This window comes from Oryzias latipes, chromosome 15 (assembly GCF_002234675.1).
Source record: "Oryzias latipes chromosome 15, ASM223467v1".
NCBI classification, from domain to species: domain Eukaryota; kingdom Metazoa; phylum Chordata; class Actinopteri; order Beloniformes; family Adrianichthyidae; genus Oryzias; species Oryzias latipes.
In genome coordinates, this window is record NC_019873.2 from 8,850,903 (window position 1) to 9,139,260 (window position 288,358).

Sequence of the window (288,358 nt, forward strand, 5' to 3'; positions counted from 1 at the left end):
GTGGATGCAAGTGAGGAACTCATTATATTTGAGATCGAGAGAAATGTATATGTATTTAGAATGTTCTAGAAAAATGTGACTAGAAACTGTTAAGATTGAAAGGTTTTCCAGTGTCTGGCAGCAGTAGTGTGCACGTTGGCATGGAAACCTGGTCAAGGTGACCGGTTGAAGTTTAAAGAAGACATAAAAAAAAAAGCTTTAAGTGATTGCATGGTTGTTGAGATAGGGTGGGATCATGCCTTTTAGCGATTTACCTTCCTGCTACTCACTGGATACTTTATTTTTGTCAATAAAACCCAAAGCTGATAAACCCTTAAAGCAAATATATAATCACAAAAAATATACAGTATACAGAATAAAAAAAGAAAACATCCGTCCACCTTGAACCTGCTTAATCCCTTTTGGGGTCATGGGTTACGCGGTTAGCCCATCCCAGCTAATGTTGGGTAAAGGGGGGATACACCCTGGTTGGTTTGCCAGTTAAACAAACAAACAAACAAACAACATACTTTTGACATTAAAACCCTGTTAATGCAAAAAAGCCACATGCATAGAAAAAAACTTAATTTATTCTGGGTCATTACGTGGATTTAAACTGGTTTGAAAAATTGGATTAAGCAGAAAACCTGCTTTTTGCCTGATCTTCATCTTTGCTCATCATGTAGTCATTTGTTGTTGGATTTTTTTAATGCTCCTGCCTAAAACCCTAAACCCTAAAAAAGTAAATCTACAGCAAATGTTATTGATTGACAGACAGCAGAGTTTCAATTAAAGTATTCTTAGTTTCAAATCTATTTTATTAAGTTTTAAGTTTTGCTGCATTTTAGATTTAAATTGTTAAGACTAAGAAGGAAACATTTTAGCAAAAGAAAGGTCACAGCTTTGATGACCCTATAAAAACAGTATTTTTTTAAATTATTTAAAAATTGTTTTTAACATTTAGACATTTTGCTTATCATCTAATCAGTTTTTTGACAAAAATATAAAATATTTCCTAGATTTCTGTCAACGACGGAAAGTCCGACCTTTAAATGTCACACTGACACTGCTCCATTGACGTTGCCTTCAGGGGCCCAAAAGAATCTCAAGGGTCTTCCATGCTGAGCCTTGAATTCTATTGGAATCTGTAAATTGGTAAAGTGTCATACATACATCATATTTATTCAGGAAAGAAGCATTAGATGTGTTTTTAGTGAACAATCTTTCTATTGAATTTGAAGCAAAAATGTCGTTTTTTGGCTGCTTTGACGTTTAACCTAACTTGAATTACTTCTGGCCTCCAAGGACAAACAAGAGTGATGCACAATAAGGACTGCCTGCAGGACTAACCCCCTCCCTTGCTGAAAATGTTGCTTTGTCGTGATTGACAAGCTGGAGGGTGCTTGAGTGAGCACTGATGGGACCTTTTTCGTTTTCTGGGTGAAGAATAGAAGCTGCAGATGTCTTTTCCACCCCCCTTATCTCGCTCCCTCTCCATCTCATTTCTTGCTGCACTGCTTCCGGCTGTGTGCAGACTCACTCACTGTTCAAATGAAGGCTGTGCGGCTCTCTGCTGCATGCTTTCATGCAGTCATATTCAGTTAGCAGCAGCCTCTTCATGCTGCTCTAAGATACACTGAGGAAATCAAAGACTCATCGCGATTTATGAAAAATGACACACAGGCAGTTCAGTTTGGAGTCTAAAGCTCACATTCTGACCCCTAGATACGACCCGAGGCTCACCATCATCCCTGATCTGCTTTTCCAGGACTTGTGTTGTGACGACTGAATACATGAATTAAGACGGGCTATTTGTGGGCCTTTCTCTTTCTTCTTCTCTGATAAAACTGTTTTTGAAACTTGACAGCAGCATTTCAGGCAGGAAATAATTCACTTTTCACTTTCCTCTTTTTAGATGCGAAGCACCCAAGGTGTTTCTGTGTGGCCTGTGGGATTTGTGGGTGGCCGAGCATACGAGCGCCCCCTGGTGTCAGGGGGTAAAGTTGTGGGCTGGTACACCGGTTGGAGACCGGACAGACCCTTCGCCACAGATATGGCAGGTAAGAAACAATTTACAGGTGTATTCTGGAAGGTTAATGGTGGGGCTTAGAGATGAATAAACGTAACAATAAACCACAGGTAAACCTTTATTTTGTTTCATGTTTTTGAAAATATTGTTACTGATGAGTTTATTACGTTTATAGATAATTAGTAATTCAGTGAGCAAAAAATAATCTACAAAAAAGTTCTTCTGCGCTGCTTGTTCACCTTTCTCAGTTTCGCTGTTTTGCAGATTTTTGTGATTGCAAATTAGCATCTTTGTTTTTTTAACAGCATACCGTGTACTGCGTCCTGATTGGCTTCAGACTTTGCCACTCCTCTGTGCTGTGTCTCCTGTACAGAATAGCTTCACTTTGCAAAATCTACACAAACTTTCATTTGCAATCAGATCTATTTCCTTTTAATAATACTGGACTTATTTTCTATGAAGGTTTGAACTTTGAGAGTTTAAAGAAGAGAGAAATTTGTTAAAATGTTCATATTTGTCTGAGAAAAGTGTATAAAGAGTTTTACGTCCTTAAGACATCTGTCATCTTATTTCACAGAGTTGACCTACAGCTAAATAATACTTCCAAAAAGCTTTCTGTGTTGGATATCCTTTGTAAAATGAGTAAACTGTCAGCACTCTGAATGCTGCTTCAGCTCCAGCTACATCAAAAAGTGGCCTTCCATCTTCAATTTTCACATCAAAGGATTTTAAGTAGTTGATAAAACCAACAGTGCACTAGAATCAACAGCCGAACCCAAAGAAATCCAGAAATAGCAGCAATTCCGTCATGGAATTTGTTCTTTGGCATTAAGCTAACTGTTTGGATTGTGCAGCTGAATTTTAAGACAACTGGCACATATTTTGTTGATGGTTTACAACATGAATGGATTACCCCAAAAATGGTTAATCTGGCATTTTATTTGTCAGATGATGCCAGAAGTGAAGAACAGGGTCATAAAATCTCTAAATACTACAATTACAACATGAGCAACAGCTGAATTCAAAAACTCTGTACTGCCCTCTATTGTTTGGGTCCGTCACTACACACAAAAACTAAAATCTTAAGAAATACATTTGTTTACTTTCAAGTAACAATAACTTATTACACTTAAGACACATACGTGTTGCAGGCTATGCTACACTAAGATATATTTACCCATTTTACACAATACAACTTTAATAGATTGATTGAAACAGTAATTCAATTTATTTTTCACAAATATTTTCTGTAGCACACAGCTTAAAACACGGATGAATGTTAAAACTGGCAGATCTCCACCTCATTTAATGTTCTTGCACACAAACACACTCACACAGGCACCTCAATTACTGAGCATTGTTTTAAACCATTGATGTAATTACACCATTAATTTGCAGCTCAAGTCATCCACTGCTGTGGCTGTATTAAGAAGCATATTCGGCTTTAAATTATGCAGTGGGAACAATGGCTGCACAAAGCCATCAGCTCAAACTTTATTGACTCTTAAATTATTATTCATAGCATTTATAATGAGCTGTCTGCTGACTGTCAGCGTGTGTCTCACCACTGTGGGGTGTTGTTAGCAGACCTCTAAAGCCTCACGTCTACTGCTCTGTCTCATTTAGCCACAGACAATGGAGCCCGGGCTGTGATGTTGTGCAGCAGTGCTCTCGAGGGCGCGTGCACGTCTGTGACTGTTCACATGCGCAGAGGCAGTGGCGCACACCTGGCAGCACTTGAACTGAAACAAACAGCAAAAAGCTTGAGCAAGGCCACAGACAGGAGCATTTATGTAAAGCTGACACCGACTGCATATACGGTGCACGGAGGAACATAAACACAGAGAGGTTTGTCTTTGCTGTTGTGGTTTGTGTGCCTGTTGTCATCTCTAAGATAGACATGAAAATGTTTAACCTGGAGTAACCCCAGTTTTTTTTATTCTGCTGCCGAGATGATGGAGCAGCAGGAGCTGAGAGGTTTGAGACCTTTGTTCTCTGCTAAAGGACCAAAAATGCAATTACCTGGACAGAATAACAAACAAGTTAACAAATGTGTAAATCTAAAAAATATAGGTCTTTGAGTAGAAATGTAGATTTGCAAGTATATTAACCCAATGATCCCAGGCCTTTTTTAGGCCACAGACCGGTTCGATGTCAGACCATATTTTCACGGACCGGCCTGTACAAGGCTGAAGTGGGCTTCAGTTTCCCATAAATTTTGAGGGTAAAGTTTATCTTCACCCTCTATAATATCTCTGCTGCTGCTTTAAACCTTATTTGTAAACTGGATTTTGTACAGGAACCACTAAAATGTGATCTAGATTTTCTCTTAACCCACAACTGTCAAAGTTGAAGCTAAAAAAAAATCAAAAGCCAACTTCAGCCCCGTCCAACTTCTAAGTGGTGATGGATAAATGCTAAATCAAAAAAAGAAGTCACCAAAACTACCTTAATTTCCGGGTTATAAGCCGCTACTTTTGTCACACGCTTTCAACCCTGCGGCTTATTCAATGATGCGGCTCATTTATGCATTTTTTCTAATGGCCGCTAGGGGCGCTGGAGCAGAAAGGGTAAGAGTGAGACAGGGGGAATACGGTAAATGTGTCGAGGAAGACACAGGTTTAATGTAAATCCCTGATTTGTGAATGAATAGCACGAACAGACACTCATCATGGAAAATGCAAGAAGAGATGCAGATGACGCAGCTTTCAAGTTGAAAGCAGTGTGAAAAAAATCACCAACGGGTTTGGAAGAGCCGCTCTGCTGCGTGACGGAGAGGACAGCGCAAGCTCAAGAGTGATCTTGCCTCAAGATGAGAGTGAAACTGATAGCAACAACGAAGGAGACACTGAGAAGGAAGACTTCCATGGTTTCAGGGGTGCGCGAGCCTATGTTACTGCTGCTTTCAGTGACTTTTACCAGTATGTTTTTTTTAACCAGCCCTGTTAGTGCTGTTACTACCATATTGCTGCCGTGTTACTGCCGCCTCACAGTCACTGTTTGGAATAGAGCTGTGACGGTGCGGGATTTTTGATCACCGCAGTGATTGAAGCAGCAACAGTCTTTATTCTTTATTAAAAAATAACCGTAACAACTAACTACTAACTAACTAATTAATGAACTAACTATATAGGTGTTTTAGAATGAGTATGTGTGTGTGTGTCATCGTGCTGCGTGTGTGAGAGGAAGGAGCCTAGCAGCAAGAGTGAGCGAGAGCCTCCCTCCTGCGCTGCACGAGCTCTCCCCTCTTTCTTACACACACGTGTGGTGTCAGCACATACACATCCTCATTCTACAACACATGTTTCAATGTGGGCACATGCGCTTTATAGACAGGTGCGGCTTATGTATGTACAAAATGTTTTATCCTTTAGAAAATGTAATGGCTGCGGCTTATAATCAGGCGCGCTAATATTTTCTAAATACATATAATAAATGTGAATCTATCTTTTAAACAACTTTATTAGCAGTATCCCTGTGACATTTGACAGTTGGTTGCTGAATTTTATATATTAATATTGTTATAGTGATGTGTGGGAACAACTGTCACAATAAATCCATATTTGGATTAAAGACTCCTGGTTTTTGTCTTTTAATGTAAATGCAATTTATTTCTTCTGTTTCCTCACTGATTCTTTTCTGATAAAAGAAATTTTCCAAATACGTTAGTTTTTTGTTAACTTCGCTTGGGGAAATGAGTGGAATGTGGTGGAAAGAGTATATTAGTATTTCAAAATAAAACTTCCATCACAATGAGATTATTTAAAAAAAGGAAAAATGTAGATTGGGTTCATTTTCCTCTGCGGCTCGGTGCCAATTGTCTCATGGACTGGGACAAGTCCGCAGCCTGGAGGTTGGAGACCACTGCTTAAAGGCCCGTACACACCGGGACGAATTTCGCGCGCGATTTTCGCCGACATTTAACGCCTCGTGACCAAACAAAGGGCACCCATGAGAGTGTGCACACCGACGCGAAAAAACGCCACGCGTCAAAAAAAAACCCTGCCTCGGGTTCGTTTTATTTTTGACGCGTCGCGTCGAAATCTATTCGACCAATGAGAACGGCGCGTTTGCACACGTGTCTGGAGCCTCTGAAGTTACAGTAAAACACAACTTGGGGGCGCTCAAACACAAGACTGCCTTGCTGAGCACACATACCAGCGAAGAAGATAGACGCCGAGTTGCATCTACACAGCCGCGAAGAAATAATGACGGACATTCTAAAATATCCCCGAACCAAGCACCAGTTGGAGCTACTGGTGCTTGAAATATTCATGTTTTCTTTGTATTATTCTGACAAGCGCTGAAATACTTGCTCTCTTCTTCTGAGTGAAAAGCGACTTTAAGAAGCATAAAATTGCGCAGCGCCACCTTGTGTACAGGAGTATTTCTGTTTACATTAAGCGCCATCTAATGTCAGGGAATGAAATTGCATGTTCGCTCGGCTCATCGTCAGCGAAAATCGCCTGGGTGTGAACACAAAAAACGTAGCGAAAAACGCTGGCGAATATTCGTCCCGGTGTGTACGGGCCTTTAATCTAAAACAGGGAGCTATTATTTTGACTTTCTGGAGGTGTGAATATCTGTGAAGTTCAGAGCTCCATAGGTCTCACCTCCAGGTCTGCAAAGTGAACAACATGGAGACTCTACAGGGTTTGTGCATACATACATGAGTGTCATCAAGCCCTTTCACTTGCAACACTTTCACCGAAAGGATAACAGCCCCTTTCACAGCTCTCTATTTGTGTGCCTGCTTGCAATTAAGATTCACAGATCTTTTCAGAAAGCTGCTGTTGTTGCTACTTCTCAGAAAGCTGCTCATATGGGTGGAAATCATCACCGTGGCAACTGTGAAATTAGTGGAGAAACGTCCAGCTTACTGGACAGGACACAGGGTACCGCTCCGCTGAGAGGCTCACATATGCGCCAAAAGCAGTTATTTAAGAGTTAGGAAGCTGATATTCACAGTCAAATGTCACATAGACAAAAAACCTGCAGGGAGATTTCACTGCAAACTCGCATGCTTTCAATTGACCTCTTTTCTCATGGCTTGAAAGCCCGATGACAAATCACAGGGAGCAATGGAAAGTGAGAAACCTTTCCAATAAGTCACTGCCGCTTCTTCGTTTTCTGTCAGCACAGTCATCATGTGTGTGTGAACCTTTGGAAAGAAAGTACTACATGTCAGTCAGCTGCTGCACAGCAACATCTCCTCTACTGTGCAGAGAACAGGTACAAATTCAAGATCTTTAAAATTATTTGTTCTAATTTCTTATTGAACAATAACTATATAATTATGACTAAGATGACATTTTATGAAGATGTAATGACTTGCTTGCGCAGAATATCTTTGATATTTCTCTTCTGGCAAATACGAAGCCCTGAGCATGACATAAAACAACACAATTTTTCTATAAATCAATCATTTCTGGCCACAAATTAGTGTTTTTTTTTGGCTACAAATGAGCATTTTATTGACATTTTGTGAGTTAAATTTGTGCATGTTAATAAAACGTGTGCTGTTTTGTATGAAAACCTGTATAAAAAATGGTATCAGAGCGAGAATCGTTCTTCTGACAAATAGAATGACTGTTTGTTCTTCCATAGAAGTCTTTGGGATTTTGACTTAACCAGTGGCTACTTTGTGTTTGGAACACGAAGGGGGAGGGGCCACTCAGTCCAGCTCTCTAATACAGTCAATGGTTTGAACCAATGCCTTCAATTTACTTTTCTTGCCCCCCCCCCCCCCCCCCCCCCCCAAAAAAAAAGTGACCCTTAGATTTAAATGATCAGATTATGCGTTGGTCACACTTTAGTTCCTTAGTGTCTAGGTTATGATTTTAGTATTCAAGTCATATTTAACTTTTTTAAGATTAGATTTCTGTCCAATAGTCGTCCTGCATTCATGTTGCACCATTTTATTTCAAACCAAATAGAGCTCAGTTGAAATCATGTCACAATCTACTAATAATTCAAAGTAAGCATCCATTTATAATATCATTTTAAAGATATTACTAAAGACTAAATCCAGGGTGGAGCTAGAACTGTAAGACTTTGGAGGGGTGGCAGATGAGAACAGTAGAGTGGATAAAAAATATGTACTTCTTACAGGTTGCTTTTATTTCATTTATAAATATTGCTTTTTTTCATTTTTGCAATGCTTAAAGAAGCTTGTATTGACGATTTCTTAATCTTTGTCCATAATGATACCGACTCAAAGGTTTGGGAAGCAACTGGGGTGGGCAAAGCCTTTTGTTGGGAGGGGGGCTGCCCCTCTTGGCCCCCTGGATCTCCGCTGCTGAGTAAATCAGTTTGAAATAAGACACTTTCAGTGCTAATCATGAGGCTGACGGTAGACAGAAGAAAGCAAACTCAGTGACGGTGAATGGGTTTAGGTTGTTGATCTTTCCTTTTGACACTGAATGAATAAATCAAATAACAAAAATTCTCACATTAATGTAACCCTTGTGCTATGCTAGGCACTTTAACATTGGGAGTTGGGTCATCTAGACCCACTAGACAGTGCTCTGCACCTTTTCTCTTCAATGATTTGTGATCTTCACTGGTGTCCATGGATTACATGAAATCTTTCCACCTTTATCCACCTTTGTCATGGTAGGGAGAACACGTCAGTGTACGGGTGGGGTCAGCTAAGATAGCACAAGGGTTTTAATCATACTTCACTTTTTACTTTGCAAAAATACCTTTAAAAGATTTACATTAATATTAGACTTTGTTCAAATAATTCTTGCTTTAAAAACACATGTAAAGATTTATTTTAGGATGTATTTTGGAGCAAAATAAGTATTAAAATGAAGAGACTAACGTGGAGTCAACCTCAATATTTATTTAGGGTTAGAGTTTAGCAATTTGAAGGATAGGGAAGATTGTACCAGTGGCATCACTTTGCATTAGATCAGACAGTTGACCCAGAAGTTAAGGCTCTATGGATTCCTTCTCTTTATTCGCTGATAGCAGTCATGTTCAGAAGGAGAACAGATGAATGTTTTCTTAAAAAGGAATCACATGGACAAGAGATAGGTCAGAGAAAACAGAAGAAACATGTGGACATAAAGTCAGAGAGGCTTTTTGAGGCTTTCAGACTTACACAACAAGCCAGGTTTTTTATTTCTTTAATTTTAAAATGCATGATTGATATATGGATTTGGTGAATTAATTCTTTTTTACAGTAACTTTTGGGATTTTTATTCAAACTGCTTTCTGTCAGTCTTAAATGCAGGACTTACTAATTTTTTAATTCAAAGTTCCAGCTTGGTTTGGAGGTGATACAGGCACAGTCCCATTCAGCCACGCACACGCACTCCACTGGAGCCAACCTGTAACCCTCCAGAGCAATGTGGGGTTCAGTGTTTTGCCTATAAGGACATCTTGACACATGGGTGGGCAGGGCAGGAACTTGGACTTGCAATCATCTGATCAGAAGCCCTACCTCTGCACCACAATTATCAATCTGTAAGAAATCTTTTTTGTGGAAAGACCTGGCTACAGGAAGTGAATATTCAGATTAGATAGCAAATATATATAATATAGACAATTGTATCAGTGACTAATTCATCATCTAGGTCATGATTCTTTTTTGGGTTTTTTTTTGCAACTATTTTACTTGATGGTTTCCCTTTTTAGCAGCTTGCAAATCGGCAGAATATTCCTTTTTCCTTCAGAAAAAAGGTCTTCATTCATGTTTTCTGCGATTACTAAAGCAGGTGCTGAGGTCTTGTTGAGGGGGCAAAAGAAAAACCTGCTGCTGTGCCGCCTGAATGAATTCAGTCTTTAAACTGACACGAACATCTCTGTGAGAGAAGAAAATAAGACATGCTTTAAGGTAACCTCCCCCCTAAAAAAAGAGGAAAAAAACAGTTTTCTAGTTGTGAGTTTTTTCTAATATGCCAATGTTAAACTTTTTTTTGTAAATCCCAAAATTGATCCAACCTCACAACAGATCTCTTCACTGCAATAGTTAAAAACAATATTTTTAACTATTGTTCCATCAACAGAAAGGATCATTTATAGACAAACCACAAAAAATTAGAGTGGAGGATGACTAAAAGGATGAGTCTAAATCTTCCTTTACTTTTACTTTCTACTTTCCAATCAACATTTTCCTTCGCTAGCATTTGCAGTTGATCTGCATCGCAAACTGAATTTGTGCACAGTTTTAAGGACAGATCTATGGTGTGAACAGCCCTCCTAAAACCAACAGGCTAGAGTCACAAATTGTCTTCTTGCAATAAAAGGTCAGCTGGTTGGAAGTAAAGGCGACTCGGCACGTGCCGCCAGCAGCCATCTGGCCTCAAGGTCATCCAACACATTGGATGTGAGAATGAGGCGTTCTGCACACACATGCTGACAGCTCAAGATGCAGTGAAGTACCAGGAGGAGTTATTGTTGGTTTTTTACCTTCTGTTTTTTTTATATTTCTCTCTAGGAAACGTGGGGGAAAAATAAACTGGATTTTGTTCAGCTTTTAAACTGATTTCTGCATGTTCCAAATCCTGCAGCTTCAGAATGACTTTGTAGTTCTCTATTATATTTAGCAGCTTTTATGATGCCTTTGAGTCAGTCATGCTCTTCAAAAACAGCCTCTGCCAAAACGCAGCAGCATTACCAACTACAAAACTGATTCCTACAGAATAAAGGTTGACACTATTATCAGTTACCATTACCCTGCACTCATAATCTGTCATTTTGATCTACAAAGCATTGCCTTTCTGGTGCTCCTCCCCAGGTTTTGCCGTGAATCTTCAGGTCATCCTTGCTAACCCGCGTGCGCAGTTCAAGCGGGGAGGCTCCCAGCCCGGGATGCAAGAATCCGACTTTCTTAAGCAGATCACCAAGGTGTCCGAGCTGGAACCCAAGGCAAACAACTGCACACGGGTCAGTGAAATGAAACACCGCAGCAACGTGCATACATTCAGTATGCCCATTCAGTTCTTTATTTAATCGTCTGTCTCTTTTTGCAGAAAAAATGTGTCCATTTCATAATAAGTTCAGTGTGTGAGCTAGTTATTTTATGTTTTCTTTCCAGTTTTAAAATGAGGTCATCTTCGCAATTTGATTCAATTTGTAATTCGACACAATTTAAGTTTGTTCTAAAAACATATCCTTAACCAAAATGTTACAGAAAACTGACCTAAAACAAGTGTTTTAAAGTGTGAAAATATTCAACTTTAATCATTTAAAGTTAGCAATAATTCAATTATATTCATGTATGAAAAGTATTCTTTTTTTTGCTTAAAAATAACCAGGAAAATCTTCTTTTTCACCCAAAAATCATGGATTTGATTAATTTGACATTTTTTTAAGTAAATTTGGGTTTGACTCACTTAATTCACTTCACTTCAATTCACTTATTTTTAATCTAGCCTTTAACCCCTTGACGCCTGAATTTCTTTGCAAGCTATGAAAAAAAAATCACTTTAGCTTTCAAGAAGATGCTATTATTAAGGTTATTTTGGATTATTTCTTCACATAGAGACTTGGCTGTATTATTTACTTATAAAAACATTCAAATGTTAAATACAATCAAGCGCAGCTGTCTTCATTGGTTTTCTCCAAGATGGTAGGACAGTGTGGCACAACATGACCGCATGCTGAAGCCTTGAGCTTCAGATTCACTCCAGTCACTTATGTTCCATCCTGTGTCTCTCCAGCACTCAGCAGCTTTTTGTTCTGAACATGTTCCATAACTTAAAAAATGTCTTATGTTATTTTTTTTAAAAGTCGGCTTTGGCATGTCCCAATCAATAACTTGTCAAATCTTCTCTGCCAACACCAAACAGTTTCTTCTGATGTTTGTCCTTGTTTGGTGTTAAGTGGATTGGATGACTGAAGGTTAAAAAACAGGACATTTTGGAAATATCCCAGGTTTGTAATTTAACAGCTTTACAGGTTTGTGGAGGGAACATATACAGTCATAACAGGCTGACTCCTCCCCTTGATCCAGTCACCAGTCTGGTCCCATAATGCTTTGGGATGTCATCCCCTTCTGATTGGGTTGGTAAACTGGAATTGACAGGATGCCCAAACAATAATAATAATAATAATAATGGATTGGATTTATCTGCGCTTTTCAAGACACCCAAAGCGCTTACATTATGTCCATTATTCATTCACTCCTCATTCATACTTGGTGACGGTAAGCTACGGTTGTAGCCACAGCTGCCCTGGGGCAGACTGACAGAGGCGTGGCTGCCATTTCGCGCCTACGGCCCCTCTGACCATCACCGGGATCATTCATGCACATTCACACACCAGTGGAGCTACACTGGAGGCAAGGAGGGTGAAGTGTCTTGCCCAAGGACACAACGACATTTTGGCTGGTGGGAGCGGGGATCGAACCGCCAACCCTTCGATCATTGGACGACCCGCTCAACCACCTGAGCCACTGTCGCCCGACAATCCCATAATCTATCTTTTGGTTGGGACTGCCCATTCCATCCTCTCTACCACAAGGTTCTGAAAACCTCTCTGATGAAGCTATGAATCAAGAGTTGTGGTCTAAAAGAAATAACTGTAGATAGGAAGACAGGGTTGCAAAATCTCAAAAATCTTTCTGCACACATTTTGCATCCAAAGGTGTTCTCCAGTAAGAGAGAGGTGCCGTCCCACACCATCACACTACCTCTGCCAAAAAATACTCCATCTCCAGAGGCAGACTCTGGACTGGTTGCTGAACACACCGTTCCTCCTCTTTCTCTACTACTATCACCAGATGATAATGGCCACGATTGGAAACCTCCACACAGCCCTTCCAAAGTAAAGATAGGCTGTGTGGACTCTGGAGTTTGCAAGATCATGGTGTAAGACCTTATTTTAGTTCCTATGGTACCTAAATGCTGTAGAAGACATCTCTCGATACCAGAGTTCACTGCAAACCCTGCTGCACGTTGGTTTATTGGAACCAACTTGAAGTTTTCCATTTTCAGAGACCCTTTTCAGATCATTCAAACATTACAGTACCTGCTGGTCCAGTCAGCAGACAGACACCTCCTGACCACTGTAGTTGGGACAGTCCTCTCAGGCCCCTGATTGGGGCAACCAGAAGCTGAAAGCAACAGCCACAAGCAACAACATTGTCAACAGCTTGCAACTGTTTGAGGAGATTTGGCAACTCACATCCTCATCTCTGCTGCTCATCCCTCTATGGGACTATGTCCTATTATGTTAAATCTTGCTATCTCACGTTACATTGTGTATTGTTGCTATTTACTGGCTAATTGGTGACAACATGATATCCTTCTAGTTAGACTGAATTTGTGTCAAATCTCTTGATGAAGCTTGATTCTGTCTTATCAAGAAAACTAAGGCGCTCTGCAAGCAGGCATGTTTTTCTCGTGTGTACTATCAAATGTAACTCTGCACCACTGAAGCCTGTTGTGCAATGAGAGAGGACGACGTGCACCCTGGGACTATCTTTATCCTGCGATGCAGTTAGACTCCTGAGGGCACAACTGATCAGTAAATCCCTGATAAAGTTGTTTATGCACTTTTTGCCCTTCTGCGTTCGTGTCTTTGACTGCTGTGAAACATAAGTCACAATAATGGCCTCCATCACAGCAGCAACAACCCATCTCTCTCCACAACTGACAGTATGAGTCACTCTTTGAGTCAGTGGCATGGTCTAAACATAGAACCACACAGCTCGAATGAGACAAAAGGCACCGTAGCTCCATCAATTCTGGTCTTGCAGGGAGACGGCTGAGATGAATGCAGCTCATCTGAAATCAACAGAGGCCCTGTTGGCGCTTGGTTTTATGAAGCCACTCGTCCTCTTGACAACCATCAAAAAGCTGCTTTAAGAAGGACTTTTGGTGAGAAATGAGTGCGATGCCGTTTTTCACTCTTTTAAGGGAACAAATGCACCAGAACTGTGACGTTACTGTTCTTCCAAACACATTCAATGAAGCTGTTAAAGTGTGTGTGTGTGTGGGGGGGGAGTGGCGGTAAAGGGGCAAGTGTAGAGCTGGGGGTTCAAAAAGGGCAATCCTGTTAATGTTGATTATATCTTTGTTTAGGCCATATTCACACAGCAACTATGTAAATTTAGCGCATTTTCCACATATGAAATGTTGGTCTTTTGTAATAAATGCGTGATATACGTAATTCATAAGTTTCATGTGCTCGTCATTCGTCGATGTGCGCAGATGTCTGTTGAGCTTTTCGGCTGACGGGTTTTTATGTGAAATCCATTTTGAGCCGTTCAAAATTTTTGGTCAGTTCAGAATTACGCACTTTACGCGTATTTTACGTAGTTTATACATAATTATTACTAAAAATTATACACAATTGTGCGTGAAATTTGCGAGAACAATGTGTAACTATCATATTGCATATACGGTGCACATATCACTTTAAAATGACTGATACACGAATCACTATTGAATTGCACATACACAGTGCACTAATCACACACGGTTCATGTGCTTCGTTGCTTTATGTGTTCTTGCGTGTTTTTTCATACTTCTTCTGTGGTTATAACATGGTTCATTCGTGATACATCTGTAAAAATTTCACATAAAAACCAAAACTTTTCTAATTTTTTCCATGTATGTTCACGTATGACCAATTTTCATCTGTGCAATATGTGCAAAATGTAGGTATTTACGTGCAGTAAATGAGAGCTTCTTTTGATTTCAACAATCCATTTACAATCCCGAATGGTCACCACCTGTGTATGCTCCACACTGTCGGAGTAGCAGTCTCCCTCCCCCCAGTTCTCAGTAAATGTTTCATGCAGGGACCAGGATAGAGACTCCACAGTTGCTGGGTCATCATATACAGCTGACTGCTGCTGTGCAGACAGCTCTGTGTTGAGACTATCATCATCATTATCAGCCCCATTACACTAATGGAGGAGTCCTGCCACTGACATTAATGCAGGCCATTTGCAGGCTGTGATAAAATCAGTCTTTAGAAGGAGGGAAGTGGGGTGTCACATACAGCATCAGCACAGCGCTGTGATATCACTGCTTGTAAGGCCACTTCTTCTGTGGTTAGCGTTTGACATTTGAACAATGAACAGGCCATCAAATGGGAGGCGGAGCGTGACATCAGTCTGACTACGGTACATCCTCTGTTAGTGGAATCATTTTACATGAAATGGTACATGTTACAGAAGTAGTCAAAATGTGTAATCCTGATCAGACTTTCTTTATGCAATTTTCACAGACATAAACTGTATGTTACACAGAAAATAACATTTAACAGACATAAACAAAAATAAATGTAAATCCCTAATATAAAAATAAATTCACCTAATGTATGTAGTGTTTAAAAAAAGTCATAGTGACTGTTATTTTCAGAAAGCAAAAAGTTTTTTTTTTTTAATAATTCCACTATTGTTCACTTATTAACTATATTATTATTTCTAAGTCTGAGATCAGTGATCTGTCTGTGATCCTTTATGGGTTCCAACAAGCTGTGGTGCAAAAAGTACTTGCTGGTCATTGATTCTGTAAGTTATTTCAAATTAAAACGATGAGGAAACTAAAGTGCAACAGATGTTAATATAAAAAGCTGTAACCCAATGAGAAACAAACATGAAAGTACTTAATCAAAGTGACGCACAACCAAGATAACAGGAAGTGTGACAACAGTGGAGCTAAACATGTTTATGGATGAATAGCATTTCAAAAGGAGCACTAATGAGAACAAACTTAACCTGGAGAATATAAGTAAAAAAGGTTACAATAGATGATTTCTGACTTCAGCTGACTAAAGATGTCTGCCTGTTGAAATCAGTCAGATCAGAACCCCCGATTGAGATGTAACGCATATACTGCAAAAGAACACTGAAGATGGGGAGCTGGCGGCCTGAAAACACGAGCTAGGAAACAGATGATGAAATGAAAGGAAGCTCTGCTGATAGAAATCTAAACCAGGTGATGGGAAAAAAAGCCTATAACTCACTACAAACCGAAAAAGTTCCAAGAACTAGACCAAGCAAGAAACGTTGAGGAGGAACATCTCAAATCCTGAAAGAATCACAGACCCTTGACTAATGCAAATCCGCTAATGATCAATCTGGAGTGGGACTACCCTAACCTTTTCCAGGTTTAGTTAAGTTAATGTAAAAAGTACAGAACTATATAGGCCATGTTCATTTAGCGTTTAGGTTTAACTGACCATAAGAGACAATGACATTGGTTAATGGAAACCTTATCTTAAAAATCAAACCTAAAGACCTTTAGAAGATAACCCCAAAGTTAGTTAGACTCTTGTCCATTTTCTCACTGATGCGTTTACATTGTATCCTGGGTTTCTCTTTGATCAAGTCAAGGGAGCCTGAAGCTTGACCTTGATGAAGTGGGCAAAACTGCTCATCAGATGTTCTCGACAGTATCTGGAGACGACTGACAGGAACTGTAATGTAGTCAGAGCACAAGAGGAATGGCAATAGACAGCAGAGACAGGACAAGAAAAGAAGGGAAACAGGAACAGATGGAGACAGATGATAGCACAGGAGGGAAATGAGATCTAGAAGAAGGAGGGACATAAAGACTGATGGATTGACTTAAGGAAGAGATAAGAAAACGTAGATACAATGACAAAGGAGAAGCGACTCAGGGTGGTCTGCTGTCGTAGACTGTAAGGACTCAGTACACTCTGACACTTTTGGATTCAGGGTCGTCTGCTAGTTTTGGAACCAGGTGGATTCTTAACAGTGACCAATAATAAGATGGACAAACTCTTGGAATGATAGTAAGATTTGTGAACATTCCAGAGTTTCATGGACAAGTATAAAACTATTTACAACATTTCTGTACCTTTGTCTTTATTCACAATAACATCCAAACTTGATTGCAATTGGTTAAAAAAAAACTCCTGATATTTTTACAGAATATCAAAATCTCAAAATCGTAAAATCATTATAACGTCACTAAGAGCAACCAGAATTGAAACATACATAAGGCGCTCTGGATTACTTTTTGAAAAAATTAAGTCTTTTCAGTGTGCCTTATTGTGCGGAAACTGCAGTAACTGAACCTCTTTCTCCTGCTGTGAATTAAATCTTGCTGCAGAGGGGAAAAGTCTTCAAACTATTTTTTTTTTTTCGTAAACTTGGAACATTTTACATTGAAGTGGACAAAGATTTACTTAGATGTATAAAAAAGCACCCAAGTGGTTACCTAATGAACAGATCTGGCTAGACTTCCTTTAATTTCCAAACGCATAAAGGGTTACCTTTTGGGTAGCATACGCTGACCAGTGCACCAGTATTTTCTATACAAAAGATTGAAAGATTGTAACTGAACCTACAAATACAACTGCACTAAATTAAAACACTTGGTCAGCCAGCAACGATATAGATATCAAGCCTTGGTCACATGCACCTGTATGAGGGGTTTTTCGGTTGTCTTGACTTGTGGAGGGTCGTAGAGAGGAGCGTCTGCATCTTAACCCTTGTGCTATCCTAGGGACTTTAACATTGGGAGTTGGGTCATCTAGACCCACTAGACAGTACTCTGAACCTTTTTTCTTCAATGATTTGTGAACCTCACTGGTGTCCATGGATTACATGAAATTTTTCCACCTTTATCCACCTTTGTCATGGTAGGGAGAACACGTCAATACAAGGGTGGGGTCATCTAAGATAGCACAAGGGTTAAGGGGAACACAGAACAACAACGTACCATTGTCGTGTGTGTGGTATTGTGATCATTAAGCAATTGTAAGGCTTATGTAAGTTGCACGCACTTAGAATGTTTGTGTGATACTGTCAGTTTTTGCCCTTATGCCACACTCTAGTCATAAGTAAGGTGCGAGTACTGGCCCCATTACTAAACGAATGCAGGGTGTGCATGTGATCTGTCAATAACTGTAGGATGGCCTCAGAATTTACGCTGATTGTCTAGTTTTCTTATTTCTTACAGCCAGGCTGTAAGCAAGGAGCCAATTATGACACCAACAGCACTCAGAGTTAGTGAAATGCTTCTCAAAATGTATCAGTAATCCCTTACACTATTTTGTTACTGGTAAAAATAATACAACCTGTCAGACATTACTTTTGTGAGGAGCTACTCCAAAAACTGTTTCTGAGCTTTGTAGCAAACTCTGTGTTTTAAATTGAAACAGTCTGTGGCGTGAAAAGGTGGCAGAGCATTACTCCATCAGGAAGAACCTCATTATTTCACAGAACATGATCTAATTGTGACATCCAGAACTTTTCCATCACCTTTCCCTTCAGAAGTCCTTTCTCACTAAAAGCCACTCGTGAATGTGAAAGCACAGCAAAGACTGCAAATGAATGTATTTTTTAAAGTTCAGGACATAATAAAAGAAACTGCTGGAGTGGAATTTGAATTCAATAGCAACACTATGCACAGTGTCTTGAAGTAAAACTGCTTCTTCTTGAATTTGCTCTTCTGATTGGGAGTAATGGGGGCATCCTGTCCTTTAGACCAAAAAAAGCTTTTTGTCTCCAGGTTACCTGAAAGAGAAAGAAAAGCGCAGAGGGCAGAGAGGACTCAGAGGTAAAAAGTGTGTAGGGCCAAAGGAGGAAAAGTGCTTCTGATGAATGAGGAAAATAAAAAGAAAAGTGTCTGTCGGTGTGTGTTTGTGTGCACAGACCCAAACTGTGTTTCCCCATAGCTCTGGATCAGCGCTTTCCAAAGAGCACTTCCATTTAGCCTCATTAGAAATGCAAATCAGGCCAATTAACAGCGCGGTGTGCAGGAAGTGACTTGTTCCACCTGAAGAATCCCAGAGACATCAATGTTTCCTGTTACCCATAAATCATGCCCGTGGGCGTGTGTGTGTGTGTGGATTTGAATACAACCCTATAGGCTCGTTCAGTGCTACAAATTTAAATTAATTAGATGAAATCTGCTGACTCCAGGAACATTTCAGTTTTAACATCCTGTGCAACATGTTCGAATATCTTTATTGGCAGCAGTATTTTTGACGCGTAGAGTTAAACGTCCACACCAGGCATTCGATGCACATTCAAGAACATGCTTTTGGCATATGGTCTTCACACTGGATGAGCAGGGAGGGGCTTCTTCTTCAGCATGTCCACCACATACAGTTGGAAGAGGCTTGGCGAAAAATGCCAAAGTGGTGCAAATCTCTATTTCGACATATGAAAGACTTGGTGTCATATAAATCCGTCCAGGCACAAAACGCATCATTCATTTCTCCTCCATGATTAATTTTCAAATGGTTGGCACTACCATGAATTGAGGGGGACGCCATCCATAGGTTATTACCAAACTCAATTCCCTGATTGGTCAAAGTTCAACCTGGTTTAACTTTTAATGGATGCCCAATAGCTGCACATTTTGTATGTATAGCCTAAAATCAATCTTAAAAATGTGCATAGCTATGTGTGAAAATGACATTTTTGAACGTGGAAGCCTGAAACGAGCATTTATATGCATTTACTTTGCCTTTTCCTTAAAACTGGTCACTTGAATATGCGTTGCCGAGGGCGATGTGAAGGTAGCACAAGATTGGACCAGCTCACCTGAAATATAATTTCTGATAAATGGTCTAAACATCATCTGCTTCTTTGCCATCAAGCTTGTAAAAGTTATTCGACCTGTTATTGATTCCTTTTTGTCCACATTTTGGTAAAAGGGTGGAGATGGGACCTGAATTTCTGGAATTATTTCTTAAGTCCAGCCTGAGAGTACGTCATAGTAGTCCAGCACAGACAGGCTCACAGTTGTATTTCAGCGTTTTCACTTTTTCACCACCGAGAGGCCAGCTCTGAACCGAAGTTTAATGCTTTATGAGGGTAAAACGAGCTATGAGAGAAGAATAATTTAACAGACAGTTGCTCCTTTTGGTGCAGTCTATCCGCTGGAGAACTACAAAAACAAGCTCCATACAAATAAGTCCAAATTGTTACCCCATAGGGCAGATTTTCTGTAAACCTTGTGCCATCCAAGGCACTTTAACGTTGGGAGTTGGGTCATCTAGACCCACTAGACAGTGTGCTGAACCTTTTTTCTTCAATGATTTGTGATCTTCACTGGTGTCCATGGATTACATGAAATCTTTCCACCTTTATCCACCTTTGTCATGGTAGGGAGAACACGTCAATGGAAGGGTGGGGTCATCTAAGATAGCACAAGGGTTAAATAAGCAAAAAAGAAATCTGCCAATGGGGTAAGAAAAAAATGTCTTCTTAAGGGCTGTTATTGCAAAAAAAAAATTCTAGTCAGACATATTTTCTCAAACAAGATTATTCTGTTGTTTTAAAAACTTTCCTAATAAGATTATTTTTCTTCCAAGACCAAAAATAGGAATTTTTTTCTTGAAACAAAGGTTTTTGTTTTTTTTCTAAGATTCCATTTTTGCAGTTAAAATAAAATTTCACACTACCGACGGTAACCTGGGGAGCAAAGATTTCCGGCTGTGTTGGCATTTCTGCACATCACTGCGTTTCCTTTCAGGAGAAAGCAGCCGCCCTTTTAGCACAACAGAGAAATGTTAATCAGCATTCAGCTGCCACCGTGGGCACAGAGCTGCATTCAGGTCTTCAATAAAGCAGTTCTGAGGTGAAGTGGATTGCTGCTCAACCCCACCGTCCATGCCCCCCCCCCCAGAGAAGCTGCTAAGAGAAGACAGCAGTTAATCCATTCGCCTGTGTGCCGTTTTGACTAAAACTGTACCGAGAAGTGACAAGGGGAGCTGAAGAAATCGAGTCAGTTGACTTGAAGGCTTGAGTGTGAGCTTTATTCAGGAGAAACACGAATCTAATTAAGGAGAAGCCAAAGGGAAGCAGGAGAGACAACAAAACAGTTATTGAGGTGGGAACTATCGGGGGCAGAAAACGGACGGAAAAACAGACGCAGTCTCACGTAAAGAGGGAAAATAATGCACGCTAACTGGAGCCAATCAGGGCAGATGGAGCCAGAAGGAAAGAAAGGTCAGAAAAGACAGGCGGAAAATTTACTACAACTGTATATCACATTTGCAAAAAACCACAGAAAAGAAATTGATTTTAAAATGACTCAAGAATGACATAAAAGCTGTAGATAGAGTTTTTGTTAGTATATTAAAAAAAGAAACGTAAACAAATCTATAACCAAAACAAAATGTGGGATGACCTTCAGAATAAAAGCTGGAAGAAAAGAACTCCATTCAGTTGGAGCAGCATAATCATACCAGGATCTGTGATGTGTTTGCTGTCCTTCTGCAGGTGCTGGTTTGGCACACTCGCACAGAGAAACCTCACCTCGCCAATGAGGCCAAACACCGGAAGGACTCGGTGCTCATCGAGGTGTGATCCTTCCACGAACAGCAAAGACCGTTCTCCTATCCATGCAGGATGGACTCAGAGGAACCGATTGGGTTCACAGACTGGAAGAACTCGGAACATCAGTTTTCAACGCACTGATATTTGAACTGAACCAGAAATGACAAAAAAAAAAAAAGTCCTGTTTTAAAAGTGCCACATGGGTTATTCTGATTTTTTTTCTTAAATGTGTCTCCGCCTATGAAGTCCCATGATGAATTGGTACTGCTTGTATTCAAAGACAATGAAGAGCTGGTGTTTCATCATGTACTCATCCTGACTCATAGAAAACCCTTTGTTCCTTGTGTGTTACTGTTGTGTGAATACAGCAGGTATGAAGCTTTGTTGGAGGACTGGAGAGAATTCTGGTGTTTCACTTTTAGCAAACAAATTTGTCTCGATACAGAAAATATATTTATCTCAAAATTGTTACTAAAACTTTTCGATCTTTTTGGAATTAGATCTAGTTTACCCAGCATGCTAAGCACTAAAACTGTCTCTCACTGGGAAGCAACAGCTAGTGACGGTCTATAAAATATGTGAACTAGAATCCTTTGAAACCTTATTTCCTTCATATTAATGGATGTCCAATTACATTTTGGGCTGAATGTCGTCAGGCACATTTCATGCAACACTGCCAGTTGTGCGATAGTTATGCAGTCATCATCATACAGTGTCATTTTTGTGTACAGTCAGTAAAAGTGCGGTTTCACGGAGCACTTTCTCATTCCATATCATTTAAAGTTATAGAAAAGAAACTGTAATGTCTTCAAACTCTAGTTTTCAGATGTTTAATTTATGAAGGGTTGACTCTGCAACACAAAACTAACAAAATTTTCACAAAACAGGTTTAAGGTGAAATCTTATTGAATATATGATATTTATATTCATGCACTCTAAACCATAGGTTCTTATTTTAGGATGAATATGAATTCCTCGCCTACCCCTGAGGCTTCTCCCTACCCCAACATTTATCCCTCTAAGCGGAGAGATACGCGGAAAAAAAAGCGTCTTCAAACTTGGACGTTACTACCGCTCAATGACATCATGAATATTCACCGGTCAACTACGTTAGCGTGTAGCTGCAAGCGCCTGGAAAATATACATCCTCAGTTTAATAACTTCAAAAAATCATGCAAAAGCAAAATGTCAATCCTTACATTTGAATGTAAACTTCTGCGCTTCAGAGCACACCCACGTGAAGAAATGCGTTTTTCCTCCACGCCAAAAATGCAACACGGATCATCCTGCTGGCAGGGGGATAGTCAGCCCTAAGTCACTACGGCTCCTTCTTAAAAAAAACCCTTTTGGACAGCACTACAGCTCCAAATGCCCCATACAGTTGGAGCAATAGAGAGACGCCAGAGAAGCAGTTCATATTCAGACTCAGTCTCCAATCACAATGTCGCTTCCCAACACGTCACAAATTTTAGTCACTTTTTGATTCAATGAAACGGAATCAAGGACAAAAACTGATTTCAAGATGTTTGTCCATGGTTGTGTAAGGACCCGATTGAGCTTATAAGTAGCAAGACACCCCAAACAAACAACAATTTCCACCTAGAATCAGGATGACATAAAAACTTTCTCACCAATTACTGTTGAAATCAGGTCTCATTCAGATAGAGATTCAAAGTCTCCTGCTGTGGGTTTGCCTCTATTAAAAACTTGAGCCTTCACTTTGTATAGTGAAAAACTACAGTTTTTGTCAAGCTTTCACATAAACCTCAGTTGAAATCCTGAGGGGTGGGGTTTTTCCATGCTCTGCTGTAAAAGGGCAGCACAATTTTCTGGATTTCATCGTAGCTTAAAGCGATAAAGGTCAGCCAAAAGGTGAGAGATGCAGTCCACTCAGGCGTCTCACGTGTGAAACTCTGACTGACTTCATGTCTAAGTGTTCGCCTGAAATTCTAATATCTGCTTTTTTGTTACATTTTAGAAATTTCCCTGTATTTATTTTTCTCGTCCATTGTGGTATTGTCATTTATACTCGTGTTTTACCAAAAAATGAATACTAATGCTTGAATGATGGCAGATGTATCAAGAAAGAAACAGCAAAGATGCTCAACATGGCAGACTGTCAAACCAAAAATAATGTCAGACTATTGAAGAGATAGTTTCATAGATAGCTTCAGTTCTTGAATGACATAAAACTGGGCTTGATCTGTGATGTTTTGGCACAAAAGAGTCTTTTGAAACTACAAAAGTGGGGGGAAAAAACAGCTTTATTATGAATCATTTAAAATTATTGGCAGATGATGAAAATTATTTGACCTGGTCAGGTTTTAGAATTAGGTAAAAAGATTTTTAAAAGACAAAAGAATATTCATTAAATTGGTCTAACAAAAAAAGTGAACCAAAGTTGGTTCATTAAAACCTGAACAACCTACAGCACTAAGTTACTGGTTTAGCAGCAGTGACTTCACTGAATATTTTCTGTACGACTTTTTCTCAAAATGCTTTTTCTTAGCCATTCATGCTGATTTGCCCCAAATGTTATTTCCTTTAGCCTCACTATTCAGATTCTCTGACTGCATGATAAGCCCACATCATTATCCCTCCACCTCTGTGCTTTGCTTTTGTTTTGATCTGGACATCTTTGTTGGTTATTTTGTGTTTAGATGAAGTGTTTCTCCTGGTTAAGTTTTCCAAACAGGGATGTGCAATTAAAAACTGTTTTCATAGAGATCTCCAGTGGTGTTACCAAGCATGTTATTTTTGCTAGGACAGAAAAAAATCACTGTGGAATATTATATGATGCTAATCAAAAAAATTTGGTAAAAACAATAAATCTCACACAGATCAAATGATTTTTCCAATCAGGTCCTCTCACAATTAAAAAAAAAAGAGACTCTAACCCCACAAACATCACTAGATGATTGACAAACCATCAACCGGACTGGATCAGGTCATCACAGGCTGATGATCACATGAAAGATGTAAAGATGGCGCATGTTCTGTTGATTTGTCTTTTTTATGAGTTACCCCAAAGTGTTGCATCAATTTCTGAGCCTAAAATTGAGAACAATCACCCTACGTTTGTCCTCTTTGCCATCAGATGTACAAATAAAAAAAGGTATATGTATATCCAAATAGAGTTTAAAGTTTATGCTTCATTTAAAATAACAAATAAATAAATAATCCACCTTACCAGGAACCACCAGATCTTAGCAGATCTACCACCCTGCCTGTTTTCCAGCTCTCCCTGCACTGCTTGCTGCTGATCACCTGGAGCAGGTGTGTTTATTCAGTCAGAAGGTGGAGGTCAGGTTGGACATCCTTCATCCATCTGACCTGTGATGTTTACTGCTCTAAATCCAAAAACCGTGTCAAAAGGTGAAGCTTTAATGGCTTGCTGGTTCGGAATCTTTTGTAAATCTCCTTTAAGACGCTCCCAGCTATAACAAAGAGGAGCCTCCTATGGCATCTTCTCATTTTGACTGTATTTGAAGTACATTATCAGGTTTGAAAATGGTCCGGACGAGTAATATAACAGCGCTGACAAGATTCCATTAATAATGCAGCTCAAAGGGGAGGGCAGATCCATAGCCGAGGAATGAGGACTTAAGTGCTCTTAAGGAGAACATCAGGCATGCTGACTGATCTTCAAACAACAGACACAACAGCAGGATTTATCATCATTTGTTTCAGGAAGAATTTTGTTATAGAGATTACCCCAGAATCCTTTGCAAACATTTAGGGCTGTAATGCACAAAAATCAGGTTTTCTCTGCACTAGGCACAGAATGATAACTAACAAGAAAACATTTTTTAAAGAGACTTTATTATTTGGGCATCAATCAAATGTGGTCTTTACGTGGGACTTTTTTTTAAAAACAAGAATTCCTTTATTAGAACATTAGTAGGGAAATTGCACTGTTGCACTGCAGGGGAAAAGGGGTTGAAGGAGATTATATGTATATGCATATATTTATACCTATATACATGAAATAAAGAATATAGAAATGTATTGACGGGACAAGCAAACGTGTGTGGGGTTAAATATCAAAATATATAGATGGATAGATGCATTCAGTCAAGCAGAATGGGATATTGCTGCAAATGTATGGATTGCTTGGGGTAAAAGTCTGACGTTTCTTTTCTAGTCTGATGAACTTTTTGTTGCACGTGGTTCTAACTTCTGCTCAACTGGATGTGCAGATGAGTTTTCAACATTTGTTTGGTATTTTTTTTCTTGGCAGACAATAACAGAGACTCTGCTCTGGAAACACAGCCGGACCAATGCAATTAGACTAATAGAGACGACAACAGACAGATTGATTTGACGTGTGTTTATTGATCTCCTCTGAAAAACATTGTTGTGCTTTTGTCTCTCAGAAACAGCAGAGTGGGTTTCAGTTATTGCCTGTTCGATGAACGAGTCTCTGCATCTGAGATCTTTTTCGGGACTTAACAGGAGACACTCTCATGACCTTCATACTAGGTTGTTTTTTTCCTGAAGTCCTGGCAGCTTCTGCTGGGAAACCCAGGAAGCTAACTGTGCTTCTCTTGTAGTACACACACAACAAACAGCACAACACATGGCGGAAAGCCGAACGTTACAGATTCCTTTACAGCACGGGGAGGAAATAGTTGAGGAGGAAACTTGTTAAGACAAAGGTGCAAACAGCTGGAGTCAGACCAAAGGTTTTGTCATCTGAGCTGCTTCCTGACAAAACCTGAAAGGCAAAACCACAAAGTGAGAGACAACCAGCTGCTGTGATTCCTGGTACGCTGGCGGTGAAGAACTTTATGGTTTAAATCCGATTTTGGGGAAATGGCTGTCAGAGTCGAATGAGTCACTAGAAAACAGCCGCAGGCAGCTGACCAACGGAAAACTAGACGTTGGGAGTTGTGGGCGACTCTGGACTGTACGGCGAGGAAAAAATTGTTTCCATTTGTTGATAACTGAACATGATAAAATATGCACAGCTCAAGCTTAAAGTTATGATAATAAGGTGCTCTGATTATATTTCTTTGCTTACAGCATGGCTCTTTGGGATGACATTAAAGACCCACTCCAATGAAAATTGTGATTTAGTTTTTTTTAACATGTTCTTGTGGCGTTTTTCTGGATTAAAATTATACAGAAACTTATTAGGAAAGGATGGATAAAGATGAACATAAAGATAACACAAAGGCTCAAATTTGTATTTCTAAATATTTCTCTATGCAAATCATGAATCAGGAGCAGATGAAAATGGCAGTTTGAAAGACGTTGTTTGTGACAGAAAATACAATCCCTGCTCCAAGCTCTCAGCAGTGGGGAGGGAAAAGGGGGCGGGCTTGCTCAACAATCCCACCCACAACGCACAGGTGAGTTTCTAGGGAACTCTTGCCGCTCTGAAGAAACGATGTCCTAGAAAACGACACAGGTTCTTTGATTTTGGCTGAAAACAGCATAACCATAAAAAAAGACCACTGGGAACGCTTTAACAATAGATCAAAAGATGATTGGAGTGGACTTTAATCAAACCAATTTAGAAATCTTGATACGTTTCAAAGTCGACTTTGCTGAGATGCCATTACCCTGTTTTGACCTTCTTTTTGACTTTTTTTTCTTTCAGTTTATCTTTAATAAAGAAAGGCTTAAAGACATAATTAGTAAATACATTTGTAAATAGAACATTTCCAAACAAATTTTCCAATGTATCTCACTGAGCTTAAAAATATCCTTTAGTTACAGACACAGCATTACAAAAAAGTGGGCAAACAAAAGACAAAGATACCTGGAAAAACCACAGCTTCTATTTACCTGAAGACATTTGGGTCTTTCTGTCCATGTCAGGAGGAATTTCTTTTCACAGGTTGCATAAATATCAAATATTTCTCTCAGTGTTTTGGCTCTCAGAGACAAAATTAAACGGTCTATGACGCCTGCACCGGAATTTATTCCCATGCGAACAGTTTCTGTGACACAAAAGCGAGGAGCTAAAAAAAAACAACCATTTTAAGGGCTCTCTCTTTTTCACAAGCAGACGCTTCACACACAGAACCCCTGTGATCTTTCTATTCCCTTTTCCTATATTGACTTAGACTTTCCAGCTCTTGACAGTTGTGTTTTCCTGTTCTCTGTTATCTATGCATAAATCATTTTGTTTAAGTTTTCCAGGAATTGAATTCAAAGTCCTCTTATTGGAATTTTGTCTCAACAAAACTAGGTTCAGTTGGAAACCAGGCTAGGCCCAGCAGGACACTGACAGATGTCAGTGATGCTTCACATTTACAACCACTTTATGTTTTTTTTTTGATCAGTGGTGTTCAACAGGGATCGTCCTACAACAATTTATCAGTTATAGCAGAATTGCCATATGGTGATGTATTTAGTATTGCAGGCATTGCATCATCCTGAGATCCAATGATCACCACCATAAAAAAAACAAGTAAACTGGTGTCATTTTCTATTCCTTAACACAGACAGAACCACCTCACATATTCAGCTCCTCTCTCTGCTTGCAGAACACTTCAGGTTTTGGGTGAAATTTGTCTTAATATTGATCTTAGACTTCATGACAGAGTGATGCTTTGACTGACATAGACAGAGGACAGAGTCCAGCACCTTAGAGAGTAGAAATACACAGACGGTCCTGCTGTTTAAAACAAAAAACAAAGAAAAAAAACAGATGCATATATTTAGTAACCTATCAAAGATAACACAAATTATTTTAAAGTTTTCCTGAGAAATGAACTTTTTTTTCTTAAGGTTAACAGGATTTTTATTGTACAAAAGCATGTCTTGCTGACAGCGAGGTGGAGTTATTCTCAGAATGCGGCTGAATGCTTTGATGTTGTCAGAATTCTAGCAAAGATGGAGTAACTGCAGAAAATGGGTGAAGAGGAAAAATACTATAGAAACGCTTTGTTTTCACAAAAGATGTTGTCAGGTAGGTTCATAAGTGAAATGGTCATTTTGCTTGGTTAGTGAGCTTTCTTAAGATCTTATCTCTGAGGAGAGGATCTCAATTGTTATTTTTTGGCAGAAGTAAAAGTTGATCATTTCTTAACACTTAATAGCAATTTTAACAGAGAAGGATTTTCTTTGCTAAGTTTAGATAAAAATCTGATCCTTTTGATTTAATCGTTTAATTTTTACCTCGTCTTCAAGTCAACTGCCTTTAGTTGTCTACGTAGTTTGTACAATACTAATCATTTACTATAAAGTACGTGAATAAAGCATACATTATGTACACCTTGACATTTTTACAATGCAAAGACAGATGAGTGTCATACCTTAAGATGTTTTTCTAAAGGATGATTTGAGTTATACCTAGGAAAGGTCACTATTGCCTTAAAGTGTACAGGATTAGTACATTAGTACTACATTCTTACAGTTTTCTAAATAGGAGTAAAACACTGTAAATGTTTTTCTTGACTTTGTATAATGTGAAGTTCCGCTGAGTGTTTCAGGAGCCTCCCTGATGACCAACGAGCTTCACATGAATGTCTGGCTTTGAATGCAATTAACAAAGATCATGACAGGCAAAGATCTGCATCGACATTAACAGCTGGAGAGGTGTAACCAGTTAAACTTTTGATTTTTGTTTTCTACCTATTTTTAAGAGAGTTTGTTCCACCTGTGTAGAACTTTTACTCATCTAAATGGTGTAAAGCATCTTTTTTTGTAGTTACTACCCCAGAGTATTATGAGTCTTGTAATTGGAAACCGCTTCTTTACCTCACCACAATGTTTCAGCAGCTGAAATAGAAGTACAGAAGTGTCATTCGGCTTGAATCTGTCCTTTTCCAGGAAAAACATGCAATAACATTACAGTTTGAGCAGATTTAAATTCATATTAGATCTGTTTTGACAGAAATCCTTATCTATCTTTTCCTCTTTTTTTTTAAACAGAAAGTCGCATGAGTTTACCTTTTTTTTCTTTAAGTCTAAAACTTGGGAGGCCCCTCCATTTTCACAGGAACCCCACAATGATCAGACAATCTGCAGAGGTGGGGGGGGCTACAATACACGCTGTAGAGAAAGCTGAGGGTGGGGTAGCACAGACCAACCACAAAATATCCATAACTACTCTTGATAATGAAGCACTACTCACTAATTGTCCATTTTAGTTACCACAAAAGCTAATGTTAACACACCACAACAACTTGGAGCTGTTGACCCAACACCCTTCATCACTTTTGCATTTTTTCTGACAACTACAAAGAAGGAGGACAAACGTAAAACAAAGACAGGAGACAGCAGGAATGTGTTTCCTCACTCTGTTCATTATAATGTCCTCCTGGTCCGCTTAAGGAACCACAGTAAAGGCGAGTTGGTTCTGGGACAGAGGGGCTGTCACTGTATCGCGTTCTCTGCTCTCGGTTGCGGGCATCACCTCGTCTTCGCGACGTCCTCATTTCCACAGCTGATTGCTGAGGGTCTGGCCCGCTGCTGGTGCCAAACTTGCCGTGGTCCCGGCTGTTGAGGTGCCTGACTGGTTTGAAGTGGCTGCTGGGGGTCCTGCACTGCTCACTGCCACACCTGACGCCTGCTGGGTCAACCAGGAAAGAATGAAAAGGGAGAAGAGCACAGAGAGAATCAAAGTCATGACAAAGGTATGTCTATTTATCATTTTGCTTGCATGTGTGTACGTACTTATCCAGTACAGACCAAAAGTTTGGACACACCTTCCCATTCATTTGAATGAGAAGGTGTGTCCATACATTTGGTCTGTACTGTATGTGTGTCATTCTTTATCTTCTTTTAATTTTTTTTGTTTTCCAATCATTAATGAACATCCATCCATCCATCCATCTTCTTTACCCACTATATCCCTTGTGGGGTCACAGGTTGCACTGGCTACTGTTGGCTGAAGGCGTTGTACATTCTGAATAGGTCACCAGTCTGTCACAATCAGTCCTACACACACTCACAAATGTACACCCAGGGACAATTTAGAGTAACCATTTAATCTATACATAAACATTATTGTCATAGGTTATTATTGACACTGACATTTTTGTCATTGTCATACACCTTAATGCTCCACATTTTCTTTGTCTCTGGTCATAACAGTTTCTAAATTGCCTCACTTTCTTCTCTGTTTGACCCCACCTCTCATTTTCTCCATGCACACCCCCAGCTTCCTTCACCTTCCATTTTCTTTCCATTCTTCATGTTCATCTCAACCAGAGACATAATCGCATCAGTTACTGGCTCTTATGCACACAGCAATGTCTCGTTTTTGTTTCCAACCTTCTCATCCTTTTCAGACTTGCCAATTTATATAAATGTAACACATTTTTTAAAATCAATGTATGTATGACTATGTTCAACTATTGACTGTAAGAGAACTGGACTGAGTGACCCCTCCCATTCCAAACAGGAAGTAACTGCTGGTTCCAAGAAGCCAAAATCCCATAGACTTCTATTGAAAATTAAAAAGTTATTACTCAGTCATCTATTTGTTTAATCATTCTGGCTCTTATACATTTTTTAACATCTTTTTGCTAAACCTCTTTTTTTTAATGAAATTTTTTTTTTGTTATTGAAAGTATTCTAGTTATAAACTAACAAATCAGATGCCTCAATAAAAGTATGTGGTCTCACATCCAACAATCAAAATGTTTTACAGATTCTCCCGAGACTTTCTAGTGCTATAAGTGTGGACTTCCAACACGCTCACTCCTGAATGGGCAGAGTGGTTGTCATGGCAACGTTGAGTCAGATCAACTCAGACCAACCACTGCTTACTGACGACATCTGGCTCCAACATGGCGACGTCCGCATCGTTAAAAAAATGGTGACCCAATTGACTTCATTTTGTTGGAAGAAGAAGCAAGTCATTTTCTGTGGAGGATGTCAGTCCAGTTCTCTTGTATAGTCAAAATATTCGACATTCAGCAACATTAGTGCAACACATCAAGTGAAAGTAATGGGCTGCTTTGTAGATGCCTGTCTTTGTCACCAAAAATATCGACACAGAATTGTATAAATTTAACATATCATATACATCAGCTTGAATTTTAAACTGGTATTTGAGATCCCAAAGTAAATACCACTACCTACATTTCTTCCATTTCTGATATTCCTGTTTAAATTTAGCTTCAAAAAGGTGTATTTGACTAAAGCAGATGTTAAAAGAAATGCAACAGAAATGATGACATAAAGTGTAAGTATCACATGTGTGTTATCAGGAGCATAACACACGTTTTTTTGTCAGTTATCCTGACAAAAAAAATTAAGAAACTGTTTTTTTTACCCAATAAAATGCATACAGCAGCAACATAAAATATAAATTTAACAATTAAATCTTTACTGCAACTAAATTGCTTTTTTTGGAGGGGGGGGGGGGGGGGGGGGCAAAATTATTTGTATTTATTTTTTCTGTTTTGAATGCAGAGTGGTCATTGGTTTACCACAAACACTGGAAGACTACCAGCTTTGAGCAGACACAAGGCTTTGTTTGTGGGAATTTTCTGCAGCTTGCTGCATTCTCTTCCCTGTAGCTTTTTAGAATAGTGTGTATTCTTTATGTATGTTTTCATGACTCTTTACATATTTAGATTTTTTTTTACCTATACTGCTCATTAAAATTTCTGAACTAATCTTTTCTTTTATTTACTTTATTGCTACACTGTTTTTTACCATGAACTGTTAACTTTAAAAGGCTTAGTAATCACTACACAGCAGTGTGTGTAAAAGAGCTACCGTTACTCCCACCAAAGGGGAGCTGGCACCTCACCCTTTGCATCATCCCTTAACATCCAACAACCCCTTAGTGCCTGGATGACAAAAAAATGACAAAGCAATTTTAGGCTCTATTAGGCTTTATTAAGCTCACAAGACCTGATCTCCACATGACTGGCACCGTGGTGTCACCAACGTGGTTATTTTAGAATCATGCTACTTTTGAAAGTTGTGAGCATCTTTGGACAGACTTGCATGAATTTAGCGGCTACTTTTCTGCCACTTATTCAGGATCACCTCCCGTTGCCATGGTGATAAGGATTTATTTCTAACTGTACGCTTTCTACTTTAAAAAAATACCTCATAAACTACACAGATCTAATATTTTCTGATGTGGTCAGAAAAATTCACACTTCAAAACAAAACCTGTTTGATGAATGAGCTCTACAATAAATTACACACAAAAACTAAAATATTGTTGCAGTAATCTGATTTCAATGATACATTAAGGGTGAAACTCCACCATAAATATTTGGACAGAGACACATTCTTTCTAATTTAGTTTCTGTACATTACCACAGTGAATTTTAAATAAAACAACTCAGATGCCATTAAAGTAATATACAGAATATACAGAAAGAATGTGTCTATGTCCAAATATTTATGGTCCTGACTGTATGTAGGAGAAAAATCAAGTCAGAAGTGTGTTACCATGCTCATGCTCCACTGCTGACCCTGCTGCAGGTTGTACATGTTTGGTCCTTGGTTAGCTGGGGGCCCACCCTGCTGCTGCTGCAGACCCATGTAGCCCCCATTGATCAGCGTCATAGCAGACATCATGGCAGTAGGAGGAGCTCCTGCAGTCGTAGAGGGGCCAAAGCACTGCGGGGCAAACTGCATCTGAGGCTGGCCCACATATGCACCTGCTAAATAAAAGTAAAAAAAAAAAGCATTATTAAGGGTTTCTTTAAACACCACAAAGACAGATGAAGTTATGACAACGCATTTGATTCCAACACTAAAAATCCAATAGAATTCCACAAGCTGAGGCTTGGTGTCCTGTTTACTATGTCTTATAAATGTTCCCTTCCAATAAATCTTAATGGCAATGACATTTGCTCTGTTTCTGATGGGCGTTTTTTCTCTAACTGAGCTTTTGTAACACAGACACTTAAGGTTCCCACACAACTTTATTTATAAAGCACTTGAACACAGAACACATAAAGTTCTGAACAAGATGTACATTATCAACACACCAGATCGCTTGTATATTAAAGTACATAAGGAAAAAATAAAACGATACAAGTAATGCAGAGTAGAGTCTTGTGTTTGGTTGAAGGTCAGAATAAAAGTGGGCTTTTTAGGCAATGAAGTTGCTAGTCAAACACGTGACAAAGTGTTTGAGAGTTTTAGTGCAACAGCTGAGAAAGTATGATCCCTGCTGAGCTTCCATTTGGACCTTAGTACTTGCAGCAGTTGACCAGCCTCAGACCCGTGCATGAGTGTACAGACAGAGGACACCAGAGAGGTACGGCGAGCCAACATCATTTCAACATTTTCAAATAAATACAAGACTTCTGAAATCAAATTTCAAATACACAGGGATATCTGTGGTATCACAAGTTTACTGAAGGTCCACACCAAACGCACTGAATGGATCATCTGTGGAGTGGGAAGGGCACACACTGGGCACAAGGACAAGTGGGCAGGACAACATCTCCCTATGATTAATAGTTTAAAAAATTACATGAAAAAGTTTCAGAAACCAGAAAGGTATAAAATTGGGCTTTTTAACATGGAATCTCTAATTCTGTTTACAGCAGCAGACACAGCACCACAGCCCCCAGTGTCCAGTGTGTCTGGTCATTCAGCAATCAGCAGGTCGCTCATCACTGAAGCAAGTCCAGCAGTTATTCATTCAAACATAACTTCAGTCTTTAAGTTGATGACAACTTTACAAAGAGGGAGTTAAAATCAAGCTGATCATTGTATTTTATTTTGGAGGTCAAAACACTATTGGGATGGAGGGGTGGTGATTTAATTTGATTGGTGATTCAAATCTTGAGCACTACAACTACCTTACTGGGAGAGTTCCAAAATGTTACATGTTGCATAAGGCCGCAAAGCTGCTTTTCTCCATGACAGAATAAGCAGATTCGTGTCGATTGCATCAAAACTTCACTGCTGTAAAGTGTTGCATATCAGCAGAAGGCTGCTTTCCGCCGCTTCAGATTCCTCTGGAATTACCGGTACGTTTATTGCGCAAATGGTTGAGGAGTTACTGTAGCTGAAAGATGTAAACACTGGAGCTGAAGCTCTAAGGTTAAAGGATTTCAAAAATAGCATAAGGAGGCAAAAAAATAAAATCAACTTGATTTGTCGCATAACCAATCTCCATCTGCATGTTAAGCCATTACTTCCAGATCAGCAGTTTGAGCAGAAACAAAGAATTCTGATGGGAAACTCCGACTAATTATACAGTTTCCAGCAGGTTTGTCCTACTTTGTCTCATACTGTGTAAAAGATACATAGCATCGTATGTCTGTGGACATGGAGACATACTCTATGAGAGTCTGCTATGTCTGACCAACAGGTGCTGTAGCATCAGGTGAAGACTCATTTGACCTAACATGAGTCAAGAATTGCTAAAATTATTCAGGAAACATTTTGTTGTAAGGGGAAAAGCCTCAGAGTCACATAAAACTGGTATTCGACAGAAGCTAGTGGTGATACCTGGTCCTTCTGCAGGCTGCTGCTGGCTCTGTTGTGGCTGAATGCCCACGGAGCTGCTGGCGTAAAGAGACAGGATGGAGTCTTTTGATAAAAGCTTCTTCTCCATCACCTTTGTGCTGGTGGAGGCAGAGGAGGAGCTGGAGGAGTCCACCTGCTGAGGAGCAGGACTGGAACTAGACTGTCAGACACAGAAAGAGGAGGGAGGAGAAAGTTAGCCAACAAATATCTAAACAAATGCTCCAACTCAAACAATAACTTGACAGAAGTCAAGACGGGTAGAGATTTTCCAACCTGTGAAAAGACTTAAAAATACTGGACAAAAAATGTTCCTTAACATCTGTGTGAATGAAATAATGAACAGCTGATTTAGTTATATTTAGCTAAGGTTTGCAACTTATGGTATTTGTGGTCTTTGTTACTTTACAAATCATTTTGGTTATCATAACCCTTTCCTCCTTGTATCAGCAGCAAGTCCTTGTTTAACTGAATAGGCCGAGTTCACCAGCAGAAGTCTAATGGACAATGGCGGTTTGTTGACAGAGCTACATGAAGCAAAGTGTCATCAGGATAAGATGTGACCCAAATGTGTTTTATGTTTGTCAGTGTGGCTGCAAACAAGTAAAGCATCACTAAAACTCCTATTTTTTCCTGAGTCTGTATTGACATTGATGTTGCTTAGCACTTAAAAAGTGCTGTCTTAGTGCATTAGTGTTGACTTAAGTTTGACTAAAGTTTGTTTTAGAAAAGCAGTTCATGCAGTTTCCACCAAAAAAAGAAAGTTTAAATAAGAGTCTGCAATTGTTTTCTAAGGATCCAGGCTTCTTCTTTTTTCAGAAGGGGTTCAACGGGAAAAAAAGAACCCTAACAGGAAAGTATTTTTGAAAGCAGCTGAAAATACTCTTTCAATAAACTGGTTGATTCTTAAGCTACGTACACACCGCCCTTGGCAACGTGTGTTCAAGCAGCATCTTCCAATGAAAAGTCTATGTAAAGGCACGTAAACACGCGTTTCAGGCTTCTGCAATCAAAACTCTCATATTCACGCGTAGCTCCACAATTTTTATGACCGTTTTGGGAATTGTCGAACAAAACGTCTGGCCATTAAATGCATGTTAATTGCATGTTGCCAAGTTAAACCAGGTCAAACTTTGACAAATAAGGGACTCTGATTTTGGTAGTGACGTATGTATGGCGTCCCTTTTAATTCACAAAAGTGCCAACTGTTTGTAAATTGATCATTAAGAAGAAATAAATATTTGTGGTTTGTGTCCAGCTTGAATTCTAGCTTTCCTGGAGTAATATTACCCATATTACCCAGTGTTTGTGCTTGTCTAGCGTGATGTTTTATGGTTTTATTGTACTGTTGTTGTTTTTTTGGACTATATAATGTATAGATTGATTGTATTGTAATGTACTGTAAAATTATATTTTTAATTAACACTTTAGTCTTTGAAGGTTTTAATAGTTTTATCTGTTTGTTTCTTTTTATAATGATTATGTATGTTCTTAGTCTTTGCATTTTGTTATGTATTGTGATTTTGATGTATTTTCCTGTTTTGTGAAGCACTTTGAATTACTTTGTGTATGAATTGTGCTATACAAATAAACTTGTCTTGCCTTGCCTTTTATTGTATTTTTTGAAAGTGCTTGTGTGGTTTTGAAGTCAAGGAGCTGGTTGGTTGTGAATTTTCTTCGGGATTAGTAATGCTTCTATTCTATTCTATTCTATTCTATTCTATTCTATTCTATTCTATTCTATTCTATTCTATTCTATTCTATTCTATTCTATTCTATTCTATTCTATTCTAATCTAATCTAATCTAATCTAATCTAATCTAATCTATTCTATTCTATTCTATTCTATTCTATTCTATTCTATTCTATTCAACACCATGGGCTTAACGTGCATTTAGCACATTCTTGAACTCGCGTCAAATGCCTGGTGTGTACGTAGCTTCACACAGATGACAGTAGAAGCTGACATTTTTACTTTCAGATAGACTTGGCTAATTATGCTCATGGAATATTCTGTTGTCATTCTTATGTTTTCTGCTGAAAAAGTAAGAAAACTCTGCACTAAACTTGAGGTGGGACATCAGGAGCCATGGTTATCTTTTCAGAAGTAGTAGAATTATTGAAGTTCCTGAAAATATTGGTAACGGGCGTGTCAAGCTTTATTTAACTTAAAACTATAGCTGTGAGACCTTTGTACATCCAATTATTTCTGCCATTTTTTTGCTTATGGACTTTTTTTGTTCCCTCTCAACCAGTGTACCTCCATGAAATGTTCCTTTTTCAGAGGAAGGAATTTTCAAGTGGGATGTTTATCAGGAGTAAGTCTTCTCATCCCAACAATCTGATGCTGTGTGTAGAAGGTAAACCTGCAGTCTAAGAAAAGGAGCTAAACAAATTCATTAACATTACTCTGAAGCCCTGATGATAGCCTTAAGCACCAACAACACAAGATGTTATGTACCCTTTAAACCAAACAAATACATGAAAAAAAAGAAGAAGAAAAAGAGGAAACAGTCCTGGTAGCCGTTTGAAAAAGGAATACATCTTTAATTTTAACAGCACAACCACCTCTTATGTCAGATTAGAAAACATCAAAAACCAAGTCTGGGGGCGCTGATTGCTTAAGAACTGCTGCCACATCTAAACCGCATTTGAGATAAAAAGCATGAAAATAAGAATATTAGCAGAGATAAGTCCACAAACAGAAATCTAACAAAGCCATTTTCAAAAATTCCCAAGAGAAGAACAAGCAGTTTGAGTATTTGTTAAAACTTTTCAGATTTTTTAGGGTTCAGGCTGTTTTCATGATGTTAACTAATGGACATTAACTACCAACTACACTGGGTCCCAGTTTTTAACCAGCAGGAAACCTTTAAAAAAAAACCTGAACCCAGCACACATCAACAATAAAATAATGTGCTTTTTCTCTGTGCTAATATGTAAAACAGTCCCACAAACATTAACATAAAGCTGTTTATGAACTGACTCTGTATCTTGTTTTACAATTAACAGCCATAATTAACGTATACCACCCACTGTTAAACATATATACTCATTAATTTATTGACTTTGAAGTTCTTTGATTTATTTCAGCTTTCATTAAAAAAGCACTTCTTTGCATATTTGTTAAAAAGAGCCTAAAGCTAGAAGGAGTGTATTTATTTCTATATTTCTGATTGGTTGATTTTGTGAGAAATTGTACACATAGATCTGAAGATACGTCATTTGCATTGCAGCTTTACTTGATAACCTATTTTTCTTGTTTAGCACAGTCGTTACGGACTAACTTTTTCCCTAATGAAGCCACTAACCTCAGTCTGCAGAGACTAAAACCACACTACCAAAGAATGACATTCGGTTCATCCAGATGTCAGCGTAGGAGAGATTTTAGTACTATTTTTTCTGGGTTTATTCACAAGTTTATTATTATGAGTTAGATTTGACATCTGTGACTTCCCATTTAAAGTCAGGTCTGCATAAGAGACACATAACGCACAGGTTGGAGATGAAAGCAGACAGGAAACAAGAAGAAGGAGCAGAGACAACACAGATGAACAAAGGGGATGAAAGTAAGACAAAAAAAAGAGGAAGCAAGCTGCATCAAGGTAAGTGAGACAGATGACATCAATTAGGCTGCTGCTGTGGCAGACACAGCATCTGACTCACACATTTTCCTTTTTACGCGCTTCTATTATGTGTAATTGCTTATGTTTTAAAAGGGGGCGACACCCACCTGGAACTCTGCACAGGTGGGTTTTGAAAGGCATGGAACCTCCTAAAAAAATCTGATAAACTGCAGTGAACACACACACCAGTTTTTAATGCCACAAATATAGTGCTGAACAAGCGCACACACACACATCACTCAGTGAGTCCTGAGCTGCTTAGCAGGCAGCTCTGCTCCTGTCTGTATCTCTGCTCACTTCCTTTGACTGCAGGAAGAAGGACACGTGGGGGGGGGGGGGGGGGGGGGGGGGGTGAAAATGTGTGGAAATCCACCACGTTTCATTTCATAGGCAATTCATATTTTCTTGTGATCGTTTAAATAGATTTCAAATAACAGTTCAGGTCTATAGGAAACTAAACTTAGTTTAAATGTAGTTATAAGGATTTAGACTGAGATTAAATGGATTGAACTGAATCTCTGGTTCCGTCTGACTCTTTCTGTATGACACCTTGAGATAACCTTGTGTCTAAATTGGCTCTATATGAATAAACCGCAATGTTTGTCTAGAATGATAGTTTATTTCATTTAATTGGCTAGACAACCCTCCCCCCACCAATACAATTGTCCAAGATGATGAAAAACAGTGAACATAAGAGGTAGAAAACATGGAGGGGAACTTGTTGTTGGAGGAAGGGGATTAAAGGTGGGTGTGGAAGGACGTACGTGTCCATACGACAGACTGACAGAAAAGCCAATGAGGAGAGAGGCCAGAAATAAGGGGATGACAAGGACGAGTTGAAGGGAAAAGAGCCAAGGTAGGATGGAGGGATGAGAAAGGGAGGCAAAGGAGAGAGGAGGGACGGACAGCTTTTCAAGCATTAGGGCAGCTACATACGACACATGAAGACAAGATCCACTCCCTCGGTAACGTTGAGTCAGGTGTTGACGGAGGCAGGATGAAGCTTTCTATTAATAGCGGCAGCACATTAACATGACACTTGGTCTTGCGGAAAGCAACAAAGGGAATAGAAGTAGACGGCAAGTGCCCGCACATGACCAACGCTACTCGCTCTCGTAAATAGAGACGACGTTTAACACAGAGTAACCCGTAACCGACGGGGTTTAGCAAACAAAATGGCTGATGCTAAATTCTGAGGAAGAGGACTCCGAAAGATAGACTCTGTTCTGATGCACATATTGTGGTCAGGATCCAGAAGGTCCTGGAGAAATCCTGCCAACGTGAAATATGATCCTTTGAAAGGTTTTCCACAAGAAATGTTTCATACCTCGGCCGATAACACTGCACAAGCTCATATTAAAAAAACAACAACATAGAAATGTGATGTGTTGTTGTGCCAAAGAAAGAATGTGTCTACATGATGGCGGTATGACTGGCAACATTTAGAGCTTTGATCAATTTTACTGTAATTCATCCAGGTTTTTCTTTTTTATTACGTGGTTTTAAGGAAACAATAACTATATGGGAATCAATAATAAATATGTCATTAAATGTGGAAGACATACAGTATGTTTATTCCTTTAGCAAAATAAAATGCATACATTTTTAATCAGAACAAGAGAAAATAATGACTTCGATGGATTGCATACAAAACGGATTTACGTGTTAACTCATATATAACATTTCTTCTGTTAAATATAATCCAATTGTCATTATTAAAGGAAGTATGGGATGTAAAGAGCTATGGGATTCCACTGAGAACACAGTATCACTAAAATAATTTTTTTTTGTATTTGTTCTAATAATATATATATATACATATCAATTTAAACATTATCTAAAATAACTTGAATTCTTTAACTTGACTGTCTTAAGAAGATATTTACTAATAGGGAAGACACTGAAGAATATACAGTAAAAAATGTTTACACCAGAATTACATTATTTATACTCAAGTAAGGTAGACAGGCTGTACTGTTTATGCAGATACACCTCCTGTATTGATGCTAAAATTCTAAAAAGGCAATTTTTTCTCATAGAATATTCATTCATTCATTTTCTATTCGGTTTTTCCTTTTCGGGGTCACGGGGCTGCCGGAGCCTATCCCGGCCACTTGTGGGCGAAGGTAGGGGACACTCTGGACAGTTCGCCAGTCTGTCACAGGGTAGAATGTCCACAATAACACACCCATTCACTCTCACACTCACACCTATGAACAATTTAGATTAACCAATTCACCTATGAAGAATGTTTTGGATGGTGGGAGGAAGCCGGAGACCCCGGAGAGAACCCACTCATGCATGAGGAGAACATGCAAACTCCACACAGAAAGGTCCCCCATTGATGTTCTGTTTCAGGTCCCCCAGCCGGGACTTGAAGCAGGGGCCTTCTTGCTGTGAGGCAAGAGCGCTAACCACTGCGCCACCGTGCAATACATAGAATATTGAAAATGAAAAAGACCTGAACATATGTAAATAAATAAAAGAGCTGATTTGATTCTGCACAAATTCCATTGAGACGACTGTTGTTGTGATTTTGGGCTATACAAATAAAATTCCATTGAATTGAATTGATTCAGTTCCATTCCTACATTGCAGACCTATGAAAAAAGGCTGTCCGTGCTGTTCATGAAATCCTTTCCGATGACGCTCTCTAACACACTATTGGACTCGGCCTTACTAAACCGAAGCAGAGGCTTTGACTGGGAAAGTTACTCATGCACATTTACGAGCATGAAAAACACAAAGTCCAACACAGGAAGTGATTTTGCCGAAAACAACAATAATATTGTCCTACTGGCTAGTCAAATTCTGTGCAGCGCAGAAACATCACCTGCATATTTAACCGTCAGTCTGTGCCATTTCAGGAACTGTCAAACAATTCTTACAATGCTCAAATCCGTACTTCCTGGTCACAATGACATTAATACACACATTTATTCTGCCTGCACAAACACACACCGTCCAAAGGGAGTGTGCTGGTTGTCCTGCTTCTAGCAGCATAATATGTCAGAGAAACCCTCTTCAGAAAAGGCTCCATTCTTCCAGCCTGGCACTGCTGTTGATGGGTGCAGCCAGAGCTGTGAATTACTACTGCTGCCGCAGCCTCTTCCTTCCCGTCGCTTTTCATTAAGTTTGACAGACACACAAACACAAATGTTTGTGCAGCTACTCCTATTAGAACACTGCACAAACCCACATTCACCTGGCCCTAAAGGTTCTACCTCACAGGGCTGTAACAATTTGGAAGGAATTAGAAACAAACTTTCGTGAAATTAAAGGTCAAATAAATGTCTGCTAGCATTTACACGCCCAAAGTCAGGGTTTTCATTACTGCCTCTAACCCAGTGGTGTCCAAACTTTTTCCAAAGTGGGACAGATTTAGTGTGGTGAAACGTATAAGGGCTAACCATTCAGTCTGACATTCTTTGAACCCTTTTCAAAACATTAAATGCAAATTAACTATTTAGGGCAAATTTTATTGTAATAGGACACTAATACATCTAAACACAGAACTACTGTAAATTTCAGATTTGAAGACCAGATATAAAATGTCTGGGGAAATAAAAAAATCAACATTATATGTGGGTTTATGTAAAATCAGTTACTTTTATTGCTGGGTAATGAAAAATATGAAAACCCCACTTCTTTTCCATTCAGCTGTCCTAATATTAGAGGAAATGTCTTTAATTCTCTGGATCACAATCGTACAAGACAGACAAACATTGGAAAAACTCTCACTTGTTCTCAGGACAAATGTTCCATTTTTATCACGCAGTTTTTATAGCCTTAGTTAGTTTATAGTTTCATAGCCTGCTTTAGGGGCATTTACATTTGATTAGCTAGGGTTCAGTTAGGACCCCTAAAACCAGCTTTATCGAGCTCTATTCAACACCAGGATCCCTGAATTCTGCAACAACAGAAAAAGTAAGAATGAAAAGCTCCACAGTGATAAACAGCAGCGTAAAGCTGGATGTTGTCTGAACCGTCACAGCATGAACTTTTAAGCAAAAGAAAAAGGGATTGGCATTGTGTTAAAAACAACTTAAATATTTTTTTCTTTAATAAAAAATGACAAAATCCTGCTTAACTTTTGACCACATTTGTCCTGAGATGGCCTTAAAATAACACGTGTTTGCATGTTTTGGTTTTGTCTAAGGGTGTTTTAGAGTATGGAAGGATATATTGCCTTTTTATAATTTAGAGCAATACTAAACATTTTCCCTTCAACAACCATACACTTCATTCGAGTGTTTTTGCTTTCTACGTTGGGACAGATCTAAAAGGAGATTTAAAAAATGTCTGGCCTCCAGTCAAACAGCTTGAGCTAAAGCAAACACGTGGATATTTTCATCATATTTCTTTTTTTATTCATTTTTAACAGCCTCAGTTTCTTTTTGTAAGAATCAGAACGGCATGTATCACACAAAGGACAAAGTTTTTTTGCTCAAGTGTGAACAGCAAGAAGGTCACAAGAAAGTAGAAAAGAAAATCTTTCTCCTACCCGCCTTCACTCGCATCATTGTAATTGAGGTACATGCAGGAGAGCATTTCAGAACATTTGTTAATAGGCGTTTGGATCAAAGCGCTTGCCAGCTTCTTCTTTCTTTGTGGATCCAGCTGACCACAACAATGCAGCTGTGATGAAGGAGTTCTAAAGCCACATGTATGAATCTGCTTTAAGGATTGTCCCTAAAAGAGGAAGCTTGGCTAGCTATAATGTACATCTGGCAACACAATAGAAGATTTGGGGTTATTTTCTTTCACTATCCACACTACCCACAAACCCTTAGCCCTCCAGGTTTGCTTACAGGCAACTAAAGGGAGACGTTTAGCAGCAAACCTTCACATAGATAGATAGATAGATAGATAGATAGATAGATAGATAGATAGATAGATAGATAGATAGATAGATAGATAGATAGATAGATAGATAGATAGATAGATAGATAGATAGATAGATAGATAGATAGATAGATAGATAGATAGATAGATAGATAGATAGTTACTACTTGAAGGCTTTTGTCACCAGTTACTTTTTTATGCTAAAGTTATTTTTTATGACTACCTTTATATTCCTATATGGAATAAAACGTTTTGAAGTTTAACTACCTTTACTTGAGTATCAGTTTTGGTTACCCAGCTTTGTTCATAACACCAAAGAATCTCAGGACTTAAGGTGAGTTAGTTTAAAAAAAAGAAAGGGAATGTCAATGGGCTGTGAATCAGTGAAGATCTTCTCATACAATATAGGGGTTTATATATAGTTCATAATATGGGTGAATGGATGGTTTTATTATTGCAAAGGAAAATTTAGTTTCACTCATCGTTATAAAACATAACTTAAAATAAACTAATAAAATAAGTAAAACAAAAGGCTAAGCATTGAAAACCATGATGTTTAGAAAATCCTAAATTCAGAAAAAGAACCTCAACTAAAAGAAGGGTATGAAAGGAATCATTTCATTCTTAGCTGCTATGCTTTCAGTGCTTAAACCTACATTCATTTGACAACAAAAAAGTAAAACTTTGCTTTAAAATGAAGAAGAGAACCTCTACAACCACAACTTAGAGGGGAAAGAAAATGGTAAAAATCAACAAATAGTTCCACAGCACAAGTGTCTTCAGAAAGGCATTCATGAACATTTGGTACATCATTTCAAGAAGCCTTTTGGGGGGATTAAGCATTCGTTTTTGGCATAAATAGTGGGTTTTTTAAAGGCAACAGAAAAATAAAAATGAATGCGACCTGAAGTTGTAGAAAGATGAAGAGCTGCAGAGGCTGCAGTCACAGAAAAGAGAGTGTGCTGAGGAGATTAGAGGGCAAGTGGGGAGCTGGTTGGAGCAGAGGAGGATCTCACAGTCACCGAAGCTCATAATTGTGCTTCATGCTTGGGCCTCCCATGAGTCAGTACCTGTTCCTTATCCTGGAACACTGAAAGGATGTATTCGGCAGAATTTATATGCAGGTTGGACAAGCTATAGTTTGTCTAAAAACGTATCATTATACGAATGATCATTCAGAATCATACAGAAATAGAAGGCTATAGAATATAGAGTGATTCCTAACAAAGTGTATTTCTATCCATTTATGCTTTGAAACGGCCTTAATAAATTCACCATAGTAACAGTCTGTGTGCAGAGGGGGTGCAGGAATTACGAGGAAAGAATACTATAAATAATTGAATTAAATTAAAGATCAGGGACCCCCTTATACTAGACTAGGTGGTCCAAAGCTTGTTTCCTTGATTGTCAGGAAAAAGTTGGAAAATTCCCCTCAACCTTTTAATGTTGCCAACGACTGAGAAAAACAAACAAACAAACCCATAACTTTTTGACCGTTAACGCAATTAATGTGATTCCAAGCAATTCTGAAAGCTAAGAAAAGCAGCGTTATGCTAGGGTTACAGATCAGAGCAAAGCCGCTTTTCTCAGATTCAGAATCTGTTGGAATTACATTTATTGCATACATGTTGAATAGTTATGGTAATTTAAAGAACGTAGACAAAGCTCCAGTGTTAAAGGGTTAACCAGGCAAACCCTGTAAACAGTGACTTCTGTTTGCTAGTACTAAAGCAGCACTAATGTAATTCACTATAGTTTGAATGCAAAACACCATCTTAGCATCAGCGAGAGGAAGTAAACCAAAGACGGGATGTGACAAAAGCATTGGAGTTTAGAAGGAGAAAAACAAAAAAAAGAAGAAGCAGCTGTTAAATTAGTAGATGTGATGCAGAAAGGGGGGTGGGGGCAATTATCAGTTTATGGCAGTTGACCTCTGAACAGAAGATCACTGGTTTGGTTCCTGCCCTGCTCACCCATGTGACCAAGTGTCCTTGGGCAAGACACTGACCACGGCATTGCTCCTGCTGGTTATAGCTTGGGGCCAGTGTTCGGCAGCAGAGCTGCCATCAGTGGATGGATGGGACAGTGACTGTAAAGCCCTTTGTGCCTTCAAAGACGGTAGTAAAGCGCTATATAAGTATACGACTGTTTGCATGATTTTATTTTCCTCAATGCTACTTTTTGGGTGAAATGATTTCAGGCAGTTTGGTTCATTCAGTGCAAAAAGTTACCAATGAATGTGTTGCTGGTGATCACAGTAAAATAAAGTTAACCAAACCTTTCATTTGTAAAGGAATAGTGATGTAAATTTCAGACTGAGATTGAAACCTTGTAAATGTAGGTTAATTTTCATTTCAACGTGGAAAAAAGGATAGAAATGCTAATCTCATGGATGATACAATATCTGCTCTCATGAGATCGTCGTTTTTCAGATTCTTCATTTCAGAAAGCAGATGCTGTAATGACCCTGCTTGAAAATTGATCCTTACTGGGGACCAAAAAACTCAATCTAATATGGCACATCCTAGTTTCTGGGGTGCGGAGCAGAGCTTACACGTTCAAAGGCCAGTTATGTTAGACTAAGCAGGAACAATTCCAGGTTTGATTGAGGTATGAACTGTGTGAGGACGGAGAGTGGGAAATCTCTACCTGCCCCTGTTGTGCCTTGCTGGGAGAGAGAGGATTGGAAACCATTGGTCCAAAGACATCCAGTTCATCAGCAGTGGATGCAGTTTGCTCTGAGCCATTACCTTCCCCCCCTGGAGCATCTAAACAAATGAAAGGGAAAACATCATAAAAAGGGCCAAATATTCAAATACTGTATGTTCAAAAAACAAAGTACATAAAAAGGTATTTTACTTTTTCACACATCAGAAGGTTCAGAACATAAAGTGAATGGTAAGTTATGCAAACATAAACCTATTAAAATAATGCATTAGCTCTAAATGAAAAGTAGCTGCTAAATTACTTGTTTTTTGACAGCAGCAACTACATTAAAGCAGTCAGTGAGTCATTTACCCGCATGGCAGGTCTTTAAACATGACATGCATATTTTAGGTCACTGTTTATGACCTAAACCTTATTTTATGAACAAAAGTGGACCAAAATTTCCCCATATTTATTTGATTCAAATCACATGTGTGACACATATGCAACATTTTTTTTTAAATGTGTTACTAATGCATGGCATTTCTATTGGTTTATTTAAGATTTACTTCTTTTTATTTTATCTTATATTTTGCCAAACCTTTCCATATATGCCCCATTTTAAAGCTTTTTAAAGTAAACCTCTCAGGTGATGCTTTTCTTTAGGATTGAAAGTTTTGCAGGAAAATGATGAAAGTCATATAGGTACTATGTTGACACCAGTGCCTGCAGCGTTTTCTTTAGGTTTGATTTTTCATGCGTCATCTTTTATTAACCATTCAACATTGAGTCATGTACTGTTTTTTGAAGATCTGGGTAGAGTTTTAGTTGTTTAAGATGTTTTATGCAACAGGAAACCTTTTTGCCTATGGTTTTATGTTACAGACTTCTTTTACATAATGTGTCATTCATCTAAAAACAATTGTGAATGAATGACAGGAACAAAAGAGAAGAGTGGGCGTTCCAAAAGGACATGGACTGCCTCTGTTTGAGAACTTAACGAGCAGTGGAGGTCATTTATGTAACCAAAATAATGAAACATTCATAATTCAGACCTTTTAAAGCGTGAAAAAGACCGAGCTCTTCCAGGCAGAAGGCAGGGGTACACGGAAAACCATTTACTGCCAGAAGGCTGCAGAGATTGCCTGACATCCTTTTAAGCCACTTATGAAAACTCATTTGTAAAGAATTACTTTAAATGTCACATCATCCATTTTTATATAGGGGCTTTGGTTCAAGCCAACTTACAGCAGACAAAAAATGGTTCAATCACTCTATAAAAATACATCTGTAAAAATAGAGGATATCCTGCCTACTTTATAACAGGAGTGTCATGTTTGGGTGACATTGTTGCATGCTGAAATAAGAAGGAAAAGATTGGATTTTTATGAACGTCATCTAAAGCTATATCTCTCACCAAGTACTCTCTCTTATATTGACTTGGAAATGGATTACAGGGAGAATCAGACCAGCCTGCCTCATCATCGATTCCATGTCAGACGATGAGACATAACTTATTATAGGGATGTAATGGTTTCTTCTAAACTTCTCCATGGAAACAGCAATGATTTTGAAAGGGGATCCATAATATTTGAACCCTGCTTTTATTTGGCAGGAGTTATGGATAAAAATCATCCATGGTTTACTCAACCGTTTTGATGCAAAGGAAATTGGAAGGATTGACACATTTTTGATGTAAGAGTGAAATACAACTCCAATACCACAATGTTTGTAGACAGAGAGTTACAATATGATACCGTCACAACCCCAGAAATATGCTAATTCAGCCCACTTTCTCCTTCCAACCAAATCCCCAACTGGGGCATGAAATTTAGTTAGCCCACAGGCCCAGTTCAAGACGAGAACCATTTCTGATGGAAGAAAGAAGAAAAAAGAGGGAACCACTACTGAGGCCACAAATGTGAGTCAATGCTTGACTGAGAAACATACAATTACGAGCTTATCAGAAACTTTAACTTAGGAAGTCAACTCATACTGTTGGAATCTCTGTAGGTTTAAATATTTAGAAATTAAAACTCATGATTCAGGTTTATGGGGATTTTCTTCCATTACAGTTTCTTATTTTTTAAAAGAAAAGAAAATCTGACTGTCTACTGTCTGAGAGATTTTTAATTTAAAAAGAAGCAAAGCCAGAATTTTAAAACCAAGTTTTAGTGATTTTCAACAGCTTGAAAAAATCCTCCTGGCTTGATTTAGACTGCACAAACATCTGATTGGTTGATTGTCATGGGAAAATCCAAACAAATTAATCAAGTGATCTGCCTGGTTGGTTGAAGTTTTCAGAAACCTAAAGGTCACATGTGTATCTGTTAAAACAATAAAGCCCACATTTAGCCACCTTTCGTAAATAAAATAACCAACAACCCTGCATCATCATTCCACTCAAGAATAAAAAAAAAAGGTTTAAATAGGCTTAAAAACAAGGGGAAAGCTGCTAAAGATACTGTAGGCACCAGTCAGAGACAATCATTTCCCACTGAGGAAGCATCCGAGTATGAAGTATCATCTTCTCCCAGAGGGGAAAAAAAAAAGACTAAACCAAAGTAGTAAAGACAAAATGACCAAAAATGACAATTAGAAAGGTCTTAAACTGCAGCGGTTAGGACTGCAGGCTCTCGCTCGTCCCAGCAGACTTGCATAATAAAAGACAGCTTAAGAAAAGCCAGGCTCACAGGTGCAGCAAACCCTTCCAGCCAACAACAGATGATGGTAATTCAGATCACAGTTCTTGGCTCAAACTGCAAAATGAAATGTGTATTAAGTTTTCTCTGGCTAATCTTTGCCCAGGCGGGACAGTAATGTACATACACTAGATATCCATTTATTTTTTGTGGCCTGATAAGTCATATTTCCTTAACTTCAGATAGTGGTGTTCCATTTGGGTTTGTAACTAAAAATTAAACACTTTCTTTTAGTATACATGCATGGCTAGACAACATTTTTTAAATTCAGTTTGAATTTATTTTGTGTCATTTTGAGTTTTTAGCACATGTAAAAATGTAACAATAGTAATACCTGCGATGAGTTCAGATTAATTTGTCCTACGTTTTAAAGCTCACTACAATGAAAATTGTGTTTTTGGTAACTTTACATTTTTCTTGTGGGATTTCAATGATAATGGAGGACATTTATAAAAGAAAGTTAAGCCCAAAATTGCATTTCTGAGTATTTGTTTTCTTCAAATTGCTGTGAATCTGGAGCAGACGAATTTGTACTATACTGTACTATATGCGGGGAGGACCACAATCTTTCTGCTCTACCACTCATCGGGAGGGAAATCAGGGCAGGGTTTCTCCACGGCAACTGTCCCACCCACAACTCAGAAGCCAATTTCTTATGAACTGCTGCCGCCCTACAGAAACTATGATGAGACAGATTTTTTTTATTTTGGCTAAAAACGTAATCGTACCTAAAAGACCACTGTGAAGACTTTTACAATAGATCAATAGATTATCAGAGTGGGACTGTAATAGATGAATTTACCCACTATAGGAGGAAATTATGTAGGACTTTAAATACACAAGATAAAAAAAGGACGTATTATTAGATGACTTTATTTATCCCACGTTGGGGAAATTCATTAATACAAAGATTATAAAAAGATCACAAGGACACAACGGGATGCTGAACAACACAAAAACGTTTGAGCTGTTGAGAGGAAACTGCAAAAGTATTTGAAATATTTGGAGAGTCCACTGTGTTTTTGGAGTATTTCTCTACAAGCATACTTACAAATGGACATTCAGATAGGATTTTACATTTATCTGGGATTGGTATTGCTATCTTGGTATTTTAAAGATACATTTTAAGTGGAATGCTATGTTTTTTACTAGAATAATTATAGAAATATTCTATTTATTTCCCCCAGTTTGGGCACATATTATGATACAATGCACCCATGAAGTGTGTTAAAAACAATGTAGAAGAGCAGTCAAGTCATTTACCTCTCTTTACCTTTTAAAGGAAAACTGGTCCAAAAAAAGTTTTTATCACACCAAGATATTTTTAAAAATCGCTTTCTGCCAGATCAAGCACCAGCAGCCTAAAGAGGCTAGGATTTCCTGTCAGCTGCAGAGAAATGTTACCTGACAAATGCAAGGATAATGAGATGGATGGAGGGCTGGCTGAAGGAGCACTACCATGTCTTTGGCCTATTGATTATGTGTGAAATACTATCCATCCAATAGGACTTTGAGGTGTGTATCAGCGGAGGGGCACTCAGTCTGCCTACCACGCTCCGGCTGGGAATTATGGATCAATATCGTGCCTGCCGGCTCTTTTCCTCTCCCAGCAGAGTTCCCGCTCAGCTAAGGCCAAAATGGTTGTTATGAGGGAAACACACCATGATCTCAAAATATTAATTTCTCATGAAAATCCAGGAGAATGCTATCCGGTGCTGGTTTATGGCATTCAGATCAACAAGCCTGGGGCGCAATCTCCCAGCAGTTACAGAGCCCAGACAATACACGCTCACAAAATGTCACAGGTTTGAATCCGGTCCCTGACATTTTTTGAATGTCATATATATTGTGTTGTCAAACCCTTTGCATGTGACAGCGTTCTGTCCGTAAGCTGACATTTAATAAAAAATAATGATGATAAACCTTCTATTGTTGTGACACTTCAGCACTTTATTTGAATAATTGAATATAAAGGAACTAGTTTTGCATCATTCTTAAAGCTCAGACCTTGTGCTAATGGAAGCTAAAGGGAATGTATTAACACGATTGTAAAAAGAGAATTTTAAAATGTTTTTGTAGCGTTTTCTCCTAACGGAGGACATATACAAAAGAATTTAAGTCTAAAAGATGCATTTCTGAGTATTTTCTTATTCAAATCGTGATGGCTCAGGAGCAGGTTAACAGGTCGACTGTACGGCTGCATATCTCTGATATTGCTTGCCATTTTTGTTGCACTGGAAATGTTAGGTTGGGGTGGTGAGGGGCTGTAAGATAGCGGGAGAGTGCATAAACAAAGAGATGATGTGATATCAGCAGAGGGTTACTTCCGTGGCAGCCACATCTCAGAGGCGTATTTCTGATTAACCCCTGCCGCTCTGCACAAACTATGTTCTAGAAAACGACACAGATTTTCTTGTTATATCTTGGCTAAAAACAACATGATCATAATTAAAAGACCACTGGGAACGTTTTGAAAATAAATCATTATCAGAGAAGGACTTTTAACATCTTTGTTCAACTTTTATCTAAAATTACAGTCTCCTTTTTCCACAATAAAAAACCTAAGAGATGGTTCTATCTTGACTGAATGAACACCAAAATGTGCTTTGACATTAATGCAACGATCTCCATTAGAAATGCTGCTTTAGTATCTTCTGAAGTAATTCAAAAAACCAGCAGGGACAAATAAAGTAACGTGGTAAATGTGAGTAACATGAATCCAAGCCCTCGAGCCTAAATAAGGAATTATTTGCTATCAGACCAATTCAACCGGATAAAAAACAAGATCCAGGCTGAGGTTTTCACCAGGAGAGTTATCTAAAACAAGTGCAACCACACATCACAGCTTTGATGGCTAAAGGGACCAGATACAAAAAACTGATTCTGATTTTTTTCCCAACATGAAAACTTCAGTTTCCAGAGGACATCTTTGATGCTCCGCTCTTTCTTTAAGAGTTTTTGATGCTTCTGGGAGCTGCTATGTTTTTATGCTTTGTTCTGCCTGGAGAAAGCAATGCTTTTCTTCACAGACTAAGAAGCCTCGCGCAAAACCACAGAAATGAATTTAGCCTAATGCCTTGCTTCAATAACCATCCATCAGATCTGTGGCTTTAGTACAGCCCCACTTTTAGACATTTTGAATGTGAATATGCAAATGCTGTTGCTTTTAAAAGAAACGTTTGCTTAATTTATATGAAACACAAAAGAAACATGTCCTATATGTTTTTTTTATTTACGATATTTTATGGCACAGCCCAAAAGGTTAGGTTTTATTATTGGTTTAAGTCAAAAGTAATTCTATATGTTCTTATTTTGTTACAGAAAATTAAATCTGAAATGTAATTTGCCATTTCTACATTAGTGTGCTGTTCATAGAGGTTACCTGTAGTCTGCTCACATGGCTTTTAAAAGCCACTAATAGTGCATTAAGACCGAGATGGGGTAGTAAGTCATCAAAATGTAGCATGACTCAAATATAGTCTGGCAGAACCCAATAACTGAGGCGAGTTTAAAATTACTTTACCTACAATTATCACAATATCAATCTGGAAAGGTTATTACATTCTCCAACATTACAGACTAATTTACATATCTGACACATTAGGGAGACATTTAAATAAAGTCTGACAAGTTAATATATTACCCGGGGTTTTTCGACTGGAAGGAAAAGTTCTTCATGTCTTACCGAGATCCAGCAGGTCCACAGTCGGCTCTGTGATCTTCCCGGCATTGGATCTGCACTCCGAATGCTGAGAAAGAAGAAATCACATTAAAGTTGTAGGGAGAAGGAAAGTGCCACCACTGTCATCTGCACAATGTAAAATGCCAATAATAGCTTAAGGGAAGTCTTGAGTCTGCTCAAGTGAGTTGTAAGATCTCATTCTCGCAATGAAAGAGTCTAGAAAATGTTAAAAAATGTTTACAGTCTTACAGTTTTTAGTCAAACTGGTCACTAAGTCACTGGTGTCCTAAATCTGTCAAATGTTTTTCTTCAAGTAATTTGAGACAAAATGACGGGTTGTTGAGCAATTAAAGTAATTAGTAACTCACAAGAGGTAAAAAGGAAAATCTGACATTCAAGCAATTCTGGGTTTTTTTCTAATATGCTGCAATTATCCATAAACAATGGAAAAGACAATTTGCAATAGACCCAAAGGAACAATAGCAACGTATAAAAGCAGTCGAGTATCTCATTTAAAAATGAAACCAACCGCAACTGTGTGAACTTTAATTGTATTTTTGGTATTTTTTAAATTTTCTTGTTGGTTTTTTTCATGATGAATTTCATACATAAATAAAACTTTTCTAAAACTTGTGTTTCTGAGTATTTCTTTATTCGAATCGTAAATCAGGGACAGATGAAAGAGATACCTTTTTAAAAAGCTTGTAGTTGTAAAATCTACAATCAGCAGGGCATACACTTCCTGCTGCGCTCCATTCCAAAGCATGTACGAGCAGACAAATACATCCATGTACGTCTTCATTCTCTCGTCTGAGCTGGCATCTGGCTGGAAACTGTACGGCTGGATAGCTCTAATGTTCCTTACCATTTTTATTGCACCGGTAATGTGAAGTTAAGGTTGTGAGGGCCTGTAAGCTACTGAAGAGCATGTGAAGTAAGAAGAATGTTGGGAATCAGGGACGGTCTTAGTCCACACAAACAGTGCCGTCCACAACTCAGGGGTAAATTTTGAATGAACTACTGCCGCTCTGACATCTCCGACAACTAATGAACATCTCATGGAAAGATAATGTATCAAACCTCGAGGTACTGAATAGGGCAGAAATGCTGAGTGTTGAAGAAATGCTCACCACATGTCAACTAAGGTGGGCATGGCATGTTACACGCATGGAAGACACCAGACTACCAAAAGCTGTTTTCTTTGGAGAATTGAAAGAAGGATCAAGGAAAGTTGGAGCACCGCAACTACGCTTTAAAGACGTATTCAAGAGACAACTGAAGAACATAAATCAATTGACAACTGGAAGGGAAAAGCTGAAGACTGTGTGACATGGAGGAAGGTGGTGACCGGCGCTGCTGCTGCTATCAGGGAACGAAATGTTCAGCTCTCGTCAAAAAGAAGGCAGCGTAGACTAGAACCAGCACCTCCACCCGCTGAAGCAACATACAGGTGTGACACCTGAGACAGGACATTCAATACAGCAATTGGGATGTCCTCCCACATACGCCATAGGCACAAGCTCCTCCCTGCGTCATCGTCAACATTGATGGACTGCTAAAGAAGAATAAGACTGCCGCTCTGCAGAAACTATGTCCAAAAAGATGACACGTTTTTGTTTTTTGTTTTTTAAATTATGGCTTAAAATGGCATCATAATTAAAACATCCTTACAAATGATTTTACAATAGATCAAAAGAAGATTGGAGTGAACTTTTTAATGAAATGGGAAAAAATGCATCTGTTTGTTCTTATCCGACTGCTCATTTTCAATAAGGGTTTTGCATCAGTAAAAGAGTGAAAATGAAAGCTTGTTTATTTAAATTGGTTTGATTGCTTAAATAAAGGATTCAAAACATCTGATTTGGCTTTGTGTTGCTACTTGATGTCTGTCAGCCGTTTACTGCTTGAAATTGGGTGACAAGAAGGTTTTCTGGGGAAACAATGAAAATGTCACCAGAATATAAATGGGTTGTTTATTGGGGGGGGGGGGGGACAGCAATAAAGGTAAAGGGTTTTCAGAGTAGATGGGTTTGAGGTCAGCAAAAGAGTCTGTGAGTCTGGAAGAAAGATGAGGCAGTGCTTGTGAGTGGGTGGGTAAAAAAAAGGGCGAACATGTGAGATCTGCACAGTTGGCGGTAAACCCAATTTCCCACCCAACAGAAGTTTAATGGACCACATTACTTTCAATGTTGTTTCAATTCAAGGCAATGAAAACAATTACCGTGTTCCAACCTAATCAAGAACGCTCTGGCAGAGAAGTGATGAATGCCGCCGATGCAGCAAAGCTTAATTGAAGGCGAAGTGAACAGCTTCAGGGAGGACAGCTTGTTCTACAGAAGATATTTGGTTTGTGCCGCAGCTTCAGTCAAAAAAGCTTAACACTAAAGTAGAATTGTGACATACCAAAGATGATCTGGGAGTCAACGCAACTAAAAAAATAGGGTTATCATCAAAATAAATCTAAGGACCTTGCATACCCATCTTTACAAAATAACCAGGATGGTTTTTTTAATAGAAGGAGGATGTCGACTCCCTCTAGAAACATTTTTTGCAAAGAAGTGTGTCATCTTTTCAAGAGGGTTTTCCATTATAGTTAACATCCAACATGCTGGATGAGATTTTATTTCATTCTGCTTCCTCAGGCAGCTGTTGGATGGCGTTACTCTGAATCTGCTTGTGGGTCAGATGGCAGCTTTTTACTTTTATTTTGGAAAACTTGTGATTTTTTAGAAAGGTCTTTTCTTTCTTAATTCGGATTGGTAGACAGCAATAATCCTTTTTTTAAAATGATTGCTGATGGGTTCTCCTGGCGTTTTTTTTTTTTAAATCTTCTAGAGCAGACAGACAACATGTTTATAGGGCTCTGTAGGATAATGATAATTAAGGAAATGCTACAGTAATTAGCAGCACCTGGCTTTTAATTACAACTTTCCTGTATAAACAAAAAGAAATGACTTCTTTCTTGTTCCAAATTCTGGATGTTGTATGACCCAGCTTCAGTTCAGTGTGAATATTTTTTAATTACCATGTATTTAGGAAACAATCAGGGTTTATGCAACCAACATTCAGAGTCCAACAGCTAAAAGAAAAATGTTGTTTTCAATCTTTTACTAGAAGGCCGGTTCAATGACTGAGACCAGCTTAGCTCTCCACTCTTCCTTTTAACATGCAACGCAGATGAAACAACAAATCCTTAGAGTAGTGGCAGAGCAAGAAGATGCAAAAAAACAGAATCAAGCAGCCCTAAAAGAGGGGAAGAGAGCAAATAGTGTGGAAAGGCACAAATGTGGGATGAAGGGTGAAAATTGGTTAGCGGAAAAAGAGATTGGGTGAGAAAGAAGAAACAGCAGCAAACTGCAGAGCTAGAAGGATCAGAATAAAGGACAGACAGGAGAACGAAACATAATAAACATGTTGGTGGCAGAGAGGAATAAGACAGAAAGCAACAAAACAAAACAAATAGTAAAGTTACATATAAGTAATAAAAAGTAGCAATAAAAACTGCATTTCAAAAAATGCAGAAGAGCTATAAACTACGGTAATTTAAATATCATTTATAAAAATAAACATTGAGAGGGTCAAGCTGCATTTACAACGAACATGATTAGCGCGTCAAGAGTGTCCAGGTTCAGTGTTAAGTCAATGAACACACGTGATCAGAGGTCCTGAGACGTGATTTGAGTGAGGTGTGTTGGCCTGTGAGAAACGGTTTTTGGGTGTCGCAGTACAATTTGGGTGTGGCCACACGTCCAGAGTTAAAAAATTGGAACTTTGGCAAAAAAGATTTGGGCACGTGATGTGTTGATGATCAGTGGGTGAAGTCCAAAAACCAACAATCATTTTGTTCTTATCTTTTTCCCTCCTTGGTCTAATGCAGGTCAGCAAGTCTTCAAACTGGGTCAGAGAGAGAAAGAAGTACCACTGAAAGCAGCCATCATTGAGATGCAGCTCCTGCAGTAGAAGGTGAATCTCACCGTACTGAGAGAGTCTCATGAACCCAGACACGGGGATGTGATTATCGATGCTTTTGTAGAGCTATTCAAACTAAATAAACCTAATCTGTCGACATCATCCACGTCTTCCGTGCATTGTATACAGTCAATACTTCCATATGATGAGGCTAAAAACTTTAGGCGGTAGCTCCTCCCACACCCGTTTAAGACAGTGTCCAGCAGCAAATTTAATCAAAATTGATTTGATTCAATTCTGCCTCAGACAGATCAATCTGGTTGATTCGCAGAAATAGCCACTGATGCATCGATTAATCGTTACACCCCTAATATTTCAATCTTATTCTTTAATCAGGCTGTTACATTGCACTGAATGTGGAGTGATGTGCTTGTGAAAGCTAGCAGTTGTTTAGTAAATTCATTTGGCTCCAGTTACCTTTGTTTTAAAAGCACCAGGGCCAGGAGTTCCCCCTGAGCCTACAGGTAGCTAATGCACTTTAGCATAACCAAACATCAATAATTCTGGCGTACATTTCCCTCTGCTGTGCTAAAAGCTAATGTTTCTAACAGCATGACATGTCCCAAGAGAAAACTGTCTGAGCAGACACTCTTTGGAGTTTTAAATGGTTTTTCATTGTAAAAAAATAACAGTATTGAAGTGATCTGCTTATGTTCTTCTAAATGTAACAGTATATCTATCAGAAAGCAGAGAAGTCATCAATCACTGATATTAAACAACTCAATTCTTTGACGTGAGCATTTCTTACAAGTAAATTGTAAAGCTGATTCACAAATCTCATCTTTTTGGTCTCATTCCACCTATTGAAGTTTTGGCACTTCCATAAACAAGTCAGACTATAATAGTTTGATTCAATCATGTTTTCTGTAGCCACAGACAGTTTATTCAAGTTGACTGAAACAAGACCAGACAGAAGGTCATCACGACAGCAACCACACAACAACTGTAGACTGCTTAAACAAAGACTATGGTTGTTACATTATATCAATACTCTGACTCTCACGCAGTCATTAGCCTCCACCAGAGTGGAGGCACCTTGTTCATCATCTACAGTTTTTCCACAGAATTCTGACGTGGAAGAAACAAAAATAAATAGCAATACAGAGATAGACAGAACTATAGCACACGCACACAAAAAAACAAACAGATGATACATAGAGCAAGAAATACATTATACAGACTTCTAAATTGTACTGTTAGATCCACCTGTTAGTTTTTTTTTTTTTTTTTTCCTTTTGCTTTTTATGATTTAAAATAGCTAAAATAGCTTGGCTTGGTAAAAATTATACAAATCCCCTTTTTTTAATCTTCTTGGTAGAATTTGAAAAATAATTCATTACTGAAACGTTGCAAAGAGTTTCAGCAAAATAAACTGTGAGAAGCTCTTTGTTACAGAGCAGATTTCTTCATATGGCTGACAGATGCCTTATTAACACAATAAAACTGCCTCAGGCTGGATGCACAAGTGATGCCAAAGATAGACAGCTGCAGAAGAGTGTGGTGAAACAAAGAGTCAGAGATCTCTGCGGAGAAGACGGGAGGAGAAGGAGGTCAATCAACAGGGAAGGAGAGGCAGAAGAAGGATAAGGAGTCACAAGAGGCAGTTCGATGATTTTAGCATGCAGGGGCAGGGAGCGCTGAGAGGAACCAGGACAGAAAAAGTTAACAGAAAGGCTGAGGACATTGAGAGGAAAGGATGATGAAAAATAAATGACTGAAGGAATGGAAGACGGTCTGATGCAGTTCTCTTTCTCTGCCTACAAACACGCAGCACTGTGCACGCATCAGTGCATGGTACAGAGTTTGCAAGCCGCGGCTATAAACTCTGCTGCAGTTTAAGCCGTTCAGAGCGAGCCGTCGCTCAACTGGTGACGCGAAGGCACACTCCCGCTCACACAGAGCTATCTAAAGCTGCCACATGCGAGCATCTCTGCTAACACCACGCATTTTTCTGACAGCTAAGGAGACAAACTGCACACACTAACACACTCATGAAAAACCAAGACAGCCAAGGAAACAGCACACAAACACACACTGAAATAATGCATGCAAGGGAGCATGAATACACACAAGAACAAACAAGTTTGGACAGACTGGCGATCAAGTGTGCAAACGCAAAAACACAAATTGGAAAGAGATTAATGTTGAAACACAAATTCTTGGGGCTTTGAGGGATGTCACAATATAGTCTGAGGCAGTACTTTGCTGCCCAGAGAAACACACAGGTTACTGCAGCTACTGTTACTTCTAAACCTTTAACCCTTGTGCTATCCTAGGCACTTTAACATTGGGAGTTGGGTCATCTAGACCCACTAGACAGTGCGCTGAACCTTTTTTCTTCAATGATTTGTGATCTTCACTGGTGTCCATGGATTACACGAAATCTTTTCACCTTTATCCACCTTTGTCATGGTAGGGAGAACATGTCAATGCAAGGGTGGGGTCATCTGAGATAGCACAAGGGTTACACAGACAGACCTCCACCCAAACGACTAACCCGATTCTCGATTGGTGCTTCAGTTTTCTGTGCTTAGATGTACTTCTCCAAAAAAATGTCCTCAAGGTTGATTTTAAAAAGCCACAATTTTATTGTATATTTGGCAAAAGTGTTTATTGGAAATGAGCCTGTTTCATTTTCATTGACAAGTTATCAAACCCTCTGCTTTTAAAAAAAAGCTAATGACAAGGAAGCTAGCAAAGCCCACTAAGTGATTGAAAAAAAAGATTTTTAAAGACGTATCTTCAGTTTTTTAACCCTGTCTTAGTGCAGTTAAGGGCCATTTAGCATTTTAATGATAACGCTTTTTTCTCTAACTTTCTATGCTTGCATAAATGCCTCATTTCTACTTCTTTCAAACAAACTAAACTGACCTGCTGCCTCTCTGAGCTGCTTGCTGTGACTTCACTGTGCTTTGATTGGAGTATTGATGAAATTATTATAATCCAGAGGCCATTAAAATGAACAGCTTTTAGAGCTGCATTGCAACTTCCCATTTCATGTGAAAGCTCCGTATACCTAACTTATGGGGCTATATAACACTCAAGGTAAGATCATTGTAATAAAAGGAAAATAAAATTTGAACTGTTCATTACTAATCAGAAATCTAAGATAAAACTCTAGATGGAAAAGTATTAAAAAAAAGTATTTGAAAATACTCTGTGAACGTTTTTAGCCAAATAAACTTCTTTGTATGTTTAGGTGTGTAATTATTTACAGTCAGTGATTGATTACGCTTGTTAGGGAAAACCTAATCTTAAAAACTTTTGCATGACAAAAAAAAATGAATAAAATAAATCAATACAAAGTCTTTATTTAAAAAGAAATAAAATAAAGCAAATGAACAAAAGCATTTCAAAAATTGAGAGTCACATCAAATCTAGAGGATAAGCAGTAGAAAAGGAAGAGAGCATTACATTTCCTAATTATTTACAAGCCACCAGGTCCCTGCATCCAAAATGTATATTTATTTTGAACTTAATAACACCAATTATTAGTTAGACTTTCAGAAATTAGGGTGAGGTTCTTGTGCGTATATATACGCCCCTCTCACCCTCTGCGGGTGGTTTCTCCTCCAAGCTCGGGTCCTCTACCAGAGGCCTGGGAGCTTGAGGGTCCTGCGCAGTATCTTAGCTGTTCCTAGCACTGCGCTATATATATATATATATATATATGTAGATGTAGATGTAATTACATTTGACATGCAAATAAACCTTTTTTGACTTCCTACATTTAAATATAGGCAACAGATGTTGACATATCTTCTCGAACATGCATTTCAATGTGTCGTTTTCTATGCCTGGTGCTGTATAGTATACATATTTTATTAACCCTGAAGCCTGCAAATGTCATCTATGTCAGCTGTCTTGGATGTGTGGAGGGAGCAGGAATATAACTGGAATGGAGTTTTAAATAGGCCAAGGTGCATCAGAGCAGGAAAATTGTGCAGTGTATGGCAGCAGTAGGGAGGAATGAGAGTTTTTTTGCATGTGTCATCCAGGGTAAGGTAGATATATTTTTGTCTCTTATGCGTGCGTCTTTTCTCGGAAGCAGCCCTCACCCTCATTTCCTTGCCTGTGAAAATCAAGCCTATTGATCAGTCTTCCTAGTGAATGCAGTATTGATGCTTTCCCTGCTGGATCCCAGAAAGCACAGTTTCACTGCTGTTGGGTTGTTGGGTGTGTGAGGGGATGGGACTGTCACTATGTTAGTCACAGAGCGGTGCTCCTCACAACGCCCCTCACATTGTACGCTCCAACTAACTCCAATTGACCACAGATACGCTTTACCTGCAACAGCTGTTCAGTGTGTTTGCATATTTTTGGGTTGCATTCAATCTCACAAAGCTGTGATAGAATTAAGTATCTAAGCATGCAGAGCACCCAGAGATAACACAAACCCCAAGACCCTAAATATATTCAAAAAAGTCAACAAGATTGAACACATTGTCCCTAATCGCAAACAACAGCAAGCATTTGTGTTTTTCCAGAGAGTAATTTGCCTCTTGTTCTAAATCTAATTTATTAATGAGCTGACAAAAAAAATAACACAACAGGGGCCTGGCGGAAAAACAACAGCGATCCAGTGTTTGCAGATAGTTTTAAACAAGGAGAATCTGAGAGTAGACAAGACACAAAGACAAAAGAGGTTACAAATGAAAGAGAAATGGGGATGAATGGAGGTGAAGAAAGTGGAAGGATAATAGAGTCACTCCCTTCTAAAGAATCACTGTGTTGTTAGCTAAGCACATGTGAAGAATACAGAGCACCCTTATCGTCCTGTCACCATTGCAGCTTTTTTCTAGTAGATAACAGACTTTAAAAGGAATACAAATGCCTTATAACGTAGTATAAAACCAATTCTCTCCGCTATCATACTTGTACTTTTATTGGATTTTAAATAACATAAAATTCTAGGTGGGAAAACTCGACTGAGAATCAATAGCCGCGGTTTCATGTGCAAAATAACTTGATCGGATCAATGGTCGGATTAAAATTCAACAGTGTACATGGGCCCAGAAAAACTTTTTCCGATTACAACAAACGTTTAAATACGCAGCACTTTTGGTCGGAATAAATCATTTGCACATGCAGTTCTGTTTAAAATACCGGAAGAGGAAACAAGTCCCGCTGTAAACAAGCCGAGCTGTCACATACATATATGTAGCAGCTCTGTAATATAAGAGATGAACTTCTAAACGTGCTTTTGTTAATGTTATAGTTATTATGAAGCGCTTGTTCGCACATCATTTTATTTTTAATCTGTGTGGTCAGTGCTTTCCCTAGCAGCAGAACAAAGCCAGACGAAGGGTTAGGAGAAGGCTAACATGCGCTAACAACATTTAGGCTTTGATGAACATAAAATCCATGCGGGAAATGCCTCAATCGGCATCTTGGCTGCACGTAAATATGTGAGAATAACATCAGCCTTTATTTTGTCGGGATACGACTGGAAACACAAATCCACGTGATTGTGTGAATGCTTTCCAAGGACTGAGCGACATTTCTGCTTTGAAAAGCTCACACACCGACTTAAAGCCACGGTGTGAGCTGGAGGCCCAAGCTCTGCTCGGAGACGGGAGACATGGTTCTCCTGAATTCGGCTGCTCGTTCACATAGAGCTGCGGGACAGATCGCAGTCCTTAGTCTGCCACACGTGACAAAGCATCCGCCCCTCCCCTCAAACACAAAACTATGAGTCCAGCTGCTCTGCTCAGAGACACGGTTCGCTCCGTCCACCTGCAGCCGTGCCCAAATCGCGCAGGGTCTGGACGTCAGGGGCACGAAGCGCTCCTGCTCCTGAGCAGATAAAAGGCCTGTAGTTGATTAGAGGACTTGTGCTTGCATTTTGAAGATTTTGCTGTGAACAGACAACATGCGGTCAAAGGAGCTCTCCATGCAGGTGAAAGGAGTCACCATTAGCACCCTACCCGCCAATTTTAACCGCACCTTAGACATTTAGGGCCCCTTGGTGGGGAGGGTGAGGGGACGTCACTGTGAGTAATCAGGAGATGTCCCCTTAGTGCCCTACCCGCCAATTTTAACCGCACCCCCCTTAGTACACACACCCCTCCCCCCTCAATATATACATCCCAACATAAACACACACACATGCACACACACACCCTTTCAAACACACATACACGCACACACATTTTGCAAGGAAGGTGGGACCTGGGTCCGTCTGTCCCCTGCCTCTTCCCTGGTGGGGGGTACGGGCCCCTTTGCGGCGGCGGCCGTGTCCCCGGGGTGCCGGCTTCCTGGGCCCGGCGGTGCTCTCTCCGCGCGGTGGGGGGGTTCACATTACATCTGAGCCGGGGGTGTCTGGTCCCTGGGGGGTGGGTTCTGGTCCTTGCTCCTGAGTGCTGGGCCCCGCCAAATTTCCAACTGTGGCCGAGCCTGGTCGGGCCATATTTACAACACCCCTTGTGGGCCCTCTTTTTGCCCCGGGGTTCCCCCCTCCTGGGCGGGGGTGGCGGGCCCCTGCCTCGCTCCTCCCTGGACCAACCGTGGGCCGGGCGGGTGGCTGCCTGGAGTGCGGAGCGGGTCTCCCTTGGGGGGTCCTGGCTCGTACCTGGGGTTGGGGCGGGGGGATGCCCGGAACTCCTGGGTGGTGGTGGGGTGCTCGTTTGGGGCTGTGGGCGTCCTTCTCCGGTGGGGCCCTGCGTTGGGTTCTCCCGGCGCGGCGGGGGGGCTGCTCTCCTGGTTGGGCTGGGGCGGCGCTCTCTTTCCCTCCGTGCCTCCCTGGCCTCTGGCTCTGGGGGCCTTGCGGCGGCCCTGCTGGCCCTGGCCTGGGTGGCGGGCTTGGTCGCCCGGGCGGCGGTTGTTCCCTGCCGGTTCCCGTGTGGCGTTGGGGGTATTCCGGCTGCCGCTGCTGCTGCGGTGGGGGTCTTGGGGTGGGGATGGCTGGGCACTCTCCCTCCTTCTTTTCACGTTCCACCATCCATTTTAGAAGAACATAAACACTCACCTGAGCACTGGTGTTAACTCACCTTTGCACTAACAGTTTGCATGACTGAATGACTGAAATATTTCACACTAGTTGGTTTTAAGGCAGAAGTATGCGTGTGAACACTACCTGTTTTGTGTACATGTCGACAGGTGGACATTTTTGCAGCTAGCAGGTGTGTTTATAACATTTGAGTGTGTGTGTGTGGACAGGCTCCGCCCCTTTTTTTTTTTTTTTTTTTTTTTTTTTTTCTACATTTGAACCTTACCATAATGATTAACAACCAGTAAACTTGTTGCTTTATGCTGCTTCATGGTCTTATCCCCCTTCCCCTCCTATTATCACCCCCTACCCCCCCTCTCTCTAACGTCCCTCTCTCTTCTTCCCTTCTTTCCTTTTCCGTCCGGTCCAACACCAAAGATTTTCAGACATGATTGAAATTAATAAAGTTTGGCCTCAATTACAAAAGGGGTTTATTCAGACATACCTTTGGTTTGTCTGAAGATTAATAACCCCTCTTGTTAAAGTAAAATATGTCCAACACAAGAGGCCCTCAGCTCTCATCTGTCTGCCCAGCTGTTGGACAGGACAAGTTAAAAAAAAAAAAAAAAAAGAAAGGAGTCACCATTAAGCTGAGAAAACAGAAAAAAAACCATGCGAGAAATTGCTACAGTGGATGGCTGCTAGTGGCACCTAGATACTAGTGTTTATTGATGGCGTGACACAGGACAGAAGCAGCCCAATGAATTCTGAGGTGCTCAGACACACACTGTCTGCGCATATCCAGGTGAATGCAGCCTAACTGATTGGGCAGCGTTTCATTATACAGATGGACAACGACCCAAAAGATACAGCCAAAGCAACTCAGGAATTTATTAAAGCAAAGAAGTGGAATATTCTTGAATGGCCAAGTCAGTCAGTAACCTAGAAAGAATGTGTCTCTGTCCAAAGATTTATGGTCCTGACTGTATGTGGTACAGATTTGTCATATTTTACATTTCCCCCAAAATCCTCCAGGCTGCCATAGGGGCTTGTGAGTGCCGTTTATGTAATACAGTTCTTCACAGTTTTCGATCTTAGGCAGCCTGTACCTAGCCGTAAAGGCAGTTCTGTCTAATGCTTTAATTACAGTGACGTAAGAGCACTGTACAACAGCGTACCAGCCTTTTAACAGTTGCAAGCCAGATATGTGGTGGCTGTAAGAATTTCAAACCTATATTAGCATATTCATTTCAATTGTTTAACTTGTATTCAATTAAAGGTAATGCAAGGTTTTGAATGTAGAAAAAAGCGTGAAAACGTTCCCATGTATCCTACTTTTGCAACAAAATCTTAAATACATTTTTATCTGAAATCCTTCCCAATTTAGTTTCATAGTTTTCAAACCATGTTTAAAATCCTCTTACATTATCTACACTGCTGGTTTGAAACACCTGCACGGACGTCAACCGTTGTGAAGCAGATGGATTAAACAAAGACAACCAAAGTTAACAGAGTTAATAGCTTTTAATGTGAGAGTAATAGAACTGAATTTTGTTGCATGGTGAGGTGCTCGAGAGCCTGATTGTTTCCAAAAGGGATTTTTAGTCCGAAACAGGAATTTACACGAGAAAGGATTTTCGGAGATTTGTGATGCAAAATGGTAATTCTATGATTAATATCCTTACAATCTCAGTTTCAACAAAACAAAGGAGGTATTACTAAATTTAGATGGAAGGCCAAGAACAGCAACGGTTTCTTGTGGAAACTTTTTGAAAATGTGTCCTCAGAATCCTGCTGAAAACGTTTTCTGGCGAGAACATGTAGGTGGTCTGACACACCAAGAGTTTAACACAGTAAACACAACAAACCTCACCTCTAGACTCCTACCACAACCCTGAATTAATCAGATTGTCTTTACACTGAACTTCTGAAAATAGACAGTCCAGCCAATGTATTCTTTTCAGAGGATTCAGCTTCCCATCTGCGTGAGCGCTGGGGAGAGATGTCAGCTTTCAGTCAGTGCTATAATTTAATTAGAGTCTGCAGGCAGTGAATAGGAAGAGAGAGACAGGGGACAAAGCTTAGCCTTACAACTCTGATCCGACTGAGTAAAATGGTTACACGTAATTGCATTAAAAGGGAGAGCCCACTACGGTATTATGGCTTGCCTGGATGCATTTCTGTCCACCTTACATGGAGATTTTTGGACTTTCATTTTTAAAAGTGTTCCTTTTTTTCCCCCCAAAAGAATACTGCTGCCATTTTGTCATTACCATCTTTTCAAAATGTCTTAGCAGGAAAGAAATTGCTTCCAGAACATATTTGATCGAAATATGTAACATATCCCACATTCCCTTTGTCAGAAATTATTCCCCGCATTACCTTCACTTAAACAATCAAAGAAAATTAGTCTTGGCAAAACCCCTAATTTCTTGCAGGAGGTTTAAAGAAGATGCCAACTTAAAAAAAGGTAAATGCCAGATGTCCCCTAGCACCAACCCATTAAGATCAAGTTGTGAGGTAAAGCTCCAGTTCCTGAAACAATTGCAAATATTAACTAATATTATACTCTTTATGTGCAAACATCTACAGCTTAAAAGTCATTTTTACATTAGGGAAATCTGGCAGCTTTGTTCTATTGGAGAAGAAATACAGAAGACTTTCATTGCTTGATTTAGCTTGATATATTTCATATTGCACCATTGAGAGCTGACCGAACTTGTAGGATATGTCATGTCGTTTCTACAGTTGTTTGACTTACAGAGGAAGGAGGGATTTCTGACACAAGTTCAGACCAAAAACAAATAAAACTTTAAAAGGAAATCTTGCTACTTGTGTGTTTTTTTTATAAATTGATAGGTGCCTAAACCTCGTCATATTTACCAACGGTTTCAACTCAATATAAGTTGAAACATTGCCTACATCATTGACCCTGTAAAGCCCACTATATCGATGAGGTGACAGAAAATTCCATTCTTTGCAATAAAAATGTTTTTGAAACTCTTTGATGAGATCCACAAAAAAACAATTGGCAATAACCTTTTTTTAAGAGATTTAGAATCAGTTATGATGCTTTTAACATTGTAAGTTTAAAAAGCCAAAATATCGACATGAGTGTTCAGCGAAAAAACATCTTAATTTAGCCTTACATTTTTAATATGGCGTAACTCTATTATATAGAATTAATTATGAAAAAAACTTTGTATTCTTCCAATACAGCAAGTAGTCCATCCATCCATCCATCTTCCTCCGCTTATCCGGGACCGGGTCGCGGGGGCAGCAGACTGAGCAGAGATGCCCAGACTTCCCTCACCCCAGCCACTTCCTCCAGCTCCTCTGGGGGGACCCCAAGGCGTTCCCAGGCCAGCCGAGAGACGTAGTCTCTCCAGTGTGTCCTGGGTCTTCCCCGGGGCCTCCGCCCAGTGGGACATGTCCGGAACACCTCTACAGGGAGGCGTCCCGGGGGCATCCGGACTAGATGCCCGAGCCACCTCAACTGGCTCCTTTCGATGTGGAGGAGAAGCGGTTCTACTCCGAGCTCCCCGCGGGTGACCGAGCTTCTCACCCTATCTCTAAGGGAGCGCCCAGCCACCCTACGGAGGAAGCTCATTTAATTTTTTTTTTTTTTTAAACTTTTTCTGTCCAACAGCTGAGCAAACAGATTAGAGCTGAAGGCTTTTTGTGTTGGACAGGTTTTACTATCACAAAAAGAGGTTATATAGCTTCGAGAAACTACAGTGTAGATTTGTATGAACCCCTTTTTGTCTTATAATTTTTTTTATTTATTTGTTACATTCAGTGTGTGTGGGGAGGGAGAGGGGAAGAATGTGAGGGGAGGGTGGAAGAGAGTAAAGGGAAGAAAGGTGAAAAGATTTGAATAAGTTATTATTTTAAGCTGTAACAATTATACCAGATCTGCTGGAAAGACGAATGTTACATCAAAGGTGAAAATCTGACACTAAGATAAGCGAAAAAAATCTGTCCATCAATACACTGTCGTTAAGGAGGAGGGATGAAGCAGACAGGGAGCAGTGTGGCAGTGTGCACGTGGGGGTGGAGATACATGCATGCTGCCAACGTGAACCGTGTGTTCATAAGGGGAACCAGATCCTACCCAGCCAGACCAGGAGAGGGGAGGAGAGCCCCCCAGGCCAGAAGCCCCCCCAGCATCCGGACCCAGGCAGCCCGGGAGGGGGGGAAGAGGGGACCGCCCACCCCACCAGCCAGGCACAGAGAGAGGAAGCTCATTTCAGCCGCTTGTATTCAGGACCTCGTTCTTTCGGTCATGACCCAGAGCTCATGACCATAGGTGAGTATTGGAACGAAGATCGACCGGTAAATTGAGAGCTTTGCTTTTCGGCTCAGCTCTCTCTTCACCACGACGGACCGATAGAGCGACCGCATAACTACGGACGCCGCTCCGATCCGCCTGTCAATCTCACGCTCCGATCTTCCCTCACTCGTGAACAAGACCCCAAGATATTTAAACTCCTCCACCTGGGGCAAGAACACTCCACCCACCGAGAGATGGCAAACTACCTTACTCCAGCAAGTAGTCTCTTCAAAAAATGAACAATAGATGAGTTTATTCTCACCATAAAGTTTAGAAACTTTCAAATTTCATGGAAGCAGCCATTTTGAAATGACCTGAAAGGGCCTTTCTACTGCCTCTAGTGGAATGATGATGAACTACAGGGCAGAAACCAAGGAGCAAGTGATATACAATGATATTTTAAGGAAAGTTTGATCATGCAGAGTTAGGGGTCTCATAAATGCCTGTATCAAATATGACTGGTTGTGTAGAGTTAACACTCTTTAGTCTGCTGGATAGTCTCGTGAATTCACATCAGAGATGAGCTGTAGCAGAGTTTTCATGCTAGCGAACACAAAACCTTATTTCTGGTATTTTAGGTCAACTTTAACGCTTTCTAAAACAGGCTAACTAGCAGAGAAAAACAAAGTAGGGTTTGGTACCAACAGCCTTGACCACAAAGAGTATTGAAAAGAGACAAACAGGAGCTGATGACCTGCAAAACAGCATAAATGAACTTCTGCACAAATCAAAGCTTCAACTGAACTGATTTGGTTAAAAATGAATATTTTAGTAAAGTTACATATTACTTGAAATAGTTTGAAATATGCAATTAATGCGATTCCAGTGGATTCTGAAATGCAGAAAAGCAGTTGTGTGATGATATGAAACACTTTACAGCAACAAAGGATTTACGCAATCAAGGTAAATCAGCGAATTCTGTCATGGAGGAAAGCAGCTTTGTGCCATTATGCAGCAGATAAATAATGAGTTACATACAATGCAAAGTTGATATGAAAAGCCACTTTTCTTTTCGTCAAAATCAGCGGATTCACAGAGATCACATTAATGATCGAGGAGTTACGGTGTGTCAAAGAGTGTGTGTTATTTAGATGTGACAGATGACATCTCGGGTGTTAAAGGGTTAAGTGCTGAGTGTTTTTATTCTGTCGGTTGTGGGTTGACGATAACGCTTATTTCTCCATCAAGAAGGAAGGAGACAAAGGCAGAATCCGAATACTTCTCCTAGGCTTCTCTCTAGCCCTACAATTTACTCCCATAACAAAGAGTTATGGAAAAATAGTGTCTTCTAACTCAAACGTTACTTCCACTCAATGACATCCTCAATAGTCATGGGTCAGCTATGTTAGCGTGGAGCTGCCAGCATTCGGAAAACACATAACATCAATTTTATAACTTTTACTCACTACACAGTGCACTATATAGTGCGTTCGCCATTGTGTAGTGCTGTCTAAATTTACAACTCCAAAATCAAGTGCATAGATATTTCCTTGAAGTCTCTGCGAAAAACCAATGTGCATATATGCTCATTAGATTGGCGAATATAGACCACAATCCATTGTGTTTGAACATTTTTTGCCAAAAAATTGTATTTAAATTTTTTATTAAAATATTTACGTTTTCATCTTTAGAACTCGTGGATTCATAAGTGGTCATTGCAAAACGCTCATATCAATTCGATTTTAAGTTCCTGAAATCCATTATTTCATGTTCGTAGTTTAAAAGAAAAGAAAAAAAAGTAGTAAGCATGGTGTCCGAATTGCTTTTAAAATCCAGGGCACTACATAGTCCTGCACTATATCGTTTTTTAGTAGTTAGAGATTTGGGTGGGAATTCGGACACAGCCTACAATTCCAAAATCGAGTGCCCTAGCAATCTCCCAAAAGCCTCTGTAATGAACCAGTGTGCATCGATGCACACTAAACTGGGGAATATAGACCAAAATGCATCACGTCTAAACAATTCTTGAAAGAAAAATGTTTAAATGTGTTTTTATTTTTTATAAACCATCAACATTTTCATCATCAGAACAGTTGATTCATAAATAGTCGTCATAAAACGTTCTTATTGATTAGATTTTAGCTTTGTAAAATCAATAATGTCATAGTTCCTGTTTACCAAAAAAATAAATAAATTAATATAGTGACCATGGTCTCTGAATTGCTTTCAAAATCCTGGGCACTAGACAGTCCTGCACTAGATAGTTTTTGTAGTAATTTCGGATTAGGGTGGGAATTTAGACAAAGCCAAAGAGGAGAGAAAAAACAGAGAATGAGGAAGACAAGACGGGAGAGGAAAAGCATTGCTGTTCTGCATCATACTCAAGACTAAAGGGCTTTCAGCACATTCAGTATGCGTGTGGACCACACACACGCACGTGCATGCTCTGACTCACACACACACACACACACAGCAGAGGCTCCAGTCGTCTCCTTGACACTGGAGCTCTTCGACGACGGCAGGAGCTCAGCTGATAAGGAAGAGAGGGATGAAAGGAAGACGAGCACACCCGCGTATTTCTGCCAGCACATACACACATGCGCACTCACTCCTGGCGGGGACGACATTCATCTCACACTTTGTGTGAACACACACATCAAGGAGCAGAATATCTGCAGGTCAAAAGAGAAGCTGCAGCCTCCTGATTAGGGACGGACTCTGATAAACAGATCTGGTTAGACGCTGGTGAAGCTTTTGACCAACATATTCCACAAGTAATCTGCTGCTCCATTTGTTTTACATAGGAACTACATGGCAGAGGGAACAATGCAGCTGATTTATGAAAACACCACGTGTTGGTTAACTCACTTTTGTCCACGAAATTGATTAGCTAGGGATGCACAAATAAATTGGCTCAATATAGGATAATGGATAATGAATAATGGCATGAAATGGTTATTTTCAGTATTGGTTGATAGAAAAACTCATGTTCACTTTTGATGAAGAAAGAAAAATTAACAACCTGTCAGTTTATCTGCCCAATTGCACCACGAGGATGTACCTACTGTACTAACTCACCATCTTTTGAAGCTTTTTTATGGATAACTGCACCTGCAGCTTTCACATTCTCCTATTTAAAAAAAAAACTCCTGCAACCAACAGAGTTAACAGCCAGGACAAAGTAAAGGAGTAACACGAAGCATCAGAGACCATGCATAACGGCAATAAACTAAGTGACTTACGAGCAGTTTTTTTCTATTAAAATAGCTATTGGAATGTGATCTTTACGTTTAATATAATACATTTGCTTTGCTTGTTCCTGAATTGGGCTTTGGAAAATTCCTAAGTAGAATTTTAAGTTTTTTTGTTTTGTTTTGTTAAAACAATCTAATTAAGAAAAGGCACAACTTCACCATCCCATCTCACTCTTACAAATAGCTGGTGAAAATATGCGTATGCATACTTTACACAAACATTAGCATTGGCATGGGGGCTTAATTTCCATTTTTATATTGTTGTGCTTTGTGTTATGTTCTATATGAAAAGTGCTATATAAATAAATATTGATTTGATTTAAAAGGAAAAAGGAAAAGCTAAAAAAAACAAAAAAAGATAAAATAAAGAAATAAAAATTAAAAAAAGAAAACTTATGTCTGTATATTTTATTTTCTTAAGATAAAAACTAACAGAAAGGTTTTTAGCAGTAGAATTTAGGAAACTAGTGGTAGTAGATACCTATCCATCTGTAGCCTCAAGAAAAAAGAAAACTAAGAACAGGGCTAAACTAACAAATGAAGGCTCTGATAAAAGATTTTTGTGCATTGACCCTAAAGTTAAAAAGTCAAGTGTTTGGATACATAGAATCTTTGTATGCCTTTTATTCATATGCATCCCCTGGGTTAATATTTTTCATAATAATAAATTCGATTGGAAAACCTTATATGTTTTTCACTTTCATTTTCATTAAGAACTTAGGTTTTCTCATCACGTTAAAATGTGTTCATATGTTTATGGTTTATGCATTGTACATCTTTTTTTTTTTTTTTTTTTTTTTTTTTTTTTTTTTTTTTAACTTGTCCTGTCCAACAGCTGGGCAGACAGATGAGAGCTGAGGGCCTCTTGTGTTGGACAGATTTTACTTTAACAAGAGGGGTTATTAATCTTCAGACAAACCAAAGGTATGTCTGGATAAACCCCTTTTGTAATTGAGGCCAAACTTTATTAATTTCAATCATGTCTGAAAATCTTTGGTGTTGGACCGGACGGAAAAGGAAAGAGGGGAAGAAGAGAGAGGGACGATAGAGAGAGGGGGGGTAGGGGGTGATAATAGGAGGGGAAGGGGGATAAGACCATGAAGCAGCATAAAGCAACAAGTTTACTGGTTGTTAATCATTATGGTAACGTTCAAATGTAGTACAATAAGGGCGGAGCCTGTCCACACACACACTCAAATGTTATAAACACACCTGCTAGCTGCAAAAATGTCCACCTGTCGACATATATACAAAACAGATAGTGTTCACACGCATACTTATGCCTTAAAACCAACTAGTGTGAAATATTTCAGTCATTCAGTCATGCAAACTGTAAGTGCAAAGGTGAGCTAACACCTGTGCTCAGGTGAGTGTTTATGTTCTTCTAAAATGGATGGTGGAACGTGGAAAGAAGGAGGGAGAGTGCCCAGCCATCCCCACCCCAAGACCCCCACCGCAGCAGCAGCGGCAGCCGGAATCCCCCCAACGCCACACGGGAACCGGCAGGGAACAACCGCCGCCCGGGCGACCAAGCCCGCCACCCAGGCCAGGGCCAGCAGGACCGCCGCAAGGCCCCCAGAGCCAGAGAGCAGGGAAGCACGGAGGGAGAGAGAGCGCCGCCCCAGCCCAACCAGGAGAGCAGCCCCCCGCCGCGCCGGGAGAACCCAACGCAGGGCCCCACCGGAGACGGACGCCCACAGCCCCAGACGAGCACCCCACCACCACCCAGGAGTTCCGGGCATCCCCCCGCCCCAACCCCAGGTACGAGCCAGGACCCCCCAAGGGAGACCCGCTCCGCGCTCCAGGCAGCCATCCGCCCGGCCCGCGGCTGGTCCAGGGAGGAGCGGGGCAGGGGCCCGCCGCCCCCGCCCAAGAGGGGGGGAACCCCGGGGAAAAAAAGAGGGCCCACAAGGGGTGTTGTAAATATGGCCCGACCAGGCTCGGCCACAGTTGGAAATATGGCGGGGCCCAGCGCCCAGGAGCAAGGACCAGAACCCACCCCCCAGGGACACGAACACTCCCGGCTCAGATGTAATGTGAACCCCCCTGCATTGTACATCTGAGTCTGAGGCTAATAAATGCTTTATAGTTATCTAAACAAACAAGTAAAAGGCAGTTTTAAATCATTACAAATAATCAAATCTAAACACCGTATCACATAACCACTAAGTACATTTTGCGCATTTTCCGCGTATGAAATTTGGGTTTTTCTTGAAACATGCATGATATATGTAATACATACGTGTTTCTTGCGTTCGTCATTCGCCAACGTGCGAATGACGAACGGTTTCGGCCGACGGGTCTTTATGAGAATTCGGTTTAGAGCTGTTCAAAAGTCTGGTCGGTTGAGTAAAGACCAAATCTTTTATCAGTTTTTCCATGTAAATTCACGTATGACGAATTTTAATCTGTGTAATAGTGGCAGTGTGACACGCCCTTCAATACTTGACAGTTGTCTGCAGATGTTTGTTAATGTTTTTACTTGCCACAAATGTGGGCGTCTCCCAAGTGCAAAGCTTGTTAGAGGTCTGGCTTTTATCGGTCACTGGTAAAATGATTGAGGAAAAATGTCTTCTGCGTTGTGAATGCAATCATTACCTTGGTGTTGTTATGTTTCTCCACTTTTTCAGAGTCCTTCGTCTCTCTTTTCTTCTCTTCTTTTTTCTTCTCCCGCTCCTTCGGCAGAAAACACAGGAAAATGTGCGACATTTGAAAAGGTGCTGGATTTCCAGCATGCTGAGAAGTGTGAGGGAATGTGGGCGCTAAAGGAGAGCTTCTGGTGGCGTGTGAAAAAACAGAAAAAGAGGCAGTGATTCAGAGCAGGGGTCTATGTGCAAAACGACAGAAGAACTGACAGGATGTCATAACACGCAGACAGACTGAAGTGTGTTGAAGCGCACTGAGGTGCATACAGTCATCGTGGCCATATGGTAAAAGCAGAACGTCCGATAAACTGCAGCTCAATGCTATTATTAACCAGTATTGATTTTTTTGCCAACGTAATTGCGCACTCTAAAATTAAATCTAAAATACGACCATAACATCCAATAGATTTCACCTCATTTGTCTAACAAATTAGTCTGTTGTTATTTTACAATTGCAGGGCCACACTTCTCACAATGCAAGTGTCTTTAGAAAGAAGACGAAGTAGTCCTAGTGGTAAAGATCTTCTTTGTCTTCGCAGGAACTACATCCTTGTCCTAAATGCTATTTTAATGAAGTCAGTATTCAGACTCGACATGCAGACATTATCGTCATGCAGAGTTGATGTTCACTTTTCAGATTAATGCCTCTCCCTTCCTTTGTTTTGTGCAAATGAGCCTGTTCCAATGCCAGCAGGCTTTAGCTGTGCCAAAGAGAAAGGCTTTAGTTCATATCTGCAGCCTATGATCTGGTCATTAGAAAAACAAAAACAAAAACTTTAATTGGGGTATTTAAACTCTCTCTGCAATTACTGAATTTGCTGTAAATGTATTTGTTTGCGTGGAATTGTGTCAGTTCAATCATTTAAATGACTGGAAATATGCTTCTGAGAGATTTGGTTCATACTTATTTAAAATATTCAAAACTTGGAGAACTTGGAAAAAAGAATAATTCATCAGGCCTGTAATTAAACTTGACAGGACCTTGAAGATGCTTCATTAACAATTGGCGACATCATTGTTTAAGCAGTCAGAGCTGAGGTGCTCTACAACCACTGCAGCTGAACATCTGCATGAGATAAACCGTCAGATCGTCGGTCAGCAAAGCATGTGCTACTTGCTGCTTTTTGTTGACGCTTTCATCAGCAGGTTTGAGGATATTTTCTCTACAGGCAGACTCCAGGTCTGCTGCTGTTACCCATAAAGAAGAGATTTTACCATCACCCAAATCCTGCTTGGCAGCAGTAGCCGCCATTCCACTCCCATCCAATTTTGACTGACAAAACAGATCCAATGTTTCTTCCACATTTCTTATTGGCTTTGCTTTTAATTTGTCTTTTTAATCAGTTTCTTTCTGTTAGCCAGAAAGTCCCAAAGAAAGAGCTGACCATGTGCTCAGCTACACGCGGCCAAATGAAAATCTGTTCTGGCAACAGCTCCCCTTATTGGAGGGGAAACTTTTTTTTTTTTTTTTTTAAGATTAGAAAGGAATTAGATTTGAGTGTTTTAGACAGGCTAAGATGTTTCCTATAAATCAGTTTGCACTCATTTTGTGGTGAACCCAAGTCTGCAACTAGTTGGAAAAACAATAGTACTGCAAGACAATATGTAGATTTGCAACAAGTTCCTATCTGATTCAAATGAAATTACATGATAGTTGACTAAGGAACGTGACTCAAATTGAGTTAGCATACATTCTAATGACACTCAGAAATGTTCACATTTTTACCACCAGCTCTTGACAAGTTATTTCGTATCTCTAACCATCTGTGAATCCAGAAAATTAATGAAGGGTTACTTTAAACACTTTCACTAGTGTCTTGGTAGTTGTTCTGGGGTTTTTAGACCCATCTCTCACTAGTTTTTCTTTTCACAGTCTTTGAACGTTTTCTCTTCCTACCTCTGCCAGGCGTGTGCGGTTCTTACCTGGAAATGCTGTAGATGTTACTTTCTCAAGTAACAGCTAAAACCTGTCCTGAGGTTTTATACTGTGTGTAAATTGAAAGATAACACTGCGTTTTAACTTGATTTTACAAGCTTTGGGCTTTACAAAGTTAAACTACAGTTACAGTAGAGCAAAGCCACGAAACTTCTGTGTGTAAAGTAAGAACAGGGGTTTGAGTAATTTTAAGACCTGAACAATTATTTAGACTGTGTTTTAGCAGCCAGAACAGGGCTCTAATAAAAAGTTTGAATTCCCTATTTAGTTTAAACAAGTTTCAAAGCTGCTGGGCAACACAATCTATAAACATAAATGTATGTGTATATGACTGAATAGACAAGTTTTTGTAAAATCTACTAAGTGAAAATACAAAGATTAATGATTAAAAAGCATAATACTAAAAACTAATAGTAGTAGTGACGGTAAAGAATCTATGACCAAAATCAAATATATTGTTTTAATGATGGACAGTAAGGATATGAAATAGAAAGGCTAAAAGGGACTCCTCAGTTTGCTGTGATTGCTATTTTTTGTCAAATGAACACACAGTTTTCTTTATTTGCTCTTTTCCCCAAAAATATGTGGAGACTGGAAGTGGTAAGAGAAGGAGAGAAGCACCTCAAATATAGGACAAAAAAAATAAACCTGTACCTCTGGTCTGCTCCTGTCAGCCTGGGAAGAAGGTAAAGTGGAGGAAGGAACAGCTTCCGATGTCTTCTGCAGAATTCAAGAATCAAACAGAGAGTATTACCCATGAAGTCAGCAAGACTAAGTAAGAAAGAGTCATCTACAAACAGAAGCAGAGACAGCAGGGCTAATTTGAGAACATGAAGAAGTAGCTTTGCTGCAGTAGAACCACTTCCACTATAAAGAAACTGTTGCAAAGAAGGATTTTACGAAGCCTCACAGCTGCACAAATTAAAATGAGTCATAAAATAGTCTTTGATATCCTGAACACACTTAGGCTATGATCACATTGAAACGACCCAATTCCGATTTTTTTGCCCCATGCGAGCTGTATCTGATCTTTTCATGACAGTCTGAACGACACAGATCCGATCTTTTCAAATGTGACCCAGGCCACTTGAGTATGTGGTCCTGAATCCAATACGTATCCGATCTTTCGAAATGCGACCTCCATCTGAACGACCAGGCCACATGTACCCAACCCGTACATCATTGACACGCTACAAACGTCATCATTCTGTGTTGAAGTAGGCGGGAATGAGAACATAATCATCAACCATGGGGGACGATGCCCCTGAGACCAGTCAGTGGAAGGGAAGCAAGGTCACCAATCTGATTAATATTTGGGGTGACAGCTCTATTCAGGCCAAACTCAAGGGCTCTCATTGCAACCGGGCGGTTTTTGAAAATATTTCCAGCAAAATGGCCGAAACTGGGTACACACAATCCTGGCTCCAATGCCAGCGAAAAATAAAAAGCCTCCGAGCCAAATACAAGGAAGTTAAAGACTGGAACAAACAAAGTAGCCGTCAACATATCACCTGTCCATTTTACGAGGCGCTGGACCGCATTTTAGGGATAAGCCCAGCGTTGTTGACATCCATTGTTAATGTTAGCTACTTCCGCAAACAAGTGACGTCGTTCACCGTTGAGTACTCTTCTGCACATGCGGGTCACTTCTAGGTCATTTGATGGTCACACAGGAGATCACAAAAGTTTGCATTTAATTGGAAATGTGAATGGCCTTGCAAAAAAATCAAATTATTTCAAAAAATCAGATTTGAGCTTTAAGCCCTGCAGTGTGAACGTAGCCTTCGAAGCAGCACTGTACCAGCTTGTCGGGACGCAAGTCACTGCTGTTTTATTAAATAACCAATGCTTTTACTATGTCTATTGGTCATCATATTCATCATATTCCCAAACTTTATTTTCATCTGAAGCTCATTTGCCAGCTTTTAAATAAATAAATAATTCCATAAAAGATTTATGAATTTGGTCACACAGCAGAGAAAGTTTCCTCAAAGAGTTCAAAGAGATGCAAAATTATCCTAAAAGAAAAGTCCTATTTTTGTCTCCAAATGGTTACAATCATAAAATGGATCCATTTTGTTGGGCTGGATTTGCTGACCAAAAAAAAGGCCTTACAAACTAATTTCTAACTAGTAATTTCCTGTTAAAGCTCACTGAAATACAACCATTTTCTAACATTTGAGTATTTAAAAAGAATCAAGATGGTTAGGTACGTGTGCTGACCTAAAGATCCTGATTCCCCTGGAGGGAATGAGACTTTTGAGATTGATAGTGGGATCTATCTGTATTACCCACTGATTTTTGAAGATGAGGGTGATGGGGGAAAACATGGCTCTTTGGTAAAGATCAATAGCTCTACTGGGTTTCATTCCTCTCAGTATTAGGCCGAATCCGAATATTTCCTTACTCTTACGCCTTCTTCCTACCACTCCAATTTAGGGGCATTTGAAGGGGTTGGGTTGTCCAAAATTCTTTGTTGTAATTTTACTGTTACAACAGGGGCTTGTGGATCTTCTGACACACAAGGTGTGTATTTGTATAAACCCCTTTTATCATTTAGGCTAAACTACTTTGAATGGTCTCAAAATGACATAAAAATTGTACTTGGACCTTTCCACGTTAATTTTTATAAATAGGTTAAATTCCTACACAGATAAAAAAAAAAACATTTTTTTAACATGTTCATATGGCTTTTTTTTAATGGAGGACATGTTCAAAAAAATTCATATTAAAAATACATTTTTGAGTTTTTCTTTCTTCAACCCCTTGTGAATCAGGATCAGACACAAAAAATACAGAGCCATCGTTTTTATGGCAGCCACTCTCACAAATCAGGAGTGAGCTTATTGGAAGTCCACACCCCATTTAAAAAAGAGAGCTTGGGAGAAACTGTCAATCAAATGTATGGAACGTGGGACATGGGGGTGAACAGGGATTAAATACTTTTATTGCGTTATCTGATTGATCAGTTTATAACTTTAATCATTTGCATTACAGAAAAAATATGGTGAAAAAGAAATTAGAATTACCATGTTAAAACAAAAAGGTTGCAGTGCATTCTGACAAATATAATAAGTACTAGTACTATTACTTATAAGTATTAGCTGTTTATTTCTCCATAGAAGTCTATGGGATTTTGGCTTATTGGATCCAATGGTTACTTCCTGTTTAGGACATGAGGGAGGAGGGGTCACTCAGTCCAGTTTTCTTGTACAGTCAATGGTCTTAACTGAGTCGAGTGAGACCTCCAGTTCCTTCCAAAGCTCTTCTGCCTCTTTTGTGACCTTCTTTGTGTTCTTGGAGTCTTCTTAGTAGGTCACTTCCAGGAAGGTTCTCCACTGTTCATAGTTTTTTTACATTGGAGAATAATGACTCTCGATGTGGTTCTCTGAAGTCCCAAAGCTGCAAAAATGTCCTTTTTTGGTCCTTATAAACTGGAACATGTCAGTGGCATCAATTCTCATCTATTCATACAATGAAGTATGACACGTTTGTTTTTCAGGTCTTTTAGCTGCTTTGTTTTATCAAACAACTTTTAGTTTGGAGATTTGTTGATTTGCCAGGGTTGGCTGTAACTCATTCTGTGTTACATTAAAAAAATGTAATTTCCAAATAATGTGATAGATTTTTTGTTTGCTTTTTTTAAACTATCGCCACTGCAGCTAAGTCCAGCTTTATGGAATCAGGTTTCTAAATTTGTGCAGTTATTGTAATTTGCAGTCCCAAGCACAATCATGTTTTCCTGCAAATGAAGTATATCAGGGGTGGCGAACAGGTGGCTCTCGAGCCGCATGCGGCTCTCGGCCAATGAGCGTGCAGCTCTTTGCGTCTCATATTTTCTATATACTGTGCCTCATTTCATAACAGTGCAGACTGTAACCCTAATGGTTAAAATGGTGAAATTCAGAGTATAAAGAGAAACACAGGACATTTCTGGAAGAATGGGAAAATTCTTACTTTTTTACTGAACAGAACCATGGAAAGTCACAATGTTTATCATTCATATTAAGAGCTTTTGGAAGCAGTAAAATAGTTCATGGCAGAAAAGAACAAAACGTATCCCAGAGAAAATTAAAAACTTTTCCTGATCTGACACAAATTGTCTCCTTTATTAACAAGTTGAAGTTTTTCAAAGTGCACATTCAAAACGGCCATCATATCATCCCACTTTCCTTCTTTGTGGAGCTCACAGCAGAAAGCTGCAGTCCAAATGAATAAAGCAGAACGTGACGCTGCTTGTGCAACTGGACGGAAACGACCGCAGATCACTTTTCTCATGGATCCTCTAATGCAGAGACTGACTGCCTGAGATCCTTGCTCGTCACTGATGAGGCAGCGAGAGAACCGGAGATGATTGAGCTGAAATCTCTTTGAAAGAAGGTCCTGTTACGTTTTGGAGAACAGAGAAATCCCTGTGTGTCAGAGTTGCTCTCAAGCTGCTGTTGACGTTCTCCTCAATATATGTCTGCCAGTCCAGTTTATTACCTTGAAACACGTGAAATCAAGGCATCGGCCGTTCTGTCCGACACTCATGTAAAGGAACCAATCAGAGAGGCTACAACTGGCCTGGGGGTTAGCCCCACCTTCAGCCCCTAAGACTCATGGGAAGTGGGGAATCTTAAGTGTAAAACCATGAGTCAGGGAGCTGTGAACAGAAGTGACTTGCATGCCAATTGGTTGTATGTGAGTGTGTGTTCAAGTTAATGGGCTATTAATGCTGACAGGGGAGGCATAAATCATGCAGCCAGTTTAATGGTAACTGAGTCATTGCAATGTATTAACATTTAATAAATTATTTGCTTTTGATGCAAAAGTCATTCATTCAATTTTAAATTAAAAAACATATATAAGCAAGATATTCTAATAAGGTAAAATTTAATTTAAGTTGCACACAACTGAAATGTAATGTATTTAATGTGTTATGTGTTATGGAAAATAATACGGCTTTAATTGCGTGTTTGTGTGTCTACGTATTGGCAGGTCAGTGTGTGGCTCTCTGACTCTCACAATGAAAAAATTCGGCTCTTGGTGTCAAACTTGTTCGCCACCCCTGAAGTACATGAATCCGCTTGTGGCGTCTGAATGATAAAATGGAGGAACAGTTACAGAAGTAGGTTACATGACAAATTTCAAGCCCACCTCCTCCAAACTGGAAACTCATTCTGACTGCAGTCAGATGTTTTGGGAACATATTTTATTTTGTCCATTTTTTTTGACTCTCCATAGTTGGGTAAGCTTTAAACAACTACCCGTCCTTCTTTCCTGTGGTGAGAAAAAAAACAGCTGAGATGGGAAAGTGTTTTTTTCCTCCTGCTTTTTGGTATCTTTTGCTGAAACTTCCTCTTTTGACTTTGATGCTGCACTATATGTCGACACAGCACTGAGCAGGCAGATGACGAAGATGAAGAAAAGGGGCTGGAGGGTGTAGGAAGAAGTGTACAGGAAAGGACACACATTGGAATACATAAGGAATTGTGGGAAGATAAAGAGATGAAGGAAGAAATAAAAAAGAGAAAAGAGAAGATGATTAAAATCCTCTCTGAAATGTGTTGGGCAGACTGCTTATGGTTTACAAAGGATGTTTACTGAGGCAACATGGAACTCCTGCACAGTCCTTTAGAACAGAGAATTACAGAAGCAGAGAGATGCGGTTAGATGCTTGGAGTGTTATTTATTGTGACTCTAGTGTTCTTATCGAATACTGCGTCAGTCATGTTCAAGGTGAAGCTTGAAGATGTGCCTTTTCTCTGCTTTGTTTCCTGAAAGCGTACAATGCTGACATGCTGAAATGCCTCTGAGCTGCAAAAAAATAAGTGGTGCTGCACTGATTTGAGGGTGTGTGACCAGTGGGCACGATGAACTACACAGAAAACTTTACACCATAGCTGCCCAACCCCGGTGTAACAGATCCACCACCCTGCTTGTTTCTCAACAACCCTACTTGCTCCTGGTTCCGTGGATTGGGTGTGTTAAATCAATCAGAGCCAGATCAAGTGATAATCTGATTCACATAATCAACAGTGAGTATTTCCGCGAAGGTTGAAAAACAAAGGCGTGTGCCTCAAGGATCAGAGACAAAAGTCCCTATTTAACATCAATTTTCTGTGAGTAAGGACAAACTAAAGCAGTCATGAGTCCTCTATTTTCTCTGAGTGAACATCAAAAAGCAGTTCCTTTTTTGTTTCACTCACGTATTTGTCAAACCAGACTGGTTTGCCAATGAGTCACATATTTGCTTTAAGCACTTTTTTTTCTTTAAATGAAATCATTATGAATTTCTTTTTTTTTTTCTCATAAATTTATTTGACACTTGGAAACTCTAGCCTGTTGGGACATTGAGCTGTGAAAAAGATATCGGATTTACCTTTGTTTCATAGAAGCCAGCTGTGTCAAACATGTTGTAGAGGGGGCTTTGTGATTTTAGATTTATGATGGTGTTCTGTATGGGATTACAAAGTGCTGGTGTCGTGGGTCCCACCAGGGAATAATTGGGCAGAGGCGCCAAGGTGAAAGTATTCTTGACTTTAATGCAAGAACAGAGCACACCAATTGCTCCACAAAGGTTAACCAACATCTGTTTCTCTCCTCTCAGACTCTCCAACTTCTCCACTCAGACTCCCACACTGACAGCTGTATCTGGTTCTCTTTTAAGTGATAAGCCCCTCCTCCTGGGCGTTGCTCTCCATCAGTCCATAGAGAAAACAGGGAGAAGTGTTTGCATTGTTCAACAACATAAATAAACATACAGAAATAAACAGTTTCATTCAACTAAACATTCTGTGTCGTGTACAGAAAAATAACAATAATCATCAATAAAAATAAATACAAACAGTGACCGATGCGTCACATGACCCAGGGTGTCCATGACCACTTCCGGGTTACCGGGTTACTTCCGGGTAAACAAACAAACAGACAGACGCTAATGTTAGCGTCGTGTGTGCTTTGTGTGAATGTATGCGCGGGGATTATAATTCGGCAACCCAGCGTGCACTCAGGGCTACCTGCAGGGGGATAGGGACGGAATGAAAAGGGTAAGCTGATGTAAATGACGTGTTACCGGGTCCGAGCGTGCGCGTCCATGCGCACGTGTGTGTGTGTGCGAGCGTGTGTGCATGCGTGCGCGCCCGCAGCGGCAGCTGATGGTTCTACACCGTCACAGCTGGTACCAGCAGAAGAAATCCTCCCGGATGTTGGCACCACACACACACACAGCACATTCACACCTGGTGTTTGGCAGCAGTGGGGCCCACCATTACACCGGAGACCCCCCCCCCTTTACCTACAGCACTTACACTGCACAGCCACATCACGATACAGGAAGCAGCTTCCACAACCACTCCAACCCCTATTTTAACATGGCACTTTTTAAAGTTCGATCTTTGTCCAACAAAACATTTATCATAAATGATTTTATCCATGATTATAATATTGATGGACTCTTTTTAACTGAAACATGGCTGAGCACAGATGCATCTACTGTTCTCACAGAGGCCTCTCCACCCAATTTTAGCTTTGTTTTTTCAACCAGGGAGGGCAAAAAGGGTGGGGGTACTGCATCTATAATTTCCAACTCCTTTGCAGCAAAGCAGATTTCATTAGATGAGTACCCAAGCTTTGAACATCATGCATTTTTTTAACAGCCCTCCAGTTTTATGCATCACAGTATACAGACCACCCAAACCAAGCTCTGTTTTTATTGAGGAGTTTTCTGAGTTTCTAGCATCTGTCCACACGTCCTTTAACATGATTTTAATAACTGGTGTTTTCAACCTGCATATAGGAAGGAAGGCGGACTATTGCACCACTCAGTTCTTGGACTTGCTCGCTTCTCTTGATTTTAAACAACACGTCATGCAGCCGACTCAATTCAATTCAATTCAATTTTATTTGTATAGCCCAAAATCACAACAACAGTCGTCTCGATGGGCTTCGAAGTAAAACATGAAATCAAAAGGATCACGAATACAAAGAGTTCAATAGAAAAATACTAAAATGAACTAACAAACTGACTAAGCTATACTGGCATCCCTGCCCTTAGACCCCCCTTCGCGGTAAGGAAAAACTCCCAAAAAAACCGGATTCCGGAAAAAACGAAGAAACCTCAGGGGTGCCCACATGAAGGAGGGATCCTCCCCCAGGACGGACAGGCGATTTACCAGAACTCTTAGAGAAGAATTAACTTATCTAAATCTACAACTACATATATAAAAGTCCAGCAGACGAGCTTCATCCAGCCGTGGTTGGGGGGACAGTCAAAGGCGCGAGTCGAGCCGGAGACAGGAACCACAGCCAGGTGTAGGAGCAGTAGTAGAGACGAGCCAGAGACGAGGTACACGGTCAGGAACAGGAGCACGGATGAAACAACTGGAGTCTGGAAGCACTCCCACTCCCCAGGAGGGGAGAGGAAAAGAGGGACAATACATGAATCGCACTGCACCAAACAGAGGCATGGAGAACTAAATGATAAATTATGATCAAGAATAGAGAGGAAGGGTAGAAGTAAAAAAGGAAAGAGGACAGAACCCCAGTGCACCATAGTTACCCCAGCTTCAACTTCTAGCAGCCTTTTAAAAGAAATAGTTATTATTAAGTTTAATTTAAACAAACTAACATTAAGTTAAATAATCTCTGAATACTAACTAGTCTGACAATAAGCCTGTCCAAAGAGGAATGTTTTAAGTCTAGCTTTGAATGTAGAAACTGAGTCGGCCTCTCTTACATGAGCTGGGAGTTTATTCCATAAGACAGGGGCTTGGTGGCTAAACGCTCTACCTCCAACCGTACTATTACTAATTCTAGGAACCACAAGCAGTCCTGCATTTTGCGAGCGAAGTGTTCTGATTGGTTGGTAAGGGACTATGAGGTCCTTAATATAGGACGGGGCCATTCCATGTAAGGCCTTATAGGTTAACAGGAGGATCTTGAACTTAATTCTAGAATCAACTGGGAGCCAATGGAGCGAAACTAACACAGGAGTGATGTGATCTCTTCTGCTGGTTCCAGCTAACAATCTAGCAGCTGCGTTCTGAACAAGCTGGAGACTTCTTAAGGAACTCTTAGGACACGCTGCTAACAAGGAGTTACAGTAATCCAGCCTCGACGTAACAAATGCATGGATGAGTTTTTCAGCATCACTCTTAGAAAGTATATTTCTGATCTTAGCAATATTCCGCAGGTGAAAAAAGGCAGTTCTACACGCCTGAGATATGTGAGCCTTAAATGATAAATCCTGGTCAAGTAAAACCCCAAGGTTTCTAACTGTGGAATTGGGGGCTATACTTATACCATCCAGGGAGACTATCTGAGCAGACAGAGCATCTCTGAGGTTTTTAGGACCAAGTATAATGACCTCAGTTTTTTCTGGGTTCAAGAGGAGATAATTAATTGTCATCCAGGTCTTGATGTCACTGATGCAGGCGTTCAGTTTCTCTATCTGGTCATTCTGGTCAAGCTTCATGGATAAATACAACTGCGTATCGTCGGCATAACAATGAAAATTAATGCTGTGTTTCCTGATTATGTTTCCTAGGGGTAACATATAAAGCGTAAACAGGATCGGTCCCAAGACTGAGCCCTGTGGGACTCCATAGTTGACTCGAGTGCACTGAGAGGAATGGCAGGGCTCCAGACTAACTTTTTTCACTAGGAGCACAGTGGCCCCTAACTGAAAAATTTAGGGGCACAACCAGAAAATTTAGGGGCGCATACCGTAAATCAACATTCTAACCAAATCTACTAATTTCCACTGTATTACTAATAAATACTTTAATAATAGATGCAGAAATTACAATGTGCTGTTTCAATTTCAGTGTCACATTTTATTCTGCACTTTTGAAGATGCAACAAGAAGGTAAACTGACAGCAGCATCGCTGTCATGACAGTACAAATAAGTAAAGAAAACGGATGGAAATTTATCTTTGTGACACCAAATAGGTGCAGCCAAGATGCACAATAAGCGTGTTTGAGATCACTCAGGTGGACTCAACGCTGCGCAGATCACCTGGTGTGAGACATATATTTTTGTTTTTGCTCCAACATCAACTGTCAATCATCACAAAAATATCGCGAGAAAGGGGTGGGAGCAAGGGGCAAACCTACCCGGACACAGCTGGAAACTAGAGACTACAAAACAATGCATTATGGGACATGTGTCCTGATGGTTTTTGTAGTGGAGTGATTAATTAAAATAATTTAAAATACCAATTCATTAAAAAAGGCTACATACATCACAAAACATTAAAATAATCATAAAATATATAATAACACAGATCATACTAAGAGGGAGAAGAATATTAAAACTAAAAAGAATGTTAAGGACAACTCCAACTTCCTGTTCTCCTTTAGTCTTGCTGCAGATTCGCCTTCATCTCACAGCCCCCCCTTCTGGTGTCCCCAACGATCCAGGCGAGGTGCTGGTTCATGTCAAACACGTCTATCGTTGCATTTTCCCCACGTATTTTCAGTGTGTATAAAACTAATGTTGTTTTTGCCCGCACGTGTTTAAAGTTCAAGCCCCGTTAGCTGTCACGCATGTAGGTGTGGGACATTTATTCTCCTCAGCTGACCCGACTCCCGCGGGACGGGAGCGGTGAGCTGCCGTAACCCGTTTGATGCGCCGCCGTAACCAAAACCTAAACCTTCCTCCGGGTCTGTGCGGCCCAGAGAAAAGTTCAGCACGGACTGCATGTATGTAGAAAATTACGAGCGAATAAATACGTTCAAAAGGAAAGTAAGGAACTTCTTAATGTGGCCCGGGGAGGGAGGGGGCTGTCAGGTTTCCTGCTTTCAAACCCTGTCATTGTCACGCCCCCAAGAGTCATATACCCCACTGTGATTGGTTGGTCAGCTCCGAGCACGACGATGAAAAAGTGTCATTCATACAAACTGGCGGGCTGCAGTAACATTAAACCTTCATATTAAGGCGGGGACCGCAAAATATCATCTTGGGGGCCGCAAATAGCCCGCGGGCCGCGAGTTTGAGACCCCTGCTGTACACTCTGGCACTGGTACACTAGCTGCAGGTCGGAAGAACGAATCAATAGTTCACTTACTCATAGCTCAGACGCACATATCAGGTTGTGATATTTATCTCAGTTTCCTTCCCACAGATGTTTACGCGCGCTCGATTATTTCTAGGCCCCGCCCCCTCTACGCATTTTAGCCACTCACAGTGGCTTTCCCTATTCTTCTCACACGCAGTGGCCGCCTCACAGACAGGTATCACGCGAGAGTGTACGTGCTCGCGTTTCATGAGTATGTGCGCGAGTGTGTGTGTCTGTCTGCGTCCGTGTGGCTTGCGTCTCATTGATTATTTCATTGATCATTGACGTGCCCCTTCCACGTTTGATGTATAAAAAAATACGAAGGGTGGGGGAGGCAAATTTACTGCTCGCACATGTGCGACTGGATGTAAAATTCAGTCGCACACTCTCAAATTTTGGTCGCAAAATGCGACCAATTGCTCGCAGTCTGGAGCCCTGAATGGCCATTTACATTAACGAACTGATACCTATCAGACAGATAGGATTTAAACCACTGGAGAGCAGATCCTCTGATCCCTATGTCCTGCTCTAATCTATGGAGTAAAATACCGTGGTCGATAGTGTCAAAGGCTGCACTGAGGTCCAACAGGACCAGAATAGAAAGTAGTCCCTTTTCTGAGGCCAATAACAAGTCATTAGAGACTATAACTAGTGCAGTTTCCGTACTGTGGCGAGGTCTAAACCCCGACTGAAAGTCTTCAAAGTGGCTGTTGTCCTGTAGGTGGCAGTAAAGCTGCTTAACTACAACTCTTTCTAGGATTTTAGAAATAAAGGGCAGGTTTGATATCGGTCTATAGTTGGCCAAGATGCTAGGATCCAAACTGGGCTTTTTCAGAAGAGGTTTAACAACTGCATATTTAAAAGACTGTGGCACGTAACCCGTTTCCAGAGAGGCATTTATCATTGTTAATATGGGATCATTAATTAGGGGAAAAGTTTCTTTAAAAAGTCTAGTGGGATTTGGGTCTAACAGACACGTTGAGGATTTGGAGGACGTAATAATTGATGTTATTTCCGCTTGATCCACAGCAGTGAAGCAGTCTAATGTTACAGAGGTTTCTATGGATGCCTCCATTTCTACCGCTTCAGCCTGTTCTGGGCTGATAGTAGGAATAACTTGATTTAACTTATGTCTAATATTTGAGATTTTACTATCGAAAAATGTAAGAAAATCATCAGAGCTGAGAGAAACAGGAACATGTGGTTCTACTGAGCTCTGACTGCGAGTTAATTTAGCTATAGTGCTAAAAAGAAATCTTGGATTATTTCCATTCTCTGATATTAAGGTTGAATAGTACTGGCTTCTAGCTCTACGCAGAGCTTTTTTATAATTTAATAGGCTATGTTTCCAGATATCCAGAGACTGCTCTGAACCGGAGCGGCGCCATTCTCTTTCCAACTTACGGGTTTCTCGTTTAAGAGAACGAGTTTCAGCGTTAAACCACGGTGCTACTCGGTTTTGTCTGACGAACTTAGGTTTCAAGGGGGCAACAACATCGAGTGTACTCCTGAGGGCTTGTAAGGCATCATTAACAAAGTGGTCATTTATACTAGGACTGATACTATGGGAGCTGGTCTCAGAGTATTTTCTCAGAATGTCACTAAGTACTGGCTGAACTGTGTGTTTAAACTCAGACACAGAACGGTCAGTTAAGGTTCTTCTAAGCTGTTTCTTATTCACTGGGGCAGAAGGATGTTCCAGTGTAAGCTGGAAGGTAATCATAAAGTGATCAGAAATGATGGGGTTAAGAGGAAGGACACTCAGCTGGCTTATCTCTATACCATGGGTTAGAACAAGGTCCAGGGTGTGCTTATGACAGTGAGTGGGTTCATTCACACTTTGGGTGAAACCAACATCATCTAATAAAGCTGCAAAAGCCTTTCCTAGGCAGTCACTGGGGTGTTTTCAACCTGCACGTCATGCAGCCGACTCACAACAGGGGGCACACTCTTGACCTCGTCATCAGTCATGGTTTACCTACCAGTGTGTCCACTGTTGTGGACCTGGCTGTCTCTGGCCATTAATGTGTGCTTTTTAACATCACTGGTTTTATAAAGCAAGAGACCGCTGTGAGAACGGTGACGAAACGCTACTTGACTCCTGAAGTGGTCGAAAAGTTTATCACATCCAACTCTCCACCTGTCTTACCAGCCCCCTGTGATCTACTTGTTGAAAGTTTTAACAGTAAATTAAAATCCAGTCTCGACTCAGTTGCTCCACTAAAATCTAAAAAGATAAGAATCAAACCCACACTCCCTTGGAGGACTGAGGAAATTAAACAATTGAAGAGACGTAGATCTGCCGAAAGACTTTGGAGAAAACACAAACTTGAAATAAACTATCAACTATACCAAAACCAACTAAAAGTATATAATCAAACCGTAAAACAGACCAGAAATTCATATTTTGCGAACATCATTTCTGTAAATAAAAATAACCCCAGAGTCCTCTTAACCACAATCTAGTCTTTGATCAACTCTAATGTGAATAAAAACCCAATGCCAGCCTCCGCCTCATTATTTGAGGACTTTGCAGACCACATCAGGAGCAAGATCCATTCTGTCAGATCTAACACCGTAAATGGACAGAAACCCTTTTTATTGGAAATGATGGCTTGATTTTACCTGAGGAAGCACTAGACAGTTCTGACCTGGTTGAAGCTGCAACACTTGGTTGAGTTTTCTTCCAAGTTAATCCAACAACTTTTTTTATACCCCATTCCTACATCACTTTTTAAATCATTTTACTGGTCTTTTGAGAGTGACATTTTAAATATCATGAACTCCTGTTTACAGACGGGTATTTTTCCTGCTGCCTTTAAAAAGGCAGTGGTGAAACCACTACTCAAGAAATCCAACTTAGACCGTTGCCCCCTGCCTTCGCCCACAAGTGGCCGGGATAGGCTCCGGCAGCCCCGTGACCCCGAAAGGGAAATAACGGTCAAGAAAATGAATGAATTTTCCGGTGCTTCCTCGGTTGGGACCTCTCCCTCTGTGTCAGCTACTGTTCAGCCACTGCAGCTCTGGATGGGGACCTGCATCACCTCTTAGCTGTGGTGGAGTGGTCCCCGCCTGTGATGCTGCATTTGGCTGGTTATATGGCTGTTCACAGAGAGGGAGGCTCCAATTTATCAGCGTTTCCAAAATCTTGGTTTCGTGCTCCGCCTATTTCTTATTTGTCATTTCTCATTGTCTTTCCCCATTAGTAAGGTGGTGGGAGACGTGATGGAAGTGGGGGGTTGTGTAGGTACAGGGAGGTTGGCCCTATTTTTATTGTTATTTATTTTTGTGCTTGTTTATTTTAATTTTCATGCGTGTTTTTATATTATTTATTTTTTTTTTGTTTTAATGTAAAGCACTTTGTGTTATACTTTTATATGAAAAGTGCTTTATAAATAAAGTTTGAGTGATTGATTGATGTGGCGTCGTGGCTAACACGTAGCAGTGTTGGACTGTGATTTTTACGTGTTGCAAAGGTTGGTAGTTACAGGTATTAATACGCTAACGTAGCTAACATGTAGCGTGTTACAAACAAGTTCGGGAGTTACTGTAAACGCATTAAATAATGTTTGAATGATATACGGATTCATCTCTGACATTTTGTCTAACTTGATCGTTGTATACTTTGGTGCGCCTTATACATGACACAATTTCCAAAAAAGTCCATTCATTGATGCTGCATCCTATAATCTGGTGCACCCTATTGTGCAGAAAAATCATTCAATTTTTTTTGCCATCTAGTGATCATCAGTGCGCACAAATGATCGCATATTTATGTGCATTTACAAGCTGAACATAAATATTGCTTTAAAAAAAAAAGTTTAGCTAAGGAGTTTGTTAAGAAAATCTGTCATTCAGTGCATTAACCCTTGTGCTATCCTAGGCTCTTTAACATTGGGAGTTGGGTCATCTAGACCCACTAGACAGTGCGCTGAACCTTTTTTCTTCAATGATTTGTGATCTTCACTGGTGTCTATGGATTACATGAAATCTTTCCACCTTTATCCACCTTTGTCATGGTAGGGAGAACACGTCACTGTAAGGGTGGGGTCATCTAAGATAGCACAAGGGTTAAAGTTACTTATTGTATCTAAATGTGAATTAAAAAACGAATTGTTATTAAATTTTTTACTTTGAATGTCAATCTACAGTTTGAGTCAATTTAACAAAATATTTTGTTAGGAAGGTGTTTTCTAATATACAGAAAATCAATAGTGATTGTGCAGAGATACTAATGGTTTGATTAAAATTGGTCTGTAGCTATTTAGCTTTATCCTGCAGAGGATCTTGTATTATTCTGCTTAAAATTTCAAATGAATGTTGTTTTACAAGAGAACATTTGTTAAACCCACTTTCATGGCCTTGATTGACTTGACATTGTGTTGAGAACAGCAGTTCAGAGGACAGCTGCTGACTAAGGTGCCACAGCTGGCTGCAGAGACACTCACAGCATCAGTAAGCACTGTGGACACAGCAGGCAGGAGAGCCTGATGACTAACCAGAACACATACAGCCGAAAATAGGGAAAGTCTTCCTCAAGGCAAATGTGCTACTCTTGTGACATTTTAGGCCAATCAGTGGGCTCGTCACAGAGGAGGCGCCAGATGAACATGGATGGATTGTTGATTCAATTTACACTAAAACTAGACGAAATACAGACACCCACAGACATATACACACCTACTAAGTCAATAGGGAAAGAACAATGAACATGCTCTACAAGAGCTGTGGAAGTGGAGTGCAAGCAGCTGTGTATTTCAGCATAAACAGAGCCTTTCTCAAAGAAAAACTGAAGAAAAATGTTACGCTTTCATTTGTTTTGAAGACAGAAATGAGCACCTCAAATTCTCAGAACAGCATGAGCTGAAATCTGCATCAACTCTGTATTTTTAAACATGCTATTTATTTCATGCTATTCAAGGGGTATCTAATCAAATCTACTTTAATGTGAACAGAAGCTTCGATCTTTGTGTTCAATCTTGTCCCTGGCAGTGTTCTGTGGAAGGTACTCTAGGGATGTTAAGACCAGGGATCCCCCAACAAAGATACCATCCAGACTCCAGCAGGGTTTTTCTTTGTCTTCGGTTCTCCTCAATACTCTTATAGACAGAAATTCTGTTATAAGGGTTGGAAGTAGTCTGGTTTGGAGGACCGCAGGATTTCATTTGCTTTTTGCAGATCTTTTGCTGGCTTCATTAAACCTTTAATGCACACTGGTGTGGTTTAATATAGTGTAAAATGTCTAGAATAAAAATTAGCACCTCTTAGTCTGAGGTCATGTTTTTTAACTAAAAATGTTTGTTTTTTTGCCCTCTCTGAGTTGGTGGAGACCTTTTACCTCAAGGTGCGTTTAGATATTTTGGGGTCTTATTCATGAGTGAGTGAAGGATGGAGCATGAGATTGACAGGGGAATAGGTACAGCGGTTGTAGTATGCCACCCATCAATCTGTTATAGTAAAAGGGAACTGAGCCAGAAGGTAAAGTTCTCGATTAGTTTGGCTCTGATTGTAGCTTGGAACCATTGAACAACACTGATTCTTAGCATTTACCGGGCATGTGGCGGTGCATCAGGCTGATCAACTGGAGGAGTTTAGGAATGTGAGTAGAGTCAGAGTCAACCCAAATCCTTATGTTTAACAAGGCCCTTCTTTTAAACACGAGCTGCTGTTGGGTTTGAAATCACCTAAATAAATAACAACAAAGTTAGCAAGATAAAAATAAAAAACATAAAAATCCTCTTTTTCTTCTTTTGATGAAGGTCAGAGGTCAAATTAGAGAAGACAGGAGAGATGCTTACAAAATAAAGAGATCTAGAAATTTAGAGAATTCCACCCTAACCTTCATCTGCTTAAAGGCCCATTCTGATCATCTTTTGATTTAAAATTGTTCCCAGTGGTCTTTTCATCATGATTCTGCCGTTTATAGCCAAAATAAAAAAAACTGTGCTTTTTTTTTCAGGATATCTTCCTGCAGAGCGGCAGTTCTTCATTAAAAATTCGCCTTTGAGTTGTGGCCGTGATTGTTGGTGTGGAGCAAGCCCATCCCGCTAGCCACTTCCTGTCATCTATCTGTTTACATTCTCTTCTGCTAGCTTACGGCCCCTCGCACCCCCAACCTAATATTAGCTGTGCAACAAAATGGCAAGCAATACTGGAGCTATCAAGCTATACAGCTTAGAGTCAGATACCAGCTAAAACAAGAAAAACAAAGACATTTATAGATCTACTTGTCTGCAAGTGGAAGCATCAGAATGGAGTAGAGCAAGAACGGGGATCTTGTGGCCTTCCCATTGTGTTTTGTGTGTAACAACTACAAGCTTTTGAAATGGCATTTTTTGACTGCTCCTGATTCAATACAGTCTTAAATAAAGCAAAACTCCTAAATGCTGTTTTAATCTGAATTTTTTTTACATACGCATCATGAGATAAATGCTACAAGAATGTAAAGACACCAGTACGGTTCACTCCGTACGCGTCTATCGTCAATGCTAAGTCAATGTACAAACGCAATCAGAGATTTTGTGGCAGGGCAGTCGGGCAGCAGAGCGTTGTGGGGCATTTCAGCATCACACCACATTTAGGGCATTGTGCAGCCATGTTTTCAGAGTTCAAGCTTCTGAACTTTGGCAAATAAACACATCATGTCAACCAATCAAGGACTCAGCTGTGGCCTGTGAGGTTGGTCAGCTGGTGTAGTTCAAAACCAACATGAAGGAGAATTTGATTCTTTTCCTGAATTTATGATATTGTTCTTAAATGTAGGGAGACAATAGGGCTGCACGATATGAGAAAAACTCGCGATATGGGATATTGGTGATTAATATTGCGATAACGATATAATTCGCGGTATATAAACAAATAGCAAAACAACCAAAAACATTTTCATTTCACTCCAACAGTTTAAAAATTATACTCCAACTGACCCTTGTCGACGTAGGAGGCAAACATCAAACATAAAAGGGCTCATCTGATTGTTCAACAAAGTAAACGGGTCCTTCCGATTGGTTTAATGCATAAAGGGATTTATTTCATTTGTTCAATATTTCAAGCTGCCATGAGTTTGTTTTAGCACATTTAAGGTAACCATTTATTGCGATTTTCGCCGTCTTTTGCGATATGCATATTGCACAGCTTAGTGTTGCGATAACGATAAATTTGGGGTGTATTGTGCAGGCCTAGGAGACAATAATAAAAAGGTCCTTTAATTTTAATCTTGTTTTTTTTTCCCTCCCTGGACTAATGCGGGACATCAAGTCATCGAAACTGGGTCACAGAGACGGAAGTACCGCTGAAAGTAGCCATCATTGAGATGCAGCTCCTGCAGTAGATGGTGAACCTCACCCTACGGAGTCTCTGAATGATCTCATGAACCCAGACATGGAGAGGTGATTACAGAGGCTTTTGTAGAGCTCTTTAAAATAAATAAACCTAATCTCTCAATGTCAACCGTGTCATATAGAGATAAACAGTCAATGATTTCATGTGGCGATGAGGCTAAAATCCTTTGGCGGTAGCTCCTCTCACACACTGCAGGAACAGCAAGTGTATATGAAAACATATCTTGACAAGTGTCCAGCAGTGAATTTGATACATATCGAAACTGAGACAGCGCACGAAAATTTAAAGGCCGAATGACATTCACTGTGAATGCAGCATAACAGAAAGAGATATGGGGTCAGAATAACACGGTACAAACAATCCAAAATGTATTTACCAAGGTTTGGAGTAACAACCCCAATAATGCTGCTGTGGTAACAATAAAAATGAAATGATTTTTTTGGTGTAACCACCAACAGGCTGCAGTTCAGTGGAAACCACACTGGACATCCAAGATGCTGATTCAAGACCAGGTTTAGTCACAGCCTGTTTTTTTTTCGAAATCCCTGTCCAGATCCCTTTCAGGGTGGTGAACTACATGGTGGAGAACCAGAAGACAAGTATTTAAATTTAAAAGCAAAACTAAAAAAGGTAAGTATAAAAAGGTAAATTGAAACAAAAAATTTTCTACAGGCAGTCATAACAGTTCCACAATGCAAAGATTTGCATACTTTATTAAGTCACACATTTTTTATTCGATTCCTGTCAGATTTTGCAGGAAAAGGTTCCTGTTTTCTTTCTTTTTTTCAAAGTGAGCACAGACAGATGCAGGTTCATTTACATAATCCTATAATACAAACATCGATCGATATATATATATCTCTATCTCTATCTCTCTCTCTCTCTATATATATATATATATATATAGATATATAGGGTTTTTTTAACCAAGGGAAAGAATAAACGTTCCATCCCACCCCCACACCTACATTTATTCTCCTACTTCAGGTTGAAAAAGACTTCATTGTGTAGATGCAGCAGAAATTAACAACACCAGAGACTGCAATAAAAATTCCTCAAAATGTTTATTCCTTAACTGTGTTTGCCAGGTCCTGGCATCAGTACCACGTCATCTTTACGCTTTAAATATGAGATGAAATGGATTTCACTGCTTTCATGCACATTTTGTGCTCAGATAATATCCTTGCTGAGACAGATTACAGGGAAAAAGTGCAGAGTAGCAACAAAAAAAGACTCAATAAATGAAAGGAAATGTTCAATTTGCACTGGGATTCATTCCAAAGTATAGCAAAGACTGCCAAATTAGAAAAGAACCTCTTTTTAGCCAATTGATGAAACACAAGATTCAAACATCGTTAACTTAGGCTTTTCGTCTTTTATTACCCACAAAAACAAAGTGTAAGACAATTTTAGACTTAAGCATTTATTTCAAATTTCTTTGCAAGCAGTAACAGCACTTCTGAAGATCTGCTTGTAAAGGAAAACCCATCTCTTAAATTGCTCTGGATAATATTTCTTTTGACATTGGCTGTTTTCATGTCTATTTTCAGCCCGTGGTTGTGCCTGACTGTTGTTGGAGGTTGAAACTGGTTAACATATACAATAAAATAATCCTTTGAGTATTTTTAGATGAAAACCAAAGAACACATTTGAGTGAGAGGAAAAAAAAGTCAGCAGGGAAAAAACCAAAGATATGAGAATACAAAGAAAAAGCTGTGCGTTTGATAACATTTTTCAAAAAAAATCACTAAATGAGGTAGACCCATTTTGGTTGCAATTATTTTAAAGGAAACCATCACTTTGTGTAAATAAACATGACTTGTCTGTCAAAAAAATGAAAAAATAGCTGTCTGTGATACTCACTGGAGCTGCGGCCGCGGCTTCCTTGTTATAGTACTTCTTCCTCTCATATTTGTCCCGGATGAAGACTTCCACTGCTCTTAAACTCAGAGTTAAGGACTCAATCTGACCACCAGTCAGGTGACTATGATTTTTATGATCACACTTAAGACTGCATTCAATAAACCATAATTCACACAAATCGAATACCCTAAACTTAAAACAAACAGCAACAATGAAGACAAATGTTTTGTCTTATTTTCAACATTTTGTACAAAAGCCATTTTTACAAGACAAAGACAACCTAAATATTGCTTGCAATAAAAGAAAAAAAAAGATTAAGATTACTTTGAGAGAGGAGAAGATGTCATTTCACAGTTGTACATCAATGATCTACAGTTTAAAACCAAAAATGTTTCTTTTCCTCCAAGGCAGCATCGTCTCCATTTAACAATAACTGTTACAATGCCAAACTGCATATTAAAGCCAATGTTTTGACTCCAATACTGACTCTTCAAAACACTCCCGACACAATCAAACAAGAAATCCACACTAACCAGGCCCTCTTATCTTTCCATTTTAGCACCATCGCTTCTGTCAGATCAAATAGACCGCAAAGGATTAGAGCATGATGACCACTCAGATGAACACGGCATGATGGAAGAGTCAGGATGCACAAGGTGCATTTTATAGACAGAGCTTATTTATTACTGTCAAAGCAGCATAGCTGACGGGACGCATGGTGCGAGAGACAATGAGTAATAAATGTGAGCCAGGACGACACATACATGCATGTTGTCAAAGGATTGAGCAGAATAAAGAAAAACACTTAATGATGAAGTAGGGAACCACAAACGGCATCAAATAAACCCTAGAGCGGTGAGGGGACATCACTGTGAGTAATCAGGAGATGTCCCCTTAGTGCCCTACTCGCCAATTTTAACTGCACCCCCCTTAGCACACACACCCCTCCCCCCTCAATATATACATTCCAACATAAACACACACACATGCACACACACACCCTCTCAAACACACATACACGCACACACATTTTGCAAGGAAGGTGGGACCTAGGACCATCTGTCCCCTGCCTCTTCCCTGGTGGGGGGTACGGGCCCCTTTGCAACGGCGGCCGTGTCCCCGGGGTGCCGGCTTCCTGTGCCCGGCGGTGCTCTCTCCGCGCGGCGGGGGGGTTCACATTACATCTGAGCCGGGAGTGTTCGTGTCCCTGGGGGGTGGGTTCTGGTCCTTGCTCCTGGGCGCTGGGCCCCGCCATATTTCCAACTGTGGCCGAGCCTGGTCGGGCCATATTTACAACACCCCTTGTGGGCCCTCTTTTTTTTCCCCGGGGTTCCCCCCCTCTTGGGCGGGGGCGGCGGGCCCCTGCCCCGCTCCTCCCTGGACCGGCCGCGGGCCGGGCGGATGGCTGCCTGGAGCGCGGAGCGGGTCTCCCTTGGGGGGTCCTGGCTCGTACCTGGGGTTGGGGCGGGGGGATGCCCGGAACTCCTGGGTGGTGGTGGGGTGCCCGTCTGGGGCTGTGGGCGTCCGTCTCCGGTGGGGCCCTGCGTTGGGTTCTCCCGGCGCGGCGGGGGGGCTGCTCTCCTGGTTGGGCTGGGGCGGCGCTCTCTCTCCCTCCGTGCTTCCCTGCTCTCTGGCTCTGGGGGCCTTGCGGCGGTCCTGCTGGCCCTGGCCTGGGTGGCGGGCTTGGTCGCCCGGGCGGCGGTTGTTCCCTGCCGGTTCCCGTGTGGCGTTGGGGGGATTCCGGCTGCCGCTGCTGCTGCGGTGGGGGTCTTGGGGTGGGGATGGCTGGGCACTCTCCCTCCTTCTTTCCACGTTCCACCATCCATTTTAGAAGAACATAAACACTCACCTGAGCACAGGTGTTAGCTCACCTTTGCACTTACAGTTTGCATGACTGAATGACTGAAATATTTCACACTAGTTGGTTTTAAGGCATAAGTATGCGTGTGAACACTATCTGTTTTGTATATATGTCGACAGGTGGACATTTTTTGCAGCTAGCAGGTGTGTTTATAACATTTGAGTGTGTGTGTGGACAGGCTCCGCCCTTATTGTACTACATTTGAACGTTACCATAATGATTAACAACCAGTAAACTTGTTGCTTTATGCTGCTTCATGGTCTTATCCCCCTTCCCCTCCTATTATCACCCCCTACCCCCCCTCTCTCTATCGTCCCTCTCTCTTCTTCCCCTCTTTCCTTTTCCGTCCGGTCCAACACCAAAGATTTTCAGACATGATTGAAATTAATAAAGTCTGGCCTCAATTACAAAAGGGGTTTATCCAGACATACCTTTGGTTTGTCTGAAGATTAATAACCCCTCTTGTTAAAGTAAAATCTGTCCAACACAAGAGGCCCTCAGCTCTCATCTGTCTGCCCAGCTGTTGGACAGGACAAGTTAGAAAAAAAAAAAAAAAAAAAAAAAAAAAAAAAAAAAAAAAAAAAAATAAACCCTAGAGCAGGGGTGTCAAACATACGGCCCACGGGCCGTTTCAGGCCCCCCAGATGGTTTAATCTGGCCCACTCAAGAAGAACAAAAATCATAAAGATGTTTAAAAAAACATTTCTAGTCCATTCCTGTGGCAAGTTGTGATTTTTTTTAAAAGAAATAACAGAAATGTGCAATTCCACCACTAGGGGACGCAAAGGAAAAGCAAAACTGGTGAAACAGGTGAAACCTAACAGCTCTGCTTCTGGGTAAGATGCAGTTTGATTCCCTGCGAGCCTCACCGCTGTAAGGCTGCTACAAGAATGATCATTGTGACAAAATAATGACCAAAATGTTAAAAAAAAATGTTAAAGTGAAGTGCAGAGCTTTCTAGGAAAAGGGACAGAGTTTTATGTGCTCCTGGAGCTGAATGCAAAACCTGTATGCTTGATATGTCATCAACAGGTCGCACTGCTCAAAGAAAATAACATCCAGCACCACTATGAGACTCGCTATAAAGAAAGGTACCACCATATGCAGGGGCAGTTAAGAAAAGCAAAGATTTACCAACTATTAGCTGGACTGAAACACAACCATCTGCATTTATTGCAGCCGTGATGTCAGTGATGGAGCAGTGACAGCTACCTTATTGCTAACATGTTGGTACAAACATCCAAACCATTTTCGGATGGTGAACTTATTGAAAAATGCTGAAGGCTGCAGAAGTCTAGTGCCCCAAAAAGCAGATGACCTTTGCCAACATAAGCCTGTCAAGAATTAGGATTGCAGGAGAGTTTCTAACAACATCTCTGAGGAGACTTGAAGGATTTCAGTCATTTATTGTATTTTTGGTCGCTCTTGATGAAAGCACCGACATCACAGATATTGCACAACTGTGCATGTGTTGAAGAGACATCACAGCGGAGTTTCTTGAGTTGATGGACACAACAACAGCTGATGACATAGTCAGCTCTCTAGTTACCACGCTGGACAATGTTGGAATGAACTGATCACGTGATGTCAGTCTGGTCATTGATGGCGTCTCATCAAAGGTCAGGAAGAAGGCAGGTGTTGCCACAAAATTCAGACAGCAACCAGGAAGATTCTTGGATGTTCCATTGTGTTTTGCACACTTGAATGACAGTAAATGAGTTTCTGCACAGGATCTGAATCCTGATATTGATGGCTGGGTGAAGTTTCAGGAGAGAGAGGTCAATTCCACATTCTTATGTTCACAAATGTTTGCAAGTTTAATAAATTTTTCATTGATTCTCCCATTTAAATTTAAGGCAGGGTGTTTCATCTTTTCCATAGCCCCTCTTGAGTCTATTATTGGGATAGCTTCAGTGTCAGTTGTAAAATATTCAGTCAGTATAAAATTAAATAAACCAATCATTTTTAAATTAAAATGCATTTTATTTGAGATCCATTGGTCTCTGTGAATGAACGTTTAATAATAAGTGATTAGGCTACAATGTTGGTTGAAGACATTCTTTCCAACTGAGAAAAACAAAAGAAAACAAAAACAAAGTTACAGACAACCAGCTGACCATAGGTTTTTTTGCTTTTATGTTACTGGTCCGGCCCACTTGAGATCAGACGGGTTGAATGTGGCCCCCGAACCAAAATGAGTTTGACACCCCTGCCGGCTCATTGCTGACCAGAAAAGGAAATTAAAATTTGTCTATGGCTTTGCGGTTAATTGCTTTGAAAAAAATATATATTCTGTATATATATCCCGGTATATGAAATACAAAAAAATACAAAAGTGCACAAAGATGTAAGAATTGTAAATAACAACTGGGCCAGGTAAATCTCTGCAGTTTATCAGTTCCATATATAACCTCAGCAGATAGCAGGACTGAAATGTTGTGTATTAACTCAGAGGAACAAACAGGAACACACTGTTAGGTGGAGCTTCTCCTAATCTAGGGTCTGGTAACTGCTGCTTTCGGCCAGCGGCACTTCAGTCTGAATGACTAATGGACACTGAAAAACACACTGAATGATGACCAACTGCAAAATAGGCCTACCAGATACAATATGACACAGTAGAGGGGCATTACATATTGAGCTGGTACTGCGTCAACAGTGCTGCTGCCCAGTCTTGTGTCATAAAAAAAGGATTGTGGATAGAGGACTGGATAGTGGCATCATTTTGCAGGCACAGCTGGACGAATCCTGGGTAAATGTTTGGAATCATCCCCACATGGAAAGCATGTTATTTGGAGCAGGAAATGATCAGAGCTGTGCCGGTGAGGTTAGATAATGAAAATGGGTTACATCTGATACTGTAATTTGTGTGTTTCAAGGGCAGCTGTAGCTCAAGGACAGGAGAAGATGGTGGCTGTATTTGTGATGTGAGAGTAAGGGGGTAAAATCACACCACTGTGGGCTAAAAAAAGGACTGCTTTACAGACAAAATGCCTCAAAAATGTGGCTTCCAATGCAAGAGCTAAATCCCTGCTTAGTTTGTAAATATATCAAAATTAATTGTTGAATAGATATTGCAGTTTCAAAGTGAAGATTGATTCAATGTCCAATATTTAAACTCATCTTTAGGTGGATTTACACTGAATTTGTTTCAAAGGACTGTCTAAGGGAGACATAAATTTGCTAGGGCTACACATATGGCTTACACAACATTTGAACAGCAGATTTCTGATTTTGTTTTGCCCTTCAGTCTGTCAAAAGTTGCTTTCATTGGCCACTACCATACAAAAGAATTCTGATACTTCTCAGATTACCTGATTTGCTGAAAGTAAATTGTAAAGAAGTCAAGACACTCCAAGAAACTTTGACTGAAAAACCAACATTAAAAAAAGGAAAAAGAAAAAAAAACACAAAAATCTTGAAACATATCAAGACAAGACACAGTTATAGAGGGAAATTATCCATAGTGTAGGTAGCCTTTTGCACTGGAGTAGAACAGCCTGTGTCCTTGTAAAATCTTGCTCTTGTGTCAAACAGACTCATGAAAGCATTAATATGCCATTCTTGCCCCACCGCTCTTTGCTCTACTGTGTTACTGGGTCAAACTTGGTAATGTTCTCAACTTCAAGTAGAGACCAATTAATTATATAAGAGTAAGTATCAATAAAATCCATCAGCAGACAGAAGAGCTCCAATAAAGCCTGTACAACTCTCTTGGAGGTATTTCTACTTGTCTGGACAGCTTTCTAGAAAACAGCTCCAGGTTAGAGCACATTTTCTTTTGTGATTAACATGGGAACATTATTAGAGTCAGTTAAAACATAGAACGTGATGCTGTAATATCGCGAGACCCAGCGAGAAGAGTGTGGTGAGTCGACTTGGCGGCGCGTAAGCATTTGAACAAACATTTTCGATCTTGTTTCATTTTTCCGCCATATTAAAATATTTCCTGCAAACTAACATAACCTGTTAAGAGTATTAAGCTTCTGTCAGCCTGGAGGACCTGGAGAATTTCATTGACAAGTGTTTTAATACCTGCAACATGGTGAAGCCCAGAACCGCCACCACCACCCCCTCCGCCAAGCGTGAACGGCCTGAGGACTCTCCCGGGGCTGTGTCCTCTCCAGGCAGCGGAATGAGCGATATCCTGGATTCGATTGATAAAAAGCTCTCCAGCTTTGATTGCCGCCTCAATTTTCTGGAGATCCTCCATAGAGAATTTCAAGGTCTGCGGGAGTCTCTGGAATTCAGCCAGCAGCAGGTGCGGGAGCTCGCAGCGGAGAACCAGGCCCTCAGAGAGACCGTCAAGACTCTGGGCAATGACACCGCCCGTCTCTCCGAGGAGAACCGATCCATAAAGGAAACCCTCCTGGATCTTCAGTCGAGGAGCATGAGGGACAATCTAGTAGTCGCAGGGGTTCCAGAGGAGGCAGGAGAAGACCCCGAGGCCACCGTGAGGTCCTTTTTAGAGGTCCACCTGAAGCTCCCCAAGGAGGAGGTGCAGAAGATCTCTTTCCACAGGGTTCACCGCCTCGGAGGAAGAAGGTCCGACCACCAGCGCCCGCGTCCTATTGTGGCTAAATTCGAACATTTCAAACAGAAGGAGTTGGTGAAGGGCCGAGGCCGAGAGCTGAAAGGCACGCATTACAGCGTTAATGACCAGTTCCCGGCAGAAATCCTCCGTAGAAGGAAGATCCTGTTCCCGCTGAGGAGGAAGCATCTTGCTGCTGGTTCGAGAGCAGTTGTGGCCGTTGACAAACTTTACGTGGACGGCCGGCTGTTCCGGGCCCCGGAGATCACCCCCTGGCTGTGCTGAAGGCTTTCAGATCCGCGCTGAGAACATCTGCGCTGCCCAGAAGAAACCCGCTAAACTTACTTCAATGAATGGAAAACCGGATCATCAATAATCCACACCTCGATCTCAGGAAAACAGTCTTTTTTTTCTTCTTCACCTCAGTCCCACTCATGTTTCTATTGTTGTTTTGTTGTTGTTTTCGTTTTCCCTTCTCTTTTTTTCTTTCCTTTACTCTCCCCCCTCCCCCCCCCTCCCCCCTCATCATATGTAAATCACCTGGAAGCAACTCATCCTCGGTAAGTATTTATTTATGCACGGAACGGGCGCGCGCGCACACAAGCGCACACACGGGCGTGCACATGCGATCCCGCACACACACGGCGACATACTGCAATCTCCTCACACAGGCTCTCATAGGACGCACGCGACACGCAGCTCACATAGCCAGAAAACGTTCACGTGCACAGCGCTTCTCAATGCGGGCACGCGCACACGGACTGGTACACAAGCACTACTTAGCTCTACACCTTTTCAGTCAGAGCAGTTATGAACAGTCTTAACATCGTTAGCTGGAATGTGCGTGGACTTGGCTCTGAGCCAAAGAGACTGTGAAAGTGTTAAATCACCTGGATGGTCTAAAAGCAGATATAGCTCTACTGCAGGAGACCCATTTATCGAATTCTTTGAATCACCTTATGTGCTGCTTACAATTTCTAGTTATATACTCTGCCAGTTACAACTCCAAACAACGAGGAGTTGCTCTTTTAATTAATAAAAATCTTAATTTTACTCACAAGGATACAGTTACTGACCCAGAAGGCAGATTTGTAATCATTAATATATCCATTCAGAATAAGGACTTTTGTATAGCGAGTGTTTACGGCCCTAATGTTGACGACTCTTCCTTCTTTCACAGATTCTTCACCTCAATCTCAGTTCACTCTGACTCCACAATCATTATAGGAGGAGACTTCAACCTTGTTTTGGACCCTGAACTTGACAGACTCAGCACAGCCGCAAACCAGCGTACATGGCGATCTGCAAGTATTCTAAAGCAGTACATGAATGATCTGGGTCTCTGCGACGCGTGGCGCTCATGTCACCCAAACACTAAAGGGTTCACCTTTTTCTCTCCAGTTCACCACTCACACTTCCGTTTAGACTATTTATTAATCAGTAACTCTCTTTTAAAAAATATTCAAAGCTCCAATATCCATCCAATTATTATCAGTGATCATGCACCAGTCTCTGTAAACATTTCTAGGGAAAAATCCACACCCTCTGGTACAACCTGGAGGTTTAATACGTCTCTGTTAAAGGACCAGGAATTTCTTGAATTCTTTAAAAAAGAGTGGGCAACCTTTTTAGACTTCAACAATACTCCAGACATCCCACCGTGCATTCTTTGGGAAACAGCAAAGGCAGTCATGAGAGGGAAAATCATTTCTTATTCAACGCACAAAAAACGCAAAGAGAAAGCAGATTTATTAGAATTAGAAAATAAAATCAAAACCCTGGAGACTGCTTATGCTGCTTCTGCACAGGAACACATTCTGGGACATCTGAAAAATTTAAAGCTGCAGTTAAATGACATCATTAATAAACAAACACAATTTCAAATACAAAGGCTACGACTTGAAAGATTTGAAAACTCTAATAAATCTGGCAAATTTCTGGCTAATCAGCTTAAAATTATTAGAGAAAAATCATCAATCACCTCTATTACAGACCAAACAGGAAATGTCACTCATGACCCGGTCAAGATTAATAACGCATTTGAAAACTTTTATAAAAACTTGTACACACCGCAGATCAATCCGTCAGAGCAAGGTATTGACTCATTTCTTAATAATGTAAACCTACCCAGGCTAAATGAGGATCAAATCACAAACTTAGGCTCTCGTTGTCTGAACTTCATGAAGCTCTGTTACTTATGCCTAATGGTAAAGCACCAGGGCCTGACGGCTTTCCTGCAGAGTTTTATAAAGAATTCTGGGAACAACTGGCACCAACATTTTATAAAATGGTCATATCTATTAATGAGAGCCAATCAATGCCAACTTACATGAACTCAGCCAACATAATTCTTCTTCTAAAACCAGACAAAGATCCCACTAGTCCTTCAAGCTATCGCCCTATTTCTCTAATCAATGCAGATGTAAAAATTATCTGCAAAGCACTAGCACAGAGAATAGAAAAAAATCACTCCTCACATAATTCAATTCGACCAAACTGGATTCATCAAAGGCAGACACTCGGATGATAATGTCCGTAGACTAGTTAATATAATAGACTTTGCCACCATTGAAAACCAGGAAATGACGGTACTATCGCTGGATGCTGAAAAAGCCTTTGACGGAGTAAATTGGAAGTTCCTTATTGCCGCCCTCCATAAGTTTGGTTTTGGAGAAGCATTCATCAATTGGATCAAAATATTATATCACAACCCCAATGCATCAGTTAGAACTAATAAACAGACTTCAAACAGGTTTTTTCTTGGAAGAGGAACCAGACAGGGCTGCCCACTCTCTCCTTCTCTTTTTGCTATATTCATTGAGCCTTTAGCTGCAGCAATAAGACAGAATAAGAGCATTATAGGAATAAAAACCAAACACAGCCATCATAAAATTAGTCTTTATGCGGATGACATATTACTGTTTTTAAGGAATTTACATTCTGTAAATGAAACAGCAATGATCATAAATGAATTCTCCTCCATATCAGACTATTCCATTAATTGGAATAAGTCTGTTTTATTACCACTCAACAGGAATATGGAACAAAGACTCACAATTCCAGTTAAAACAGGAAATATCAAATATCTGGGTATCTACTTTTCCCCCAAACTATCAGAACTGGTGCAGCTAAACCACACCCCATTACTGAAAAGCATACAGGACGATCTAACACGCTGGACCAACCTGCCTCTGTCACTTATGGGCAAGGTAGCCACGGTTAAAATGAAAATCTTACCCAAGGTTAATTATCTCTTCTCAATGATTCCCACACAACCGCCATTAAAATGGTTCAAAACATTAGACTCATCCATATCAAGCTTTCTATGGAACAACAAACCTGCAAGAATTAGTCTAAAAACGTTAAAATCTGCAAAAAGCTGTGGAGGATTAGAATTACCTAACTTCCACAAATACTTTCTTGCAAATAGATTGCAATACATCTTAAAATCGTTAAAAAATAATCCAGAAACCAACTCATGGTCAGAATTGGAACAGGCGTTATGTGGAAAGATCAACCTGTCAGATCTACCATTTATTAGCCAAACAGTTAAAAAACAGGATTGTTTCAAAAGCATTAATATAAATGCCACTTTAACAGCCTGGTGGGAATTTCTCAAAATATCAAAATCATCAATTCAACCGTGCAAAATGACACCCATCTGGAACAACCCGGACATCCTTATTAACAAAAAAATGATTCACTTCCCAGCTTGGCAAGCAGGGGGCATAAAACAACTAGAGCACGTAATTATTGATAGAAGATTCATAACTCCCCAGGAACTTCAAGACAAACATGGAATAAATAACTTCTTGGAATATCAGCAACTTAAATCAAGTATTACTAAAAAGTATAAATATAAAGACGACGATTTAAAGCTACCAGATGTAGTTACCACTCTGATTAATTTTTCAATGAATAGAACTCTCTCCAAAATGTAAAAACTTTTATGTAATTTAGATAACAATATTGCCCTTCCAACAAAAAAATGGGATGCAGATTTGAGCATCAGCACAGATGAAAGCTTCTGGTCAGAACTCTGTCTAAACACCTTTAAACTGACAAAAATTCCAAATCTGCAGCTAATCCATCTCAAAACTCTTCACAGAATTTACTACACTAGACAGAGGATGTTCAAGATAGGTCTCAGTAACTCAGACATTTGCGAGCACTGTGATAATAATTTACCCGACAGCTACATGCACGCACTGTGGTTCTGCACTCCTGTCCAGGCTCTCTGGCAGCAGGTATGTGCCGATTTATCAGTCTGGCTTAAGGTTTCAATCACGGCCTCACCGTCACTTTGTGTGCTTGGTGACATGAGTGCCATCGATATAGAAGAAGGATTAGCATCTATCATTTTCACAACTCTTTGTATTGCCAAAAAAACTATTTTAATAACTTGGAAAAACAAGAAAAATATAAACATAAGTCAACACAGAAATCTGCTGTTGGATCATATCAGCTTGGAAAAAATGTCAGCCCAAAGCTCAAGTAACTTTGAAAGAATTCAGTCTCTCTGGTCTCCTGTGGTTGACTCCATGACTTAGGGGGTGGGGGGCTTGGTCGTCGCTGCTCCTTGCCCTTCTGCCGTGGTTTGGGGTGGGGGTCGGGGCAGCCGGTGCCTGGGTGGGGCGGGCTGGGGCGCTGCGTGGTCCTCTGGGCTTGGGTGTGCGTGGTGGGGGTGTGGGGGGGTGGTCTGGCTTGGATTGGGGGGGTGGTCCCTTTGCCTGCGCTGGGGGGGGTTGGCGGGGGGCCCTGCTCGGGGGGGGGGGGCAGCGGCGCCGGATGGGCTGCCCATCTGCACCTGGGGCTGGGATCGGCCCTTCCCTGGCTCTGGGACGGGACGGGACAACCCTCTCGGGGCCCCCGGTCGCTCTGGGTGTCATCCGCTTCGGCTGCGGGGTCTGGGGTGGGGTGGGGGGCTTGTCGGCCCTGTCCTTTGGGGGGGCGTTCTGGGGGGGAGGGGGGGGCCCATTATTGGTACGGGTCGGGGGGGCTAACGGGTCGGGGTCTGCGCTGAGCCAATCAGTGGTTGCCTCGGCCGGTTGGCCTCCTCGGTCCCGTCAAGGCCTGACCAGAGCTCCTCTAGGGCCGGCATCTGGGGGTGGGAGCCTGGGCTTGCTCCGGGGGGGGGCGACGCTTTCTGGCTCCTCTCTCTCTGTGTGGGGTGGGTGGTGCCGGGCCTGGGGTGTCGGCGCCTCCGGGGGTGGGGCCCCTGGGCTGGGTGGCCCTGGCCCCTTTGCTGGGGGGGGTGGGGCTGGGGGACAGCTGTTTGACCACCGGGGGACAGTTTACCAGCTGTCCCCAACTTACCCCCTTCCTCATATAACCTCATATTAGGGTGAGGGGGTGGGGGGTCTAGCCTGCGATGCGCCTTGGGGGGGGGGGCCACTTGGCAGTGGCCCCCCTCCTATGGTTGCCGTATGGAGTGGGCCCCCCCTCTTTCGGTTTTATTTGCACCTTAGACATGTAGGGTCCTTGGTGGGGGGGGGCTTGGACATCACTGCAAGCAAGCAGCAGATGTCCTCCTGGCACCCTACCCGCCAATTTTAACCGCACCTTAGACATTTAGGGCCCCTTGGTGGGGAGGGTGAGGGGACATCACTGTGAGTAATCAGGAGATGTCCCCTTAGTGCCCTACTCGCCAATTTTAACTGCACCCCCCTTAGTACACACACCCCTCCCCCTTCAATATATACATTCCAACATAAACACACACACATGCACACACACACCCTCTCAAACACACATACACGCACACACATTTTGCAAGGAAGGTGGGACCTGGGTCCATCTGTCCCCTACCCCTTCCCTGGTGGGGGGTGCGGGCCCCTTGGCGATGGCGGCCATGTCCCTTGGGTGCCGGCTCCCTGGGCCCGGCGGTGCTCTCTCCGCACGGTGGGGGGGTTCATATTACACCTGAGCCGGGGGTGTTCGTGTCCCTGGGGGGTGGGTCCTGGTCCTTGCCCCTGAGCGCTGGGCCCTGCCAAACTTCCAACATGGCCGAGCCTGGTCGGGCCATATTTATAACACCCCTTGTGGGCCACCCTTTTTCCCCCGGGGTTCCCCCCTCCTGGGCGGGGGCGGCGGGCCCCTGCCTTGCTCCTCCCTGGACCAACCGTGGGCCGGGTGGGTGGCTGCCTGGAGTGCGGAGCGGGTCTCCCTTGGGGGGTCCTGGCTCGTACCTGGGGTTGGGGCGGGGGGATGCCCGGAACTCCTGGGTGGTGGTGGGGTGCTCGTCTGGGGCTGTGGGCGTCCTTCTCCGGTGGGGCCCTGCGTTGGGCTCTTCCGGCGCGGCAGGGGGGCTGCTTTCCTGGCTGGGCTGGGGCGGCGCTCTCTTTCCCTCCGCGCCTCCCTGCTCTCTGGCTCTGGGGGCCTCGCGGCGGTCCTGCTGGCCCTGGCCTGGGTGGCGGTCTTGGTCGCCCGGGGGGCGGTTGTTCCCTGCCTGTTCCCGTGTGGCGTTGGGGGAATTCCGGCTGCCACTGCTGCTGCGGCGGGGGTCTGGGTGTGGGGGTGGCTGGGCGCTCCTCCTCCTCCTTTTCACATTCCACCATCCATTTTAGACGAACATAAACACTCACCTGAGCACAGGTGTTAGCTCACCTTTGCACTTATAGTTTGCATGATTGAATGAATGAAAGATTTCACACTAGTTGGTTTAAAGGCATAGGTATGCGTTCGTGAACACTATCTGTTTTGTGTACATGTTGACATGTGAACATTTTTTGCATCTAGCAGGTGTGTTGATAATATTTGAGTGTGTGTGAACAGGCCCCGCCCTTTTTGTACTACATTTGAACTGTACCGTAACGATAAACAACCAGTAAACCTGTCTGCTCTATGCTGCTTCATGGTCTTACCCCCCCTCTCACTATCACCCCTCCCCCCCCCTATGACATCCCTCCCTCTTCTTCCCTTCTTTCCTTTTCCGTCCGGTCCAACACCAAAGATTTTCAATCATGGTTGAAATGAATAAAGTTTGGCCTCAATTACAAAAGGGGTTTATTCAGTCATACCTTTGGTTTGTCTGAAGATTAATAACCCCTCTTGTTAAAGTAAAATATGTCCAACACAAGAGGCCCTCAGCTCTCATCTGCCTGCCTAGCTGTTGGACAGGACAAGTTAAAAAAAAACAAAAAAACATAGATTTACATAGATAGATATAGCCTGACAATGCTTTTGTGACTGGCTAATGAACTTGACCAACCTGACTAAATACTGCTTTTGAATAATAAAACATAAACGGATTAGGGTAACAACAAAAATGACATTAGAGTCAGCAAGTCAGACGAAGGAGTGACTACCGGTATACGCTTCTTAGATGTCAACAACACCTTCCAAAAATGCCTGTAACAATAATGTATGAAAAGCACAAATGAGGGGAATGGGCATTGATGTGTTTTATGCTGCAGAGGAGCGTTTTGCACAAACAGGAGTATTATTCTACATGGACAAAAATTTGACACCATATTTAGCTTTAGTAGGAACAGAGCGACTGCTCGTTACATGTGTCAAAAGATAAAGGTTCCCAACCTTTTTATTACCACGTACAGGTTTATCGTCAGACAACAATTATACGAACTGGTCTGTAAAAGGCAAAAGTCGAGGTTTATTTGTTGTAAGCTTCCCTTTTAGACTTTATGTTGGAACCGTTAAAATATGATGCAGATTTTCCCTTAAACATCAAAATAAAGGCTAACAACAGGGCGCCAACTTCAACCTCATTCGACTTTTAAGGTGTGACGTGTAACGTTACAACCATAATAAAACTGGAAATTGCTTAATATAACAAAAGTTGTGCATGGAACTTTATTAAAAGCGTATGTGTAACATTAGCAAGTCATTCTCTGCATATTATGCAAAGTGGGCTTGGTACGTTGGAACAACTGTCTCAGTGAAATCATTATTATAGGGAAAAAATGGTTTTGACTGAAATAAGCAGATTTCTTTTTCTTCGAAGTTGAAGAATCTTCTGTTTCTTCAATCGCTCCTTTTCTACCCAAAAAAAGGAGCGTTTATTTTTGTATCAACTTTGCTTAGCTTGAGGTTTTTAATTTAGCTGTTGCAGCAGCTGCTTTAAGAAAGCAGCAAATGAATTTAAGACACATGTCCTTGGAGAACGACTTGACCTGCGTCAAGAGTTAGGAGGAAAGACTCTGTGAGGTCTGTGAGCTGCAAGTGGTGGAGGATGAATTTCATTTTTTGTTTTATTGTCCTTTGTATGAAAAAAAGAGACTTTGTAAGTATGACGTCATAGAAAAGAAATGTCCTAATTTGTTTTGGTTATCTGAAGACAAAATTTTACGTTGGCATTTTTGAAAATGAAATCTTTTGTTTGGCAAATTTTGTGTCAAAGGCATGGACAATAAGAATGGACACTTTGTATTCTGTTAGACTCTGATTAGGGGGGTTATTGGATTTTTTTTGTGATGGGGATGTATCTCTATGTATTGTGTATTTTGTTTTTCAGTGTCATATAAGCCCGTGTGGGCTGGGCACATTAGTGCATGACACTTAACTAAATCAAATCAATCAATCAATCAAATCAATCAATCATAGATTGATGTGGAGAAAAAATTTGGTAGTTTTCCAAAATTAAATTTTCTTCAATTAAACCAAACAGACATAATGTAAGTTACTGTATGCTATTTGTATACTATTTGTTTTCTCTTCAGCCTAGTAAAGAGCGACCCACAGATTGGTACTGGTCAATGGCCTGAGGGGTTGGGGACCACTGGTCTAGAGGAAGACCAGTGGAAGAAGTTCATAGATGTAGAGAAAGAGGACATAGGGATGGCTGGTGTGAGTGAGGAGCATGCAGAGGAGGGTGAGGGAAGCAGATGATTCACCATGATCAATAAAGGGAGCAGCTAAAAGCTGAAGCAGATATAACTCTAGATGGATTGAGCACTCCAACCACTTCATTGCTGCAAGCCACATTTACCCCTTTATTTTTACAACAGTTGTTTTTAGGGTTTGTTTTGTAGGCTACACATGTACACTTCTACTCTTGTAGCTCATGAAGTGCTTATTTGTTTCTCACACACTTAATGAATGCATTAGGGGATTATGGGTAGAATGCCCAACCCTAGCCTTTTAAGTGACAACTATTATTCTGTCTAAGCAATCCATGAATCCGTCTTAGAAAGTATAAAATGTTAGAAGCCACAGTAAACACAAGGGTACAAACACAAGGGTTCAGAAAGCAGAAGGGAAAAATGTGTCCAGGCGTCATGGGACATTCCTTCGCATCCTAGGATTGTAACTGCACAACATAAATGGAAAAGCTTTTAGTGTCTTCTCAAAATAGTCTGAGGGTGGAGAAACTGTAATCATAACAAGGAAAAAAACTGGTTCCATCAAAAAGTTCAGAAACAGAGACGTCTAGAGGTTGCAAAAACTGTCAGTCTGCTGCGTGTGTGGATACATGCGCGTGTGTGTGGATTTTTGTGTGACAATCCAGATGTTTATGCCTTTTGAAATTCCAAGTTACTGTTGGAAGAAATCCCTACCAGGCTAACAGAACCAATCTTTTTCAACAAAACCCAGAAAAATGAAATGAACAAGACTCCAGTGCTTTTCTACTCACATTTCTATCTGTTTGAAAGGACAAAAAAATGTAGGTACAATGATAAAAACAGCAGAGGAAGAATTGCAGTTTTTGTAAGCAGGTACCGGTACTGTCATTGTAGATACATTAGTATGAAAAAATAACTGCACCATCAACCAAAAGCCAAGAACTCTGCAAATTCACTGGACTTTTTGGTTCCAACTTGAGTTTGTTTGTATAGACTATCTGGTTCCTTTAGTGTAAAGCCCACTTGAATATTGCTGTGGTCAGTGTCAATTAACACAGACAATTCGAAGAGAACCAAAGAAATAAAGTGGCATAAGCACTGACTGTAAATGAGAACTGGACCAAGTGAGTGTGTCGTCACCTAAAGAAAACAACTTACTTCTGGCTCCAACACAATAAAGTCAATTCATTCAATTTTTCACGATTTGGACGCCACCATGTTGGATCCACACATTGTCAGTAAGCAGTACTTAGTTTGAGGCGGTCTGAGTCACTGTTTCATGGCAACCACTCTTGTCAATCAGGAGTGAGCTTCTTGGAAGTCCAGACCCCTACCACTTAAAGAGAGGCTTCAGGAGAATTTGTCATTTCTAATGTTGGACGTGGGGCCTGCAGGGACCAAATACTATTCTTAAGGTATCTGATTGATCAGTTTATAACTTGAATAACTTGCACTACAGAAAACATATAGTGAAAAAGAAATTAGGATTAGCATGTTAATAGAAAGGTGGTAGAGCAAGAATGGTTGTTGTGGCAAATAGAATGAGTCTATGGGATTTTGGCTTCTTGAAACCAATGGGTACTTCCTGTTTAGAATATGAGTGGGGAGGACCACTCAGTCCAGTTCTCACATACACTAAATGGACATAAGCGTCCATTATTTTTAGTTAGAATTTTTAAAAAAGTCCACAACATAAATATAATAATTAAATTTCAGTGTACGATGAAGCTACTCTATAATCAGACGACTAGCAGGATGAGCAGTTTATTTCCCTGTTGAGATGTCAGATATTGAGTTCTTCATCTTTGTAGGTCCATTTGATAAATTAAAAAATAAAAAATAGAAAAATAAGCAGCAAGAGAAGGATACTGGTCCGTCTGAGGTCGTCTGAAGTTCTCTGGAAGGTGGGCTTCATACAGATGTTTGGCTCTGGTGTTGCCCATATCCACCATACTCTGCAGAAAGATAGGGTATAGGAAAAAATGCAAAATATAAGAGAGACAGTAAAGAATTTAAAAAAAAATGAACTAAAAAGGAAATTCAAAATTGAGATGAATTATTGTTTTGAAGAAGGTATTTGTAAAAATAGTTTTAAGGAAATCACTTGACACACAGTGGGATTGCATCCAAATTATAAGTAATTTTGTACACTGTTCAAGTCTGACGCACACTCATCAAATGCGTTAAAACTAAATTGAGAGGAAGGTGATGGATGGGGGGATGACAGGGGAAGTGAGGGAGATGGATGCAGAATAATCAGCCATCCAGAATGAATTAGTCATTGAAAACGGTGATTAAGATTCAGACTGAACCTCCTTCTGCTCACACGCCACTGATAGATGACCACTGTCGGGTAAAGACACACACGCTCATACCCTTCCACTTCAGCACACATGCATCTAGCAGCCACATTTTTTAGCAGCTGGATGGCGGCATCAATTATTCAGATTCAGGTGCAAGTCTGACAGATGCTCACACATGATTTAGTGTATCGAACACGATCAATGTGCCATGCCAGTGACAAACAAAGCCCGGCTACACAGAAGCTAATTATAGTTATGCCTCATAACATTCCAGCCATGTCCATGTTTACACATCTTAATGAGCATGAACAGGTACACCAGCAAAGCTGCACCGCCTGGTAAAGACTGACTAGCAGACACATTAAAATGTGTTTTCCAGATTTTTCAACTTTTTATGACGTATCCTTATCCTAGTACTAGACATCCTAGGAAACATGTTGGTGTGGCACATTTGTTGTGTTTCTCATGTTTGAGTGAAAAACTTGAAAAAGAAAAAGGAACAAGAAATAAATTATGTAAGATTGATAGCCTACCCCCCCCCACCCCCCGGTTGCATTTTCGCTTTATTTTTGTTAAAGTTTCATGCCAAGTTTCATGGTAAACAAAGCTACTGAATAAACCCTCTGCATTTTGGTTTACACTTAAACTCATACTTAGATGTGGATGAGTTGTTTATTTCATGAGTTTTGTTATTTTATTTTGGAGTAATCATTCTACTTGTGTCTTCTTTTAACAAACAAATGCGTCAAACTTACATTATCCTTAAAATATTCTTCTTGATGCTCTCACCACACGCAAAACAATGGTATGTTCCATTTTCATGACACCCCCTGCAATCCTCTTAAGATGCAGCTCCTTGTGTCTTTGGCTACGTTCACAGCGCAGGCAGAAACGACCCAATTCCGATTTTTTTGCCCCTATGCGACCTTCATCTGATCTTTTCATGACAGTCTGAACGACACAGATCCGATCTTTTCAAATGTGACCCAGGCCACTTGGGTATGTGCTCCTGAATCTGATACGTATCCGATCTTTTCAAATGCGACCTCTATCTGAATGGCCAGGCCACATGAATCCGACCCGTACGTTATTGACACGCTACAAACGTCATCATTCTGCGTTAATTCATATTTGGGGTGACAGCTCTATTCAGGCCAAACTCTAGGGCTTTTATCGCAACCGGGCGGTTTTTGAAAATATTTCCAGCAAAATGGCCGAGCGTGGTGTTAAACCTTCCCCGCAATGACTTTTTTTCTTTTCCAACCGTGGTCAGAAGCGCAGGGGACCGAAGCCCGATCGTCCTTCGGGGTTCACTTCCCTGTTCGAACCCTCAGATTCTCCAGAGCAGGTTAATAAAGAGTCAATAGTAGTTGTTCTGGGGGGAACCTTCTTTTATTATCGTTCTCCTTCCTCCCTAACACACAACATGAATGTGCACTCACTGCCGCCCTCATTCCCTACCTCGCTGCACGCGCTCTCTCCTGTCTCTTACACACAACCACCCACCCACGCACACGCGGCCCCAGCACATACACATCCCCATTCCACAACAGTGGGTACACACGATCCTGGCTCCAATGCCTTCTTACAATGAGAAGATTGTTATTGTGCTGGCTCCTTTGTGAAAATAAATTTTATTATGCAAAAAGAGCCCCGCTGTTGACAACACCGTTGTTGACATCCATTGTTAACGTTAGCTACTTCCGCAAACAAGTGACGTCGTTCACCGTTGAGTACTCTTCTGCGCATGCGGGTCACTTCTGGGTCATTTCACGGTCACCCAGGAGATCACAAAAATTCGTATTTAATTGAAAATGTGAATGGCCTTGCAAAAAAATCTGATTTTTTCAAAAAAATCGGAATTGAGCATTAAGCCCTGCAGTGTGAACGTAGCTTATGACCCCCATGGGCCAGAACAACCCAAAAACCCGCAGAACCTGTTTGGGTCAACCCCCGTACCAGTGCACGTGACTAAGAAATAAGCACTGCTCGTAAATAGGGGGAGGGTAGAGCAAGAGACTAATAAGTGGATGAATTGCAAAGACTGCAGTTGTACAGTTGCTGCTTTCGATCTGTTTCAGTGAAGAAGGAGCTGAGCTAAAGACAAAATTTAGTGATCAGCCTGTTCTGACCGTCACCCATTGTTGTAAGCTTTGGGTCTAAAAGGATCAGGTCTTGGATACAAGCAGCTGAAATGAATTTACTTTGCAGGGTGGCTGAAAGCCACCTTAGAAAACAGAGGGAAGAGCTCTGTCCCTGTGAGGAGCTCAACCTAGACCCGCTGCTTCTACACATCAAGAGGAGCCAGTTGAGGCGGCTTGGGATCTTTTTAGATGCCTCCTGGACCCCTACTTCAGGAGATATTCTGGACATGTCTTACTAGGAGGAGACCCTGAAGAAGACCTCAGTTGGCTGGAGAGCTTATGTCTATTATCTGGCAGATGGACAGATGGATGGATTGACATTTTATAAGTGAGGATGATCATGTCCAATAACTTATGCTTGAATGTAAATAATTTGAATCCCCACAAACAGAAGATTTCTGGTGGTTGCTAAGAATACATTATGCAAACCTGCAATTGCAGCCCAAAGTACAAGTCTGTACCTGATGATCGATAGCTGTGTTTGAGCATCCTACCTGGATCTGCTCAGGTGTCCACTGATCCAGATTGACAGATTTGACTCTGGATATGTGGACTCCCAGGTTCCGGTGGATCCCAGCGCAGCGGATACACATGAACACGCCCAAGTTCCATGATGCCCACCGAGGACCTTAAAAATAATAAGAAACAAGAAAATATTTTCATTTTATTTTGAAACTTCCTGCTGATTTATAAGGATTCATCCCAGATACAGTACAGAACAGCATTTAGAGTTTCTCGGTTTCATTTTAAAAGAGATAGAACAAGTCATCATCTATAGTAAAACACTTTGTCTCTCAGAAAAACACTTAACTAGGTAAGACAAATTAGGTAAAACAATAAAATAAACATTATTTATTAGTATATATATATATATATATATATATATATATATATATATATATATATATATATATATATATATATATATATATATATATATATATAAATTCAAAATACTGAGAACATTCGATAAATAATTGTGGGAATTCATGCAAATGTCTCTGGACACCTCAGAACCTTTCTAATGAACAACATTTCTCTGTTTATCTTTAGCCATTGTGGACTACGCCCGATTGTGCTGGGAAAGCTCATGAAGTTTGAGATACAAAACTGCAAGATAATCTGAATAAATAAATAGTATTTACTCATAATTACAATGACCAAATGTCGCACAAACGTGAAATAAAACAAATACAGCAGTTAAGCTAAAACAACCCTAGAAATCAAACGTTCCATAGTCACACAAGGAACGACATTTGGTTTTTGTCCACTGTTTGTAACAATTTTCATAAATCGCCATTCTTTATAAAGTTCTCATTTTCTCAGAACAAAGGGATGTAGATTTAAAACTTTTTACTAATTAGCTTTGTCTAAATAATTGAAGTCCACTTGTTTCAGTGAATTCAACTTTTATGTTTGTCCTTTGTTAAAATGTGTAGTTTTTCTGTGAGCCAGTCTCACATTTGGTTAAACAAAAATGAAGGTTGTGTTTGAATCAGCCCTGAGGCACCAGGTAAGCGTTCAATAACATGAAAATCAAACTCTGGGAACACTACCCGCCATGGTGATCAGCTGTGAATCGTGGTCATCGCTGAGAACAACAAAGCCTCAGCCTTCCATGAGTAGTTTGAACCAGCATTCCTCTGGTCTGTCCAGAAGGATTTGATGGTTTGGCCCATTAAAAGCCGTATCAGATCAAGCAGCAGGAGAACTGTTGTTTTTCCTGAGGCGATTTTCAGATCAGCATCGTTTAGAACTTTTATCAAAGCGGAGATGTTATCTTAAGCTAGATTCAGGTTTACTTTAAAAGCTATGTGCATTTAAACACTATTTCAGCAGAATCAAACTAATTTTGTTCAATCATTTCTCACCAGAGGAAATAAGAAATAATAGAGGGTGGTGTGAAAAAATAAATTAAAGAATAATACAAGCTGCTTTTATTAAAACAGGACTTGAAGGGATTTAAAGTAGAAATAAGGAAAAATGGAAAAAAGCTTTTAAAAAAAAAACAGGTTACAAAAAATTCAAATGTTTGCTGACATGAAGTTCAAGCAGCCCAATTTTTTTTTACCATTTTGGTGAATAAAAAGTTAACATTTAAAGTATGTTTTCAGCAGTTATAAGTGCTTCTACTGAAAAGAATACTTAAATGGGATGAAATGTTCACTACAGGCTTGTCCTGGAAATATCTCATCCCAAAAGTCCAATGAGCTTTTAGTTAGATGGTCGAGCAAACAAAAATATTTTAAATTTGTTCAAGTTGTACTTTTAATGGGAAATGAGAATATCTGTTCTTGAAAAATGTGTGTTAAATCTTTCTTGACAAGCTAGACAGGTAGCGGGGTTATCAGGTACAGACCCCAGTTGGTTCAGATCTTACCTCAAGGGAAGTTGTTATATCCCATTTCCATTGATGATCATAAATCTAAATCACACGCCCTCAGGGATATACAGTATACTTGGACCTCTCCTGTTCACCTTTTAAATCGCCTTCTGGATTAGATTTTGCACACTAATCATGTTTCATATCACAGTTTTGCAGATGATACTTCACTGTCAGACTCTTTGCGTTTCTGTACAGCAGACAAACAGAAGTCCTTACTCTGGCGATCAGTTAAGGAATTGATTTCAATTAAGTAGCTGCTGCTTGTTTCAAAAATAGCAAGTACATGTTCACTCATAATTTTTTTTTTTTTCTGTGTAGCCAGTGCTTTATTCTTGTCTGAACGGACCCAGAAGAAGAGTTAGGATTAGGTTAATAAGTGCCAACAACATTTAGGTTTGGATTCATTTAAAATCCATCCGAGCAAAGCCGCAATGTGCGTCTTGGCGACACGTAAATATGTGAGAATAACATCAGCCTTTGTTTTGTCTGGACACGATAGTTCCACACAAATTCACATGACTGTTTACATGGTTTCTCAGGACCGTGTGGAGCGGCATTTCAAAAGCAGCCTCCGCCAGCTCACACACCGTCCCAAAGCCGCTCCTCTGCTTGGAGACACGGTTCTCCTGAGTCCAGCAGCTCGCTCTCGCAAACCAGCCGGACGGACTGCGGTCCGAAGCCTCCTCCGTAGCGCACACGATAACAATGCTCCCTCCCCTGCCCAGAAACACGAAGCTACGAGTCCGGCTGCTCTGCTCAGAGATATGGTTCGCTCTTGCGGAGCAGCCGGCCAGTCCTGTTTGCGCTCCAAAGCCTCCTCTGGAGCGCCACACCGTCTTTGAACAGCGGAGAATTTGATCCGAATAAGTCTGATCAGGGCAAGTACGCCGAACGGTGTGTTTACATGATGCATTTTCATTCTGACCAGGCGTTTATTCCGTTTGCTTTTGTCCATGTAACCGCAGCTAATGAAACAAGCTATGCTCAAAATGGACCTAAACTTTATGTTCTCTAAAGTCCACATTTTAAACTTTGTCATTTTTGGCACCTATGTTTTGAAAAGCTGGACCACCTGCACTCCCGTCATTGCTTTTCTGTTGACTTTATTTTCCTATGTTGATGTTTAACTCGTTTTAATGTTGTTCCAATGCTGCCATTGGTGTAAATGAATAACTATGAATTACAACTGTATATGATAAATGCTCTTTAAGTGATTCTGCTGTGATTTGCCTTATGAAACTGCAAAAATATGTTTCCTAATAGTGCAAATAAAAAACTAAGCTTAAAATGCTACATGTTCTAAACATGACATTTGACACTCTGCATTGTGTGTCTGTGTACATTTCTATATAAAAAGGAGCACAAAATGTACTAGATAAGTCTCCCCTCAGAGATCAAAGATGGCACAAAATATGAGCAAAACCATTTTAATGGGCTGGCGGCTGCAGCCCATCAGCGTGATGTATGCTGTAACCCGTCAAAAACACAAATCCCACTATCTGTCAATATCAGTCACCTGAGGGATTTAAACAGGCTTTAGGAAAAAACAGAGCAAAGGCTCCGCTTCTATAAGTCCAGGCTGCATTCAGCATACAAGGCAATGGATTTCTGGTCTCAGTTAAAAGCATCAGTGTGTTAATGCAGTAGCACTAATGCGATGGATGCCCTAAAGATGAATCATGGATGATTTAAGCCTAAATCAAGCAGCTCAACAATTGTAATCTGGGTTTTGCTGGATATTTATCAGTATCTGTTGGACTTTACTTTGGTCTGTCCTCAAATGATCTTTTATGAAAACACATTTGTAAGTGTGTTTTGGGTAATATAAAGCCAAATCGAATAGCTAATTTCTCCAAGTATGACATCATTGCTCGTTTCTAAAAGAAATTGTTAGTTATAAAGAAAAAGTTATAACTTTAACCTTTTCCATGTGATTTTTAACATGTAAGATGATAAACACTAGTAGTTATGAACATGTAAAGATGAATGCTTATAAAAAAAACTAATATGAACGGTGTCATTAGGATAAAGAACAAGCAAATATTTATGTGATTTTGACAAAGCAGTTATGAAGTGATGCATTAGAAAACACTGGTAGGAGTTAGTGCAGAAAATCCAAGCATGCACAAAGAGAACATGCCAACTCCACACAAAGACCCAGCTGGGGTTTGAACCATAGTCTTCTCATTGTGAATTTTGGGTGCTAACCACCACTCCACTGTGCAGCCCAGAAATAGGTCTGACTTTTAATAATTCCATTTATTCCAGTTCACTCAAGATTTGTTTGTTTAAATTTGGGAGGAGGCTGAAGACTCAATTGGGACAAAAACCAGGTCAAGACTTGACAAAACAAACACCAGGCTGAGTTTGATCAAGGAGCTGGCGGTGATAGTTTGAGGCTGAGATGTTCCAGTGAGGATTAGAGTCAAAAGCAGAATTTAACATTTGCGAGTAGAAATCGAATAAGTTTTAGTTTTTGGTCATTGGGGGAAACTGAAGCACTCAGATAAAATACACAAACAAGAATATGAGGCAGAAGTTGACCAATACGAAAGAGAAGATTGATGTTTTGTTTTTCTTTTTTTCCGTTTTTTAACTGTTTCTCTTCTTTATATAGTTTTGATTTTTAATTTTCTTCGCTTTTTTTGTTTTGTTTTTACATTTCCTTTCTTCTCTTTTTATACTTTGTCTTTTTTCCCTTAATTTTGGATCCATTTTTATGGAATTTTAGAAAAGCAGTTCCTAATGATGACTGTAAGGTGAAGTAAAAGTTACAATAAGACAAATAATGTACACTCAAAATCAAGCAGTGTTCATATATTGATTTTTTATTCCCCTACAGCTCATTTGGCTCCTCCAAGTCTGAATAAGGGCCAACTATTCTACTTTAAGCCTACTCAAAACTGTACCATTCTACAGTTTTTGAGCCAACCACTAAAGCCCAGAGCTTTTGTTAGCCAACTAAAATGTATTCCGGTAAGCAACAAGTGATGCAGCTCCACCAAAGACCACTAGAACAATCGCCCAATGACAATCATGCTAACAAAAATTAAGATTTCATATCACGAAAATGCTAGCGTTTCCTCATTCATTTAGGGAGTTACGTTCTAAAAATAATCCACAATAGGTGAAATCCGTGAAGTAGGATTACAGATGTGTTTTTTGGATTGTTTTTTTAAGGCAGCAAAACCTCTCGCTCCAAAGTTTAGACTTTTCTCAGACAGACACGAACACTTTCACATTTTCACTCTTGTTTGAACTCTTAAAATTCACACCTTTGTACATAAATAGGTACAGTATTACAGAATGAAAACAAGTATCTGATCACGATGGAAGATTTATGTAAATTTAGCGATTGATTGACAAGATCAACAGCCAATCAGCGCAGAACACAGTGAACTGTTACAAAAAATTAAAATGCATGCAAAATTTCACAGAAAAAACCTGCAAAACAGTGAGACCACAAAACATGGACAACAATATAGTGAGGGAACACTATAAAGTCTAATTCTCTTCCCTTTTCAATGTTTATTTTTAAACCAAAGCATGTCTGGAAATGGAGCTCTTTGTGTCCTACATGTTACCATGAAAAGGGCTGTGTAAATAAAGTTGATTGATTGAAAAGAGATCAAAGTCTCAGAAGGGGGGGGGGGGGGTTTAGAGACCTTCTCCAGAAACACTCAGCAGGGGTTTTGCTGTCATTTATAAATCAATACATGTAGACTCTAATATCAGCTTTCCAGCAATGAACCTCAAAGTAAACATGCCTCCAGGAAAGCATCTGCACAACCTATGTTCTCATCCGGGTTCCTGTTCCAAGGTAAAGATGATGGGTGGCTATCCAGTTTAAAGAAGAAATGTGTCAAAAAATTGGCAAGTTTTGAAAAATAAATACAGAAATTTGGGTAAAACGATAATTAAGAAGAACTACTTGTTCCACCTCCCTAAAGATAGCTACAACCTGTGCCGCTGCAAATTTTCTCCTTAAAAGATTGTCAAAAAAGACAGGAAATAGCCTTCATAAAGTTCCTTATATTCACCAGTTATCCAGATTCCATGGGATCTAAATGTTATCCCTTAACCTTTGTGGAATCAAAAAAACGCACGATATCATGTAAGATTTCATGTAATCCATGGACACCAGTGAAGATCACAAGTCATTGAAGAAAAAAGGTTCAGCGCACTGTCTAGTGCAGGGGTCATCAACCTTTTTGAGACTGAGGGCCATTTCATGGGCATTAAGTGGTATGAAGGGTGCCACAGGACCTGTTTGCTAAAAACCTCCTAGCCCCCCCCCCACACACACACACACATTTGCGTGCCCTATTTTTATTGTCATTGTCATTTATTTGATTGTCATTGACAGACGTGCCGTGATTGTTTGTTCAACATTTGCTTCAATTAAAAAAAAAAAGAAAAATTTTTTTGGGTGCATTCCATGCGGGCGCCACAAGGGGTGCACAGGGTTGGTGACCCCTGGTCTAGTGGGTCTAGATGACCCAACTCCCAATGGTACAGTGCCTAGGATAGCACAAGGGTTACACATCTTCCCCAGCCTAAAACAGACTAAATCATAAAGAATAAAAGAATTTTATTTTATATTTAAAGTTTGTTTAATGGACTCTAGCTTTATCATACACAGAAATTTCTATTTTTACTCCCATCCATCTTCAGAACCTGCTGGATCCCTTTCGGAGTCGTGGCGTTGCCGGAGCCTATCCAGCTACTTTTGGGCGACCTGACCTGAACAGGTCACCAGTATTTTACACAACCTCACACCTTGGGACAACTTGGAGTCACTAGTTAACCCAGGTGGTGGAATGGAGGAGTGAGACTGAGGTGCCATGCGCTGTGTGGCCCTGCGTGGAGCAATTGTGGTGCTCAGAACCTGAAATAAAGACCGAACCTCCTCACCTTGGCTCCTCTGCATCCTTTCTCGGCGGGACCCCGCCACACCATGAAGCATGTTTTTGGATAGTGGGAGGAAACTGGAGTGCCCAGAGAAAGCCCCAGCATGCATGTAAACGCTACACAGGAAGATCCCAGCTGGGATTCAAACCAGGGCCTTCTTACTGTAAGGCGAGAGCGCTAACCACTGCACCACCGTGCATCGCCACATTTTTTGTCTCTAAAAGAACATTTAAAATTTTAGAAAAAGAGTACCGCTTTTTTATTTATTGTTCAAAGATTTATAAATTCTTTCAGAGGATGATTTAGGAGTTTTTCATTAGTTGATCAATTTTCTTAATAGTGAATGAAAATCAGATTAAACTGTAATTAAATGTGAAGCTGAAAGGGATCAGTTCAGGATTGTGGCAGTTACATCCCAGACCCATTTCCGCTGAGAGAAACTAGATGAACGAATGGTCGGGTACAGACCGATTCTGGTCTGTGGATAATCTTTACAATCGTCTCTCTAACATTAAGACGCTATTGTTGTTTCTAAATAACATGAAACAGATGAACGTGCAGGGAAAAGGGGATGCAGGAGGGAAAGCTAAAAAAAAATCTGAAAGAGGACGTTTATGAGCAGGACCACCGATTTGGTCACGCCTAAAAATCCTCAACCTTATAGCTCTCCAAGCTGAAACCTGTTTTGCCATTTCACACCACCTCAGACAAGCCTATTTAGGTCTGTACCACTTCACACACCCCCACACACCCTCCACTCTTTGTTACTGTAGAGCTCAGGTTCAGTACGACCTTGAATGAGCCTCCTGCACATGAGGCTGCGGTGCTGCTTTACTCCCCCCTACTGTTTGGTGACAGGTATAACACCTTTTACTCATATCCATCTGTTTGCACTGTTACTGCATTTAAATGCCAGCAAAACTTATGTTGGCTTCTGACATGTAAAATAAAGTCCTGCTCGTTAAAGTACAGTTTTTGATTAAAGACCCACTCCGATCATCTTTTGATCCATTTACCTTGCTGCATTGTGTTTCCCTTTAATACCCCATCTGTATTTTTCAGTTCACATGTACCAGGCTTATGGTGTGGTTTGCCAGATAAAGATCAAGTGAAAATATTTTGGGGCTGATGAACAACTTTAGATACATCAAATTGTGCATGTTGTGACATTTAAATGAGCCGGCAGCATCCCAATCGTTGGCTTTCTCTTCCTAAACAGCTCAAACCACAGCAGATCGTGTCATGGACAAACGAAACAAAATGTGCGTCTCCATTCTGAGCCCAAAGGACAGAAAGACTAAGGAAACACTGAAGCTCTGTGCTGCCCCCTGCTGGTCTATTGTGAAAAAAACAGGACCTGTTGGAATGTCGTAAACAGAGCTGCCCAACATGTAGTACAAATTCTATTTATAGTATCGTTGAAGTTATAATAATTTCATGGTAAATACTTACTTCAATAGTCCTGATTTTATGTTCTGCTAATAAAAGATAATTGACATTTACGGTCCTTTTATCTGTGTTCTTTTTGCAATAGCTATGCTTTAAAGGTTTGACTAAAGAGTGATGGTGGTCATTGAAATATACCAGAAATTTGTGCAACAATATTTACAACAAAAAGAGGGAAAATATACAACCTTTTTCCAAAACAAAACAAAAAGAAAGACATCACTGAGCATGTTTAGGGTTGGAGATGTGCCAGAACAAGTTTAATATCTAAGTGTTGGTGACAAACTTGTGATCATATTTGTAGGGGACATTGACCCTTATGCTATAGCACAAGGATTAAGGGACAAGTCCTTTCTTGTCAAGTCCTATAGCACAATGATTAAAAGAACATATATATTGGAATTTTTGTAGGGATTTGCAATTCCATCACCTGACTCAGAAGAATCTGGAGTTCGGAATGATCTAAACTTCAGAGCTGTTGCAGGACCATTAAACTACGTTATAATGTTCTAGTGATCAGTCAGGAATCTAGATTAGCAGACTGTCCACCTAACTTGGACAGTTCGGATGTTTGTATGTGAATCAGTCCTGTCTTTGCCCTTTTTAAATTGTCAGTTTGCAATTAAATAAAGGTGTAAGTTAGAAGCAGCCACGCAGATGATCGGACATACCACACTAAGAATACACTGTTTTTAGCAGCTTTTCTGAATTCATGATGACTTTTTCAAAACAGTGACAAACAGATCAGGAATCAGCAAGTAGATGAAGATTATGAAAAAGAAAAAAAAATTGACACAATAAGATTTTTAAATGAACCCAAATACATAAAAATGAGAAGAAATTATAGCAGTTATTAAAACTCTAAAAAAAAAAAAGATCCAATTGATTTATTGCATGCTGGCAGATACAGTGGTAATAAAAACGTTTAGAATTTCCAATGTTTTCACGATGCTTATTGATTATTATTCAGTTTACCGCCCTGTTTTACTCTGAAATGAAAGGACAGGGTAAAAACACATCCTTGAATTAGCTTAGAAACCATAAATCTTTTTCTCGTTGCTTAGCCCCGCCCTCATAATTCTTGGCCAATGAGTGACGAGAGCTTTAGTCACATGGTTTTGTTAACAAGCTTTGGTCAAGAACAGGAAAGTGCGCTTAATGGTAGTCTGAATATAGACAAAAAAGGAAATGTTCAGGACTGGATCTGGACCAAATTAAGCGGACTCAGTCCAGACCAATCCACCCTTACAGACCCACTCTGATCAAAATGCTGCCAAATGTTCTTGAGGCATTTTTACAAGATGGAGGACATATATAAAGAAAAGTGATCATAAAATTGCCTTTCTGAGTATTTATTCAAATCGCTGTATATTAGGAGCAGATGAAAAAATTTGTTTAAAATAGAGCTTATTTGAGAGTTACAAAATACGCTGGGTGGACCACAAGCTCCCTGCTCCGCTTCATTCTGATCCACTTGCAGACAAACAGACCCATGTACGTCTTTGTTTTCCTCGTCTGGGGTGAAATCTGGATCAAAACTGAACGGCTGGATAGCTCCGATATTCCTCGCCAATTTTGTTGCATTGCTAATGTTGGGGGGTTGTGAGGGGCTGTAAGATAGCAGGAAAGCGTGTAAACAGAGAGCACTCAGCAACAAGGGCTCCACATCTAGAGTCCTGCCCACAACTTAGAGGCAAGTTTCTAATGAACTCCTGCGGTTCTGCAAAAACTATGTCCTAGAAGAGTGTTTTTCAACCTTTTTTGAGCCAAGGCACACTTTGACCAGGACAAAAATCCTGCGGCACACCAGCATCCAAAATTTTTTAAAAAGGAGAAACTCCTAATCTGTATTGATCTACAGCCCCTCCGGAATCTCTCATGCATTTTTGTGATAATTGTGGCAGAAAAAGCTGGAAGCCACAGCTGTTTTTTCTAAAAGATTTAATAAAAGTTTAGTTAAAAGATTTAAAAAATGTCTGATGTGTGTTCGTTGTGGTTTCAAGTTGTTTAACAAGGACGACTCATTGTGCGCTGAGACGCTGTCACTTTAACCCAATGCCTCATGGGAGATGTAGTGCAAACAGCCGCAGAACGTAGAAAGACTGGCGTCTCTGAGTTTCATTGTTTTGTTCACTTGTTCCATGAACTGATACCTGAGTCTGTGGAAAGCTACACCGCTAAAGGCGAGTTTTGGCTGGTGTTTTTGTTGGAACTGAGCGACTTTATGAGCAGAATTGGAACAAGGAAGTGAAGACTTTAACCACTTCTGGTTGGTCAGACTGATGAAGTATGATTAAGCCTCCAAGAATGATTGGTGAAGACAGTTGAAGTGGCGGGACTTTTCCAAAAACAGAGCTGAAGCTGCAGCTAAATCTCGGTACCGTCATTCTTATCAAAATGTCTGTAATAGAATCAAATAAACACAAAGAAAAAAGTATTTTACGATCTTTTTATCAGGGCCTGTTTGGATGAACAAAGATCTGATTTCCTGGAGATGGAAAATGTTTTTTTACATCAGTTAATGAGGGCAATTTCCCACGGCACACACTGGTTGAAAAACACTGTTCTAGAAAATGACACAGGCTTTTCAGATTTTGGATAAAAAACAGCACAATCCTAATGAAAAGACTACTAGGAACACTTTTACAATACCAAAAGATGATCAGAGTGGGACTATAAGGTGGCCTTTGTCAAACACAATGACATTGGCAGAAGTTTTGCACAAGTATATGCTAGATGATGTACACTTGCATAGTGCTTCTCTACCTTCCTTGAAGGCCAAAAGAGCTTCCCATTCACACACTGATGGCACCTCCATGGCCCAACACTGGCGACAACGTGTAACCACCAGAGCCACTGCGGGGTTTAGTGTCTTGCCCAATGACTCTACGACACATGTATGGGCAGTGCAGAAACTGAACCTGCAATCTTCCGATCAGAGTTCGATCGCTCTACCGCTGTACCACAGCCGCACAAATGTGGCACCACATGCAAACAACTGTGAGTTTGAGGTCACATTCTGATAGTGATTCTACGTTGCTGTTTTTTGTTAAGCCAGCACATCCGAAGCAGATCACCACTATGTGCTGAGAAGAGCATGTGCAATGCCCGCCCTGAGTCCTCACACTGACATTTAGCTGAGCAGCGGGCGTGTGAGGCGTCAGGAAGCATCTGAAGCTGCTGACGGTTGCAGCAAAATGACCTGTAATCAAGGAGGACCTCCTGCACATGCACTCAGATGCAGAATGTGGGGCAGTGTGTCGACAGCAGACAGGAGTATGGCTGTAATTACAGCTGGAGGGGTAAGGTGAGTCACTCACTGCAGCCGGCACGCCACGCCCAGAAACACAGTACACCCGGGAACACAGCGAGAACATGGCTTTGACACGTAAAACAGAGGCCTGCCAACAAACCATTCAGGCAAAGAGCTCAATTTTCCTGTTGCCTTTTGGCTGCTCCCTTTAGAGATGGCCACAGTAAATCCATTTAATCCCACATCACTCTCTCACACCAACCATCCTCAAGTCCTCCTTCACTTCATCTTTGGTCTTCCTCCAGTCTTCTGTCCTTGTAGCTCCGACCTCAGCATCTTCTTACCAACATCATCTCTGTTCCTAAATCATCTCCATCTGCTTCCCTGCATTTATCTCCAAAAAATCTACCATGATCTGTTCCTCTGATGGATCCATCGTCATCACTCCCAAAGAGAACCTCCTTATCCTCTTCATCTCTGCTATCTTCAGATCTGCCTCCTGTCTCTTTCTCAGTCTCTAAACCAACAACACGGCTGCTCTCACCACGGTCTTCTACACCTTTCTTTTCCTTCCTGCTGACACTCTTTTATCAAACATGACACCTGAAACCTTCCTCTACCTCGTCACACACCTGTTCACCTCTTTTTTTACAGTTATACAGTCATAATTATACTATCTAAAATCCATGTCTATGGTGCACAGTTCAGTGTGGTGATATGTGAATGAAAAAAAATGAACATCTGTTAGATTCCCTTCCAAACCATGAAAATCAGTCTATGGAATTAAGACCCTGAGACACAAACAAACTGTCTTCACTATTTAAAACATAGGGTCAAACAAGACCTTGTGGTTTATTTTTTGAGCATTCAAGAACTTCATCTCCTCACAAATAACAAAAAAAAGATAAGAAAAAACAGCAGAGAAAGTTGAGAGTAAATATGTTATAATAAATGATGCCAGAAAAATATCTGATTTAAACTTGTAGAATATTTCAGGCATTTAATTCCAGTCTGAGCCTGATTTAGCTTTAACACAATTTTCCATCAATTATTGAAAAACTATGATGTATTGATATTATTGATATAGTTTTCCATCGCAAGTTATTTTGTACTTGTTAAGTTCCATTAAATAATAAAAATTTAACATTCATATTAAAATGTATTGTACAGTATGGTTGACAAAGAAATATTTACGACCAAATAAATTACAATGATTAGTGCTATGCTTTGTTTTTGTTTTCTTACTTCTGAATACACCGTATGTGTTTTAAAAGAAATAAAGTTTAAAAAATATGTTTTTTTAATTATTTAAAATAAATAGTGAGATTTAATATGAAAAAGAAATCCTGAACTATTGCAGATCTCATCTCCAAAAGTTTGTTTGTTGAGATACAAAATGTAGAAATGAAGGAAAGCAAAGACTTTCGACAATTTTCAGGAAAATCTTGTCATATCAAATTCGCCGCTGTCTATACCAAACACCAACGTTTTCCGCTCATAAATAAACCAGTCAAGGACATGATACCGATCCTACAGAACAGCCTCAAACACAGCGCATGACCGGAACTACAACGGGCAAGCCTACAAAATAAAAGAAATCACAGTGTTGCAACTTGCACAAACAGAGGCAAATTACTGAACTGAAAAGCTAAACAAAAATGTTAGGAACAATTGCCACAAGTAAAGTGTACATAAATATGAAAACACTTTTTACATCTTTATTTAACCACGTAAGTCAATTGAGTACCAATTCCCATTTAAGACAACAAATAACTCTTTGCTGGGGTGCTATAAATAACACGTTATCATTTAAATTAGCACAAAATAATCTTCAATGCAAATTTCCATGGGATCTTTTGTAATCATTTTCTCCCCTGACGTGTTAAAAAGTACTATCTTTGAGATCCACTGTGATGCTCTTGGGGGTTTTATTTTGAAAAACCTTGCGACGTTTTCCGTTGTGGTTTTTAGCTTGATAAACGCTTCGGTCAATGTATCAATTTAAACTTAATTTTATCTAGTCAACATAAACACTTTTTACCCATTTGACGGTTTCAATTCTAACTTTAATCTTAAAAACAAACAAGAGTGTTTCTCTCTCTAACTCCCATCATCACCAGGTTGTCTGTTAGCTGAGCTGTTATCTCATCGTCTCGGTACATCTATCTGCTGAACTGGATATCGAACCGTCGGACTCACCTTTGGCCTCGCAGTCAGCACAGTACTTGTTGTCTTCCTCCTTCAGCAGTTTCGACAGAATGGTCTGATGCTCCTCGTTGAGTTTCTGCGCCTTTTCCCTCTCCGAGCGCGTCGTCATGTCGCTTCTCTCCCCCGTCCGGGTGTCCAACCGTCGTTTGGAGGGGCTTCACTCACCGGCGCGCGCTCCGCTTCTCTTAACGCACGAGCGAAATGTCCGTGTGTCCGCGGGACACACTCATTCCTGTAGCCCGAAGTGTGCTAGCAGCAGGTCATATGGATGCGAGGCATCATCATCTCTGCTGCGTTCATGACTGTGGGAATTTTCATCGCCGCCCACCTTTTCATGGCTGAATATCTTCGTAACTCCGCCCTCTTCTGGGCAAATCGGTTGGACATTCAAACTAATGTAGATACAAGGGTTATCAAGTACGTGCTGATCACTTACTGTTAAAATATTCAATTTAATCCAATTCAGGTAAATTCAATTTTATTTATATATCCCAATATTACAATACAGTCGTCTCAACTGGCTTCATACCAGTAATTGTACAAAACATAAAATCAGTCATAAAATAAAATTGCTGATTATCTTGGTGGTAGATGCACTAAGTTAAACTGAACTCCCCTGCCCTCAGACCCTTCTCATTATACTCAGTGAATGTGGCATTCATATCATACACAACATATTTTTTGTATTTCTGTATAATTTCTGGAATTCAATACAATTTAACCTGCAAAAGACGTCTCCACTCGTCATAATAGTACCACCACCATTTCCACTTCGGGGACTCAACTGTCCACTGTCAACTGTAAAATGTGCTCCTTATATTACGTCTAGACGCTGCTTCAAACTTAAACTGAAAAACGTTTCCATCTGCATCAGGACATCATCTTCATCAAAGACTGCCAAAACCCACTCGTCTACTTACTGTTTCTTAGCACTGTTGTCACTTTAAACTGTCACTTTTTCCTCTTTTGCACTGACCTATTTAGATAGCTATTGTTATTATTATTATTATTAATAAGCTGCTTGCTCTGTGTGTTGAGAGGAAAGAAATTTCATCTGTGCTGTATATCATGTGTATGTACTACATTTGACAAATAAAGCTGACTTTGACTTTGGTTGTGGCCAGACCAACGTCATTTTGCATCTCCAATGCTCTGCCCGAATGACAGAGCTTCAGATGCTTCCTGAGTTACCAAAGCGTAACGTGTGAAATCTCTTTTACGTCATGTGAGTGGCAAAGCTATGGCGTTTCATGGCTGCCATTACTGAACGAGCGCAAAGAAAACTGAGCGAGTGTATTCGGGAACCTTACAACTGCGCAAGCGCAATTTTAACCCAGCGACCCCCGCATTTTACAACTGATTGGCCGAAATTTGCATGTCAGAGGCAGCGGGGCGGGACTTTGATTTTTTTAGAGGCTTTAATAGAAAAATAGCAGCAGCTGTAATGTGGATTAAAACATTAACAAATTCAGTGATTTTCACATGAGAAAAACTAAAACTTACAGCACAGAAAAACCCGCTGCACTGGTTATGGCTTTAATCCACGTTACATCAGCCATTTTTTTTCTATTAAAGCCTTTAACACAAACAAGTCGAACAAGTTTGACACAAGAGCTGAAATTTTTAACTGTGATAGTCTAAGAGCCACACCACACACTTACCTGCCAGACACACAAACACGCAATTAAAGCCATATCATTTCCAAAAACACACTCCTTTCGTTACAATTCAACAGCACTGGATTAAAGGGCGCAGTTTCAGTTATGCATATTTTTTTCTGTATTTAACGTTAACACATACCGGTAAAACATTTATGCTAGTGTGTGTTTTAAAAAACTGAGTTGGTTGTGATTTATTTTTCATTTTTGCAGTCATCAATCATAATAATAATGCATTGGATTTATCTGCGCTCTTCCAGACGCTCAAAGCGCTTCCATTGTGTCCATTATTCATTGACTCCTCTTTCATACTTGGTGATGGTAAACTACTGTTGTAGTCCTGTCCTGGCGCAGACTGACAGAGGTGTGGCTGCCAGTCACCAGGACAGTCATGCACATTCATGCTTGTAGGCAGTAGCGTTAAGGGCCTTGCCCAAGGGCCCTAACTGAGATGTCAATTGTTCGCCTTTGTTATGGTCATTTCCCTGGTAATTGCCCCATTACCATTTTTAATTCCTCTCTGGGAATTGAACCCTGGATTCCTGGATGGTAGCCCTTCACCTTACCAACCCAGCCGCTAATCAACATCCAAAAATCTATCAAAGTCCTCATCTTCTGTATCTAAAATGAACAGCTGGGCTAAAATTCTATCAAACACGCCAGGTTCCCTTTCATCATCATCAGAGTCCGTCTGTATCATCACCAAACCTGCACCGTTGTACTGTTGGGGTGGGGGTGTCTTCTTTCACGTCCTCACTTCCCTCCTTACTGTTCTGTGCTGTCCTCTCCTACGTCCTCTTAACCGAAGTCACACAACACCTTAGGGGAGGGGTGGGCAATTCCAGGCCTCGAGGGCCGGTGTGTCTGCATGATTTCCAGATAGTCTTGCCCTACTCATGGCTGATTACCTGGTTCAGGTGTGTCCAGCCAATAATCTTGCCCTACTCATGGCTGATTACCTGCTTCAGGTGTGTCCAGCCAATCAGAACATGCCAGAGCAGGGTATGCTGGAAAACATGCAGGACTGCGGCCCTCAGTGCCCACCTCTGCCTTAGGGCCACACCATAGGGTGCTCCGTACATTTTAGAGAACATTTCTGACTTTTAAGTGTGCCTTATGGTCATGAAAGTACGCTATATAGAAAATATGATAAGAGGCAGAGAGTCACATGCTTATTGGCCGAGAGCCCCGAAAAGAAAGCCCCGCCCCGTTGCCTCGTGTATAAAACATCAACCAACAACCAATGACCAAGGTAAGAAAGTGGAGTGGGTTTTTTTCTGCCGTAAATTTTGTTTTTGTGAAAATCACTGAATTTGTTAACGTTTTGATCTACATCTTATAAAATCCCACCACTGACTCGCCGGATTTGACATGCAAATTTCGGCCAATCAGATCTACCAAAAAGGTTACCGCCCCCAAGTGACAAACACACCCCCTAAATACTGCGCCCAAAACCAGTGAGGGCGTAGGATCGCTGCTCAGTAATGCAATGCAGGGTCGCTGGGTTAAAATTGCACTTGCGGCGTTGTAAGGTTCGCTTACTCACTTTCTGAATATACTAGCTCAGTTTTCTTTGCGCTCGTTCAATTCATGGCAGCCATGAAACGCCACGCAAAGCATAATGAAATTATAAACACAATCAAAAAGTTTGCACAGATTTTTTTCTCAGAATGGTCACAAAGTTTGCAGATGTAACACAATCACATTGTTTGATGCAAACAAAAGAGCAGCTAAATTCTTCAGTTCCAAAAAAAGGGGAATTTGAGCATCTAAATGCAGTGTTGTCATATTAACTGAAAAATTGTTTGTTCTTTTAAGAGAATTTGTAGTTTTTACTACAACGGAGTTTTAGTGCCAGTTTACAAAAAAATATATATATATTTTTTTTTAATTACGACTTTTAAATCATAAATTTACGAGAAAGAAAGTCACAACTGTTAAATTACGAGATTTTAAGTCGTAAATTTACGAAAAAAAATCATAGATTAACGAGGAAAAATCCCCAAAGTTTTCCGTTTATCTGAGCCTAGCTTGAAGATGAAATATGTGGAGCCTTTTTGTGAAGCTTTATTTTTGGATGGGTTTGAAAAACAAAGAGATTCTGAACCTTTTGGCGACTCAAAATCATATTATTATCAGTGTAGCCGTCTTTCCAGGGTTCAGTGTCGGTAAAGTGAAGTCTCATATGTGAAATAAGCAGCTCAGAGACAAATTTGGGTGTAGAGGACCGCTGCAGCCTTTATTCTCCTTTTCATCCACATACCCTGAAGTTCATTTGTCACCTTACGACATAAACCTGTCATCCGATCACCAATGCGGAAGTAAACAGTGTTGCATACGCCCCCTCCTCCAGATGAAACCTCCGTTTCAACATAAAACAATAAAGAGGAATGAAAATAGTCAGTTATATTAGCATTAGAACGTTGAAAATGCCAAAAAGTGCTCCTCCTCGGACGGAAGCGTCACACAAACGTAGAGATCTTGTCTTTGGTGGAGGAAGGACGGAGGAAAGTGGACATCTGCAGGGTTACGGGGAACTTCATCAACGGGCTGCAGAGATCCTGCAAGCCACCCATCAATGAATAAAACCTTAATAAATCGTAAATCAAACAAATGAGCTTCCAAACATTTGGAACGTTATCAATTAACATTCAGCTCACCTGTTCAATTGAGTTTAGTCGGTCTGCTCTGCTGCTGTGCGGCGTTCATTTTGAAAACTGCCCAATGTCTTATGTTAATCATTGATTGGAATTGATTGATTGACCAATCAATTGATTCATTATTAATTGATTTATTGATTAGTCAAGTATCACTTAAAAAATATGCTGTTATTTTTGTACGTGTCAGAATAAGAGTCCATGAAAGGTGTGCAGAGGTGCCTCATAATACAATATTGCGAGGCTAATGCTGGAAAACCCGGCTGCAAGTTCAGCATTTAATTTAGACTCAAAACAATTTTTTTGAAATTACTATAATCTGAGTTTTTTTGCACCCCTAAGGAAAAAACATTTAAATCAAGGATGAGTTACCAAATCGTTAAACACAAATGCATGCGCTTAAATAAACAGACCCCTATATATTAAGAGATGGGTGGATGGATCCACCTTACTAATGAAAGTCTGTCAGTAAGGTAGATAAAAAGGCTCTTTCAACTTGCCACTCTTTTGTTTATTGTAACTTAATTATAAAGACTGTAAATCATTTGACTCATCACTGAGAACAAAAATCATCTTTAATGTTGGCAGAAAAGCAAAACTAACAGCAAAGAGAGCATTAATAAAACTGACATGACACGGATCACAGAGAAACAGCACAATGCTGTAACAACTGATTGATAGGAGCAGGTACACTGTACACAAAACTGGGTTAAAAGTACAAACAGTACAAACATAAGTAAATGCAAAAACATATTCTGATTACATCTGTTCCATCAGCCTGTTTGAACAGATGTAACTCACTTCACAGGGTCTTTAGAACAATGACGAAAGATGACTGAAGATACTTTAGATGGTGTAAAACAATAACAAAATCCAGATCAAAGTCTTCAGTTTTTGATGCCAGACTCAGACTTTCTACCATCCGACCTTCACAAAAAAGAAAGGTGTAATTTTCTGCCTTTAAGGCCGTCTTTCAGTTCCTGACGTTCTCTCAGATTCCATATTTCAATTCCTAATGTGATGTGTTCTTAAGAAAGCTGTGAAGTCTAGGAGCTGTTCAGAAACGAAAGCAACAGTTGGACTCGCGAGAATGTTACTAGGGTTGAAGATATGAGACGGCTGTGGCTATTTTAGAGAAAAAGGTGTTGTGCAAAGTATGCCACATGTTCTCACAGACTTCAAACTGAGTCTTGCAGATCACGATAGATAATTAACATTCTCAGTCAGCTTGATTCTTAACATCTATCCAATGTTTCAGTTTTTCCACTTATTTTAATGCTTTTTTTTAATGGCTTAAAGTTTTAGTATTTTGAAGTAAGTTTACTCTTGCTATTTGTACAAATTATTTTGAGTTTAACCTACATTTTAAATGGAGTTTGTGCAACATTCACCTTGTGCCAATTCAGTTTGACCATATCCATATTCCTTTTTCTCATAGATTTGTCTGTAGCTGGTAAAAGCCAAAATAATAAAAATCCAACTTGTTTTGCATCAAGAACTAAAGATTCTTAAATATGGATTGACTCACACGATTTAGGAACATCAAAGTGGCTTGAATCATCTCTGTCCTTTTTTTGCATTCATGACCTCAGCAGAACCGCACTGCTGTCAGATGAATGGCTGAGTAACTCTTGTCAGCAAACAACCAGAGCCAACAATAATATGAGAAAATCCCTCTTCATCAAAACAAAACATGAAAACTGAGGGAAGTGCAAGAAAAAATGTTAATCTTCTGTCATACCACAAACATGAACCGATCCATTTATAAAATGTATGAAATGTTTTAAGACAGGATTGGATATTTTCAAGCAAACCACTTCCCTTTACTTGACTTTTTTTACAGCAGAAGACCTGGGCACGCACAGTGAAATCATCTGCTAAAGCAGACCCAACACATCATCGTGAGCTTCTCCGACACGTAACAGCAACAAAACAAAAGTTTCCTCACAGAAAGGTTCCACAAAGCCAAGCGCTGGAAATCCCTGCTCGACTCTCAGGTGGAGTAACCGATCAAATAATTCCAAAAATGATACCATTTTTTCTGTGGTGTAATCACAGACATGCCACTAGAGGGCAGCAATGGCTTCAATGTCAGTTCTGTAAAAGTGTAAACCAGGTGAGATTTGGCACAAAGCAGTCCCCCAAGAGTGTGAGGACATCAATTATGGCAACAGGTGTGATTAAACAGACAGTCTGTGGAGATTATTCTGCTTTTTAAAAATCTGACTCTTGATTATGAGGACTGAACAAAAATGTGCAGTATGAGTCGGGATAGAAAACAAAGAATGTGAGGTGGATCAAGCACTGCTTTGCATGACTCTAGGCCACTACGAACAGTGTTAAAAAGTGAGACGGAAATATTAAGAAGTATATTCTAATATTCATTTGTAAGCTTTCAGTTAATACTTTTTCATATGTCTGTGCAAGGCCCTAAAAAAATGGAGAAATCCGACTAAAATCAGTTATGATTTTGGTCCAGTGTTCGACCATAACAAGACATAATTCTGATAACAAACATCCATTCTTTCATTTTAAATACTCTCTTCATCCTGTTTGCATTGCAGCTTTCATCAACCAAAGATGGTACCATCGCAAAACCACACCGAAACAAGCAACCACACTCACTCCTAAAGGTGTTCAAACCCACCAATCACACGAAGATGATCAGACATTCTTTGGAGTGTGGGAAGAAGCTGGAGTACACTGAGAAAACCCAAGCGTGCATCAGAAGAACATGCAAACACCAAGACCAATGCGCCTTGCTGGGAAGCAATCATGCTTCTGAATTAAATTTGAATGTAGCATCTCAACAGTTTTTCTTCTTTTAACTAAAAATCCTTTTTTCATTGTTGTTCTGTCTTATTAGACCTTTAAAAAAAAAGTCAGATAAACCTTGGTAAAGTGTTAGCTAACGATAACAACATGAACTCTTTACAGCAGACAGAGTTCAACAACTAAAAAGATAGACCAGAAAAGACAAAAAATAAATTTTGGGTTCTTTTTGCTGTAGCTGTTGCTAATGTGTCATGTGGTGGACGTTGCAAGTTAACTGGGACATGGCAGCTTATTAGCTTAACACATCTCAGCTATGACGTTTTTCTTTAAGTCAATGCTGCCTGCAGCTTCAATTGTTACTTTTATCTTACTTTTCAACTTTAGCTGCACCGGCTAAAGAGTTAGCCGAAGACTAGAGTTTGAAAAAGGGGATTGTCTGGATACAAGTCAAAACAAAGCAACAATGCAACAGCAAGGGGCCCGATGCTGAAGGTCTGAAGTCGGAAGGTCTGAAGTCCAGGTAAATGCAGAGGGTTGTGTCAGGAAGGGTATCCGACATAAATCCAATGCCCAATAAAACGTATGAATCAAAAATTTCCTGTAACCACTCCTGATAGTAACAACATAGCAGCAGCTATTCAAAAGAAGTGGATAACCTAGATCAATGCATCAGTCAATCACAGTGACTGTTAAGCTACTTTCACACCGCTCTCTGTAATGCATGCTCAAGTGGCTACTTTCAATGAAAAATCTATGTAAACTTGCGTTCACACGTAGCGACGCACACTTTTAAGAATGTTTTCAGGCTCTACATACAAAACACACAGCCACAGAAGGTATGTTGAAAGTTAAACATCAGAGACGTGGATAAGGTAGTGATGTACAGATGGCGTCCCTTTTAATTCACGGAAGTATCAACTGTTTGACCATAGATGAGAAATTGATAGTTGTAGTTTGTACCTGAACTTAATTCTCTGACACCAAGTCGTTCATATGCCGGAATAGAGCTGTGAAAGAAAAACCTGGAGCCATTTTGCACCAAGCCTCTTCCTACTGTAGGTGGCGCACATCTCCAGTATGGAGTGGCGTCAGTCAAGTGTGAACGCCATGTGGCAAAATGCACGTTCATCGCGTTCTTGAAAGCGCGTCTCATGCCCAGTGTGAACATATTTTTATTCTCAATTACCGGTCACCATATTTACTTTTGGAGGACCGGCATGAAGCCTACAATCAACACAGAATCATAAACCTAGTTAGCTAGTAGCAGCACACTGACATTTCTTTAGGCTCTCATTAGTTTGTTAGCAAACACTCACCCAAATGTGACTTCATGCACACTCATATTTAAACCAATACAACAAATGAACGTTGAAGTAGGCTAGCACAGCACGTCATTATACCAACATGCGCAAAGTTGTGAAGGCAGTACTATTATTAAATAATAGTATAACCATTTCCAGTGTGGGAGAAAGTTTTCCGTGTGTGAAGCTAACGTTAGCAGCCAAGTGAAAACCGGAGCAATTTGTTTTCTGGTTAAAAGGGAAACATTCAACATTGCATTGACTTTGTTGAAATCTAGTTATAAAATAGGAGAAAAGTAGACAAAAAAAGTCAATGCAAACAAATTCAGGCTGACTTTATAAAGGGAAGGGTGGGGCAACAGCTGGCTGCCATCATTTGTAAACTTGTAAAACACTGATGAACAGGCAGCAAATATTGATTTTCCCAATTGTTTTGTGGCTTTGGAGACTCGGAAACCAGTGGTTTTGACTTCATTCAAATATTATGTTATCATGAACAGGTTTTCACACATCAGAACCACATTGTTTCTGCCTTCAAAGTGCTCCACAGCATTTACTGCTTTGTCCTAAATATTTTATGAGGAGAAAATTTAAAAAAAAATAAAAACCAATTTGACACCCTCCCTGTCATTTACCAGCTTTGACATCGACTGCCAACAGTCAGCAAAAAAAGCCAACATAATCTTTAGGCATGACTGTAGATGGTAACAAAAAAAATGACAAAAAAGCTGTAACAAATGGCTAATTACACAAAGAAGTCAAAACTGAACACTTCCTTCTTCCTTCTAAAATCAAACGATGGAATGTATAATATAGTTAGAACAGACAGTGTAAAGACAGTGTAAAGCTTTTCCAGGACATTGTTGACTTCCCAGGGATCGGCTGTCAACTCTCAATGCTCCTTTTTTTCTTTTGCTGTCTCAAGATAAATAGAAAGAAGTAGACTACCACAAAAAACAGAACTCCAGCTTTTATGGGAATGTTTTTGTCTAGACACAGTTTAAAGTTTTTCCTTTGAATTTATAGCAAAATGCCTAAAAGGGGTTTAAAAACGTAAGGTACAACCGATAAATTATTATCTGAAGGGATCACTTTTTTTACATATTTTTTTAAACCCTATCCTCAATAAAATAGTTGTATCTGTGGCCACTATCTAATTTTTAGAAAGGCCGTTCTTTCTCACAGCGGTGATGAACAGGCGCTCTATCATCACAACTGTTGCAAGTTAAATGGTCGGGGCAAATAAAAGGAAACAAAGTCTGGTTGTGTTCACAGGACAGATTCTATAGCCTCCGGCGTGACCTCTAAGAATTTGGTTTGCCGCATGACAAGCGGCGATGTCTCCTCCTCTGCCTGGGCGTTGGCCACCACGTCCACCCTGACCTCCGCCAGCTCCTCCTCCGGCTGCTTCTGCTGCTTTTTCGCTTCCTGCTCGTTGATGTGGTGGAGGATTCCTGCGCCCAAAGCGTCGCCCTCCACGTTCACAACCGTGGTTGTGCGATCTCTGTAGAGGTGAAGACAAATGGAAATGGTGGTTTATCTTCAGAGAACATCTCAAACAATCGTTTCTGCGTTGTACTTCCATAGGGTAAACACTATCTGGACATACTAATATATTTTGAGCAACAAAATAATCAGATGGAGCACATGAGTTAGTGCTTAGATATTTAATTAAAGGAGAGTTTTGAAAATGTTTTAAAAGCTTACAGGAGCAACCATGTGACCTATTGTTTTATATTTTCTTTTCTTCCCTGAGTGTTTCCCTCTTTTGCTCTATTTTGATGGATAAAATTTGAGAAACGTCTAAATTCTGAAACACCATCTCACTATAGCCAACTCTAGAGATTACAGTCATTTTTCATCTATCGTAAAAGTGTTCCCAGTAGTCTTTTCATTATGATTATGCTGCTTATAGGCAGAATCCAAAAACCTGTGTCACTTTCTAGGACACAGTTTCTGCAGAGCGGCAGCAGTTCATTAGAAATTTTCTTCTTAGTTGTCGGACTGTTAGTGTGAAGCATAACTTTTTATCTCACATCAACATAACTTTAATGAAATACAATGCAATTTAAAGTTAAAGTAGTTGTCCTGTTTATAAATGTTCTGTCAAATTTGAGACCTGGGCAGATCCTCATTTTTGTCTTCAAACACATAAGTGCCCTCAGAAAGCTGTGTCATATGTCTTTCACCTTTGAAGATAATTTGAAAAAAAAAATAAAAACTAAAAACTTTATATAGTTTTTAGACAGCTTATAATCTTCTGTGGCTGCTATAACTAATACTAGCTCTTTTGGCCCCAAAAAAGTTCGAGGCAAAGTTTCCACACTCTGAAACGTCTGTAGGTCAGTGAGCAAAAGTTTATCAAAAGTTTACAGAGAAGGTCTTTGTCCCTGACATGACTGTTTGACATGATCTGTTGATGAAATGATGTTTCGTCATGTGGGAAAAATACAAAACACTCTCTGTTTAAAAGTTTCAAAGTTAAAGTCTGCTTGGTGGTCGGCCATTCTTTAGCCTGACCAGAGGATCACAACAGCTCTTTGTTCTTTGTAAATAAATAAAATGTTGATAATTTTGCTATAAAATAAGTTGGTTTTGTCTCAGAAAAGCAAGAATTGACCTTATTCTGCTAATTTCTGCTAACTGCTAATTCACATGTGATTTTGTTGCTGTTTGCTCTGGAAAATGTGTCAAACTGTTTCATGAGACCCCAGTTTACTGAACTGCTGGAGATATGTGTGCAAAGATTATCAGCCTTGTTTGTTTTATCACTACGTGAGACTTTACGCACACAATCCAGTCAACAGCCAGCATGAGGGAAAGGTCGTTCGTCGGCAGACCGATGGCCTCGAGGATGATGGCGATGGTGATGATGCCGCCGGCGGGGATGCCTGCCGCTCCGACACTGGACGCGGTAGCTGTCACTCTGGTGACAACAACAGCTAGTCAAATATGACCCCTTTCATAATCATACTTTCTGTGAATGAACTCACAGGATGGTGAAGATCTGTCCAGCGTTTAGTTCTATGTTGTTGAGCTGAGCGATGAAGACAGCAGCGATGCACTGGAAGATGGCCGCTCCATCCATGTTTACGGTGGCGCCGATGGGCAGGATGAAACGACTAATGCGCTTGTCCACGCCATTGTTTTCCTCCACACACTTAATCATGGAGGGGAGAGTTGCTGAACTGAGGAGAGAAAGGGGAGGAATGCAGAATGTTGGTATAAAGCTGACATATGAACCCCCCTGACAACTCTCGCTTATCACCGTTTGTCTTGATCATAGACTGTCTACAGAGATATTCATGTGGAGCCTCTGCCTGTTTATGCCCAGATCAAAAAGAAAGAACATTAGCCGCAGACTGAAAACTGCTGTTATCTGAAAAGAAGTGAAAGCCTGTCAGACTGAAGCTTGTTTTGAGCTTAGTAAGATCCATTAAATGACCCACTCTGATCATCTTTTGAGCTATTTTAAAAGCCTTCCCAGAGGTCAAATCAATAAACCTGTGTTATCTTCTAGGACATAGTTTCTGCAGAGCGGCAGTAGTTCATTAGAAATTAACCTCTGAGTTGTGGGCGGGACTGTTGGCATCGAGCATCCCGTCCCCCCTTCCCTTCACCTATAACTGAACACTCAGTTTACACGCTCTCCCGCTAGCTTACAGCCCTTCACAACTCTAACCTAACATTACTGGTGCATCTGAAAAAGTAAAAATAGTGGAGCTATCCAGCCGTACAGTTTAGATTCAGATGTCAGCTCAGACAAAGAAAACAAAGACGAACATGGATCTATTTGTCTACAAGTGGACAAGTGGATGCATCGGAATGGAGCGGAGCAGGGAGCTTTCTACGTTTGTAGAATCTTTTTCAAATGGCATTTTTTATCTGCTCCTGATCCACAACAATTTGAACAAGATTGCAGAAATGTAATTTTTAGCTAAATTTTATCTATATATGCCCTCCATCGTGAGAAAAATGCCGCAAGAACACGTTCTAAAAAACACCAAAACACACTTTTCATCAGAGTGGGTCTTTAAAGTCACAATCATCACTATTTTGACAAGATTTGATTTCACTTATCTCTAGTTGTAAACTAGCCTCACCCCCTCGTGTGGCCACTCAGTATTGATTTTTTCAGTATCACCCATTGACTGTAAATGAGAAGTGGACTGAGTGACCCCTCCCCCTGGCGTTCCAAACAGGAAGTACCCGCTGGCTCCAAGAAGCCAAAATCCCGTAGACTTCTATGGAGGAACAAACAGCAGTTACCCAGTCATTCTATTATTTAAAATACCGTAATTTCCGGACTAAAAGCCGCTATTTTTTTCCTGCGCTTACAGCCCTGCGGCTTATTCAGTGACGCGGTTAATTTATAGATTTAATTTGCGGCCACCATGTACGTACTTTCAGACTCAGTGAATGGTTTGGATTCTCTATCTAACACCAAGCACAAGGCATTTATTTTTCAACACACCTCTAAGCAGCCAAACAGCATGGACTTGACTTCAGGTCTTAGACACTTCAGTCATGGTTCAACAAAACGAAACACGCATGCCCGGCCGCATCCCAGAATCCTTTGGTGCCATTAGACCCAACGTGCACGTGATTGCCATTACAGTATGATGCAGCTTTCAAGTTAAAAGCAATCGTTAAAAGCAGCGTGAAAAAATCCACCATCACCAACGGGTTTGGAAAAGCTGGTCAGCTGCTTGACCGAGAGACCAGCGCATGCTCAGGAGTGAATTTACCTCTGAGTCATAGTGACTCGGCTGGCTGCACGTAAATATGTGGGAATAACATCAGCCTTTATTTTGTCGGGACACGACTGGAAACACAAATCCACGTGATCGTTTTTACGGTTCCTAAGGACTGAGTGGAATTTTGCTTTGAAAAGCTCACAGCCTCCGTGTGAGCTGGAGACATCTTCTCCTGCTGATTGAGCTGCGGGGCCGATGGCAGTCTGATGGCTCCCACACGTAACAACGCATCCGCCCCTCATACACAAAACGTACAGTATTAAGTCCGATTGCTTTGCACAGACACGATTTGCTCCTTCCACCGGCGCAATGGGGGCGAAGTGCTCCTCCTTGAAGCCACCCTGGCCAGGGGTGTCGGAGTAGATAGGAAGGGGAGACAAGGAGCGCGCGGGGCGAGCGCGGAGCGCAGAGGCGTCCGCGGAGCGCAGAGGCTTCTGACTTCTGACGCACGCGCCGCACTGAGGCGCGCGTATCGCGCTGAGGCGCGGGCTTTTCAGTCGCCGCTGCTTTATTTTACCGGTGTGTTTTTTTAACCAGCCCTGTTACTCCCATAACGCTGCCGCGACACAAGCGGAAGGAGAGCTGTTCCCGTTCACCCCTCCATGCACTGCTGATACTTGCTCATTCTTAAACACGTACAACAGTATGGCGAGCCGGGCGTTGGCCCCGCCTTTAGCCCCTAAGACTCATGGGAAATGGGGAATCGCGGATGTAAATTTCCTCATCATAACTGAGGGATGTAATGTTGATTATATGGTTACTGTTTGTAATTTTATGTATGATACCTAGATTGTCAATAAATAAAAAAAAAAATGAAATAAAAACACCATAACTGAGGAACTTGTGAACAGAATAGACGTCCGTGCTGTTTGACAGATGTTGACATACTCAAATACATGAGCCTGAGGCAAAGCTGATTCCACCCACAGTGAGCTGATGAATTGCACTGCTCTGGGATTCAGGACGTGATTTGTCAAGATGACAATGTCACCTAACACATGTGCGGCTTGTACTCTGACGCGGCTTGTGTATGTATTAAAGAAATTAAACACGTGAAAATGGGTGGGTGCGGCTTGTAATCGGGTGCGCTTTGTAGTCCGGAATTTACGGTACCCTTTCTTCTTTTGCTCCTTTTTTTAACATATTCTTTATAATCCCGCATGTTTTCTCTGATATTTTTTCCATAGTGCAAGTTATTCAAGTTATAACTGACCAATTTAGATGCCTCAATAAAATTATGTTATCCTATGATGAACTTGGTCTTTAAACAGGCTCACTCCTGATTAGCAAGAGTGGTTGCCATAGAGACACTGACTCAGGCCAATTCAGGCCAATTACTGCTTACGGACTTTGTCTGGCCCCGATATAGCAACTTCCATATCACAAATAATTTCAGCTGAATTGACTTCATTTGGTCTGAGCCAATAGTATGCGATTTTCTATGTATGACGTCACACTCACTCATTCCAGATCTCAGATATAGTAAATGGTATCACCCTTTCCCCACCAGTCATTCTTTTTATTCACTCTAACAGACACCAGTGATCTGGTGAATTTGTTGTCAACTTGTTGAGATCTATTTATTCAACAACATTAAAAGCAAATCAGCTATAAAAAAACAAAACTGTAAAACTAAGAAATTCAAAAAGGGATCGCAGTTGAATTAGGTAGAAGTTGTAGAAAAGTCAGCAAATAAAAGTCTGTTTTCATTTAGCTCTTATCAAAGACACAAAGTTTAGCCAAATCGATCAATTTACTACTTTGGAAAAAGAATAGAACATGCTGAACCAAAGTAAGGACTAATTTCTCCGAACTCTTGACCTTTGACACATGAGTTGCGTTGGAAAATATCCAGAGTGCTGGAAAGTTACAAAAGTCAACCCAACTGAAATATAAATGTCACTTTGTCAGAGTGTTTGTGATCCAACAGTTGTAACAGAGTCCAACATCTGGTGTCTTCTGAAATGGCAGTTTCAGAAAACTGTCAGAATTAGCATATCAAACAACATTAAAAACATATAAATGCAAAACTACATGATGAAAGGAACCAAAGCAATTTTGTTTACGACAGAATTAAGCCCAGTTACAAAAATGTAGGGGGGAAAAAATACCCCTATAGGGGTAGGGGAAGAATTGAGGCCTGAGTTTGTGATCATTTGAAATAGTATCTTTCTAATGAAAGTTGTGATGTGGCTGTTCACCTGGAGCATGTAGCAAAGGCAGTCGTGAATGGCGTGATGAGGCCAGACAGGAAGCTGAAAGGGTTCTTCCGCGTAAAACCAAAGTAGATGAGGGGGAGGACAATGCCTCCATGGATGACGTGACCCAGGATTGAGGCAAAAATGTATTTTCCAAGGCTGGTAACCAGAAGAACGACATCCTCCATCTCCACAATCTTACTGCCCACAAGAAACATGATACCAAAGGGGATGTACCTGAGAGACGTGAGAGATCCACATTCAGCAGGACAGAACTGGAAAACTGTTGGAGCAGAAAAGGCATCTATCTTTACTTACCACATGATCCAGGACACCAGCACCATAGTGGCTTCGTTGAATGCGTTGAAAAAACGAATGAGCTCCTCCCCCTCCTCTCCCAGCTTACGCAACGCCACGCCAAAGACCATGGCAAACAGCACCAGGCCCAGAATGTTCATGCCGTCAGCTTCAGTACCATAAGGGACCTGAAATATACAACCAATTTAAACTGAAAGACTGAAAAAAAGATGGTAGAAGCAGAGATGCCATAGTTCTGTTTAAAGCCAACCGTATTTTCAACCGATTTGTGGGGAAAGTGAATTGTTGCATCCCAACTGCATACCAGTTTGGTAAGTTTCAAATACATATTGTGCTATTGTTTTTTTTACATTACACCTGGCTAAGTATGAGCCAACTGAAAGATTTTTCACCACTGTTACTCATTTGAAAATTAAAAAAAAGTTTTTCTGAATTTTCTGCTCTATGTTTTGTTTCTCTGAAACAAAACCTTGACCCAAAAATCAAGGCCGGAACTGTAGGGAAAGTGGTTTGTAGCATCCCTAGTAAACAGAAATATTGGAAAACCTTCAAGAACTCGGAACTGTTACTGCCTCATGTCAAAGTCGTACAAAAGTCTGTCATGACCTGACCCAAACCTCAAAACTTTGTGAAACAGAACAGCAAACCATCCCAGTTTACACTCAACATCCATGGACTAAAGAACCAGGAATGCAGGCGTTTACAAAAAAGTTTGTTGTCAAACTCAAACCAAGGCTTTTTTCAGGTCATTTAACATTTTCTCTTGTTCAGTCATGTTGATGAGCTTGGAGTGGGGCCTTTATTATTACAAAGAGAGCCTATATAGTCCATGGTGGTTCTGACAATGACTCTCACTATTGAGGGCATGTCTGTGGGAGAGGAAGGACTCGATGAACTGGATGATGGAGACGGACAAGTGCAAATCCTGAGCTCAGGCCTTTCCTATTGTGCGTGGCTCTCCCACAGCTTTACCAGCTTCATCCCCGACCCCGCGCAGACGGTCCATTATGAAACAACATTAACAAGACTGTCAGGCCGGTAGAAATGGTCACCATCCTTTCACTGAAAGGTTCTCCTCTTCTGGATCAGCAAACAATAAAGCGCAAGTTGATAGTTGTAGACAAATCAATGAATATTTATTTACAGGGACTTTATTGCAAAGTGCAGAACAGGTTAAATCTGACCTACTCCCATCATCTTTTAATGTATTGTAAAAGTGTTCCCAGTGGTCTTTTAAAGATGATTTCCTTTTTTTAGGCAAAATCAGACAACCTGTGTTGTCTTCTAGGACATAGTTTCTGCAGAGCGGCAGTAGTTCATTAGAAATTCACCTCTGAGTTGAAGGCAGGACTATGAGCTGTAAGTAAGCCTGCCCTGACTTCCCATCATCCCTTTGTTTACACTCTCTCCTGCTAGCTTACAGCCCTAACATTACCGGTATAATAAAAATGGCGAGCAATATTTTTGTCTGCTCCTGGCTCACAACCATTTGAATAAAAAAATTATTAAAAAATACAGTTTGAATCTAAATTTAATTTATTTGTCATCGTGAGAAAAATGCCACACAAACATGTCAAAACCATCCCGAATCAACATTTTCCTCATAGTGGGTCTTAAAAAACTTTTAAACAGCAGCAAACGTGTCTTCTCCTAATTTTTTTTTCTTATTTTCTTTTTATTGCCATTTTAACACACAGTTGAAACATACAAGAAAAAGGCAGAAGGACAGTGGAAATGGGTCCCTGTTGGTGGGCAGAGGGTAAAGTGCCAATTTCTGCTTGGGCCCCTCCCTTGTGAAACATACACTAGAATTGTCCAACATTTTGTGTCTTTTAACATGGATCACTCCTTTTACTCGGCCTGAACTGAAAAAAGAAAAAACTGCTGTGCCTGGAAAAATAAAAGGTAGATTCCCATTTTTTCTTTTTCCTCCCCTCTCTTTTCTTAAATTAAGAAACATGATCTATTTATAGGAAGTTAGATTCATTCATCTCCGTGTTGTCACTCTAAAGCTCTTCTGAACTTTGTTAGCTTCTCCTTGGCACGTTGCGTTGACCCGTCTCCATGGTGATGCTACTTCCAGCTGCTCTGCCACTGTCACGCTGGTGCCCGCTTTTGCCGTCACTCTTGCTTGGACTTCCCGCTGTTTCAGATCCTCCACTGCCTCCTCTGCTTTTTCGTAGATCCTCATGATTTCATTTCCATTGGGCTCGCGTCTTTGTGACAGCATTTGGAACCGAATGCCTTTTTCTTTCAGCGCCGCTTTGACAGGACCATACGCCTTACGTCTCTCCATGATTTCAGTCGCATAGTCATTGTCAAAATAGTCATCTGCCGTTTATTAGTATCTTCTGCTGCCAGGCTTTGCAAAGAACCAGCTCTTTGAAGTAGGTACTGTAAAAAGTTCATTATTATTGATCTTGGCGTGGCCGTGGCGGCGGGTTGTTGGATTTGCAGCTCTGTTTCCTCCGGCAGGGACAGGCGTTTATCAAACTGCTGTCTCACAAAGTTGATGACGGACCCCCCTTCTTTTTCTTCAGGGACACCGTAAATACATATATTATTTCTTCTGGAGCAACTTTCCAAACCAACAACTTGCATTCTTGCATTTTTCTTTCCCCCACCCTCAAAAGCATTTCTTTCATCTCCGAGCCGACTGACTCCTGATCAGTTATCCGCATTTGTGCCTCTGCTATCTCCATATTTTGATTTTGCAGTTTTTGAAGAATATTTTCTCTAAAATTCGCAAGGTCGCACTTTTTCTGTTTTTGGTTTCTTGTCTCACTTTTCTGCACATCATTGGACTAAGTTGGAATTACTATTTCAAATTGATCAAGGAGTGTTTTTCTTTTCAACCAAAGATAAACTTATTTACTAATTTAGTTTTGGAATAATGTATTTTTTAACCCTTGTGCTATCTTAGATGACCCCACCCTTACATTGACGTGTTCTCCCTACCATGACAAAGGTGGATAAAGGTGGAAAGATTTCATGTAATCCATGGGAACCAGTGAGGTTCACAAATCATTGAAGAAAAAAGGTTCAGAGAACTGTCTAGTGGGTCTAGATGACCCAACTCCCAATGTTACTGTGTCTAGGGTAGCACAAGGTTGCAGGATTAACATCTATTTCCTCTGGGAGGCATTCCCCACTTGACCCTCCTTGAAGGCGCCCTGGAGTACGTGCTCGAGCCTTTCAGCTCCTTCAACAAGCTCAGCTCTCCTCCAGTTTGGAAACCCTTTGGAACTTAATATATACAAAAAATCAAATCCCTCCATGAAGTCAAACCAGTACTAATAATGCTAAACAAAATTGTTTTTATTTCATTTGTCATCTCATAAATGCTGGTATGCGGGCCTACTGAGCTGGAATGTTTGTTCCAAAGTGAAATTTGTCCACTTGAACGTAGTGTTTGATATTCTTATATCATTTTTCTTCTGTGTTTTCCAGTTTACCCATGGGGAGGACTTAAAGTTATTTAACCCCATTGAAACAGACTCCCCGTGTAGCAAAAACACACCAAGCAACGTTCTGACATGAGTGTCTTTGTGGGAGCTTTGGTGGAAAAAGTCTTCAGAACCCACCTATGAGCATTTAGTCTGGTATCACTTCCAAACACCAGCTTTAAACAACAACAAAAAAGGGATTCGTTCAAAGACATTCTGTCTAAATTGTACTTGTTTGCTTGTGTTTTACGTTTTGGAGAAGATGGGTTCACAGGTAAATAAATCTATTTTGTTTCTTAGTGAAGAAAATTTTAATTTGACTAAATGGTTTTAAAAATGCAGCCCAACTGAAGCTACATACACACCAAGCATTTGAAACATGTTCAAGAATGCTTGTTAACCCATGGCAGGGAGGGGCTTCTTCTGCTTTTTCTTTACTGTTTATTAGAGTTTGTCTGCCACCTACAGTTGGAGGGGGCTTGGTGCGAACTCCTGAAGTGGTGCAAAGCATTTTGGGCACAAAACGGAAATGCAAATGTAAGCGTCCTTGCGATGGCGGATATGGATTACCATCATGTCAGAAGAGTGGCTTTGGTTTATCTTTATTTGAAAAACAAACACAGACATCATTAGGCTCGTCGCCGTGTCTGGGTTCACCAGATAAACATGATACACTCTGCATGTCAAAGCGGTCCTTTGAGGGTTCCACGATTCTCTTCTTGGCCACAATCATGAGCCACTCCTTCTTTAACATCTCAGGTAGCTTGCTTTCGAGGGACTTGGTCATCAATGGGTTTTTAAGTGCACCTATATCACCCAGCTCAATTAGATCATGTAAAGCTTTTTCATCCACTCTTATGAGATTCACAATCTTTTTTTGGTTGATGACCTTTAATTGAAGGCAATGCTTAGAGATCCCCAACAATTTCCAAAGCTATAGCAGTTTTATTCCCAAATCGGTTCTCCAGTGTTCTGAAAAGTTCTCCTGAAGTTCTGCATGTTGACAAATGAAGATCCTTTGCAATCTTTTATTCTAAGCTATCTAGTAGCTGAAATTTGCGAACATCCTTGGAACCAGTAGGCTCTCCCTGTGCTTGGAGCACTTCCCAGTCCCTTTTCCAGCTCTGAAAGTGTCTTTTACAGCCATCACACCTTGGAAGGGCAGTTGGTTTCAGCTTTATAGCTGGTACTTAATGGCAGGAAGTTACCGTTCGGATCACTTCTTGTTCAGCTTTAGATTGAATTTAACCAGCCTTTATTTTTATTATATTTTATTATATTTAAGTTTATTTAAGTTTCCCTGCAAATCGGAGTCCCTGATTGGTAAAAGTTTCACCTTGGTTTAACCTTAAATAATGGCGTTCATTGGCTCCGCGTTTTGTCCATGGAGCCTGAAAACAGTTGTAAAGACCTCCGTAGCTCCATGTGAACGCAATAGTTTTGAACGTGGAAGCCTGAAATGGGAGTTTACATGCATTTTTAAAGACATTTTAATCAAAGTGGCTGCTTGAAGAGGTGCTGCTGAGGGCCGTGTGAAAATAGCTTAAGGAGGCCTTCTACTGGAACACTTCAACTGAGATCAAAGGTTTTGATTCTATTGCGACTTGAGGACACATTCAGAAAAGACTTTCAGCACTATATGGTGCTGATAGCATTAATCTCCTGTTGTCTTTACAAGCTTCTCTCTGACCCATAACGGATGTAAAAACTGAATGTAGATGTTCAAATTGATCTGTAATAACACAAATAGACATTAGGTGGCAGCGTGAGTTATTCACTTCGGCTGGAGCAGAGGTAGCATGCTATCTTCCACATATTGCTGAGATTTTCTTTATATTTTCAGTCACTTTTGCAGAATAACAGGGACATAATACCCACCACCACTCAGGGCTTTGGCTTCATTGTTTACAATTTCTCAATGACCGTAACTTTTCAACCGATTAATGTAATTCCAGCGGATTCTGAAGTGGAGAAAAGCAGCCTTGTGCTGACATGCATTTAAAGTAGTGAAGTTTTTACGCAATCGATGTAAATCAGCTGACTCTGTTGCAAAGAGAGAGAGAGACAACGAACAGACAGGAGCTGAGCTATAGAGGGGCAAGAGCAAAAAGCTTTGACCCCTCTTGTCCCCCCCCCCCCCCCCCCCCCCCAAAAGTTTTTGAGTCAATATTAGTATAGTTATTGACAAAGATTAAGAAACCATCAATGCAAACTTCTTTAAGCATTACAAATATAATAAAAGCATTTTTTTAAATAAAATACAACAATGTTAACAATAAAACTGGTCAAAAAATGATCTAGTCTCGCCCTGCCAACAGACTGTTGTTTTGAACACCCAAACAGCACCACTAAGTTTGAAGCTCCAAAAAAAAAAAACTGTCACAAAAACTTCACTTCAAACAGCTTTCTTTTTAAAACATACACTCAACAGTAATTTCTTCTCATGTCATGTAGAAAAGTAAAAAACACAAAATCTGACTCTTCATGCTTTGAGCAGTTTTGTGTACCTACCTTTTGGTAAATGGTTGTCCCGTTGGTGTTGTTACCCAGAGAAACCATCTTATAGTCAGTGGCATACTGAAAAGGAAAGAAAAACAATGTTTTTGTGTTTCCAGTTATCTTGTTAATGTTAACATGCCCAACATGAGTTATTGCATTCTTTGGCTTCAGATTTTGTCAATAAATTCATCTCACAGTGAGATCTGCATATGTAAATAAATATTTCAAAGGGGGACATAAATGTATTGCCATGCTGTTCTTTTAGTACTAAAGTGACAGGAGTGTGGAATGCATTAAAACTGTCCTCTTGACCGTCAATCAAATCAGAAAAATCATTTAAACCTTTAAAAATCCAGCAGGCACAGATCACTCATGTGTGTTTAGCTTTTAAAATCTCCTGATACTTTCTTAACCCTTGTGCTATCTTAGATGACCCCACCCTTACATTGATGTGTTCTCCCTACCATGACAAAGGTGGATAAAGGTGGAAAGATTTCATGTAATCCATGGACACCAGTGAAGATCACAAATCATTGAAGAAAAAAGGTTCAGAGCACTGTCTAGTGGGTCTAGATCAGTGTTTTTCAACCTTTTTTGAGCCACGGCACACTTTAACCTTGACAAAAATCCCGCGGCACACTAGCATCCAAAAAAATAGATAAATAAAAAAAAAAGAAAAAGCTCAGTCTGTATTGATCTACAGCCGCTCTGCAATCTCACATGCATTTTTGTGATAATTGTTGCAGAAAACGCTGGAAGCTGCAGCTGTTTTTTCTAAAATATGTATTAAAAAGTAAGTCAAAAGATTCAAAAACTGTTTGATGTGTGTTCGTTGTTTTAAGACGTTAAGAGGAAAGACTCATTGTGCGCTAAGACAGTCACTTTACTGCATCATGGGAGATGTAGTGCCTGTAATCCGCAGACCGCAGAAAGTCCAGCGTCATTGTTTGAGCTTCATGGTTTTGTTCACTTGTTCCAGTCTGATACCAGAATCTGTGGAAAGCTACACCGCTAAAGACGAGCTTTAGCTGGTATTTTTGTTAGAACAGAGAGACTTTTTTGCGCTAAATCGAAACAAGGAAGTGAATACCTTAACCACTTCTGATTTGTTCAGACTGATGACATTTGATTAAGCCTTCAAGAATGATTGGTGGAGACAGTTAAAGGGGCGGGACTTTTCCTTACACAGTTATAGCTGCAGCTAAATCGCGGTATCCCGTTATTCTTATCAAAATGTCTTTAATAGAATCATATAAACACAAAGAAAAAATAATTTTATGATATTTCATATTCTTAACTTCTCAGTGTTTTATCAGGGCCTGTTTGGATGAACAAAGAGCTGATTTCCTGGAGATGGTAATTGCTTTTAGATCAGTTAATGAGGGCAATTTCTCACGGCACACTTGACCATCTCCCACGGCACACTAGTGTGCCGCGGCACACTGGTTGAAAAACACTGGTCTAGATGACCCAACTCCCAATGTTAAAGTGCCTAGGATAGCACAAGGATTACACTCCTTTTCCCACCAAACAAGTCAACTGGTCTCCGTGGAAACACGAAACACGTTTTGTTTTGTACTCTTTTTAAATATCCATTTTTATGCATTCCTTTTGCTTATGTACCCTTTTTTAGCAATTCTTTTATTGCATAGTAATGAAATTAAAAAAAATATTTTTTAATATTTTTTTCATTTTATTTTTTTAAAGAATATGTAGCAGTTGAGGTGAAATTTACTGCATTGTTTACCTGAATTCGTTTTCTTTTTTTAAAAAAAGCACATCTTAATTAACCGATTTTGCCTTTTTTAAGTTGCTTTATCAGTGTTAAATTAAAACTGAAGTCAGCTCCAATGTATATCTTATAAATTACAAGATTTATTAAGAAACCCTGCCTTATTTGTGCTGTATTCCTCATTGAAGCAAAGTGAACCACGATCTGAAGACCCTCGAAGGGTTAAAGCAGCCTGCCTTCATTCAGGACTTGTCTTTATTCACCACAAAACACCACAGAAAGGCCTCCAGAGACTGAGGAACTCTACTGCTAAAACCAAAACTCCAGATGCTTTTTAACTGCTCTCATTTGGATTGTTTTTTTTTAGTGTGTGATTTGTAAAAACATGCTAAATGTGCTGTTATTCTACAGCAACAGCCTTTATATGGACCAGTGAAGTTCTTAGTACAGAAACCATGACTGGACCGAGCTTCGTGGTTTCAAATGAAAGTCTGGCAGATTCCTGCATCTGCACAGACGCTGGTATTGGAAGTTTTCATTTCACACCATCATGTGGCTGCTTGTCACTTTGCGCAGATCTTCCCTCTGCTCTGTTTTCTTGGTTTTAATCCACACTTGAACCCTTTCCAGCGGGGCTCTGGCAGTGTGGAGAGCCAGCGCCGACTGAACTCTGTGAACCCACCGCACTTTGTTTTCCCCATCGGTCTGTGAGAAAGTAAGTCGGTTTATAATTAACAGGGACTTTTGGAGTTAGAGGTAAATGGTTTGGTTGCTTAGACAGTCCACAATGACTGGAAGAGTCTGCCTATCTGGGTCTGTGTGCACAGGCGCTCATATCGCAGCACATCCAAATATTGAATTTTCCTGGTTCTTTCCTTTAATGCTCAACAATCATAATTCTAAGAAGTGGAGCGGGTTGTGTTTGAGAGTAACCAGTTGAAATGGGTTGCCAGGCTCTCTAGAATGGAATGGATTCACCATGGTAACGCCAAGAAAAAGAGGTGGTCTCAGTGCTGCACATTCAGAGGCATTAGGAAGCCATCAGTGTTCCATCCAGGCTTCATGTTCTTGAAAATAAATTCTGATCAGAAATCTGCACAGGACATGGGTGATGAAGAAAACAGAAGTGGTGCTTGAATGTCATTTTGTTAGTGGGATGCAAAACATTCGTTTGAGATAAAGGGTTGTCATGGATTTCACCTGGAAGAATCCTGAAGGGATTGCATGGAATATTCCACAAACTGTGGACGGTAAAATCAAATAGTTCCCAGGACTATCACCAAGAAAGAACCCGAGGCTCCGGACCCACAGGGGGCTCTCATACCCCTCCACCTCTCCAGTTAAAGAAAAACCAATGGTTTTCATTTTAAAAAATAACTGTAAGGTGAAACGTAAGGAAGTAGTAAAGTAGAAAAAAGGCAAGTCTACAAACTCAAACTTTTTTCAACTCATTCAGAAACAGTTGAATGGCTGAATGTCAACATGAAGTTTAATACAGATAATTAGAGTACAGACCGAAAGTTTGGACACACCTTCCCATTCAAATGAATGGGAAGGTGTGTCTATCTCTAGGTTGACGTCTAGCAATGGGCGGCACCCACCAGGAGCGAAAGGCGGAGCCTCAGAGATCAAGGCGTCTTATTTCTGGGTAGGTGGAGAGCTCAGAAAAAAACTCATATTTACTAAAAATGTGTTCTTTTATGTGCCAAAGGTAATATATTAACATATACATAGTTTTTTTTTTACTATAAAAGGCTTAAGAAAAGCATGATATAGGCTCTTTAATGCTGACACTACAACAGCTACATTTGGTGCATTGAGATGATCCTGTGTGAGACAGGGTGTCTTTTATTTTGAAAGGAAGTCATGTGAACCTCTGTCTAAAATTGAAAAAAAAAGTCTATTTTCTCTTCATGTTTATGCTTTATTTATGCAAAAAAACTATAATTTATTTATAATTATCATAATAACAGTAACTTAAACACATATCAGTGTTTTATTTTCCTGAAAGGTGAAAAACCATTTTGTGCTTCCTCCAGGGTGGTAGACAGTGTTGGAGGTTGCAGACCCCTAACCTAGAATATCTGATTCTCATCTTTATGTGTAAATACTTATAAAAAGATCCAGAAAGGAATGTCGCCTCAGGAAAAAGAGAACGATCAACATTTTTTGACCTGTGGGAAACTGAATCCCAGTTTGTGAACAGTGACGTTTAATGTGATATAAAACAACAAAGCTGCGGGTCAGTAAAGGGGGACAAAAGCACTTACAGAACGGAAAGCAGCAGCCACCAAGTTTGCTGGGAACAAATTCCTGCAGACAAAAAAAAAAAACAATTAGAACAAAAAACTATATTAGACATATTAACAACAGAATGTATTTGTTTATATTCTGCTCAAATGAACTGTGGCATAACTGTGATAAAAGACGCTGTTAGAACAGATGAGGCTTGACTGAGACACAGTTGCATATTTCTGGCAAATACGCCTCAAATGAAAGACATTTTCATTTGAATTGAGCAAATATTTCTGCAGGAAGGACAAGTGTAAAACCTGCTCTTTTAATGCCATAAAATCAAGTCATTCAATGTCAGTGACACTGTCTCTGTTAACTCTGTTAAGTATAAAAAGTTAATTTGATTAAAAATTAGATACGTCCTTTAAAAGTATTTAACTTAAATGGGAACAGAAGTAAAGACATAATTCATGTTTCAAGGGAAACTCTCCTTTAAAATGTTGGTACATTTGTAAGGAACATGCATTTGTAGAATAGAAAACAGAACATCTAAATCTCTACTCAAGCATATTTATTTTTGATTAAACATTTTTTTCCTGCTATTTTTGACTCTTATCTAAAGACCCACTCTAATTAAAATCATGTTTTTAACATGTTTTTGTAGCGACATTTCTGGTGACGGAAGACCTATATGAAGATAGTTAAGCTTAAAATTGAGTTTCTGAGTATTTCTTTAGTCAAATTGTTGTGAATCAGAAGCAGATGACAAAATGCCATTTGAAAAAGACCTTATTTGTGATGTAAAAAATACTCTGGATGGGCCACAAGCTCCCTGCTCTGAGCTCTAGACAATGGAGAGAGGAAGGGAAGGGGGGTTGGGGCTGCTCCATGTCAACGATCCCGCCCACAATAGTAAGGCAACTTTTCTAAAGAACTACTCCTGGTCTGCAGAAACTATGACCTTGAAACAAGTTTTTTTATTTTATTTTGCATAATCCTAATTAAAAAAAAAAAAAAACAAGCTGGGAAAGATTGAAAAAATGAATCAAAAGATGGTCAAAGTGAGGCCCATCTGTGGACCCCTTCCCACAAAATGCACCATCACTTCAGAGGGAAATGGTCAGGCGAGTCCCTACTTTATGAGGACAGTTAAAGATGAAGAAGATATCTGCCTTAAGCTGAGCCTCTTCATCATTCAGTAGCATTAGGGCATCCTGAAAAACACAGATGCTGACTTTACAGGAAACCTGTTGGTCTTTTCCATTTGTTGGTTTTGTACTTTTGGAGAGTTATTGTAACTTTACAATGTGGTCTCTTGCTACATGAGCTTCAGCCCCAGCAGGCCTCCTAAAGTCCTCTCCTCCCCCTGAAGCCCCTCAGGCTTTCCCGGTCACATGAGCGAGGTGAGCATGTGGGTTTAGTCTGGACAGCAGGACTGGCTTCAATCGGGAAAGTCTGAGATCTGCTTCCTGCTCTCCATAAAACATAAAAAAGCCATCAAAAAGTCTTCTTTCAAATTAAAACAGAGGAATCTGAAATGTTTTGAAGGCATTTTTTTTTTACCCCAACAGTCACTGAAGGGAGGATTTGAAGTTACTGAAGGTTTACATGTTTGTCTTTATGCAAAGGGGAACATGTGAGGAAGAACAAATTAATATTCCAAACCTAAAGTGAAACCACCTTAAACTGTCTCTTTTTATATAAAAAGTAAAATTTAAATAAAATAACTGTGGCTAAAATTAGTTTTAATCCACACATTTTAAAAATTCTTGATTCAAATCTAAAGTAGTTGTAATCGATGCATTAACCTGTTTATTTATTTAAAGTACATAATACAGGAAATACATGTTTGCATGGATGCAATATATTAATTTAAATGGTTAAAAATAAATTAAATATTCTTAAACTTGTTTAAACAAAATGTATTTAGCAAAAACTATCATTTTTATTTGAATAGAATATGTGGTCATGGGTCATTAAAAAGCATATTCTGTTCAAAGGAGAGAGAAAAAAAAGTTTTTGTTCATCTTTAAACTGATCAGATTTAAAAAAATCCTTAGAGTACCTCAAAATTGAAGCATTTTTTAATTTGTAAATGCTGATGAAGCACTTTGTGCTCCTTAGAGCTGCTGGATTTTTCTCTCAATGCCTATTAAGGAAGCTTTTAACTCTATTTAACACATTCAAACAGGAGTTGAATCCCTTTTTGCAGGTAAAAATCAATAATGTTTTTATGTCTCACTGGGAGAAACTGTTGGCAACAAACTGCAAAAAGCAATTATTTATTTATTTTATCTTATTTTATTGCACATAGAGTCAAGGGAAACCCCCTACCTTCTGTAGCCAGCCTCTACAGTTCGCTTGAGGTACTGTAAATTTTGTTTTTGCATGCTTGGCTTAGAATTTGGAAATGAAGGGGCTTTGTTCAAACACACAGTCCAACTGTTACACAAAACCACACAGAGATGATCTGTTGTAAAAATCGCTCCTTTTAATGATGATTATGCCATTCATTTGCCAAAATAACATGGAAAGGGTGTCGTTTTCTATGACATAGTTTCTGCAGAGCAGCAGGAGTTCGTTAGAAATAAACCTCTGAGTTGCGGCGTGGAGCAACCCCAGCCGCCACTTCCCCTCTCCATTGTTGAGAGCTCAGAGCAGGGAGCTTGTGGACCGCCCAGTGTATTAATAAGCTCTTTTTCAAACAGCATATTTTCATCTTCTCCAGATTCACAACGATTTGAATTAAGAAATACTCACAAATGCAGTTTTGAGCTTTATTTTTAATACATATCCTCTATTATAATAAAATGCCGCAAGAACACGTTAAAAATACCAAAAACCCAATGTTCATCTGTGTGGGTCTTTAACTAATATAATATAGCCTTCTGTAAAACAAATAAAGCTACAACACAAAGAAATAACTCCCACAATGTTCTTGCCCATTGTAGACCACCATAGACCACTGTCTCAAACTTATCTTAACATTTTCATCTTTACCAGTTAAACAGTATGAGAAAAAGGGCTTGGTTAAAGAAAAAGAAAGATTATTTGATACTGAACTAATATTCACCTAAATATAGACGCACAAGATTGAATTTTCCACTTTTTCAACAAGTTTTTGTATTTTTCAGGCAAAACTGTCATATTTAATGTAAAAACGAATACTTTTATCAATGAAAGTTCCACTGTTTTTCAATTTAGATGACTAAGTATGTTGTAACCCAAAAAACATATTAGAGAAGAAAATTAACAAATATATTGGATTATAGATACAGAATCAAAATGTGAACTTTTGTATTTTGCCACCTGGAACTTGAGGACTAAGATTGGAAATTAATCTGTGATTACAGTACTTTGAGAAAAAATATATAACTTTAGTTGTATAAAGGGTCGATCTCACCTGAAGTCTTTTATTCATCTAGACTAGAAAGCCTAATGAACTTGCAGCTCGAAAATGTATTTGCTCTGATTTAAACATTGAAACGACGGAGGGCAGTTCCATAGGCAGCAGTCAAATGTCGACACTTTGCTGCGTTTTTCCCCCAAAGTTTGGTTTGTGCTGGCCTCCTCTGAAACCTGAAGTTTCCAACCAAGGCTCCCAGCAGGCCGCTCGGCTGCTGGTCTGATAAGGGAGGGCTGGTGAGAACGGCCCTGTTGGGTCAGATTCACGCCGCTTTTCCCTTCCTCCAAAAACGCTTCAGCAGCTGTTGGCTTTCCAAAGCCCACGCTGTGGGAACGCTTTAGGACCACCGAAGGCCACAGTGGACGACGATATTTATAGGCTGAGCCCAGCGACACAGGTCAAGCCCTCCAGTGTCTTATCAAAAAGAGTCTTCATATAATCACAAAAATTACAGACGGATTGAACCCAACAGTTTTGGTAAATTATGATGTGTTCTTCAAAATGAATTAGAAAAGTTATAATTAAACCTGAACATTCATATTTGCTAATCAGATAACACATCCAGATCTGTCCATAAACATAGACGACGGCATTGTAATGATTCATTTTAACTATTTTATCTTTAGTTTTTGTTCTTGTTTTTGTTGTCTTTTACCTCTGTTGATAAGAATCCTTCTTTTATTTTCACTTATGTCATTTGCATGTAGGAAATAAATTAAGGTTTGGCAAGGTCTTTTGTGTACAAAGACAATTCAAAAGGCTTTGTACATGACGTTAAAAGAAACATTCAAAACAAACATTAAAGGAGTGGTGGTTAAAATAAAAATGTACAGAAAGTTCATAAAAGTCATCTTAAAGTAACAGTGTGGATGTAAACTTTTGAATACAATCTAATCAAGTGCAGCTGAGAACAGGTGGGTCTTTTTAAATAAACAAATTCAGCGGATCTGAGGCTTTCTGGAAATCTGCTCCAGATCTGTGGAGCATAGAAGCTGAAAGCAGCTTCTCCATCTTTGGGTCTGACTCTAGGAACCGACAACAGATCCGATCCAGATGAGCGGAGAGGTCTCGCTCCTACATGCTGGGTCAGGAGGTCAATCGTGTCTTTCCGTGCTGAACCATTCAAAGCTTTATAAACCAACAACAGAACTTTAAAGTCTATCCTCTGGCAGACAGGCAGCCAATGAACAGACCTCGGAACTGGACTGATGTGGTCTACTTTTTAGGTCCTTGTGAGCAGCAGAGTTCTAAACCAGCTGCAGTTTCCTGGTTGATGCTTTTGGTCGTCGTGTAAAAACACGGTTACAGTCGTCAAGTGGACTGAAGATGAACGCATGAACTGGTTTCTCCAGGTCCTGCTTTGATATCAGATCTTTACACCTTGAAATATTTTTAGATAATAATCGGCTGATTCAGTGACTGTCTTTATGTGTTTATCCAAATGTAGGTCTTTATCCATCAGTAGACCCAAGTTTCTACTCCTGTTGGTGGTTTTTAAATGAGTCAATTAAAGCTCTGTCGCGATCTCCAACCGTTTCTCTTTAACCCCAAAGATAATAACCTCTGTTTTTTTTTAGTTTAGGTGGAGTAAATTGTGGCGCATCCAGTCATTTATGTTGTCGGTGTATTTAGCAAAAGCCTGTACAGGGCCACAGTCTCCTGGTGCCAATGATCTGTGTGTCATCTGCGTTTCTATGGTAACTAATGGGAGCATGCAGATGGAAATGATATAAATTATTGTAGAATTTTGGGGTCAGGAGGAGTTTTTATTTCACTTCATATGATGTTCTAAACTCCAGTGGTGGAGCAGTGGGCGCCTCTGAGGTTACAAAACTACAAGCTGCTTGATCAACATGTGAGAATAGATGGAAGGCCGCAGTCAGGAGGTCATCTGCGGGAACGTGCATTGATTCAGATGTTATCATGTCATGGATCGTTTAAACAGACTCCAAAACTCGCTTGCAACAGCACAGCCTGGACACGCAAAAGATCCAATTTCCAGCTGAAGGCACGGTGTGATGATGCATCGATTTCTATTCCTACAGTCTAATCAGATCGATCTGTCTGAAGCAAGTTGTTCATCCAATTGACCTATATCATTATTAATAGTTTCAAAATAAAATAAATGGGTTATGGTAAATAGTGTATACTTCTATAGCGCTTTTCTACCTTCCCTGAAGGCCCAAAGTGCCGTACAGTCACTCACACATTCACACACTGATGGCGGCTCCACTGCCGAACACTGGCGCCAACCTTCCACCAGAGGCAAGGTGGGGTTCAGTGTCTTACCCAAGGACACTTCGACACATGGGCGGGTAAGGCGGGAATCGAACCTGCAATCTTCCAATCGGAGGTCGACCGGCCTACCGCTGCCACCCTATTGATCTTGGAAAATAACGTTTGGATTGAGGAATGGTAGGTTTATTTTTTAATATTAAGTGACTAAGTGCATCACAGCAGACAACAAACACTTGATGCAGCAAAAGGGGATCAGTCCATCATTCCAGTTTAATGTGTGGAAATACTTTGAATTTAGCAAAGACATGTGACCATGCCATGTGCTAGAATGTTCTAAGAATGTTCCCTTTGGGTATTTTAATGTGGAAAAACATTAGTGGGCTGAACTTTGGGAAACGAAAATGTGAATGGATTTGACATGAATTCTTGTGTACCTGTTTGTTTGTAAACATATTTCATTTACACTTAATTATTTTGAAGAAAAAATCTGGTAAACTTCACCTGCACTGTTAAGCAGGTATTCATCTGAGTCTCACTGGTTTTGGCTGAAGATGTCCTGGATCCATGAGGTCAGTGAACCAGATCGTTCAAAATGAACCAAAAATTGACTAGGAATCGGATCCTTAACCAGATTATGAATCAAATCGTTGGTAAAAGGAATTGTTACACCCCTAATAAAGACTGAAACACATGAGCGTGGGTCCCGATCCACAGGTGGGGTCAGTGATGCGTACCTGGCCAGGTCCAGGAAGGAGTCGGTGGTCTCCTTGTTGCTGCTCACGCTCTCCAGCCCCAGGTTGTTGGTGTTCAGGGCTCCCGCACCCACCCCCGGTTTAATGATGAAGGCCAGCGACACCCCGATCCCCGAGGCGATCAGCGTGGTCACGAGAAAGTAGGCGACGGCGATGCCCCCCAGCTTCCCCAGCGAGCGGGTATCCAGGCTGGCAGCGCCGGACACGAGGCTGCAGACCACCAGGGGAAGGATGATCATCTTCAGCATGCGGAGCAGCATTTCTCCGGGGAAGGCGAAGTAGGTCATCTGCGCTCTGTTCAAATTCATGTTGCGGACAACCATCCCGAGCCCCACGCCCAGCAGCACCCCGGACACGGTCAGGATCACCAGCAGGTTCCTCCTCAGGAACTCCATCAGCCTCCGCCTGCAGCCGCTCTCCCTGCTCCTCTCCTCGGCCGTCTCCTCGCTCCTCTCCAGGATCCGGGCGGTGGACTCGGAGCTGGGCATGGCGTGTCCGTTGATCTCGCTGGCTTTCCCCATCTTCAACTTCTTTTATTCCGCTAGCTTTTCCTTGTCAGACGTGAGAAGCAGCGTGGGTTGAAGGCACACACTCACACGCGCGTCTGCGCACGCACTCCGCCTGGACAGGGCTGCTCCGGCGCACAGACTGAGCGCGCAGCGCGGCCAGCCAATGGAGGATGAGCGACGACACAAAACGCCAGTGGAACATGCGCACAAAGACTGAGGCTTTCGAGCAGGGGCAAATGATGCAAGAATGAGGAGGATTGCCAGGGGTCTCTGCTCCTGCAGGGACTGAATGGAGGCAGAAGAAAGGGGGTCCTCAAACTGGGCGCGTTTCCCTTCTTGGAGAGCTCTCCTTCTTTTCTGCCAAAATGACTTGTAAAAAGTTCCTTCACAAGTTGAAATATTTTCTTTGTTTTTCCAATAAAAACTCAATAATGCCTAACTGAATTTAAAAATCATTTAAATTTGTCATTCTCTGTGCTGGTTTATTATGAACATTTTTTATTGAATTGAATTTGGTTCAACTTTATTAACAAATATTAAATTAAATATTCCATATCAAACGTACCGGTACCTTTAAACTCACACGGATCTCAAAATAAAAGTGTGATTAAAAATTGGAGTTCCATCAGCACCATGGTCAGCGCATTGCGCCGCCTGGAGGGCGCTGTTTGACTGCATCCTTTCACTATTCAACTTGTTCCTTTATGTAAAAATACAAATACAAGACATGTGTTCGGTGTAAAAAACAAAGTCTGCTAATCAGAATAACGAGTAGTAATTGCTTGGGAATGACCAAAACCTCCGAGGCTGCAGATTATCTGACTCCATTGCAATGCTGGTTTGTGACCGCCAGATGGAGCCAGAGTAAAACAATTGACCTGGTTTTAGTCTGTACCGTTGATGTTGCAATCATTTAATAATGTTAAGTCAGACTTAGCGGCAGTTTTCAATAGTTTAGCGTATCTTTTATATAGGTTTCAATTTAAAATTTAATCACGGCGAACCCAAAAGTAACTTTCTTTTGATCATTAAAAACTTTTTTAAAATTTTTATTTTATTTTGGTTTCTTCATTTTGGATAGCAGCAATTAACAACGGCCACACACACAAATTCAAAGTAAAGAATATATTTTTTTTTTTAAATACAAAAAATACAACAAAATTCAAACAAACAAAGTAACTAACTAATAATGATTTAAAATAAACATGTGAATAAATAAAAAATAGCTGCCAAATTTGACCCTAATGTATATCTTTAAATGTCTTGCAATAACAAAAAAATTTTTTTGCTTTCTTGTTATTTGTAAACTAAATACACTTTTTTCTTTCTATTTTGCGAACTTTTCTGTTAGTGCCTTTTAATGTGAGGGTATTGATGTTCATCTCTGAGCAAACATCTTGCTTTAAATCAAGCTGCGCAGACGCGCCCTCTTCTGGTAAGGATGTTTCCTTCTTATTTATCTGTTTGTAGACATGTTCCATAACGAGCCAGCAGATGGCAGTAGAGGTTCCTTTTCCAAAGCTAATGCAAAGATATAAAAACAAGACGAAATAAAAAACAAAAGACTTTTTTTTTTAAAACGATCAACTTTAATGCTGAGCTATCAAATGAACAAGACAAACGAAACCATAACACAACAAACTAAAAAAGTTAAAAACAGACCAATTCATTTAAAAAATGTATTTTTTTAATTTATCAACATATTCAAATCACTCGATTCAAAAACATTTGAATTACATTTTACAACTAAATAAAATTCCAGAAACCAAAACATAAAAAACATTTTTGGAAAACAATAGTAATTTCCTTAAAACAGAATAAAATGTGAGAAAAACGAAACACAATGATAACCGGAAAAGGTACCGTAAGCAATGATGGACATCGCTGGACATCTTTTCCAGTTTCCCTGATGTGTTCCTTTTTTGTAACATTTCATTTTGTTTTCTGAAATTAAAATATATTTAGAAATGCTTTTCCTCTGTTGAGGGTGTCTGAGCTCAGTAACCTTTTCACATCATAACTGTTAAGTAAAAATAAAAATAAGGTAAAGCACAGGAAGATTCAACAGTAAAGTCTTGTCAGAAAAGCGCACACATGCACAGTCATGGCCAAAAAGTTTTGAGAATGACACAAATATTAGTTTTCACAAAGTTTGCTGCTAAACTGCTTTTAGATCTATTTAGAACATTTCAAAGGCTTTTATCGACAATTACATGACATTTATGCAAAGAGTCAGTTTTTGCAGTGTTGGCCCTTCTTTTTCAGGACCTCTGCAATTCTACTGGGCATGCTGTCAATCAACTTCTGGACCAAAAACTGACTGATAGCAACCCATTCTCTCATAATCATTTCTTGAAGTTAGTCAGAATTAGTAAGTTTTTGTTTGTCCACCCGCCTCTGGAGGATTGACAACAAGTACTTAATGGTATTTAGATCTGGACCCAAAATTTCAACGTTTTGGTCCCCGAGCCACTCAGAAATCCCTTTGGCCTTATGGCACGGTGCTCCATCGTGCTGGAAAATGCATTGTTGGTCACCAAACTGTTGTTGGATTGTTGGAAGAAGTTGCTGTTGAAGGGTGTTTTGGTACCACTCTTTATTCATGGTGAGCCCACTCCCTTGGAGGAGAAGCAACCCCACACATGAATGGTCTCCGGATGCTTTAATGTTGGCATGACACAGGACTGATGGTGGCGCTCACCTTTCCTTCTCCAGACAAGCCTTTTTGCAGATGCCCCGATCGGAAAGAGGCTTCATCAGAGAATCTGATTATAACCCAGTCCTCAGCAGTCCATTCGCCATACTTTTTGCAGAAGATCAATCTTTCCATGATGTTCTTTTTGGAGGGAAGAGGCTTCTGTGGTCCCCTTCTTGACAACAGGCCATCTTTGAAAAGTCCTCGTCTCACTGTCCGTGCAGATGCGCTCAGACCTGCCTGCTGCCATTCCTGAACAAGCTCTGCACTGGTGGCACTTTGATCCCGCAGCTGAATCCTCTTTAGGAGACCATCCTGACGCTTGCTGGACTTCCTTTTATTAACAAGAATTTAACCTCTGTCCCTGAAGTTCTTGATGACCTTATAAATTGTTGATTTCGGTGCAGTCTTAGTAGCAACAATGTCCTTGACTGTGAAGCCATTTTTACGCACTCCAATGATGGCTGCACGCGTTTCTTTGCAGGTCACCATGGACAAACATTGATTTCAAGCATCCCCCTCCTTTAGCATGTCAAGTCTCCCGTTCTAACCCAATCAACCAGACATAATGATCTCTAGTCTTGTGCTCGCCAACATTCTCACCTGAGTTTCATGGCAAAGAAGCATTTTGCAATTCATCTGATCACTCTTTAAAACATTCTGGAGTATAAGCAAATTGCTGTTATAAACACTTAAGCAGTAACTTTTCCAATTTCCAATATTATGTAAGTCTCAAAACGTTTGGCCACGACTGTACTTTCAAATGAACACCAACGCAAATCAAAGTCAAACCTGTGAGTGAAAAGGCTATTTAAAGGGCCTGTGTACTGAGTACTAGCCCCTCCCAATCCAAGGGAGGTTCTCACATTGTGACGTCACAAAGTGAGGAGCAGCCCCTTCCAGGAAGAGTTTGGCAAAAATTCTTTCCTTTAACGCGCACAATTTGCACATCCATCTTTGCAAAAGCTTGAACATTGTTATTTTTGCAAACACACTGCCGAGGTCAGCTCTAGGTTGTCGTCAGGAAATGGGTGGCAACCACAAGGAGCAAAAGGCGGAGCCTCAGAGTTCAAGTCATCTTACTTCTGGGTAGGAAAATAATCTGTGAAAATAACTCATATTTCATCAAAAATGTGCACTTTAGTGTTTTAAAGATAAAATATTAAATGCTTGAGAAAAGCATGATATAGGCTCTTTAAATAAAAGATTTGGATCTTCTAACATTAATCTTGGATTGTAAAACTTTTTCTAAACCAAACAAACTATGACATATTTATTCTTAAATATATACTTTTTTCAAAATTTACAGGTAGATTATTGTCTTTTGTCAGAACTGCCATTACTGTCTGGATTTTCACAAAAGGTAATCAGAAAAAAAAAGTTTCAGATAAAACTTGAATAGATCTGATGCTTTTCTTTGCTTAGTGGCTCTTTAAGAAAATATGAGTGACCCTTTAAAGGGCAGAACAGTAAGTTCCTTCAGAAGAAAACTAGCTTCAGGCTTCAGGATATGACAGAAAGATTTCCACTCTAACGCTTTTAACTGAAAAAAAAAATCTCGATTACAGAGACTTCAAGCTGTCAGTCTCAATAAATGCATGCACAGCTTTATAATAGCAAATTAAAGGGTCCCCCCTTCCCCCGGCTTTATGTTTTTATGGTGGAGAACAATGTTTTTTGACTGCTTTCATGCAGTTTATGTTATCCCTTCATGTACATGATTTTTGTTTTGTTTGCCTGTTCTTTTTTTTTTTCAGGTAAGCTAGTATCTGAACGGCCTGTAACAAGTCCCAGCTAGTTCAAGACAAAAAAATCTTGGCTTTTAAAAGGGAAAGAATGCAGTTTATGAAAGGAAATTAAGTGATCATTCCAATATTTGCAAGATATTTTTAAAAGTTCCCCATTAAATGCCATCTTTTTTTCTTGATCCCATCTCAAACTCCTGCAACCCTTGTGCTATCCTAAGCTCTTTAACGTTGAGAGTTGGGTCATCCAGACCCACTATACAGTGCTCTGAACCTTTTATCTTCAATGATTTGTGAACCTCACTGGTGTCCATGGATTACATGAAATCTTTCCACCTTTATCCACCTTTGTCCACCTTTGTCATGGTAGGGAGAACACGTCAATGTAAGGCTGGGGTCATCTAAGATAGCACAAGGGCTAGAAGAGACAGAAGAAATGGAAAACTACTTTTTGAGAAGCTGGGAAGACTAAACCAGACTGAACCTAAAATCAGAATCAGACTGTTTGAGCACAAAACTTAAAGGAACAGTTAAGAGTCCATCCAAACTTCGGTTTGAATCGGTTTTTACAGATGTTGAATCAGAGTATGACGTCTTATTAAAATGTTTCTCAAATCATTTCTTCTTTAAAAATGTATACTTCAGCAAATCTTTCCCAAAATGACTTTCTTGCTGAGATCTTGCAGTTGTTTTGTAGAGCGGCTCAAAGAGGCTCAGTGGGCGGTGCTGCCAACTAGCTGTCGGAGGTTTAAGTGGAAAACAAGAGTAGGACGCTAAAGGACGCCCATAAATAATCAAAGAAATATCGTCCAGACAGCATTTTAGCCCTTGTGCTATCTCAGATGACCCCACCCTTACTTTGACGTGTTCTCCCTACCATGACAAAGGTGGAAAGATTTCATGTAATCCATGGACACCAGTGAAGATCACAAATCATTGAAGAAAAAAAGTTCAGTGCACTGTCTAGTGGGTCTAGATGACCCAACTCCCAATGTTATAGTGCCTAGGATAGCACAAGGGTTACATTGATACAAATATCGCCAGTGATTTTTTCCTCCACCCCCACTTTCTCTTAAAAAAACTGTAGAAAGCCAAACCTTAGTGCTACATTCACACAGGGATAGGGCGCACATTCTCAAACGCAGTAAAGGCACATTTAAGAATGTGTGTTTAGTGGGTCCAGGAATGTGCATTTAATTCTTTTAAGAAAGAACCACACGCACGTTCTGGTACGCTCGTTTACGCCTCGGTGTTCACATTGATCAAGCAGGAAGGGGGTTCTTTTTCTTACTTCCCTTTTACCAGCACATGTCCACCATCTACAGTTGGAAGAGGTTTGGTGTGAAATGTCAAAGCGGTTCAAATCTGAAAAACTTTGCTCCAGGCTTTTTCTTTCACAGTTCTATTCCATAAATGAAAGACTGTGTCATAAAATTCCAGCTGGGGACAAACAGCCATTATTAATATCTCCTCCATGAACAATTTTCCATGAATTCAAGGCGTATGTTACCCACACAGCACTACCTAATCCGAGTATCTGATTGGTCAAAGTTTGACCTGGTTTAACTTTCAACACACGTTCAATGGCCACACATTTGGTCATAGAGGCCCAAAATTGGTCATAGAAACTAGCGTAGCAACATTGGAGAGGCCAGCATGAACATAGCTTAACAATGCAGAAAGTTTTCGTCACCTTTGGTCTTTAAACACGTCACCCGTCAGTGCTTTTTATGTTGATCAAATGATGCCTCCTTCTTTATCAGAAGCAGTTTCAGCAGCTGCTAACAGGCGTGAGTCGTGTCCTGCGGGCTGGTGGTTATTTCCAGTGTTCAGACTGCACAGCTGTGAGGGGAAGGGGACAGCCTGTCTCTGTTGGTGGAGGAAGGCAAAGTTAAACTCAACTTAGCAACACCGGCGCTAAGGTCAGGGAGGACAATGCAGACAGCAGCATGCAAAGGAGGCTGCAGGACTTGTAGCTGTTCTGTGCAGATGATTTGAGCAAGCAATGTCTCCTTGCACCTCCAACGGCTTACAGAGCAACAAGGGAAGTTTTGGCACAATTTCAGAAAGATCTACCTAATTTCCAGGAACTTTGAGCGATGGTTACTTCAACACACCAGTCATTACTATGCCTTCGTTTTGAACCAATAGTGAAATTGCCTTCCATTCTTCTGACCCAATTGCGATCATATTTTCACGATTCAGCTTTGGAATGGTCTGGCCCTTAACCAACACCAGCATCGAGGTTTTGTGCTTTTTTTTCATCCATGATCCAAACTTAACACATGCACAGAACACGTCATTGGCCAAGACTAGAGCGCCAAAGATTTATAGACAGATTTCATTCTCACTTTTCTGTATTACAAATAAATCATCAATTGCTTTCCTACAAAATCTACAAAATCTCCTCAATACAGTTTATAATTAAATAAGCTTTCTTCACATTCACACCGTTTTCTTTTTCCTCACTTGCACTGTGCATTTCTTCGCCATGTTGGAGAAAAACGACCTTAGTAAACAGCATTTGGTTCCGAGTCGGTCTGAGTCATCATTTCTATGGCAACCCCTGTCACCAATCAGGAGTGAGCTTGTTGATAATCCACACCCCTACCACTTGACAGCAGGCTACACAAAATCTGTCAAACCTTTTGAACATTTAATGTGAGACCACATACTTTTATTAAGGCACCTGATTGGTCAGTTTATAACTTCAATAACTTGCACAATAGGAAAAATATCGTGAAAAAAATTGCATTATTAACCCTTGTGCTGTCTTAGATGACACTTCCACTCTTACATTGACGTGTTCTCCCTACCATGACAAAGGTGGATAAAGGTGGAAAGATTTCATGTAATCATGGACACCAGTGAAGATCACAAATCATTGAAGAAAAAAGGTTCAGCGCACTGTATAGTGGGTCTAGATGACCCAACTCCCAATGTTAAAGTGCCTAGGACAGCACAAGGGTTAAGAACATGTTAGACATGGTAACAGAGCAAGAATGGTTATTTGGACAAATATAAAGACTGAGTAATAGCTGTTTATTTCTTATAAGAAATCTATGAGATTATAGTTGTTTTTTTTTTAACTTGTCCTGTCCAACAGCTGGGCAGGCAGATGAGAGCTGAGGGCCTCTTGTGTTGGACATATTTTACTTTAACAATAGGGGTTATTAATCTTCAGACAAACCAGAGGTATGTCTGAATAAACCCATTTTGTAATTGAGGCCAAACTTTATTAATTTCAACCATGTTTGAAAATTTTGGGTGTTGGACCGGACGGAAAAGGAAAGAAGGGAAGAAAAAGGGAGGGATGTTAGAGAAATACGGGGGTAGGAGGGTGATAATGGGAGGGGAGGGGGGATAAGACCATGAAGCAGCATTAAGCAACAAGTTTACTGGTTGTTTATCATTACGGTAAGGTTCAAATGTAGTACAAAAGGGGCGGGGCCTGTCCACACACACACTCGAATGTTATCAACACACCTGTTAGCTGCAAACATGTCCACATGTCGACATGCACACAAAACAGATAGTGTTCACACACGCATACTTATGCCTTAAAACCAACTAGTGTGAAATATTTCAGTCATTCAATCATGCAAAATGTTAGTGCAAAGGTGAGCAAACACCTGTGCTCAGGTGAGTGTCCATGTTCTTCTAAAATGGATGGTGGAACGTGAAAAGAAGGAGGGAGAGTGCCCAGCCATCCCCACCCCAAGACCCCCGCCGCAGCAGCAACGACAGCCGGAATCCCCCCAACGCCACACGGGAACAGGCAGGGAACAACCGCCCCCCGGGCGACCAAGACCGCCACCCAGGCCGGGGCCAGCAGGACCGCCGCGAGGCCCCCAGAGCCAGAGAGCAGGGAGGCGCGGAGGGAAAGAGAGCGCCGCCCCAGCCCAACCAGGAGAGCAGCCCCCCCGCCGCGCCGGGAGAGCCCAACGCAGGGCCCAACGGGGAAGGACGCCCACAGCCCCAGACGAGCACCCCATCACCACCCAGGAGTTCCGGGCATCCCCCCGCCCCAACCCCAGGTACGAGCCAGGACCCCCCAAGGGAGACCCGCTCCGCACTCCAGGCAGCCACCCACCCGGCCCACGGTTGGTCCAGGGAGGAGCAAGGCAGGGGCCCGCCGCCCCCGCCCAGGAGGGGGGAACCCCGGGGAAAAAAGGGGGCACACAAGGGGTGTTGTAAATATGGCCCGACCAGGCTCGGCCACAGTTGGAAATTTGGCGGGGCCCAGCGCTCAGGGGCAAGGACCAGGACCCACCCCCCAGGGACACGAACACCCCCGGCTCAGGTGTAATGTGAACCCCCCCACCGCGCGGAGAGAGCACCGCCGGGCCCAGGAAGCCGGCACCCAGGGGACACGGCCGCCGTCGCCAAGGGGCCCGCACCCCCCACCAGGGAAGGGGTAGGGGACAGATGGTCCTAGGTCCCACCTTCCTTGCAAAATGTGTGTGCGTGTATGTGTGTTTGAGAGGGTGTGTGTGTGCATGTGTGTGTGTTTATGTTGGAATGTATATATTGAAGGGGGAGGGGTGTGTGTACTAAGGGGGGTGCAGTTAAAATTGGCGGGTAGGGCACTAAGGGGACATCTCCTGATTACTCACCCTCCCCACCAAGGGGCCCTAAATGTCTAAGGTGCGATTAAAATTGGCGGGTAGGGTGCTAGGAGGACATCTGCTGCTTGCTGGCAGTGACGTCCAAGCACCCCCCCCTACCAAGGACCCTACATGTCTAAGGTGCAAATAAAACCGAAAGAGGAGGGGCCCACTCCATACGGCAACCATAGGAGGGGGGCCACTGCCAAGTAGCCCCCCCCAAGGCGCATCGCAGGCTAGAGATTATAGTTTTTGGAACCACTGGGTACTTCCTGTTTAGACCACTGGGGGGAGGCGTCACTCAGTCCAGTTCTCATACACAGTCAATGGATCTAACTGCGGTGAACAACACTAGATTTCATCTGTGACTGTACCATGTTCTCTATCTGACCGGGGTTTTCTTCTTAGGTTTACAGCAGAGTTCAGGTGAACTTTGACACTAGATGAACGAAATGGTTCTGCTACAGAGAACCACAACACTTGTTGCTTTTCCATTACATTTATGAAGAAAATTCTAGAAACGTCGAAAAAACACTTTCGCAATTACACCATTTCTATTAAATCATTATCATGCAAATCAACATGAACCAACTCACAGGATAAGTCATTCAAAAACTTGACAACAGATGTGAACAATACTATGATTTACAGCAGATCCATTCAAGTCTCTGCCACGGCATTAGCGCTCATCATCATCTCTCGAAGGCGGCGCCGTGGAGCGGCCATGGAGCGGTGAGCTCCTTACATGTGGGAGCGGCCACGGAGCGGTGAGCTCCTTACATGTGGGAGCGGCCACGGAAACAATTTTGGTTGGGGATTTGATAGAGAAGCTGTGGATCCAACAATTCAGCATGACACACTCAATGTTTGATGAGTTGTGTGATGCTGTCCGACCTCATGTGGGGCAGCTGAGTGAGGCCTAAGGCAGCAAAGCATCCAGTTATTGGTCACGTGATAGAAAAAAAGGGTTTCAATCGCAGTTTTGCCAAAAATGTACATTTCGATAGACCTCAAAAACACTCTTCCAAGCACAAAAACCTATTTACGATAAATTTAAAATAGTTGTGTTTCCATTTGGAAAATGTACTCTCGCACATCCAATTTGCCCAAATTTAAAGTTAATGGTAATGCAGCTATTGTCAGTGTGCCTTTTAATGTACGACTAACCTGGCCCCCACGCCAAACCCAAAACCAAAGCAATAGACGTGATACTTAATACAGTTTATTGTTTTTGTCTCACAAGTGTTCACAAATTACAAAAGTAAGACCGTTTCAAATTCAGAAATTCATGTACAGATGTTCATTTATTTACAGTGCTAGTCAAAAGTTCAGAGAATCCCACTCATTTGATAACTGGTAGGTTTACAAGATTTTGACTAGCATGGTAATATATTTATATATATGTATACGTATATAACCCATACAGAGACGAGCAATCTCACACTGTTTTTTTGTTGCATAGGAAAAGGCACAGCTTGGAGGTCTGCATAACGTACAGCCGATGGAGGACGTGCACTCGGTCCTCATCTGCTGCCTTGCTCAGACAGCACGAACACCAGCGCAGCGGTGAACACTGAAGTCGTGGGGACTTGATCATACTGTGTACTTTTGGCATTGAAGCATCCGTGACGGGCTTTGGAATCTTGAAAGATGAAGGTTGGAAACAGGCTTTCCGGATATTGCTGTGTGAACTGTTTGACCTCAACTGAAAAATATTTTAAAGTATAAAAGATATAAAATGTCATCATCCAACTTAAAAAAAAAACAAAAAAAAACAATCAAAAAGTAACTGAGGGATAAAGAAGACTACATTTGTTTAAATATATATATTAACAAAATGGCTTCCACCCATAATTCCACACTTGGATACATTCCTATTTAGGTACATTCCTACCACACTTTATGTACACACCTTTACAATTCATTTATGCACTTCACATCAAAATAAATATATTTACACAGACAAGGCAAAAAAGGAATAAATAATTCGATTTAAAAACAAGAAAACGAGACACATTTCCACAAAGAACACGCAGTCATCAGCAAAAAGGTTGTGCTAATTTCACTTTTTTGTTTAGAATCTCTTTAAAAATTGCTAAACTAGATTTTTAATTAGTAGAATCTTAAGGCTTAATCATGAATTATTTGATACTTCATGTTTTTTTTTTTTTTAATAAAATAATCTTTGAGAATCAGAACCTTGTTGTTTAGCATCTCTCAGCTGGACCAAACCTCTTAAAGAATCTAACTGGGTTCCATGAGTGGACCTCCACCAGGTGTAAACGCGCTTTCTCGAGGCTCATTTGAATATTACTGTAGCGAAGCCTGATAACCTGATGTAAAACAGTGACTGGAAGGTTTCACATACCAATGAGGCCTGGACAGAAAGAAGGCCCTGTAATAAAATTTACAAACCTAATATTCGCCAGAAGAAAATGTCTCCTTGCAAAAAAAAAATAAATAAAAAAAAAAAAGGTTTTACACGCAACCAGCTGTGAAGGAATAACAACAAACTATCATTTTAGGCCTAAAATATCATCCTGAAGATCAGTAAAACATTTTTTAAAGTTTGCTTCATACCTAAAACATTGGAAATCAAACACAAAATTAAATAACTGTCATTTGATTGTATGAAATAACCTTAACTGATTTGTTGCTATGCATTAAATTAAAACAAACATGGAGGATTGACCTGTCTAGACGGCTAAAGTTAAACTGAAATACGACGCTGTACAAACAGGAAGTGAACAAGTGGTCGTCTGAAAGGCACTTGCTTGCTGAGAGCCTAAATTACAGAGAGTGCATTTGTCTTTACCTGTGACAAGTACATGTTCCCAACATTATGGTTTGATTACAGACTCATTTTAAAAAATAACAATGAAAAATAAAACTTTTTTTACAATTACTTTTATGGTTAAGGCTTAGGTTAAAGTTTAGAAAGTGGATTACCTTTAGGGCAACAAAAGATGGAAACTGATAAAGTACTCGTTCATTAGATATGTACAAATGTGTGTGTGTGTTTGTCGGCCCATTACTTTCATGTGTGTAAAGGCGAGCACAGTGCATGCACAGTGTTGTGTAGTAGTTGTCATAGCAGAACTGACATCACATTTGATGTTTACAATTATCGACCTTTAAAGAGTTGTTTCTTTTTTTTTTAAAGAAGACATTTAAAAGTAAAAGTCACACAATCATAATTAGAACCAGAAAATATATTCCCAAACTTTCAGTCCGGTCTGTCCCAGACACAAATTGTTCCGAGAAGTCCGAAACAATTCATGAACCCACCAGCACCTCCATGATGTGGTCCAGTTCTGTCAGGTCAATTTTGAAAGGCTGATTGGCTGAAACTTGGGGGGCGGAGCCACTGTACGGCGAAGTCATTGATTTGAGGAGGTCGTCTGGTGCTCGTTTGGTGAGGCCAGCCGCCGTTGTGGCGCCTGTGGCTCCCGCCGCTGTGCAGGCGTCAAAGTCATACATGGACGTGTCAATGTCAGCAAACAGGACATCGTCCAGTGCCAAGTCTGAGAGAAACCCCGAGGATGAGGAGGGGGGGACAGAGTGGGAGGGAGCGGCGTCAACTAAACCACAAGGGGTCGCTGTGGGGACAACGTCCATCTGACGAAACTCAGCACAGCGGCTCTCCACGAGGAAGACCGCCGCCGCCTCTGGTTTAGCTGCTACGGTCCTCAAGTCTCTGTCTGGGGGTGTTTCGGAGGGGACCGCCAGCTGAGGGGTCTGGGTAGTTGCGGGGGAGGTAGACATGGTCGTGGTATTAGCTGCAGTCCTCGTTATGGCTGTGGGAGGGGTCAAGTCCATTCTGTCAGAGCAGAAAGTGTCATTTGATGAAACAAGTACAGGTAGGAGGGATGATGATGATGAAGAGCCCACAAGTGCTGAGGGAGGAGGCGCCGGGGGTGGGGACAGCGGAGGAGTTGGTGGGGACGGGCTACAGAAGGCTGCATCTCCACCGTCCTCCTCCAGCAATGAGGCAGGAGTGAGGCAGGCGTCCAAAGGGGAGGCACTGGCCTCCACGTGAGAGGGGCAAGATGGGGGTGCCTGGCAGATGGGAGGCACCATTGGATGGGGCGAAAGTGGCGGGGCCATCGCCGGCATCATCACAGGTGAAGGCTGGGGTGTCGGCGCCGCCACAGAAAAATTGCCAAACGACGGCGGTGCTTCACGGAAACCCTCATCCATCGGGTCGTCGGGCGGGGGAGAGGGGGGCAGGAACAGCGGTCGCAGGGAGCCCTCCTGTTTGAGCTCCTCCTGGATGCGTCGGAGCATGTTGTTGATGAGGACCCGCCGCTCCAGGCGGGGCTCGGTGAGCGGCCGCTGGCTGTACAGCTTCATCAGGGAGATGTTGAAGATGGTCTGCCGCTGCAGGGTGTACGACACCTTAGAGAGACCCTCTGGACCATTGTCTAGTCCTCCCCCCGCCAACGACCCCTCCATCGTTTTGCCTTCCACGCCCTCTTCATCCTCATCCAGCTTCCGCTTCGCACCTTTACAGAACATATATCTGAAAGACACGCAAAATAAAAAAAATATTAGAAAAAAGAAAACCATTCAGGTAAAAAGTCAGTGACCCAGATGCAAATAAATAACTGCAGCTTTGGTTACTCATGACGTATTTGTGTTTAGGTGTAAACACTTACAGACTTCTAAACAAATCAATTCTCCCACTGTTTGTTTCAAACTGTTTTTTTCCACAGAAGTCTTGTTTCCTAGTTTAGGCCTTGTGGTAAAGAGACCGTCCTCCTAAATAAACTATGATTCTGCCCATGAAAAATAAACTGCATCCACTGCTGTCTGGTATAATTTAGGGATGCTGTAATTCTCAGTTTAAAACCAAATGAGAGGATACATCATTTTTTTTTTTTTTTTTTTAAATTAATTATTTTAGTTAAGATATGCCACTAAACCAATTTCTAAGGACAGGGAATCGTTGCGTCCGTACTGCATACCATTATGTTCATATTGAAAGTGTCAAACACTCGTGTAAGAAGGATTTATTATTTCTCTTCACTATTGAGGTACGCACAAGAAACATAAAATAACCACATTTAAGATTTTCTGGTTGATTAGACAATGTCTTTTGTAAGTTAATATTTGTTTAATATGACAGCTAAGAAAACAAGCCAACAGCAAATAGTAATCAAACTTTGATATGAACTGCAAACAGAGCTTTTGATTAGCTCAACATATTTTAAAGTTACTGTTCAATTCTCATGTATTAAATTGTGAGTGTGTCTGATGCTTGTGGGTTGGACGCTTCCCTCAGACGTTTTAGCGTCCAACAAAAACCCAGCAAACAAAACAACCCTGGATTAAAAAAAAAAAAAAATGAAATCTTCCTGGTACCTATTATAACCCAGAACACACACAGACGCTAAGTTATATAAAAGCTGAATTCCCTGCTGTGGTTCTGGATCACAGTCCAGATTTAAAGGCCATCCTTCCACACTCCCTATGCTGAATTAAGAGGGTGTCATGCCTGGAGAGGGTGGGGGGTGGGGGTAAATAAAAGCAAACATTTCAAATGGTCTGATGATTGTCTGCCTCCAACGAAACCACATCGGTGCTACGAGGGAAGAAAGAATAACGGGAAGGCTTCACTGCAGTGTTCTTGACTTTAATCCAGGCTGACGGGCTCACTCAGCCAATCGCAGCTCACTTACTGCGCATGTGCGTCCGTGCACATTCACACGCACGGATTAATCCACACACAGGAAGTGTAAGCTGCAGGCCCAGTCATCACGACCGCCTGGTTGCCATGACAAACACAGTCAGCTGGGAATTCACCCAAAGATACGACAAAGAATGAAGCGGGAGGGGGGTGGGTGGAGGTGGGGAGAGGACACGTTGGTGTGGGGGTAGTACTTTAGCGGGGGGGGGGGGGGGGGGGGGTAGGAAGGAAGAGAATAAAGACCTGGAAGTGGAGGAGGACAGAGGAGGTAGAGGAGTAGGTCATGGAGTGGACAACAAAACACCTGAACAGGTCTAACCACAAAGAATTGATAGTTCCAGTTTTATTGAGGTGCTACTGCCCCATCAGTCATGTTCTTCAACAATAACTTGCTTTTTTTGCTAAAATGGTGAGTCAGAAGAACAGAGAGTTCACGTGCAAGTGGGTTTAACTACCGGGGTTTGTAAATCAGTTGGTTTAGGAGTTCAAAGACCCAAAACCCCTTACTGTCCATACATGCAAAACGTCCTGTTAGTGCTTTTGTGCAAAGGTATCAGCTACATGTTGTGTAGTGACAGGCAGGGCTGCATTGGGCATAGTTTATTCCAGCTGTTTATTCCCATTGCAAACCTCTTTTGATCTAGTGGAAAAGCGTTACCAGTAGTATTTTATTTATGATTATGCTGTTTTTAGTCAAAAATTTAAAAACCTATGTAATTTTCTAGGACATAGTTTCTGCAGAGCGGAAGGACTTCATCAGAAGTCCGCCTCTTAGTTGTAGACGAGTCTATTGGCACAAAGTAAGCCAGTGCTGAATTCCCATCATCCCTCTATTCTCACTCTCTCCTGCTAGCTTACAGCTCACAACTCCAACACAAAATTTGTGGTGCAACAAAAAGGGTGAGTAATATTGGATTTATGCAGCCGTACGGTTCGAGTCAGATTTCAGCTTAGACGAGGAAAACAAAGTCCAACATGGATCTATTTTTTTACAAGTGAATGCATCAGAATGGAGCTTGTGATGATTGTAGTTTGTACATATTAACTACACGCTTTTTTGTCTGCTCCTGATACTCCCTCGATTTGAATAAAGAAATACTCAGAAATGCTGTTTTAATCTTAATTGTTTTCATACATGTCCTACAACAGCATTAAAACGATGAAAACCCCCAAAACACAATTTTCACTGGAGTGGGTCTTTGAGCTACGTTCACACACCTGTTTGAAAATTGACCATGGAGCAGAAATGAATCATTGTGGTTTGAGCCCTCTGCCAGAATTCTACATTACCAAGTCTTTCATTTCCTCAGAATAGAGTTGAGAAAGCTCGAGTAGCGACAGTCCAGGGTGAACACCGTGGTCTCAACGCAGAGAACGTAGAACATGAACACAGAATTGAGATTTTATCAGCAGCCTTCAATGCATCCGTATGGATGTAATGCAGATGTTGACTACAGTAAGTGATTGAACTTAATATTTTTCTTTTTCTAACAGGTCTGCATAGATCTACAAGACAAGACACGGAGGATGTTTAGAGAACAGATTTATTTATTTTAAAAAGCACAAAAGCATCCATCGTATTCACGTTCACATCATCTGGTACGCCCTCCGGTCATCTTGCTGCAAAAGCCGCTTCCTGCCGCTACTTCCGTGTCTCTGTGAGCATTCAATAGGGGTAAAAATAAAAGCAAGAATGGTCGATCTGTTATTGTCTCGATGAAAATCTGAAAAATATCATATTAAGCTGGCTGCTTCGCCTAAAGCACTTACCTTTAGCTTGTAGCATAACAACAATAGCAGTACGTCACGTTTCCCAGAATGCTTTCCTGCCAATCATTGGCCAATCACCGTGTCCCTGTGACCAAGGTCTAACAACAAGACCAATGGTTGGCCGCAAAGCATTCTGGGAAACGTGACGTACTGCTATTGTTGTTATGTTACAAGCTAAAGGTAAGTGCTTTCGGCGAAGTAGCCAGCTTAATATGATATTTTTCAGATTGTCATCGAGACAATAACAGATCGACCATTCTTGCTTTTATTTTTACCCCTATTGAATGCTCACAGAGACACGGAAGTAGCGCCAGGAAGCGGCTTTTGCAGCAAGATGACTGAGGGCGTACCACAGATCATCATCATCATGTGAATGAACGTGAATACGATGGATGCTTTGTGCTTTTTGAAATTAATAAATCTGTTCTCTAAACATCCTCCGTGTCTTCAATGCAATGTAATGAGACACACACAGACAGAAATGTGAAGGTATCTGCTGTAAATCTATGACGGAAATTAATAACAGGATCAATGATCGGCTAGTCAGTTAGCATGTATCCTTATAGCCTTCGAATGTAAAGCGACTGACTGCTAAAGTTAATAAAAGACAAGTCCTGAATATTATTATTCCTATTCGACCCTAAACTACAATATCAGCTGTCTGACAACAGACCAGCCAGTTGCCCAAATGCCGGCATACATCAAAGAGCTCTGCGGCGGCGCTAGTAGTAGCCTAGCAGGAGCTATCGTATGACAAAGCAGCCTAGTTATCATAAATCTTTTGATATTTTTCTTATATTCATTAAGACAGTATTATAGTGATCATTTTTGTTTTTCATGTTCCTTTTTTGAACGAAAATGGGTCACAGAGACACAGAAGTTACCGCTGAAAGCGGCTTAGTTTTGCCGGCGTACAGAGAGCATATCCGCGTGAATGACTTATGACGTGAATAATTATTGCGTTCGAACGGATTAATTATTGCGTTCGAACGACATAATTATTGCGTTCGCACGAGTTAATCATTTCGAGGGAACGGAGTAGTATTTTGAGGGAACGCAATAGTATCTTGTGGGAACGGAATAATATCTTGTGGGAACGGAATAGTATTTCGTGCGAACGACATAATAACCTGTGGGAACAAGATATTAATCTGTGGGAACAAGATATATTTTTATATCTTAATGTCAGGACACGGGCTCCGTAGTAAACCTCTTTAAAACCTGATATTTAATAAATCCATTATTATAGAGAAAATCCCACTTTAACAGTAATTTATTTTATTTTTGTACCAAAACCTGGAAGCCTTGAATTAAAATAGTTACGTCTTACTGCTTCCATATAAATTTAGACTTTGACAAACCAATCATCTCTATTTAGAATTCAATTAAGAACATTTTAAACTCTACAGGCTTTAATAAACTTCATTAGGTTGGACTTTTTTAAAGTTAATTCAAATTAACTACAAAGTCTAAACCTAATGACCACGAGAGAGATTTTATGGTTCACAAAACTTAAGCGAAATGCCCTCAGTGTTTACAGAAAACCTGTCCTTCCAATTGAAAAGCACAGAGGGGGAAGGATCATGATTATTGTGGAGGCTGTCCAAAATGTTGTCAGATAACATGAGAAAACAAAATTGAAACTCGTATATCGTCAATGATTAAAAAATAAAAAAAACATCTTTATATCTTGTTTCTGTACTGGACTGAAGCAGCAAAAGTCAAAATGAACCCAGAATTTAGACATTTAAGAGTTTTTATGTTTGAAGCTAAAACATCCAACAGGTTTAACTGTTCCCTTCAAATCAGATGGATTCATTTCTACATGAAGGTTTGGGGTAAACGCTGATTCTGCGACAGAACCGTGGTGATGGTTTGAAGCCGTTTGTGGGTGTGTGATTGAGAGGCGAAGCAGCTGCGCATGTCTGACTCACCGAGGCTGTTTGGACTCCAGCATTTACACACAGACATACCAGAGCTGCCCCACCCCACACATTCCACGTCACCGCGCTCGCCCCCTGTGCCTTTTACTTCCCAGCCACCTCCTCTCTTTTTCAACCTTCTCTATACCTGCCTCCATCCTCTTGGTTCCCACTGCCGCGCACTCGCGCGCTCCACAGCCCAGGATCTGAGTTATGTCTGGCTCTGTGCAATCCTGAGGCCGGAAAACACGTCGTAAATGACTGAGGGAGATAGCTTCCAGCAGTGGAGGAGTGCTGGGTTCTAAAATAGAGCCAGGGTTGTTCTGACTTAGAATGGATCACCGGTGTGCGTTCAACAAAAAGGCACCAAAAAAAAAAAAAAACGTATCATGAATCATCCAGGAGGGGAAGAGAGCTTTTTTTCCTTGAGCGTGACTACTTCAATTTGAGAAAAAAGGTCAAAAAACAGCGAGTTTATTAACAAATGAAGTATCATCAGTAAAACTATAGTAAATGTCCCCAAAGATGGGCAAAAATGTCATTTAATGGTTGAATAAGCTGGAAAACATATTCAAATGAGACATTACGTAAATACTGCTATGAATTAGCCACTAGCTTAGAAAAAACACGGTTAACACACAATGGTAGCAACAGTAAAACATCAAACAACGAAAATAACAAAATGTCCTTATCTTCTTAAGACAAACAAACAGATAAATAATTGGAGGGATTTTTGGGAACGTGGAAGCTTGGCACTGCACTTCCTCTAGGCAGGAACTTCAGTGGATTTCTGCAGTTACTACAGCTGACACAGCAGATGCTGTTCCACCTATCATCTGAGAAGATGATGACGTGTGAGCTCAGCAGCAGGAAGGAGGTGATGGATGCACTGCTGTTTTATTTGGCTAAAAACTCTGTTCCTTTCAAAGCAGCAGAGAACGAAGCAATGAAAGCACTAATTCACATAAAAAAAAAAAAAAAAAACAGCGACACACCTGCCAAAGCTGAAATTCACCGCCTTTGGCCAAAAGGCAGAGTGGTCACTGAGGCTGGTGGGCTGCTTCTAAGAGAATGTCAATCTGTTTTTGTGCTTTTTAAAAATACATTTATGAAACCTTTCAGATATTCATCTTTAAGTGTACTGTTAAAATCCTTCCAGTATGGGTGATGTGAATGTGATGTCCATTAGCTGTTGTCCACATAAAGTCCATCATAGATTTGTAGAAGAGGAACTTCATGTTTACAACCTTTGTCTTTCTTATGTGGTCCTATTGTTAGGTACCATCAGATGAGCAGCAAATAAAAAAAAATTGAATTCTTAATGTGATTCTGAATAACTAGAATTAAGATTTACGTCTCTCTTTAAATGTTCTGATTTTTCTTCAGACTGAGAAGTAAAGTTAAAAACCTACTCCGGTGAAAATAGGGTTTTGTTTTTAACTTGCTCTTGTAGCTTTTGTCTCACGATAGAGAACATTTATAAAGAAAATTAAGCTTAAAATTCATTTATGAGTATTACTTTATTCAAATTGTAAACAATCAGAAGCAGATGCAAAAATGCAGATTGAAAAAGCGTGTAGTTGTTACATACAAATAGATCCATGTTTGTCTTTGTTTTCCTCGAGCTGGAATCTGGATCCAAACTCTCTGATATTGCTCACCATTTTTCTTGCATCTCAAATGTTAGATGTTAGTTGGGGATGTGGGAGGCTGTAAGCTAGCGCGACAGCGTGTAAATGGTGACGGGACGCCAACGGTCCCTCCCACAAGTCTGAGACAAATTTCTATAAACTCTTACTGCTCTGCAGAAACTATGTCCTAGAAAACTATGTTTTTTCATTTTGGCTGAAAACGGCATAAACATGATTAGAGGACCACGGGGAACGCTTTTACAATAGATCAAAAGATGCTCACGGTGGGACTTTGAAGTGTGAAGATAAATCAAGAGTCTGCTAAAAATCTGATCAAGAATTTTTTGAAGCTGATAACTACCCCTATTTTCAAAAAGCTGCAAAAAGAGACCTGCTGTAAATCATAGAACAGAACACAGGTTGTACCTTAACTGACCAGCACAGTTCTCTTTTAGGACAGAAGAGTCAGTGTTGCATAGATAGGGAGATACCAATAACCTACTGTATGAGAACTTTATGAGAATCTAGAGGGTTTTTTTTAGGAAATGGCTACATATTTCTTAGCAAAAATGATGCAACATAAGTCAACGGGGGGGGAAAAAAAAAAGGAGTTTTAGACAGGGGTCAGGTGTGTGCAGACCTGCCAACTGTGCCTGCAGACCTGCAGACATGTGGCTGAGCGTATTATTCTTGGAGCTGGCTGTGGTGAGAATGTGCGCTGTGCAGTAATGCAGTGCTAGTGGACGGACTGCAGTGATATTATGATCCTGTAACCGGATCCGCTGGTTTCCATGCTTTAGCTGCACACGCACCCCTCCCCCTCCCCTCCACACTGGGCTATTTCAGGTTCTGCGTGAGCACAAAGTACAACACACAGCAGTGCTGCTGCAGGTAGATGAAAGCAGCCCTGAGCTGCATGATGGCTGCATGATAGCTGTATTCACCTCATGTGCAGGACTGCAGCTGATCGCACACTTGCAGTTCACCGTCATCTGCTGCTGCTGTTCTCCACCCAGCACTGCGCTTCACGATGACACAACTCAAACCTGTTTGACTGAATGTGCATGCCTCTCTCGGTGTGTCCCACACACACAAACACACACACACACACACACACAAAGTGACGACTTGTAAACACATTCCAGAAAAAACCCAGAGGAAGAGTCTATTGTAGAGCTGGCCTGACCAGACCTACCATGCTAACAGCTATGCTTCCACACACATACACACCCACAAACACACACACACACAACTTAAGATAGAGTTACACACCTGCTTTTACAAATGTTTACACCACGGATGCTTCAACCGCTACTATACCAGCTCTGTGAAACAGTACGGTAAGGCTGGTTCTGTGGCATTTCTGAAAAACAGTGATTTTAAAGTGTGCCATGAATTAGACCAGATTTTCGATCAGCTGTGTACAAAGGAATCACAATGTTCATTTAGATTAGTAAGGAATGAATGAACATTTATATTGGAGTGATGGAAAACAGGAGACAGGATTTTAACTAATATAAGCCTGTTTTTTTCACTAAAGACACATTGGAGCATACAAGGCCAAATCATTTCCCAACTACAGCCAAAAGAGTCTAAACTACTGACTGTATAAGAGAACCGGAGCGAGTGAGTGTGACATCACTCCTGACTCACTCAACAGACTTACTTCCTGCTCCAACTAAATAAAGTCACTCGTTGCCATGTTGGGGCCAGACAATGTCAGTAAACAGCTATAGATCTGAGTCAGGGTTTCTATGGTACCCACTTGTTGGAAGTCCACGCCCTGGGGAGAATCTGTCAAACGTTTTGAACGTTCGACGTGGGGACTAGTGTTCATCACCTGCTTTAATTGAGGCATCTGATTGCAGTAAAGGAAAAATACATATAATGATAAAAAATAAATAGGGATTAACATGTTTTATAACAGGTAGTAGAGCAAGAATGGCCAGCAGGTAATTCCTTTATGGAACGTGAGGGGGGAGGGGTCACTCAGTCTATGGCTACGTTCACACTGCAGGCTGAAACAACCCAATTCCGTTTTTTTTTGCACCTTTTTGCGACCTTTATCTGATCTTTTCTTTTAAGTCTGAACGACACAGATCCGATCTTTTCAAATGTCATACAGGCCACTTGGGTATGTGGTCTTGAATCCGATACGCATCTGATCTTTTGAAATGCGACCTCCGTCTGAACGGCCAGGCCACATGAATCAGACCCGTACGTCATTGATACGCTACAAACGTCATAATTCTGTGTTGAAGTAGGCGGCTACTAGAACATAAACATCAACCATGGCGGACGATGCTGCCGAGACCAGTCAGTGGAAGGGAAGCGAGGTCACTGATTGGATTCATATTTGGGGTGACAGCTCTATTCAGGCCAAACTCAGGGGCTCTCATTGCAATCGGACGGTTTTTGAAAAAATATCCAGCAAAATGGCGGATCGTGGTGTTGAACTTTTCCAGGGATTACTTTTTTTCCCCCTTTTCCAACCGTGGTCAGAAGCGCGGGGGACCAAAGGCGGATCCTCCTTCGGGGTTCACTTCCCCGTTCGGACCCTCAGATTCTCCAGAGCGGGTTAATAAAGAGTCAATAGCAGTTCTTCTGGGGAAGCCTTCTTTTATTACCGTTCTCCTTCCTCCATAACACACAACATGAATGCGCGCCCCCAACACATTTCCTCTGCCCTTCTCACTCCCTCCTGCGCTGCACGTGGTCTCTCCTCTCTTCACACACACGCGCGGCCCCAGCACATACACATCCTCATTCTAAAACAGTGGATACAGACGATTCCGGCTCCAATGCCTTCTTAAAATGAGAAGATTGTAATTTTGCTGGCTCCTTTGTGAAAATGTATGTTATAATGCTCCGTTGTTGAGAACACTGTTGTTGACATCCATTGCTAACGTTAGCTACTTCTGCAAACGAATGACGTTGTTCACCGTTGAGTACTCTTTTGCGCATGTGGGTCATTCTGGGTCATTTCACGGTCACCCAGGAGATCACAAAAGTTTTAATTTCATTTAATTGGAAATGTGAGAGGCCTTGCAAAAAAAAAAAAAAAAAAAAAAAAAAAAAAAAAAAAAATCGGATTTTTTTCAAAAAAATCGGAATTGAGCATTAAGCTCTGCAGTGTGAATGTAGCCTAAGTTGTCTTTTACAGTCGGTCGATGGTCTGGGGACACTTTCCCAATAAGAAGAAAATCTCACTTCAATTGGGTGGGAAATACAGAAATTTTTTTTACACCTTTTGTAGGTTAGGTGCATTTACACTCGACTAAACCAAACCCCCTGCAAACCTCGCACTGTTCCAACAGTTGTTCATTGAGCTTTTCAAATAAGCTCAGACCATGAAAAGAAACAAACAAAAAAAAAAAGCAGGGAGCAACAGTAAGTTGGCTCGTCCGTGCTCCTGTACCTGACCAAGTACCCCGCTTCTGGCTCGTATATACTGCTGCTCCTACACTTGGCTGTGGATTCTACCTCTGGCCCGTCTCACGCCCCCCCCCACCCCCCAAATCCATCTGGATGAAGCTCGTCTGCTGGACTTTAAATATGTAATTGTAGAGTTAGATAAGTTAATTCTTCTCCATGAGTTCTGGTAAACCGCCTGTCCGTCCTGGGGGAGGATCCCTCCTTCATGTGGGCACCCCTGTGGTTTCTTCGTTTTCTCCAGAATCTGGTTATTTTAGGAGTTTTTCCGTACCGCGAAGGGGGGTCTAAGGTCAGGGATGTCCAGTTTAGCTTAGTCTGTTTGGTTAGTTAAATATATATAAATAAAATTGAAAATTGAATTGAAATTGAAACAGTTCAGTGTGAAAGTGCCTTCAGTTGGACCTTTCTTGGAGGTGAGCCGATCACATAAAATAAACATATTAACCCACCAGGTGATTCAAATCAATTATAAGCCTCCAAGTTCAGATGCTTTCTGGCAACAATTATTGCCAACTTGCTCATGTGAGTAAGTTGGCAATTTCAACCCAACATGTTGCAATTAACTTTAAATGATATTTAATTAATGTAAAGTATGTGTGAATGAACATGTTCAATTAACAAAAGTTATATTTCTGCTTGCCTTGTGGGTTGATTGGTTACTAAACCTTTCCTTAGGAATGAAACTACTTGTCTGCTCTAGTCCTGTGATGGACTGACAACTTGCTCAAGGTGTGCCCAGACTCTGAGACAGACTCCCTTCAACCTTGGTGACCCCGTGTGAAACTAAGCAGTAGTAGAAGATAGATGGATGGATGGATGGATGGATTGGCAAGTTTAAGTTTAGAGCCATGTCTGTCTTAAAAGTATATGGAAGAGAACATAACAGCACCAAAACAAATTCAAAACTTAATGATAAGGCAAAAGTTAGGTTTTTGTTCTCTGTGGGTTATTTTGCTGCAAATTAGTCAACCCTGAACTCATCTGTAAATCAGAGTATTATAGAAGCAAATCTGAGGTCATTTGTCTCTATGGGTCACATTGAAGGACAATGACATAAAATTTTCAATTACCTTGAAGAAGTCTAGCACTACATTGAGTTTTTTCCCTGTAAACTGTAAAAGATCTCAGCAGGAGAATTACAAAAAAAGACAAACAACAATCTAACCTATAGAAGAACAGGACATTAATCCACAGCAAAATTACTAATTGGTAAAATAAAAGAGAACAAAGCCGTTGCTGCAGAGTTAACTAGTTAATTATGGAGCACTCAACACATCCTGGATACATTTTTATGGGTTTAGTTTTTCAGCTATTTTTATCTAGAATAGATTTGATCCAATACTACAATCACACTAACATAGAATATTTTAGAGAAATAAACGTAAAACAAATAAATGTACCAACCTTGAAAAAATAATGGATATTTAATAAAAATTGAAATTTCAAAATGGTTTATTTCAAACAATCAGAACAGAAATAGTACAAAAAACAAAACAAACAACAGAAATTTATATCTATACAAGGATATATACAAAATGGATAATTAGTCATAAGAATTGATTGGTAAATATGCATATATTGACTTACATTAGTAAATAATTAATGATTCCTGTTTTGCATTACAGTTCATGGCAAAATGAAACTATTAAATATTGAGATTGTCAAGAGGCCTTAAATCAGAACTTTCAGCTGTTTTTTTCACTTTAAAAACATGAATAAGATTTTGGTTTAACCCCAGGTGTTACAAAACTCCAAAGTGGACTAAAGCAGACAGTCACTGTGCTGACACAGCTTACATAAACTACAAACATGGCATAATGGCATGTTGGCACCATGAGCAAGCCATGACATTTCTCGTGACAGACAGAGGGAGTAAACATCGCCACCTACGGTACTGGCATATGTAGTGATTGTGCCCAGACATTAACGTAAAGGAGCATTTTGAGTGGAGCCAGAAACTGAAAACAGTAAAGATAGTGTGTTGTGATTGAACCCCAAGTCTGCTGGACTATCCTTATCACAGGACAGTACAATAAATAACCACTAGATTCTTAAAAAACACACATTTATGTTTAGGCAGTAATGATGTTATGTTGCAAAAAGGATTTATTGTGAAGCCTAAATGACTACTTTTTAGAAGAAAATGGCAGTAAAAAACAAATCAATAAATATCCCATTTAAGAGCCTCGTATGTTTCAAACTGTGTGGACTTTTCTCATGACAGAAACCAGCTTTGCCCACTTTTTGGGGGCAATGGACATGTAGAGCTAAAGACCAACAGCAATGAAAATCATGTTTTTAACATGTTCTTGTTGCGTTTTTTCTGAGTATTTCTTTATTCCAACCTTTTGAATTCAATTTAAAGGTCAATTTCAAATGAACATGTGACAGACTGGCGACCTGTCCAGGGTGCCCCCTGCCTTCGCCCACAAGTGGCCGGGATAGGCTCCGGCAGCCCCATGACCCCAAAAAGGAATAAACGGTAGAAGATGATGAATGAATGAATGAATTTCAAATGAGCCGCTGTTGCTCTGTGGTCATTTTCTGATTTTAGCTAAAAAAAAAAAATGGCGTAGTTATAACTATATGACCACTGGGAACACATTTACAAAAGATCAAGAAATGATTGGAGATGGTCTTTAAAGAGAATTTTCTACTGACCAAACTCTTTCATGATCAGATGTTTACCGAACTCCTGGTTTACCAATGAGCATGGATGTGATGGTTATAAAACAATAAAAATGTAAACAGAATCAACAAAGTTGACAAAGTCATGATTCACATCAACATGTGGTGTTTGAACCAAACCATTTACCTTCTAACTACTGTATCTGAAACACAGATAGGTGGAAACAACATTGGTGTGGATCTGTGTACTTTCCTCCATCATGACTGAGAAGACTCACATGACATAGTTCAGCTGACTGTCACACAGGGAATCCACTACAGTCTCTTACGTAATGACAGGCATGGTTACAAAACACTACAGCTCTTCTGCACATTCGGCTGCTTTTCAGAACAGAACAGAAAAGCTTATGTGGAATGGCTGTCTGGCTGCTGTCAGCGACAAAAAAACGGATCTTTAAACTCTAGGTCACATACATAGAATGGAAAGAAATCGAGAACAAGGCAGAGTCGTGCAAGTGAAACTAGTTTCCTGACTCACAGTGGAGCGGCACACATCAAATACTTGATTAGGTATGTGAAACCTGTTGAACAAGTTAGAAACGATAGACAACAAGAAAAAAATTCTCACAAAAAATATCCAGTAAAGAAACAGTAACACAGAAAAAATAGGCAAAGCAGGAGATGGAACAGAAATCTTTACGTGTTTCTTAACTTACTATGCAAATACCAAGAACAATTGACTATTATCCCCCTCAACTAAGAAAGCTTCTAAAAATCTCCAACAAACATAGACAAAAAGTCTGTTTCATGGCAACCCAAAGTCATTAGTGCCTTCACACATAAACTCACTCACTCGCTTTGTGCTCCCTCCCAAGTCTATAAATAAAGGGCAAAAGAAGAGAGCAGATTTAGGTCAGCAGACGAGTCTACATGCTGCTCGTGAGTGTGCCAGTCTTCACGCTGAAGGCAGCCCCACAGTTCTGGTGACAAACCTCTCAATCTACAGAAACCTGCAGTTTCAAAGTGTCTGGGCATCGGCGCTACAGTAGTACCCACCTTATTTTGGCAGTGTTTGCCTTATTACTGCAGTCCTAGTGCAACGGAGCCCACCTTCTCGCAGCAGCACCGGCTGTCATCATTTCCACTGCAGGCAGCAGCCTCGCAGCTATGTTCTAATCCCTACCAGTCCAGTGCAAGCCTGGTTACAGCGCATGCAGCTATGCAGCTTCTCCAAGTACAGCTTCACAGCTGAAAAGCTCAAAATTCACTTCGGAAAGGCAATGCAGCAGAAAAGATGCCCAACTTTTTTTTTTTAATGCCAGCCCAGTGAAAAAAAAGGTTACATCAGCGCACTTCATGAGAAATGAGAGAAGAGCTAAAAACCAAAGGGGGCTTCCCATTTTTGGTCTCTGACAAGAAGTGCACATGTAGATCTTAGTAATAGACAAAACATTTAATTAGAACCAAAAACACAAACGCAAATATACAGTTTATTAGCAAATCAATATTTAAGCCTGTTTTGTTTAAATTTAAGAATGTAAACCTGCATTTTAAATAAAGCTTTTTTTTCTGAGACACCAGCATGGTTTCAGCAACGCATAATAAATTGGATTTCAATCAAAAAAATCAACAAAACAGGAAATATTGATTCAATGTTGTGCTGAAAAATATTGCCCGTCTAAAAAAGGTTAGAATAAAGCAGGTCCCAGTCATGAACCCTGAGGAATGTCAAAGAGTCTAATTAAACCAGATCCATTTGGACTTTTGATTCAAGTTCAATGTTTAGTACCAAGAAATTCAACAAAAACAATAAAAAAATAAAAATAAAAGTCTAATAATGCCTGTATTAAAGAGCTTAAATTATTATAACACAGGTCCCAATCATGAACCACGAGGAATGTCAGACAGTTTAATTAAACCAGACCAAATTGGACTTTGGATTCAACGTCAATGTTTACTATCAAGAAATTCAACAAAAGCAGTAACAAATAAAAAAATAAAGTGTAATAATGGCCGTATGAAAGAGCTTCAATAAGAATAAAGCAGGTCCCACTCATGAACCCTGAGGAATGCCATGGAGATTACTTAAACCAGGCCAAATTGGACTATTAATTCGACTTAAATCTTTCCGTGTTTGTAAGGACTTCAATGGTGTAAAATACGGATCGAGATCCCACAGAACCAGGCAAAACTACATTTCCATTAAGACATTAAATCAGCCTTAACTGTGACTTTACCTCTGAATCAAGTCCAGAACTCTTCATGCAAACATATTTTTAGCCATTTCAACTTTTACACCATAGCCTACATTAGACCCAAACCAGTGCCTTGGTCAAGATAACTTTTCTAATGATTCTAGAGGGGATGTAGCCTTCTAGATGAGTTTGCAGTTGGTTCATGGACGGTTATCTCAGCAGGGGAGCTGATAAGGAGCAGAATATCTCCCAAAAGCCCAGTCAGGTTTCATTAGACAACTAGACGGAACTAGATTGACAAAATTCAAGGACTTCTTCTTGAGAGGCTCTGAGGTCTTTCATGCTTCCTCACTGCCTGCTCACCCAACAGCTGAACAACTTGCACCAGTGTTCCACTCTGCAGATCCCAACATATGTTCTCTGTGATCTACAGACGTCTGTGATGTCTAGCTCAAAAAAGATTAAATAAAATTAAAACAAAAAGAAAAATAACTGCCATGGAGCTGTGGGTCATAGAGAGTAGAGACCGCTCCACCACAGCAGTTTACAGAAACCGAACATGCCAGGGCTGTAAATGACTCTTTTAAGCACATTTCACAACTTTAGCTCGTCTTTAACCTCTTGATACCCGTCTGGTGGAGTCCAGTTTAGGGGGTTGCGATTTTTATACCTTTTGGAAAGTTTCATTGTGAGGATTTAAGTAGGTCAAACTGGACGGAACCAACACATCGAAGAAGACGTAGGTGACATTTTGATTACTGTACATTAACTTAGGTGCCTGACTCAATTATAAAGTTTCAAATAAACATTTTTTTTGTTTTTAAACAGAGAGACTAACAGAATGAGTATTAGCATACATTTTTTGAGAAGGAAAGTTTACTTTTCCCCCCTCAGCGACAAACTTAGACGTGACCACTTCGTCTGAGCGAACGAAAGCAGTTTTAACCCAAAAAATAAACACTGGGGGGGCAATTACGTGCGACCATTGACCTCCATTAATCCGAAAACTTCTTGAACCAGACCCGCTACCTTTAGAGTGCGACTCAACAGCAGCAGTCTCCGTCCTCAACAGTCATTTTTGGACCGAACCAAACCGGTCCGTGTTTCCCTTGAGTGTCTTCATTTGCTTTATTTTCAAAGAAAAGCCCAAAACGTTGTCTTACCGCATCCAAGTCCGCCGGAGGTGTAAAGAGAAACATGGGGAGGGGGGTATTTAAACAGTCCCGTCGACAGCAGAAAAACAACGGTGCTCGCTCCCGGAGACTCAGCCACACAATGGCGATGACAGGAGGAGAAAAAGCCTCCGCTCACAGGAACTCCGCTGCGTTCATGGACTGTCGTATTTACCGTTCTCATCAGCGGCACGCACTCTCACGTGCGTCTGACCTCGCACATTATTTCAATCTAAACGATTATTTTAGTTTTCCAAAATCATCAGAGTTTACTTGTTAATTAAGGAGCAAATTTTAACGTCTGGGAACAAAAAATAAACACAAATGTTGTCTTAAAGCTGGCACCATTCGAAGGTACATTACGTGACTAGCTTTTAACCTAAAAAAAATGCAATGCGTTTTTAAATGTTGCAATTACTTTGTCGTTATTGTGTGATTGTCACTGGTTAATAAGCAACAGTTGCAAGTGGTATTCCTGGAATTTCTTTTTTTCGAGGAGTTCTTGAATGCCGCAGCAGCAGAGACTGAAACCGAGCAGCTGCCACCGAAAGTCGGAGTCGTGAGATTTGCTCCGCCCAAAGTTCCTCCCACCCACGCACACATACACACGCTTATACGCCCCAACTCACTCACGCGCGCGAGCTCACGCACACACTTTTTTTGTCTCGATTTTCTCTGTCTTGCACCATTCCACTGCTAACTTGTGCGCTTTCCAGTGTGTCCCACTGCTACTTAAAAAATTGCACTAATCTGTTGGAATAACTGTTCTCTTTTACAGTAAAGTTTTTTTTCATTGTTGAAAAAAGTATTTGCTCAATTGTACCTATCACTCACTATTATTGGCTTGCTTGTAATAGTGTTAAACAGAATTGTAGAGAGTGAATAAATCCGTTATTATCTACCTATTAAAAAAACAATTTATTTTTGTTTTCTGTGTGTTTAGTGTCATATTTCCAAGTAATTTAAACTTTTTAAAAATCTTTTGACTTTACTTATAAACTGTTGGCTGCAACTTGGAGTTTTTCCTGAAGTTAAAATTGTGGTTCTGGTTTAAAGTCGTAGTCACAAACACCAGTAGGGCTTGTACCGTTCGGGTGCTGTGGGTTTTTTGGGTTGTCTGGATCCAAGGAGGGTCGCAGACAGGAGCGGCCACATCTTAAGGGAAGTGCAGGTATGTGTTTTGCAGTTCCCTTGAGACTTTTGTGGTCACGTTAAGGGACATCATGAAAACGTGTGTAAGTGTGTTGTGAAGTACTTGTAATAATAATTGAAGTTACACACACTGATGACACAAAGGTAATGCTGTTGTACGAAGCCCTTGCGCCACACTCTAGTCGTTAATAGTGCTGGCTCGTACTGATCCAACCCAAAAATGCTTGTGTGGGGTGTGCAGGTGATATGCAAGTGTCCATAGGATGTTCACACAAACTACACTGTCTAATTTCAATTTAATTCAAAACTCTGGCGTTCGTGCACTACGATCATACAAAATGTCCGGCCATTAAATCATGATAGTTAAATCAGGTCGAACACTGACCAATCAGGGACTCGGATTTAGTAGTGACATATGGATGTCGTCCCTTTTAACTCACGGAAGTGCCCATCATTTGAAAATTAAATATGGAGGAAAAATTAATAATTGCGATTTGTACCCAGCTGGAATTAGATGACACTAAGTCTTTCATACAACAGAATGGAGCTGTGGAAGAAAAAATCTTGACCAAGATTCCTCAGATTTGCACTGCTTGAACATCTTGTACCAAGGCTGTTCCAACTGTAGGTGGTGGACAAGCGCTGGAGAAATGTAAAAAGATAGGAAGAACCCCTCCCTGCTTGTCCAGTGTGATCACAATAATGTCAAATTATCCTACGTTTGATGCATCTTTGAATGAATGTATAACTGCTGATTGTATTCTTTTGTTCATTATTCTTACTTTGATAGCTTGAAATAAACCCTTTCAAATCAAATCAAAAAATGCTAAGCGCACATTCAACAGTACATTCTTGAACGTATGACACATTCCCGGGGTATCCTTAGGTTCACAATCAGGCTGCCTGCAAGGAGCCCTTGTGCAGTCTGTTGGATTTAGGTGCATCTCACCCACTTCATCTTTTATCCAGCCTTGCGTTTTCTTAAAGTGTTCACTACGTGTCACTTATAGCATGCCCACAGAAAAAATGTTCATGAACAGTTTTGCTCTACGGGCTCAATGAGTGGTCTACAACCTTGCCATTTCATGCGAGCCATCTGCGTGCCCCGTGTGGGTGTATCCATTTTTGGCCCACAGATAGCCCTTAACTAGCAGCAAGGGCAGTTGTGATTAAGGGAAAAGCCAAAAAGAAAAGGAGGTTGGCTTACAATTCAGGAACACAATATAAGGAGCTGGATTTCCCATCTGTGGAGTACCGGTAAGTAGGCTATAGTAAATGAAATAAACTTTGACATCTGGATTGTAAAAAGATAAATAAATAAAGTTGTAGCTAATAGTTTTAAGCTTACAAAACAACCAGACAGGGAAAAATCCTTTAGAGACCTGCTCCAAAAAGCATTCCTAGTGGTCTTTTAAATATGATTATTTTGTTTTTAACCAACAATTTTACAAAGTGTTTCATTTTCTGGGACATAGCTTCTGTAGAGCGGCAGTAGTTCATCAGAATTCCACCTCTGAGATGTGGGCGGGACTGTTGGTGTGGAGTAAGTCTGGCCCTGACTTCCCGTCATCCATTTGAATCGGTTAGTTCAAAAAGGGCCCAAGTCATAGAGGTTTGCTTTTCCAGGAAATTATTTTAGTTGCATAGCTTAAATGGAGGCTACACCAAATGATTAAAACTTTACCCAGATTTAGCACCGGTTCATAGCTTACAAATGCTATAATATGAAGCACCTCACTTTTATCATTTCAGAGGACTAGCAAACTAAAGTCTCTGGACTTGGGCCCTTCTTGAATTAAACAGGGGCGCTGCCATATTGGATAACTAGTGCTGCCATCTATGGGATAAAGCAAAACCCATACAAGAGAGGCCCAAGTCCATGAATCTTGCACTTAATGCATTTTAAATGTCAAGCATAGTCAATACATTACAACGGACGTGGGACTTTTTTGCACATAATCAGATAGCTTTTCCCTTGAAGACCATAGAACATATAATATCTCTATTTTGAAAAACTGTGGACTTGGGTCTCTTTTGAACTAACTGATTCGTTTGTTTACACTCTCTCCCGCTAGCTTATCTCCCCTCAAATCCCCAACCTTACGGTGCAACAAAAATGGTGAGCAATATTGAGCTATCCCACCATACAGTTTTAAACCAGATGCCAGCTCGAAAGAGGAAAACAAAGACCTACATGGATCGAGTCGTCTACAAGTGTATGCATCAGAATGGAGCAGAGCAGAAAGCTTAAGGGCTGTTGATTGTAGTAGCTTCTACGACACATCTACAACCTTTTTCTAACTGTATGTTTTCATTCACAATGATTTGAATAAAGAAATACTCAGAAATGCCATTTTAATCTTAATTTTCTTTATAAAAATGTCCTCAATCGTCAGAAAAATACCACAAGAACATATTAAGAACACACTTGTCACTGGAGTGGGTCTTTAAGGTTCAAAAGATTTAGAATAAAATGCATCTGTTTAACTCACTTTGTTGCAAAATGAATGACTGTAACCATTGCATGTTATTCAAAACAATTTGTTTTACTTGAAGTACAATTTTTCTGATGAGAATGACACTATGTGACTGACCATGAAATAAAACACTGTTCCCCCTTTTGTTTTATCCGGATCAGAAGCTGCTGGATAAGGATTTTTGGAAGAAGAGTGAGGACAGTGACCCTGGAGGACTGATGTTATTCATTCCCGATATTAGAAGTACACCAGATTTCAGACACAAGCCAAGTGTCAGAGATTCAGTAATTTCCTAAAGATTAGATCAATTTCTAGTTGATTGGAGGCTTATTGAATCCTCGTTTGCAGCTGCTGCAGCTCAATTCTTTCTGGATAGCAGATGTGATCAAGATGAAATACTGAAGTTTAAAATCAGCATCGGAGAGGGAAAGAAATGTTATCAAGTTACCTTGAATGTATGTTTTAAAGGCGGCACACTAAATTCTTCAACAGCTACCAAACAGTCGATTACATGAGTAGCAATCTGGTCATCTGCTGCTTTAGTTACTTTCTTTCAGAGGTCAGAATATTTTCAGTTTTCCTCCTTGTGTTTTAGTAAATTCTTTTTCATTTCTTCTCTAACCAGCCTCCTTTTTCTTTTCTTTTTTCAGAGATTTTTTTCCTCAAAAATTGTTGCCAGATGCCTTGGATCGTTCTGTGTAAACCCCAGTGATGGTTTTGGGTTAAACCTTCGTCAGATTTCCTAAATGCTCAGAGTAGTCACTCACAAGCATCTGTTTTGATGTCCAGCTTCAACCATAGGGAGCTGCTGTGATTGTGTCCCGCTTCTGAAGACCAGAGAGCACATTTCAAAGAGCAGAATGAAAGACTCAGCAGGTTGGACGTTTCTGCAGATGGATACGGCTTCTGGGGGGACTGAAGACTGAATTTTAGATCTGCCTTCATCTCTCTGGAGTCTGACTTGACTCATGAATGCCGAACAGTGAAGAGGGTTGGCTCTAAATAAAGATTTCAGGTCAAAAACAGGAAATGGCTCAGTGAGCAGGGAGGGCGGGGCATAGCAATACCACTGCTCTGCTGACACACACCCTCCTTCTGCAGACACCATTCATCAATCTTCATTAGTTTTTTGATGCTTATTCATTTTTGCTACAAGAACAATAGATTTAAATCCCATTGATATATAAAAAATATGCCTTTTTTTTCCAAATATTCTCAACGGGTCTCTTATTTGTCCTAGTCACATGATTGTTGTATTAAAAAAATATTCAAAACCCATAAATGTTGTATTTCTTTTGTCTTCACTGGTTTGTGTGAGAGGGTGTGTGTGCGCGTTTGTTACCACCATCTATCAGTGTGACTCATAGTGAGTGAACTTGTCCCACTCACCAACCAGTGCACATAGCAACGTTCTGCCTCCTTCAATCACAGTGTTGCAGCTTCTGGTAGCAACTCTGAGGTATATGATGACCAGAATGACATCACAGTCTGCTCCCTGATGACAGGCTGCAGCAACAAGCAGCACTTTTTCAAGCTATCGGGATTCACAGGATGAATCCACCAAAATTCAGCAAATTCAGATGAGTAGGTTTCTTTTTCTTGGTTTATTTATTTTAGGTTCTCCTTTACTTGTGTTTAGCATATATTTTTATCTAGCTTGTGTTCAGTTGTCAGGTAGATTAGCACCGCAGTTGCTTCCTGATTGTTCCTTTCATATGAGTTCTGGCAGATCTTGGCTTGTTACCGTTCTTGTGTTGCCTTTCATGTTTCCAATGTGCTTTAGCTGCCTACTTTTTCCAAAATGTATTAAATCCATTTGGGATCCTATCAGCGCCTGTTTCATAGCAGGCTGTCTGTTACTCACCAGTTTTAGGTGGTGAAAATCCTCTTATTCATATCGGTTTTACTATTTCAGGAATCACTAAGCTCTCTTAGTAGTAGAGGGAGGTATTATGCTAATTTACTAAGAAATCTCGCTGAAAAAGTTACTGCTTTTTACTTTTAGTTAAGTGAATTTGTAACAACAAAAAAAAACCTTCTTTTACTTTTTGTTGTTGTTTTTACACTTACTACAGAAAAGACTGTAAAGAAAAACTTGTTCATTTTTATGAGTAAGGATTTTTTAAATTGTCATTAAATTACTTTTTTCCCCCTTGTCCAATTCCTTAAATCAGATTATTTCAATTCCTGAGCAGTGAATAAGATGTAAATGAAATAGTTTTTTTTTTTTTTTTTTTTTAAACTTCTTGAAGCAAGTGACATCAGATAGAAACTCAAAACTAAAAGAACTAGCCATCAATTTGCCCTGAAGATGAATGAAGAGTATTAAACTAGCCAAACTGCAGATAAAAACAGCTCTTTATCCATATTTTATCCATGTTTAAGCCTTATACCAGGGGGTGTCCTATTTCTTTTGCAAATAGTGCCAAATTTGGTGAGGTGAAACTGTGGGAAGGCCAACCATTTGGCCCGCATAATAAAAACATTTTTTTTTGGGCAGTGGATTACTTTACATTTCTTCACATAGAACTGAATTATATCTAAATGCATTTTTACTATAATCATATTTAAAGACCAGAAATAAAACTGACAAAAAGTTTGTCTGAAAAAAACCTTTTGTCGACATTAAATTTGGGTTCCCATGAAATGTTACATATTATTCACAAAAATAAATATTCACCGTAAACATCTAATTTAAACCATATGAAATAGGAAAATAACACAAATTTTATTCAGAATCAATAGCACTGGGGTTTGGATCACATTTTTAAGTGGTGGTTTGTTTGTGACATTTTCACAGATGTGTCACAAATGAACCAGAAAAACAGCAGAACAGGTATGACTAAACTTAGCGACGAACACGCGAATCATTCGTCTTCAAAAAAAAAGATTTATGTACAAATAATTGGGAATAAACTATGTAAAATACACGTAAACTGTGTAATTCTTAAATGACCAAAACATTTTGAACAGCTCAAAACCAAATTTATGACCAATCGGGCAAAACCCTCGACCGACATCTGTGCACATCAATGAAAGACAAATGCAAGAAACACTTGTGAAGTACATATATCACACATGTATCATGAAACACCAAAATGTCATACTTGGAAAATGTACATAATGGTTGTGTGAATCGGGCTTCATACCACATTAGATCTCCCACTTTTGTCTCCAACAGCTTTGTTTTCTAAAATGACAACTCCATATAAAGTTGTCATCCACCTTTCATGCTTTATGACTCATGGGAAACTAAACTTAACAAACTTAACAAAACACACATTTCAAATATGAACATTAAAGAAAGTCTATAGCGAGTATAGAAAGTTTGCATCTTGTGGACACAAGTGACTGGAATATTTTTTTAAATGACAGTTGTTATTGTATGACTAAACTAAAAAAGTCAAAACAGAGAAAACACCTTCTTGCTGAAAGTATTAGAGTATTAGACATGGGCGTGACAGAGTGCAAAGAAAGGAGGAGAGAGGGGCGGGTATGGGGGCAGGGAGGGAGGCAGGAGCTCCACACCAAAATCACCCATCTGCTTTCTTTCCCATCCTTTTTCCCTCCGTCTGCCTCCTCCCGCTTTCTCTTTGTGTCCTCACCAGTCTTCTTTATGAGTTTCCATTGTTTCCCATCACTGGCCCGGTGCAGCTGTCGCCTCAACCTCGCAGATGATGATGATTCAACTTTAAGATCTGGGGTTGGTGATTCACAGTTTTTGTTCTTCCTGGAGACATACTAATGAAGACAACAGTGGTCAGGCAGGGACAATAGATGTATGAGTGGAAACCCTTTGTGATTGTGCCTTAAAAAAGTATTTGCTCCTTTCATTATTCATTTATTGTATCCTGTACTCGACTGATGATCTGTCCAGGAAGTAGCCCACCGCCATCCACAACAGCAGGGACAGGCTACTACAAAACCCAAGCTGGGACAAAAAGGATACATGAATGGATTGTTAGGGTTTTTGTCACAAGTAAATTATCATCATATCACATCCAATCATCATATCACATCCAATATTATTATCAAAAAAAGTGATTTCTGAAGTTTGCAGATTTTTCATGGAACTATGAAAAACAATTATCTTTTATTTGATAACAGCAGTGATCTAATTCTGAGACATACTGTATGTAGTTTTCCCTTGAAAAGGCCAACGTTTCCTGACACATATCCATGCTCATCTGATTTATTATCTTGTTTACATCTGCACGTGTAAACTACATGTATAAGATTGAAGACATTGGGTAGTGTTGCAAATTCAAAGCAACTGTTGTTTCTTTCAGATGGAGTACAAATCAAAGGACAACAGCGATGAGTTTCAATTTAATTCATTTACATATCCCAAAATTACAAACAAGCTGTCTCAATGGGCTTCATACTGTCAACTGTATTAGGAAATTAAATCAGTCATAAAATACAATAGATCATTGCTAAAGTGAACCAAACAGACTAAGCTAAACTGGGCATCCCTGTCCTTAGACAGGTAAGGAAAAAGTCCTAAAAAAAACAAATTCTGGGAAAAAAAAGAAGAAGCACCAGAGATGTCCACACGAAGGAGGGATCCTCTCTCAGCACAGACATGCGATGCAACAGAACTTTTATAAAATAATGAGCTTCTATAACTCTACAACTACACGTTTGAATAGTGTAGCAGATGGGCTTCATCCAGAAGGAGTTGGGGGATGGCTGGGGGCGCAAGACAAGCCGGAGGCTCTTATTATCATCTCTTTTTTTGACGTACATAGAATTTTTTACACCTTACATGAGGGATGTCTGCTGCTCTTTTTCCCAAACCACCTCCAGGTCCGGTGCATTGTTTATTCGATCAGCTGTTCTGCCTGGCAACAAAAATGCAGCAGGACATCACTGTTGTAATCTCTTTTTTTTGTAGAGCTATGGTATCAAGATAATTTCTCCTCTAGGGGATCAATAACATTCTAAAAAAGAGGCTCAAAGGGGATGCTCACTCAGTTGAATCAATGTTTCGGGACTCGATGAATATGCCTGTGACCCTGTGGCGTATTTTGGATGGGGACGTTTCGTATTCAAGACAAGCAAGTTTCAAAATTCAAAACAAAAACAAATCGTATTCATAACAGACATGTCAAATGTAAAACCAAATATTGTATTCAGATTTCTTTTAAATTGTGCATATAGTATTAAAATATGCATAATTTTGTTTTTATGGATATATTTCTTGTTGACAGTTATCTTAAATGTTGTGCAAACTTTGGGACGGAAAGTGTGAAACTGACACGGATTGGAGCTTACTCCACACAGTTGAACAAAAAGACTGGTTGGGTGGGAAAAAAGGCCACATATTGCAAATCAAAGTTGAGCTTGAATAAAATATTTACAGCTGCAAAATATAGAAAATGAAGCAACAAACATAATGGAAATTTTGACATATATTTTAAAAATGTCTTTTATGTGTAACGTCAGACTTTTAGATGTTGGAGTTAATAAGAAATTGCTTATTTCTGTTATCAGACTCTAGTGGTCATGTAGGGAACTTCAACATTTGGTATTTCCTGGTTTGCATTAAATATGTGAACATGATGCTGACCTGGGTAAACAGTCACCCTCTGAATTTCTTCTTTTTGCAACATCAGTTTTGTGGCCAATAGATCACATCCATGATCATGTGAATGATATACATATTTTATAATAATATTTGATGTTTTTCTGTTCGGAATCGATGCTAAAACACACCAGAGCTTCAGCTCATGTGTTCACATTCTTTCAACTACCGTAATTCTTCAACCATTTCTGCAAATTCCTCAAAAGTTGCTTCAGTGACTGGTGTTACTGTGCTTGATTGGCCAGTAAACCTGACCTGAACTGGGTGGAAAATCTTGGGGCTGTTGTCAAGAGGAAGATGAGAGACACCAGATCTGACAATGCAGACGACACGAAGGCAGCTGTTAATACAACTTGGGCTTCCATTGTACCTATGAAATCGCCTCCACGCCGTCATTAATGCAAAGGAATGACAAAGTATTGAAAGTATAAAAATGAACAACTCTCAGAACTTTGACATATCTGTCTAAAATCATATGTGATTGTCTGTTTTTCTGCAACAATAAATTGTAAGTTTTCATAACCTAGTTTTCAAACTGTGTGAAGATTCTATTTTCATCCTAGTAATTCATAATAAAAATCCCAGCTGTCAAAGATGTATCGATTGTTCATCGAAAAAGTCTGCCAAAGACAATTTTTTCTGTTCGCTTTTACTTTATGCTATCCATTAGTTAGCCTAATAATCCATTTTTTAAAAAACTTTTTTCTTGGCCTTTGTTCCAAAAATGAACAATTCTGAAGAATGAAAACAAGAGATTCTCCTTCAGGATTTCTGTGGCTGTTTCACAACCAAACAAGCATGTTCTGTGTAGAATTAGGGAAGAAGATATTGTCTATAAATAGAAAATAGGGCACAACCAACACAGAAGTTTTCATGTCGCAGGAGGAGGGCTTTGTGTCTTCAGTAGGGGAGGACGGAACAGCCAGACAGAAAGACCCAAAAGGGAGGGAGGGAGTTGTGTTTACTCATGGCTGTGTGACGCCTCCAGTGTCAGGTGACTTACAGGAAAGATGTTGTTTTTCTCCCTCTCACGCATGTTCAGTTTCTGTTTTACAGTCTTTTTTTGTTTCATAACTCTCTACATGCAGTGGTTTTACATTCTGCCATTCATCAAATTAACTCATTCGATTAAAATATGGTAAAAGTTAGGAGTTCTTCTCAACTCACGCATAATCCTGTCCGAGACAAAAACACACCAAATGGTGGGAAGCTGTCAACAGTGAACACCATGCTGAGTGTATTTAAGGAACTGCTTCTGATGTAGAGGAGCCATATAGAGAGTTCCCCATTGTTTGTTTTCAAACCATGAATTCTCCTTTTTTTTTTTTTTTAAATGTGTGTCAATTGAAGTGAAATTGCTTTGGAAGGAAATGCCTTAACTGACAACAGAAAGCCATTAATTTTCAAAAGAAGACTGTCCGAGTCCGACGCTGACACAAAGACGCAGAGCAGCTGGGAGGATTTACAGACTGGCAGTCAGAAATCCGTTCTCTCTCACTTTACTTTCACTTTTAGACTTAGGCATCTGCGTGTGTCTCTGCTAAAGTTTTATTACCTGTGGAAGTGGATATCAGACTCTCCATCACAACAACAATCCTGATTCTACCTTCAGTAAAGAATTTGTCCTGGGTAGCTTATTATTCACACATGGGAAGGACTGTTTGTTGCTCTTCTCGGGTTACTGCAGCAGCATGACTGGGTCATCAGAGGAATTATTGATGACTCTTGATATTACATATTTTCTTCTTTAGTTTGATAACACCTGCACCCTGTCATTAGTCATCCTAAAACTCATTATAACTAAAAGTTATAGAGAAAATTTAGTCATTTTTTGCAAAAAGTCTCTGTTGCAGGAAGTATATCACGGTTTTGTGTTAAGGGGTTCCAGCTCAAATTGAGTTTGTTACAAGACACACAGCATAGGGTGTCTGAGAGAAAAATGTCACGTATTTAAAAAAGTATATACATATATTTTTTTTAATCCTTGCTTGTTTACGTGTGTGTTATAATGCAAAAAAAAAAAAATACGAAAGAAAAACAACAACCCAATGAACATATTGTTGGGAAAAAAAGGTATAAAGAATGTCTAAGAAGTAGTAGTTTCGGGCAGCCGTGGTGCAGCGGTAGGGCTGTCGACCCATGATCGTATGATTGCAGGTTTTAATCCCACCTTGCACACCCACGTGTGAGTTGATCACATCCAAGTCCTTCAAACTACAAGGCCGTGTGTTGAAGTGTCCTTGGTGGGACGTTGGCACCAGTGTTCGGCAGCAAAGCTGCCACCAGTGTGTGAATGTGTGTGTGTGACTTGGCGAATTGGTCTGTGACTGTAAAGTGCTTTGGGCCTTGTAGGTAGAAAAGCACTATATAATAGTAAGTATACACCAATATAAGTATATAAGTATACACCAATTACCACACCATTTAGTTCATATTCCTTATTTTGGGGTTTTCAATTGCCCCTAGGGGTCGCCACAGTCCTCTTCTTAGCATCTTTCCTGGTAGCGCAGAGGTGGGCACTGAGGGCCGCAGTCCTGCATGTTTTCCAGCATACCCTGCTCTGGCATGTTCTAATTGGCTGGACACACCTGAACCAGGTAATCAGCCATGAGTAGGGCAAGATTATTGGCTGGACACACCTGAACCAGGTAATCAGCCATCAGTAGGGCAAGAGTATCTGGAAATCATGCAGACACACCGGCCCTCGAGGCCTGGAATTGCCCACCCCTGGGGTAGCGCCAACCTCAGCATCCTTTTACTATTTTAGTCACTGCCCAAACCATCTCAGTCTGGCTTCCCAATCTGCCAAAAGGTTATTTTTACCTCTGTGGGTAACATCTACAAGTGCAGCTGGGACAATTCTGGCACCATGCGGGGGAGCATTGTCATCCATGAACAGACAGTTGAGGGTGTTCTGTGCAAGTGAACAGGACGGTAGACCTTTGCTTCATTGTCCAGGTCACATGGTCTTGTACCCACTGCAAACTTTCACGACAGTGTCTTGAAGTCAGTGGAGTCACCTGTATGGTCGTCTGGTTTTCAAGTCAAAATGGTGGAGCAGATTGTGATTATTTTGTCTGGAACCCTTAGTACCCCTCACATCTGGTAAACCCGCCTGCAGCTGAGTGGCGTTTGCAGAACCATGTCTGAGTTCAGAGGTCCTTAGGTTCTGGTCATGGTTCTGGTCTGTCACTGGTGGGGATTCACTCCTGGGTCTGAACAAACTCTGTCAGTGGTTCTGTGTCTTGATACAAGTCTGCTGATGACTACCGTATTTTCCAGACTATAAGTCGCTCCGGAGTATAAGTCGCACCAGCCCAAAAATGCATTATAAAGTAGAAAAATACACAGATAAGTCGCACTGGACTATAAGTCGCATTTTGACGGGAAATTTATTTGACAAAATCTGAGACCAAGAACTAATAAGTTCCACAAACTCATATGACACTATCATAGCAGACTGTTTATCTCATAATTTCACAGTAATTTTTTCTCATATTTATTTATTCCTTACATGAAGCATCATTGGCCAACTAATACTCTGCTTTCATCCTGTATTTGTAGAATGTAGTCATTTTTATTGCATTTCTGAATCTATGAAATCATTGGAAAATAGAATATTATTTTGTTAGCCTTCAAGATCTTATTGTAAAAAAAAGTTTGCTGATTCTCTGAGTCACTTAACATACTCTGAACACTTAACATACCTCATACATCAAATTGACCCAGGAACATCATCTCTGTTCCTCACAAATGAACATAACAGGAGGGTTAACAATGTATTTATTTCAATTTAGTTCTAATATAAGTCGCTGCGGAGTATAAGTCGCACCCCTTGCCAAACTATGAAAAAAAGGGCGACTTATAGTCCGGAAAATACGGTATTTAAGCTTTACTAAGATAACCTGCAACATCTGACTGTCTACTACCAACCTGAAAGCTCACCATGGTCAGGTGGTACTGCTCTTTCGTTACGCGCCGTCGTGTGTTCATCGGGGTTTGAATGATGAACCTGGAATGACTTACAGACAAAATCAGCTTTTGAATGTTGAAACTGATGCCACAGTGAAAAGGTTTTTCTTTTAGAATTGTTTGGTTTGGGCCCCTATAAGTAAAGCACACTGAACACAGTGTGACCATCATCAAATCAATCTTTATTTATAAAGCACTTTTCATACAAAAGGTGTAACACAAAGTGATGTACACCAAAATAAATAGTATATAAAAATGAAAGCACAATAATATAAATATTGCCCACCACCCCCACTCATACACACACACACACACACACACCCACACACACACACACACACACACACAACCACAAACACATGGATACACACACTCCCACAAAAAACCTCCAACCCCCCTAACCAATGTAGACAATGTGGGAAACAGGCTGAGCACAGTTGGCTGTTGGAAAGTAGTAGTTGCTAGTATCTGGGATCTCCTCCTCCAGTGGCAGCCGAACAGCCAGCCAAGTGCAGCCTCACAGACGGGGACCAAACAATAAGACTAAACAAAAAGTAAAATATATAAAATACAATTAATAAATACATGAGCAAAAAGTCCGGTTAAAAATATAGGTCTTGAAGCTTTTTTTAAAAGCATCAATGCTGTCTGTGGCTCCCAGGGCCTCCGGCAGACTAAACTCAGATAAGTCTGAAACACATCATTATCTTCTGCTCAGAGAGAGACAGGAAAACCGTCTGAGTCTTTTTCTCAAAAACTTACCATTCAGGTTGCAGATCTAGAAATAAATATGGACTCTTTTTTGTTCTTTAACCTCTACATTAAATCTATGTGTTATCAACATATTTCCTCCTTAAAAACATTACATGATTCAAAGTTATGCCATCTAACCCAGACCTAGAGATATTTCTTGACTTGGTAATCTCCAGCAGGTTAGATAATTATAACTGTCTGTTCTCTGGACGGTAAGCAGCTGCTTTTTCTGCTGCTCCTCGGATCTTGACTAAAACCAGGAAGGACGACCATGTCAGTCCTTTCTTCACGTCTTTGCTTCCTGTCGTTCAGGTCATAGAATTTGAAACAGTTTTGATTATGATCAAGTCTCTCCACGGTTTAGCACCACATCTCTGACATGTTGGTCCCACATAAACCACCAAGAAGCTCCAGGACTCTGCTGATGCCCAGAGTCAGGACTAAACATGGCAAAGCAGAGTCTGAGCTTCATGAAGTAAAAATACATGAAGGTGATTTTAGATAAGCTTCAAATTCAGACTGAAAACTGTTCCTTTTAACTCAGTACCTAAACATATTTTACATGCACTCCTTTAAGTTTCTGTAAAAAGGAGCTTAATTGTAATTTATGATTTGAGACCTTTCCAGAGTGGCCACTGCCTTTGCCAAACAGTAGCTGGGATAGGCTCCAGCAACCCTGCAACTCCAGAAGGGTTTAAAAACCTGCCTTGCCTTAGAGGAAAATGATTTAGGGCTGGATTTTGTAGCCACACAATATCTAAAAAATGTTGTCTTCAGTCTGGAAGCTAAAAGGGTGGTGTAATATGCTACCCTTTACAGAAAGAATATATTTATACTGCCCTATGACAGAGAAATCACTATTTCCCTTTCAGATTTTTCCTTCAGAAATCAGGCAAAACATCAGAATCAAAGAGGTTTTTTTATATATTAGGAATTTGCATTAATGTTTGGCACAAACAGAATGGAAATAAGAGTCAATATATATAATAAACAATGCAAGAACAAAATACGAAGTGAGCGTATTTGGTTAAAATGTCATAAAATAATAAATAAAAACTGGTCAGAATAAAAATTATTTGTTCATTCAATTTATTTATTTTTTCACATTTGTTACATTTTTTTAATTCTATTTTCTCTTATGTCTATTATTCTTTTTTACTGCTACGGTAACAAACAAATTTCCCACATGTGGGATCAATAATGTATTTCTGATTCTGAAAATCAAACAGCTAAATCAATCTAATATTTTATTGGAAACAAAACAAAACTGAAATAACGTTTAATGATTTTTTCTCCTTTTTATTACTTATGGTTGTTATTAGGTTCTCTGAAGGTTCATAGGTTTTTCATTTGGTTTGATTATCTTTAACAATTGCACTCTGAAAGACAAATCAAAGACTCAAGCAAACCAAAGTTTGCTGGAAAAAACATAGTTTCATCAGCTAGCCACTAGGTGGCGGTATTGTCCCAAACAAGCTCTGACTGGGACAGTGGAAAAGGTCACAAAGGGAAAAAATGGCTAGTCTGGTTCAGGCCTTAAATATTTGATTGTACCACTTTACAACACCAAACAAATTCTACAACTTTTTCATAATTTTGGTTTCTCTCCAGATTCATTGTGTGTTAATTCCCTACTTTAAATGCAAAAAGCATTTTTGATTTACTCCCTTTAATTTGTTAATTGAACTTTCACAGGAAATCTCCTTCCTGTCTGCCCACTATCATTTTAATGCCAATTTAGGCTCTTAATATGAGTAAAGTTAAATCATTCAGAATTCTGCTCATTTTTACAGGAAAATAAATCGTTATTAACTCTGATCCATAGTCTGTGGCCGATTTTCTGCAGACCACTTCAGCTACATCAGTACAACAAAAAGACTGTGAGTCTGTGACTGCTGGCTTTTGCATAAAGGAGCAGTAAGTGTTTTGTATACAGCTGCAGTAAAGGAGCTTAAGACTTTTTTTTTTATAAAAACATGACGAGACGACTTACTCAGAAAGCTGGGTACTGAACAGTGCAGATGAAGTTTTCCATATTCAATCATTAATTTTCTAATCCATTTGTTCCCTTTTGGGGCCACGGGGCTGCTGGAGCCTATCCACTTGTGGGCTTCTGGACCACAATCACACAACCATGCACTCTCACATTCACACCTAGGGACAATTTAGTGAAACCAATTAACCTATGAAGCAAGTTTTTGGACGGTGGGAGGAAGCCGGAGTCCCCGAAGAAAACCCACTCATGCACGGGAAAACATACAAACTCCACACAGAAAGGTCCCCCGGAACATTTTAAGAACATTCTACCACACTGTGTGGTCAAAATACTGTGGCTAAATTCAGAGTGTTTCCATACATTGAGTTGAAATTGAGTTTTTGCTGCATCACATGTGTGTTGTCTGCTGTGATGCACTAAGTCGTTTTTACATTATAGTAAAATAAATTTACCGTAATCAAATTAGTACTTTTCAAGCTTGATTATCAATTTATCTGATTTTGAAACTATTATATAGGTTAAAATGATTTGATGAACAACTTGCCTCAGACAGATGGATCTGGTTGAATTGGAATAGAAATCGATTCGTTCATTAATTGTCACACCCCTTCAATTTTTAGTGAAGGGAAGGCAAGTTTATATGTATTTGTACAGCACATTTCAGTCATTTTTGTTAACTTGCTATCTTGAGGGTTTTAATGTAGTGGTCAGAGTAGTCACTTTAAGATAGAAGCTGATCTACAGTATTGTCAACATGTGACCAAGTTAACTTGACATGCATCAAATATGAGTCGGCTGTGGTGGGAAGAATCCACAAGTTTTGCAAAATCCCATAAGGCCCCAGGGGTCTTTGAACACCTGCCCTTTATGCCTTGTATAAAAAAGTGCCCCAATGCCCTCTTTTTATAGATAGATAGATAGAATTTATTCCAGACTCATGGTCCAATCAGTAAATAGGAGTACACAGACCCACCACATTTAAAAAAAGAATTACACAGTGTCGAGAATACACAAGCTGAGGTACAGTGTATAGTTACAATTAATAAAAAGTAAAAAAAAAAACACTTAATAAAAAACTAAATTAATTAACAAGGATAAGAATAAATACCAAGATGAGAAGATTACATATACATACCACACTATAAAACCTTAATTACAAAGACAAGTAAAAAGACAGTCCCTCCAATGTTTCCATAGATTTGACCGGAAACGTATTGCACTAAGTCTAATGTTGCTTATAGCCAGGATGAGAGTATTCTCTGAAGCGTTTAATCTGCAGATAAATTTGAACATCAGCGAGCGCATGCAAGCCCAGAGAGTGTTAATTCTGAGTGAAACGAAAAGCTCACTAGCACTTGTCCTCCGTGGCTTATTAAAAAGCACTCTTAGAGCATCATTGTACGCCACCTGCAGCCTTCTCATACTGGCACTTTTATAGTTCGCCCAAAGATGAGCTGTATACAGAGGAGTGCAAAAAGCATTAAATAATGTCACCTTGACTCCTTCTGTACACATACCAAACCTTCGGGAAAGAGTGTTGGCTTGGCCATATACCACACGACACTGCCTGTAGATGTCTGCGTCATCTGACAAGTCCTCCGAAATGATGTGCCCAAGATACTTGATCTTATTAGTACACACAAGCACAGCATCTGACAGGTAAAAATCAGGGAATTTTTGGTTTTTGTCTTCTTTTGTCCGAGAGATCATAATCAGACTTTTTTGTGCATTAAAAATGATGTCATTATCAAGCCCATAAGCTGAACAGATGTTTAGCAATTGTTGAAGGCCAGCAGTACTTGGACTCAACACAACTATATCATCAGCATACATCAAATAATTTTTATTTTGTATTAACATTAATACATTCATGTTAGAGATAGCACAAAAAAGTACAAACCCCCGCACCAATCATTAATCATGTGTTTTTCCTCACTGCACTTTGCAAAAAGTAAAAATATTCATTTTTATTTACACAATTTCTTTAAACAAACGTTGTTGATTTGCTAAAACGTCCTAATAAGACGTGTCTGTATTACTTAAGCCAGAAAAAGTCATTTAAAAGTATATTGAAATGATCAGTTGTAGCATTTTATTATCACTATGTGTCCCCAACCTTATGGATCTTCCATAACATCTGCTATGTGACTGTTATTAGCTGCGGTTACATGCGCAAAATATCTTGATCGGATGAATGGTCGGATTAAAATTCAACCGTGCACATGGGATCAGAAAAAACTTTTTCCGATTAGAACGAACGTTCACATGGGTCACACTTTCGGTCGGAATAAATCATTTGGGCATGTGCAGTAGTGTTGAAAATACCGGAAAAGGAAATGAATCCCGTTGTAAACAAACCTAGCTGTAAGCTAGCAGCTATGTAATATACGAGATGATCTTCTAAACGTGCTTTTATTAATGTTATGAATATTATGAAACGCCTGTTCGCTCATCATTTTATTTTTATTCCGTGTGGTCAGTTCCTTTTTTTTGTGGAAGAACGGAGCTGGAAGAAGCCAGTGTTATGAGGCTAACACGCATTAACAACATTAGCATTTAATTTATCATAAAATCCATGTGGGAAATGCTGCAATCTGTATCTTGGCTGCACGTAAATATGTGGGAATAACATCAGCCTTTATTTTTCGTCCGATTAGGTGTTCCTTCCGATTACTATGTCCATGTAAACGCAGCTATTGTTGACTGAAGTGCTGTTTTTTTTTCTTGGTGGGATAGTTATTTTTGAACCCACTCTGTGTACGTGTTCTAAATGTTCAGGTAGAAAAACAGTCTTTAGTTCCGGCCTCATTAACAGTAAATTCAGACTTTAGGGGAAAAAATGTCACGTTGACAGAGTTTAAATGTGTGTTTAAAATCCTTGTAAAAACGGAAACTACTTTTTTTTGGTTGTTAGCCAGTTTTTAAGAGACACATCAAGTCTTCAGCATTTATTTAAAGCTACATTGTCTCACAAGCGGGTTGGTTCATTTCATTGTCCTGCTGCTGACTCACTCCGTAGACTTCCAGGTTCAGTTTGTCGTCTGAGAGCTGAGTTTTTGTTTCTCTGTGGAAAGTATTCCATATTTTTCCTGCTTTTCTTCGTTCAAAAAAAAAAAAAAGAAAAAAAAGTGCTAGCTCCAGAGTAGAACTGAGCACGCGCAAATCTGATCGTTTCACATCGTCTCAGCGAGTAGTAACTGACGTTTATGTGGCGGGGATGTCTACTGAATAAATGTGAAAGATAAACGCGAGAGTCAACAACTATTTATTTTGCCCTCGCTCAGTGTTTTTCAAAGCTTCTCTTGTGTTATTTTGGTGAAGATCATTTGTGATCAGAACTTATGGAGACCTGCATGAAGCAATATGCCTCTTTTTTTCTGGTTAAAGCACAGAATTGCTTTATTTTTACCTTCTGGTTGACAAGCAAAAGTTTTTGACTGAGAGTTTTTGGAGTTTCAGTAGAAGTCTTTTTTATAACTGTATTTTGGAATTGACCAACTGACAGAAACGTTTAAAAACTAGGAAGATTAATTGTGTTTTTCTTCTAAAATGGGGTTTAAGGTCTGAAAGAGACTCCTTTACATCTCAGCCCCCCCCCCCCCCCGTCTCTGCATCATCATATGATGTCATATGATGATGCAAATGACACCATAGCCCAGTGATGTCATATAGGACATTACATCACTCCAGAAAGTTTATTTATAGACCCTAACAATCCTGTAAAAGACATCTTTAGTTGCAAGCGACAAAAAGACACTTCGAGACTTCAAGACACTCGAAGATACTTTGAGAGACCTTGAGAGACTTTGAAACACATCTGCTTTCAAAACGCTGTGGTTTAAAATCTGTTTCCAACTCTAATTTCTACCGATTTACACAAATACCTATGAATAACTCAGGAAAATATACCAAAATGGTTGCTTCTGAAACCAAACCTTCAGAGGTTCAGAAGGATTTGTCTGCCCTGAAAAGAGAACGGGACCTTTTACTGGAGAAACTCTTTGACAGAAACGAGCAATTATCTCAACTGAAGAAGACCAGAATTGAGACTGAGGAGAGCTGTGTTTTGCACTGGGAGCTGCTGCAAGACATGGAACTGGCCTTGGAGGAAGAGCGCCGACTCAGAAAGACGCGTGAAAAGGAACTGCAAAGATGTAAGCAGTTGGTCAAGGAAAAGGCTAAAAAAGTCAAGCAGGACCTGGAGGAACAGGTCAACCTGAGACATCAACTCACCACAAAACTGCGACTGAAGATCAAACTGGCAGAAAAACTGCAGTCTCAGGCGGCAGAGCTTTCTGAAGTCAAAACAACCCTGCAGACTTTCGTCCCACCTGAGGAGTTTGCAGACGTCACTAAGGGGTCATCAGTGGACACCAACGTTTCAGAACCACAGCTGGGTTCTGAACAAGAAGCGGTTCCAGAGCCTTCCAAAAAGCGCAAGAAGCGTAAGAACAAGAAAGCAAAGGCACTCCCTGCCCCAGAGGAACCAGAAAGCTGTGAACTGGTCAGCCCACCTCTAGCCGACGAGGTTGACGTGAATCTACATCAAACAAAAACGGAGGAAACTGATTCAGCAGTGACAGAGACCTTTCCTGAAGAGACTGAAGCCAAAGGTTTACTACCAGAATCTTTGAAGAATGTTGTTGAGGAGGCATCAGCCCAAACTGAAGAGTCAGAGCCAGAGTCAGAACAACTGACTGCAGATCCTCCCAAACGACGCAAGAGACCTGTGGAGATGGACACCACAGAATCTCCTCCCTCTAAACAAATGAGGATCTGCAAACCAGTCCCCATAAGGACACGTCTGGCCAAACGTAGAGCGGAAATCAACGCAAGACTTGGTCAGAGGACATCAGACAAAACTGGCTTAGGACTTCCATGGACCTTCACTGACAGTGAGCCTGAAATTGAAGCTTCACTTCCAAATCCAGTCAGCATAACCACACCTCCTACTGACCTTGAGAGTGTGCCAGAATTAGATGCTTCTCCTTCACAAACATTGGAGAACGCCTCTGAGGAGGTTCCAGCCCAAATGAACACTGAACCATCCAACAATGAAAGTTCGGAAGTGGAAAGTTCGGACATTTCTGATGAAGAGGTCTTGTCCGAACTTCTGGGTGAAAAAAACAACTGTTCCAGCCAATCAGAGCCACCCAAAAAGCCAAAGGTCTCCCTCTGGAGAAGGTTCAAAAAGGCTCTGACACCAGCAAGATGGCGAAAGTACAAGAGTGACACTCCTGTGGTTGTCACGGATCAAAGCTCTCCTGAGATTTCAGAGGCAGCTGAAAATCTGCTTCAGAGTCAATCTGTGGATGATCAAGACAGAGACTCAGCGCTCGCTTCTCAGTCTGCTGAGTCTCAAGAGTTAGATTGGTTAGAAGAGGAAACATCAGATGAGGAAGAGGAGGAAACATCAGATGAAGAAGAAGAATCGTCAGATGATGAAGAAGAAACATCAGATGATGAAGATGAAACATCAGCTGATGAAGAAGAAACGTCAGCTGATGAACTTGGCGGGTGTTCTGAACGATTTGAATACACAAGTGGACAGAAGATTTCCTTGTGGAGAAGATTTAAAAAGGCGTTCACGCCTACAAGAAAACACCAGTCTAAAAGAAGATTAAAGAACTATGACTTTAACTAAACCAAAGTCGGGTTTTCTCCTGGTGCTCAGGTTCACCCTTAAAAAAAATCCTTGGAGGATAAACGGATATTAGATTTATCCGAGAGTGGGAAGATAGAAAAAAGTAATGAAAGGGGATGGAATAAATAAATAAATGAATGGATGAAGGAAAGACAGAATGAATGAGAGAATTTAGTATTGTTTTTTTCTTTTGGGGTTTTCTCCTGGTGCTCAGGTTCGCCCTTAAAAAAATAAATCTTTTGAAGATAAAACAGATGATATTATATAGGTCCCAGAGTGGGCAGATGAAAACAATGTAATGAAAGGTGATGAAATGAATGGATAAAAGAATGGATGAGAAAATGTAGTTTTATTTTTCTTGTGGGGTTTTCTCCTGGTGCTCAGGTTTGCCCTTAAAAAAAACAAAAACAAAAAAACTTTTTTTTTACGCTATTCAACCTTTAAAAAATGAATGAGTGAGAGAATGAATGAGTAATGCAACCACAAGGAAGCACAACCCAGTGCTCTCTTGTGCCGGTCCCAAGTCCGGATAAATGCAGAGGGTTGAGTGAGAGCAAAAACAAGAAACATATGAATCACAAACACAGATGACTTCATGTATGTCTCACAAACTTCTCTGTATGTGCGTGCCATCAAGATTCTGTTACATGGCCCGCACTGCTGTCCCCGGGGCCCTGCTCTGGAGCTGAGCACCTGGTTGGGCGGGACTGTTCCTACTCCCTGCTTGGGTTCCAGCCCAATGACATGGAACCACTTCCTTTTGGGCCGAACACCTGCAGCAGAGCTCAAAAGCTGCTGTTGCAATGTGGTTTGGGTGGCAGTTAAAGGTGGTTCCCCTGATGGCCCAAACCCCGGTCATGGAACGTTTTTTTTGGAACTTGAAATGATACCTCTCTGGGAGGGATGGAGCCTGAGCTCGTGCAGGAGGTTGAAAGGTTCCGTCTAGATACAGTCGGATCCACTCCACGCACAGTCTGTGCTCTGAAACTCAGTCCCCAAGTTGGACTACACCCAGGTGGACGAGAGAGTCATGTCACAGCGCCTTCAGGCGAGGCTTAGGTCTCAGGCTATGGCTTTGGTCTGCAGGCCTAGAACGCAGTTACGGGTACCCAGCCTTGGCCCAAATCCCCGGTCATGGAACACTGCTTTTGGGAAAAGTCATCTCAAATAGTCGGATTCACTCCACGCACAGTCTGGGCTCTGAAACTCAATCCCTCGAGACAGGTTGGACTCTCTACCATTCTGGAGTTTTTTCTGGTTAGAGCAGGCGGGCTGAAGGGGCTTATTTGTGAGCCCCCAGCACAGCCCCCAAGTGTTGGAGTTCACCCTGGTTGGCGCGAGGATCATGTCTGATCATGATGATCATGTGAAGCGATCTGATTTGCGCGTGCTCACTTGCACTTTGTTTATGACCGAAGAAAGCAGGAAAAATATGCAATACTTTCTACAGATAGAAACAAAAACTCAGTTCCTAGATGACAATGACAGCGCGCTTTAAATGGAAAGGCAAAAGAAAAACCAATCTGGGGCTCAAAACAGAAAACGCAAGAGGGACAAAGATGTGGTGTGAATGAAGAAAAGTTTCTGCAAATGGTTGAGAGACAGCAGGTACGTTATAGTCGTGATAAAAACAGGCTTGGGTGTTCAGGTTAAAGTTACTATGGTCACAAGTGTTTTACAGCTGTAGTGAGCAGGATTTATAGTATCACTAATCATGAAGAGACAATAAAGGAGCTTGTTTGCGCAGTTCTTGTTTTAAATAATTTCTTTAACTAGATGTACCAAAATACTGAAAATGTTTTAATCCTTTGACTGAAACAGCACTAAATGATGAGAAAAGTTGCTCAGAAGTATGTGTGATGGCGGGTTAGATGGTGTTTTAGTTCCTTTTTATGTTAAAAGTTTGGATAATTATTTTTTGTGAGTGAATATTTAGTTTAAGGCCTTTTGCTTTTAAAATCACTTTGGCTAAGTGACATTTTGGATTTTGCCTGAACATTTGGAGATGTTTGACAACAATAAAGAAATCTATCAAGCTAAAAACATTAGCTGGACACTCCTCCCACATGCATCGAGTTTAGGGAAAAAATTTTTGGACACTGCAAGCAGAGAATGCATGAGCAGGCAGCCTTCTCATCCTGCAGTGGATTTATGTCTGCCGGCGTAACAAGCGAGCAAGCTCTGCAAGCCCACGGGCTGCTAGCTGCTGACAGAGAGGTGTCACCAGTAAAACAATCCCTGATTCACTTCCGTTGTGGCTTTTCTTGTTTGCATCGCTTTTTTTGTGCTTTGCAATTGTTTTTTCTTCAGTTTTTTTATGTTCTAATTTATTTTAGTTTTTTCCATCACTTTTTTTTTTGCTGTGAACGCAGCTATTTGCAGTGTTTGTTTTTTTATTTGCATTTCCTTTTTTTGTTTGCATTTGCTATTCTGTTTTTTGCTGCAATGGCGTTTCTCGGCCACCGTAGTAATCCCAGGGGATTTTTGCAAAACAGTCTGATGTGTTTTTGTATTTTGCTCTGACCGTCAGTGAGTTTGAGAAAACAGCTGATCATTTATTTTTACTTTAAGAAATATGGAATTAAAGGAAGATAGGGGTGTCTCAGTTTACATTATTTTTGTCATGAAAAATATTGTTCTGCTTTGTTTCTGTGAATCTGTTCCACGCAGATAGTTTAGCGCATACTCCTACGAAGCTTCAGCTCCGCTTTCTGAGGAGTCACTGCAGGTCCAGCTGGCTGAGCGCTCAATAAGACTGCCGGTACCTGTCAGCCGCCTTAGGAGTCCTAGGAGCCAGCCACGCTGGCTAAAACTGCTTCTTTTGTATCCCTTACCTCTGGTATCCACCACTGGCTTTGGGGTTTCCCACCGCAACGGGATCAAGAGACCTTGCAGACACAGCGGAGACAGTAGGGGAGAAAAACGTGGTCCACTTGGAGTCAAGATCCCCAGCCTTCCTTGGTACCCGCTTGAAGTTTTCCTGGATGTGGGAGATGAAGACCTCCCAGATGGAGGGCTCAGCCAGATGATTCCAGTAAACCAGACAGTTTGCCAGGTCTTTCCAGCCTTCTTCCCCACCAGCAAATCCAACTTACCAACCGGTAGTGGACATCTCTGCCCCTTCCTCAATACTTGACTGTCCAAGACACACGGCCGAGCGTCGTCAGAACAAAGTCGCTCATTGATCTCCCACCGAGGGTGTTGTTGTACCAAATGTTTATGGACACTTGTGTGTTTGAACATAATGTCCGTTAGGAAACAATCTGCAGCCCGAGACCTGTCCCCTGCCTATAGGTGAAGGGACATGATCCAACCGCCAAAGTGAACTCAAACACTTGGGGGCTGTGCTGGGGGCTCAGGAGTATGCCCACAGGGGAGTGGTCCCATATCATTGGGCTGGAACCCAAGCAGGGAGTGGGAACAGTCCCGCCCACCAGGTGCTCAGCTCCAGAGCAGGGCCCCGGTGACGGCAGTGCAGGCCATGTAACAGAATCTTGATGGCATGTACATACAGAGAAGTTTGTGAGACATACATGAAGTCATCTGTGTTTGTGATTCACATGTTTCTTTTGTTTTTGCTCTCACACAACCCTCTGCATTTATCCGGACTTGGGACCGGCACAAGAGAGCACTGGGTTGTGCTTCCTTGTGGTTGCATTACTCATTCATTCTCTCATTCATTCATTTTTTTAAAGGTTAAATGGCGTAAAAAACATATTTTTTTTGTTTTTTAAGGGCGAACTTAAGCATCAGGAGGAAACCCCACAAGAAAAGAAAGACTATATTTTCTAATCCATTTATTCATCCATTCATTCATCCATTCATTTCATCCCTATTCATTGCATTGTTTTCATCTTCCCACTCTGGGACATCATCTGTTTTATCTTCAAAAGATTTGTTTTTAACTCCTGCTAATATTTTTATTTTATTTAATTGTATTATGGATTATTAATTCCGCAATGGGAAATTTGCTCTCTGCATTTGAACCATCCCCTGGGGGGCAATATAATTTTTTAAGGGCGAACCTGAGCATCAGGAGAAAACCCAAACAGATTCAACATAAAAGTAAAAAAAGACTACATTTTCTCATTCATCCATTCATTCATTTATTTATTCATTCATTCACTTGTTAATTCATTCCACCCCCTTTCATTACTTAATTCTATCTGCCCACTCTGGGACCAATCTAGTATCATCTGTTTTATCTTCAAAATAATTTTTTTAAGGGCAAACCTGAGCACCAGGAGAAAACCACACAAGAAAAAACTAAACTAAATTCTCTCATTCATTCTTTCTTTCATTCATCCATTCATTTATTTATTTATTCCATCCCCCTTCTTTACTTTTTTCCATCTACCCACTCTATGATCAATCTGATATCCATTTTATCCTCAAACGATATTTTTTAAGGGTGAACCTGAGCACCAGGAGAAAACCCGACTTCGGTCTAGTTAAAGTCTTAGTTCTTTAATCTTCTTTTAAACTGGCGTTTGCTCGCTGGCGTGAACGCCTTTTTAAATCTTCTCCACAAGGAAATCTTCTGTCTACTTGTATATTCAGATTGATCAGGACACTCCCCATCTTCATCAGCTGACGTTTCTTCTTCATCAGCTGATGTTTCATCTTCATCATCTGATGTTTCATATGTATCATCTGACGATTCCTCTTCCTCATCTGATATTTCCTCCTCTTCATCATCTGATGTTTTCTCTTCTAACCAATCTAACTCTTCAGACTTAACAGGCTGAGAGGCGAGCGATGAGTCTCTGTCTTGATCGTCCAAAGATGGACTCTGAAGCAGATCTTCAGCTGCCTCTGAAGTCTCTGGAGAGCTTTGATCCGTGACAACCACAGGAGTGTCACTCTTGTACTTTCGCCATCTTGCTGGTGTCAGAGCCTTTTTGAACCTTCTCCAGAGGGAGACCTTTGGCTTTTTGGGTGGCTCTGATTGGCTGGAACAGTTGGTTTCTTCTCCCAGAAATTCGGACACGACTGCTTCATCAGAAATGTCAGAACTTTCCACTTCCGAACTTTCATTGTTGGATGGTTCAGTGTTCATTTGGGATGAAACCTCCTCAGAGGCGTTCTCCAACGTTTGTGAAGGAGAAGCATCTAATTCTGGCACACTCTCTCGATCTGTAGGAGGTGTGGTTATGCTGACTGGATTTAGAAGTGAAGCTTCAATTTCAGGCTCACTGTCAGTGAAGGTCCATGGAAGTCCTAAGCCAGTTTTGTCTGATGTCTTCTGACTAAGTCTTGCGTGGACTTCTGCTCTGCGTTTGGCCAGACGTGTCCTTATGGGGACTGGTTTGCAGATCCTCAGTTGTTTAGAGCAAGGAGATTCTGTGGTGTCCATCTCCACAGGTCTCTTGCGTCGTTTGGGAGGATCTGCAGTCAATTGTTCTGACTCTGGCTCTGACCCTTCAGTTTGGGCTGATGCCTCCTCAACAACATTTTCCAAAGATTCTGGTAGTAAACCTTTGGCTTCAGTCTCTTCAGGAAAGGTCTCTGTCACTGCTGAATCAGTTTCCTCCATTTTTGTTTGATCTAGATTCACGTCAACCTGGTCGGCTAGAGGTGGGCTGACCAGTTCACAGCTTTCTGGTTCCTCTGGGGCAGGGAGTGCCTTTGCTTTCTTGTTCTTACGCTTCTTGCGCTTTTTGGAAGGCTCTGGAACCGCTTCTTGTTCAGAACCCAGCTGTGGTTCTGAAACGTTGGTGTCCACTGATGCGTCTTCAGTGACGTCCGCATATTCCACAGGTGGGACAAATGCTTGCAGCGTTGTTTTAACTTCAGAAAGCTCCGTCGCCTTAGACTCCAGTTTTTCCGCCAGTTTGATCTTCAGCCGCAGTTTTGTGTTGAGTTGATGTTTCAGGTTGACCTGTTCCTCCAGGTCCTGCTTGACTTTTTTAGCCTTTGCCTTGACCAACTGCTTACATCTTTGCAGTTCCTTTTCACGCGTCTTTCTCAGTCGGCGCTCTTCCTCCAAGGCGAGTTCCATGTCTTGCAGCAGCTCCCAGTGCAAAACACAGCTCTCCTCAGTCTCAATTCTGGTCTTCTTCAGTTGAGATAATTGCTCGTTTCTGTCAAAGAGTTTCTCCAGTAAAAGGTCCCGTTCTCTTTTCAGGGCAGACAAATCCTTCTGAACCTCTGAAGGTTTGGTTTCAGAAGCAACCATTTTGGTAGATTTTCCGGATTTATTCATAGTTCTTTGTGTAAATCGGTAGAAATTAGAGTTGGAAACAGATTTTAAACCACAGCGTTTTGAAAGCAGATGTGTTTCAAAGTCTCTCAAGGTCTCTCAAAGTATCTTTGAGTGTTTTGAAGTCTCGAAGTGTCTTTTAGTCGTTTGCAACTAAAGATGTCTTAAACAGGATTTTTAGGGTCTATAAATAAACTTTCTGGAGTGATGTAATGTCCTATATGACATCACTGGGCTATGGTGTCATTTGCATCATCATATGACATCAAATGATGATGATGCAGTTTCTGATTGCATCATCATATGACATCACATGATGACGATGCAGTGACTGCATCGTCATCATCTTCATAATTTAAACAAACACATACCCATTTTGCAAGGAAGGTGAGACCTTGGACCATCTGTCCCCTACCCCATCTTTGGTAGGGGGAACTGGGCCCTTGGCAACGGTGGCCACGTCCCCTGGGTGCTGGTTTTCTGGGCCCGGCGGTGCTCTCTCCATGCAGGGAGAGGGATCCCTGAGCTCTCTGGCAAGGCCAAGAGCCGGGGATCGCATCACACCTGAGCCGGGGGTGTCCATGTCCCTGTGGTGTGGGTTCTGGTCCATGCCCCTGAGTGCTGGGCCTCGCCAAATTTCCAACTGTGGATGAGCCTGGTCGGGCCATGTTTACAACATCTCTTGTGGACTTCCTCTTCTCCTGTGTGCCCTCCTCCTGGGCTGGGGCGGCAAGCCCCTGCCTTGCTCCTTCCTGGACCCACGGTGGGCCGGGGGGTGGCTGCCTGGAGCGCGGAGCGGTTCTTCCTTGAGGGGTCCTGGCCCATACCTGGGGTGGGGCAGGAGGATGCCCAGACCTCCTGGGTGGTGATGTGGCACTCGTCTGGGGCTGCGGGCACTCTTCTCGGGTGGGGCCCGGCGCTGGGCCCTCCTGGCGCGGTGGGGGGGCTGCTCTCCTGGTTGGGCCGGGGCTGTGCTCTCTGCCCCTCCTTGCCTCCCTGCTCTCTGGCTCTGGGGGCCTCGGGGCGTTCCTGCTGGCCCTAGCCTGGGTGGTGGATGTGGTCACCCAGGGGCGGTTGTTCTCTGCCTACTGCCGAGTGGCGTTGGGGGGGGTTCTGGCTGCCGCACCTGCTGCGGTGGGGGTCTTGGTGTGGGGATGGCTGGGAGCTCTCCCTCCTTCTTTTTACATTCCACCATCCATTTTAGAAGAACATAAACACTCACCTGAGCACAGGTGTTAGCTCACCTTTGCACAAACACTTTGCGTGATTTAATGAAATATTTCACACTAGTTGGTTTAAAGGCATAAGTATGCGTGTGTGAACATTATCGGCCCAAGTCCAGGAATTTGCTTTAATGCATTTTAAATGTCAAGCATAGTCAATACATTACAATGGACTTTGAACATTTTTGCAAACAATCAGATAGCTTTTCCCTTGAATATCATAAAACTTGTAATATATCTATTTTGAAAAATTGTGTACTTGGGCCCCTTTTGAACTAACTTATTCAATTCCAACTGATGATGATGATGACAGAGAGGAAGAGACGATCAGCTGATAAGGAAGAGGGAGAAGAAGAGAGAGGTACAGAGGAGAGGGCTGGGGCCAGTGACGTGCGGTCAGGTGAGGCAAGTGAGGTAGAGCCTCACCTCTCATAATCGTGATAAAATAGAAAAAGGTAACTTAAGTAAATAATATCTTCCACTAATCTGTGTTATATATACATGTTCAGTCAACTCAACATGTTTTCCACAGTTTCTGAGGTTAAAATCACAGAATTTGAGTGTTCCGCGATCACAGACGGAGCGGAAACCCTTGGTGAGGCTCGGGAGCGCTGTGCCTCATTTCTGACGGCAGGACTCAATGTTAACAGAGACGTGCGGTGGAAGCCCTGAATCAGGGCCACAGAAAAGCCTTTAAGTAAGGCATGCCTCACCGGCAGGGGGCAAACCTGAGCTGACAGCTGCTTTTTAGCTACACTGGTGCCGTAGAAAAAGATAGAGGACGTCTGAGAGGGGGAAAAAACTCATATAAACTAAAGGAAAATAAGGAAGCCTTTTCCAAAAGAGTAAGGAAAATCATTTATTTTATTGTTATGATCATTTTCACAGACAAAATTTGATATCTGATTAAAGCACCAGAATTTGAAGTTGGAAAAAATACCAGAAATAGTTACTGAGGGTCAGATGTGTGCTGAACACATCTGTAAACTTTAATCTGTTTACAGTACATATATATAATTTATACACAGGAAGATTGTTCTATCTATAGAAGAAATATTTTCTGTAGGACAAACATGTTCTTGTGTGTATTTGATATGCTGTTAGCTGCTGTTGGATGAAAGGTGAAACATTTAGTTCTTTCATTGTAAATTTGACTCCAGATGAGTCAGTGCTTCACCAGCCATCAACCTCACCGCACGTCATGGCTGGAGCAAGGCATTACTCAGAAGATCCTTCTGAATGGCCTTCACCACACAAATTTGGGGTATCATAGAGATAATACACGGTTGAAAACGGCTCACAAAAATGTTCTGCTGGGTCATATCCTGTGAAAGAAATTGTTTTGTTATTATCATTGTTTAAATGTATTTGTTTAAATGTATTTTAAATGTTAACTCAGATTGACCTTTTTACCTTTTTAGAAACAGCTTTGTGTGTTTGTTCATATGTTTCTCATCCCAACTAGGATGAGTGGGGTTCATGACACACTGTCCTTAGCAGATAAGGAATACTGTTTGATCTGAGAATCCTCCCAAATTGTTCATTATACGACCCCCCCTAATGAACTTTTTCTCTTTGTTTGGAAATTTTGACCTCCTACCTGAATTCTTACTACTTACTAAAAGGAGCACTAGGAGAAGAAGACATTTGAGAAGAGAACCGTGGTGGAAATTTTCCGTCACACTTGCTTTTCTCCCTTATGCATAAGAAACTTGATCCTTGTTGTGGTTTGTTGTTTCTTATTGTGTTTTTCTTTAATGTCTAGATGCATTTATCTGACATTCTTTGGTATCCATAATCAGATTAAGAAGTAATGAGATGTATACATTTAAACAATAAAAGTGTTGTGTGGATGTTTAGATAGCTTTAGGAGGGGTGAATAGGACTTTTCATTACGTGCATTTATGTTTGTGTGTTTGTGTGGGGGGGCCTTTTTAATGTGGCCGCATACCCCTATGAAATTGGGTAGTTGCGCCCCTGCCCCCGGTATTCTATCGACCCTTCATTTTTTGTTGTAATCGATGCTCACTAGATTGGCGAATATAGACCACGATGAATTGTGTCTAAATCATTTTTGCCAAATAAAATATGTTTTTTTTTAATAAATAATGGTTGCAAAACGCTCAGATTACAGTAATTAAATTTTTATTGTGAAAGTGATGAAGTCATATTCGCTGATTTAAAAAATAAAATAAAAGTAGTGACCATGGTCTTCGAATTGCTTTTAAAATCCAGGGCACTACATAGTCCCGCACTATATAGTTTTTTAGCAGTTAGGGAGTAGGGAAATCGGACACAGATCATGCAGGGACAGGAAGTTGGTTCCTATGTTCAAAATAAAATATTTTCAAAGTAAATGAACAGTATTTATGGAGAGTTCATAGCTTCCTCACTACGCGTCTGACACAAAATATATCTGTTTAACATAATATTTTCTGATTAAAGTAGCCTTCTTTAAACTTTGTGTCATTCAGCTTCATAATCTTTTGTATTAAAATGTTGCCAATCACATCAAAAGGCTGTGTTTAGATAAGATGCAACTGAGTTTAACTGTGAATCCCAAAATAGAACAGAACTCACATTGGGTGTAACTGTCAGGAAGTGGACAAAACATTCAATAAATAAACTTAAACAGGACAAAAACTGTGGAGAAACAAAAAGCAGATAAAGCTGTTGACCTGACAAGGTAGAACAGAGAACCAGACACTTCTACTCACTGAAGACAATGAACAGAAATGAAGACAGCTGTGGATGATTAACAAGAACCTGCAACTGATAGAGATAGAATATGACCAAAAACACCACTGAAACCCAAACTAACCTGCAGAATCTTCACAGCAACAGGATGATGACATTAAATAATAGTAATATTTTAGCATTCTGGTGAGAAAAGTTATAGGATGTCTGTGTTTAAAATATTATGATCTAGATTAAACCTGATTCATATTGATCATTTATGCAGCACATTGTGTCAATATAAATACCCTCCAGTGTTTTATTGCTTTGATGTCCTCCAAGTCTATGATAAAGTGAAGGAAGGCTTGTTCACAAAAATTCCCACTTGTATCACTTTCACCTAAACAGATCACAAATCTATTAGTACTTTATTTTATTATTTTACTAATTTTCCATTTGGTTTAAAGGATCAATAAATGTTTTTTTTCTGCTGTCCTTTTCTGACTTTAGGCCCCCGCCCCTCTAAAATCCTGTGCACATCCCTGATCCTTAATAATCAGACTATAAATAAAATTGATGTAGGTCATTTTTTTTTTCTCTGCAGCCCGGTACTAACTGTCCCAGGGACCGGTCCGCGGCCCGAGGGTTTGGAACCACTGTTTTATAGATCTGTTCAGTTGTTTCAATTGATTCATTGGATACATGTTTTTAATGTAACTTTACTAAATAAAGGCAAAATAAGTAAACTAAGCAATCCTGTTTTGCATGTATAGTAATCAGTTCTTTGTGCCCTGCTGCACCACGCCTGACTGTTGCTCTATCGCAATTCAGTCTAACCCCCCAAACAGTCTCAGAGGTGGACAAAAACTATTTTTGGTTGGTTTTGTCAGATTGCACTTTTTTTTTTAACCTCCGGATGACGACACACAGCCCCCACCCCTCCTGAATGCTCTCTGAGTTTGTCCCGTGCTTCATATAAGCCCCACCTCTTTCCCTTTCTTTTTGCCCCCTCCTTGCTTTCTGCCTTGGGGCAACAGAAGGGAAGTGAATAGCTTTCAGCCCTCCCAGCTGGTCCCGTCACCTGGCAACACAGAGCCAAACAAAAAAATGCGCACACCATCTTACTATCAGGCATGCGCCAGGCAGCTAATGGTGGACCGCTTGGACATGGAGTTTTGCTAAATTAGAACTGGTCCCTAAGAACTCCAAGTTTTGCTGATGTCCATTAAAAAAATGCTTGAAGAAGCCAAAAAATCAAGACAGATTTTATAGATACGAATGTTCACACAAACCCACCCTCATACACTTCCAAACTCTGTGAATCACAGACACGCTTTGTGCTGTTAACTCATTTAAACTGTAAAAACTGTTTTTACAGCCTATGATCAAGACACATAATAAGAGCTCATATTAACGTTGAAGAATCAAATCAAATCAAATAAAAACCACCCTCGACTCACACACAACATTTAACCCCCTCCTAACCAGTGCAGGTAAGTTGAGAAATAGGCTGCTGTTTAAGTCACAGGGAGTCAAAACGATCACTGAGAAGAGGAATAGCAAAGATTGTACCTTTATTTGTAAAAATATTATTCATTTTCTTCCATTTATTTGCTTTCAGGGTCACAGGGCTGCCAGAGCCTATCCCAGCCACTTGTGGGTGAGGGCAGGGGGCACCCAGGACAGGTTGCCAGTCTGTCACAGGTTAGAGTGTCCACAATCACACACCCACCCATGCATTCTCACATTCACACAGGAGACAAATATAGATTAACCAATTAACCTATGAAGCATGTTTTTGGAAGGTGTGAGGAAGCCAGAGTTCCCAGAGAAAACCCAGGCACACACGGGGAGAATATACAAACTCCACACAGAAAGGTCACCCATTTATTTCTGGTTCAGGTCCCCCAGCTGGGACTTAAACCAGGGGCCTTCTTGCTGTGAGGCAAGAGTGCTAACCACTGCTCCACTGTGCAGCCATTTCCATATTTACAGCCATTTGCATATCATTCAGAACATAATCTATCTTTTTGTCCAAAAAAAAGGAATGGACCATTTCTTTCTGTACTTTTTCTTTAAGATTTTTTAAATGAAATGTGATGCACGATAACTTTAAAAAAATGTGTGTTTTAAAATTCAGAAATGTTACGTCTATCCCAATTTCACAAGTGCTTATGTTTTATTCTTTCTGATTTTAAACTAGAATGTGCAAGATGTTTAATTGTGTTTAGTCAATAACATGTTTCATATTTATAATCAATATGTCAGCATCCTTGTTTTACTAAGATCTTAACTTTTATTTTGACTTTTAGTCCTAATTCATCATGAAAGGACTGAAGTACACAGATTTGGTATTTGTATAAAGGTTGCTTTAATCTTTTTACAGTATGGATCCCTTCAGACAGCTGTTCAGAGGTGTAGTGGTTGGCACTTTCACCTCACAGTGGCTTAAATGTGGTTTCAATCCCAGCAGGGACCTTTGTGTGTGGAGTGTGCATGTTCTCCTTGCGCATGCGTGGTTTTCTGCGAACACTCCAGCTTCCTCCCACAGTCCAAAGTCCACAGTCCACAGTCCAGCAGCCCTGTGACTCCAAAGGGGATTCAGCGGGTTCAGCAGATAGATGGAATGATTACTTTAGATGTTGGATGACAACATAGCTTTTGGTAAATCCTTTAGTCTTTATAAATATAAGAGACAAAGAACCATTTAACTGCATCTTTGCAGTTTGAGAGGAATGACAGAATAAGTGAGAAGAATGAAACCCAAACAGGATTCAACTTAAAGTCTAAGATGGCCAAACAGCATGGTTAAACAGCACACAAAGTCTTATTATCGTGTCATTTGTTTTTTTTAACATCAGGAATATTAAGATTTCTTGCTTAAAGACGAAAATATTCTCCATTAAATCTATCAAAAATGAATAGTTTTATGTGTAATACTGCCTATTACAAATATAGCTTTCACTCAATCACAATAAGTCAAAAACTTCTACTGCCGTCTGACACATTTTGTTCTATATTTTTTTACAGTATTTGAACATACAGTCTGGTAATCTGGTAATCTGCTTGACTTTTGACATTGTTTTGATCAATATATAGATTAAAAAGAATGCAGAATTTTCTCCATATTGTTCTTTTTGTCTCAAGTCGTCGCCCAAACCAGGCTGTAATCTGATTGCCCACTAGATGGCGACATATTTACATGTGAAGCATCTGTATTTGGTTTTGTTTGAGCTAACCCTAACCCTAACCCTAACCCATTACTTTGCAACTTGATCTATGTTATAAAAAGAGGCATAAAACGCTAAATATACTTATGTCATTTTAAGTGTTTTTAAAAGTCAATAAATGATACAGGAACATTTGTATTAGGAATCACAGTTCTGCAAAGGCTTCACCTATGTTCATGAGTTTTTCTCCTTTTGTCTGTACACATATTACATGACTACAGCTTTCATAAAAACAAGAGGCAAGCGAAAACAGAGTCTTCAACAAACAAGATCAGACCCCTTTCTGTGGTCTGTCCTGCTTAGAGGAGGGGGAAAGGAAAAACTGAGTGATGCATTGGGAAAATGTTTTTTAATTACAAAGTAATTGATGGAAATTTAGCTGTAAGTTCCTTTTTTTTGTGAATGTATGTAATAAAACACACATTTGACGGGTACAGCTTTAATTTCAGTGACTGGGTTTACAAAAAAATAAAAAATACCACCAGAGACTTATTTGTCAAAGAGTTTGTGACTCCTAATCCCAAATCCCTTTGCTGATCTGTGTTGAAATTTCCCTTTTCCCCCCTAAGCTTGTTTTGTCAAACAGCAGGGCAAACAAAAAGGAGCTGAAGGCCTCTTGTACACACAAAAAAAAATAACTCATTGGATGAACTCAATTTAATTGTGGGCGGGATTTCCATCCAATAAATAGTAGTAGCCCCAACTCAAAGAAAAATTCTTTCGTGTAATGAAATATAATTGAGTTAGTCAAACTCAATTTATCACAAAAAGCCAAACTGAAAGAAATCCATTAACTTAATGAAACTTACTTATATTTGTTTAACTCAAAAAAAAATTATTATTAAAAAAAAAATTAATCCCCCAATAATACACACACACAAATGCCAAATCTAACTGAGGTCCTTTTTTTGAAAGAAAAAAGAAATTTGAAACATAAAAAAGGACCTGTACAGTGGAGTCTTTAAATGGTTGTAAATGTCAAACCTCAATCATACATCAATCACCTCAATAACTTGAATGCTCAAATGCATAACATGACAATCAAAAAATTTCAAAAGACAATATTATCATTGATAAGGGTGGCATCTTTCTCAAAGAACAATTTGAGGGTGGTGATCTTACACCAAATGCAAGAAATAGCGCAATAACGTGAAATGTTAATGTATCTCAAGTACCTCAAAGCAGCTTTTTGATACATTTTGAAATCTGAATACTAAAGTGACAATTAACATGTAAAACACATTAAAACACAACATTACAACATGTAGTAACATTGAACATTAAAGATACAGGAGTTATATGCCTGTTTTACATGACCAATTTAAAATGTAACAGGGCTGTGAAAGTAGTCAATGAGGCCAAAGAAAACTTTCTGCTGGACCTTAAAACTTTGTTGGCACAAAAGTCTTACATATTGTTATAGGAGCACGAACAAAAATGGACCAAAAACAGAGCATATTTAATGAAATATGAAAAATGTTCAAAAAATATATGTAATAAAATTATAAATAAAGTGTTTTTTTCCTTTTACCGTGCATCTCAAAGTCATGACCTAAAAACAACTAAAAAAAATAATGGCTGGCTACTCAAGAATCCTACAGTTTTTTCTCTCCACAACAACTGAACAAATCAAACAAGAACACAGTTCTTAACACAGTAAACACAGTTCACAAATGAGTTGTGTGGACCATATCTGGGCTACAGTGGTTAAAAAAAACCCAAAAAAAATGAAAATAGTCATTGAAAATGTCTCTTGCTGCATGTATTGAATCATGTTTTTGAATCATGTTAAAGTCCATTTCAACCTGTGTGGAAATTCCACTTATTTTAAAATGTTTCACAATGGACAACGTCCATGAGTTCACAGTTTGTTGTTGGTTTAACAGGTTAGAATATATAAATGGAAAGGGGGAAAAAAACTGCAGAAAGATGAGGAAACACAATGTTGCAATGTTTTTAGTCACCTGATGTTTATCTCTTCTGCAAACAACTTGACTTTCAGCTGCTGTATCTTTGGATTCAGCTTGTGCCCATCCAAATTCATTACAATCTTCTGGAAAAACTCAAAAGTGTACTTGAGGTTTTCTGCAAAGCTTAAATCAAGGGCATAAATGAGCCCAAACAGCATGATGAACCCAAGGATGATACTGCCTACATTCTTTAGGACTTTAAGGCCTTTGATCACAACTTCCTTGTCTGAGAAGTGGTCAAACTGTGACATGAACTTTGATTGAAGTGGCTTGGTGGTAATACGCAGAAACTCAGCATTCACCTATAAGATACTAAACAAATTTATTTTTAGTTTATTTCTACAATGCATGATTATTGGCAAATAAAATTAAATATTTCATGGGCATTTCATTATCATTATCAAATCTACTTACTTCACTCTCCTCAAACAGGGCAGGCCATCTGTTTTTAAACTCTCCTATCATTGACCTCTGCTCCACAATCTCTAGACGTCTGAGAGAGAACATTTTTTCCATTTTCTCTTTTATTAACACTCTATTAACACGTTTTTTCACTTCTGACAATAAAGCAATTCTTTCACTCTCCAAGCTTTATGTTGTTTCCCCTTTTGGGTGAAGAGGAATGTAATTTACTTCAGCTTTCCTTGCTTTCTTGATGTTGGCTGCAGCTTTGCCTGGACCTTCTCGTTTGTGCTTTAAGGAGCTCACACGGATTTTGGGATGTCCGAGTCGCCCAAGCTTTGTTTGGTAGTTTTACATTTTATATTTCAGTGACTGTTTCCATCCCCAAAACCCAGTCTTGGGGCCTAGCTGACCCAAACGAGGATGTGCCCTTGTCAAAGCTGCTGCTACCTCCTCACACTGATAGTCTTTTGGGTATTTTGTATATTTCATCATTTCGTGGGCTAAGCCATCAAGGAGATTTCCTTTCAGCTTTGAACCAGGGTTTAAGTAGGTCACATTTGTCTCAAACTCTGTATTCCTTTGTTGCAGCTCAAATTCGGCATCAAATGTGAATTTAGGGATATCACACACGTTGGGCCAGGGGTACAATCCTGAGGGCTGAGTTTCTGGGGATGAATGCAGGGTTGATTTACAGAGAGTATCATTGCTGTTTGATGAGGCTACTGATGAAGCAGGGGTCTGAGGTTCTGGGCAACTGGTAATCGAGGGCTCACTAGACGAATCTACTGTGTACAAAGTGACATAGGGCTCCACGGGTGACAAGACAGGAGAGTAAATTACCCTCAGTGTGCTTTTGTTTGCAATTTCAGACACAGAAGTCAGTTTTACAAACCCGTCCAAGTCTGCATCCACGTACTGCAAACGGAAGTCCTCTTTAAACTGCAAGAACGTCTTTACTGATGTATGCAGCTCATCCACTGTTGTTGGAATTCCAGAGGCCAGGGAAAGTTTTATTGAGTCTGACTCGTCAGCAAACATGATTCGCAGAACAGCTGGAGCTGCCATTATAAAACACTTTTAATCTAGAGCAGAAAAAGGGGGGGGGGGGGGTTATTTACATCAATATTGCATCTGGCATTTTAGCAAAATATACCATAAGTAACAAAACTGAATAAGGTAGTAATTGTAAAACAGATCATGAATGAAAAAGTATGCATAGCTCAAATCCACCATAATGCTCCCTGTACCAAGCACACACATCCTGTACAATAAAACACAACTTCTCCCTAAGAATGCACAGTTGAATGATCTCATTAAATTTAGGCAGTCCATCTACAGAGCTGTGTACAATAAGCATCCCCTTACTGTAACATATGCCACTGCAAGAAACACTTTTTGCCATGTGAATCTCAGTCACATCTGGGTATCTCTGCTTTACTATAGACAATCCTCCCTCATTAAGGACATCAACAGGCATGACTGAAACCTCTGTGACCTCCAAGGATGACTTCTGGAGGCTGGAGGAATGTGAGTGATCGGTAAGCATGAACTGGTGTTTAATAGCTAGTGAACGGGCTATATTCTTAAAGCAATTTGTATGACGAGCAACCTTCTTGAAGAAACTTCAAATCTCAATGTCCACAGTGCACTTAGAGGTCCGAAGCAACAGATCATCTGTGGATAGTGCTCCAAATAATGATGTTTGGATTGGAGCTTGATATGCAGAAAGAGTTCAAGGTAGCGCTGTCTATGATCACATATCTTGGCCTCAAGATAAGCGATTGTCTCATCGGTGTGAACAGGTGCCACAACCAATTCAACTATGTCCTTAAGATCCAGAATCACTTGCCATGCTGGTTCGTCTTCTGGCACAAGTTGTAAATCATAAAGGGAAGCAGTCTAAGCAAGCAGCAATTTTCATGTGCATTTCCACCTATAGTGTTGGTGGATGTGAAAGTACGTGGTATGGCATGTGGACTATTGGTTTTGTCCCCCCGTACGTATGGAAATTTCTGTATAAATGTGTTTATGTCATCAAGAGAAAAGTATTTTTTGGAGATAAATAGGCTAATACAGCGTCCAAGTTCAACTGGAACAATTCCCTCAAAGAGATCGTGGACAATATCAGGAGGATGTCCAGTGCTAACATGAAAATGTGAAAGATGCTCTGTTAAAACACACTGTTTTTTGACACCACAATAAACAGTTCCATTCTCCAGAGCAAACTGGACATGACCATCATGTATGATATCAGCTGAAGAAGGATATGGACCTCTATTTAATGTCTGCAGAATGGTTAAATTAATTGGCTTTTAATGATTTTACTTCTCTTTCTCCAAAAAAATTGATAAATTGATTCATGATATTTCCTAATGTAACATAATTTTGCACATATTTTTAACTTTTGATACTTGATCAAATTTTGCTATGAAAATTCCTGAAACAGTGTTATGTCTATTTTACTGATATAGTATTATTTTTTAATCATATCAATGACTTTTATAAGTAACATAATCTGCATATATTTTGGATACTTCATTGCCTTGTTGATTTCTAAAAGTTATTTTTTACAAAATTATTGAAGTAATTCATCTTTGTCATGTGCTTTATTGATATTTCAACATTCTTAATTCTACCTGATAAAAGCTAGGAACCGGATATTGATAAATCATGTAATAAAATGGTTACGGTAGAACAGAGGTGGGATTAAATAAGTTAGCTTCCTTCCACTCCCTTTCAAGCAATATTTATTAATATGACTAATTATCCAAAGTTTGATTAGTTATTGTATGAATGTATAACTGATGATTGTATTGTTTTTGTGTATTATTCCTATTTGATTGCTTGAAATAAACCATTTCAAATCAAAATCAAATCAAATCAAATGTATGTCTCTGGTTCTAAGTTGAAAAGCACCTAACTTTACATCCTTAATCTGAAAATCAGATTTATAACCTGTACAAAACCTGCATATTGACCCACCAGAAAAACTCTCAACAAATCCACCTATCCCATGGGCTGCAAGATTGTCAGCTATTACACACTGGATTGAACCTTTTAACTGACCAAGCATAGAAGGAAATACACCGTACTGTTCCAATATTTCCAAGTCTTCTAGGAGAGGCTCCAACACTTTTTGTAGCAAAAATCCTTGAGATCAGTTTTACATAAATCCACGTGATTGTTTGAACACACTGCCCCAAAGCCGCTGTGTGAGCTGGAGACATGGTTCTCCTAAATTTGGGTGCTCGTTCACATAGAGCTGCGGGATGGATGGCAGTCCGAAGCCTCCCACACGTAACAAAGCATCCTCCCCTCCCCTCAAACACAAAACTTTAAGTCCGGCTGCTTAGGCTCCGGACGTCAGGGGGGACGAAGCGCTACTCCCTGGCGCCCCCCTCGCGAGGGTTATCGAAGAAAATAGGGAGGGAGAAGCAAGGAGCGCACAGGGCAAGGGCGGAGCGCAGAGGCGTCCCCGCTTCGCACCGGGCGTCCGCGGAGCAGCCGGTCGGTCCTGTTTGAGTCCCAAAGCTTTCTCTGGAGCGAAACATCCGTCCATGTGTGACGTTAAACCAGGAACACCAATGTATGCAATATGTGTTAAGCACATTGAAAAAAATATCATCATGATAATTTTATGCTTAATTAGTTGTCCCCATCAAATTAGGAAGAGTCCTGAAATATAAAGTAAAAACAAAAAAGTAAACTATTATTTTTTGAATGACAAACATTGAATTTGGTCAGATCGACCCCAAGGATAATGGGAGGGTAAAAATACTGGTTCTACAAACATTTGAGAAAGAATTAGGTGCTGTAAGGGGCTCAGTGAATTTCTTTGTGGTAAATTCTCATCTGTGCAAAAGTTTCAACTCCATGTTGCACAGTGAGCTGCCATCAGTTTCATTTTACAGTGCAAACTCTGCTATTAAGTAGAAGGCTTGGTGAGCCACCAGACCAGGGATAGTGGATGGTAAGTTTTGGGTTTTGGATTATCTGGATGATAGTGTGGAGAGCTTCATTGAATGGGTTTCCATTAGTGATGGTTTATGCTTGAAAGCAGCGGTTCTGATTTTTGGAATGTTTCTATTTATTCTGATTTCTTACATTTTATTTTATCAAGTATTTTTGAATGCTGGAAAATCTCTTGTTTTTTTAGGTGAGTTTTCGGATTTTTATATTAATTTATAATAATGAAAGTATTTTTGTTTAAAACAAGTTATATGGTTTGACTCTGAAAAAAAAATACAAAACTTTGAACTCACAAGTGTTTCATGTAATTGTTAGATCTAGAGATAAGTCAACATTTCTCAAACATATGCAAGAAGAAAGAAAGGACACAGACTCAGTTGGTACCTTTTACCGGAGAGCCAGACGGACAATTCACTCAAACAATTCTCCCATCTGCTCTGAGTTCATTATGTCTGCTCTCCATATAGATTGAACAAAGGGCAGTCCCTGGTTACATCATGCATTGCAATTCTAAGGGAGGAGGAACACATAATCACAATGCAAACAAGAAAAACCACCTGCACAGAAACTTTGGCAATACTAATGGCCTTTATGAGGGGTGCTCTGCCGCTGACCCAGTGGCATGGGGCACACTTCATGTTTTTCAGAGGTCACTTACCAATGGCTGCTGCAAGCAGGAGTATCATTTCTGCTTTCCCGTCTTTTGCAAGCCACGGTTGTATAGACACACATATCACCAAGTGTGATTGCACAAAGTTCAAAAGGTCATTGTTCAATGATCTAGGTTGGAGTTAAAAGCAAAACAAACATATTATAACAGTAATGTAATAAAACAGTTTCAATAGTATTTAGACTATACAATTTGTAATGCAGTGTTGAAAAAAAATGGTAAACTCTTACCCAGCAGATTGTGTAACCTAGAGCACAATTAGTAACAAATGCTTAAGTTTAACTAAAAAAAACAAACTTTAAGTGTAACTCACAAGTTGTTCATGTCTGGCCAGGACATCCAGAGGAAATCTTCTGAGACATCTGCTTCTCCATGCCGCCCTGTGATGCTGCATATCTGCTTGTTTTCGATCTCATGAAAAACAGTTGAATTATTGCCAACAGGAACACAGACAGATTTATATTCAAAGCTATTTTCTGTAAGGTAGAAGAGAAAACTACAGAAAAAAATGCCTCCTCGCACGGGCCCGTAAATCATTCAGCGGCACAAAAATAAAAAATAAACATTGCCATGGACTAATAACTTGGCGGTCTATTTCTGAACAAATAAATTAAATCTACACCAATGTGTTTGTAATTTTATTATTTAAAAATCAGCCACGTTTTCCATGACACAACAGATTCATAAATAGTCTCTGTAAAATTCTCATATTTATTAGGTTTTTACTTTGGAAAATAGGTGTCATAATCCGCCTTAAATAGAACTAGTTCTTCTCCAGACCAGGTGGTGGCGGTAATGCGCCACTTTGTTTACTTGTCAAGCGCCATATGAACAACACCTAGAAAAGAAAAGTAATGAGCATGGGTGTCCGAATTGCTTTGAAAATGAGGGGAACTATATAGTGCCGCATTATATGGGGTTTTAGTAGTTAGGGATTAGGGTAGGTGCGGACACAGCCTGTGATTTTTTTTTTTAATTCATACAAACTTCTAGATCTTCTCTTGAAGTAGCCTAGAGTGTTTTTTCCTTATAGCAGTTGCCAGTTCGTGTGTTCAAAACTGTATAAGCACAGATTTCGTGTGCACCTTGTTCAGATGTCCTCCCATGTGGGTGTTTCCTCACACTCTAAAAAGAGTATTTGGGCTGTAGTTGGAAAGATCCACTTTTTTACATTGTTCTAACTTATTTAGTTTGGTGGGGGAAAAAAAAAACATTTTTTTTTTTTGTTAATTCAACTTAAAAATAACAGTAGTTGTCTGACATAGTTATTTAACTTTCAATCAACTTAATTCAATTAAGTTGGTGTAACTTTGGTGTGAAGCTGTCAATGCGTCATGACGTCATAACTTAAAGCAGCGCAAGGAATTATGGGAAACCATTTTCTTTGCCTATCTGGGCAGATTGGGGTTTAAGTGTGAGTTTTTGTCCATAGGTTTTGTTGTCCTACTGTTTTACCTAGTAATTTAAACTGTTATGTTTATTTCTTCCTGCACCATGAGTTAGAGTTTGTTAGAGAATGATGACCAACCCCCTTGTGCGGAACAAAAGAGGGTTTGCTGTTATTGAGAACAGTACCTGACATTTGAGTTCCTGCCATGTAATGCGAAACATTGTGGGGACATTCAGGTTTTTGATATGAAAATTACAAGGCTAGTGATTGAAACTTTAGAAGATGTGTCAATTTAATTTGTATAAATAATATTATTTAATTTAAGTTAGATCAACTTATTAAATTGAGTTGGATAGCCATAAATATTTAAGTTGAATAAACATATGGCAATTAGGTGTTACCTATTGAATTGATTCATTTAAGTTGGATCAACGTTTTTCTTTTTAAAGTGCAGGCATGTTGAGAAAGCAATATTGCAACATGCACACATGCGGCTCTGACAGCAGTATGGATTTTCCTGCAGTCAGTTGCAGAGCTCTTAACTGGCAGTCACTGCAAACCTTTCCCCAAAACCTTTTGGATGCTGTTTTAAACTTTCTTAGGAGGAATACTTGCAAAGATGAGGACTGTTTGGTTCATGATTTTGGGAGCTTTGATAATTGGTGTTCAGGTGAGGTTAATGCATCAAATTATTAATTTACATTAAAATGTGTCAGCTACTTCTGTATTGGCAGAAGAAGAAGAAGAAAAAGTGGACTCTTATGGTATTTCAATGAAACCATTTCATTAAACCGTTTCAAGTCAAACTTTCATGAACTTCTTCATTTGTCAGTAGGTTGCTTGGAATGTTCCTTTGATAAATGTTGTATTTTTTTCCCAAACATTGATATTTATGTACGTCTTTTTATGTGGGAGTAATGCACTTCTGTGGCATGCAGATGCATACATTGTTTTCCTTTTAAAAAACACTAAATGAAAGAAAAGTATGCAATAATCATGTGTAACATTAGAAAAATTAGAAGTCTAAGGTAAAAAAAAAGTGTTCTAGCCTCTAATATCTTTAATCCAAACTCTTTGAGGACTAACTGTTTATTCTAACTCTTCCTTCGTTTTAATTACAACAATTTGCTTTCAGACTTGGCAGAAAAAGAAAAATGACCACAATATTACATTTTAAAAAGGAAAGAACCACAACACTTTTTATTTAACACATAGTTTACTGAGTTCCCATTTTTGGAAACCCAAACAAAAGTTGTGTTTCTAAAGTCCAAGCTGTTAGAACAAGTTGGATGGTGGAAAAATTGCACAACACAGTCAACAGCATGAGAATGCCTGCTGTAGTCATAACCTTGAAATGAAGAGCCACAACAAAATCAGGTAACGCTTTCTTTTAAAGTACAGTACTCACAGTGTACTTAAGTGGTATTTACATGGTACTTATTGTGTAACCACTGGGTACTTTCAGGGTATTTACATGGTACTTTTTATGGAATTTACTGGGTACTTTTTTGTGTCTACTCCGTACTTACATGGTACTTACTGTGTTTTTATGTGGTACTATTTGGTTAATAATAATAATAATGGATTGGATTTTTCTGCGCTTTTCAAGACACTCAAGGCGCTTACATTGTGTCCATTATTCATTCACTCCTCATTCATACTTGGTGATGGTAAACTACTGTTGTAGCCATTGCTGCCCTGGGGCAGACTGACAGAGGCGTGGCTGCCAGTTCGCGCCTACGGCCCCTCTGACCATCACCGGGATCATTCATACACATTCACACACCAGTGGAGCTACACTAGAGGCAAGGAAGGTAAAGTGTCTTGCCAAAGGACACAACGACATTTGGCTGGTGGGAGCAGGAATCGAACCGCTGACCCTTCGATCAATGGACGACCCGCTCAACCACCTGAGCCACTGTCGCCCTACCTAGGTGGTACATACTTAAGGGTAATGACCAACGAAGTGTGCGTTATTACTTTTTAACGCACCCCGTGGAAGCCTGAACTGTCTGACGCGATGCGGAGGACGGTTGCTTCCGCGAAGTGCGTTAAAAAGTTATAACGCACACTTTGAAGGCCATTAACCAACTTATACTATGGTCACTTACAAAGCAATCCATATTAACCAGTTTTTAGTCCTAAAATTATTCTTTTTTTTCCGATTTGGATCGCTTTTCTCACAAAAAACGGACTATTTGTTACATGCGCCGCATCACGTAACAAATAGTCTGCGTCTCTACGGTCACCATTCGATTGAAGGCAGTAATGCTTGCAGTGGAAATGAAAATTGAACATTTTCATTGAGGTCTATGTTAGTCGATTCGTTTTGTGAAACGTCGTCATCTTTTCATCGGGGCAAGGACCACGGTGGCGCAGCAGCTTCCAGATGATTGCAATGAAATGTCCATCTTCCGCTCCTTTTACTAAGTCTTAGTCTTTCATTAAGACTGGGAGGCAGCGCTGAGCGAGTTACGCCACACTTTGTGAATGGCTTGTAAATGCTTGGGCTAACATGTCTGCTTCCACTGTTCTTCGAACTTTTGCCAAAGCCTGCGTCATTCATGAGGAGCGGCACGGCAACGAGACGGATTCTGACAGTGATAAAGGGGAACCTGGCGTTTTTGATAGAAATTTAGCCCAGTTGTTCATTTCAGATGCAGAAGATGAGGACTTTGATGGATTTTTGGATGCTGATTGATGACTAAAAAAATACTTCACAACCAATTCAGTTTTCCTCCCGCTGCCTTTTTTAAACACACACTAGCGTGCGTGTTTTTAACGTGCCCGCGCCTTAAAACCCCTTGCGCCTTTTGTATGTGTTACATACAGAAAAAGCACCCCTAACTGAGACTGCACCCTATAACCCAGTGCGGACTATGGTCATGAAAATACGGTAATTGAGTTTTTGACTTCATCAGTGTGAGGTGAAACTAGAGTCAAAAACACAGATCCAAGTGATCAAAGTGTCTCAGTTTTTCATGTGAAAGTCAATATTTAGTAAACTACTGACACATTGATTTAGTCTTTACTTTCTTTCTTCATTGTTTGTGCCATCAAGTCTGCTGAGGGGCTGAGGAGGAGGAAGAGAGATTGGGTCATCCCACCCTTAAATATTCCTGAAAACAGTAATGGGCCCTTTCCACAAAAAATTGCTCAAGTAAGAATGTTTTTGAAGTTTAATCCAACACATACAATTACTTCCATTATTATTACTACTCAGTATCTTTAAAGTTAACTTCATCTTTAAATGTTTATTTATCTTTCTTTTTTGTTTACATTTTGGGCGTTTTGTTCAGGTTCGAGCCAGTAAAGATCAGTCAAAGACGTTGTCCTACAGCATCACCGGTCCTGGAGCTGATCAGGATCCTCTCCACATCTTTATAGTGCAGAAGGACACTGGTGATCTGTATGTCACCCAACGCCTCGACAGAGAGAAACAAGACTTCTACAAAGTAAGCATTGTATCATTGATTCATGACAGCATCTGCCTTAACAGTGATCCACCTCTTTAACAAGTTGAAAACGAAAAGTTTAACCTTGAATTTATTAATGGGCTGAATGCTTTATATAGCATTCAATCCATAGTTTTCCTGTTTCTCTGTCTGTCTTTCTTTATTTTTGTATCTTCCGCCATTCTTTGGCACTCAACTCCTTCTACAATTTATACCTATTTTAACCATTCAACTATTAAAATGTTCAGCTCTTTCAGCTTTTTCCAGCTATGACCTTTGGTCAAACCCTTGAACTTTTCAAGATATTCCAGGATTTCCAGAATTTTTGCCTCCATTGAGACACATGGGGAATCCTTGAAATCCTTTGCTTCTTTCAACCATTATAACTTCAACATACCTTTAGCTAGTGACACCATTCAAACTATAAATTATTCAGAAGACTTTAAACTGAGTCTAATTCTTTCAGATTTTTCAAATATGTTTTAGTTTTTGAACTATAAATCTTTAAACTTTGTGGTCATTTCATCCTTATAATGAGTTTCAATGGGAGAGGCTTCTAACATTTTCACCAAAGTTCACCCTGTTTTGGAGCTTCTTATTTTGGCATTCTTTCAGCGAGAGACACCATTAAAACGTTAAAATACTCACAAGGCTTTGGACTACAAGACGTTTTAGTCTTGTGATAAAGCAATATACGTTATTTTCACAAATTGACTTCAAACTTTGATTACTTTTCAACAATCTCCCCCACTCTGGCGTGACGTCATACGCTGTGCCGGTCGATGGAGGAAAAAAGTTTTCAACTTTTACAAACGCAGCTCCCTCACGTCTAGAATGTTAAATCAGTCCCAATAAAAAATATATACATAGGCATTTTGTTGTTTTTCTTTCAAAAATGTATTTTGTGTCAAGATGTTAGCTTTACTTTTTACTTTCCTTTTAAATCCCAATGGGTGCCAGGGATAAGCAGAGCCGTAGAGTCGCTGCAACACTAAGTGATCAAAGAGAGCTGGTATATGTCCCATCCACTGTACCTGGTTGTTGGTGTCATAGCTTGACACATTAACTGTGGTACACAATTTTGCTGGTTCGTTTTTCCGGCTGTGGCATTTTTCACAAACATATTTTTTTTTTTTTGTTATTTTGCAGTATTCACTTCATTTATGGTCAGCATTGATCATTTATTTATTTATTTATTGCCAATTATTACCCTTCAAGTTTCATTTTCATTCTGCAATATAGCTTTTAACCTGCATTTTCTTTTGGAAATTCAGCTCCTTTTGCATAGACGACAGAGAACATGTAATTGTGTATGTGTGCAGTTGCTGATTCATGCTGTGGTTGAGGATGGATCAGCTGCAGAGGAACCCATAGAGATTGTCATCAATGTAATCGACATAAACGACAACAAGCCTGTTTTTACTGAAGACATCTTTGCTGGAGAAGTTTTTGAGTCCTCACCAATAGGTACTGTCTGGAGTTTTGTAAAGTATTCATTTCATGAACCAGTCAGAGAAAGAAAATATTTAATCATTTTCATAATGGATTAGATTTATCTGCGCTTTTCCAGACCCTCAAAGCACTTATAATGTGTTCATTATTCATTCACTCCTCATTCATACTTGGTGATGGTAAACTACTAATGCAGCCACAGCTGCCCTGGGGCAGACTGACAGAGGCGTGGCTGCCAGTTCGCACCTACGGCCTCCTGACCATCCATACACATTCACACACCAGAGGCTAGGAGGGTGAAGTGTCTTGCCCAAGGACACAACGACAGTTGACTGGGGGGAGTGGGGTTCGAACCGCTGACCCTTCAATCATTGGACAACCTGCTCAACTGTCTGAGCCACTGCCGCCCATAATAGGTTTATGCAGTCTTTTATAGGGACAGAACTTGAGCATATCCTTTATGTATTAAGTTGTGTGATGTTCCTCTGTCCAGGTACTGAAGTGATTCAGGTTAATGCCACAGATCTTGACGAACCTGGTTCTGACAACTCAATCATCAAATACAGTATCCAGAGTCAGGATCCACAGAAGCCCAATTCCTCTTTGTTCACTATCAACCCAGACACTGGGGTCATTACTGTGGGGGCTGCAGGGCTGGACAGTCAGGTAAGATTCTCCAAGAAATAGTTCTGCCTGACTGAAAAAAAACTCCTCTACATCAACAGATGTTTTTTAATCTGTTTTTGTTTTTTATTCATTTTGGCAGAAAAAAATGCCTTTTTGTTGAGCTCTATGGTTTCAAAGAAAGAAAATCATAAAGACAGACACAAGACCCTTAAGGTGATCTTTAACCCCCTTCCTGATACTCAGTTTATATATGTGTCCCAACAGAAATATCCTCAGTACACTCTGGAGGTACAAGCTGCAGACATGAGAGGACATGGATTGACTGGAAGAGCTAAAGTTGTTCTCAATGTGACTAAAAATGATGAAAGTGTTCCTGTGATTGATCAGATCTCTGTAAGTACACCACCAACATGACTGTATGTTTGTTGAAGAAGAGTCCATTCAGAATGATTTCTCTGATCTTTTGGGTGATTCGTGTGACAGCTATTGAAAGGATATGCTTTTTATGTTGTGTTTTAGGCATTGTTGCTAACTTGCAAAGGGGTTATTTTATTTAGCAACATTCCAGGGTCCATTTACAATTTATTCTTTCATAAATAACTCTTGAAGTCACAGGAGACATTTTTCTGGAGTTTTGAGTCCGAAATGTGAGGCATGCACTGATCAGTGATTTCTGTTCCTAGTGGGTGCTGATACGAAGCTCTGACCACCCCAGAGCACTCTAGGGTGGCCAGTGGGGTAGTCTGCCCCCAAATGACACAGCAGCGAGTGACAGTATTACACACAGTATATGCGATGTCACAGTTCTTCCCACTTTTGACCGGACTTAGCATCACCAGATGCTTATTGTTTAAAACACAAACACTCGGCTCCATTTCTATTTGAGGGTAATTCCACTTACAGTCGTGATGTTCAACAGAGATGGACCAATGCCACGCTGTTATTCTTTATTCCTCAACAGAGTATTTATATTATATACAAATTAGGTAATGGCATCATTGCGTGACTTCTAGGTCAGCCACCAGCTACTTTTCTGACTTTGTTGGGTACTCTGGTTGAAGATGTATGCTTGTTCACACATTCTACTCATTGATGAGGTTGTGTGTTAAGAAAAGATGTTTACAATGTTGATAGATTTGTAAGGGATTTTGTGGTTTGGATGGGTTTTTAAGTTGTTTTTGATCGTGTTCTGAGTTCCCCTTTGTCAGTCACGCCAATTTCAAGTTCATTATGATGGAGGGGTCTTCATTTAGTTAACCACCCTCAGTCTAATTAAGTGTCTGGTTTTCATTACGTCTTTATTAGGTCATCTGTGCTGTCACTTACTTTTTGTTTCTGTTTTTTTTTTACGTTTAAGTTTATTAAATCTCTAAGTTTCTGCCATTAAGCCCGGTCTCCTACATTTTGTGTCCTCCACCACCTCCTGTTCCTGACAACATTTTGTTGCTGATAAGATGTAAACTATTATAACAGAGATCTTGAATGATACTATGAGCTATGCAGTTTGGGGCACACTGGCCCAAGGTGACAAAGACAAAGAGGAAAGGAAAGTTTTAAAACAAGGTTTGTGAGTTTAGCTGGACTGAAATCACAAGGTTCCCTCACAGTAACCAGGTCCATGGTGAGAGCGTGCAGGTATTTAGCAGGATCACCTCCTTCAGTATACAGCTGAGATCAACACAATAAGACTATATGGGATTACTTTCCTGTAGGAAAAGTAACCACTTTTTATTGACACTTAGCTCTAAGCAAGTTCAGACTGAAATTGAGACTAGATTGGTGTGAAAGAGCCACCACATAAATAGATCAAATGGGAGCAGGAATAAAGTTTACCAGGCTCAGAAGAGGGAGACCAGTTCATTATTTTTCACATGAGTAATTATATTCTTTATCATATAAAGAAACTAGCTTCCAACAAATATGATATTTATCATAATAAAATCCGCTACCTATATAAACCAAAATTATAAATTAAAAAAAGTAAAAATAAAAGAATTATGAATAAAACTAAGGAAACCAGAACACAAATTACTAAGTGGACACGGTACAGAAGATGACTCTTGTTGCCCTAATAAACTAATTAAAATAAAATGTGTGTTAACTGTTGTGATCTTTCTATGTCTAAGTGAAAATAACAAAATAGAGAAGGGTCTTGGGCCTTCTGAGGCTCCAGCTAGTATAGAGGAGGAGAACTCTAGGCCTCAAGGGCTGGTGTGTCTGCAAGGTTCATCATTGCATTACTCATGTCTGAATCATTTCAATTAAAACATGTCCGAGCAGGATATGCTGGAAAAACACAAGAATACGTCCTCAGTGTCACTTATGTCTGAATTGAAATGGAAATGTGTGTGTGTGTGTGTGTGTGTGTGAATGCGTGCGTGTGTTGAAGAATAAAAAAAAGTTATCATTAAATGTTTAAAAATTGTTTCATGCACATGCAAAATGTTGTTGTCTGTAGCCTTTACTTGGTTTTGGTGAAACTAAAATTAGCATCAGCCAAGTCCAGGTTTTCTTATAGTGATCCTGTTATTGTTCTGGTGTGTATATTTGTAACCTTTTTTTCCTTTTTTTTCTGGAAGGCAAAGACTGATCCGTGACCCAGCAAAGAGAACTGGATTGGCTATGGTGGGAAAAAAAGATTTCCGTTTACTTGCTAATGGACAGCAAGTAAACCACAGAATCCAACAGATTCGGTGGTCTTCTCTTGAGTTCTCCTCCTTATCTTTTATTTCATTCCACCAGATGAACCAACCCCTCACCGTGCAGCTGCAGTATACCTAAAGCGCATGTCTGTGATGCAACTGATTGAAAGTTCATTTTTGTCTTTGGAGCTTTATGCTTTTGAAGGTTGATCTGTCTTTGCTGTTTCTAATCAGTGCTGTTCTCTTTCACATATCAAATAAAATGTTGGTGGGGCATAAATAGTGGAATCACATTATTATTAATATTTGGGTTTTTGGTGGAGTAACATGTCTACATTTATGAATATATCAAATCTTAAATCTGAAACTTTTTGGTTGCTGATGTGCTGTCAATAAACATTGATCTGCTTTAACCTGTTTCTTCAAAAACATTTGCATTTTGACATCAATCGAGGACAATGAAGGATGAAGATTTGACCTGTGTCGCCTTGCAATGGACTGGCAACCTGCTCAGGGTGTACCCTGTGCCAGCTGTGGCTGGGATAGGCTCCAGCAACCCCATGACCCTCAAAAAATGGATAGGATTTCTCTTTTTATGTAGAAACCATTAACAGACCTAAAGCCACTTGAAACACACTTGTCACAAGCTTTTACTTTGAAAACACGGCTTCATAATTGAATGGATAAAAAACATCACATGATATTGTGATTATTTGCAAAATGTGCTTTGGTCAGTGAAAGGAATCCTGCTTCTCTACCGGATTAAACAGGGTGGCATAAACAGAATTGCCAGCAGATGGAGACATAATCTGATTTCTGTGTTACTTTTACATCCCAACTTTTATTCAATTCTTGCTGCATTACATTTTTGAGTGAATCCTCTGCAGTTGCACCTGCTTCTCATTTGGTTGCGCTGTTGCCCAAATGAGCATTAATAACAAAGAAAGCTTGGCTGGAACTAAAAAACAACTCTTCACTTTCTGTTTAAGGCTTGTGTCTACAAAGCTGGCATCATTGTAAGGCCATATGCATCAAAAGTGTTGCTGGGAAGCTGGGAGCAAAGGTATCGGGACAAAGGGATCTGGGTTTCAAGCTTAAGCTGAACATCCACTTTGAATTGAAGATTTCTGATTCAGTGTTTTCTGCTAAAGCTTTTTGTGTGTATTTGTGTCTGGTGTATTTGTCAAACCTAGTGTGCATTTATTGCTAATACTTTATAGATCTCAAACAGTATTCAAGATGGCTGATTGATTAATGCAAAAAAACACCAAACAAAAAAAAGACCTCAAACTTTAGTTCTAGAAGCTCTCAGAATAAGGAAGCTCTGTCTATAGATGCAAACCCAAATAAACATTGTCTTAAATCAAGTTCTTGTTTTAAAGTTTTCTGCTTTGAAAGTTCTGAGTTCAATCGGAAAAAGTTCATATTTAGGTTCAGGTTGTCACAGGGCCACCTCCTGATTTGGTGGGTGAACACACACAGACCCACTCCAATGAAAATTGTGTTTTTGGTCTTTTTAACTTGTTCTTGTGACATTTCTTCTGATGATGGAGGACAAATAAAAAAAAATTAGGTTCAAAATTGCTTTTTTGAGTATTTTTTTTTTATTTCAATAGTTGTGAATTAGGAGCAGACCAAAAAAAGCCTTTGGCAGGGATGTGGGACAAGCTCCATGCTCCTCTCCATTCTGATATATCCACTTATGGGCGACTAGATCCATGTACATCTTTGTTTTCCTCATCTGAGCTGGAATCTGACTCTAAACTGTGCGAATAGAGTGCTCCAATATTTCTCTACATTTTTATTTCAACACTAATGTTACGTTGGGGGTGTGAGCTAGTGGGAGAGCACATAAACAGATGGATGACAGAAAGTGGGATGCCCACAACTCAGAGGTGAATTTCTGATGAACTACTGTTTTTGTCTCTACAACTGATTAGCAACGACTGGTTCTGCAGGAAGAGCCCTGCCTTTGCCTAACAGTAACTCCAGCAACCCTATGACCACAAATGGATTTAGCAGGTTTAGAAACTGGATGAATGTCTGGTTTTATTCTTGCCAATAATAATAATGGTTCGTTTGTATTTAGCTTAAAAGTAACATAAATACAAGGCAGTTATGTATTTTTCTAAAAGGTACAGCAAAACTTTACTTTTGGGTTTTAGTCACAGCAGAATCAACCCAAATGGCTCTTTTAGTGTTGAAGGTTGCAGACCCCTGTTTTAGGGAGCCACAGTTGGTTGGTTTGGTCCAACAAAGTTCAAACATCCCAGTAATAGAGTCGCTTTATGCAGAACATTCCAAAACAGAAGAATGTTCTGAATGTTCCTGCAGTTCTTCACAAGTTGCACCTAAACCTGTTTTTTGTCATTTGTGTGAAAATTATGAGATCATAGAGGTGGAAGATGTTGTGTTTGCTGATGTCATCAACCAAACATTAAAAGACTGAAAACCTTTAGAATTCTGTGCCTGGGGTTTGTGGTCTTTTTTTTGTCATGTTCTGTTTTTCTTGTCAGTCTCACCAGGTTCAGGTTGATCATCCACAGCTGATCTTCATTTAGTTAATGACACTCAGTGTTTGGTTTTAGGGTAATCTGCTCTGTTGTGTCACCTTTTTTTGTTGCTCTATCGGGTTTATCTTTTTCAAATTCATCTATTAACTAAGCCTGCTCTCCTGCAGTTGTGCAGCTCTTGACTGAAAAACTGAGCAACTCTTGTTTTCAGTTTGTTTGGGCTATTTGCATCAGAACTATCATGTAAGAATAATAATAAAAAAGGATTTTTGTACATTTAATGTTTAGAGCCAAAGCTGTTGATTTGGTTTCATACCTGTTTACGTAGAAGTACCCGCAGTTAAAATAATTGGAATAAAATCTATAAGAATGGAAGTAAACCTATATAGACATTTTGAGCTCTCCAATAAATGTGACTGTAAAAATTTTTTTTAATAACTTTGGCTAATTTTATTTTTTTTTATCTCAAAAAAGAACTTTCAAATATGTGAAAAAGAAAAACGACTTAAACACAGTTAAAATACATTCCTCCACCTGACTGTAAGGGTCCTCAGCTGACCCAACCAAAACCTCAGTTTGTGGATTTCTGTCATCAGTTAATGTGATGCACCGATCCTTCTCCAAAACCACAACAGCAGCTTGGAGAAAACCCGTCTGTCATCATGAATCAGCAGCTTAATGTGCGTGACCGTTCACACTTTTTTTTCTGAGAATAGTTAGCGTTTGACACTTTGTGGAGAAGTGCAGTGAGGCGAGCTTCATGTTTGTTGTGCAACGTGCACCAGGTGACATCTGATCCTCCAGAGGATCAGGCTGCAGCTCGCAGTGGAAACGCCCTCTTTCTTAAAGACGCCGATCTTGTTGCAAAGACGACAAAGAAGTAAAATTCCTGTAAGAAAACAAATCTTTTTAAACTTGTTTTAACCTCACATTTCTTTTCGTTGCATAACAACTAATGTTGGGAATTTTTTACTGTTTTGCAATCAACCAGTTTGCCTTTTTACTAAAGTCTCTTCTCCTTTGTGGAGCATGTTTTCACCTGCCTGCTATGTAGAGCGAGGTGACAGAACAGGGTTTTCATTGACTTCTGAGCCTTCAAACTCAGAACATGCAGCAAAACTTGACTTACGAACCCACTCCATGAAAATAGTGTTTTTAACATGTTTGTGTGGCATTTTACTGATGATGAAAAAAAAAGTATAAAGAAAGTTAAGCTCAAAATTGTTTTTCTGAGTATTTCTTTATTCAAATTGTTGTGAATCAGAATCAGATGAAAAAAGGTACCTTTATCTGTGACAGAAATACACACAAGCACCCTGTACTGCTCCATTCAGATGCATCCAATAGAGGAAGACTAGATTAAACACCTCTTGGTTTTTCCTGTCTTCAAAATGTACGCTAGGATAGATCCAACATTGCTTGCCACAACACCAAGATGTTAGATTGGGGGTTTAAGGTAATGCAAGCTAGTGTCTAAGCAGGTGTATGACGGGAAGTCGGGGTGGGCTTGCTGCACACCGCAACTGAGAGGTAAATTTTTAATGAACTACTGCTGCTCCGTAGAAACTGTGTCCTAAAAAACAATGTTTTGTTATTTTGGCTAAAAACTGCATAATGATACTTAAATAAACACTGGGAAGGTTTTTAAAATATCTCAAAAGATAAACCATCCTTTAGGCTATTGCGATGTCTCTGATCCAACAATTCAACTCCTTCCTTTTCTTCCTGCTTCCACTCGTTCCTCCTGACCTCCATAATCTCCATAACGTCTCTATAAAAACACAAAACTGAAAGCAAAGTCTTAACCATTGAAACAGAACGAGCGGCCTTCCCCTCCCCCCCTCCCTGTGTGAATGGTTCTTCCTGGAACTGACTTGTTGTGTTTGCCGTCAGCTTATCAGCTTCCTTCTGTACACAGCCACACAGTTTGTTCGAGTGTCTTGTTCAAGCACCAAAAACTGAAATTCTTTGATATGTGCTAATTTGTGTCCACGTAGTTGTGATACTCGACGAGTGTTGTGCTGTGAGCTCCGTGTGAGCTGAGACTGAGGTTTTTTTAGCCACATCTGATGAACCACTGCTTCCTGAAAAACTGGTTTTGGTCTTTCTATCTGTATAGCTGAACTCTGCTGCTCTGTTTGTTCTGTGGCCCCAGGTGTTGATGGGGAATTGGGGAAAAACCAGGTGCATCGTAATCTTGATAGACAAATGCAGTTTCAGTTTTATTTCATTTTCAAACTGGAACCGCATTTACACACATTCACCCAAAGACGATGTCTCCTCCTCTGTTTCATTCATGGTTGATATAATCTTGTCATTTACTGATGTCCATGAGTGTAATTCAGCAGAAGAGCCACACCTCGACCAACTGGCACATAACAATGGGGTGGCTGTTAAACACACACAAGGATAAACACAGGTTAAGATGGAGGGTGTGGTCTAAAGATTTGGTAGAGATAAAAAGCAGACAGGACCTGTCCTCAGCCAGACGTTGCCCTGTCAGGGATAAAGGGGCAGGAGGGGGGGTTTGTTGAGAAATTCCTGAGACTCAGTCACCCTAGAGCTCTCCTACAACATGACGGCACAAGTAGAGTTAGCTGGAAGACCCCAGAGATCTTGCAGCGTCCATCACAGCAGAAGCAGAGAGGCCTTTTATTTATTTCATTTTTAAAGTTTTCAGAATTGTTTGTGGGACTCTGTGGTCAAATGATGAACTGCAACAGCTTTCAGAAAGAAAAAACCTGAATTAAAGGGAAACTTACACCGTGACTGACCACACAAAATGACAAAAACAAGAACGCTCCCCCTCTGTTGGTTCCAAGAAGTTGTGGATAAAATTATATTAACAGATATAAATCCAGAAATAAAACATTTCCACATAATTAAAAGTTAATACTTTATCAGAATAATAGTGGAAAGTCCTGTTTTTATGAAAAGCATAGTTGCACAAATTGCACTTTATTTTCTGAGTTGCTGAGATTTTTTTTGTTACTGATTGTACAACCAAGAGGGCAGCCATGGGGACATCTTCACTCATGAATATTTTTGTTAAAGAATATCATTGTTAAATGTTTTCCTGAAGAGCACCAAACAGTTTGTGTAGTAAGTAAAGTACCTTGAATCAACGGAGAACAGTTTATTGCCTTATTGCCTTCAAGATTGAAACTATAGAAAAAACAATGCAGATGTGTACAAGCGGCCGAAATGAGCTTCCTCTGTAGGGTGGCTTGGCGTTCCCTTGGAGATAAGGTGAGAAGCTCTGAGTAGACACACTGCTCCTCCACATCGACAGGAGCCAGTTGAGGTGGTTTGGTCATCTGGTCCGAAAGCCTCCTGAACGCCTTCACTGGGAGGTGTTCTAGACTTGTCCTAATGGGTGTAAGCCTCAGGGAAGACCCAGGACTACGTCTTTTGACCACCCTGGGAACGCCTCGGGCTGCGGAGAGGGAAGACTGGATATCTTTGCCTAGACTGCTGCCCCACGACCCGGTCCCACATGCGAGGAAGAGGACAGATGAACGTAGATGTCCTATAATAAAATGATTTGTTGGCTCCGTGTTACAAATAAAAACCTCTGTTATTGTGTCTTTCTATAATACATATTCATTAAAGATTGTAACCACTTCCTGTGTTTAGTGTTTGTAACAGTGCAGGGTCGGACCTATATTTTATTGAACAGTGTAAGGGCTTGGCAGGGAGACGTTTGACTAAGTAAATAGTCACATACAAGTATGGACCAAACAACATTAGCCAGTGTGAGAAAGCCCCTAAGAAAAGAAGTTTGTCTTACATTACAATCTCCCATCAACTGTCAGACACGTGGGTGATCCATTATTACCTTTACAGCAAAAGCAGGGAGACAACCTGAATGACAGCTGCTGATCTACACCAGAATAAATAGAAAAGGTGGGAGCAACGATCAAAGGTTTGTAAACAGAAACCAACAATTTAGAAAAAATGCAGGTCATCTGCTCAGAATCCTCCAAACTGACTGAATGGTGTAATCTTTACATCTCTTTGTGAGTGTCGGTCACAGAATGTCTCACTTTTTCTTGTTTTCGGTCAACAGGAATGGCAAGTAACATTTATATATATAAAAAAGTGAGTATTATTCTAAATTGAGACACATTTGTTTCTTTTCCAACACTGTAATTAAAACAAAAGAAGTCTAGATCCTCCATAGCACATGATCTGTTGTATCATGGTCTCCACCCCCTACCTCCTCCACTGAGGCAGCATGCAGCATGAGTCATGGCAGGCGTAAGAAAAAAAACAGGAAGTTTTTCAGTGGAAGTTCAGTTGAAAGATCATATGAGATTCTCTCATGTGTCACTGGAGTTTAAGGTGTGACAGTGAAGGAGAAATCTAATTTCATCACAACAACAGTCATCATGTTTCCGAAACAGATTTCATGCAAAGCATGTGACTTTACTGGAAGTAGTGGGAATAATGTCAGCCAGGCAGGAACGTGAATATAAACCTCATGGATACTGTCATGACTGGATGTGTATATTTACCAGAGGTCCAACCAGATATAAGAAAAAGCCATAGAAGCTTCAAGATTAAAAACAGGATGACTGAGACCATGTTTTCCACCAAGTCAAATAATACTGAGATATTTATGTACTTTCGTATTCTGTGTTTTACTGTTTTTACTGTGTTTTATTGTGTTTTACCATATTTTACTGTGAAGCACTTTGGGATTTTAACCTTGACAGGTGCTATACAAATAAAGTTTTATTTATTACTATCATTATGAGACAGTCCTGGAACAAACAATAGCTTCGTTAATTTCCCAATCAAGTCAAGCAAAGGTACAAGCAAAGGTTTTGTTTGCAGAATCAAGCAACTGTTAAGGTCAATGTTTGTATTATAGTTCTGATTACCAGAATAATTATGTTGGCTTCTGCAGTATTGGTGACTTTACTGGTATATTGTAGTCAAAAGTGAGCTGGAAAGTGAACCTCCCTTTTTTTTTTTCAACCATTTTGCGCATCCATTTTAACTTGTGGCCATGAAGGGAAGATTAGGCTGGTGTTCTTCACTGACAGCACTACGGCAGACACCAGTTATGTTTATGAGTGTTTCTCATTGCTGACCTGGGGACACCTCTTTATCCTGGGGGGTATTCCAGAAACCAGGTTATGCTGGTTACCACGGTAGGTTTGAGGCTAAGGAAGCGGATAACCTCAGCTTTCGGTTCCAAAAATGGAGATTTGTCAAGCTGCCATAGTAACTCCTTCTCTGAACATAACCTGTTCTGGAGCAGGTTTAGTTGAAGGTTAGATTGTTTTCAGAGAGGTGAAGCAGCATGGCGTGTCCATTTGAAGATGATTTAGTGGACGAAGAAGCTCAGATAATACTTTTTCCACCGTGAGAGAGTGACAAGACCACATATGGATGTTGTAAAGATAAACTTTTTTAACTTCCACGCGTTTCCATGGTGACTCCGTAAATCGGCGATCCATTGAGAATGTCTTCATGTACTTGATGTTCACGTGCATTAACCCAAGTCGAGTGTAATTACGCCAACTCATATCCGGTCTTTTGGAATAACCCAGAGTAAGCAAGTTCAGGCGGATTTCAGCCAGAGTTCAGACTTAAATTTAGGGTAGTTTAAACATGCTTCCTGGAATACCCCCCAGGACAAATGGCTATGAACGATATTTCAAAAAGTATTACACAAACGCCTGTCAGTGTATTATTTGAAATTAATATGATCCATTTTAAAAGCCTACCACGACTTTTACTGAATCTAAAAAAGTCTCCTACCTGCTTTGGTTCTTGTCTCATTCAGAAGCCAAACAGTTGTCTGACATCATAAAACTTTCGGATGAATGATTAACTAAAATACCTGAGTGAGTGAGACATTGTAGTTGGGGGATGGGCATCACATCATGTCCCAGAAATCCATTGAAGTGTTTGTTTCAGTGGTGTAACTGTAAGGTTACTGCAGAAACACAGTCTAGCAGGAACAGTTTCTGCTCTGAAGTCGTCAACAGTAAATGTTCACAGTAGTTTCAATTGTGAAAACGAGCTTTAATTGTCCATTCACAGCATAAAAAAGGTCGTACTTGATGTGGGAATGTTAGGGGAACATCCACCCTATTGACCAATAAGTGCATTGACAAGCACTGAAGAAATTAGAGTATGATGCTTTAAATGTAAAGCGAAGGGTAAGACCTGGCTTTTGTGATTGAAGACTCGACTTTAAATCTGAATTCCTGAGGTTGGTTTCTTCCAGAAAATGCTAAATACTTTGCCATGTAAACCTGCTTTGTAGCTCTGTCTTTGAAGGTGCTCATGTGAATGACAAAGGCTGAGCTATTTCCAGTGACTCTGTGAAGAAGAAGTCCATTTACATGAAGCAGAGCTGCATGGTTTCCAAAATTACCTCAACCAAAGAGCTACTTCTCTGCTCCACACTTCTTTAATTAAAAACCAAATTGAAACAAAGGCCAGTACATCAAGTTGTTTAAGAACAGCAAAAATTAATAAATAAATTCATACATTTTCCGTGGGTGTATTCAGATTTGTTCCAAATCAACAGGGTATGGACACATTTGGCTCACCTAAAGTGAACCAAATGTGTCTGATTCACTGTTAAGACCAAGACCCTCACTGGGGGCCACCAGGATTCAGATTTTGGTCTGCACCAGAGTCCGGATGAGCTTTCACACCCGCCATACAAAGCAAACTTGCAGATGAAACAAATTCTGGTGCAAATCAAAACTGCTGGTGTGGCTGCACATTCACACTGCACAATAGAGAGAGGACCACATTTTCAGTTAAAAATCATGCAATTTCAATATGGGCTGGATAGCCTTAAATGACCTGATCAGCTTTAGATCTAAATGTAATAACAGTTTTTTTAATGACTTTCCAAACTCAATAATTACTGTCATATTTTTTTCATTTTGTTCAGCTTTATTTATGAATAAATGTATTTTATAATATATTTTCCTGTTTTAGCGGAAATTCACATTGGTCTCCATTTAACCTTTGTAGAATTTTACTGTTTGTATTTTTTCTAATAGTGTTGCAATGTGTCAATTAAATAATAAAGTTTCACTTATTCATTCATTTTATTACACACGATAACTTGAATTGAGATTGACATGAACCCATTTTTAGTTTAATGTCCTTTTCGTATTTTCCTTTTCAGATAAGAAAGTGAGAATTTCAAGATAAAAACATGCTTTTTGACATTTCTGTATTTAAACTTTATTTTCTTTTTTGTTAGTATTAGTTTTTTTGTTATTCACTGCATTCAGGTTCGCAGTGTGTGATGAGCTTACAGCGACTCAGAACCAATTCATCTGGGAGAATGGATAACTGTGGGTCAAGAGCATTTTGCAGTTCTTAATAAAAAGAGGAGGAGCCAATGCATCAGCACAGTTCAATCATTCACGGGGCTGCTGAAGCCTATCTTGGTCACTTGTGGGTGAAGACAGGGGACATCCTGGACAGGTTGCCAGTCTGTCACAAGGCCACATTTCACACTCATTTTTTAGTGAGCACCGATTAACTAATGAAACGTGTTTTCGGACGGTGGAAGGAAGCCGGAGTCCCTGGAGAAAATCCACACATGCATAGGGAGAACATGCAAGCTCCACACAGAAAGGTCCCCCATTGGTGTTCTTTTTCAGGTCCCCCAGCCGGGACTTGAACCTAGGGGCAAAGGTGCCACCGTGCCCAACTGATGGATCTAGAGATAAACCAACATTTTTTCAAACATATGCATGAAGTAAGAGAGGACACAGACTCATTTGGTACCTTTTTTCAGAGAGCCAGACAGAACGTTTACTCATGCAAATCTCCAAATCTGCTCTGAGTTCACAATGGTCTGCCCTCTGCATTTATTTAATTTAGGGTTGTGCCTTGGTTGCAATTTGTTTTGAAGCTCTAAAGAATTGAAAATGGGAAAAAAAGCACACAACTGCAAAAGCAAAAGTGAAATAACTTCTGCACAGCATCTTAAAAAACATCAGCTCAAAGCAGGTATCGCACTCCCATTGCCTTTGTGATTTGTGCACGCTTCCTGCTTTTTGAAGATCGCTTGGTGTGAAATGAAACTGTGTCTGCATTTGAATATCACCGTAGAAGGTCACACAAGCATTCATCTCATAATCTAAATTGGAATATGAAGCAAAGCAAATATATAATAACAATAAATGTAAAAAACAGTTTCAACATCAACACAGCTCTAAAAGTGAAACACAAACTGAACATGTTTGAGCGAAGACATGACTGGGCCTGTTGGCACAACAAAGGCTAATCTTTGTCTCATTTCTAATCTCTCCTCGCAGCACTTTTCCAGAAAGGTGTATCTTTTCATGTCAAGGCACCGCGGTCACGTGACCGTGTTCCTGAGAACTCTGAGCAGAAGGCTGCTTAAGAACAAAGAGCTGATGGAAACTAAAAGGCTGGAAGCAGCTTGATGATGGGCTTTTAAAAGGAAGCACCATGTTGAAGGACAGTGAAAGTGCTTTAATGCTGCTGTCAGCTGCAGACATATGGATGAGCTCTACAGTCTTCCACTCTGTCTTCCCTGCGGAGCTTTTCCTGTAAACTGAATGTGCTGAAACATCCCAGAGCAGGAAATGAGCCCTTTATTCTAGCCTATCCCCGATCTGCAACACACATCCCTCTAACAGTCTTATCTTTCAGGTAACTCTTCAATTTGTAGCTTATTTATTTTTAAGAAATATCAGGGCAGCAAGATCTAATGGGAAACTGATCAGAATGTGTCCTGACATTAGCTACTGCTGCTGTGAAAAGACTTACATTTAGTGAAGGGTTACAGAATGACCACCCACGGACGATAAATGCACAGAAAATCCTGGATGTGCTCCATTGTTGCCTTTTCTTTTACTGATTTGGAGGAGTAATCTAAAATCATAGAACACAATTCAGCCCAAACATTGGATCCCATAACCAGGTTGAAGTTTAGGAAAATCTGTTTTTTCCCCCCACGAAAATCTGTTTACAGTGTAAACACTTCGAAGCCCACAGCAAAAACTAAATACAATCTCTAAAGTCAGAATATTTTGTTGTCTTGCAAGAAAAAAAGAAAGTATCGCTTTAGAAAGTATTACATGTTAAATGCATTAACGGTTCAATTGATACCATATTTTTGCTGTACTGACTATTATCCTATAATTAAAACGTTTACACCACGATTTAGCTCCTAAATCAGCAAAAGACCACATTTCTTTTTTTTAAGCATATGAAAATATTTAACTACTTTCTAAATTTAAGGAATAATAAAACCTTTAGCAATAAAGATTCTAAGAATGTATTTTTTCATTAGTTTTTTTTTTTTGCCAAATTTAAACTTACTGCAATATTGTGACATGGATGACTGTTCCATGTAGGTGTTCAATGGCTGCATGTAGTTTGGGGATGTTTTAGGAAAATCTGAAAAAAAATGATTTGGCTCCCCAACAAATATTACTATATGTTCCTTTTAATAGCTTTGAAAATTAGGCAGCTAACTAAGATTCATAAAGTTATGCTAAAGTTTTTCCACTAAAAATGTTTTTTATCTAAAATAACACTCAGTGATGATCACACAAATGTCCATCACAGAAGCTAAAATAATGGGTCAACAGGTTAGTAAGTCATTTTGCTGTGAGTGAGGAAATGTGGACAGAATAATTGCATTTACAAAGAGGTTATGAGGAGTTTTTTGGTTATGCAGTGTGTTATTTTTTTCTTTTCTTTATTGTCTGCTGGTTTTGTTAATTCAATCATGAATACATGTATCTTCAAATGCACTATTAGCTGTTTTCATTTCATGGACGACATCAAAAAGGATCCAGAAAGTGTTTTAGTAAATGGTCTTTTTGGCTTTTTTTCATGTTTGACTTTGTGTTCTGTCTGTTATAGCATTTAATGGTCTTTGCTTAAAGACAACCTTGTCAGTTTGGTTACACAGTCCCAAGGACAACGAGGCAATCAGCACATCAAATAAAAAGGATTTATGTTTTGATGCCTGGAAAACCTAAAATAATACAGATTTGCAAAATTTGTTCCAAAAACTACACTCTCTTTAACCCTTGTGCTATCCTAGGCACTTTACCATTGGGAGTTGGGTCATCTAGACCCACTAGACAGTGCGCTGAACCTTTTTTCTTCTATGATTTGTGATCTTCACTGGTGTCCATGGATTACATGAAATCTTTCCACCTTTATCCAGCTTTGTCATGGTAGGGAGAACACATCAATGTAAGGGTGGGGTCACCTAAGATAGCACAAGCGTCAAAATCTTTAGTAAAAGATTGTTTTCAAAGAGTAAAGTTAGTACTGCTACTGTTAAGAACAAGAGGTTAAACTGTGGATTCATAAACCATTCAAGGCAAGCATGATTAAAAAAAAAAATCAAATAAAAAAACACAACGTCAGTGCTATGACTTATTTTTATTTTTCTTTGCTTAGAAGAAAATGAAAAATAAGCTCATTTATGAACAGAGCAGTGGAGCTTCAACTCAAATGATCTCTCAGGGTTTTAATCTAAATGGACCTTCCAAAAGTGGTAGAGCCTCTCCTGTGACCATGTTTCAGTTTAGTCCGAGAGATACTCATCAGACCAGCGGGAAAACAGGATCAGAAACCATGTGAGACTCATCGCCTTTACACTTTAGGAGAAAAAGAAGCTACCACTTCTGCAAATGTGAGGCTGTGCAGAGTGCAATCATTGTGCAATGCTCCAAAAACTGGATTTTTAGGGGAAGACCATTTAGCAATTAAAGGCAGAAAAATGCTTATCTTTCTCAGATTCAAGAGTGAATCAAGGCTCAGTCATATTTCATAGTATTTTAGCGCGAAACCTCCTCATCTAAGTCTTTGATATCCAGCAGTTTCTGTGTTAGCAGATACTTCAGCCTCTAATCATTAACCAGGGAGTTAATCATTGACCAGATAATGTTAAAACTGCCTTTTCTGACAGCCTCAACTCAGACATTCTCACGGGGAGTAAGACGCAGAAAGACATGTCGGGCAGATCAAAGATTCCCATGGATTTTTATTTTGAACCAAAGAATTCCAATTATTTTGCTCAGTGAGTCACTAAAGCTCAAAAAAAAAGTTAAGCTTAGGTTTAACTCAGACCAGACAAAATCTTACAAGACAACCATATTAACCTTGATCCTTGTCCTTTTCTTTTAATCATAGTTTTCTAGTGTGGGACTTACTAAGGAAACAAAGGTCATTTCCTTTGCTGCTTTCCATGAAAGCAACTTCTCTTTTACTTTTCTCACAGATCATATTCAATTAAAACATTTCTGAAAATGTGTCAAATCTTAAAGTTGATAAAATGTCAAAGACAACAACGTGACTTCTGAATAGAAGCAACGTTTAATAAACAGTGTTGAAAGCCAGGGACGTTCATAAAGTAACCACTATAGGTGACCTGTCACACATTGTTTTTGTGTATACTTTACATTTTTGGAACATGAAAAGCATGCAATGCTCACACAATGAGCAAACCATGTAGTCACATGACTATTTTGGTTTACGCTGCATCCATTTGAACCTTTTTTACATTTGATATGATGTCATCAAACACTTACTGCACCATTATAGACAAATAGGTTGGACCAACATGCCTGTTAGCAGCTGGAACACACCAGGTACAAGACTGTTGTAGAGATGACCGAATCCATCAAAGGTCCATCAAAAGCTCATTTCAGTTAAATCAGCTGAACTGTCCCGGTCCAATAATCTTTTAATCTATTTCCAAGGTCTTCCCAGTAGTTTTTTTTTATTATGGTAATGCCGTTTTTAGCCTGAATAAAAAAAAATTGTGTCATTTTCTACGACACCGTTTCTGCAGGAGTTCATTAGAATTTCACCTCTGAGTTGTGGGCGGGACTGTTGGCGTGGAGTAAGCCTGCCCTTACCTCCCATCATCACTTTGTCTACACATTGTCTCGCTAGCCTACAGCCCCTCACACCCCCAACCTGAACCTATGTTTGTCTTCCAGGGGATGCATCAGAATGGGGTGGAGCAGGGATCTTGTGGTCCACCTACGTCACAGACTTTTTTACACGGCACCTTTTTTTCCTCCTCCTAATTCACAATGATTTGAATAAAGAAGCTTCATTTTCTTTCTGTATGTCCTCCGTCATCAGAAAAATGCCACGAGAACATGTTAAAAACACCAAAAACACAATTTTCATCGAGGTTGGAACTAAAATGCATTGGCGAAGGGAAAGAACATGAGCTCTACAGTGCTGCCTGTTTTGTCAGGATGCAGTGGGTTTTCTGAAGCAGCTATACGTTCTGCTCCAGTCCCACAACAATAAGCAAACTACATCAAGTTCTGAAAGATGCTTGCATGTTTCCTTTCATAGATGGAGCAAAATACATATCTCCAGGGCCTCTGTTGTGTGATTTAATGTCTACGGCTGTTGAGTTCAGATGGAAACGATTTCTTGTGTCCAAGAATGTTGTTGGATGAAAATGACAATAAAATCCATCAGCAGAAATGACGGACAATGGGGTTGTGATGGAAGTGTAGCTGACTTTAAAAACTACAGGCTGCCTTACAAGAAACTACTTTTTAATAATAATAAGGAAGTGGAACTAAAGAAGCTTCAGGGTCATGAGAAAATTATGTTTTTCCTTTAAGTAGTTTTTTTAATAGTTTAAATGAGCTGCAACGTTATTGGTTTTATACCAGTTGATGTATAACAGGACAGAAGTGGTTTGAGTGTATCTGGTTTCTTCTTTCTGTGTCATTTTTTTTTTTAGATGACGCTTGGCCCTTACTGTTATTAGGGAGTGTGTGAACTTCCCAGCAGAGAAGAGTTTGGGAGGAGCGGTAGATTTCCACAGATCTTTCCAGGGTTAATAACTCCCACAGGTTACCATCATGACACACATACACTTACTGTCTGTCTGATCTTGTTCTCCTTCTCACAACAGTCTCCTTTAACTTTTAGTTTTGTCTGTGTCTTTGTTTTATGACTGAGCTACTGTTAATTATTGCTCAAAAAGATGAAGGTCCTGTGTTTCTGAGACACTAAGACCCATTCCGCTCCTCATCTGACCTCAGGTTCATCTGGAGTCTGGGAGGTTGTTGTTCATTCTTGGAAGTCAGTGAAGGTACTTGAGCCGACGTTTTGTGCATGTGTGAGCATGTGAGAAACTTCAGTATCTGAAAGCACACAGGATAAGAAAACTGTTGGGATAAACTTCATCTCAGCACAGAGACAAGGTCAGCTGGTGTTTGCTCGCTGTCAATAATTCGTCCAGCTTCTTGGCTGCTTTGTGTTCTTTGTTTTAATCTGCTCCTGTGTTTTCATGATTCCTAGTTTAACCTGGGTTTATGCCTGTGGACTTCACTGTTGGCTTTTTGCCTCACCTTCATCATGTTGGTTAGAAATTTTCTGCACTGCTCCTCCCTTGTTTTTTTTTATCATTTAATCACAGTGAAGGTGGATTCTTTTTGCTCTGTTCTCCCACATCATTGGACTAGTTCCCATGTCTAACCTTGGTCACATTCTGTTCAATCCCTCACCTGTTTATTATGGGATTGTCTTCTCTGCAGCACTGTGTATTGTCTTGATAATACATTTTCGTTTTTTAAACTTGATTGCCTGAATGAGTTGAATAAGTTACCATGATGTCTTCCTCCAACAATAAACTGGTAAAGCTTTTTTGTCAGTATAAGTGTTGAAACTTGATATAAATAAATAAAAACAATGTTTTTTTTTCCTTGTAGATTAGCTGGCCATCATTGCATCTTCATGTTAAAATATTCATGAAGTAGACATAAACTGTACAGCAAAGGTTCTCCACTCATAGCTCCTCCTTTTGCTCCTTTTTTCTATAAGCACAGTGTTCTAGTAAAGACTCAAAAGCAAAAGAGCAAAAATTGGCATTCATAAAATGATATCTTTAACCTCAACTATGAGAAAATGCCTCTTTTATATGCCAAATTCTATTTACTTTTGAAACTATAAGGTTTACTTTTTAATGTTTCAGTAATGTTCATCAACCACAAATATTTATTGTATGCCACAGCAGATTATGAATAAAGCTGCTATGAGTTAACAACAGCATGTCTGTCCCACGATTACTGAGGTCTATTTTAAGCCCGTTTTCATTCCAGGTTGGAGAACTATAACCAGGACACAGCTGAAGGCGTAAACCTTGAAGATGCCTGAACACCTGGGGCACACCTGGTGCATGCTACTTAAAGAGCATGCATGATCTCTGATTAACCAAGCAGCTTTCCAAAAAAAAGCGACTCCCTTGTAGGAGCTCAGACAGGAGCAGTTTTGTTACATTGTGCTGTTAAATCAAAAAGAAACATTCAGGTAGATTTAGGTTTGATCTTAAAAGAATTTCAAAATGATCCAAACCTCACATGTTAGTTATTGAGACAACATTTTACAGAGGATAAAATAAAATAAAAATTGGTGGTGGTGTTGATTGTTTGTTTAGTTTATGTTTATCTTTTAGTTTTAAGCAGTTGTATTATATTTTTAGCCACATTTTAAAAGAAGATTTTCGTGTCTAATTTTTTGTTGGTGGTTATCATTTTTGTACACACAAAACTGCAGGGAACCTTTATTGATTTGAAGATGTCTGAGTTCTGGAGTTCCAAACAAGCCCAAATCATTACCCTTCCACCACCGTGCCTCACAGATGTTTTCTGATGTTTTGTGGTTTTACATATTCAAAGTCCCGGTCTTATCAATTGCTCGAAGAAACTGCGGACAGGAAGGGAATCAAGATCCATTTGACTGTTATGCATATTGCTTGGAGCGAAACACAACAGAAAAGTTTTTCTGATTATATGATTTTACTTTATTCTTTTTCTGGGATGGAAAGCTTCAGAAACAATACCACAGTCATTGTGATATGGGGTCACTCTGGGTTCAGTGGAGCCGGCACTTAAGGTGTGCTGCAATATTTTGTAAACAGAATGGGCATTTTGCTCACAAAGCCAGCAGTTCAAGACATTTGGCTCAGTCACAAGAGTTTAACATATAATTTTGAAATGATTGCTTTAGATGTAAAACCTAAAACATAAAGTCGGACATTCCTGACCCAAGTTTAATCAAATGCATCTCAGAGTTAGATAAAAGTTGAACGTCTGTTTTTAGGAACTAACATCAAATACAAGTATAAAGTTGTTGTAACAATGGCAAGCCTAAACTTTTAATTGATATTCCACCTTGTACCAGTTTTTGATAGATAGATAGATAGATAGATAGATAGATAGATAGACAGACAGACAGACAGACAGACAGACAGACAGACAGACAGACAGACAGACAGACAGACAGACAGACAGACAGAGAGATAGATAGATAGATAGATAGATAGATAGATAGATAGATAGATAGATAGATAGATAGATAGATAGATAGATAGATAGATAGATAGATAGATAGATAGATAGATAGATAGATAGATAGATAGATAGATAGATAGATAGATAGATAGATAGATAGATAGATAGATAGATAGATAGATAGATAGATAGATAGATAGATAGATAGATAGATAGATAGATAGATAGATAGATAGATGCCCCACACAACGTCCATGCTGGGTGGTTTTTTGCTGTGTCAGGCAGTTTTCAGATGGCTTTTGGGCTGGAAAACTGTGACACTATTTGGCAACACTGGCTGATGACACTCATAAGTTGAAAGCCTTTGCAGCGGCTAGATGGGAGTGAAAACACCCTGAGGATTACATTTCAGGAGACTTTTAAACTGATTTTTATTTTTCCTCTCTATACTTATTTTCGTATCAACCGGAGTACAGAAAAGAGCTTTCACACACAAATGGGGATCGCTTGGATTGTGGTTTTTGGAGTTATTTTCTTCATTCTTACGGTGAGTTTAACTTTTTTTTTAATACAGACTACGTTGTGCGTGTAGTATTTTATGAGTATGATTTTTATTTATAAACGCATTATAAACATTATTTTTCTGCTTTAAACCTTGTTGGATTAAGTTTCGCTTCGTCCTCGAATCTGCTTTATTTAGTAAATGGAAGTTCAGATTTACAACAGAAATGATGGTGGTTGGTTAACTAAATAAATAATATAATAATTCACTTTATTTCAGACTCAAATGCGGTCCATAAAAGAAGACAGATATAACACACATAATAAAATAAATAAATAGATAAACAAAACCAAAAAAACTACAGTTTACCATAATTTAAAAAGAGTATAATTTCTGTGCACAGTGTTTCCTCAAGGCGGAAGTGTAGCGGCATGAGCTTCTTTTGGGATCATTCAGAGACATGATAATTGAATATTTAGACTTGTCCAGGCGCTCCATGAGGTTGTATGTAAGCTTACCCAGTAGTGCTTCACAGGTGGGGATGTGAGCATTCACAAACAGCTGACTGGCTCTTTACCACCTGGGCAGCTGTAGCAGAAGCTTAAAGGCATTGTTATAGGCCACTATGAGTTTACAGAATGTCCCATGTCCAGAATTCCACCACAGAGGAGCCGTGTACAAAGGAATGCAATAAGATCTGAACAACGGACACTACACTTGAATAGAAAACATACTGAATTTTCTTATCAGCATATTTGCCTGAGCATAAAGTTTACAGTACTGTCTCTGAATGTCTCTGCCATCCCGCCAATCATCAGTAGTGAAGTGTCCAAGATATTTGATGATTGAGGATGTTCCAGACGCTTTTCCCAAAGCATGAAAACAGGAAAGTTTATATTTTTGTAATCTTTGGTCCTAACAATCATTAGGTTGCTTTTAGAAGGGTTGTAGTTAATGTCAAAGTCTCTGCCATAGTCAGAGCAAACTTTTAAAAGTGATTGTATCCCAGCCCTATAGGGGCTAAAAATGACAAGGTCATCAGCGTACATAAGAGGCTTAAAAACTTGACATTCAACAACACACCCAGTTTTGTACAGATTTAACTTGGTAGATAGATCATCAATAGATATACATTGAATAGAAATGGAGAAAGGATCCCTCCCTGTTGAATGCCATTGCTTATATAAAAAGGCTCAGATAAAATATTGCCCCATTTGACACTATTGTTTGATTAGCATGCCAGAAAGCCAGGAATCGTACCAGATATTTCATTACACCTCGAAAAAAAGCTTTCGAAATAGTTTGTGGTGGTTCACCCTGTCAAAAGCCTTAGTGGCATCAAAAAACACAAAAATACAGATGATTTTAGATTTAGGTATATCCCAACTATTTCCTGTAATGTGTAAAAAAACAAATCAGTGCTGAGGCTTTTTTGAAAAACCAAAATGATTTTCACTTGTTAAAAGATTCACTTCGATTTCATTTTTATCGATATTTTAAATGCTCGACTTTGAAGTTATCTAGACCACATGCTTTGTCTTCTTTTATCTTTAAATTTGCATCATGAATCTAACTTGCACGAATCACCACTGTGTCAGTGATATCCACATTGTCAATGGAAACTGCATGGCCTTTTACCGAATTAAGCAAGTCAGAATAATGTTTTTGCCATAAATCAGTAATGTTTTCCGCACCACATACTGTACACCTTCAATGTTGGATTGCAATCAATTTTTACAATTATTCATAACATTAACCTCCTTCCAGAATTTATGTTAATCATTACTTTGTAGACCTCTGGCCAGAGAATCTGCTCTCATCATGTTTTCTAGCCTTTTAATAAAGCGAAGTGCATGTTTGAATCTAGAAGTAGTCACTTTCTTGCTCTCGAACAATGCACTTTGTCGAGATTTCCCTGCTTCAAGCCAGAATGTGAAAGCATCCCTGGCAGCAGCATGATGTTCAGCTACAAAGTCTTTCCAGCCTGGCTTAATAGTCCAGCTTTTATGACTCCTGCTTCGTAGGCAGAGACTTGTATCTTTTACAGCTTTGACTATATTTTCATCGAGCTCACACAACTCATTGCAATCAGTAGCATTTTTGCAGTTTAGATCACAGCATGCCAGTACATCTCTGGGTAATTTTACAGCCTGCAGATGAGTATCTGTGGTTGCTTTGTATTTATTGATGTCCTCATTTGTAAATTTAGTCCAATTAAGTTTGTCTGTAAGATCATCATATTCTTTAGTCACAATAGATGGTATATTTGCCACATTTAACCCTTGTGCTATCTCAGATGACCCCACCCTTGCATTGACGTGTTCTCCCTACCATGACAAAGGTGGATAAAGGTGGAAAGATTTCTTGTAATCCATGGACACCAGTGAAGATCACAAATCATTGAGGAAAAAAGGTTTAGCGCACTGTCTAGTGGGTCTAGATGACCCAACTCCCAATGTTAAAATGCATAGGATAGCACAAGGGTTACAGAGAAGACTACTGGTATGTGATCTGAAGTAGCCAAATTATACAGGATATCTATATTTCTCAGAGAAGCATGAGCATCCGCAGTACAGACACAGTGGTCTAGCCATGAGGTGGAATGCCAGGCATCCCTCATATAAGCTTGATAAGGTGAGATTATTTTCTTGAAAAAGAGACTAAATGATTAGCAGATATTGATGAGTTATCTGAGAGATCAGCATTAAAATCTCCAATAACAAACACACAAGTCGAGCTGCTATCCTCAGGGTGGCAGTGGCTCAAGTGGTAGAGAAGGTCGTCCATGGCCGAAGGGTCGGCGGTTCGATCCCCGCTCCCCCAGCCAGCTGTCGTTGTGTCCTTGGGCAAGACACTTCACCCTCCCTGCCTCCAGTGTAGCTCCACTGGTGTGTGAATGTGCGTGAATGTCCCAGTGATGGTCAGAGGGGCCGTTGGCGCAAAACTGGCAGCCACGCCTCTGTCAGTCTGCCCCAGGGCAGCTGAGGTTACATCAGTAGTTACCATCACCAAGTATGAATGAGGAGTGAATGAATAATGGACACATTGTAAGCGCTTTGAGCAACAAGAAAAAGCACAGATAAATCAAACCCATTATTACTATTATCCTCATTAAATGTTTCTGTGAATGCTAATTTGTGTAAAAATTCATCTTCCATAGGGCATATAAACATTTAGTGTTGTAAATTTCTTATCAAGCCAACAGCCCAATCAACGTTAAGTAACATTAACAACAGTGTCATACTTAACATTCCAGAGGATAGCCACGCCCCCAGGAATTCTACCACAAATAATTCTTGTGCTCAGAACCGTGGTGGATTCACCAGTACCATGAAAATCCACATGTAATGAGTTCAAATTATCCAAGTCCTGTTCACCAAGCCAAGTTTCTTGGAGACAAGAAACATCACACTCAGTTTATCAACAACATAGCGTCTTGATTTATCAGCAACACTATGTCCAGTACGAAGGCCACGTGTATTATATGATACAATCCGCATGTTTTGTCTTCAAATAAGATGACGCAAAATTGACCTTTTACGCGTTTGTTTCGGCGCCATCCACCATAGGAACAGATGTCTTAGTCACAATCTGAGTGTTTTTTGGGAAAACCACTGACTGCAGAAGTTTGTTCTATACGGCAGGGTTCATAGTTGCGCCTCACATAAACACCATCCGGCCAGAGCTCAGGCACAAACATGTCAGCCACAGCATTATATTCAGCAGTGATGTGGAAAGAGCTGAATCTCCCGTGTGCAGTCTTCATTTTCCTGCATTTAACTTCCCGACCCAATTTCCCTTCCAGGTATTTGCTAAGTGTAACAGCATCCAAACTGGGGGACAAATTTAGTTGCAAGAACACTCATCATCTTTGTAATCACTCCGTGAATATTAGGAATAGGGCCAGTTCCAACAATGCCAGGAGTTTTGCGCGAACGTCCAATTGTGGCTTTGAAACTGAAGCAGGTTTTACATCTATTCCTTTCTGCCGGACGTCCATCCCGCACAACAACACTCCACATTGGAGATGGCGGAGCTTGTCCTGCAGGCTGATCGGCCTTACTGCCAGCTGGTTCCTCTGTGTTTGTTAGCTTAGCACCGGTGAGTGTTTCAGCTCCATCGCAGTGATCCGGTTGTCCATCGATGCCGTCACAGCATGAATATTTTCACAAGCAGTAGTTTGAGACTCCAGAGTGAGTTTCATGCAGCGCATATCATTGTTTAGTTGCTCCATCCGTGATAGCAGCGCCTAGACGTCAACATGATTGACTGAAACAGGAGGCAGTTCATCCAAATAGTGCGAGACAAACCTTGGATCATTGTCCCCACACTCGTTTTTGCACTTTCAGACACATCTTTACGTTGTTAATATCCTTTTGCGTGCCTTTGTGAGAGATGCAGCGTTGAGAGGTATTAGGGCAGACCTCAAACAAAACTTTCTTTGATGATTCAATGTGCTCAAAGCTGAAATTGTTTGTCACTTGCAAAGAAATTTCGTCATGCCTCAGCAGTCTCATTTTCACAACCAAAAAAGTTTAAGAGTTCGTCTTCCACAAAAAATCGCTGGTTTTAATGATCTCAGGTTTAATGCGGGAAAGACCAGCAAAACGTCGGCCTCTTCTGCCGCCATCTTTCAACCTTAAACTAAAGTGGTAATTTAAAAGGAAAAAAGAAAGTTATTGAGTATTGGTGTTAAGCATTTGGTGCGCGCGTCGTGTGCGCTTTTTCTCCTCTTCCCAAACGATCTTAACGTCGCAGTTGCTGGAAGGGCCTCGCCCTTCTGCCGTTGATGACATCAGACAGGTTAAGTAGTTTCAAATCCGTCCGTCCGACTTTGACCGAGTTTTACTGAACGTTCCCGATCAGAATGTATGTGTTTTCCGTGTTAATAGTTTAGCTTTAACCTTAAAATTAGACAAAAACTGTATGACAAGCACATTCCAAAAACCTGGAAGGCATATACAGCCAATACAGATTTATTTATTCCATAAATATTTATGTCATTTAAATTGCTTTAAAACTCAATTGTTTCTCCCCTTTAGTAAATACCTGTTGTTTTTTTGTTGTTGTAAAAGCTGTTCTTTGTGGCTACATGACACATAATCCATTCTCCAATTTGTATTTTTATGATTCTTAAGAGTACATTTTTAGTTTTTTGTACAATTTTTTAAATTTCAGTTTTTGTAAAGTATGAAGAATAGATGTGATTTCGTCGTCAACCTCGGTGATTTTGCCATTTTTTCCTTGTAGGTCTCAGTTGTGTCGACCACACAGGAGTCGCCATGTAAACCTGGATTTGAGTCAGATTTGTTAATATTCAAAGTGAACAGGAAGCATCTGAAGGCAGGCACAAGACTGGGCAAAGGTATGTTCATCAAACAGTTACTGCTTCATGCTTCCTGGATGTGGTTGTGCTCATCATTGATGTTTCACATGGAAAAAATCAGGTATTTTCTGTTACGACTTTGCTCCAAAGGAGTTCTCAGTGGTTGTAGCAGCGTTGTGGATTAGGCCTGTGGAGTAATACTGAGGAGGTGATCCAAATCGATTCAAGGTCAACGATCCACAGATCGAACCATGATTCTGATGTTTTAATCAAAATCTATCTAAATGATTGCTAATTTATTTCTTTTTAGTGATGAAATAAAATGAAAATGTATATTTAAACCTGCATTTATACCTTTAGTTAGAACAGCTTTAATACTAAACAAAACAAACATCACTGCATTTTACAACAAATTCTGAAAATGTTCTCCATAGTTTTTACATCCCCAAAGTTTTGCAGACTAGTTATATTGGACAGATGACAGGAAGATAGTAAATGAAGACACAGGAACACCTCAATTCAAATGACCCTGTTACAATTAGAAAACATCTGAACTGACAGTTTGACAGACTGACATTTTTTATCACGATTGAAGGAACTTGATTACAATATTTTCATAATATTCTTTAATTTCATTCATCGTATTTGGGTTCATTAGGTTCATTATCAGTGTGTTTGAAATTGTTCTAACACAGAGGACAGATTTATTTACTCTCTGTGACAGCAGCACATGCAGTTTTTATATTTCATGTACTTAAAATTCAGCATTATTCAGTATTTTGGACTGGTCATTATTGTTTGAAGTGTATTTTTACTACACTCTATTGGATTTAGAAAGATTGCAAATTAGATTGTGAATATGTGAGTATTCAGATGCTTGTTACAGCCCTATTGTGGATTATGTTACATAATTTTATTAACATGAAATCTTCTCTTGTGATGCTGTTCTGTAAAGATCAGAACAATAACATTTTCATAAAAGTCAGTGTGCTGGTTTTAAACTATTGTCCACTAGGAGGTTATAGTTACATTATCATTTGCTTGTAAAGAACAGTCATTTTCAAGCAGGTCTTTCTTTACTAATAATGCTGGATAAGCACATTTATGGGGGTGAGTTACTTGAAGTCATTATGGTAATTGTTTCCTGAATCTGTAGAAACTTGAATCTGCATTTACATCTGCAGCACTGAATGCAACCTTTGATTTGCTGGTACAGACAAAAAAAGTCCTAAATCATGACCACAAAAGGAACAGGAATAACCAGCAGGTCATATTTTTGTATTTTACCGTAAGAGAAGACAGTGTTTTAAACTTACAATGTGATGAAAAATGATACAGAGAAATTGTCTCTATTATTTTGTAGTTGGCATGAACTAGGTTCATTATCAGTGTGTTTGAAATTGTTAAATAAAAGTGGGGAGAATGCAGAGGACAGATGGCTGGAGGCAGATGATTTGCTTTTAAAGGCAACATCCAAGAATCAAAGAATAATCTATTTGTAGTAGAGATTTTTGTTATTTAATCCGTTTGCTTTGTGTGTTTTTTTCTTCTTGTAGTTGGATTCACTGACTGCACAGATCGTACAAGGTTTCTCTTCAGCACAGATGACAGTCATTTTGTGTTCACTACTGATGGAGTATTAAGTGTGAGTAACATTCTTGACATGAATTTAAAAAAAAATTCTCTTTTTTATTGTTTTTCTAAAAATCTGACACTTTTGTTTTATAAGTGACAAACTCAACTCTCAGTCTTTGTCTGATGCTTTTTAAAAATCCTATCCTTGACCTTCACTGCTTTGATGAATATTTAAATTCCTTTTGAAACTTTTTTACAGTTAACCTTATTTCATATCCGATGTTTTAGGTGAAAAGAGCAGTTGTTCTCCATGAAGGACATCAGGACTTTTTTGTCCACTCCTTGGACTCACAGGGCAACAAAATGACTGTTCCTGTCATGGTCCTGCGACATGGACATCACCAAAGCAGAGATGCTGAGCGGCACCATGGAGACCACAGACACCAGAACCATCACAACACTGAAGTGGATTCTGCCGATACCAAAGAGGTAAGTTCAGATGAGCAATAGAAAGGGCCCTGAAAGTATAAGTTTTTATAATGGTTATCCATCTGCCCGCCCATCTTCTCCTACTGTGGGGGAGCCCAGACCCCATACTCCTTAAGTACATCCCACATAACTCTTTAATCGTTATGATTAAACACTTCTTCCAAGTCCACAAAACCCATGTGGATTGAATAAGTGAATTCCCATAAAGCTTCTAGCACTCTGGAAGATGAAAAACTCATATACTGTTTAATAACCAGAGTGAAAACAATTCAGTCAAAAAATTCAGTCCCTCATAAACCCTTCTCCAAGACCTCCATGAAATCCTTCCATATCCAAATTTTTGCCTCTTCAACTGCTCCTGCTGCATGTTGCTTGGACTGCTAATGCTTGTCAGTTGCATGGGAAGTTCCACGTGGCAGCTAGGCTTGATGCACGATCACGGTACATTGTCCAGTCTGTTTGGTCCTCTTGGGTTTCAATCAGAGAAACCTTCCTTCCCAATCTCACCTTTTTAAGATAGATACTACTAGATAGATAGACTTTGTCTGTTTCAACATGGCAGAACACAGTAAATTTAGAAAAATAAAAGAATAATAGATTAAATAATAATAGTTTATTAAAAAATGATAAATACATAAAAATCCCAGACTGCATCATCCACATACAGTTTAGACTGAGTACTATTAAGAATTAAGTAGATTAAAAGCGTTGGGGATAAATTATTTTTTGTAGATTTCTTTTTTTTTGGCCAACAGAGAGTTTTGCCTCTTCTGTCTGACAGCAGCAGAGAGGAGTGAAGGGGAGTGATGTCCTCTGTGATCATCAGTGATCACCTGTACAGGTCACTGAGAGCGGACTGTGGTGTTTGAGTATTTCGGTGGCCTGATCAATTATTTTAGGGAGATTTTTTTAAAAGTTGAACCAGGAAGAAATATTAAATTTGGGAATGGATTCTAGAAGTGAAACGTACACCGTTGACAAGATGTCCTCCAGTAATATTAAAAACAGTTTTAATTTTGGATGGCGGTGTGGCTGTGCTTTTTTTAAAGATACTTTCTCCATGGTGTCAGAAGGACAGGCTTTTGTCCATTACTGTTCGCATCATGAGAGGTTGGAAAAGATCCACAGAGCTGGTCTCCCCTTTGCCTCTATACACAACTTTTAACATACTGTAGATGTTAAGGTCCAAGGAGTTTTGAGTAAACATGCAGACATGAAGTCCTTTTACGGAACAATGTAGTCTATAGTCAGAGCACTTTCATTAACCCTTCTAGGGGTTCAAAGAAAGCAGGGTTCTATGCACTGTTCTTTAGCCCATAGGGAAGACCACAATAAGAGACTTGTCTCTGACAGATGTAGGCACTGGGACACAATCTTCTTCATCAACTGGATAAGATGAGAGATGTAGGTGGGACAATTTATAAAACTCAAACCAGCCTGGCTGAGCCTGGTCTTGAACTGTTTCATGATGGGACCCTGGTGGTGTAAGTCCAGGGGATGTAGCAGATCTTGATCTTGATTTGAATGTTTCAGCTGGATGAATGTGAACCACTCTTCTCTGAGACCCAACAAAGATTCCAAACAAGACTTCACAGTGATTGTAAGAGTAGTGGGAAATAGGCCTAAAACATCAAGGCAGGAGTTGGTTGATGATTTCAAAGCAGCTGGAATGACAAGAAAACCATTGGTTATAAATTACAGTGCAACAGTTTAACATACTGCTCGCAAAAACACAGCTGCTTTCAGTCCCGCTCCAACTATATTTTTCTCTTTTGTAAAATTGTTTTCACTGATTATATATTTATTTATATATTTTAATTATGATTATACCGTTTTATGCCCCCCGCCGAAAAAAAAACCAAAACAAAAAAACAGCGTGCAATATTGGAGCTATCCAGCCGTACAATTTTGAGTCATACTCCTGCTTGGAAATGAAGACATTAATGGATCTATTTGTCTGCTAGTGGATGCTTCGGAATCGGAGTGGAGCTGGGGGGGATTTAGCCAACCCATGGAAGTTGCTGCATCACAAACCTGAGTTTTTTCAAACAGGTTTTTTTATTAGTTCCTGATCCAACACTATTTGGATAAAGAAATAATCAGGAACACATTTTTAATATAAAACATTAATAAAAAATTAATAATTTATGTAATTTAGGTCAAGACATTTATTCACCCAGGATGGCTCAATAGAAGAAGTGTGGGTTTCTAAAATAAAAATGAACTTGACCACTAATATCTTCATATTATTATTGTTTTAACTTCTTGGTTTATTAAATATACTGTTTTTTTTTCTTTGCATATTTGTTTAAATTATCCGGTTCTGGGTTAACGACGGACAAGTATTGCCTGCCGGCTGCTCTCTCAAAAGATTTTAAGCGACTTAAATTATCAATCGACTTAATAGCGGATTATTTCTAAGAAAGACAGACAGTAATGGTGATGACTTTAAAGCTGCACTCGACGAAATTCATGCCAAGCTAGCTCCTCAATGACTTGAAACTGTGTTGGTAAGGCCTTTAAATCAGATGAAAAGTTATGAACTGGATAATGATAAATCATGTAATAAAATGGTTACGGTAGAACAGGGGTGGGATTATATAAATTCGCTTCCATCCACTCCCTTTCAAGCAATATATTTAATTTAATATCTAATTATCCTAAGTTTGATATGTCTTGGAATTAAGGTATAAATTCTTATTGTATTGCTTTGTGCATTATTCTGTGATTGCTTGAAATAAACCATTTCAAATCAAATTAAAATCTATTAACACGTAATTTATTCTGGAAAAAAAAATTCCTTTTAAAATTTGTTTTTAGACTGCAGGACATCCAGATGTTGCCGTCCCTTATTTTCCCAAGTCGAGGAATGGACTGAGGAGATGGAAAAGAGACTGGGTCGTCCCTCCTATCAACCATCCTGAGAATAGCAATGGACCCTTTCCATTTAAAATGGTTCAGGTAGGAAACATCAAAATCTGCTGCAGAACTGATAATTCCTTTTTTGAATTTGATCTTTGATTTATTTATTTTGGTTTTTAGTTTGGTCAGATCCATGATGATATTTTTCTTAAAGTCAAATTCAAAAGTTAAAATACTTAAATTTTCTACTGCTAAGTTGCACTTAAACATCAGCTTTTGTCTCATTTGTTTGTGAGACATTTCAACCAGATTTAACTCATGTTGTTTGCTAAAGAAAAGTTAATGTTGTTGTGGGCGGGTTTTTATTGATTCTTGGTTTGTTCAGATTCGCTCCAATGAAGACCAAGTTAAGAAGATCATCTACAGCATCACAGGTCCAGGAGCCACTGAAGATCCTGTAGGACTCTTTACAATGGACAAAGACACTGGTGATCTGTATGTTCATCAGAGACTTGACAGAGAGAAACATGCACATTATACAGTAAGAATAAGCTACAGTTTTTCTTTTTTTTCATTATAGTTTTGTTTTGTACGAGTTTTGCCAGGTAAAAACCAAAAATATTTTTTTAAGGGGAATATAAATATTATTTGTAACTGTTACTGAAGTCAGCCATCTTTATATTTTTTCCACACTCCCCACCAGTGTTGCCAGATTGGGCGGTTTTCCACCCAATTGGGCGGTTTTGGTTCTAAATTTGCGGGTAAAAATGGTTTTGGGTGGGTAGGCATAATCTGGGCGGTTTTAGGGTAGGTTCGCCGTTTTTTTCTTCTTCATGAATTTAGATAATGAAGTCTTATAATTGTTAAAGTTGTTTGTAATTTCTTCACAATAAGATGGACATTAGCTTGTTTTTTCTTGGACAGTAACACTTTGTTCTTTGTATTATTTTGTAGCTCTTTGCACACGCTGATGTTGCTGGGTCAAGCCAAGCAGAGGATCCTATGGAAATCATCATCAATGTAATTGATATGAATGACAACAAACCTATTTTTGAACAGACATCCTATGTGGCAGAAGTTGCTGAATCCTCACCAAAAGGTAACATCAGTGGATCATTTGTTTTAACAAATAATAGTTTTCTATTTTGTATCATAACCTTTTCTGGTTAAACAGTTGAATCCAGAGCAGGTTCTGGGTCTCATTAATTGTTGTTAAAGTCCAGTGAACAGAACAGAATCAGATAAAGTAAATAATCAGGAGTGGAGATGGTGAGGTTGACCTACACAAGTTTGAGTCTTGAAGGATAGCATTTTCTTTTCCTACAGTGCTAGATGTTCACTTTCAGAGAGTTTTGTTTTTTCTGCTGAGCTGTGAACTCTGACGCTGGTGTTAATCCTGTTCTCCAAATACTTGTTACTTTTGCTCATTGATTATGAGAAGTTTCTTCCTCTAGAGCTATTTTTTCTGGAAGTGAGTGGATGTCAGAGCTGCAGGTAAACTTTAGTCATGATTTAGACTTTTAATACTGATGGAAGCAGAAATAAACTGATGTGTGTAAAGTTTGTTTTAGGTTTACTGATGTGTTCATTCATCATGGCTGCATAGTCAATGCAGAACTACTGGCAGACATGGTCACATTGGCTATTATCTATTTCAGTCTTTCTGTATTTATATAGCATAATATAACACAAAGTGCTTTACACAAGAAAAATCAAATGGCATAAAAACAAGCACAAAACCATAAAAGTAAAGCCCCCATACAGAAGCCTTAAACCCTTTCACACCTTCCATCCTCTTGACTGATGGAGATAAACATTGGGAAAGAGGCTGAGCATGGACAACGTTTGTCGGTATTATGTCTGCACGATATGTAAGATACTCGCGACAAGTGATATTCGTGATCAATATTGCGATGACGATATCGATTGCAATACATGAACAAATAGCAAAGCAACCAAAAACATCATTTCCATTTCACTGAAAAAGTTTAATTTAAACAAGTTTTAACCCCAGTCTACATAGGAGGCAAACATCTAACATACAGTGGCGGACAAAATTGTTGGTACCCCTCAGTTAAAAAAATAAAGTCTACAATGCTCACTGAAATGACTTGAAACGTTCAAAAGTAGCAATAAATAAAAATTGATTCAGATAGTATTTAACTTAGGAAGTTGATCAGAGAGAACAAACAATGGTGTCTATAGGCTAGCCTCCTGAAAACCTCCAAAACTGGATTATAAGGAAAGAACACAAAAACCTTAAGACACAGCTCATATGAGTCATTTAAGAAATTCTGCAATTACAACGTTGAAGTTGAACATTTACCCAAGATTGTGCATGGACAACAGAAGATTTATATCCGTGAACAACCCAAAGAGAGTTATTTGGTTATTATTGATTTTCTAAAATCTAAAATCTTCCACTTTCGACTTCTCCCATCAGGGGTCGCTACAGCGAACAAGTCGCATGGTAAATTTGGCAATGTTTTACGCCGGATGCCCTTCCTGACGCAACCTTCTCAAACCGGGCTTGGAACTGGCGTAGAGAAGGGAACAGGGAGCAGCCCGGAGTTGAACCCGGGTTTCACGGACGGAAGGCGCCGCAAACCAGCACGAGCTAAACTGGCTCCTTCTAAAATCTAAAATACTGTTACTATATATTTCCTGACTTTTATGTAAAGAACCCAGAGAGGGTCATATGTTTTCACTGATTTCATAAAGAATGTTATTATATATTGGCTGATTATCGTGGTCTTGGTGAGAATTTGTGTAGCAGAGTTCTGGAGAAGCCAAAGGTTCTTAATACTATTTTGTTTTTGGTGGAAGACCAGCAAGCAAGGAGTTACAATATCAATTCTACTGATGATAAAAGTATCCATCACCAGCTTCTCTCTCCAAGAGAGAATTGGACAGACCCAAACCAAATCTCTAAGATGATAAAAAACAATTTCACCTACTTAACGTTAGGGATAAGTTGGCTCTGAGTCAAATAATGCCCAGCTTTCTGACTGGTTCTAAATAACTTAATTAAAGTTCTTTTAGTTTCAAAAATTGTCCCTCTCTTGACATCAGAACCAATAACTATAATATCAGTATTCCATAATTCCATAACTCTACTATTTGATCACTTCCTTTGACAGATTAACGACTTGAAAATCTTGTGGCCCAAAATACAGGAAGGGGTTTGTCATTAAAATCCAATTTTAATTGTGCTGTAATATTTGACCTCTTCAGGGACTACAGTGATTCAGGTTAAAGCCACTGATGCTGATGAACCAGGCAATGACAACTCAATTATCAGATACACGATTCTGAGCCAGGAACCTAACCTTCCCAGTGATTCCATGTTTGCCATTAACACCAACAATGGAGCCATCATGGTTGAAGGTGTTGGTTTGGACAGAGAGGTAATGATTTTGAATAAATCTTCTTGAAAGAAAAGTTGTTTATAGAGTTTTTATTATTTTATGTATATTTTATGGATTTACCCTTCAAACATTAAGATGTTTTTGTTTTTTTTATTTCACTTTGTTTTTTATCCTTTTACTAAACTGTGGAGAAAAATTCACATTTTCTGGTAACTGAATTTTTAGTGTTATCAAGATGGTTATTTATGTCTTTGTTACTCCAATGTTAGAGGAGAAAAAGTTTCTTGTATCTGCTGCAGTTGTTGATGATGATGATGATGATGATGATGATGATGTGCTTTAACAGAAATATCCTGAATACACTCTGGAAATACAAGCAGCGGATCTGGTTGGAACTGGATTAACTGGACAAACAACAGTAGTTTTGAAAGTGAAGGACAGCAACGACAACCCTCCAGTCTTTACTGCATCTACTGTGAGTACAACACATGTGACTGTTTGGTTAACAAAAATGTCTGGAAGGGTTTTGACAAATTCAAGTTTTCTTTGAATAAATAATGATGTTTCATTTTTATTTAGAGCATTAAGGTTATTCTGTAGGAAGTTTTTCAGCCTTTTACTGTGTGACAGCTGTGAATATTTCATGTTTTCAATTTAATTTTGGTTTTGTGAGCAAACCCTCCTTGAGCCTTTCATTCTTTTACCTTTTCCAGTATCAGGGAGCAGTTGATGAAAACGCAGTGGGGGTTCTGGTTGTTAAAATGTCAGTAACTGATGAAGACGAACCAAACACCCCAGCATGGAACGCTAAGTTCAAGATTGTCAGAGGAGATCCTTATAATTTGTTTTCCATAGAAACAGGAACCAACAAACAAGAAGGAATCCTTAAAACTGCTAAGGTAAGAAAACAAAGACGCTTCTGAAAGATCCTGTTTTCAAGTTGGACAAACTCTGTTTTGTTTTAAAAGTAAAGTTTGGTACTCAGCAAAAGTACAGATGTTTTGTCCTAAAGATGTCCTTTACACTGATAACTACAGGTGTTTATTGGCACGTAGCTAATGATACGATACATATCATAATGTATCCCAACAATGCACCAGAAACAACATTTCACGATTTCTTTAGAGAATGACTTGCAAGAAAAATTCTGAATACTAATACATCTTTTACCAGGATACAATCGTAAAATACATTTGTTTTAATGATCATAGCGTTAAGCACTGCAATGCGTACCATTTTGTTTAATGTTACTTAGGCAAATTCATGATGCTTTTCTTATGGTAAATTAAGAAATAATTTTTCAACACTTAATGTTTGATTTTCACAAAATATTTTTCAGTTTAAGAAAAAGAATTGTGCCTAACCTACAGGGTTATAAAAGCCATGCCCAATTTGAGTATCCTACCACACTGCTCCAGTTCTTATCAACAGTGTGACTCACCAGGATGTCGAAAGTTAGCGGCGACTTGTCCATGATGGTGATGTGGCTGGGTTGGAGGCATTTGTCTGCAATCTTTTTACTGCAGTATGAGCGGAAGATAAACAGCTTTTCATTGCAATCCACTGAAAGTCGCTGCAGCACCATATTCCTTGCCTGGATGGAAGATGACAGCGTTCATAAAACTAAAGCAAAAGCTTCCTCTGTAAGCATTAATGCCCTCAGTCGAATGGTGACTGCAGAGAAGCTTCTCCAAGCTGGTCATTAATTCATCACTTGAGTCGCCTTGTTTCCATGGAAATTCAGCTGCGTCTTCTTGACTATCGGAGTTCGTTTTCCAGCTTCCTCCACTTGTGAACTATGGATTCATTCATCTTGAATTCTCTCGCAGAAGCTTCCATGTAGAGCCCTGCGCGGGACTATTTTCTTCATCCCGCTCCCGCCCGCGCTCGCTGAATTTCTGACCAATCCCGCCCGCTCCCGCAACGAATGCGTTACACTCCCCCCCGCACCCGCAATATGTATGTCCACTCCCGCCCGCACCCGCAAAACTCATAGAATTTAGTCCCACACAGTAATAGAGATGCATTGATTTTGTATTGTCTCCCGTCCCGCAGGAAAAAAACACGTATTTTTATTGATATTATTAAAGAGATTCATGTCCCTCCTCCAGCCTCATCTTTTCATACATTCCTCTTTTGTGTAATGTGCAACTTAAATATTAAATATATTTTCCCAAATCCTGTTCGGTTAAAAGTGTGCGTGTGTGCGCGCGCAGACAGACGGCCTGAAGCGCGCTCTTAGTAAGAGGCGGGGCGGGGCACGCCCCCAACAACAGGTTAGATGACAGTGGCCATTGGGCGTCTCTACCTGGTGCCTTCACGGAGCTTCAGTACATAAGACTCCAACAGCTGCACAGCCTAACGTAGTCCGCTAAAATATATTCATGAGATATTCATGGCAGTACTGATCCCGCGGGGTTTTTTTTTTTTTTGCTGCCTGCTCCCGCCCGCAGCACAATTCAAACCGCCCAATCCCGCGAGATTTGGATTGGGTCCCGCCGGGTCCCGCGGGACCCAATCCAAATGCAGCCCTCTACTTCCATGTTCCCCCGTGTAGCTGATAGCTTCCAGTTTAAACTGTGCTTCAGTCTTCTACGTCCCACAACAACACATTAGGCGCACCACCTCATAGGGCGCCCCCTACATTTTGGAGATAATGTAAGGCTTATGTGCTTTATGGTTGTGAAAATACGATAATTAGAATCCTTGGCTGTGAGGATTAGTTAAAGTTTCACTCGCTTGGCTTCCAGCATTTTGACTGAGACTACAGTCAGTGTAAGCCGTCCACAAAGCACCTAAATCTGTGTTTTATATGGTCCCAGCACCAAGTTGGCACAAAGTTATAGTACCCATCACAAGTAAAAACTTCATTTTCCATGTCTCATTGATCTTTGTAACAACCATGGTAACTACAGTAACCGCGAGGCTGAATAAACATCTTACAAGGCGGTTCTCCTGATATTCTATTGTTTTGGTTCAGTGTGGAGCTGCTGGAAGAGGGTCGGTGTGATATGCAGCCAACTAGTAGAGGTTTAAGTGTAAAACAAAAGATGCTGAACTACATGTTAGCTTGTAAATAACTAATTAAATATTGTCTCTGCTGCAGTTGATGTCGATACAGGTATCACCAAATGAAGAATTGTAATATTTCATTGTATCAATTTTTTACTTGCACACCCACTGATAACTGCCTTTTTCTTCAAACAATAGGGACTTGACTTTGAGAAAAGCAGAACACACACTCTGATGGTTATTGTGGAGAACGACGTCCCTTTTGCCATTCCACTGACCACCTCTACCGCCACAGTGGTGGTGATTGTGAAGGACGTCAATGAGCCTCCGATCTTTAAAGAAAAGGAGATGACCGTTCAAAAGTCTGAGGACCTTCCTGTGGACAGTGTGATCATGAAGTCTGAGGCAGAAGACCCAGACTTTGCACGTGAAAACACTGTCAAGTAAGATTTTTTACTCTCCTCTTTTGGACTTCTAAATAAAAAAAAGCCTTTTTAGTTTGTTTTTTTTACTGTTGAAAAATAGAAACTTAACAAGGAAATTAATTTTATTAATGTGTCAGTTAATCAAAATCTGACCAGCCCAGAATTACAGAGAAGGAAGTGTTTTAAAATCCTTTAGAGGATTTTAAGTCTCTAAATGTAATTTTATCCTTTTTTTTTTTTTTTACATACAATTGGTTTACACACAGTTGTTCCATGTTGTAAACATGTATTAGATTCAGTATTATACAAACACAAACATTCTTAGAACGTTATTCTTTTCAGTGCCTAAAAATGTACGAATGATTTTTGTAATGAATCCATTTTTATGTGCAGGTATAAAATAGTTGATGACCCTGATAACTGGCTGAAAGTGGATGAGGATTCAGGGCTGGTGAAGGTGAAAAGCCTCATGGACAGAGAGTCCTCTAATGTGAAGGAGAATAAATACACGGTGCTCCTTGGTGCTTATGATAACGGTAGGTGGAAAGAGAGAGAAATTGTTGCTGGCTGTAAGTTATTTTATGTGTGAAGTGAGATTTTATGGTCAGTTAGGAGGTTATTAAAAGTGCAGACAACTTTTTTTTTTAATCTGCCAATGAGTGAAATGCACAACTTGGACTTGAACTGTAGTTTTCCTTACATATAAAAATATATATACATATATTGGTGTGGCCATTGAGAGGTTAAAGTTCTTATTTGTAAGTCTGTTGTGTACAATAATAAAAATAATAATAATAATAATAATAATAATAAAATCAATATTGCACGGTGGCGCAGTGGTTAGCACTCTTGCCTCACAGCAAGAAGGCCCCTGGTTCAAGTCCTGGCTGAGGGACCTGAAACAGAACACCATTGCATGTTCTCTCCATGCATGCCCGGGTTTCTCCCACGATCCGAAATATGCTTCATAGGTTAATTGTTTACTCTAAATTGTCCATAGGTGTGAGTGCGTGGGTGTGTGATTGTGGACACTCTACCCTGCGACAGACTGGCGGCCTGTCCCCTGCCTTCGCCCACAAGTGGGCGGGATAGGCTCCGGCAGCCCCGTGACCCCAAAAGGGAATAAACGGAATAAGATGAATGAATGAATAATGTGAGAGAAACTTAAAGGACGGAGCAAAAATAAGGAACCAAAATAGAAACACGAATAAATTTGCGGGAAAAAAATGTGCAATCAATAAACAAAATAAATACAAAAATAAATTAAGGGAAACATTTTTTTCTTTTTTTTCATTTATTTATTAAAGAAAATGTCATTTTTAAAATTGCTGTCAAAGGAAAAAGACCTTTTGACAAGCTAAGTGCTAGTTATCTGCAGACCAATGCTCCACCACTATTCTCTCCTGTTTAGAACTGTTGGTGACTTTCAGTCTTGTCAGAAAAAAACTGTAACTGTAACTGTGCATTTTTCTATTTTTATTTCAAATCGTTTTTTTTTTAATTTGCTAGAAAGCATCAAAGTTTTGAGGTTAAGAGATCAACTGTTATGAGAAAAAATTGCTCCTGGTTTTACTGATGTTCATCTGTGATCTCACCAGATCCAGTCCCAGCCACTGGAACTGGCACGTTGATCATTATACTTGAAGATGTCAACGACAACGCCCCAGCGATTGTAGAACGGGAAACACAGGTGTGTGTTTGCTTTTTAGAGCCATTTAGGTTTACATTTTTCAGGAAGAACTGCACTGAGACTGACTGTGATTGTGTTTCCTCAGATTTGCAGGCACAAGCGGACTCCAGTGCTGCTGAGTATAGTGGATAAAGACGAAGCCGCTCATTCTGCTCCGTACAGTGTGGCCGTTCATGAAAAGTACTCAGCCAACTGGACGGCTAAGATGAACGAAAGCAGTACGAACACTGTTCCCTTGAATGTTCACGTTTGAAAAGAAAAAGCTTTTTTTTTCTACCACTCAATCTCTCATGTTCTTTGCATAAACTAAATCCTGAAATCATTTAGCAGCATCTCTGTGATGTTTGTTTTTAAAATGGCAACAGTAAATGGAAATTATGCTCAAGTTGAAACTGAATTTCCTTCACTTCTCTGTTCTGTAGAAACTGGAATCGAGCTGTTTTTAAAGTCGGACATTCCTGAAGGAAAATACAAAGTGGTCCTGAGGGTCGCAGATCGTGGTAACCTGGACCAAGAAAGCTCCATCAATGTAGAAGTTTGCACCTGTTTAGAAAATGGACTTTGTTCTCTGGCTAGAATTGGTGGGCAAGAAGAAATGTCTCCATATATTTGGGGAATACTTGGAGCTCTGCTGCTGCTGCTGGGTGAGTAAGCTTTCTCAGAAATGAAAGAATGTATGGTGTTGATGGAGTTGTTTGGGCCTTTTTTTTCTTCTAATGTAAAACTAGAATCTTTCTAATTAAAAAAAGGGTAGATTGTCACATTAGTTGCCCATGATAATGTTCATCATTTATAAACCCAGATGATTAAAAATAGTGGGTAAAGGCCAGTTGGTGTGACAAAGGTGTTGGCTTAGTAACCAAAACTGGACTGAACAGGAAAATCTGAGAGAAACAACCATTTGTGGGACTAAACATGTTGGAATTATTTGACTATTAAAAAGCTCAATGGATCCAAATGTCAGGTTGGGTGTTTTGAACAAAAGGAGGAAATGAGAGGAAGACGGGGCATACCCTACCTGGAGCTGCTGGTGGGAAGATGAAGGGAGGACCCAAAAAGAGGGAATGTGATGGAGGTGTCAGAAACATGGAAATGTTACATTGCGTTGTGTTACTGACTTTAATGATGATTAATAAACCAGCCCACCAGTTTCTAATAAAGCTTTTTGTTTCAGTAATTGCTGTTTTGGGGTTGTATGCATACAATAAACGGCAGAAGAAAGGAGAAATCGGAGAGCCGTTTGAGAAAGATATAATCAGAGACAACATCTACCACTACGCTGAGGAGGGAGGTGGAGAAGACGATCAGGTAAACACTATAGATCTGACAAAACACTTATGCTAGCAAGATTTTGTGCTTAGAATCTGCTCTTTTGTTCATCAGAATTTTGATCTGAGCGTTCTTCACTACGGCCTCGACAACAAACCCGACGTATTGCGGAGTGATATGATGCCTGTGACCATGTCTCGCCCCACCTACCGAACTTTGCCCGGCAACCCAGACCAAATTGGCAACTTTATTGAAGACGTGAGTGATGCAGACAAGCCTCTGTAGGCACGTCTGTTTTTTTTCTTTAGAAATGATTTTAAAATGTCCCCCCCCCCCCCCCCCCCATCCTCCAGAACTTGAAGGCAGCAGACGAAGACCCCACCGCGCCCCCCTATGACTCGCTTCTAGTGTTTGACTACGAGGGTGGGGGCTCGGACGCAGGAAGCCTCTCGTCCCTGAATTCTAGCAACAGCGGAGATCAGGACTACAACTGCCTCACCGAGTGGGGCCCCCGTTTCAAGAAGCTGGCTGACATGTATGGGGGAGGAGAAGATGACGATGACATGCTGTGAAACCACAGACCCCCCTCCACCAGACTCTGTTGATGACTCCACTCAGAAACGACCTGCAGAGTTCAGTTTTCAGTGACGCGCTCTTTTCAGCCCCCTCCCCTCCACAGGCTTTTTTGTGGCTTCTTCTAAGTTGTACAGATGTTGGTCTTTTTTTTTCTGGAACTTTCTGGGGATGCTGAATGCACTGGTAATGATGGGATCAAATTTAACCTTTGAGCTATCTTAGATGACCCCACCCTTACATAAACGTGTTCTCCCTACCATGACAAAGGTGGATAAAGGTGGAAAGATTTCATGTAATCCATGGACACCAGTGAAGATCACAAATCATTGAAGAAAAAAGGTTCAGCGCACTGTCTAGTGGGTATAGATGACCCAACTCCCAATGTTAAAGTGCCTAGGATAGCACAAGGGTTAAAAAGTACAGTACTTTGTGTTCTAGGTTTTTATTTTTTTATTTTTTTAAATCTTTTAATATTGTTTGAACTAATTTGAAACAAAATGAAATCCAGCCAGCCATTACTGATGAGCTGTAGAAGTTTAAAAGACACTTTTTTTTACAAATGTTGCAGAAATATTAAATACACCGCTGTGTGAAAGATTCTTATGTTGCCGGCAAAAAGACTTCAAGACTGGTTTGACTGGTTTATTTTTTACATAAACCTTTATGAATACAGAAGATGGGTGGTCTGTTGTTTTACTTCTTGAACATTTTTAGATGCTTTCAGAAGAGCCAACAACAGAACTTCATTGAAGGAGCTTCCTGTATTCCTGTTGGGTCCTAATCTGCTGGCTGCAGCAGGCATGGGAATTCATCAGTATTTTGATCCATTGTAAAAGCATTCCCAGTGGTCTTTTAATAATGACTATGCCCTTTTTTAGCCAAAATAAAAATGTGCAGAGCAGCCAAAGTTCATTAGAAATGTCCCTCTTTAGTTGTGGGCAGGATCGTTGGCTTCTGCTTATATCCCATCATCCCTTTGTTTATTCTCTCCTGCTAGATTAGAGCCCCTTATAACACCAAACTAACATTAGCAGTGCAACAAAAATGAGCAATATCGGAGCTATTCAGCTGTACAAGTTTTAGCCAGATGCTAACTCGGGACAAGGAAAATTATAATAAAATTATAATGTAGCTACTTGTCTGGAAGTGGATGCAACAGAAGGGGGCGGAGCAGAGAGACTTTGGCCCACCCATTCAAGTGGTGTAACAAAAGTATATGTATATATATATATATATATATATATATATAAATATATATATTGTAGCAACGCAACGAAGAACGAGGCAGAGATAGGAACTTTGCAGAACTGCCTTTTTTATTCTCCCAGAACAGTGTAACATGCAGTGGGGTCATTCTCCTCGCCCCCCTCCTCACTTACGATGCAGGACAAAATAAACCACCAGGGTAAAATAACTAACACCGAACGGAAGAACAGTCAGACAATAAAACACAGATTAAACCCACACACCCACTAAGATCAGGCCAAAACCAGCAGAAGAAATTGCATCCACAATCCTTTGCGCTACCAGATCTGACAGCATACCAATGGGTGTGTGACCGTCACTACAATATATATACCGTAAATTACAAGCCACACCCACCCTTTTTGACGTGTTTAATTAGTTTTATACATACACAAGCCGCGTGTCAGAGTACAAGCCGCGCATGTGTTAGGCGATATTGTCATCCTGACAGATCACGGCCAGCATCCCAGAGTGAGTGCAATTCATTAGCACACTGTGGGTGGTGCCAGCTTTGCCTCTGGCTCATGTATTTGAGTGTATCGACATCTGTCAAACATCATGGACCTCTATTCTGTTCACAAGTTCCTCAGTTATGGTGTTTTTATTTCATTTTTTTTTTTACTTATTGACAATCTAGGTATCATACATAAAATTACAAACAGTAACCATATAATCAACATTACATCCCTCAGTTATGATGAGGAAATTTACATCCGCGATTCCACATTTCCCATGAGTCTTAGGGGCTAAAGGCGGGGCCAATGCCCGGCTCGCCATTCTGTTGTACGTGTTTAAGAATGAGCAAGTATCAGCAGTGCATGGAGGGGTGAACAGGTACAGCTCTCCTTCCGCTTGTGTCGCGGCAGCGTTATGGGAGTAACAGGGCTGGTTAAAAAACACACCGGTAAAATACAGCAGCGGCGACTGAAAAGCGCGCGCCTCAGCGCGATACACGCGCCTCAGTGCGGCGCGTGCGTCAGAATTCAGAAGCCTCTGCACTCCGCGGACGCCTCTGCGCTCCGCTCCCGCCCCGCGCGCTCCTTGTCTCCCCTTCCTATCTACTCCGACACCTCTGGCCAGGGCAGCTTCAAGGAGGAGCACTTCGCCCCCATTGCGCCGGTGGAAGGAGCAAATCGTTTCTGTGCAAAGCAATCGGACTTAATACTGTACGTTTTGTGTATGAGGGGCGGGTGCGTTGTTACGTGTGGGAGCCTTCAGACTGCCATCGGCCCCGCAGCTCAATCAACAGGAGAAGATGTCTCCAGCTCACACGGAGGCTGTGAGCTTTTCAAAGCAAAATTCCGGTTTTACGGTTTCCTTAGAAACCGTAAATGGAGTGTAAATTCACTCCATGCGCTGTTCTCTCCGTCACACAGCAAACCGGCTTTTCCAAACCCGTTGGTGACGGTGGACTTTTTTACGCTGCTTTTAACGATTGCTTTTAACTTGAAAGCTTCATCATATTGTAGCGGCGATCTGGTGCAAGTTGGGTCTAATGGCACCAAAGGATTCTGGGATGCGGCCGGGCATGCGTGTTTCATTTTGTTGAACCATGACTGAAGTGTCTAAGACCTGAAGTCAAGTCCATGCTGTTTGGCTGCTTAGAGGTGTGTTGAATATAAATGCCTTGTGCTTGGTGTTAGATAAAGAATTCAAACTATTCACTGAGTTCGACAGTACGTACATGGCGGCCGCTAATTAAATCCATAAATTAGCCGCGTCACTGAATAAGCCGCAGGGCTGTAAGCGCAGGAAAAAAGTAGCGACTTGTAGTCCGGAAATTACGGTATATATATATGTATATATAAACAAATTAATTGTATTGATCATTTGTTTTCAGTTTTACCCTTTTAAATATCATTAAACCTGCTGAAAACGTTCAAAGGTCTCCTGAGTCGTGAGATGAGAAAGGTCTTCAAAAGCTCCTGCATTGGACATGCGTGAAACAGCACAAGTATAAATTGTTGTAACAATGGAAAACCTACACTTTTAAATGATATTCCACCTTGTACCACAGGTTTTACACTATCAAGTGTGTTAAAAGTAATTCTTGAAGAAATGTAATATTCAAACACATATTTTATAGATCTTTAAGCATTTGTCTGTACTCTTCCTGTGTGTTTTAGTCCAGAAAATAGCACCATCTAATGAGGTCAATTATTAGGCTCATTCATGAAATTCATGAATATGTGACCTCATGTGAATATGAGTCCATTTCATGTAACAAGAATGTGACTTTTGATGTCCAGATCCCAGATGTGGGAATAAAGCCACAGACCAACACAAAGAAGTCAGTCAATTTTCAGTCTTGAAGAAATCTGACACTGCCTGTTGTTTTGCTCTCTGGACGCAGCCTCCTATCCATTCCTCTTCTGTTCTTCTCTCCATCTCCTACAGACCCTTTCACTGGTTAAGTGGTGGTCACTGTAAGCTGATCAGTCATGTGCTGCCCCCACATCCCTCTGTCTTCTTGTGGGATGGATAGATGACTGATGGAAGGCCTAGAGATAACATCACTTAATTGCTTTTAAAAAAGTCCCCTGTTATTTATGGTTTTTGACTCCAGATTATGCAGCTACTGTAATAGGAATGCCCCCCCCCCCCCCCCCCCCCTGCTGACAGTGTGAAAACTACATTCAACCAAATACAACGTCACAAACAAGAGAACTTTGATTCTATGAACATGAATCTTGCTGAACAATGACTGTCTTAAAAAATAAGACTTAAGGTATGTTCACACTGTCCTCAGCAAACGACCACCTTCAATGAAAAGTCTTTGTAAACGTGTAAACGTGTGTTTATGAGGTCTGCTTTCAAAACTCTTGCATTCAAACTATTCAAGTTTCTACAACTGTGTTTGGGCTCTATCTCAAAAAGGTGTGGCCATTGAATGTACGTTGCCAGTCAAACTTTGACCAATCAGGGACTCGGATTTAGTAGTGATGCTTGAATATGATTTATCTGGTGAATCCAGACATAACGACGAGCCTGACGACGTCTGTGTTTGTTTTTCAAATAAAGACAATTTAGTCCACTATCCTGACATGATGTTAATCCATATTCGGCATTGCAAGGACGCTAGCAATGAACCGAACCATTTTTATATTTGTGCCCAAATTGCGCCCTTTTCCAACTGTAGCTAGAGGACATGCACTCGTAAATGGTAGAAAAAGAAGAAGCGGCTACCTGCTTCTCCAGCGTAAACACCATGAGCTAAATGCACATTCTTGACCACGCTTCAAATGCCTGATGTGTACGTAGCTTAAGGCATGACTACATTTGTCACAACTGCCCCAATTTACAACTTTGTAAAAAATTTTCTTGCATGTATTTTGAATTATGTAAATTATACTGAATGTGTTTTACAGAAAAGCCTGTCCGTTAAAAGACTTGTACTTTATCTGTTTGTAGAAATGGTTGAATTTTTGTTTACCGTTTATTCTGACTAATTTTACCATCTTTTGTGAAAACACACAAATTGCTCTCTGGTTATTTTTTATTAGTGCAGGAACTAAGTCAGTGTGACTTATTACTAGTTGTCATTGGCAGAAACTCCAAGCAGCAGAAGCTTTACTTTTTTCCTCCGACTTCTCAAATGCAGCGTCTTTAAGATGTTAGGGACATTACTCCACTTTCTAGGTTTCAGATTCCAAGGCTTTTAGAACCCAGCTAAGGCTTTTAGACTCTATTACCCAGAGCATTAATCGCACATAATAAATGCAAGAGAATCACCATGATCCTTCTCTGTGGGTTTGTGGGACATCAAATGTAGAGACATAGAAGGATGAAAAGATAGATTGGTAGTTCTCATGACAGCAGACTTGATTTTGTTCTTTCTTTCAAAAAAACGGGTGACTGATTTACGGTGTTGGAGATTAAATGGTTTCAGTGCTCATGTGCCAGAATCATTGTACTTACTTCCTCCATAAGTTACAAGTTTCTGTTACTTATCTGAAATTAAACCCCATGGTTGACAGTGGTTCACAGTCGAAATCTATTTTAAGGTACTTAAAATGTATTTTACAAACTAGAAATATCAGAGTTAAAAACCTTTTTTTTTTCCCCGAATGGAGCAACCGCCTTTTTATTAGGCACACCTGTCCAACTGCTCATTAATGCAACTTTCTAATCAGCCAATCACATGGGACCAACTCAATGCATTTAAACATGTAGACCCGGTCAAGATGATCTTAAGTGACTTTGAACATGGCATGATTGTTGGTGCAGACCACCTGGTCTGAGTATTTCAGAAACTGCCGATCTACTAGGATTTTCACCCACAACCATCTCCAAGGTTTACAGAGATTGCTCCAAAAAAGAGAAAATATCCAGTGAGCAGCATTGGTGGAAATGCCTTGTTGATGCCAAAGGCAGAGGAGAATGGTCAGACTGGTTCCAGCTGATAGAAATGAACAGGAACTCAAATAACCACTGGTTACAATCGAGGTCTGCAGAAGAGCTGATGGCTACATCCAGCACGATACCGCACCATATCATAAAGCTGGGATCAACCCTTCCCTGGCTCTGGGACGGGACAACCCTCTTGGGGCCCCCGGTCGCTCTGGGTGTCATCCGCTGCGGCTGCGGGTTCTGGGGTGGGGGCTTGTCGGCCCTGTCCTATGGGGGGGCATTCTGGGGGGGGGGGGCACTATTGGAACGGGACCATGGGGGGTTGACTGGTCAGGGTCTCCGCTCAGGCAATCGGCGGTTGCCCCTACCGGTTGGCTGCCTCGGTCCCTTCGAGGCCTGACCAGAGCTCTTCCAGGGCCGGCGCTTGGGGGTGCCAAGCGCTGGGCCCCGCCAATTTCCAACTGTTGCCAACTGTGGCCAACTGGGTGGTGATGGGGCCCTGCCCCACCTGAGAAGGGTGCCCATTCATTGTGTGAACTGACGTGTATATTTTGTGCATTTTAGCTTTTTGCACAAATCTATCTATCTCTCTCTCTCTCTCTCTCTCTCTCTCTCTCTCTCTCTCTCTCACTCTGTCTTTTATTTTAATTTTAGCAGATCTTAGAAACCTCATTTGATTTATTCTATCCACATAACACCAAGTATTTTCCAAAAAGAAATGACAGATGCAATAGATTCATGTGTTCTTGCTGTGTAACTCTGTGGCTAACTAACACTGCATACAAATGACAATATTTAAAAATACATTTGTACGTGATAGATAATGGTGTCTGTTTTAAACTCTGTCTCGCCATGTAAATGATCTGGTGAACAAAAAGGGAAGTTGAAACTTCAGTAAACTTCCATAGTGGATTTTTTATTCCTTCTGTTAATTGTTTTTTTACATACCTCGCTCTTATTTGTTTGTTTTTTCATTTTGAATGACCCAAACTATTATCAGTTATTTTTAGACTTTCTTTAAAATGGGAAAGATTAACTGTTTATTTAGGGTTGGGAATGAAGGAGAAATGCTGAAGCGTGTGAAACTGCGTGGCTGTGGGAGGTTGTCTGCATGGGGAAGTCTCTCCAACAATGTGTTGTGCT

General features: G+C 40.1%; 6 protein-coding genes and 1 long non-coding RNA gene across 10 annotated transcripts; 3 read left to right on the forward strand and 4 right to left on the reverse strand.

Annotated features, from left to right (window-relative positions):
- Nucleotides 1-1,894: 1,894 nt before the first annotated feature.
- Nucleotides 1,895-21,263, forward strand: b3gat2 (beta-1,3-glucuronyltransferase 2; the record flags this gene model as incomplete). Its single annotated transcript, NM_001163084.1, is given in 3 exon segments — nt 1,895-2,039; nt 10,755-10,903; nt 21,177-21,263. Coding segments are annotated over 3 exon segments (381 nt in total), but the record flags the coding sequence as incomplete, so codon positions are not given.
- Nucleotides 21,264-25,548: 4,285 nt separating this feature from the next.
- On the reverse strand, nt 25,549-129,575 carry LOC101169097 (stromal membrane-associated protein 1). 3 transcript variants are annotated; one of them, XM_020701497.2, is made up of 11 exons: nt 129,232-129,575; nt 115,531-115,664; nt 112,459-112,544; nt 95,397-95,472; nt 75,807-75,872; nt 73,170-73,247; nt 52,151-52,214; nt 45,767-45,885; nt 34,632-34,809; nt 32,610-32,824; nt 25,549-29,757 (listed from the first exon to the last, which is right to left on the reverse strand). In XM_020701497.2, exons 1-11 carry the CDS (start codon nt 129,347-129,349, stop codon nt 29,623-29,625), a joined length of 1,269 nt encoding a protein of 422 aa, XP_020557156.1. In that variant the 5' UTR covers nt 129,350-129,575; the 3' UTR covers nt 25,549-29,622. The 3 variants fall into 3 exon arrangements, with proteins under 3 accessions (XP_020557156.1, XP_011471093.2, XP_020557157.1); XM_011472791.3 differs by having other exon boundaries at nt 25,549-29,760; XM_020701498.2 differs by lacking the exons at nt 73,170-73,247; nt 75,807-75,872 and having other exon boundaries at nt 25,549-29,760; nt 129,232-129,574.
- A 4,537-nt stretch (nt 129,576-134,112) lies between these two features.
- Nucleotides 134,113-162,045, reverse strand: slc1a4 (solute carrier family 1 member 4). Its single transcript, XM_023963265.1, has 8 exons — nt 161,195-162,045; nt 154,852-154,894; nt 150,862-150,927; nt 144,905-145,071; nt 144,590-144,823; nt 140,625-140,819; nt 140,423-140,557; nt 134,113-139,135 (listed from the first exon to the last, which is right to left on the reverse strand). Exons 1-8 carry the CDS (start codon nt 161,731-161,733, stop codon nt 138,901-138,903), a joined length of 1,614 nt encoding a protein of 537 aa, XP_023819033.1. The 5' UTR covers nt 161,734-162,045; the 3' UTR covers nt 134,113-138,900.
- A 9,929-nt stretch (nt 162,046-171,974) lies between these two features.
- sertad2 (SERTA domain containing 2) lies at nt 171,975-191,344 on the reverse strand. 2 transcript variants are annotated; one of them, XM_023963342.1, is made up of 3 exons: nt 191,202-191,344; nt 182,725-183,143; nt 171,975-175,290 (listed from the first exon to the last, which is right to left on the reverse strand). In XM_023963342.1, exons 2-3 carry the CDS (start codon nt 182,727-182,729, stop codon nt 174,045-174,047), a joined length of 1,251 nt encoding a protein of 416 aa, XP_023819110.1. In that variant the 5' UTR covers nt 182,730-183,143; nt 191,202-191,344; the 3' UTR covers nt 171,975-174,044. The 2 variants fall into 2 exon arrangements, with proteins under 2 accessions (XP_023819110.1, XP_023819109.1); XM_023963341.1 differs by lacking the exon at nt 182,725-183,143 and having other exon boundaries at nt 191,202-191,342.
- A 43,685-nt stretch (nt 191,345-235,029) lies between these two features.
- LOC101169343 (cadherin-1) lies at nt 235,030-243,115 on the forward strand. The gene is made up of 7 exons (XM_004086173.4): nt 235,030-235,196; nt 237,588-237,686; nt 237,826-237,981; nt 239,304-239,448; nt 239,927-240,099; nt 240,325-240,453; nt 242,640-243,115. Exons 1-7 carry the CDS (start codon nt 235,146-235,148, stop codon nt 242,655-242,657), a joined length of 771 nt encoding a protein of 256 aa, XP_004086221.1. The 5' UTR covers nt 235,030-235,145; the 3' UTR covers nt 242,658-243,115.
- A 3,321-nt stretch (nt 243,116-246,436) lies between these two features.
- LOC110014679 lies at nt 246,437-250,526 on the reverse strand. The gene is made up of 2 exons (XR_002874836.1): nt 247,690-250,526; nt 246,437-247,605 (listed from the first exon to the last, which is right to left on the reverse strand). It is a non-coding gene; the product is annotated as an uncharacterized LOC110014679 (long non-coding RNA).
- Nucleotides 250,527-260,881: 10,355 nt separating this feature from the next.
- LOC101171060 (B-cadherin-like) lies at nt 260,882-281,931 on the forward strand. Its single transcript, XM_023963127.1, has 18 exons — nt 260,882-261,073; nt 266,279-266,393; nt 267,911-267,999; nt 268,218-268,418; nt 271,239-271,379; nt 271,666-271,821; nt 272,235-272,379; nt 274,515-274,687; nt 274,995-275,123; nt 275,362-275,547; nt 277,859-278,103; nt 278,479-278,621; nt 279,684-279,775; nt 279,861-279,993; nt 280,198-280,419; nt 280,950-281,083; nt 281,159-281,302; nt 281,398-281,931. The coding sequence occupies exons 1-18, from the start codon at nt 261,023-261,025 to the stop codon at nt 281,614-281,616; spliced, it is 2,718 nt and encodes a 905-aa protein (XP_023818895.1). The 5' UTR covers nt 260,882-261,022; the 3' UTR covers nt 281,617-281,931.
- The last annotated feature ends 6,427 nt before the right edge of the window (nt 281,932-288,358 follow it).

Bases quoted from the DNA above. Each gene is read 5' to 3' on its own strand.
- slc1a4 (XM_023963265.1), bottom strand. From the start codon at position 161,733: ATGGGGAAAGCCAGCGAGATCAACGGACACGCCATGCCCAGCTCCGAG. The intron at 144,824-144,904 runs GTAAGTAAAGAT...CACGTCTCTCAG, and splicing joins CTGGTGTCCTGGATCATGTG to GTACATCCCCTTTGGTATCA. The intron at 140,558-140,624 runs GTGAGTTCATTC...TGTTGTCACCAG, and splicing joins GGACAGATCTTCACCATCCT to AGTGACAGCTACCGCGTCCA.
- LOC101171060 (XM_023963127.1), top strand. From the start codon at position 261,023: ATGGGGATCGCTTGGATTGTGGTTTTTGGAGTTATTTTCTTCATTCTT. The intron at 278,104-278,478 runs GTAAGATTTTTT...TTTTATGTGCAG, and splicing joins GCACGTGAAAACACTGTCAA to GTATAAAATAGTTGATGACC. The intron at 278,622-279,683 runs GTAGGTGGAAAG...TGATCTCACCAG, and splicing joins CCTTGGTGCTTATGATAACG to ATCCAGTCCCAGCCACTGGA.
- LOC101169097 (XM_011472791.3), bottom strand. From the start codon at position 129,349: ATGACGACGCGCTCGGAGAGGGAAAAGGCGCAGAAACTCAACGAGGAG. The intron at 115,665-129,231 runs GTGAGTCCGACG...ATTATTTTTAAG, and splicing joins TGCTGACTGCGAGGCCAAAG to GTCCTCGGTGGGCATCATGG. The intron at 75,873-95,396 runs GTGAGTATCACA...TGAATTCTGCAG, and splicing joins AAGCCGCGGCCGCAGCTCCA to AAGACATCGGAAGCTGTTCC.
- LOC101169343 (XM_004086173.4), top strand. From the start codon at position 235,146: ATGAGGACTGTTTGGTTCATGATTTTGGGAGCTTTGATAATTGGTGTT. The intron at 235,197-237,587 runs GTGAGGTTAATG...TGTGCCATCAAG, and splicing joins CTTTGATAATTGGTGTTCAG to TCTGCTGAGGGGCTGAGGAG. The intron at 240,100-240,324 runs GTAAGATTCTCC...GTGTCCCAACAG, and splicing joins CTGCAGGGCTGGACAGTCAG to AAATATCCTCAGTACACTCT.